Source organism: Hippopotamus amphibius, chromosome 4 (assembly GCF_030028045.1).
Source record: "Hippopotamus amphibius kiboko isolate mHipAmp2 chromosome 4, mHipAmp2.hap2, whole genome shotgun sequence".
Lineage (NCBI taxonomy): Eukaryota > Metazoa > Chordata > Mammalia > Artiodactyla > Hippopotamidae > Hippopotamus > Hippopotamus amphibius.
Window position 1 is genome coordinate 105,086,226 of NC_080189.1, and position 255,901 is coordinate 105,342,126.

The window sequence follows — 255,901 nt, forward strand, 5'->3', positions numbered from 1 at the left end:
ATTCTAAGGTCTGAGGCAGGGCTCAATTGTCTGCATCTCTAGCAAGCGTTCAGGTGACCCAGGTCTGCTGGTCTGTGGACCTTGAGTGATGAGTGCCTAGTGATAAAACTGTGGACCTTGGAGACTTCCTCTTCTGAGTGGTTATCTCGGTTTCCTCCATCGTCAGCTTCATGACATTGGGCAAATTCCTTCACCTTTCTGAGCCTGGTTTTGTGCATATAGAGTGGGAATTCTCTTTGCTTCCCAGGCTCCTGTGAGGGTGGAGGGCATGAGTATTCTGTCACCTTCAATCCTTCCCTTCCAACCTGACCCTTTCCTTCCAGCCCCATCTAGGACTCTCTTCCAGCCAATCTTTGGCCTCTCTACTTGGATGACCCCACAAGCAGGACATGGGACAGCTGTTCTGAGGGCCTTTTCAAAAGCATCCAGTCTTCTCAGGCTCCAGCTATCCCCTTGGTTTGGCCACAGCTCCCTTTCTCAGTGGGTGGTCACCCTTCCTCCAGTCCCTGGGTCACAGCTTCTGACACCTGAGCTCTTCCTGAGCCTGGAAGTTCTGAGTGCACGTGGCTTAGACCCTCACCACCTAAGGACACTGTGAAGAGATACCTCACCTTTTTGACATCATCCAGGGTGGGTTGTCAATACTTTTCTTTCACCCTAGTAAGGCTGCTATTTGGATATAGTGAGGAAGACTTGTTTCTAAACTGAATGGGGTTCCTGTTCATTTTAGGAGCACATTTCCTCCTGCTGGTGGTCTGTCCCTCTGAGAAGCTGGCTGCTGGTCCACGTTTTCCCAAAGGCTGGGTGACCCGATGGCACCCTCAGATGTGGCTCCTTTCTAGCCTTTAAAGACGACTCCAATTTCATGGCCACGTGACCTGTGCAATCTCAGATTGTTGAGTAGAGCACTGGCCACTGGCTTCCTGCCTGCAAAGGAGAGAAGAGAGTCTGGCATTTCTGCTTGAAAGAAGGCAGGACACTCTTGTATAGAGAACAAGGGGAAATCATCAAGGCGTCCATGATTACCAAAGGATATGTAAGAAATGTGTTGTCTAAAGTGGAAATTGCTACCCTTGGGCAACAGGAAAAGGCTGGTCATTACATTATAAGTAGGAAATGGGAGGTAATGAAATAGGTGCCAAGCACACAATGCAACCCCGATAAGGGAGTTTGCATCACAGCCCTCCCAATTCATCTTCACAGATGCTTCTTCTCTAGGGCATTTAAACTTTGTCTCTAATATCAATCGGTGAAATGAATAAAGAGATTTGCCCAGCTGTTGTTATTGTTACCAATAAAGCGCCGGTAAATGATCCCCACAACGTCCTCTCTCAGATGGGAAAGCACCTTAACAGATCCAAGCTGGCCTGTGCATTTCTGCGCTTCTGAGATGCTGTGTGTTCTGATGGCCCGAGGAAGTCATGGTGGGGGGGGGGGAGTGGTCATTACATTCAGGTCTCATGGACTCAGGCTTTAAGCAGGCAACACGTAGAGAGAAACCTCTGTAAAAATGTTTGCTTTAATGCGTGAATTACAGCTCAGCTCCCTGAAATGCTTGGGACCCTTTAACCATAACCTCTGGCTTGTTTTCTTGTGTATCCTGGCTTACTGACGGGAGGTAGGATTTCCGGTGAGAAGTTCAGCACAATGAATGATTTTCCCAGCATACGACGAGAGAGGCGGCATTACTGTAAGGCCAGATTCCCACGCAGTCTCCATCCTGAGTGATCGCTACTATAGAGTCCATGGCAGCCAGTGCCGCAGGGACCTCCTGCAGCTTCTGCAGCTTCGGAACACAGGTCTCAGGGACGGAAGGTCCACGACTGTACAACTTAGGAGCTAAGTTGGGACAACGCTCCTGACCCCCTGTCGGGTGGGTGATACGGCACGTATCCTGAACTTGCACATCCAATTGGCCCTTCCTCTGCTCTCATGGCTGTTGTAAAATGAAGTGCACAGTGGGGACATGGAAGTGAGGGCACCGGAACACCCAGTGGAACCACCATTCACAGAGGGGTCTATGAAACGGATGACTTCTGGAATTATGCAATGCGCAGCCCAAGGGGCCAGGCGCATTGTCCATGCTGGGAAACAGCTGTAATCCCACCCAGTTAACACACCCTGAAATCAAAGTGTCACAAAGCATGGTAAAAATGCATAGAGTGAAGACCCCGGGGGCAACAAAACCCCCAGAAACAGAGCTCAGGCCTGGGCTCTTTAGAGCAGAGCCGTGGGGGCCTAGGGACTGCACCGGGCTGGAGGTGTCATCCATGCCCATCCCTCATGTCGGAGAAGGGGAAGCTTGGGCCAAAGTGGGAAGTGGTTTGTTTGCCCAGTGTCACTCAGCATTGCTGGCAGAGCCAGGGTGGGGACCCGGGGTTTCTGGATGCGAGTCCTGCACAGTCTCCCATGATGTCTGAGACAGTAGTGAGAACCCTGCCCTGAGGAAGGGCTGCAGAGGAATGTTCGGTGGACAAGCTGATGGCCAGAACCAGAGGTCACCTCTGGGGAGCAGAGGTGAAACAGGAAAGTTTACCACAGGCACCTGTCTCTGAACTGATAGGAAGGTGTTTCAGCCCTCGCGCTCTCTCTCTCACACACACACACACACACACACACACACTGCTGCTCACTTGTGAGTCCTCTTTCTCTATGGACCCACGTTCGCAAGGGCAGAATATTCTTAACATAAATACTTTTTAAAAAATAAATTCATTTATTTATTTACTTATTGGTTGTGTTGGGTCTTCGTTGCTGCACGCAGGATTTCTTTAGTTGCAGAGAGCAGGGGCTACTCTTGTGGTGGTGCACGGCCTCCTTGTTGCCGTGGCTTCTCTTGTTGCGGAGCACAGGCTCTAGGTGCACACGGGCTTCAGTAGTTGCGGCACATGGGCTCAATAGTTGTGGCACACGGGCTTAGTTGCTCCGTGGCATGTGGGATTTTCCTGGACCAAGGATCGAACCTATGTCCCCTGCAATGGCAGGCGGATTCTTAACCACTGCACCACCTAGGAAGCCCAGGGACAGAATATTCTTAAATCCAGCCTCCCTAAGACCTTCTTGATCCCACCTTCAAGTTGATGCCTAGTTTGGAGGTGTCAATCCCCAAATCTCACCTGTGGTGGCAGGTGGGGGTTGGCAGGGACACCTGGAAAATGGGGCAATGGAAAGTGGTCCCTGAGCCTCCAGGAAGCCAGAGATGCCTCCTCCTCACACAAGGCCTTGAAATGACCTTGAACTGTTCTTCTGGTCTCCAGTTCCTCCTCCCGAATCCTCCCTCTACCTTTGGGTCCAAATCAAACTGTGCCCTCCCTAGTTTGAACCCTGGTGAGTGAGTCTCCCCAGCACAAAACCCACAGGATCAGGATGGAGCCCCAGTCCTGAAGCAGAGCTACGACCCTGGAACAGCTGGTTGTGTCCCCCTCTCCCTCTGGCACCCTGCAGGTGGCGCGCATGGTCCTCCACCCCCAGATGCCCCAGCACCTAGACCAAGATGGACGTCTGACTTTTCCATCCTGCTCCGGGTGCTGAGACTGTCACTGAGTGAGGGGACTCTGAGTGCTAACAGGACGTCCATCTATCCATTCCACCTGGCGGATCTCATCCAGATGAGTGAATCCTTGAGTTTGGGTCACATGGGACTTAGGTGCAGTTTTGGAAATTAAATGATGCACATTTACACCCCTTCTTTGTAACTATTGTCCTGAAGGCCCCCGGAGATCCAGGCCAGTGTTGAGCCTCATAAGGTCATGGAGGGGCCGAAGGGCTGAGCTGACTGGTATGCGTGACCGGCTGCTCTGTGCCTGCCTCAGTGCTAAGCCTTCTACAGATTATCTCAGAGGGACAGATGGGAACATTGGGGAACCACAGGGAAAGATAAGGGGAATACTGTGACTTCTGATATCCAGGAAAGGACAGGCCTTAAGGGAAAAAGATAAGGGGGAAAGAGACATGTTTAGAAGATCTGGGCTGGGCCAGGCCAGCCTGGACCCAGCAGACCCTGACCCTCTCTCATTGCATTTGCTCTTTGCTGCAGATGTGACTCTGCTGTGGGGACCTTCCCATTCACAGCCACCAATCAATGCGCAGTGTGAGCTGGGCCCCTGGAGGGCCTGGGAGGCATTGCCACGCTGCTTCAGGCATGGTGGGGTCCTTCAGCTTCGCAGGGGGCAGGCGAGGCCTGAGGAAGGAAGCCAGACACCCCCAGGCCACTTGTGGGAGCAGGTCCGAGGGGTGACTCTCTGTTGCTCTGCCCGGTCCCTCGGGCTCTCCAGGAGAACACAGCAGCCGCTGCTGCTATGCAGACATGGGGCAGCTGGTGCCCCAGTGCCTGAGCCTGGACGGTCCCTGGAAAAATACCGTGGCAGACACCAAGGCACCTGACCACTCAACAGCACCCTCTTTCTAAACATATGTGTTTTCCCTCTTGGCCTCCACTCCGGCCACTGAGCCCTACTGGCCTGTGCTTTGTGGGCCTCCTTCGCCCGGGCATCCTCAGGCCTCAGTGGGTTTGGAGAGGAAGGCCTGACCTGGCCTCCCGCAGAGGACAGGAGAGAGCAGCTGCACCCCTCCGCCAGCCCAGGCAATGAAAGTGACTTGTGTTTATTGCGGGGCAGCTCTGAGCGAGGAAAGCCGATGATTTCAGAATTTCACCTGCCAAGCCTTGTCCTGCTCCCTGCTTCACAGATGGGGAAACAGAGGCCACATCCTAGGAGGCGGTCCCCTGAGATCCCCCAGAGCCAGGGATCTGCCGCTCCTGCCCTTTCAGACTCGGTGGAATGGGGCCCGGGAAGTGCTCCCCCCACGACACCCCTTCTCCCTCCTCCCAGCCCAGAGGAAGCCAGCCCCTCCCCCCAGCACCGGGCCGGGACCAAGGCCTGTTTCAAGCATCCTCCTGCCTGAGGGCCGGGGCAGGTTGTGTGTGAGTCTGGGGAGAGGTGCTCAGTGTGTGTGGGCTCTGCGTGCAGGCCAGCGGGATGCAGAGGGCAGTGCGAGCACATGGGGAAAAGCCAAGAATAGCAGCGGGCTGCACACTCCAGCGGGCAGGAGACCCCATCCCAGCAGGCAGAGCAGAGGCTGTTGGGAGGAAGCGGAGGCAGCTGGGGGAGCCCAGGGGCTCTCCAGCACCGGGCAGTTCCTCTCGTGTAGAAGCCAAGGTACGGATGTGGTTTCCAACTCTCTGGAGGCCCCTGAAGATATGCATCCTGACCTCCTGTGTGCTTGATTCAGAGATAAGCGCTGGTCTGGAAGAGGGGAGGGGGGAGGGGGAGGGGTGCCCGGTGCAGAACGCCTTCCTCCCCGTCCACCAGGCAGATCCCCTTCGTGGTGTCCCCTGCCTTCCGGGCACCCCCTCCCCTTCCCTGCCCTCCACCTGCCACCCTGTGTCATGTTGCTGCCTCCAGTCGGGGCTGCAGCCCCTGCCCAGCTGAGCCCTGGTGGCCTGAGTCTGTCCAATGGCCACAGACAGGCCCTCCTGCTCTCAGCATCCCAGGAAACGGCTGGATCAGGGCTTAGCAGGGGGTTCACCCGAGGGGTCAGCCTGCCTTAGGCCTATTTTCTGGTGCCTTTGCATTGCTCTTCCCCACCCTCCCCAGCCCCTGCCCCCCGTCGGCCCCAGCTCATCCCTGCACCCTGGTCTGGTCCATCTGCTCCCCTTCGAAGGGCACAGGGCTCCCTGTGCCTTGGCCTCCCTCTAAGCAGGGCTCCTGCCAAAGTCTCTCATCCAGTCCTGGCACCCCCGTCCCGGGCTTCCCATCAGCACACTTCCTCTTTTTATTGGTACCATCTCCTGGTGCATCTGCATACCTCACCCAATGTATTGTGGCCTCGAGGACAGAGCCACGTCTCTCTGACCTGGTCACCTCTGCACATCTCACAGGAGCCCTTGTAAATTACAAATATGAACACCCTCCCTTGCCCACCTCTCCTCCCGCATTCCGAATGCATCCTAAACAGGGCCAAGAATGTGAAAATGCGTTGCGAACTCTAAAGAGTATCCTACGAGGCAGGACCAGGGACAGGGTCCCTGGAGGGCAGGTCTGGGCGAGGAGGGGGAGAAGAGGGGACACAGGGAGCTGGGGACAGGCACTGTGACCGCTGAGTCCCACGCACCTACCCTCGCTGGCCCGGCTCAGCTTTCCCCAGCCTGGGAGGCGACCCGGGCCGGGGAAGGCGATGACAGGTCTCACAGTCCATTGGAGCCGAGGACGTGTGCAGCAGTGGACGTCTCCTGGTGCCAGCAGCTTCTGTGCTCGGCTGCTGGGGCCTCTGAATGGAGTCGCGCTCACACCTGGCTGATGTCACAGCTCTCCTTCCGTGCGGCTGCCTTGGGCCACGTCTGCTCCTTAGTAAAGACTCCTGCCTGGAGGACCAGGAAGAGGAAGGCTGCACTAGTGACCCGGCTCCCATCCCCACGGCATCTGTCCCCCTCCATCCTAGGGGCTGCCACGTGCATCAACGTGATTACTGTGGCCACACAGAGACCCCACCTCCCCACGTCAGACTGGCTGTTAGTGCAGGGAATCTTCAGTAGTCAGTGACAGCTATCACACGAATGAATGAAAGAAAGGACAGAAGGGTGTTTTCCAGCCCACCTGTGCACTTTTGACTGTGTTAGCCAGGGTCCCTCACGACTACACAATGAAGGCAGACACGTGGGGTGAAGAGGGAATAAGCACGTGCAACCCCAGCCCCCACCCGGCCGAGAGCTCACTGCTTTTTCATCCCATGTACCTGGTGGGCACCCCTTATGTCACTCACAGAAGCAGTGCGACCATATTTATTCCTTTCATTAATTCTACTCATCCTTAATCAGACATCGTGATTTCTCTTTGTAATTTTCTTTGATAAACATTAATACAAGTCATGTGTTAATACTGTGAGATAGAGGTTTAATACTATGAAATAGAGATTTTTATATTAAAACTATTAAACTGTGTTCGTTCCCAAAAACATTATTGGTACCTAAAAAAAATAGCAGACAGATAAAGTTTTAAAAAGTCTTCTGACTAAACACAATTCACAAATGTGTCTGCTCCTTTACAATCTGTTTCTTCTGATCAACAACCTTACTTGCTCTCCACCGCACCCTGTGATGTGGGTACTGTCATTCTCATTTCACCAAGAAGATGCTATGAACACTCAAAACCTAAGTCGCAAGGAGGTATTTATCATAATACGTATACATTCTTTCTAAGGACACAGAATATGAGATTACAGATGGCCTCAGGGGATAAAAGGATGGATGGCACAAAGATGAAACTGAGAAGATGAAGAGGCGGGAGGTGACCCTGATGCCCGTGGGCAGAGGGCGTCTGGCTCCAGCTCCAGGGCTGTGATGCCCCGCATTTTGTAGTTGTGACCCAGGGAGACAGACAGACACGCTGGTGTGATTACAAGCAAAATTCCATCCCTTTGCATCTGCTGAGTAACTTCTCTTCATTTGATACTGGCTTATGAAGTGGGACGGTCAGGCATTTATTACGACATGTTAAAGTGGGGAGACCGAGGCCTGGGCCTGACCTGGCCCTGCCCACCCGTGGGAGCAGCAAGAAGAGCGGGAACTTCTGCCTCTATCCAGGGCCTTCCGCACCCGGGGCTGAGGCCCCATGGCCTTCCAGCTCTCACACTCCGCCCGTGACAGTGGTCTTGGGTAAGAGGGTTCTGGATGCAGAGTTGCACAAGGGCTGCTCGGTGAAGCCACTGAGTGTCCTCTGGGTCTGTGCTGGGGACACGGTTATTGCACAGCAGAGGCCACCCAGATAAGGAGAGATTTGCGAAGTTCCCCGGTCGGTTTGCACACACTCCCATTTGACCCGATGAAATCACTCACCGGCAGGCGAGTCCAGCAAAAGCTATGGATGCCACTTGCTAACTCAGTGACCTAGTGGCTAATGCAACGCCTAGCTGGCGTCCAGGGAACATTCTGTGTGGATCAGCAGAAGGACACACTTAGGAGTAAATGATCTGGAGGCCCAAAACCCCTGACCCTAGCGCCAGCGTGTTCTGTGTGACTTTGGGTAAGTAAGTTTACTTCTCTGGGAGTTAGTTTCCACCTGTGGAAAAGCATTACCAAGACAATGTTTATTTCAACTGCCCAGAGCAAGAGCCCTGTAAGTACAGACTGCACTGCCCCTCCCAGCAGAGCTGCTGGAACGCAGATGAGGTCTCTGGGCCAACCTCCTCCACTCTCTAGAGAGTCATTTCATTTACCTGCTACTTCGATGTCCAGTGTGACTGATGGAAGTATTTTGTGTAGCACATCCCATTAATAAGAGGATAGCGTCCAGGCCACCACTCAGCTCACAACCCAGGCCTAATGTCCGCATCTGAAGAGGCACAGGGTGGGCTGGCTGTGTTAGAGTCTCCTCCACCTCCCTCCAGAAAAGGGAAGGGTCTGTCTAGGGTCAGTGAGGGGTGGGAAGGGAAGTAGGTAAGGAATTATCTGAGTTATACTCGAAGGAATCACAGAAAAGAATGTCCAGCCAGTAGGCTCCGGGCAGGGACAGGGCAGGGAGGCAAAGGGAGGGACAGAAAAGGCTGTGGGATCCCTGGTGGGTCCAGTGAGCTGCAAACACCAGCCAAGCACACAGCACCTGGGCTCCCGCATGTGGCTGTGACTTTCCCAACAAAGAGATGCTTTTGTTTGAGTCCAAAGCCTGCTGGCCTGGCCTGTGGTCTCACTGAAAAGACGTAAAGTTATAGCTGTCAGCCTTTACAGTAAAGATTTTCAAAATCTACGTCCCCCAAGGGAAAATATTCTTTCCAGCAGGCGTCGTGAATGTGCCCACCGCCCTGTGGCTCCTCCGCCCCTGCTCGAGAATTCCATGCCGGCTGTCACACAGGTTGGGTCGGAAACATCTGCTCCAGCCTGAAATCTGCCCTTGGAAAGCCATGTGCCCCTGGACAGACACTGAAGTTTCCTTATTTGAAAAATACCTATTAGTGTATAATAATCAAATTAGGGATGATATCTAAAAAGCAACAATCTATAAAATGTTGTAAAAAAAAAACATTATTGTGACCAAAGCAAAGATCTGGCTTTATGGATTTGCTTTCTCCCCTTGGCAGGAAACCACCTTAGTTTTCTGTTTTAAAGCCTTTCTAATATTCTATGAAAATGTGTGAAAATATTTTGTTTCTGAGAAATAAATCCTTGCACTTGAGGAGGTCAGTTTCTTCAGAGAAAAGTAAAATAAGTTCTGCCCGTTGCCTTTCAATGCAGGACGCCTCAGCCGTGATTACGGTACCATGATGAAAGTCGTGGTCCCTTAACAGAAGTGGCTTCTGTCTTTCATGCCACGTTTCTCTTCTTGAAGAAAGAAAAGAGAATAATTTCTGATCAGACAAGACAGTTCTATGATTTCAATTAAGGTCTCATTCCATCTGCTCATGTCAAAAAAAAGGACTCAGGACACGTGGATGCCCTTTGCAGTTAATAAAAAGGTGGGAGGCCTCGCTCTAATCAGTGCTAAGAACATAAAAAAACAAAAGAACACAGGCAAGCTGATGAAAGGCAGCCGACAACGTGGGAAGCAGGGCTTCTTACGGCAAATGAATTGGACTGAGAGCCCAGCGTGGGTCTGTGACGAGGACCAAGGGCAGGCCCAATGGCCAGGCAGTGCCAGCCTGCCATGTGCACCAGCGGGAGAGGTGTCAGGTGGTACCGAGGTGAGTGTCCACCTCCCCACCCATTATTTGGTACCCAAGTGAGCATCCATACTCCCATCCATTATTTGGTACCCAAGTGAGCATCCATACTCCCACCCATTATTTGGTACCCAAGTGAGCATCTGTACTCCCACTCGATCCTCCATAAACTGAAAGGAGGTGGCTTTCACCAGAAACCTCAGACTGAGCTGCCGAGTCTTTGATGATGTCATTCCACTGCCTCCAACCATGTGACTCCAATGTCATGCAGTCGATCTTTCAAGGGCATTTCATCCAATTCCCTGTGCACTGTCCCCCTCTCCCTGCCCTGACACACCTGCTCCATCAGCAGGTCCTCACGGCTTTACCTTCACTTCTAACAACATTTTGCATCTACACACTTCTCCTCGCCCCATCTGCAAACCCCTGCCCCCTTTCCCTGGACTGTGGCTGTGGCCTCATGTGCATGCCTGCCCTCTAACCTCTTTTCACATGGAGAGACCAGAGAGATAGCTATATCCTTTTCTGGACCCTATCAGCCCCTGGCTTCCCTGGTTCTTGGAGGAAAACCTGCCTCCCTTCCAGGCCTGGATGCTCCACCTGAGGTGACCACTGGCTGCACATCCTCCACTTTCTCCCTGGCCCCGCTGCTCCCCACAGGGGAGCTGGACTGCCTCTCACCTCTTCGCTGGTCCCCTGGTGCCTGGAAAGGGGGCTCCAAGGCTCAGGTCTTACTCAAGTTCCTTCCTCAAAGGGACATCCACTGATCACCTGGGGCACGCCACCCCCCCAGCCTCTAACAGGGTCCGTTGGCAGGAAAATAACTGCATTGACTTTATCTCTGCCTGCTTTTCTGTCCAGGTCATGTTCTTCTGTCTGGAAGCTGAGGTCCCCAAGGGAGATGGGGGTCCCTGTGCCCTCATCTGTACCCCCAGCCCTCAGTGCAGGCAGTGCTGAGTGGCTGAGTTTGATGTGACAACCAACACATCACTTTCCAACAGCGGCTTCCCCTGAGCCCCCCAGGCTTGTGCCCAGGCCTCCCCCGAGCTCCTGATGTCCTCCTGGCCATCCTAGGCAAAACAAGCCGTGGGGCCACCACCGAAGGTGTGCAGGAGGGCTCCCCTTCCCACCTCATGCCTTCCCCCTCGGGGTGGCTGCCGGGAAGGCACCATGGCCCCTACCTGCACTGGACAGTGCTGTTCCTCGCCTGCTCCTGCACTGTCTCCTGAGCACCTGCTGTGTGCAGACACTGAGACACGTGGGATGACACAAGCACAGAAGCATCCTCCTAGGAGGTTCCAGAGTTCCCAGCATTATCCCAGGGAATGGATAGACAAGTTATATGGTCATGTGGGTGATGCTGGTGTGAAGGGAGAGAGATGACAAAGGATGCTGTAGGGTCTGCAGGGCCCCGGCTCAGACTTGGGCGTTGGGAGGATGGGAGGACTCCCCCAGGCCCATCCCCTCCTCTGTTCCCTCCCTACTCTAACTCCTGGTCCAGATGCTCACTCCAGGAGGGATGCCCAGCTTGGGTGACCGGGCACAGAGACAGACTCAGCTGCCACCCTGTGTTTATTGCAAGTCCATCCTTATATACCCCACCTGCCAGACCTCAGGCTGCAGGTCCACCCTCCCCTCTCCATGGCTTCTGAAACAGGCTGCTCCTTCCCCTGGAATCTCCCGCTCCAACCTGGGGGAGGGCAGAGGGCAGCCCCCTGCAGACCCCGGGACTGGCCCACTACAGGACAGGTCCTGCTTCCCAAAGGCACGACTGGGAGCCGAGGTGACAGAGTGACAGCCCCGTCCGGAGGAGGAAAGATGCTGAATTGTGGCCCTACCAACTGGGGGCCGTGAGCATCACCCACAGACTTGGCCTGTATCTCACCCAGAGCTGGGCGCCCATTCTGATTGGTTGGTGCAAGGACCCATCACTACTGCCACCTGCTGGCCAGGTACCCCACCTGCCGGCTGGGCTCCTGCAAGGTGATTCTGATCTTTATGTTGGTGCCATTCCCCATCCTTCCCCAATCTTAGGGGAAGAAGGATTCCTCTAGGATGAGAGGGAGAGAATCTCCTCCCGGTGCTTTTCTCCCACCTCCCACCGTAACCCAGACATGCGCTTCCCACAAAGACAGCTCCTGCCGGGGAGCGGCCCGGATTCCAAGGCCCCAGCAGCACAGGTCGGGCTGTCTGTCCAGAGAACTGAAGGATGGAGGAAAGCAAGCTTGGTCATGAGGGGGAGAGGAATGCCCCCACAGAGGCAAAGAGGCTCCAAGTTTCCAGGGCAGGAGGGAGAGGGGCCTCTCTGAGGATCTGAAATAAGCCGTGAGCAGGAGCAGGGGATGTTAGGCTGGGGTCGCCTACCTGTTCCCCGGGGGCCATGGGGGAGAAGGCACAGTTAGCCCTGGGTGGTCTCCCTCCTGGGGGAGAAGAGCAGACAGCTGCATGCACTGCGAGGCAGGCTGTCCGATGCTCCTGGAGAGGACCGTGCGTGCAGAGTGGGGGCTCCTCCTGGACGGAGGTAATTACCTAGAGCAGCGTCCGGGCTGCCATAGGTGTTTGGTGTTTGTTGAGTGAATGAATGAACGATTGATTGAATGAAAATGTCTTCTGCCCCATCCTTGGGAGGTGGCCTCCAGCACGTGGACACTCTCACTCCTCCTGAGCTTTCCCTCCCCTTCCCTCATCCCCAGCCTGGAGGATGCTTCTGGATTGCTCACTTCCAGGGGTAATGAATGGGCCACTACTTTTTCCTGTTGAGCCATGAGAAACAGGAGACAAGACCCCTGCTCTCCTGCTCTGTCGCTCTGGTTCTTGTATCCGGACTTGCTTCTCCTTGCTGGACCTTTCCCTCTTACCATCAAAGTGGCAGGAATGATGTTACAGCTTGAGGCTGAGGAAACCAAAGAAGGAATGTGGATCATGCCCTGCTCCCTTGGGTCTAGGCAGATGGTGCCCTCAGAGCGATCCCGCGTGGCTCAGAGGGGACTGCATGAGGGTCTCTGCTGAGGCTGCTGGCATGCTCACGGGGGCCTGGGCCCAGGGTTCAGGGAGCGTTTGTGGACATCAATATCCATGTCTCTTTTGTTTTAATTTTTGAAGACTGACTGTGACAAAAGCATTAAAGGTGAAAGTACAAGGATTGAAGAAAGTGGAGACATGAAAAAAAATTCAGATAAAGAAATTAAAACTTGGGACTTCCCCTGGTGCTCAGGGGTTAAGAATCCGCCTGCCAATGCAGGGGACACGGGTTCACTCCCTGGTCCAGGAAGATCCCACGTGCCTTGGAGCAACTAAGCCCGGGCACTGCAACTATTGAGCCGGTGTGCCTAGAGCCCGTGCTCTGCAGCAAGAGAAGCCATCACAGTGAGACACTGGTGCACCACAACCAAGGGTAGCCCCTGCTTGCTGCAACTAGAGAAAGCCCCCATGGAGCAAGAAAGACCAATGCAGCCAAAAAAGTAAGTAAATAAAAATAAAATGAATTTTAAAAGATTTAAAAAAAATAAAAACAAGCATGGGGACTTTCCTGGTGATCCAGTAGTTAAGGCTCTGTGCTTCCATTGCAGGGGGCACAGGTTCAATCCCTGGCGAGGGAACTAAGATTTAAAAAAAAAGAAATTAACACTTAGAGGGGCTAACTAACTGTCCTGGGGCCACACAGAGAACTTTTCCAAGTGGGGCACAAACTGAGGTCACCCAGGCTCCAGAGCTTTATTCTAACAGCTGCCCTGGGAACCCCGGGACTTGTACAGATACAGATTCCTACACGCTCATGGTAGCTTGCAGAATACAGGCAGAGATTCCATCTAAAGTGCACGTGTGTCCCCTGACATTGTGATTCTGTGGCTCTTCCATCCATAAGTGGTGTGGATTTCCCACCCCTGCCATTTGGAGCTGTGACTTGCATTGGTATAATTGATAATAAAATAAATGGAAATGGGATTATGCAAGTTCAGGTTTAAACCTTGAGAGATCCGGTGGTTTTCCTTTCGACCTCTTGAAACTCTGCCCTGAGACCACCAAGTAGGGATGCCTGTCTCATTTTCTGGAGGCCCAGCTGTCACATGAGAAGAACAGAGTTCAAGAGCAACTGCCCAACCTGTGACCCCAGCCCCTCTGACCTTGCAGTTGAACAGAGCTGTATGGCTGAGCTGAGACTGGCCGGCTAGAGCTGTGGCCCATCCTCACAGCCCTCAGGAATGTTACTCATCAGTGTTTAAAGTCACTGAGATTTGGGGTGGTTGGTTATGCTTCAGTAAATCACAACATCATGTCTTTCACACCAGGGACTCTCCTTGCACCATCTTGTTCCATCCTCACAACAATCCTGCAAGTTTCTTATTTGTCCATTTTACAGATGAGGAAACTGAGCCTCCCGGAGATGGTGCAAAGCCATCAAGTGGCAGAGCTAACGTTTGCACCGTGTCTATGTGGCCCGCAGGCTACCCTTGCCCCGTTTCACTCACCTGTCACCAACCACAGAGATGGGTCAGACAGCATGTCAGGTGCTGGAAGCAGAGGCTCCTGCCTGGGTCTGTAGCACGCTCTCAGCTCATCCATTCACAGGATGAAGGCCATTAGGGAGTCAAGGGAAGGCACGGGGCCTCCAGGATACCAGAGGAAAGGGGTGGGTATGGGCTTGTATTGGCTTTACTGAACAGGAACTAAAAACTATTGTTAGTCAAAAACTATCATGATTGAGACCCACACCGTTGCTCTTCCACAAAGCTATACAGTGTGAGATGCGAGGGTAGAAAACACTGATGGTGTTGGTGTCTACTGATCGACTTCTGGGTACCAAGCTGTCCCCAGCTTTAGCAATGTAAAGAAATCTTGAGGGAGGCTTAAAATTGCAGTGCAGTTGTCGTCCAGGGATGCAGTCATTGGAAGAGGCTGAAGCATCCACTTCTAAGCATGTGGCTAGTGGCGGGAGGATACAATCCATTACAGGGTCCGGGGGGAGGAGGGGCAGAGGAGGGAGGAAGGAGGGAGGAGGAAGGGAAGTCAAAACCCTTTATACCTTGATCTCAGAAGCCCCACACCTTTACTTTATGCTGTGGATCACACAAACCACCCCTGCCTGTTACAAGGGGGGAAGGACGCACAGGTGGGAATGCAGGACGGGGGTCGCTGGGTTCACACCGACCCCAGGTCTCTACAACATCTGTGACACCGCCACACCCACTCCTTCACACGAGGAAAACGCTGGCAACACTGTTCCAAAGTACTTGCAGGAAGCTGGATCATCTTTGCCCCCCGCAGCAAATGGCGTAATGACTTGTGACCCTGCAGAGTGACGATGTGAAGTCTTCCTAAGGAGGTAGCCGTGCCTGTGGAAAATGAACAGCAGGGAAGGAATTACCTGATAATTCCAAGGCAAAATATATCACTTGATTTCATCCCACTCCCCAAAATGACATAACAAAAAATGTCCACACTTTTCTAAAGGTCGATGAATCTCTGCCAGCCTCAGAAGGATTTATTTATTTTTTATAATTAATTAATTAATTGTCTGTGTTGGGTCTTCATTGCTGCACACAGGCTTTCTCTAGTTGCAGCAAGTGGGGGCTACTCTTCATTGTGTGCGTGGGCTCCTCACTGTGGTGGCTTCTCTCGTTGCAGAGCACCAGCTCTAGGTGCGCACGCTTCAGTAGTTGTGGCACATGGGCTCAATAGTTGTGGCTCACAGGTTCTAGAGTGCAGACTCAGTAGTTGTGGCACGTGAACTCCGCGGCATGTGGGATCTTCCTGGAGCAGGGATTGAACCAGTGTCCCCTGCACTGGCAAGCGGATTCTTAACCACTATGCCACCTAGGAAGTCCCAGAAGGATTTAACTAACACTTTCCAAAGGGAAACAGAGGCATTGACTTAGGATCAATGATCCGGCAATTCTATAATCTCAAGGCTTTACCCAAAAGGGTGTTTCCTCTCCTGGATGACCCTTTCCTCCACTGGCACCACGGCTACCCAGCCATTCCTTGCTCTCCATTTAAACTAAATCTATTTGAAAAAGAATGGAAACATTCGCACCCAACTTTGTCTTTGATCAAAGAATTGCAGGAGGCAGAATCATCCAAGTAAATGTAAGAAAAGCAGAAAAAGAAAGAGGGAGAAGAGCACAATACAAGAAAACAGCAGAGGAAAGGTGAGGAGGTGAGGCTGTCCTGGCATCACCATCTGGGCTACAGGCCTGAGTTTCCCTCACAGAAAAGCCAGAAAACTGCATGTCCAGGTGTCCAGAGGCTGGAATGACCATCGCGCACCAGATCACTACAGCCGAACACCTGCTGGAGAAGGTTCGCGCCCTAAAGACAGAGCCAGAGATTTCTGTGCACTGAAATCTGCCATGTCAGCCGTGCAGCACATCCCGTGACCACCCAGCATGGATGTGGGTGCCTTGCCTGGAATGTAAGTGTGAATTAGAACAGGACTTCTGATACAGAAGAACTGTAATGGCTAAACACTGTTTATGAAGAAAGGAGATTCTCCATTTAAAAATTTTGTGTTAAAACACATATAACAAAAAATTACTACTTAACATTTTTAAAAACTTCTTTTATTTTTTTGAAGTATAGTACATTTACAGTATCTAATTTGTTTCACATGCACAGGAAAGTGATTCAGTTATACATACACATTTTTTTCCAGATCTTTCCCTTTATAGGTTATTACAAAATGCTGAGTATAGTTCCATGTGCTACACAGTAGGCACTTGTTAACCTATTTTATATATAGTGTATCTGCTAATCCCAAACTCCTAATTCATCCCTGCCCTGCTTTTCCTTTGGTAACCATAAGTTTATTATCTGTCTGTGAGTCTGTTTCTGTTTTATAAATAACTTCATTTGTATCTTTTTTTTTTTTAGATTCCACATATAAGCAATATCATATGATATTTGTCTTTCTCTGTCTGACTTACTTCACTTAGTATGATAATCTCTAGGTCCATCTGTGTTGCTGCAAATGGCATTATTTCACTCTTTTTAATGTCTCACTAATATTCCATTGTATATATGTACCACATCTTTATACATTCATCTTTTGATGGACAATTGAGGTTATTTCCATGTCTTGGCTACTGTAAATTCTGCTTCTATGAACATAGGGGCGCATGTATCTTTTTGGATTAGAGTTTTCTCTATGCCCAGGAGTGGGATTGCAGGATCATAAGGCAGCTCTGTTTTTAGTTTTTTAAGGAACCTCCATACTATGTATATTTCCATGCCATTAAGCACATTCACATTGTTCTGCAACCATCACCACCATCATCCCTAAGACTTTCTCTGAAACTGAAACTCTGTCCCCATTAAACACTAATGTCACATCCCATATCCCTCTCCTGGCCCCTGGCACCCCCGATTCTCCTTTCTGTCTCTATGAATTTGACTAAGTGCTTCATACAATGTAACCGTACAGTATTTGTCTTTTTGCAGCAGACATTTCACTGAGCATAATGTCCTCAAAGTCCATCCATATTGTAGCATGGGTCAGAATTTCCTTCATTTTTAAAGCTGAAGATATTTTGTTTTACACATATACACATACATATACACACATACCACATTTGTTTATTCATCCATCACTTGGGTTGTTTCCACCTTTTGGCTATTGTGAATAATGCTGCTATGGACATGGGTGTACAAATAATTTCTGAGGCTGTCCTTCCAATTCTTTGGAGTCTATATCCAGACATGGTTAGACCTTGATCGTCCCCGATTCTCTGTTCAATTTTCTGAGGTACTGCAGTACAGTTTCCCACAGCGGCTGCACCATTTTACATCCCCACCAACAATGAAAAGCTTCCAGTCTCTCCACATCCTCCTCCTCCTCACCAGCACTTTGTTTTTTAATAGTAGTCATCCTAATGGATGTGGTGCTTCTTTGTTTTATAGACTAGGAAACCAAGACAGCAAATTTAAACAGTTTGTCTCCCAGAGAATAAGCGGCGAGGCCAGGGATGGCACTCAGAGTGTCTGAACCCAAAGGGCAGGGTTTTCTCTCATTCCCTTCCCGGGTTCACAGCACAAGAGCTCCGGCTTAGAGGGGTTCCTGCCAGTTGCAGGAAACTGCTCATCTTGGGGAGATCTGTGTTCAGCCCATGTCAGCGATGAGGAAGAGGTAAAAATATTTCCAGCAGTTAGAAGTGAATCTGCAATTGGTTTGGTCAAAAAGGAGTTGATAATCTGGAACAGATCAAATCAGAATACCTCCTGACCTTTGGTGAAAAATGCCAAGGGATCTGAACGTGGATAATTTTGGAAGCCAACTGAAGACTTGAGTTATGACTTGTCTCCAGGCTTCCTGCTTTCAGTTGGGACTGGAAATGGCCGTGCGGGCCCTGCCAGGAGGTCTTCGCTCGTGGTTTTACTGGTCGGGGCTAATTTAGGAAGTGCTGGAAATCTCATAGAAACCCCTTGGGAAATTTTTACCTTCTTTTCCTGCATCAAAAGTTCCACTCAGTTAAGAAAAAACCTCAGAAGTGGCATCTGGTCTGCCTACTGGCTTATCTGGGCTAAACCTCGCATTCTTTCCTCACTGCAATTCAGTATCAGGCAGCACAGCCCGGGGACAGGGGCCTGGCTGGGCAGAGAGATTTACTGGGCATTCTGCTGGCATTGCCTGTGTCCTCCCGTTTCACGCACCCTGTGAAATGCGTGTTCACACTCTGTCTCACCCCAGAAGACTTGGGCCCGCAAAGAAGGTGAGTGAATTTAGCCAGCATTCTCCAGCTAATAAATAGTCAACAAACCTGAACACACGTGGTTTTCCGAATGACACTTTTTCATTACCCCTGTGTTTCAGAAGAAAGATTGGAGCTCTTAGTATAGGAGGTGAGCATTGAAATTCCTCCATCCAACAGAAAGCATCCATGTGGCTTTAGGCTCAAACTCCGGCCCCTGTGGACATCCCTCCTCCCCTCCTGTGGCCACGCCTGCTGCTCTCTGAGCCTGGACAGGCCTGCCCCCCTGCCCCCTCCCCCACCTCATGCTGTTCCCTCACAGGTCTGCATCCTTCCAACCTTTCCAGGTCTGCCCAAAGGGCCCATCAGAGATCCGCAGGATCCTGTCTCTCTGATTCCCCCAGCACGTGCCCCAGAGCTTCCCCACATACACCCCCGTGAGCTGCCCACTTGTCTCATTTCACCTGAAAGAGGTCACGTGCAGAAAATGCCCAGCACGGTGATGACACGTTCGGGAGTTCAGCAGAGGATGACAGGAGTTACAGCCCAAACAAGGAAAGGAAAAGGTCTATGCAAATCTTTGGGGAAAGAAAGTGTGAACTTGAAGCAGAAAATGAGTAACATTTAGACATTAAGGTTTGAAAGGTTGAGATTCGGGGCTGGGGGAACAGGGGAGGCAAGGGATGGGAGAGAAAAGAGGCTCCGTTCAGAGTGAGGAGGGGGCCCCTCTGGTTAAGGTGGGGGTTCCTACTGCACACGCACAGTGGGCCAGACCGAAGACCTTGCTGTCCTTGAGAAATCGAGTTTGACATTCCTTCAGAAAACAGGAGCAAAAAGTGCACATCACCCTGAAGGCCCATGTAAAATCAGCCACTATGCATTCATTTGCGTAATCAAACTTTGTGCGTGTTTACCATGTTCAGCGAATTGCAGATGGGTTCCTGCCTGTTTAGAACAGAGAGTCAGGCAAGAAGGGTCAGGACCCAGACCACTGTCTTCCACTCGACGTCCGTTGTGAAGAGATGGCTGGCAATTAACAGACTTGAACAGGGGCATTCATCATTTGCTCCTGGAAAACGATGTCCTACAGACGCAGCTTTACCGGTGGCAAAGTTTTAATTACATTTGTTCACGGCTACTCATTAAGCGTGGAAGATCGGGAGAGAAAGTTCCAGCTCACTTTTTCCTCCTTAAAATCAATTTTAGTAACTATGAACTGTGTTCCATAACAGATCCATCGAATTCTCTTCCTTTGAAAAACAAAATAGAGAAAAGTTTTTTCTTTTTTTATTGATTTACAATGCTGTGTTAGTTTCAGGTGTACAGCAAAGTGAATTCGTTATACATATACATATATCCACTCTTTTTTAGATTCTTTTCCAATATAGGTTATTGCAGAGTATTGAACAGGGTTCCCTGTGCTATACGCTGGGTCCTTATGAGTTGTCTATTTTATATGTATATTTTATATATAGTAGTGTGTATATGTCAATCCCAGTCTCCCAATTTATCCCTCTCCCAGTCCCCTCTGGTGACCATAAGTTTGTTTTCTACACCTGTGACCCTAGATACTCTTTTTTATAAAGATAACAGAGACACTTGCCATCTTTGTTTTCTTATTCTGTGATTCAAATATGTTCTCAGCAGTTTGGAAATGACATATAAGATTTTCAAACTGTATTTACATATCCAGCAACATTTTGAGCTCAAAAAGAAATTAGAATCAGAACATCACTTATTTCTGGAAAACTCGGCACCCAGGCTGGTGGTAGCCCAGCCGTTAGTCATGGCGCATTTCCATACGCCCACCCAGCAGGGCACGAGGCGCACTGTGCCCACAGAGGGTGGCGGTGAGTCAGAACTACTTGGCTCTGTCACCCACCTGGGCCTGCCTTGATGGTGTGACTCACCGAGGCCCAGATTCCGGGAGCCTCCCCACCTCCTGCCCCAGCTATGAGCCTCCTGTAGCCCGGTTCCCAGACCCCTGCTTCTCCTGCGCTCACAGCGCACAGCCCACAGGCCTTGTCCTCTGACTGGGTCAGAGACAGACGAGCTATTTTTACGTGGGGATTGGTCTCTGGGGTCTGAATCAGCCTTGGGGGCTGGTTCTTCCTCTGGTCTTGGGTGCAGAGCACTTTGATGCCCCTTTTGGTTGCATAGTTGCTTCTAAGACAATCCACGTGTAGTGAGAGACATCTATTTTCCTGGAGGCAGAGGCTTTTCTGCCCAGCTGACGGTGGTGATGATCAGAAGACATCTGTCCCCCCCACCCTTGTTCTGTGGCTATGGAAGGGGGCAAAGATGGAGCTGGAGTTTCAGGGGACATCCTGAGGAAGAAGTGGGGAGCCCCAGGGACACGGCACCTGCACTGGGATCCAGAGGGGCTGCAGGCGATGAGGCTGAGCCTTGTCAGGAGCAGGAACAGCTGACACGGCTCCAGGTCCTCCTCTCTGCACTGCGATCCCCTATATTGGCTTCAAACCTGGGAGACTCATTAGAGATGACAGTCTCCAGTTTAGCTGTGATTCGAAGCTAAAAGGGATCAGCACTGACAGTGATCGCATCCAAAGCAGGCTGGAGAATTCCAGAAACCTGGAGGGGTGGCAAGAGCTGACAGGCCCCCTCAGGATGGATCCAGGGAAGTGAGGGTTCTCCAGGGGGATTCTGCTTGGAGGGTGTGGGGCTACCCTGGCTCTGACCATGAGGATGGTGTGAAAGGCGAGGCTGCTGTGGGTGGTGGGGTGACACTTACATTCTCCCATTTTGGTGCAGTTCTAGAGGAAATTTACTGTAGATTGAATGTCAAGGTGTCCTGAGTCTAAGGTCTATTCACATATAATGAATAAGTGAGCTTAAGATCATGTCCTGTGAAGATCAATGTGAACCAGAAACACAGACCCCCCCCCCACAACTCAAGGCCCAAGAGGAGCCCTCAGAGCAGACAGGTGGGGGTGTGCGGCCGATGACCTCAGGGGAAGGAGAAGGGCCAGTCAGGGCCCTGGAGACTGACTGGGGTTGGAATCTACCCCATATAAATATTAGCATTATGGCCTCAGCCAACTGACAGGTCCACCCACCTAATCACCCAGACTGAGTGTCTCCATCTTCACTTGGTGTGATGGCTAATTTTGTGTGTCCACTTGGCTAGGCTCATGTGGCCAGTTTTTGGGCAAACAACCACTCTGGATGTTGCCGTGAAGGGCATTTGCTTGTATTTTAGGTGAGGTTAACATTTAACTCAGTGGTCATTGAAGAAAGCAGATTGCCCTCTGTATGCAGGTGGGCCTCATCTAATCAGTTGAAGGTCTTCAGAGCAAAGACAGAGATTCCCTGAGGAAGAAGAAGTTCTGCCTCCAGACTGCCCTTCTCTTAAATCCTGGACATGCAGATACACATGTGTTTCAGGATCTCACATCTTAAAAGAAGAAGGAAAAGAATCCCTCTCTTGGTCTCATATCCCCCTCCTGCTCCTGGACCCTCTTCCTCCTGGTTGTCCAGCAAAGCTCCCTGCAGGGTGGTTCCTGGTCACCCAGCCCTGCTGTGCTTTGCCCTCTCCGTTCCAGCACTTCCAGCCAGCCCCACACCCCCCACAGCTCTTGCTGGGGCTCCAAGGGGCTCCAGGCACAACCCAAAGGGCACGTTTAGATCTTAGCTAATTCGACCACTTGACAGTGCTCAGCACCATTTTCTTTTTACATCTGCTTCCCTGCAGGCCTCTGGGGACCCATAGCCCAGGCTTCTCCTCCCGTCTCTGCCTCCTTTGCAGTCTCTCCGCTTGGTCTTGAAACATTGCTGTGCCCAGCAGCTCTGATCCGGGCCTCTCTCTTTTTCACCTTCCCTCACCTGAACCTCACCCAGCTCCATGGACCCAAACACTGTGCTTGTGCTCATTACCCCAGTTCTGTTTCTGCTGGTCTGGCCTCTCCCTGAAAATCCAGACTCTTACCTCCAACCACACACTCAGCACGTCTGTGCGGGTGTGTTTCTCCATCTTGTCAGTGTCACGGCCCAGCTCTTAGCTCTCCCCACCAGTAAATGGGTCTTTCTGTCTCAATAAACAGATCTAGCTGGTTGCTCAGGCCATAAATAAGTATCATGCTTCTCTTTTTCTTTTCTTCTGTACTTCAATTTGTAACAGTTCTACTGAGATTTCACCCCATACCATAGAATTCCCCCGCTGAAATTGTACAAGTTGGTGTTTTTGTAATATATTCACAGAACGGTGCAGTGATCACCCAGACTGAAGTTAAAAATATTTCATCACCCCTCCCACTGCAAAAGAAACTTTGTACCTGCTAGTAATTACTGTACCCCCACCCCAGCTCTCCTCCTCGAGCCCCTGGCAACCAATAATCTACTTTATGTCTCTATAGATTTACTTATTTTGCACATTTTATAAAAATAGATTCATATAATATGTGGACTTTCGCATCTGGCTTCTTGCACTTAGCACAAAGTTTTTGGGGTTCCCCGGTATCATGCCTGCATTGGCACTTCATTGCTTTTATGGACAAACAATATTCCGTTGTATTGATTTGCCACAGTTTGTTTACCCAGTCATCAGCTGATGGACTGAGGGTGGTTTACACTGGCGGGCTCTTGTAAATGGGTGCTGCTACGAATATCTGTGTACAAGCTTTTGTGGGACATCCATCTTCATTTCTCTTGGTTCAGTGTCTGGGAGTAGTTTCTGGGTCACATCATAACTCTGTGCTGAATCATTTGAGGAGCTGCCAGACTGTTTTCCAAAGTGGCTGCAACACTTTGCTTTCCCACCAGCAGTGACTGGTGGTTCCAGCTTCTGTACGGCCTCGCCGGCACTTGTCATTGTCTCTTCTGGGTCTAGCTGTGCTGTCTGTGCCACTGATTTGCTGTGTGTTCTGGGCTGAGTGTTCATGCCCCCCACCCCCTACCCCACCCTGAATTCAAATATTGAAATTCTAACCCCATGATGTGGTAGTGTTAGGAGATGGAGTCTTTGGGAGGTGATTAGGTCAAGAGGGTAGAGACCCCGTAAGGGGATTAGCACCCTTACAAAGGGAACCCAGGGAGCTCTCTAGCTCCCTTTCTTTCTTGTTTTTTCTTTTTTCTTTTTTTTAAAGATTTAGTTATTATTTATTGATTTATTTTTGGCTGCGTTGGGTCTTTGTTGCTGCACATGGGCTTTCTCTAGTTGCGGCGACCAGGGCTACTCTTCATTGCGGTTCCAGGGCTTCTCATCGCAGTGGCTTCTCTTGTTGCAGAGCAGGGGCTTTAGGTGCGTGAGCTCAGTAGTTGTGGCTCTCCGGGTCTAGAGCACAGGCTCAGTAGTTATGGTGCACAGGCTTAGTTGCTCCGCGGTCTGTGGGATCTTCCTGTACCAGGGCTCGAACCCGTGTCCCTTGCATTGGCAGGCAGATTCTCACCAGGGAAGTCCCTCTAGCTCTCTTTCTGCCACATGAGGCACAGCAAGAAGACAGCCAGTTATGAACCAGGAAGTAGGTCCCCATCGGACACCAAGTCTTCTGGTGCCCTGGCCTTGGACGTCCAGCATTCGGAACCAGGAGAAACGAGTGCTTGTTTAGGCCCCAGTCTGCAGTGTCTGTTACATGTCCCAAGCTGACAGAGTGCGCGATGCTTCTCTGTTCCAGTAACTACGGTCCAAGTTGTGGAAATCAGTGGAAGGTTTTTCTGGGACTCAGCTTTTGAACAGGTGTTAGAAGGATGGAGAGGATTTCCGCAGCTGTGGGCAAAAGAAGAGGCCATTCCCAGGCAGCACGAGAAATTGTCTCTGATCCTTTGGCTGAAGCACAGGCTGCCCCATGGTGTCCTGCTGCCTGGAGCTAGAGGCTGCTCTCTGAGCGGTTCAGGCGTTTTAACAGCTTAGATGCAGAGGAAGGACAGTCGTGACCAGGCTGTGTTTCCATCCCCACCCCCTGCTCTACATCTTTCCTCGTTCCCTGATGAGCCCTGTCCTAGCTCTGTCCTGTACCCCATCCTGCAGCCTGGCTTTATGTGTGACCCACTAAACAAATGAGGAGTCATATTCAGGGATTCTCCTCACAAGACCACATTACAATATAGTATGTCCATTGGCTACCACAAAATTCCCCTGTTGAAATCTCTTCCTTCAGGTCAAACTATGGAGGGCATGGAAGGAACCGCCAAGTTGGTGGAAATGTCATCTCCACTGAGGGTTCTGAGTGGAGGTGGGCTGGGGCTGTGCTGAGGAAGCCTGGCCTGGCAGCAGCAAAGGGTGATCAGGGAAGCAGAGCAAGTGCCTCTCCAAGCAGGTGAAGTTCACGGGCCTCCGTCCAGGCTGACGTCAGGAATATTATAGCGAGAGTGTGAGATGGCAACAGAGTTGGATGGAATTGGAGAGGCTGGGGAGAGCTGGTAAGAGTCTCAGCAAAGCTCATCTTTCTCTTACATTCCAGGGGGTGCTACTGTTTAAACAATAAATACCTGGTTTTTAAATTTTATTTATTTCATTACTTCCAGCAGAACGTTGTGTGGCAGAAGCAGCAATCCACCTTGGAAAGAATGTCTGTTAAATAAGGAGTCTTTTGAGCAAACGCTCTCAGAAAGCAGAAGATAGTGTGGCTTTTTGTTTGACTTTAGATGCCATCCCCTCCGTAGGGGTTCAGAGCCCCGGGGAAAGGCCATGGACCAATTTAGGTAAAGAGCTCAAAGCCTTTGGGAGGGAAGGGATGAAGACCCCAGGCTTCTCCAACTGGGATTTTAACTAAGCTCCTCTGCCAGCAAAGGACCCAGCCCAGCAGGAGGTCAGGGGCCGAGGCGGGACCGGGCACAGCCAGGCTGGCTGCTTGGACGGCTGCCCTGTGACTGGGGGTGAAGGTGAGCCATCCTAGGAGTGGTGGATGCACATGGGGTGGGGGGTGAACCAAGAGGGGCGCGAACCTGGGCTGCAGGCAGGGCAGCCCCATGGCGGTGCCTGCAGCAGCCCAGGAACCAGCACAGAGTAGACGGCAGCCATCAGACCAGCCGAACTGGTGTTCAGCGGGAAGTGGTGACAGGTGAGCAGAGCTGGCTGGGTATCCCGTGCTCCATCCCTCTGCCTGGATGTGACTCAGAACTGGCCCCTTGGACCAGGTCAGCCTCAGCAGGGAAATACAGACCATTTTGCTAATAAGGGCAGGTGGGGGCTCAAGCAATTAGTAAGAAAAAAATGTGATTTAATTTGTACTCCACGCTGAGAAAACAGGTCATGTACAGATATCAAGAAAGAAAACTGTTTTCTCCTCTAGGAGGTAAAAATAGCTTGGTTTCTGCAGACACAGCTAGTGGACCATTGTCACTCACAGTCTACAGAGAGAGTGATGGAAAGTCAATAGCCTTACATTTTCCATATATCATGTGAAGGAATTATCTGTGGGTATTCTAAAATTTTAAGTAAGGATTAAATTCTGTTATTATTTAGATTCCACATATGTGGGAATAAAAAATGGTACAAATGAACTTATCTACAGAACAGAAATAGAGTCACAGATGTAGAAAACAAACTTATGGTTACTTAGGGAGAGAGAGGAGGGATAAATTGGGAGATTGGGATTGACATGTACACACTACTGTATAGAAAATACGTAACTAACAAGGACCTACTGTACAGCACAGGGAACTCTACTCAGTACCCTGTAATGACCTGTATGGGAAAAGAGTCCTAAAAAAAGAGTGGATATATTAACGGATTCACTTTGCTGCACACCTGAAACTAAGGCAACATAGTAAACCAACTGCACTCCAATAAAAATTATTTTAAAAATTCTGTTATTACTGTACAGCTGCGTCTCTTTCCCCTGCTGATGCCCCACCCCCCATTCAACTCGGTGGCCTGAAAACAGGAAACTGGGTCCCCATAGATCTGGGGTGCAAATGACGTTGTGCACATCACACGTGGGTCCCCGGGTTCTTTGTCCTGGGCCCGCACCATCCTTCTCATAATGGCTGCGACTTTTCTACCGGCAGAGAGAAGAGGCGAGTCTGAAAATCGGCACCCAGGTTGATGATCAGTTTTTATGGTCTGAAATCTCAGCAAAACCATATCATTTCCCCGGGCTCTGCCGTGTGCATTGAAAGGACGCGCGAGGCTCAATGAGACGAGAAGCGAGGGTTTCCTCCCTTCTCACGTTACCGGCTGCTTGGAAATAGTTTGTCAAATTGTATTTACGGTTAGACAGGTTCACGCGGTAGCTTTAGAGTTACCCGCCTGGAACTATATTGGAAATGGGAAACGAAGGAGCAAGAGAATAATAAAGGGTCAATTAAGGCTCGGGGGGAAGAGAGGCGAAGAGACAAGTTCAGAAAGAACGGTAGAAGGAGTCAGAATGTTTTATGACTGCCTTGAAATAGCGAGGGGAAGGGATACAGAGAGAGAGAGGGAGGCTCTCCTTGCTTACATGGAGAAAGCACATGCAGAAAGCACCAGGCTGCACCTGGATGTTCACCGCTGTCACCAGCAGAGCCACCAGGCGTCAGGTGACAGCCCTGCCCCCTCATCTAGGGGCGGGGTTATTACCCCAACTTCACAGGTGGGCACAGTGAGGCTTCGGGAGCTCAAGTGACCTGCCCAGATTCGCCAGGAAGTCACTGACAGAGCTGGTTTTCCAGCCTCACGTTCTAACTCCTAAGCTCTGCTCTTTCCGCCGCACCACAGCCTCCAACGTGGAGACAAGGGTGGAAACGCTTTGGCCAAATCCTGGTCCTTCCTGAGGCTGTGTACTCAGCGGGTCATTTGGAAGCTCCTTAGTCTCTGACCCCATTAAGCTCAAGGGGACCGGTGGTGCCATGAAGGGGGGCGGTCGGGCTGCCAAATCTTCTTTGGGGGCAGCCCACGGGCTCAGAGGCGAAGCCTGGGTTTGCAGCAGCAAGAAGGAGGCAAGGGCTGGTGTGTGGGAAGCGGGCCCCGGGGTTAGGGACGGAGAAGAAGCAGGGAGATGAAGTCCTTGTTGGGGCTCTGGGCCCCACCTGGCCAGGGCCCTTGGAGGGGTTGTGGGACACACTCCAGAATTGCCCCCTGCAGCCACAGGGGAGGGCATCTGTCCTCTGGCTCCACTCCCGGGAGCAGTGGGTGCTCTTTCCTCACACCCTGATTTCAGTGTCTGCATCCGAGGAGGATGGGCTGGAAGACAGGGGTCCTCTGTACAGCGGAGGCAGGGCCATCAGTAACCCCAGAGGACCGCCGGCTGCAGGGCGGTGGCTGGAGGAGAAGGCAGGCGGCCGAGGGGTGGGAGCCAGGACACACCAGATGTGGACGGCCCTGCTCCTGGGTGGGGAGGAGCCAGAGCCTGTGCGTATCTGTCAGGAGGGCAGGCACACAATCAGGGACTTCTCTTCTACAGGAGGGTAGCTTCCTCCTGGCTCTAGGATGACTGAGGGCAACTAGCACAGGAAATCTCCAAGAGTCTTTTCCAGGTCAGACCAGTAGCATTGTATCACATCTGCACAGGGCTTTACAGTTTACAGAGTTCCTCCGTGCACACCATATCACCCGATCCTTCTGGAGCTCCATGAGCCAGTCCTTGCCCCGTTTACCAAGGAGGAAACAGAAGCCCCGAAGGGCTACACACTTGTTAAGCGGGGAAGGACCATTCCAGAGTTCTTCTTCATTTTCACGAACTGCTTCGACTTCTCACCATTTCATGTGATGATACAATGTGGATGTTTACGCATGTGTTTTCCCAGACGTACTGAGGCTTCTCTGCAAATAAATTCCATCCCGGTTCCCCAGCACAAGGTCTGCTAAGCCACCCGTGCACTTTGAAATGGCAGGGGTGGGGGCCTGGGAAGAGGGATAGTGGGGGCTTAGGCCTGCCCCCAAGAGGGTCACTCATAGTTCTTCTTTCTTTCCATTTTGCATCTGGACCAGACGGTCCCATATTAATGTCATCATGGAACAAATAGAGCTGTGAAGACATTGCACAGATCTCATGACTGATTTTGTGGACTCTCCAGGTTCGTGTATCATGTCTCTTTCCTGAGTGTCTGCTACATGCCAGACACAGGTGCCAGAGAACATGTTAGCTCCACAGCAGCCCTGATCACCTGGGGATCACTGTCCCTGCTTTATAAACAAACCTGGACTCACAGAAGTGGAGTCTTCCCCAGACCCATGCAGCTAACAGTCAATTTGCTCAGACCCAATTCCACCTCACCACTGGAGAGAGCAGGGGGCAGAAGACACTCGAGGGATGTTACCCCTTATTTGGGGAGGAGGTTATTTTCTCAAGTCATATAACCGGTGTCTGTGGGGGCACAGGGGTCTCCGGCTCTAACCCAGCATCCTTCCCACAGCATGGCTGTCTATGGACCACCATGGCCATGGGACTGAAGCAACCACCATTGTCATAAAATATTCACTTACATTTATTGAGGACTTCTATTTTTCAGGATTATCTTATTTGTTAAGATGGGTATTATTATTGCACCCATTTTATAGACAAAGAAACGAAGACTTTCAAAGACCAAAAACAGAAACAGAATCACAGACATAGAAAATAAACTTATAGTTACCAAAGGGGAAGGGGAGGGACACGTTATGAGCATGGGATTAAGAGGTACAAACTGCACGTATAAAATAGATAAGCAACAAGGATGTACTGTACAGCACAGGGTAACGTAGCCATTGTTCTGTAATAACTTACATGGAGCGTAGTCTATAAAAAATATTGAATCACTGTGTTAAACACCAGAAACGACTCTAATATTGTAAATCAGCTACACTGCAGTGAAAAACACACTCAAGGACAAAAGGCCAGGACGTGTTGGAGCTGAGATTCCAGCCCGGACCCCCTGGTTCCCGAGAGAGACAAGCGGTCGGAGGAGAAAGGCAGAAAGTGTCTTAAAGCGAGACTTGGTCCCATCCTGAGAAGCAAGTTGCTTAGGACTGTTTATCCTCCTTAACATGCTTGAGAAGCAGAGGACTTACAGAGGTTCCAATGTAAGAGGTTCAATTACAGAAAGAGTTTCACAGCCTGGAGACAGTTTGTGGCCCACAGCCACCTGCCAGCATCTTCCAGGGAAGAAAACTCAACAGATTAGAGGGCGCATCCTTCCCTACCGGTGGCTTCAGTGGTCTGAGGATCTCCCGAGCCACATGCAAAAATGTGCATACGGATAAAGAAGACGTGGTACATATACACAACAGAATATTACCCAGCCATTAAAAAGAAGGAAATAATGCCATTTGCAGCAACATGGATGGACCTAGAGATGATCACACTAAGTGATGTAAGCCAGACAGAGACAGACAAATATCATATCATTTCACTTATATGTGAAACCTAAAAAAAATGATACAAATGAACTTATTTACAAAACATAAAGACTCATAGACTTTGAAAACAAATTTATGGTTACCAAAGGGGAAAGGTGAGGGGAAGGGATAAATTAGGAGACTGGGATTAACAGATATACACTACTACTTATAAAATAGATAACCAACAAGGACCTACTGTATAGCACGGGGAACTGTATTCAGTACCTTATAATAACCTACAATGGAAAGGAATCTGAAAAAGAATATATACATATGTAACTGAATCACTTTACTGTACACCCGAAACATTGTGAATCAACTATAACTCAGTTTAAAAAAACATTCAGGAAACAGAACCAACTGTCAGTCAGACAGGACACGGTCACTCAGCGCCTTACACAGTAATATTTCAACCATGACACTCTGGCTTATTAATCTCTAATAAAAACTTTGTAGCCATCATTCTCAAAAAAAAAAAAAAAAAGTGTGTGTGCGTAGAGGGGGCAGGGCACGTGGGCCAAGGGAAGAGAATGGGCCATCTGTCCTCAAACGTTGTCAGTCAGCCAGGGCTCTGGGCCCACAGAGAGGAATTCAGTGCCACCCTCAGCAGGGTGCACGGGCTGGTGACTGGGGGGTGGAGGAGAGTGATGTGATGACGTCACCAGCAGGATGCCCTGGTCTCAGGGAGTGACCAGAACACGTGGGTCCCTGTGCACCATCTGTGTGGGTCCCGCTGCCCGGCTGTGCTCAGGGTCAGGTGAGCTGTGCGGAGGGAGGCAAGAAAGACGACAAGGAAGGGGACCGTCCCTCTGCTCCGGCTACTCCGTCGCTTCGGGGCCAGAAGGAGAAGCTGGAATCCTGACAGCAGGGGCCCGTGGGCACCACACCCCCGCCCCTCCACGTGCGGGGGGCGAGGGCTGGTGTTTCTCGAGCATTGTCTCTTTGTGACGCTTTGTCCGAACCTGTGCCAGCCCCGCCCTACGCCTGGTCCTGTAATTGTCCAGCAGCAGCCCTAGATGTTCGCTGCCTTTTTGCCCGTGTCCACCCCTGGGCTTGAATGCAGTGGGGGCAGGTCTGGTCCGAGCTATTGCAGAGTAACAGTTTTGGAGTTTCATCAGGAAGCAAACATCAAATGTGTGTCCACGTCAGGGAGCTGGTCCACTGTCTGAAAGGATGGAGTCCTTATTCCTGTGGGCATGTGCTCTTACCACAAGCCTGCCAGGTAAAGGGAGACGGGGGTCCGGAGAGATGCACAGCATTGGGTGGATGCCTTCAGCGGCGCCTGCACTCATAGGAGGCAGGTGTGTGTGTCATCAAAGGGGAAGCAGCAGGAAGGCCAGATGGGAACTGAGAAGAGGAATATCCTTCCAGTTTCTGGGCCACAGCCCTGCTATGTCATGGCTGGGATGGAGGGCCTGCGGAAGGTTGGAGTCAGGGCTTCTTTAAGAGTCTGTGGCATTCCAGGACCCATGAAACATCTAGGTCCTCCCAGATTTTAAGACCGCTCTCGCTCGGCAGCAGTGTGAAGGGAACTTGTCCCCTTGTGTTTCTTTCCCCCTTGGGGAAGTCACCATTCTTATAACGGCTGCTCACCCCTCATCAGCTGGGACAATTTACCAGCTGCTGGTCCCCGTTCCTCTTCTCTCTTAAGGGATTATAGACAACAGATATGATACGACTCTTTAGAAGAGAATAAAAAACTTTTTAAACACCTTTTATTCAAAATCATGGCATTTGAATCATTTCTGAGCTACCAAACGGAATTTATTTAGGCTAGTTTAAAGGCTAATTGATACAATTTCAATTTTAAATGGAAACGCTACTTATAATGCATTGTCATTCATCTTAATGGGTGTTAATGTTGAAACGTAATTGAGACTCTTTGCATAAGAGCATCATTAACCCTGTTGTTGCTGATCAGTGTATGGAGATGTTCAAATACAGATGCTCCTCCGCTGTGATTGGACGCACAGTCTGGGATCTCCCATCCTGAGAATTTCCAGAAGAAGAAGAAGAAGAAGGAGGTGTCCAAACACTTTGGTGTGTAACCCTTGGATGCTGAGGAAATATACAAGACAAAACATGAGGTGCCTGTTGTCACGCCTGGGACAGAATAAGGACTCAATAAATAGCTTCCATTTTTCATGTAGATGGTAATTTTTGCTGCTGTTCTCCAAAAGTTATATTTATTCTCTTTTCCCAAGCTGCTTGGAGATTCCCACTGGATGGAGAACGTATATTAAGCTACAGAAAGTGTCTTAGGATGCATTTTTAACACAATCCTTGCTTGCACTTTCTGTGTAGCATAGGAATGGCACAAAATTGTTCTTATGCAGTAGGACATCAATCCTCTCAGTAGCCCGTGGAGTAGGCATCACTGTGGCACTTTAGTGTGAGGACATGGAGGCTTGAAGATGTTACAAAGTCCCCAAATTCACACATAAGATGCCTATTAAGTGATGGAGCTAAAATTTCACCTGATGCTTTGGCCCAAGCTCTGGAAGTTATGCTACTAGGGACCTGGGAGGCACCTGGGCTGATGTAGGATGGTCCACACATTTCCAGAAGACAAAAGTGACATCAGCTGGCTCTGCTCTGTCATAAACCTCTACCCTTTTCAGTTCCCTTTGCCTCAGGCACCCTTCACCCTGGAGTCCAAAGCCCACCACCGTGACCATTTCCCTGAACGGACTCCCTGGTGCTTCCTCAGTTACCAGGGATGTGGTGGGTCCCACCTCTGTCCTCAACTCTCAAGGGCAAAACTTCTGAAGCATTACTGAGAACTAAAATGTTAGCACTTGTCTTTCTTTGACGGTGTTACTGAAGATCTCTATTGACAGCAAAGACCATAAGTGGGTGCCTCAGAGTCCCCCCATGGGGTCTTCTTTTTCTGGTTCATCAAGGTGGCAAGTGGGTTCAAAACCTCCCAGCATCAGCTAAGCCTTGCCACAGCTGGGCACACTTACCCAGAGGAGGTCACCTGCCAGGGCTGTGAGCGCTGGGCACATGTGCAGGAAAGATCTAGTCCCTGATAGGAAGGAGTTGCCTACAGTTGAGCACATATATGCAGGTGCAAACAATACAGTGGTACACGTAGTGACTGTGATAACAATATTTAGCTTTACTGAGCCTCTGGGCTAGGTGTCAATATGGTCAATCTTGCTCAACCCTCACAGCAAACCCTACGAAGGAGTGTTTTACGTGTGGGGAAACAGGTCGAGAGGTAAAATGACTTCCTTGAGGTGATGTGGCCATCAGTGACAGGATCAGGTTGTACGTCTCCTTAGTCTGACTGCAAAGCATGAGCTCTTGACCACCCCACAAGGCTCCACAGTGGAGGGAGGACAGACAGAAAGTACAAAGGGAAAACCCTAGGAGGCTGCATGGAGGAGGCAGCGTTTGATTGGAATCTCAAAGATTGAGTGAGAACTTGCCAAGTGAACAAGAAAAGAGGAAAATTCCCAGCTGAAGAAATAGTATACACTGAAGCCCGGAGGTCAAGGTCATCTCATGTTTTGGGAACCACATGCAGTGTTATTGAGGCAAACTTCCTGGTGATGGGTGGGGCAGGGACACAGGGAGAGAAGAGGAAGTGGCAAACAGGAGGTGGGGGCAGGTCACAGAGGGCCCTGTGGCCCTGCAAAGCTGAGGGGGGGTTGGTCCAGCTGATGATGGGGAGCCCTTGAAGAAGGTGGGACCCTAGAGGTGGGGACATCAAGTGTCCAGGTTAGGATGACTGCATGGCTGTGTGTGCAGCAGGAGTGCAATGGGGACCAGTCATGGGGCTGCTGCGAGGGTCCAGGTGGGGCAGGATGAAGAGTCTAAGGTTATTTCATGCATAGAATCATCAGTATTCGGTGAATAAGTGAGTGTCATGGTCTGCGTGGCAGGCAGTAAAAACAGACCCACTTAAGCAAAAAAGGGACTTTGTCTGAAGAAGTTTAGTTAGCATAACTCAGAGTCATGAAGAGTTGAAATCCCCGCCTCGGAGCTGAAAGGCCACCGTTCCATCCTTGCTAATAAGAGCATGTGGTGTCAAGCTCCATTTCATCTGGACTCTTTGGTTCCAAATGTGACCACGTGCTGTTAGATCAGACAAACACACACGTCCATGGGAGGCGCGAGAGTGGATGGGGTTCCCTCGTTAAATCGCGCTTGGTAGAGGGTGCAGTGGAGTGTGGCCAAGTACTCCCGCCCCCACCTCCAAGATTGCAATCTACGCTCCCCCTCTAGGAAAGGGCAAAATGAGCCCAAAGGAACACAAACCATTTATTTTTTAATGAGTGGAAAAGATTACAATTTATAGCACATGGATAGTATCTCTGATTGTAAAATGCAAACCAATTTTAAGAATTAACATACCCCTCATGATTGAAAAGGAAGTTCCTCTATGACAGAAGTTTTCAGTTTGTTGAGGGGTGTGTCAACCTGGCAGCCAGCTCTCTGAGGACAGCATCCATCGAGGGTCCTACACCCAAGAACTGTCAGAGTCTGAGGACCAAGGGGGTAAATGGAGTCAGGTGTGCGAAGATGTACAGACAGCGAACCTGCAGTCAATGAACCTGAGGTTGTAGACCAGCCCTGGCAGTTACTAGCTGGGCACTTGGGGTCAAATCTCTGTGACTATCAGTTTCCTCAGAAATTTCAGCAAACACATCTGTTTTAGACCACACCTCCTCAGCTTTTGATTTAGTAAGTTGAGTTCCTAAAAAGTTCCACAGGTTCAAAAACTACAATGAGGTATCACCTCACACGAGTCAGAGTGACCATCATCAAAAAGTCTACAAACAATAAGTGCTGGAGAGGATATGGAGAAAAGGGAACCCTCTTATTCTGTTGGTGACAATATAAATTGGTGCAGCCACTATGGAGAACAGTGTGGAGGTTCTTCAAAAAACTAAAAATAGAGCTACCATATGATCCAGCAATCCCACTCCTGGGCATCTATCCAGACAAAACTCTAATTTGAAAAGATACGTGCATGCCTAAGTTAATAGCAGCACTGTTTACAACAGCAAGGACATGGAAGCAACCTAAAGCCCACTGACATACAAATGGATAAAGAAGATGTGGTACATATATATACAATGGAATATTACTCAGCCATTAAAAAAAAGTAATAATACCATTTGCAGCAACAAGGATGGACCTAGAGATGATCACATTAAGTGAAGTAAGTCAGACAGAGAAAGACCAATACCATAATGACATTACTTATATGTGGAATCTGAAACATGACACAAATGGACTTATTTCCAAAACAGAAAGAGACACACAGACATAACGAACAGACTTGTGGTTGTCAAAGGAGAAAGGTGGGGGGTGGATAAATTACGACTATGGGATTAATAGATACACACTACTATATATAAAATAGGTTATCAACAAGGACCCTATATAGCACAGGGAACAGTGCTCAGTATTCTGTAATAACCTACATGGGAAAAGAATCTGAAAAAGAATGGATATATGTATATGTATAACAATCACTGTGCTGTACACCTGCAATTTACACAAGATTGTAAATCAACTATTGTTCAGTAAAAAGAAAAAGTTCCACGGGTCATAGGATAAGCAACAAGGGTAGAAAACTGATCAACAGGAAAACCCCAAAGCAATCAGCTTTCCACAGTCACGCATTCACTCACTCAACTCCACCACATGCCAGGGTCTGTGCCGGGCGCTAGGACCAGAGTGATGGACGAGTCAGGACCCGTCACCTCCTGGAAGTTAATGTCGTGGAAGTAGTCATCCGTGAATGAGCCCGGTGAGAAAAGGAAGTGCTGTCATGTCAGCCGGGGTGGTCCCTGATTACCACTTGCTGGAAGCTTCCTGGAGTCTCTTTAGCTCCTAAATCCCTAAAAATTTCCTCGGCAATTCTGAACTTAGAGATGGTTTCCATTTGCTACCCATCAGAAGGCCTGGAGTGGGGGGCAGGGGGGAATTTGGGCCCTAAATGCAGCCGTTTCTGCAGCCCTCCCTTTCTCCTGATGTACCTATTACATCATGATGATGACTTTTGCTCCACTGTGCGGCATTTTTCTGAGCACGAGTGCAAATCTATGGCTGGTCCCTGCCGGGTGCATCCCTGACACCCCCTCCACAGGCTCAGTTCTCCTTCAGAGCGGGTCCTGAGCAGGGCAGGTGTGCTTCAGCGAGCTGCCTCCCACCAGCTGCTATAGATCCAGGTCAGGAACGGCAGCCTGCCCTCTCTGGATACTATGGTGACTTAGAACACAGAACGGAGATTTCCAGACAATTAGGGAACTCGAGGGCGGCAGACCAGACTCCAGACTGAATCCAGTCACGAAGTGGTTAACCTGCAGTGCCGAGCGATGTGCATTTCCAAGGGGCAGAAGTCAGGAGCCCACACTCTGGGAAGAGCTGCCCCTGTGGAAAGAGGAAGCTTGTGCGGTCAGGGTGGGGGAGGGCGAGGCTGCCTCCTGGCCGTGGGGGACTCAGTCACATTCTCCAGGACAAACACAGTCGTCTGAGAGTTCGGGTTCATGTGATACACGTGTCTCTGTGCAGACACAGGGGGACGTGGGCTTTTATCTGGCATCCTCACTGCCCGGCCTCCGCGGAGCAGGGGTCAGTGAACATTTGTGAATAGATGCCTGGCTGATGGAGGGAGTGAAGAAATGGTAGAGTCTTGTTGATAGCAGTGATGCTGATGGCTGACTTTGCATTTGGTGCCCTGGAGATGGATCTAGGCTTGTGAGCATCCTTGCTTTCTCCTCAGCAGAGCCCCGTAGTTAAAATCATGGACTCTGATTAGTCAGTCATCTTGGGTTCAAATCCCAGCTTGGCCACTTGTTAACTGAGGTCATGTGTGTGTTACCTAACGCTCTACACGCAGGTTTCCCCAACTGTGAAAGGGAGTAGTAATAGCACTGCGTCTGTGTGTGTGTGTGTATGTGTGTGCGTGTGTAAAGGCTGTCACTATAAATAAGATGCTTAGAACCATGCCTGGCACAGAATGAGGTGTCTGAAATTATAAGCTAGTATTATTAGGTGTAATGGCAGCAGTATATGTTTGGACACTTATGTAACCTAAATCCCAATTTTCTTGTATTTTCTAAATATATGTATAGGCCATATATATATATATATATATATAAAACTACATAAATGTGTATTTCACAGAATGGCTATAAAAGATGAATGGGACAACATGGGTGATGGGATCTGACCCCCAGACCTCCCTTATCCCTTGACTATTTCAGGCAGAGACCACCGTGTTACAATTTTGTATTGCCTACATTTTTGCTTCCATTTTTGTCCCTTATGGCTTAAAAATACATACAGAGAGTGCAAATATGTTCTCAAATAAAATGATCCTTGAGGTTTCAAATGATGGAACAATTAGCAGAGAGAGGTAAGGGCAGAATGCACCATTCTCGTATCTGAGGAATATGGTTTTTAAATCTTGGCATTCATTTTCCCGGTTTGTGGAACAGCCTTCCATCCCGGGGGCCTTGACAGTCCTGAGAAATCACCATCATTTCCAGGCATTGATGCATCTGAGACCTGCACGTCCACCCTGAAACCTGGGAGGGATGCAGCCATGACGGCTGGGGCTGCAAGCGTGCATCCCAGAAGCCCCTACAGCAGGACCACCGCAGAGGTCAGCAGGGCCCCCAGCTTCCGCAGCCCAGGGACAGGGGGACTTTTCGGTTGGGACCCTTGGGCAATCCCCCGCTGTTACCCAAACGGTCACAGGGTCTGTCTCGGACACAGCGCAGGACGGGCTTCTCTGAAAGTTTCTCCTGAGAGGAAATGTGATCGGGCAGAGGTGCTGGATAAAGGGAACTTCTGGGCTGGCTTCGTCCAGAAATTTCCTGTTAAGTGTTTCACTTCACGTTTAGGAAAGGATTGAGGAACTCTTGGGAATCTAGTTAACAAAGATTTAGACTCAGTGAAAAGAAATTCTCCGCTCAGGCTTCTCTTCGGGGCCTCGGACACTGCTTCTCACCAGCCGATGCTGAGAAGGTTATATTACATCTTGTGTTTGTATCTCGACTTTCTGATGGTCCTGAGCTTGCACTTGGCATTGTCATTTTCTTTTTCTCCAGGTCTCAAAAAAAAAAAAAAAAAAGAAAAGAAAAAGAAAAACAGGAAATACCGTAAGTGGTTCACATCTGCATACACCCTTGCTCTGCAAAGTGCATGAATAACCACGGTCACTCCATTCCCAAACGCTTCACACCAATGACCTTGCCCCAGGCCAGACCCATTACTATAATACTTCTATTAAAGTATGCATTAAAACTTCATGCAGAAATAGAGACACAGATGTAGAGAACAAACATATGGACACCAAAGGGGGAAAGTGGAGGGGGTGGGGTTAGGGTGGGATGAACTGGGAGATTGGGATTGCCATATACACATTACTAATAAGAAAAAATATCAAACTGTACACTTTAAATATATGCAGTTTATCGTACGTCAATTATATCTCAATAACAGTTCTTACAAAAAAGAAAAAAATATCATGCAGAAAAGGATATATATTTTTCAAAGAGGGCACCTTCTCAGCCCTCCTCCGTGGGTTTTAAAGAGCAGATTTTGGAAGACTGGAGAGAGAAAAAGAGGACAGGATTTTCTTTTCATTTCATGGACCCTTAACCCAGATTTTATGCAGCCTCTGGATTTGAGACACAGCAAGTGAGCTCGTAATTATTTCAAACAGTTAAAAAAGCTAGTTAATGATGTTCAACATAAGTAATCATGTTAAATAGTAAAATTTAATTTCTTAAAAACTTAAATCCTCATATCTTCTGGAATGCATTGTACTGTAGGATGTCTGAGTAAATTAAATTCTCTCCCGCACACTAAAGCATCAATTTCCTTATGGTAATTATCTGCTAGATTGGATCTGTCAGAGGCAGGGAAGCAAGCCTGACATTATACCCTCTTTACAAAAAATGATTACAAAAAATTAAGACGAATGAGTAAAATTAAGGCCACGGCTGGTAAGCCTCTCGAAAGCTCTCAGGGATCACTCTACATAAGATACCATTGTGCTGGGGACTAAGCTTTTAATGACTAGCCGTATAATCAGGGCAAGTCCATTAAAGGACACCAGAAGTTACCGATCACAGAGATAACAGCGAGAAATGATTTTCCGTCAAGGAGAAGCAATTTATTATACACAAAAACGCGTTTCTGATGGAAGTGTCTGGAGAGAGGAGGAACTCGGTGAAGTTGACAGGATTCCTTTCCTGGAAAGTTTGACAAATCCGGTACTGCTGGGCCCGGCACATGTTTTGCTTTGCCCCCGGCACCCCTGGGGTCCGAGTGGTCGTTCTGAGCTGGAACTCACCGGCGTCTGCATGGGGCTGCAGTTGCCTCCCCAGCTCACGATGCCCCCACACCCGAGCACTCTGGTCCGGATCCCTCAGAAGCTGATTCCAACAGAGACGGCCTTTGGTTCTGGGTGGGACTCTCTGACGGCACCATGGCAGCCAGGTTAATGTGCTGGTGCAAAGCCCAGCCATGTGTGAAGGTGCTCAGGGTGTGTAACTGCACGGCGATCACAGCCAGCACATCCATTTAATGAACTCTAAGGCGAAGGCCAAAGCAGAACCGCCGTGGAATCCCAAGGAAAGCTGCCTGCTCTCCGGGAATAATGAAAAATGCATGACTTGATGTTCAGGGCCCTGGACCAGTCACCCCCTGGCCTCCGCCCTCCCACCTCCAAGGTACCGTAGTCTCTACAGCCAGCCCCGGCCGTGCCTTGGCCTGGGCTTGTCCTTTTGCCCATTCATTTCAGAGGATGCCCTGGCCCCTCTGCGATGACAGACTGCTGGTCCCAACCCTGCGCTGCTATGGGCTTTGTGCCAATTCCCCCGAGAATTGAATTATTGAACTTCTCTAGGTCTCAGTTTTCTGATCTGTAAAATGGGATTTCTCGTCGTAGCACAACCTCAGGTTTACGGGGGCATCAAGGCAGCGCTGGGCTGGCATGTGCTGGGCACGTACCAATCCCAGCGCCGTTTCCAGCCCCAACCATGGCTTCTCCTGGCTTCATGGCCAAATCTGTGTGTCTGTCTTCTGTTCTCTCCTGCGTTTGGTGAGGGCAGGTAACATGTTTTGGGTTTCATTGTGTTCCCAGAACCTAATGAAAACACTGACAGATAGTGGGTGCTTTACAACGATGGCTGAATGACAGGTGTGGGGGATTGGAATTGTACAGTCTTGAGTGAAAATTGGGGCAATGAATTCTCACTTTGAAACCTCAGTTTTCTTTCCTTTGAATGCCCTCGAGAATCTGGGTTACGCCCAAATGCACCTCATTTGTCAGGGATGCACATGGCACTTCCCGAGGGGAACCCTGGGGACAGGGCAGCCTTTCTTGGGCGGCCGGTGGCAGGGGTGGCGGCGGGCAGGGAGGCCAGGCCTGTCTGGCTCAGATGGTCATTGCAGCCAGCCCTTCCTGTCCTGCAGCCTCTGTCCTCATCACCTGTTGGGGCTCCTGGGTCTTGCAGAGCCTGCTCCAGCCACGTGGAGTGGTCCATTGAGCATCTCTGTGCTGTCGCCTGGACCCTGAGTACGGTCAGCACCTTCCTTCCTCTGAAAGATCCCTGCTCATCCTGAAGGCCACGTTCCCTATAACAGCTTCCCTGATATGCTCAGGGAAAAGGAGCTGCTTTCATAACACTTTGTTTATATTTCCCTAAGAGCACTGATGAAATTATAGCCCTGGCTAATTGGAGGCGAGTCTGTCTCCCCTGGTAGTGAGCTACCGAAAAGGCACAGGGCATATGTTTACTCTTTTTTTATGCTCACAATGGTCTGCAAGTCTGTTGTGGTATAAACACCCAAGAACATCACCTTACTCTCAGGTGACCAGGGATACACAAGGTGTCCAAGGGACAGTGCAAAGTACGGATGCATCAATTGGATTGAGCTGCTTTCCTTCCAAACAGGGCTCCCTGGAGCATCTGCCGAGTCCTCTCTCCTCAGTCTTCTCCCTTCTTTCTTCCTGTTGTCAACATTGATTGTTTCTCATAGCATAAGGGTTTTGCTTTATTGTGTTAGAATTCACATAGCGAAATGTACCATCGTAACCATTTTTAAGTGTGCGGTTCGGGTTAAGTACATTCCCATTGTTGGGCAACCTCCAGAACTTTTTCATCTTGCAAAAGTGACACTCTGTTCCCATGAAACAATCCTCTTCCTCCCTGCCCTACCCAGCTCCTGCAACCACCATTCGATTTTCTGTCTCTGTGCATTTGACTTCTCTATACCGCTCATATGATGGAATCACACAGTGTGTGTGTATGTGTATAACTTATTTCACTGAATACAGTGTTCTCAAGGTTCATTCATGTTGTAGCATGTGTCAGAATTTTCTTCCTTTTTAAGGATGAATAATATTTTATTCTACGTACAAACATTGTTCTGCTGTCCATTATCCTTGGGTGGACGCATGGATTGCTTCCAATTTTGCGTTATTGTGAATAACCTTGACATAAACATAGGCATACAAATATCTCTCCAAGATCGGTTTTCAATACTGTTGGATTTATACCAGAAGTGGAATTGCTGAATCATATTCTAAATTTTTTGAGGAACCTCCATACTGTTTTCCATAGTGGCCGCACCAATTTACATTCCTACCAACAGTGCACAAGAGTTCTAATTTCTCAACACCCTCACCAACCCTTGGCATTTTCTTTTTCTTTTCCTTTTTTTTTGATAGTAGCCATCCCAGTGGGTGTGTGGTAACATCTCACTGTGGTTTTGATTTGTATTTCCTGCAGGGTTAGTGACATTGACTGTGTTCTCACAGGCTTGCTGACCATTCGTGGATCTAATTTGGAGAAATATCTGTTCAAGTTCTTTGTTCAATTTTTAATTGTTATTTATTTTTTTGTTGTTAAGCTGTAAGAGTGATATATTCTGGATATTAACCCCTCATCAGTTTTGTAATTTACAAATATCTTTCTTTCTCTATAGGTTGCCTTTTCGCTCTGTTGATCATGTCTTTTGATGTACAGGAGATTTTAGTGTTGTCATAGTCCAACTTACCCAGCTTTATTTTTGTTGACTATGATTTTAGGGGTAAATCCATGAAATCATTGCCAAATCCAATGCCATGAAGCATTTTCTCTATGTTTTCTTCTAAAACTTATTTAGTTTCAGATCTTATATTTAGCTGTTTGATCCATTTTGATGTAAGGCAAAGATCCGGCTTCTCTGATAGCATAAGTTTTATGGTAACAAGTTTTTTTATTTGTTAACAAAAAGGGGAGGTTAAAGCTGAGAAGGACATCCTGAAAGACAAAGACAATCTCATCCTGCGGTATTTCTGTCCGCCAACACCTAACTTAGCAAGTGTTTGTCAATTGAGTACAAGTCTACACAGGGATAATGTGCATTAGGTTTGTACCCCCGTCTAATCTGCTTGAACGTCTTGTATTTAGACCAGAATTTTGCTCCTTCACTGGTGTTTCTGCCAGTTGAACACCCCCACCTCCATTGATGGGTTTGGGGACCGAGGGACAATACTCTCTCCCAGGAGGTCTGAAATGGGCGATGAGATCCAGTAAGCCCAAGCCAAGGTTCTGGAATTAATACACATTGCCCAGAGTGTTGGAGCGGGACCTAAACATGAAGAAGACTGAGAGCTGAGAACTGAAAAGAAGTAGGAGCACACCAGGACAGATGATGTGTGACATCACAAGAACCCCACGGACACTGTGCCATCCATGACAAGTCCATGCACCAGCCTTGGTCCCCAGGAAAGGTGGGAAGGCAGAATTGGAATCAGAGGTCTGGTCTGCACAGAGGGCAGGTGGACCTCGAGTAACAGGGGCTGGGAAGTCCACCAAGCACCACCTCTGACTGGATGGTCTTGACCAAGCTGTGCTCCAGGGCTGGGCAGGGATCTTGAGAACAACGTGAGTAACCCTGGCGGAAGCTGATGGAATGCTCTTTGGTCACTCTTCTCTCTGTCGTCCCATCCCCCCAAATCCCCACCCAGGGATGCTATTGGATGAGACTTAGGTACCCAACACCCTGCAAATTGTGACCTACACCCTGAGCATGTGGGAACTAAAGCCCAAGGTTAGCAAAACTGTGTGGTCCAGCTTTGTGCCCAATGAACTTTGTGTGAACCCCTTCCTCTGTGATTCTGTTTGGGAAGTAAATGAATAATCAAAAGAGGACCCAGAGATCTAACTGGTCAAATAAACCCAACCAGCACCTGAAGCAGCCCATGCAATTCTCATAGGTGCTTCACAGTCGGCCAATAAGTGTGGGAAGACATTCGGGAACCTTTTTGATGTGGGCCGAGCGATGGGATTCAGAATGTCCTGCTTGAGCAGTGGAGGAGCTGAGGGTGCGGGGCATGGAGACTAATATCACCCTGTTTGGTCCTGAGGGATGGCTGGTTAGCCAAAGACGGGTAAGATTCCTCAGAGGAGGAACAACCTAAGACAGGCACAGCCGCAGAGGGGCCAACAGGGGTGGTGCATAGAGCCTTCTTTATATCACCGTGTTTGGCCCTGGAGGATGACTGGTTAGCCAGAGACGGGTAAGATTCCTCAAGGGAGGAACAACCTAAGACAGGCACAGTCGCAGAGGGGCCAACAGGGGTGGGGCACAGACCCCCAATATCTGAGAGAGGTCTCCTGCCCCCAGGGCTGTTTTGCTCTCCACCCCCAGCTCAAATCCACACCTGCTCAACTCAGACCCAGGAAGTAAACAAAGATAATTGCCTCAGTCATGTGAGGCCTTTGATTGTTTATGAGTGTAACCTGAGAATGTTAGCCCACGAACTCAATAAAAGCAGCCTGGGATGAGTCAGCGGGGCTCTTGATCCTAGAGGTCTTGAGTCCCCCGGTCCCATCTTTCTCTTCAGTCTGTGTCTGTGTGTTCTTCAAGCTTGCGGCACCCGTCACTCGCCTCGAGTCGCCGAGCTGGTCTCGGCAAATAAGGTCAGGAAGCTTCTAGCTATTCACGATATTCTGAAGAGAGGTGGACAAGAGCTTAGAAATCCTTGAAATCAACAGCTTTCACTTACAGAGGGGGCCCCTGGGGCCCAAGGATGCCACGTGAACTTCTTGACATCATGCAGCCTGCCAAAGGCAGAAGCTACTGTCCCAAACATCTTTTCTATGTCTTCTCTTTCCCTGCAATTCCTTATATATCAGCTGACAAGATTTAAGAATTTCTGAAGCCATCGTAAAGAAAATATATATGATAATGTCAAATATCTTTGTCTAAATAACTATGGGCTATTTACCTAAGTTTTAATACTTTGATTGGCTGAAAAAGAAAACATTTTGACAGAATGGCCATTCACACAAAGTACGCAGCTGTTCTGTAAGTAAAATTAATAGCAGAAAAGCACAAACTGAGCTTCAAAATGAAGTCAGGAATGATCCAGGATGTTAGGAAGAGATCTTGCCTGGGACATGAAATCAAGGAAGTAGGTTTCCAGCTAATGAACAGATGGGAACATTCCTTTTGAGTTAAAATAGCAGAAAGTCAGCTTCATAGGGAAAGGATATGAAAAGGTTCCATGGCAAATTCTCCTATCTGAACCAGCCAACGACCTGGACGTGAGAAAAGGACCCTTGGTGGTAGTAGAAATGCTTGAGGAATACACTGGATCAAGTCATCGAGTCAAATTTCATGTCAGCAGACAGCATCAGCGCTGATGCATTTACCTTAATCACTTCTTCTCCTACCTGTCTAGCTCTCTCTGCCAGACTCAGAAGTAAAATTCCTCTATTTTATTCTAAATAAGCTGCAGCTGCAGCCCACTGCCGGAGGGATTTCACAGCCACCCTCAGGAGGCCTCTCTGTCTGGAGTGAGCCTGTCTCCTGCTGGTCACACCTTCCTGAGCTCCTTCAAGTGCAAACTTCCCAGGTGAATCAGTACACAAGTGTCTTCCACTCCATGCAAAGTCTTCTCCACATGCCTGCACTGTGGCCATAGGGCAGAATTCTTTTTAGTCACGTTAGGTAAGATGATGGAGGCGTAAATGGATACATGGTCTCTCTTTCACAAGCATGAACCTCAGTTTACTTCTTCCAACATCTGTTGAGTTTTCAATATACTCTAGGCCAGCAGTCCCCAACCTTTTTGGCACCAGGGACCAGTTTCATGGAAGACAATTTTTCCATGGATGGAAGGGCGGCGTGGTTCAGGCGGTAAGGAGAGTGATGGGGAGTGAAGGGGAACAGTAGATGAAGCTTTGCTCACCCGGCGGCCGCTCACCTCCTGCTGTGCAGCCCGATTCCTAACAGGCTGTGGACTGGTGCCAGGGCTTGGGGACCCCTGCTCTAGGCAATGTTTCTACCCTTACAGGACATAGTTCCCGGCATTATAGGACAAACAGGCACATAGATAAACGATTACGAAACAGTTTACTAAGTAAGTAGGTACACATAAAAAGTGCAATCAAAATGAAGAAGTAATTAATCCCCCCAGGAGGTTAGCAGGGCCTGGAATATTACTATCTAATCTGTAGGTTTGGGGTAAGGAAGCTGGTAGGAAATGCAGACCTTCCAGGCAAAGCAAGAGAGTTTGTAAGAAGGTGTAAAACAAAACCGGCCACCTCATGATGGCCACGTGGCAGGCAGGAAGAAGACAGTCTTGGAAAGAAAGGCTGGGTCCATGCTGTGTAAGACCTGGGATGCCCTTCTAAGGGTTGAGGATTCATTCTGGGGTTTGTTGGGATTTGTTATGAAGGTAGAAGGACTCTTAGCAAAACGTTAAATAAACAGATGTGTTTTAGAGCCGTCCTAGAGCAACACTGAGGAAGGTGGATTTGAAAAGGACACAATGAGGGAAGGAGGGAGAGAGAAGACACTGGAGGCTGTTAAGAGATTTATCCGAGGTGATGACAAAGGCTCTGTGAATGAAAGTTGTTGCTGCTTTATCAGTGAACAAAGGATACTGCAGCCATCAAACCATCACATTACAGCCTCCCTGATGGTGCACCCTGAGGGGACTCAGGATGAGAAAGCACAGGATACTGATCCCAGGTAGCTGAGGTGCACATCAGAGGAATGATTTCAGTGAGCCCAGACTCTTGCATCTTTCCATACACAGAAAAGCGCTAAGTTCCTTAACTGGAGATGTCTGGTTTTCTTTAATTAACAGTGATCTTCTGATGGTCCCACTATCTGGTCCTTGTTGCAAAACCCCCTATATATCCTGCTTCCTCTCTTGCCTCTTTGGAGGAGTCCGTCTGAGCTACTTGAGAGGCTGTGCCCCTGGCTTACGTCCTCAGAAAGTCCTCCAGATAAAACATAATTTTCAAGTTTTAGGTTGTGCATTTTTTTTCAGTTGACAATATTCCATTTATAAATGGAATATTTCCTGCCATATCAATAAACAAAAGATGTCACAGTCATCAAGAATTGGAGCCCTCACTGAAAAGAATGCCTGCCATTAGACTGCAGCCACTCCCTGCGGTGAGCCCTGAGGACACTCCAGGATGTGAAAATACAGGCCCCAGAGAGCTGAGGAATGATCTCGGTGATCAAAGGAATAATTTCAGTGAGCCCAAAGCTTGCATCTTCCCATACATAGAAAAGCGCTACATTCCTTAACTTGAGATATCTGGTTTTCTTTAATTAACAGTAATCTTTTGACGTCCAGCTACCTGTCTTTTGTTGCACAACTCCTAAATATCCTGGTTCCTCCCCTCACCTCCTCGGAGCAGTTTCTCAGAGCTCTCTGAGATGCTGTCTCCTGGGCTGCAGTCCTCATTTTGCCCTAAATAAAACTTAACTCACAAGTCTCATGTTGTGCATATATATATATATTTTTAAGCCAACACCAGAAAAGCAGAACCAGTAACATGTATGTATATGTGTAGGTAGATGTGTATGTGTATATACAGACGAACATGTACTGTTGTAAATATATAGATGTATATGTGCACATGCACACACAGACACACAGACACATACACACACATCATTTTCAATGAACTCAGTACCAAAGGGGGCTGGCTAAGCAGCCTGCACCAGGCTGTCCTCTATCTGGGGCTGCAGCCCCGAGCCCGCCAGCGGGCCGTCCGGAAGAACCATTGTGAGCAGGCTGGAACCCACAGGTGGGACTGGAGCCTTACAAGGACACAAGGGAAGCTGTGTCTGTTCTTGCTGCCTCTGCTCTTAGTGGTGGGGGGTTCTGGGGAAGCCAGGGCCCCTCCCCAGTAACCACACACACATCTGGCCCAGGAGGCAGGGAGGCTGGCGGAAGGGCCTCCATCCCTTGGATTTGATGGACCAGAATGAACAACTGGAAGGCAGTGCTGCAGAACGCCATTGCCTCCCTTCCCACCCTGACTCTGGGGAGAATCTCCCTATCGCCTGTCCTTACCGGAAATGTACTAGAACAGGAATTCTGCGGAGTGGACTTCAGCTTGGCCATCACAAACCACGAACATGGTTCAATTTCCATATTTCAACTAAGCTTGAAGAAACTACCACTTGTTGACTTTTAATATAGAATCAAAGAAAAATAGCTCCAATTGTCAAAAAATCTAAGACATGCCTCTCCTTACCAGCTACCTATGTGAGGCTGCACTTTTATATACTTCAACCAAAAACACCTGTTGCCACAAATTTGCAACACAAAAGCAGATACAAGAATCCAGCTATCTTCCAGTAAGCCAGACACCAAAGAGATCTGCAAAAATTAAAACAGTGAGACCCACTTAATTTGTTGTTGTTTTGCAAAATATGGTTATTTCTCGTTAGAAGTAGTTTGTGTTAACATGTAATGGCTTTATTATTGTGGTTTTAAAATGAATTAATAAAAAATTTAAAATTGATCGATTTTAATTTCTAATACAGTAAATATGAATGACATAAACCGGAGGAGCAAATGCCCTTGTTGACTTTCATCATTTTTGAGAATGTCAAGGGGCCCTGAGATCAAATGGCCCTGAGAACTGCCAGCCCAGATGATGGAGGAAGTCAGCTCAGAGCTCTCCAGTGCAGCCATGTTCTTTCCTGCTTTGTTCTGCCTCCCCTGTTGCCTAGAAGGGTCTCCTCTCCCCTTCCCGTAATGAGATCCTAGGGTCAGGGACCCCAGGAAGCATAGTCTGTTTTCCATTCTTCTCTATGAGCTTTCTAGCTACACCTACTGCACCTGGGACCTCACCTCACCTTACACTGTTTATCTCTGCAGCTGGACCACATTTCATATCCTGTGCCCACCCCCACCCCAGAACCTGGCTGTGCTGGAGTTAGACTCCCACCCCGAGTTGCGTTAACTGAGGAACCAGGCCAGCTGGCATAGCACACCCAGATCCATGCTAAAGGCAGAGATGTATATGGGAGCTTGATACAAAAGAGAGATGGTGGATGTGTGTGCATCCAGGCAGGTGCGTCTCACGCCCAGGGAAGCAGGCTGAGGACAGTCACTGTTTCTGGAATGGGACATAGACACGGAGTAAGATGATGCTTTTTTGAAGGAATCTGGCATGTCCATCTGGCAGATAAAAATCTGAATTACAGAGTATTTTCAAAGAAATAGTCCCATCTCCTTCAATAACAATAAGAATGATTGGTACTTGATTAGATATAGTTTGTGATAAATTGCAATCAGAGTATCAGCTGTCTGAGGGGGTTGGAGGCAGCAGAGCTACAGAGGCCAAGGGCTTTGAGGAAGCCAGACACCAGCTAGACCCCTCATTCTGCTGTGGAGCAGAGTGTAGCCTGGGCACCGGTCTGAATTCAGTTCCTCATCTGTAACTTGCAAGAAATAATACCCACTCTGTAGGGTATTTGGGGCAATTAAATGAAATATTACTTCGACCTGACCTGGCCCACAGGTGGCTGGCAGTGCTTTTGCTCCTTTTCTTCCCACCTCTTCTTACTTAAATTGAGGTGAGGTCTCCAACCCACATTCAGCATTCCTCTTATAGTGTCATTTACATCTTCACTTGGCAAATTCAGAGGAAGTGTAATCAAATTATTTAAGAATTCTGATGATTGGGTCCAAGTTAGTGAGATTGTACTGGATAAAAAATAATATTTGAAAATTGACTTTTGAGATCCTTTTCTATTTTCATTCAAGTTTTAACTGCATTTCCACATCTTACAAGGCCGTTCCCAATTTCTCTGACCTTAAATTTTCTTTCTCTTCTCCGAGGGTCTAACATGTATATAATCTGCACCATATGATTGAGCCCTTAGTGATATATGGTCTTACTGTTAATCAAGATTCTTAAGCTAAAGTAGAAGAACTTAACATGTTCTGTGTCCCAGATGTTCTCCCCGTAAAAAGTGTGCACAGATGCACACACATACACACATGAGTTAGTATGTGATTTCAGAAGCTCAAGGTCCCGCAGCTGGGAAGGGAGAAATGCAGATACCTCCTCTCAGCGCTAAGCAGAGATTAGATGCTCCTCCACGTGCTGGCCAATGGGGATGCGGACGGAGCCGCGGATTCAAATCGTGAGCAATGAGGTGGGGACCAGGTGAGCAGAGGGAAGCAGAAGACAAGACTAGGAGGGATGCTGACCTGAGCACAAGATGAAGGAAAGTGGTCTGAGGGAGGAAACACAGGGAACAAAATGAGGGAATAAGTGAGGGTACACCCAGAGAAGAAAAAGGATAGGGAATTCCTGATTTTCAGTTTTGTGAGTTGTAGGTTCAAATTCATCTTCTGCTACAAGGACTGCTCAGTGTCCTGGGTGAAGCATCAGCCATCCATCTATCCATCTGCCTGGCCGTACATCCACGTGTCCATGCATCCATGTGCCTGTCCATCCATCCTGCATTCATCCATGCATCTATCCATCCATCCATCCACTATTACACAGATATTTAAAAGTGCCCCGCTAGGTGTAGGACCTAGTTGATACCTAGATAAATAAAACACAGTTCCAGACTTCAAGGGATGGAAAAGGAAAATACATAAACAGATCCCATCATGACAATGAGATAATTGCTATAATATACTATAATACATACAAAACCTGAGTAAGGCAACATTAGCAGTCACAGAAATAAGAGGGCTTATTTGAGAGCTGTAGCCAAAGAGAGAGCCAGTAGAATCCAAATTGGATGTAGGGTGACACCCAGCTTCTGTCTTCGGCACGTGGTGAGTCACGGTATCACCGACTCATCGGAACTGCAGAGACTGAGCAGGGTCAGAGGCCACAGCACACGGTTAGTGGGGGGGAAGGGCCGGCTGTTAGGTGAACAGTGCATCCACCCCAAGAGGGGAAGCCAAGGTCTGTTTCAGAGGAACGTTATCTTTAATACTAATAATTATTATTACTATTATTGAATGTCTCTAAGGTGCCAGTTACCTACGTAGGTTCTCTCCTTTAGCACCCTCAACAACCCAGCATTTTCCTAATGAGAAATGTGAGGATGGAAGACATTAATTTCTTGCCACAAATCAAGGCAGGTGCTGTGAGGTGTCCCCCCACCCCCACCCCTGGCCAGTTCTGGGGAGATGCTGACTTTGACCTGGGCCAGTGAGTCGGCTGCCAGGGAGGGTTTTATGGAGCACACAGACCCTTCCCAAGGGGATAGGTTATTGTCTTCATGGGATATCCACGTGAATTTAGAAAGTTAGAAAGATCAGCATTCAGAATTGGGAGAAAACTTTGACCAAGAAGAAGCAAATGCCCTGCTCTCACATCCAGGGGCCCCGGGAGGAGCAGAATTGGAAATTTGGGGATCCCCCCCAACCCAAACCCAGAATGGGTTCTCCACTCTGGACCCTGGGGAAGCCCTGTCCCCCTATTTCTCTTGGGCCCCCTGGAGTTCAGACCCACTAATTTCTTCTCAGGCAGGAAGTGAAAAGTCACTCACAAGAGGTGTTTCTGATGCAAAGGGTTACCTCTCATTGGGAGCTGTGGGGAAGGAAGGGGTGCGGTCACAGTGATTGAAGAGGGCTGAGGCTTTCCGAAGAACAGCACCTTCTCTGGGGAGCCCGCTCCAGGCACCCCAAAGGGCGAACCATGAAGAATTCAAAGGAACTGTGATCAAACCACAGCCGACACAAACAACACCGTCCCCCGCCTTCTCTAACCTCACCTTCTAAGCAGAAGAGGGAAAAGGTTCTGCAAAGGTCCCTGCGCTTTGCAGAAATATCAGGCGCTGTCACCTCCCCAGTGTGGTGGCTTCCACCCCTGAGCCCCGGGGGGCCCTCACGAGGGGCAGCCCGGCACCCTGCAAGAGGATGTGCTGTCTGGCTACCGTGGGAGGACAGCTGTGCCTTTCACAGATCAGGCAGGGCCTCCCTCATCAGCCTCTACAGACCCCTCCTCCAACTGCACGGGCTGGAGGGCACCTCCAATGTTCCGTGCCCCAAACAGGCCAGTGAGGAGCCCCATCTGAGTCTGCTGAAAGGAATTGTACATGGTGGGGTTGTGTTTTCCACCAGATTGCCCCTTAGGAATGTAGTGACAAGGACACATCCCAGCGTCTTCCATCCTGCCCTGCACCCCTGAAAACAGACACACAGACGCACACGCCCCTCCAGGAAACTGGTTTGTTCTGTTCCTCAGTGCCTTGGGTCAGGTCCCAATCATTCAGGGCCACTCTGCCCCTCCAGGGCATGTAGACCTTACTCCCCTGCCCTCCTGCTGTTCTCAGAAGGTCTCTTTGAAAACCCTTTGTGTATTTACCTGCTCACCCCAGAGAGATCCTTTTATTTTTCAACTGGTAAGTTCATCATTAAATAATTCTTAGAGACACAGGCCACTGATTTTTTGCAATTTGCATCACCACACTTTAACTTGTGTTGAAAGCTGAGCCCTTTGGTCCCCTGGTTTTAGAAGTACATTAAGATTTCTGTGACCTTTATGAGATGGCAGTTGAGACGTATTCTTTTAAATAGCAAAAGCAAGAAAACCAATAACTTAAAGTGCATGTTACTGACCTCAGTTTGAGAAACAAATTAGGAGAGAGAACTTTTCCCAAAGGGAAGAGAAACTCAAGGGAACTTGAAAAGTTCAAATAGAATAATTATAGACAGATGCTATCAGATAGATAGATAGATGATAGATAGATAGATAGATAGATAGATAGATAGATAGATAATGATAGATGATAGATAGATAGATGATAGATAGATAGATAGATAGATAGATAGATAGATAGATTTCAATGTTTTGCAGACATGATTCAGATCCAAGCATCTTCGATGTGCTGCAGTGCTTTATACAGCAGTTCCATGTTACATCTTAAGTAATTTACTTGAGTCTTTAAAGGATTACACGTTTAGTCCATACCTGGATGACAGAATAGGTGGGAGAGAAGCTGTGGGTCAGAGTGCACAGCAGCCACGCCCCCCGGGCTCAGCCCCAAGCCCCTCCACCTGCATTGGTGTTGGTCACGGCTGTCAGCACCTCTTAGGGCCGAACCTGCCCTCTAGACCTGGATTTATTTTGCACAAACCTCCTCCCTGGTGGGTCCAGGAGGCTGAAGCACAGCGCTTCCTCCCACTGTGTCCATGCTGCCAGCAGAGCTCAGCTGAGGGGGGCATGAAGCCCTGCAAGTGGCGCCTGAGTCACAGGAGCGGAGGGGACCCAACAGTCACGGCATCTCTAGAATGCAGGGTCTTCCGCTGCAGCATCCAAAATGACTGTGACCTTGGGGTCTTGGTCTAGCTTCTATGTTGGACCAGGATCTGCAGTGGCCTTGTGGACATCTCAGTAAGGATGCCCAGGACATCTTGCTCAAAACACTATGACTGTCAGTGACCCTCTCAGGGAAGACGTGTTGTTGTGTTTGTCCTCTTAGGAAACTAGTTGAAGACAGAGAGGGTGGCCCTAAACCATTAAATGCTAGGGGATAGTTACCCAGACTGCTGAGATGGGCTTGAAATCTCTGATCTGCAGAAATTAGACCATGGGGTCAGCTCTCCCCACCCAGCTATCCGGGTGGGTTTCTCCTCGACTCTGCTTCGATAGCACAGGTCCCACCCCACAGCCCGCAGCCCCCCAGACTTGCCCTGACAGTCACAATCCCACCTGGGAGCCCAGAGCTGCGTTCGGTATTGGATAGGCCCCACCCGCCCCATCCTCTGTGCAGATCCCCAGGGCTCTCCCCACTAACACCCAAAAGCCCTGGGGACCACGCCTGCCTGCCCTCCTCCCCACCACCCCCCACCCCTGCCCAGGGCACATTGCCAAGTCTGATTTGTCTGGTACCTCCTGCCCTGCCCACAGAAGACACATAACAGCGGTCGGCCAGCACTGGAAAAATTGATTTATGTGACACGTTAACACTTTATTTCCAAAGCTGGAATGCAAGGAAGTAAAGCCGTTTGCATTACAGTTTACAAGGTTGCAGCAGTGGGGTTTGCCTGGAAACCAAACTGGGTGGGTGACTGCCCTGTGGGGGCGGTGCTCTTCCTGTGCACCTGTCACCAGCAGGTATGCTGTGCGGGCCGGAAGCAGGCTTTCATGTCAATTTCCACCAGGGTGTGAGGAACCTACCTTGACAGGGGGGTGGGGGGTGAGATGGGAACTGCTTTGATGACAGTAATTGTGAGTGTATTCAAAACCAACCGTAATAAGAAAATACCAGTGCATCAAATAAAACCACAGAGAAGTGTGTGAACCATTTGGACAGAACACAGAGGGACCGATTGTGACTCAAAGTCAGAAAAAAAAACACCAAAATCAGATATTGCCTTTTCATGCAAGTTTATAAAAAATTATTGTGCGCCTACTGGATGCCCAGTAGCCCTACGGATTAGCAGGTGTTACTCTCCCCCCACCCCGCCAAAGCCAATATAATTTATTCCCATTTTCAAGAACAGCATTAATTTAGGTAAACCAAGGTCTTTCATGGCAAAGATATACAATTAGCTCCACTGGATGATCCCGTAAGTGTGTTTGTGTATATGTGTAAGTACACCTATCTTACCACAGGAAATACTTTTACTTTCAAAAATGCAGCGTAGCTTTTTTTATGAACTGGAAGTAATATTTTCATTGCGATTTACAGTGACATGGATTAGTGATTTGTTTAGTTTACGATTAAATATGGAATTTGAAGTTCCAGTAATGTTGAATTTATGTAGCTCTCCTACAATCCATTGGGGCCCAATACACTGAATGTACATGTAAAGCTGTTTAAAACAATCAAAGTATTTTCACTCTACCACCAAAACCAAACAGATGAACAAACAAAATACACACAGACCATATATCAATGGCTTGTGTGCATGTGTATGTGTACTTCTGAAAAGCCCTTACAGGATACTAGTTGTACCAATTTTTGTTTACTACTTCTAATTTTTCAATGATGGCATTAGGAGGTTTTTCTTCCAAACTTACTACGTACAATATGGTCAAAGCAGCGTCGTGTTTGAAGAAATATTGCTCACCTTACAACATGATGGATTTAATTCGTGTGGTTGTCTTAGCCGAGTGAGAGATGACCACATCGCTGCTGTCTGTAGCCTCTGCAGCACAATCAACACTCTTTTCATGTTTTCCACTGTTCCTGTTTGCTCGCGGGGTGCATGCTGGGGGAGGACCCACAGCTCCCAAACCCCGCGGCATCTCACAAGTTGTTTCTTCTCGGAATGTTCGTTGAAAGATACATGTGCACCAGACACGTGTAGCCACCCCCCATGTTATCTCAGGGAATGAAATTCTCAGGACTGCTGTAGCTCCCATCATTCCCTTATGTCTGTGATTGTAATCACAGCACTGTTTCTATATTTCCAGAAGGCGAATGTTCTTTCCCTCTCTGCAGTGTGGCTCAGAGCCGTGAAGCAGCTCGCCTGGACAGTGTGGGCACCGGGATGTTGACCCCATGCAGGCTGACCCTGAAACCCACGCTTGTAGCCAGAATGCCTCCTCACCTCCCTGGCTTTAAGTGAGATTGGTGATGAAAAAACACCATCTTCAAAGCAGATGTTTAGAAAATCAATCCTGAAAATGTATTTTGCAGAGAAACATACCTGCTCCTCAATTAATTGTAGTAACTTTGCATTTTCTTATTCACTCTTTACACTTTAGTAGTTTGTAGATCACAAAGCAGAGCTCTTTAATTCCCGGAGATTACAACAACCTAGTCTACCCTAGACCAAGGGGAACACATGGGTCTACTGTAGAATGTTCTTGTCTGTTAAAAAATAGTCCTGGGTCATCAGGTTATTCCCGCTGCTGGGTGATTTGACCCTGTCCCTCTGCCAACCTGCTTCAGGCAGGACCAGCAGGGCTGGAGGTTGCCACTGACAAAGGCAATTGGGACAGTTTTTACCACTCCGTCCCGGCTTGGGTTCTTCCTTCCTTAGCCAGTGCTCCATTTTTTTGCATGAAACACTAAACATTTAATGTAATCTGTACCCTGATTCCCCAAGGGTGAAGGCATCTCCTAAGACTATAAGGCTCTTATAGTAGAAATGGAAAAATCTGAAACCATGTGGAAAGAGGGAAAAGCAGGTACACCGCTCCCCCAGAATCAGTGGTTTCGGACTTGGGTGTGTGCCGGGGAACTCCAGAGGCCTGAGCATCAGTGTTGAACCAGGCGCCTGGCTCAGGTCTGTCCGGATCTCTAAGCTGATCTCTTTACTTAATACGCTTTGAGCTTCCTGGCAGACAGGGGGAAATGGGAGCACTTCCCATTTTAGCATTTTCCATTTACAGGAACTGTAATTTCACTCCTGTATATATTACACATCATCAAATTTTAGAAAAGATTGAGGCAGATGGCTTACATAATCCTCACACACAGACACCAGTTCTTTGAGAGGGACAAACATTTTCCTGGTACTCGATTCATAAAAGAAACCTGGGGGCTAGTTTCTTTTATAAGGGGTTTTATAGTTTTAAAGATATTGTCTTTTTATGACTTTTTAAATTTTCCAACTTTAAAGAAATACATGTCTATCGTAGTAACAGTATAAAATACAGAATTGAAACTATTGTCTTTCTTTTTACATTTTCCCACATTATTCTATATGTTCATATATAAAATTAAAATAAATACTTGCTGTTGTAAATTCTGCTTTATGCACTTACAATAATTGCATGTATATCTTTCTGTGATAATAAATACATAGAGAGCTCCACTGCCTTTTTTTTTTAAGAACTTTTATTGAGATACAGTTAACATACAAGAAACTGCATATATTTAGAGTGTACAATTTGGTAACCCAATCTCCCAATTCATTCCCCCCCAACCCTCCCCACTTTCCCCACTTGGTGTCCATATGTTTGTTCTCTACATCTGTGTCTCTATTTCTGCATTGCAAACAGGTTGATTTGTAACATTTTTCTATATTCCGCATCTATATGTTAATATACAATATTTATTTTTCTCTTTCTGACTCACTTCACTCTGTATGACAGTCTCTAGGTCCATCCATGTCTCCACAAATGTCCCAATTTTATTCCTTTTTATGGCTGAGTAATATTCTATTGTTTATGTACCACAACTTCTTTATCCATTCATCTGTTGATGGACATTTGGGTTGCTTCCATGTCCTGGCTATTGTAAATAGTGCTGCAATGAACATTGGAGTGTATGTGTCTTTTTGAATTATGATGTTCTCTGGGTATATGCCCAGCAGTGGGATTGCTGGGTCACATGGTAACTCTACTTTTAGTTTTGCAAGGAACCTCCATACTGTTCTCCATAGTGGCTGTATCAATTTACATTCCCACCAACAGTGCAAGAGCATTCCCTTTTCTCCACACTGTCTCCAGCATTTTCTGTTTGTAGATTTTCTGATGATGCCCATTCTAACTGGTGTGAGGTGATACCTCATTGTCATTTTGATTTGCATTTCTCTAATAATTAGTGATCTTGAGCAGCTTTTCATGTGCCTCTTGTCCATCCGTATGTCTTCTTTGCAGAAATGCCTATTTAGGTCTTCTGCCCATTTTTGATTGGGTTGGTTGTTTTTTTGATATTGAGCTGAATGAACTGTTTATATATTTTGGAGATTAATGCTTTGTTGATTCATTTGCAAATATTTTCTCCCATTCTGAGGGTTGTCTTCTTGTCTTGCTTATAGTTTCCTTTGCTGTGCAGAAGCTTTGAAGTTTCATTAGGTCCCATTTATTTATTTTTGTTTTTATTTCCATTACTCTAGGGGGTGGATCAAAAAAGATCTTGCTATGATTTACGTCGAAGAGTGTTCTTCCTATGTTTTCCCCTAGGAGTTTTATAGTGACTGGCCTTACATTTAGGTCTTTAATCCATTTTGAGTTTATTTTTGTGTATGGTGATAAGGAGTGTTCTAATTTCATTCTTTTACATGTAGCTGTCCAGTTTTCCCAGCACCACTTATTGAAGAGGTTGCCTTTTCTTCACTGTATATCCTTGCCTCCTTTGTCGTAGATTAGTTGACCATAGTTTATCTTGGGCTTTCTATCCTGTTCCATTGATCTATATTTCTGTTTTTGTGCCAGTATCATACTGTTTTGATCACTGTAGCCTTGTAGTATAGTTTGAAGTCAGGAAGCCTGATTCCACCAACTGTGTCTTTTCTTCTCAAGATTGCTTTGGCTATTTGGGGTCTTTTACATTTCCGTACAAATCATAAGATTTCTTGCTCTAGTTCTGTGAAAAATGCCATTGGTAATTTGATAGGGATTGCATTGAATCTGTATTGCTTTGGGTAGGAGAGTCATTTTCACAATGTTGATTCTTCCAATCCGAGAACATGGTATATTACTCCAGCTGTTTATGTCATCTTTGATTACTTTCATTAATGTCTTATAGTTTTCTGAGTACAGGTCTTTTACCTCCTTGGTTAGGTTTATTACTAGATATTTTATTCTTTTTGCTGCAATGGTGAATGCGATTGTTTCCTTAATTTCTCTTTCTGATCTTTCATGCTAGTGTATAGAAATGCAAGAGATTTCTATGTGTTAATTTTGTATCCGGCAACTTTACCAAATTCCTTGATTAGCTCAAGTAGTTTTCTGGTGGCATCTTTAGGATTTTGTATGTATAGCTTCATGTCATCTGCAAACAGTGACAGTTTTACTTCTTTTCCAATTTGGATTCCTTTGATTTCTTTTTCTTCTCTGATTGCTGTGGCAAGGACTTCCAAAACTATGTTGAATAGTAGTGGCAAGAGTGGACATCCTTGTCTTGTTCCTGATCTTAGAGGGAATGCTTTCAGCTTTTCACCATTGAGAAGGATGTTTGCTGTGGGTTTGTCGTATATGGCCTTTATTATGTTGAGGTAGGTTCCCTCTATGCCCACCTTCTGAAGAGTTTTTATCATAAAATGGTGTTGAATTTTGTCAAAAGCTTTTTATGCATCTATTGAGATGATCATGTGGTTTTTATCCTTCAATTTGTTACTATGGTGTGCCACATTGATTGATTTGCGTATATTGAAGAATCCTTGCATTCCAGGGATAAACTCCACTTGATCATGGTGTATGATCCTTTTATTATGTTGTTGGATTCTGTTGGCTAGTATGTTGTTGAGGATTTTTGCATCTATATTCATCTGTGATATTGGTCTGTAATTTTCTTTTTTTGTAGTATCTTTGTCTGGTTTTGGTATCAGGGTGATGGTGGCCTCATAAAATGAGTTTTGGAGTGTTTCTTCCTCTGCAATTTTTTGGAAGAGCTTGCGAAGGATGGGTGTTAGCTCCTCTCTAAATGTTTGTAAAGTTCACCTGTGAATCCATCTTGTCCTAGACTTTTGTTTGTTGGGAGATTTTTAATCACAGTTTCAATTTCATTACTTGTGATTGGTCTGTTCATATTTTCTATGTCTTCCTGATTCAGTCTTGGAAGGTTATACGTTTCTAAGAATCTGTCCATTTCCTCCAGGTTGTCCATTTTATTGGCATATAGTTGCTTGAAGTAGTCTCTTATGGTGCTTTTTATTTCTGCAGTGTCCATTGTAACTTTTCCTGTTTCATTTCTAATTTTATTGATTTGAGTCCTCTCCGGTCTTAGCAATGTCAAGACCGACTAGCGGATGGTAAAGGCGCAGACTTCTTCCCGTGAGCACTGACTGTGGATGAAAAGAGAAATGCTACAGTTATTTCCCTAATACTCCAATATTTATTTATTGGCCATTTATAGCTCTTATTTTTTGAACATATTTGTTAATATCCTTTGTCTTATTTCTATTGGTACAGTATTTTTTTATCATTGGTTGTCTTTATTTTTTTTAATATTTATTTATTTATTTATTTATTTATTTATTCATTTTGGCTGCACCGGGTCTTAGTTGCAGCATGTGGGATCTTAGTTGAGGCACATGGGATCTTAGTTGTGGCACAGTGGCTTCTTAGTTGCAGCACACATTTAGGATCTAGTTCCCCAACCAGGGATCAAACCCAGGCCCCTTGCATAGGGAGTATGGAGTCTTACCTACTGGACCACCAGGGAAGCCCCTGTATTTATAATGAGGATATGAATCTTCTGTCTGACATATTTTCCTAAGAGGTTTGTCTTAAAAATTTTTGGTGTTTTTTTTTTTATGTTAAAAGTAGTTATTTTTTCTCATGATTTTTGGTTTCAGTGACCTCTTTGGAAAAATTTTCCACTGCCCACATATTATAAACCAGCTCCCCTGAATTTCAGGGGAAGCTAAGGCTGCAAATTCTCCACTTAAAACTATAATCCAGAAGCAGTTTTCTTCTGTTCTGTGGGTGGGACCTTGGTCTTCCTTTCTGTTTTGTTTCCAAATAGTTGTCTCAATATCATCTATTGAAAATAAAATCTATCCAGGACTCAGGGATTTAAAACAATTTCTTAATCTGTTCATTTCTAGATTTTCTCTTCTGCTCTCCATGAGTGTCATATTTTCATAACATTTTACTTGTGTAATATTTTTAAAATATTACATTGTAATATCCTTATTTGCTAGAATAAACTCATTAGTGTGCATTTTCTCTTTGAGGTGAACTCTTTAATAATTTCTGACACTCTCTTCCACTTACGTTTTACAAAACCTGCGGAGGGTGTGTGTCATCCCTGGCGATAAATAAAAGCTGAGGCAGTAATGCTGTAGGGAAGACTGGGCTTGGGGACAGGAGCGGAGGACAAGTGGCTGCTCTGAGGAGGTACCAGAATGTCGGCTCCCAGGCCATTGGAATAACCTAAGACCAGAACTCAAAACTTCACGAGCTGATGCAAATTCCTGAAGCTATGTTCCTTGATTTTTATGGGTTTCAGCTGAACTGCTGACCATGGAAACCCATGTCATACAACATACACTCGGAGGTAAGGGCCAGGGACACCGGTGTTGCCATGTTGGCCTTGGACTCTGGATCTGTGGTGAGCAGGTTTTATGTTTGATCTTCATGAGTGAGAAGTCTGAGCTAGCTGTGGTGAAAATGAAGAGCCGCCATCTCTCTACTCCGGGTTGTGGCCCAGGGATGCTGTGGACAAGGCCAGCATCCTTCTAGAAGCAGCTGTGGAGGTGCTCAGTGCTCTGATGGGTGTCCAGGGATCTGCACTGTGGAGGATGGAAACAGTTACCACAGGCTGCAGGGTGTTAGGATCGGTGCTGCCTGTGCCCAGCCGCAGAAAAGCCCAGCATGATAAACAGGTGCAGCAACGCCTCCTGACAAAGTGGCCTGCCGGGGATGTTTACCGCAAAGTGCAATCTCAGGTCCCTGCATTCATCTCCCCCTGGACAGGGCTCATCCTTCCCAGCTGTGTTTGGGTGAGAATCTTCCAGGGATGAAGATTTTTGTTTTGGCCTGATTTTCTGACAGTATTGCTCTTTCTGAAAATAATTAGACTGCACGACGGGGTTCAGGTGAAGCCATTCCTTTTCTGCGAAGGCAAGTCAGCCCCTCAGGATTGATGGAGCGAGGATGCCTGCCTTCCTGTGTGTCCTGGCAGAAAGGCAGCCCCCAGGGAGGGTGCACAGCCAGCATCCGGCCTGTGGAGGTGTTAGCTGAAACAACAGGTGATCCCCAAGCAAAAACAGCTGATTTTGCCCTTCCAATGGGAAAGCAGGGCCAAACTACCCCCAGAGGATTTACACATTTGCTCAGAGTTCTGTGGGATCCCTCTCTCATTCTGAATCTCTTGGGAGAAGGAGAAGGCATTCTGTCTGTTTTCTTTTTCTTTTTTTTTCTTTTTTTCTTTTTTTTTTTTAATAACTCAGAGATTATTCTATCCGTGGAGAAGTGGAATGGCGAAGGTTCTAAGTCCAGAAAGCCTGAGGTCTAGTTCTAACTCTGCTGATGATGAGTTGTGTGACCTTTGATCAGAATTTCCCTTCTCCTAGTCTCAGTCTGCTTATTCATAAAAGAGCAAGAGATTTGAAAAATGCCTGCTGTGGTGTTGCGCAATCAAATGAGCCAAGGTTTACGAAAGCTAACGGGATCTACAGACGTGTGGATACAAACAACCATGTGTGGGAGGATGGAGGGATCCCACACAGCCCGCATCCATGCCTGAGTGATTCTGGAGCTGGGGCTCCACCTGGTCAAGGCCCAGCCAGGCCGCACGCTGACCCTAGAGTGGTCATGTGTGGTCACCCCTGCCTCAGACCCCCATGGAGCCTGGGGTGTGCTAGTCTCTCAGATAGAGAAACACTGGAGCTAGGCGAAGGCAGGCTTCTATCTTCTGGAGCACAGACGTTTTCCCCACGTGATACGCCCTGTGTAAAAAGAATGCCACTTCCTCTCTTCATATTCAATTTTCTCATTGACTACATATGGGCCATGGGCTGGATAACCTGTGATCACAGAATTTATGATCTAGGCTCCACAGTTATAATCCCCAGATCAACTCGAGACCTCTAGGCAGCTGGGCATTCCAACTCTAAAGAGCGATCTTCTAAAATAAGCTGGGGGCTTCCAGAAGACCTTGGCTGCCATCCTGGAATGGTGGCCCCACCAAACCTTGTCTAACTGGTACAGACACACTGGGAACATGCCTTTATTCCATTTCTTTTATTTCCCCATTGTACTGTGCACAGAGCCTGCCCAAGGCTCAGGTGTCACTCAGGGCAGGTCCCTTTCAGTAGCCTACAGTTTCCTTCTCCTTCTTATTGAAGGGGTTGTAGGGCTTCACAGTTGTAACCATTCGAGACAGCGGCCCCTGGTGACCAAAGAGGTCAACTGCCATTTCTCTCTGTAAGATGCTGTAACAGAATGGAGGCAAAAAAAGACACAAAAAATAAACACATATTTTTATATATACAGAACAGAACCTCATCTGTTCTCCAAGTAATGATACACATGTGGGCAGGGGAGAGAGAGAGAAAGAGAGGGAGGGAGAGAGGAGAAGCATAGAACAGAAAGAGAGACTGGGAATTGTTAATCCTTGTGTGTATTGTTTCCTTTATTTCATTTATTTGCACTCAGTTCATTGATTGTATTCTATGCATTCTACTCCAATTGGTTTCATCAACTGGAAATCTATGTTGTGCCTAGAATTACAGTATGTGCTAAGAACACAGAAAATACAGACAAAAGGAGGTGAGGCTGCAGAGAGGCCGCTGAGTACCGTGGGTTACCACACAAAGCTCTGTGGGGGGGCTCAGGGTGGGAGGGTGCCCAGAGGTAGAGTCACCTTTCTGGGTTGAGGAAGTACGTCCACTCAGCGTCTATGTCAGGGAGGAATCAGGAGGGTCAGGGTAAAGGCCAGCTGGTGCAAAGGTCAGAGTTCAGGGAGACAGGAAGGTGGGAGGGCACAGAGCATGTGGGTGGGGCTGGGGAGGGGAGGGGGAGAAGGACAGGGGTGGGAGGGAGGGTCCCTGTGCAGGCCTGAGAGCTGGCTTCACCCAGCAGCTGGGGTAACCCAACGGCTCTCACACGATGCTCTTACCCTCACATGTCTTACTCTGCTCACCTCTCTGATGGAAATGATGCCCTACCAAGTTTCTTGTGAGAATTAAAAGAAAATAACCATGAAAATGTAGAACAGTATGCAAATGATGCTTTCCAAACCCTGTCTGTGCCCAGAAGTGTCCATCCCAGCATGGACCTGGGTCATGCCATCTCTCTTGAACAACTGCACACAGCCTGTAGCGATTCTGCCGTGAATTTGCTGTTTGAATCACACACACACACTGTGTTGTCTGCATGTGGCAGAAGTTATAGAGGACATGGCAACTGAATCTAAAGTGCCCTGTTTGTACACTGTAATTATCATGAAGTAACAATATTTTTTCTTATATTGTGAAAAAAGGCCATTGAAATGAGAACTCCAGCTTCTACGAAGGTTGCATTCTGGTGTGAGGGATGCACAGGAAACACAGAACCGTGATGGAAACAGGAGTGGACGCCCTCGCCCGCAGACCCAGAGACTCACAGCATTGCACCCAACCACTTCCTGCACCCGTCTCCTCACCTCGAACCCCCATCCCACAATCCCTCTCCTTGCCCCTCTGCATCTCCTTTCACTACCCATCGTAGGGCACTGCTGTGTCCTGCACACCTTGCTCAGCATGTGTTATGGGGACCATCTGGCCCTCCCCACCTTGGTGACATTCAAGGCCTAAGCCACTCAACCCCAAGCCACCCCTGCAGCCCATCAACCACAAAGCTCCACCAAAAGTGCGCCCTGGGCGGGAAGAGGGGTTCATGGTCCCTTCCCTGGTCATCCTATGGGAGCTTTCCATGTGACTGCAAGAGCCGGAGGAGGCAGAGGGCTGGGAGGATATGGAGGCTGTGAGGGAAGGGAGGGTGGCTGTGTGCTTCTTAAAGATGCTTAGAAGTGACAGGAAGGAGAGGGAGAAGCTGGGTGACCACTCAGGGAGGGGGAGGAGGAGCCAGAGCTCATGGGGATGGTGAACCTTTGAGGAAAGTGAGAGCTTGTCTTGCTGGGAGGAAGGGAAACAGAGTAGTGCTGGGAGTAGAGATTCTGAAGTCAGGGGAGGAGATGGGGGGGTCCACGGGAGCAGCTAGGCGGGGGGGCCTAGTGAGCAGAAGGCGAGCTCCTCTGCGGGGGAAGGAGGGGGCTGCTGCCACCATGGGGAGGGGGGTGGGAGAGGCTTTGCATAGAAGGGGACGCCTTACGGGAGGGAGCCACTGGGGTGAGCATCCGGGGTGAGCATCCAGCCCGAGACTCCAGAGCCCCCAGGGCAGGCCTCGCGCTGGCAGCCCCTGAGAGACAGCGGGAGGAACACAGAGGATGGGAGGAGGTCAGCTCGCTAAGCTCTCATGACGCTCATCAGACAGAGACCTAGACTCCCACTGTCACCAGAAATTTTTGGCAAAAGAAGAAAATAACACATTAAATGTAGTGTCACAAAACATCGGAGGCACTGCTTCACCGTGGAGAACCTCAAAGACCTGGTTTTCTCGGGTCCTAGGAGCAGGACAGGTGCAGACCGCGGGCCGCCATGCTGCAAGCTGCTGCTCTGCGTTACCAGAGTGCTTTGTAAAATCTCCCCGCCCCCAGTGCTTTCTCCCCGCAGGGCCCTGTGGCCCATCAGGAGCCCTTTTTTGGGGGGACGCAGAGGTGATCTGGGCTTCCAGCCCAACACGAGTCTGTCATTTAGTGTCACGTAGTGGTGACACGTGTACTGCTGCCACTGTCTGTGTTTCCAGAGCCTGTGTGCACCCCGAAAATGAGAACCCCAGAGAAGATGGCTCTGAGGGTCCTCGGGCCCCACTCTGGGACGGCGGGTGACAGCTGCGTGTGCAGTGTGGAGGGTGGGGCGAGTGCGGGGCTGCCCAGGGGCCAGCAACTGGCCTGAATCTGGACAGGAGCACATGGCCTAAAGACTCAGGCCCTTTTCTCAAGTGATGACAGTGATCACAGAGGGAACAGGAGTAGTTACAGCAGTGACAGTAGGCAGAGAAGTAGGAATGGGCGCAGTAACAGTGGGGGATAGTTTTCCACGTAGGGATAAAGATTTCTCTGAAATATACCAGGGACGTTGGACAGCTAGCTCACGCGGCTGCGGAAACACACCAGACCACGAGTACATCAGGGATGAGAAGGTGGACTGTGGACGAAAATGGCAGCAGGCCAGAACCGCCTGCATTTGCCCCGAGAAAGCATACTTGAGTTTGATCTCTCCCCACCTGTGAGCCATCCAGACACACAGTGTTACAGTTCTTCTGGGCGATCAGTCTAAATGACAGACACAGGGTGTGTTTAATGTTGACATTTTTCTTTAGGTCCTTCACAGGAAGTAAAATACTTCGTTTAAATTTCTACCAGCCCTTCCTCTGGAAAAGAAGTTGTGACATTTGACAATGTATCTTGAGAGAAAACTGACTGAATGCAAAACACTAGCCGAGAAAGCCAATGGCCTCCTTTAAAATGTTTCCCATCGGGTGGTGCAGAGATTCGAGGCATTTCAAACCCAGAGCTGAGCTCAGTCAACAGTCACGATGCTCCCTGTCAAAGCCACCTCCCCATCCTGCGGTCACTGCCCTTGTAACTCAGTTCTCTACACATGGTTCACACAGAGGCGGGCAGTGGCCTGAGAGCCACCTTCCGAAGACCCCATGACTGCGTGATGAGGGGTTGGCTGCAGTGGGTTCCCTGGAGCTAGCAGAGTCCTGCCCTTGAATACCTGCGAGATGAGGCCCACTCCCCCAAGGACCACGGCCAGCGTGAACTGCCTCCTTCCTCTGTGAATTCTTTGCTGCCCCCACACAGATGCCCTGCTGGTCTGCTGCCTCAGTTTTCTTATCTGTCAAATGGGAAAACAAGAGACCTTCCTCGCAGGGTCACAGGGTTGATGGGACCAGTCAGTCCTTAGAGGGCAGCATCCGGGAAGCCCTCGGTTGCTAAGCGACTGTCCCTATGACACCCTGGGCCTCCTCCAGGATGAGAGTTCATCCCTCGCTCGCCGCTACACTGGGAGCACCTTGCAAACCTACACACCGGGTCGAACTCCTGTGAATTCCGGGTACCATGAACATTTGTTGACCCCAGGAAAGAACAAAGGAATGAACCTGCATGTGCACGGGTGAGTGAGGAGTGAAAGGCTGTGTGACCATGGGGGCCAAGGTCCATGAGGCCCTCCACGTCCTGCCTCTCAGGATGCTCAGGAGAGCCACAGGGCAGGCGCTTGGACTCCACCTGAAGGTCAGCACCCGCCAGCATCCCTGACTGTGCAGTGGCCTGGGTCCCCGCCAGGGCTCTCTCTACCACATCACCCTGACTTTCCTTCTGCACAGCACACGTCTCTCTCCAAAATCATTTTCTTTCACGTCTTCAGGTACTCATGTGCCTCTTTGCTTCTGCCTTTCACAGCAGAAAGTAGGCTCCTGAGAGCCTGGAGCTTTCCTGCTCAGCCCTGTGAGCTCAGAGCCTTCAGCAGCACCTGACCCGGAGCAGGTGCACAGTGAATGCTTGAGAAATGCACGGGTTCTCCACCAAAAAGGAGAAAAGGCACCCACGGTGGTGGTGATGGGGACTACCTCCCTCCCCTCCCAGACACACACCGACCTACCACAGAGCTTATTTACTGGCCTCTGGACCCGGCTAAGCTGCATTTGCATTTTCAGAGCTGTGTCATCTTATTTGCAGGGCCAGGACTTCCATCAAATGCTTTCAAATCTGAGGTATAATGAGTAATAACTCGCTGCTTCTCACTGGCAGCTTCAAAGCACGGAGCCTGCGCTAGCCTCCCATCAGATGTCTCCTGTTTTCAATTTGCAAAACGGTGTTTAAAAATACATATAGCTTTCAACAGAATGTTGTCTTTTATGAAAAGGAAGGTGGCTATTCACAAGAAGTGAAGACGTGTCTCGTGTAGTATGTTCCACGCATGTTCTGCAGATAATGCAGAAGGGTGACGTGTATGCAGAGATGAGTCCAGGAGGCAAAGATGCTGTCCACCTAAGATGCTTTAAATATCTTAATACGCTCCTTTTAGCAATGACAGGGGGAAAACGAACTCTTCTGTCTTTTTGGACTGGACACCCTATTTTTTAAACAATGTAAATTTACTCTTAGTACCTAATTGTTCTTTAATGCAATAATCATCATTAGAAACACCTCCCCCCCCCCACCCCACGTATCTGAGCACATTGAGTAATAGGTCTCATACTTACTGGTGCACTTCTGAATCTGACGAGGGGGTCGTTGATGGAAGATCAGAATTTGCTGGATGGGTGGCTGTGAAATGAACCTTGCCAGTATATCCTGGAATATTTGCAGAGCTAAAGGAAAGAGTTAAAAGAGGGGAAGAAAGGAAAATAACAATCTGTGAAGTAGTCACGGTCACCAGCACTCGACTATGAACACATAAAGGAGGACGCAGTCTAAAGGTGTGTCCCACGTCAGGTCTGGGAAATCGGGCGGCCAGACAGGAAAGCGTGCAGGCAGGGGCAGAGATGTGCAGATAACAGCCCTATTCTAGGACTGAAGAAACTTATTTATTTCAAGTCCATGTTTTTCTTCTGTTTGAATTTGCATGTGTTTTACATACATGATTCACTGTTGAGCTCTGTTTCCTAATGAAGGCAGACACGCTTTCTTTACCAAAGAGCAGACCTGGGTCCCACACAGAGTTCTGTGACACTGACTCCAATATCAGTGGACACACAACTGTGATTTTTAAATAATATTTCTTTCTTCCACCATTAAAGTACTGATTTCATATAATTTCCTGAAATTGCACAAATTTAACTCAATTCCACTTACTCCTCTGCTTCTCTGGTCCTTTTCCCTCCGGAGAGAGAAAGTAAAACACAAGAATGTATGGCAGGATTTTTCAGTGTGGGTGTAAAATCTCTCTCTATAAAGGCAAGCAAACATTCCAAGCAAATATTTTAATGGGTAATTCAGAGGTGTGTGAATAATAACTACCGTTTGGCCATTTTTACAGCATATAAAACAATTTCCCTGGATTATTTCCTGAAGAAGAGGTGGGCCCAGCCCGAGTGCTGCTTAAGACATTCAGCCTCACCCTGAGGTGTACGGAAAAATGTGAGTTTGAAACTGTATTTCAAGGAGCAAGAACACACTGCCTGCAAATCACAAGACTCCCTCAAATAGCACCCATCTTTGTGAAGTTCAGCTCTCAGGGTCCTTCTGGTGCCATGCAAGGAGAGGGCCAGGGCTCAGCTTGCCCTGGCCGCTCCCTGGCCCCTTCTCTGGGAGTGTGACATCCCTCTGGGAAGGCTGCTTATCCTCGATGAAGGCCCAGACACAAGGCAAGGAGCGACAAAGGACCAAGCCCCCGTGGAAGGTGGACAGACGGCTCCTGTGGATGGACGGCTCCTGTGAACGGACGGCTCCTGTGAACGGATGGCTCCTGGTTCGGCCCTGTCCTTTCTACATGTCCAATAAGCCTAGGGACCCTCCAGGCACCACTGACTGCAGGAGGAATTTTCAACATACGGCGCTTCAGGGAGGGTGCCCCATACAGTGTCAGGGTGGACCACAAGGGCAGGGCAGTGAGCAGTGTGGGCTTGGGGGCCGGGGTCAAATCTGGGCCGACGCCACTCGCAGCTCTCACACCTGCACGCTGGAGGAGCCCCTCTGAGCCTCATGGCCTCAGCTACGAGAGGCGTGACAGCACCAAGCTCAAGGGCGCGGGCAAGAGGGAAGCCAGATCCTGCTTGTGTCTGTGGGCAGGCCCTCTGGTGTCCTTCTGGGCACCAATCGTGTGCTGGCATCAGAATGTCAGGGGAAATGACTACCTGGCAGGAATTGCACCAGTAAATGTCCCGTGTCTCTTCCACATGCATCAGCCTATGACTAGCTGGCTTGCAGACAATAAAACAGGGGACCCCAATGTAGATGAAGGGAAGGGCAAGCATGTCAAGTGCAGCAGCAGAAGGAGCAGCACAAGTGAATGGGTCTTGTGAGGCCAGGAGAATCAGGGGGCCGGGTCTGCCTCACCCCCTTCCCCAGCTGTGAGACTGTCTTCAAGTAGGGAAAGCCCTCAGCCAGCTGCAACCCCAGAGGAGACACGGCCTCCCAGGGCCCTCGGGGTCAAAGGGATTCAGTGACAGTGAAAGCAACTGGCAAGTCTTTAGCACTTAGTAGGTTCTCAGCTAATTTCAGCTGGAATACAAGATTTTAAAGAAACAAGAATTGCACAAAACAGGAGCCCAGCAGGGGAAGAACGCAGTTCATCCAGGATGGGCAGATGGAGAGAGGTGAAGACAGTGGTTTCCAAACGTTGCTGCACCCTGATAACTCGTGGGGATTTTTAATAGGTACTGATGCCTGACTCCCACCCCCAGACATTCTGATTTAATTGGTAAGCAGTGAAGCCTGGGAATTGGGTTTTTAAAAATCTCTCCAGATAATTCTCGTGGGCAGCCAGGTTTGGAAATCTCAGTTTCAGGTTTGTTGGAGGCACCCGGGTGAGTGAACCACTGCTGCCCAATTCTAGGCAGGGCCCTTTAGGGTTTCTTGGAATTTTCTTAAAGAATTGCAGCTGCATGTCAGAGAGGTAACAAAAAGTGGGGCAAAATCATTCATGTGTTATGTCTCTCCCCCAAACATTCATTAAAGCTCCCATGCATGCTACAAAGGAAATCCCCTTCCTCTGTGTGAGAGGTTTTTTCCACTGCCCCTGAAACACCTGCAGGATGAAAATGCCTCTCAAGTCACAGCCTTCCATCAGAGCAGTTAAGAAGTCAAAGGTGGAAGCAAGTGATGTGTCAATCACAAGAAGGGCTTGATATAAAACATCATCCAACTACACGTGACTTGTGGCATATAGGTTATTGATGTTAAATGGTATTATACATTATGTTATAATAAGGATATTATATTACATTGCATGTGAAAATAACAACATGAACTAGTGGACTGAATTAAAGATAAGCTGCTTGGGCTTGAGAAATGAATTCAGTTGCATAATAAACTGCCACATATTTGAAAACGAAAGTCCTCACCCACACTGCTTCTAGAATCTATTCCATTTAACCCTTTTGCAGGGACATCACAGGGGGACTTTTTTCCATCTTAAGTGCAACATGTTGACCTTATATCAAGAGGAGAACAGTCTCTGGGGGACACTCTGCGGACCCGAGGCTGATGGGTGACATGGTTTTTCAGATGGAAGAAACAAAGTACTAAAGATGCTCAAATGTACAGGCTCTAAGAGAATTTCCAGAGCAGTTGTACATTCAAACCTTCTCCCCCATTTAAGGAAAGCAAGAGAAGCAGGAACCTATTTAAAAATAAGTGAAGTCTTCATGTTTGCCTTTGTTCCTTAGCTGCTAGTCTTTTGAACACCTTCTTTGGTATCCAATTCCCCAAATAAGCCTAGAGTTGGTTCACTAATGGGCAAATTTGAATAAATTATTGTCTACGTTTAAACTAATTGGTTTTGCTCAACAAAGCATAAAAAATAGAAATTAAATAACTTGAGAAATATAAGGAAGTTTAGTAAATCAGTTAGGAGAAGGGCACCCAGATGGTGTGTAATTAAAAGCTAAATAGAAAACAAAGAAAACATGGAGAAAACCATGTTGTACATAGCTTATAAGTCAGTGTGCACACGCTCTCTCTCTTTACCACAGACCTGACGAATCCTCACCGAGCACGCGCCCTTTACGACCCTTCCGTGAGTTGACTGACTTAATCTCCCAACACCCTGTGTCACTGGTCCTGGTATCGTGCCCATTTTATAGATGTGGGCACTGAGGCCTTAGAAAAAGAGACAACCGAGCTGGCAGGTGGCAGCACTGACCCGACCTAGAAGGCCCTGACACCCAGGCTTCCAGCCAAACGGCATTTATTCAGGGGGTGGGTGTAGTGCAAGTTCAAGTCACTTGGACCCTCATTTATTGAGAGCTGTCTTGTGTCAGGTACAGATCTAGCAGAATGCAAACAGGCCTGGGTCCTGACAGCCTTCACATTAAGGAGTAAAGTTTTTTAACACGCAGCTAGAGGTTTACAGAACCCAAGTGGGGCAAAGACCACCGATGCAAAGTAAGAGCTGGGGTGTGTGAGAGGGACACAGAGGGAGGCGTGGGCTCAGAGTGTACGAAGGCTGGCATCTGCCTCCAGGGCTCCGCCACCAGCCCTCTGACCTGGACACAGGATCCGAGCTTTCTGAGCCACCTCTGCCCACGTCAGCGCTGGGGGGATTTGTGGCTCCCTTGCAGGGGCCCGGGGGCTGGGTTACTTGGGCAAAGTGTTGGCCTAGTGCAGGTGTGGGTGGAGGAGGAGGCAGGCCTGGGGAAGGTGGGGAAAAACAGGAAGGAGGGCTGAGGATGGGGTGCAGCTGAGGGGCCAAAGAAGGAGAGCTTGTGAGCTTTGATTCATTTACTTTTTGTTCAATGAGAAATCCAAATAAGACCAGAGTCGTTTTTGTCACTGGGCTGTGCTTCCCTGAATGTGATAAGATGCAGTGGCCCCAGGATTTGCTCAGGAGTTAGTTTCACTCTTCCCATCAACACACTTGAGGGGATATGCTTTTCTCCCTCTGTTCTCAGGGAACCTTCACCTCTTGCATCTGGAAGGGGACACAGAAATAAGCTGACAGCCCCATCGGAGCAGGGCTGGCGCCCAGGAAGTACTCACTGGCCAGAGGCTGCCCTAGGGAATTGGGGGGCTGTTCTAACCACTTACGAAATGAGCACCCAGGGCTCTTACATCATTTACTCTGCTTCAGCCTCCCATCTATAAAATGGGGAGAGAACCTGTTCCCGCACCTCTAGCCTCATCACACTACTTTGAAAAACAAATGAGAGTCGATGTGAAAGTTCTCTGAAAAGGCAGAAGTGTGGGCTAATGTAAGGAACTGCTATTCATAGCCTGTCTTGAACCTGGGTTGTGGTCAGATTTTGTTAAAGGTGCAGCACACCCAGAGACGGGCAGGGCAGCCCCTTCTTCCACCTCGGGCCTTGGCCCACGGCTGCCTGGCGGTCACTTTGGACAATTACTCATTATTTGCAAATGCTTCATCAGAGAGATGACAGAGGTAAAGGTGAAATGAATATGAAACCGGGTGAAGTCTTGAAATAAAAGATTATGATTTAGTAGAAGACAGCACGGTGGAGGCACCTGTGTCTGGAAATGGCAAACAGTGTCTGGAAAGTACCGGGTGTGGGGTCGGAGGGCGCGGGCTCTGCTCTGTCACCTGGACGTGCCCCTCTCCTGCTGGAGCCCCAGCGTCCTCGTTGGTAAAACAAGGGTGGGGCAGGACAGCTGAGATGCACGTTTGTGAGAGCCCATGTGGTCCATCACAAAAGAAAAACACGCTCCCTTTTCTCAGGAAAGAGCAAGGTACCATGCTTTTAGATTGGGTCTCTGCACAGATCCGCTGTCACACATTAGGTAATTCACTCCTGAATGCCAAGCATTTTGAAACTATGTGGAACCACAAAATAATTACTAACAGAAAACAAACTTCTCTTCCACGCTGTTCATTATGCTCCTGCAAAGAATATGGCTCTAGTATTTAAGAGAAGGATTAAAAAATCACATTTGGAAAAAAATGAGGGGGGGGGGGAATCCTTAGGTTAGTCTTACCTTGTTTGCTTGACACAGATTGTAAGTGAGGAGTGACTCTGTATTATTTTTCTGTAATTCCTACTTGTGCCCTGAGCTTCAGGAACTCCTTTTGAAGCCAACAGATATTGTGGATTCTAGTTCCTAAACTAGGCCCAAGTTAAAAGTCAGGAAACTTGGTGCAAACTGAATTAATATCTTGAGTTCCTTAACTCTAAGTATCTTTTAATAACTGGGCATGCCTACCAAATCAGAAAATATTTTAATTTTAATAAGAAAACTCATGCAACAAGTCTGCTTTTAGGGATTTGTGCTATAGAAATATACCCGTATTGTTGTTTATTGCTGTATTTTTTTAACAATAGGAAAAATTTTAGTAACTACTTGGCCTATGGAAACTATGATATAGCTTGTGGTGGAATATCATGCAGCCATTAGAAAAGACTTTCATAGCCCTGCATAGAGCCAGGGAAAATGTCCATTGCGTGTGTCAATCCCACCCCACTCCGTATATGCATCACACACAACAATGTGCAGGTGCCCACAAGCAGACATTCACGCATGCGTGGCAGGAAAGTCTAAAACGTATATCAACTTTGAATACTGGGATTGAAAATGAGAGAGGTATTTTACTTTTTACAAACATATTTGAATTGTTTTTATAATAAACACATTTGGAAGGAAATGAAGATGCTATTTGGTGAGCCTTGATGCTAGCATTGAAGGTGTGTAAGCATTCTCATTGGACATAAACTCTGGTTCCACTGTAAATTTATATAATACTTCCAGGAAAAGATTTTGCAACATGCTTAAAAATGTGTATATATTTTGACCTTATAATCCATTTCAAGGAGACTTGCTTAAGTAAATAACTCCAAATTATGAAGAAGATTCACTTGAAAAATGTCTGACAGCATTATTTATCATAGCAAAAAATGGAAAGAATTTATATATGTAATGAATGAACTAGTTAATGACAGTACATCTACACAAATAAAAAATTATGATGAGTTTGTAATAACGTACCCATGATGATGTTGTAATGTTAGGGTAGTAAAAACTATATATGTAGTATGGTCATAGCTATATAAATATACACAAGCAAAATTAAGGATTACAGGTGGAAATATGCTATCTATCTGTGTGAAAGTTTGGTTATATTTTTATTGTTATTAATTTTTCCGTACTTTTTTCTATAATGATCAGATTCAGTTCTACAACTTTAAAAGTTATTTTTAAAACTATTAATCACCACAAATACATTGAGCATGTCAAATGACTTGGTGGCCAGAATACAAAATCAATGAATGAGGAAAAACTGAAAGCATTTACCCTTTGGGGAAATTAGTGATTCCAACCACCTGGACCCAAGAGGCAGCAGCCTTCAGCCTCTGACTGGAACGCGCTTCCACTGAAGGAGTGGGGGCAGGTACAGCTCCTGCCCTGAGTAAGTGTCAAGCATTATGAGAAGAACCTTAAAGACGATTGCATAAAGATATTTGCCTTTAAGAAAGTTTAAGATGAGAAAACAAAGGAAGAGTCATATTTGCTTTTGAATAGGATGGTACTCTACTTTACTGGGCACAAAGTTAGTAAGTTTATGTATTTCTGGGTTTTGGACGGTATGCATTCTTCTGTGCTTTGCTCAGTGTGGTATTGTGGATGAGACATAATGTTTTGTTTAGAGATTCAAGTATATGTAGCAAAACTATCAAGCAAAGCAAGCAAAGGATGAGTACGAAGTCTGATGTGATGACTTCTGTGTTGGGTAAGGAGTCCCAGGAGATGAGGTTGGGAGGAGTGTACAGGTGGCTTAAGCGATTTTAACACAATACTATTTCCTTAGCTAGGCCCGGGACACACAGGCATTTCCTTGTTATTTTGCTTTATATGTTACATATGACATTATATATTTTGTATCAATATCTCACAATAAAAATGGAAAACGTTTCTTTGTGTTAAAAGGTTAAGGTAAGATTCCATTAAAAAAATGAAACCTCGTTCAAAACAAGAAACTTTGCATCTTTGGAGGCCCTCTAGTGTCCGATTTGGGGAAGTACAGTTAATGTGCAATTCTTTTACATGATTCACTCAATTTTCTTTCCTTAAAAACACTAATTAACTGCAAGACGAGGTAGAATGGCATGCTCCCAAATTTCCTCAAGTTAAATGGCATGTTCTCATCAAATTTTTAAAATGCTGCCAGACTGCTCTTTACTCTGCTTGAAGAATGACCCAGAAGAATACAGTTTATTCTTTAGCAGGGATGTTTCACAAAACATTTCAAAATTCAAATGTACATTTCAAAGCAGAAACACAACTTTATGCCAGTAGGGTATTTTCAGTTGGGTTTATCCTCATAGTCTTTCTTAAAGAATTTTTGGAATTGCTACATTTAATAGCAATGATTTCCTTGCAGAAATTGTGGAAGAATCATAACCAACCAAGCCTTTCTCAGGACTCAGCTAAAACATCATAGCTTTCAAGCCTTGAGGGTGAAAGTGACCTCTCCGTACAGCTGAGATCAGAAACACTCAGCTCACTGCTCAGGAGACGCCTCTGTCCTGCTTTAGATGATCACTGTTGGCACACAGAGCTCCTCTGCCTTGCAGGTTTGCAAGCACGTGACGGCTGTCTTTGGAGCAGTACCTGAAGTAATTTATGTACTCTTCTTCTTCCTTCCTCCCTCCCTCCCTCCCTTCTTTCTTTTTCTTTCTCTTTCTTCCTTCCTTCCTTCCTTTCCTTCTTTCTTTCTTTCTTCCTTCCTTTCTTTCTTTCTTTCTTTCTTTCTTTCTTTCTTTCTTTCTTTCTTTCTTTCTTTCTTTCTTTCTTTCTTTCTTTCCTTTCTTCCTTCCTTCTTTCTCTCCCTCCCTCCTTCTCCCTCTCTCTCTTTCCATCTTTTGGTTGAAATAGATCAACTTATTTAATTCTTCAATGCAGTAAGTTACAGAAATATATTTTAAAACCAAACTTAGTTTTGTAACATATTTTAGTTTGGCCAAATAAGAATAAGAGAGTCAGAATATATAACACAGGAAAATTCAAAATTATTATAGGAGTAGAATACGTCTAAAGGACAGCCACGTGACATTTAGCTAGTTCATCTCTTGAACACAACTGACATGTGGCAGGACGCCTCCTGCAAACTTCTCAGTCATCACAGAGACTGATGGGGTAACGGCTATAATGTGTAGCAGCTCAGTGACATAATGAAGAAGACGTGGTACATATATACAACGAAATGTGACTCAGCCATAAAAAAGGATGAAATAATTCCATTTGCAGCAACATGGATGGACCAAGAGATTATCATACTGAGTGAAGTCAGTCAGACAGAGAAAGACAAATACCATGTGATATCTCTTATATGTGGAATCTAAGAAAAGGGTACAAATGAACTTATTTACAAAACTGAAGTAGAGTCACAGGTGCAGAAAAATTTATGGCTACCAGGGGTAAAGGGGGGAGGGATAAATTGGCAGATTGGGATTGACATATACACACTATTATATATAACATGGATAGGCAAAAAGGACCAACTGTATGGCATGGGGTATTATTACATCAATACTCTGTAATGGCCTATATGGGAAAAGAATCTAAAAAAGAGTGGATATATGTATATGTATAACTGACTTACTTTGCTGTACACCTGAAACTAACACAACATTGTAAATCAATACTCCAATAAAAATTAAAAAAATAAAAGACACAGAACGTCAGCTGCCTGTAGTGTATCTTGTGAATCCTAGGGAAGTAATTTCTGAGCCTCAGTATTTCCATATATATATTCATAAAACATAGAATGTGAAGACATATTGCATATATATGTAGGCGCCCAGGTTAGTCAGTGCTCAAAACTGTAATCTCCTCTGTGAGAAACCACAGTCCTTTCAGAAAACAGGTATCTTTCTTCTTAAGCTGTGCTCAGTACCAAGCAGGTTTTTTTTTTTCATGTACAGTTGATTTACAATGTTGTGTTAATTTCTGCTCTACAGTAAAGTGATTCAGTTATACATATATATATATATATATATACATTCTTTTTCAGATTCTTTTCCATTATGGCTTATCCCTGTGTTGTACAGTAGGACCTTGTTGTTTATCCAAGGCCGTTCTTTATTGCTTCATTCATTGCAAAGCCCGTGACCGCGCCTCCTCCTGAATGACACCCTGAGGGGAACGACCATGAGTGGAACTCACCGACTTGAGTGTGTATAGAGAATATTAGAGCTGCGAGGCTTGGCGAGAGATGTGATGTCGCCACAGGGGTTGTCAACATCATCAGCATTTGTAGACTGCACGCAACCACTGTTAGGATGAAAAGAAACATAAAAAAAAATAGATGAACATACTCTAACTTGCAAAAGAAATCTTGCCAAAGTAGATCAAAATTCAAAATGCAAAAACTTCACCACAGTGATGGATCAATTTGCCTTAAAAAAATAAAGTAAGGAGATTTTCTCTTTTTTAGAGTAAGAGTTGATCTTCAGTTTAGGCCAGAGTGAGAGTAACAGTTGGTTTGTGTTTTTGTTTGGAGGTTCTAGCAGGGGAGTGCAGCTACTTGTACACCCTTTATCGAAGAACGGTCCTCCTCTATCAGGGAAAGTCGTCCTCTTCGACCAAGCACGCAGCTTCGGGAGGGACACACATGGAGTGGTGAGGGAGGAAGGGGACACCTGCCTAGCCAGCCAGATCAGCCGAATCAACCCTGGCGATCAATGGGGTGGCAGAGGTCGCAGCCAGATTGCCCTCACATCCTGCTTTGTGTTTTTGAGCAAAGCAGCAGCCATTTCTGCAACCCTGAGCCAACTCCTCCCCTAGAGCCTGGAGGCGGCTGGGGCAAGGCAGAGACAGGGGTCGCCAGAGCTGAGGGGGCTTCTGTGGGGATGGAAATGCCTGGGATTCTGGGCAACCAGCGATGTGCCTTCAGGGCCTTCGAGAAGGTCCAATTAGTTCACAGCAGTGAGCGGGTGTCCCAGAGGCACTTCTGGGGCCACTTGTGGAAAGATGAGCCACCTCCACTGTGGAGCAGGAAAGGCTAGAGTAACGGGGGCAAAGATGAAAGGCCCAGATGCCTCCATTTTCTTGGATTTACTTTGTTCCAAGGTACTGTGATCTGAATGTTTATGCCTCCCCCCCAACCCCAATTCACATGTTGAATTCCTCACACCTAAAGGTGATGGCATCAGGAGGTGGGAGGTACTTGGGTCGATAGTGTTCTTATAAAAGGGGTGCCACGAGCTCCTCGCCCCCTGCACCATGCATGGACACAAGTCTGTGACCCTTTGGCTATCTGTGACTTCCAGCCTGCAGAACTCTGGGAAATTAACATCTGTTGTTTACAAGCCACCCAGTCTGTGCTATGTTGTGACAGCAGCCCAAGCTGACTAAAACACGAGTTTTTTCTCCACTATAAAGCAGAGAAGACCCTGAATGGGAGATGATGCACATCTGTGTCACCTGTAGAAAGCCAGATTTAAACAGAAAAGCAAGAGGTCACGTTTCCTGCCCTTCAGCATTGGTGAGCACAACACAGCTTCCATATCAAATCTTTCTGGTTGACAACACCCAATATTAGTAGCATCCAAAGTATTTCATTTCATAAAATAACCAATTTGGGAAAACTGAAAATACTGCTCTCCCTTTCTTTCATAAAACTCTTTAACACATTTTTGATGAAGCTCCTGCCAGGCACCATGCTAGGAAAACTTTAGAAATCCGTTAGAAAGCCTAAGTTGTTTTAAAAAGTGAATTACAAACATGAGTGAACTGAAAGCAACTACAATTTAGATGTAAATCTAGTATTTTTAAAACATTAAGAAACATTACTTACGTATAGAGAGGAATGTATTTGCTTCTGGAACTTGGACTCACACTCAGAAAAAGAGAAAATATGGACAACTGAGTTATTGAAGTTAATAAACATCAAATGATTAGAGTATTTCTCATTAACATAAGTCTTCAGAGATATCTCATAGGAATTGGCTTCCAAAAGTTTGTAATTTTAAACAGAAATGATTTAAAGGTGTAGTTTTAAGTGATGAAAATCAAACACAGAACAAATTGACTCCAACAGCCAATGTCACCTAAGCCCTGTTGACTCTTATGATTTAGCTCCAAAGCCCCCTCTCCCGGGTTTTTCTTTGCTGTTTTCGTCCTCAATGATTAGACATGCCATATTTGGCAAAGCTGACCTCTCATTTTCTTAGACACACAGAAGGTCCACATTTGAATGGCTCTTATTGACCGTGTAGGATAACTTTCCATGGTGGAGAGGAAGCAGCCATGGCCCAAAGAAGTTCAGGGACGTACACAAGACTGCAGTTATTTAGGGCACTTCAAGAGGCTTTATTTTGTACTTTCCCTGCTCCAACTCTAGAGTCAGTCATTTCTCCAAGGGTCTCACAAAGTCTTTTATTGGAGAATGGCATTTTAAACCAGCATTTTGGAGCTAGACAGGCTTCTGGTTGCTGGGACGTCCCTGCTTCTAGGCCCTTCCAGTGGACAGAATGAGGCCTATATGGGTGTATATGAACCCATGTGTACCCACGTATCTACATATATTTCTGTATTTACTTTCTGCATAAATATATTAAAATAAAGGGATACCTCAGAGATATTACGGGTTCCATTCTAGATTAAGTGAATACCACAGTCAAGAGAGTCACAGAAATTTTTGATTTCCCAGTGCATATAAAAATTATGCTTATACTATACTGTAGTCTATTAAGTGTACAATGGCATTATGTCTAAAAGTTGTTCATACCTTAATTAAAAAATACTTTACTTTTGGGATTTCCCTGGTGGCGCCGTGGTTAAGAATCCGCCTGCTGATGCAGGGGACATGGGTTTGATCCCTGGTCTGGGAAGATCCCACATGCCATGGAGCAACTAAGCCTGTGAGCCACAACTACCGAGCCTGCACTCTAAAACCCATGAGCCACAGCTATGGAGTCCTGCTGAGAAATGGGTCCCTTGCTCAGATCATAAGCAAGAATCAAATTCAAATGGTTTAAAGACATAAATGTGAAAAGCAAAACTTTAATTTCTTTAGGAGAAAAAAGTAAATAAAGAAGGATGATATGCTTATTACTTCTGGATAGGGCAAGATCTATTAAAAATTCCACAAAAATAACAAGATGTGGAGGAAAATATTGATGAATTCAGTTACACTAAAATTCCAAACTTCATCTCTGCAAAGGGCACCATAAAATACAAAAGTCACAGACTAGAAGGAGATATCTTGACGTATATTACCAATAAAGGATTTTTATCCAGAATAATAGAGAGAAAATTTCTATATTTCTATAATCAATAAGTAAAAGACAAAATATATGACCAAGTAAATTATACATGTGAATGATCATGAAGTAAGTTACAACTTACAAAAAATGATTATTAGTAACCAGGTAAATGTTAAAATTACAATGAATTACAATTTCATACTTCTAAAATTCAAATTTTTTTAAATTTGAAAATACCAAATACTGGCCACAAAGTGCAGTAGTGGGAATTCAAGCATCGCTGATGGTTGGTCCATTGGTAAAACTCATTTGGAGAATAACGTAGCAATATTTAGAACATAAAGAAATTTACACGTCTTGATGTAGCAATTGTAGATGTAAGGATGTATACATAAAACCCTGAAAAAGCTTTATACGTTACAAAGATATGGGGATGTTGTTTCCAACTTCAGTAGAAATCGGACAAAAAATTAAATTATGAGAATGGAAGAATAAATTGTGGTATATCCATTTCATGGACAACCATGCATCATTTTCTCTAAAATGAATACCTAGAGATGCCAGCATGAGTCTCACAAACACAATACTGAACAAAAATGCTAAGTTGTAGGGCTTCCCTGGTGGCGCAGTGGTTAAGAATCCACCTGCCAATGCAGAGGACATGGGTTCCATCCCTGCTCCAGGAAGATCCCACATGCCGAGGAGCAACTAAGCTCGTGAGCCACAACTATTGAGCCCATGTGCTGCAACTACTGAAGCCCGCGTGTCTAGAGCTGGTGCTCCAGAACAAGAGAAACCACTGCAATGAGAAGCCCGAGCACCTCAACGAAGAGTAGCTCCCTCTTGCCGCAACTAGAGAACGCCCATGTGCAGTAACAAAGACCCAATGCAGCCAAAGATAAAAAATAAATAATAAAATTAAAATCTTAAAAAATATATAAATAAATAAATAAAATCACTGCTTTAAAAAAAAGCCTTAAAAACGCTGTTGTATGAATTTACATTTGATACCACTTGTAAACATGGAACACAATTCCATATCTTGGTTGAGAATAATATACATTTTAAGGGTGCATGAAAATGTGAAACTACACAGCCGGAATAATGGTGATCTCTTAGGAAGGCACATGTGTTTAGAGAGAAGTATACAGAGGCTTCTGTGGTGTTAGTAAAGGTTTGTTTTTATAGTTGGGAAGTAGATACATAGATTACATCATATTTTTATTTTACATTTTTATATAGGAATTATTCAAAACTAAATTAAAAAATAAAAACAGAGATGATGGCTGGATTGTGGGTTAAAATTAGAAGCAAAAAGAGACGAAACAGTGACATCTTTAAAGACAGAAACACCAAAATTTTACACTAAATGCACAAAATTATATACGTGGAAAGATTAGTAACAAATCATTGTTTCTAGCATTAATAGAACACAAAAAACTATATGATGCAAAAGTTGATAGAAAATTCACAATCTCTTGAAGTTCATGCATTTTACAATTCTTCATAGCAAATGATTTATAAAACACTCATTTTTAAACGGTTGTGGTATATTCAGTAGTCTACATTTTAAGAAGGGTTAAGAGAAAACAGGAGAAAGCTGGCAACACTGAGAAACTGAACTGGGATTTGGGTTCTCTTTCCAGCCACAGGGACAAAATCTGAGGGCCGCTGGGACGGTCTCCAGAGGACATGCCCCTCACCCATGGGCCAGAGCATCAGATTCTTAATGATAAATATTTGAGAGTGGAAAAATTTAGTGATGAGAACATTAGGAGATAAAACTTACAAATTAACTGGTTTGACCGGTACCAAGAAAGATCTTGTTTGAAATCTGTCCCAGAGTCCACCAACCATCTAAAATACCATCAAAATGAATGAGAAGTATTTAACAAAGCTACTTAATTTCTAGTAGTTAAGTTCCAATTACTGTAATTTCTAGTATATAAACTCCAATTACTGTAATCTCTAGTATACAAGCTTCAAACATATCAGTCCTCTCATATCTCAGGCAAGAGCCCCAGGCACCCAATGGAAGGCATCCGGAGCATCCTTATCCGTCTGCTCAGGGGTTGCTCCAGAGCCTCTCCCAGGCTTTGCTATGCTCTCAGACCCTCAGGGTTGGTCTCTTTTCTCATAGCTAGAAGCTCCAACCTCCTTTGGATGGGAGCCCTTGTGAAAGGTCTGATTTGGGTTTTCATCCCAGGATTGTATTCCGGGCTCCCCCTTAGCCCAGGCTCCACAGCCCCAGGCTAGTCTCCTCCACCCAGAGCCTGAGCTTTGACCCTCATCTTGCCAGGAAGGACTTTGGATACATGTATAATTCAACACCAAACAATATGTAATAAAAGACCAATTTCACAAGATATAAAAATATTTTAAAGGAGTTGAGAGATCCTTAAAAAAATAGTTACAGGAATCCAGACACATTTTTGGTCCTTTAATTGGTTTTCTCTGCACAAATCCTGTGCTGAGATTTTATATTAAAGCTATATTTTCCCTCCTATTATCATTTTTCTCTGTAAAAGCTGAAGTTTTTCAAAACAATGTGGGCTTCTTAACCTGTAGTTCACAAACCAATTACGAGTCCATGTTTAGAATTGTATTTCAATATAACTGTGTATTTTTCAGTTCTGTGTATTTTTACATATTAAAAAGCTTCATCAAGAGAGGTGGTCACTGACCTGAGTAACCGCGGGCAACCCTTCATATCTTTTCAGTGTAAAACACTGTGAGATGGGGTCAGCAGCTTTTTCTACTGTTTTTTCTTCTGGATCAAGCTTTGGTGGTAGCATCTTGTCCCAAGGAACCATTTCGTAAGCCCTATGACATTATTAAATAATGACGTTTTGTGAAAAATACATATTCAGTTGGCACAGTTCTTAGCAATATCATATTCTGGTAGGCGGAATTCTACAGTGTCCCCCCAAATTTCTGCACCTAGGGTACATACTGTACATCATGACCTCACCTTGGGTGTGGGCAGAGCAAGTGAACATGGTAGGGTATCACTCTGATGATAGCTCATGTGGCAACTTCGTATGGCAAAAGGGATTGTGCACATGTAATTAAGGTCCCTAATCAGTTGAATGTGAGTTAACCAAAAGGCGGATTATCTTAAATGGTTCTGACCCAAACAGGTGAGCCCTAAAAAGAGGCAAGAAAGCAGCAACAGACACACTTCAGTTATCTGTAAACAAATCCTTTGAGTCCTGGAGCTGCACTGAGCTGAATTCCACCAGCAATCTGAATGATCCTGGGAGATGGGGACTCAGCCATTGCTGACATCTTGACTCCGGCCTGAGAAACTGGAGCACTGAACCCAGCGGGGACATGCCGGCACTTCTGTCTTATGGAGACATGAGATGCTAAATGGGCACGATGTGAAGGTGCCACTTTGTGGTCATCTGTCACACAGCAATAGAAAACTAATGCATACGCGTATACACATCTTACACATTACAAAACAAATTGCATCTGAGCTTTGGAGCAGGGCAAGAAGAACATTAATTTATAAATAAACCATGGCTTAGAAAATTGAGTTTGTTTGTTTAAGATCACTCAGCCACCGATGGTGGAAGTTAGAGCTCCAATCTTGATTATCTGCTTCTGGAGAGTCAGTAACATTCACATGATGTTCACCCCCGTCCTCCCTAAAGCACTTTCTTAGTTTGCCCCCCGAGCACTAGGTCTATGCATCCTCCCCCCATTGGTTGCCTCCTCTCAGTCTCTTCTGCTGGCACTCCCCCTTTTCTCCTCCTTCTTGATGTACAGATGCCAAGATTCAAGCTCTGCTGTCTCCTTTGGCTCATCCAGTGCTGTGATGTCCATCCTTGCCCACAATCCATGACACCCAGACTTACCCCCACAGCCCAGACCTCTCCCCCAAAACTGCAGACCCACAGATGCTGGTGCCTACTGGACACATTCCCTTGGATGTCTAATGAGCACCTTTATATTCAGTATGTCTAAAACTGACCTCTGATTTTTCCCTTCAAATCTGCTCCCCCTGCCTTCATCATGGTAAGTGATGGCATCAGTCCATCCAGCTGCAGAGCCCTAACCATGGATTGTTCTCCACACCCTTTCTTTCAGACTCATCATCTCCAGTCTGGACACTGTGTTGGCTCTGCTTTCAAAATGTACCCAGAGGCCAGCAACTGATACAACTTCCCACCACCATCCTCCAAAATGCTGTATCTCTGACCTAGATGACAGCAGCAACCTCCAACCTGGGCTCCCGGCTTCTCCCCTCAACTCAGTGCACTTGAACCCAGCAGCCACAACGACTGCTTTGATACACACACGTGATCTGGCCACTTCACTGAAAACACCCTACCGTTTACAATCTCTTCAAGTGCCCAGCAAGATCTGGTTCCTGGCACTTCCTGAATTCTTCTTTTGCTGCCCTCTCTTACTCTGCTGCAGACCCTTGGCCTTTGCTCTTCCTCAACACCTCAGTCACACTTCTGACACAGGGCTTTTGCTCTATATTCCTTTTGACTGGAAAATAGTCACTCCCAGATAACTGCACGTCACTCCCACACCTCTTCCAAGTTTCTGCTCAAATCTCATCACTCAAGGAGGCCTACCCGACCCCCTGGCTATTACAGAAGCCTATCACCCCACACAGGGCACTCTTGATCTTCTTATCCTGTTTTACTTTTTCTCTCATATTTTTTCACTGACATCACCTTCTAAGATATGGTCTATTTACTTATTATGTTTGTGACTTATTTTCCATCTCCGTTTAGAGTGAGTGCTCATTGAGGGAGTCCTTTACTCACTGGTGAATCTCACAGCCTAGGGTGTGGACACATAACAGATACTCTATATGATTTTTGACTGAGTAAAAGAATTCTCCTTCAAAGTTCTCTGCTCTCATTTCCTGTGATGCTGTTCCCTTATCTTGTCCTCTCTCTGTGACCATTTCTGACCATTTCTGTTTTGGTTTTATTTTTCTATTAAATATAGGTTTTCTTCCCTTAACTGTTTATTTTAGCAATCAATGTAATAAGTAAAGAATTGTGTCTGATGTTCTTTGAATTCCTCAGAGGATCCAGGATATTGTGGACACAAAGGAGATGTGTTATTAAAGAAAAAAATAAATATATTTTCAAATCAAATTCTATTGGTAAAAAAAATGCTTACTTTTGTGTAGAGGACTTGTAAAATGAGTCTTTTGCATTATATTTCTTGTTTGAGTGTAAAAGTGGTTGTCCATCATCCTAGAAGGGGTGAATAATGTTTTAAAAGATTAGATATAAATGAGAATTGTTAATGTTTTCTATTCACCATGCTTTCTTTTTGCCTCTTTCTGCATTTTTCTTCTTTCAAAGCACCTCTTGGATCAATAAGATTTAATGCTTTCCTCCTTTCCTTGATTGTCTAGAAAATTTACATTCTATGTGTACACACACACACACACCTATTGGTTAAATTAAAATTCACAAATATATATTATTCTACTCTTATCTCTGATTTTTGGTTTAAACATTATTTTAGTTTAAGATTGAAATTTATATAATTAATTTTAGACCTTTCTTGTTTTCTAACATACACACAAAAGACTATTTTTTTCCTTCCTAGCACAGTTTTAACTCCTTTATACAAAATGTGATGTTTTATTTTCAAATTTATCATTCAGTTTAAAACATTTTCTAATTTCTCCTGTGATTTATTCTTTGATCCATAGATTATTTAGAACTGTGGTGTTTAACTTAAAAATATTCGATGCTTTCCTAGACATCTTATTTATTTTTAATTTAACTCTGTGGTGGTTTGAGAACATATATAGTAAGTTACAGTCACTAATTTTTTTTCAAGCTCTTTATTGGAATATAATTGCTTTACACTCTTGTACCAGCTGTATTTATACATATATCCCCATATCCCTTCTCTCCTGTGACTCCCTCCCACCCTCCCCATCCTGGCCCTCTAAGGCATCACCCATCATGGAGTTGATCAACATTTGTTATACAGCAACTTCCCACTAGCTAGCTATTTTACAGTTGGTAGTATATATATGTCTATGCTACTCTCTCACTTCGTCCCAGCTTCCCCTTTCCCCCCCGCCCCCCCAACCCTGTGTCCTCCAGTCCATTCTCTGCATCTGCATCTTTATTCTTGCCTTGTTACTGGGTTCATCAATACAATTTTTTTTTTTTTTTTTTTTTTTTTTTTTAGATTCTGTATATGTGAGTTAGTGTATAGTATTTGTTTTTCTCTTTCTGGCTTACTTCATTCTGTATGACAGACTCTAGGTCTATCCACCTCATTACATATAGCTCCATTTCATTCCTTTTTTATGGCTAAGTAATATTACATTGTATATATGTGCCACATCTTCTTTATCCATTCATCTGTTGATGGGCATTTAGGTTGCTTCCATGTCCTGGCTATTGTAAATAGTGCTGCAATGAACATTATGGTACATGTTTCTTTTTGGATTGTGGTTTTCTCTGGGTATATGCCCAGTAGTGGGATTACTGGGTCATATGGTATTTCCATTTTTAATTTTTTAAGGAACCTCCAAACTGTTTTCCGTAGACAGTCTCTGATTTTGAATGCTAAACCAATCTTGAAATCCTGGAATAATCCCCACTTAGTCATGATGTATCATTCTTTTTATATATTACCAAATTCAATTTAGTAAAATTTTGCTGAGGTTTTTTTTTGTCTGTTCATAGGCCTATCAGACTAATTTTTGTTGTAATATCTTTTTCATAGTTTGCTGACAGGCTTCTTTTGTCCTCAGATATATTATTTGAGTAACATGATATTATTTCTTCTTTAAATATCTGATCTTATTCATCAGCAAAACTATCTAGCCCTGGAGTTTTTCTGTAGGAAGTGTTTTGATAATCAATTAAACAATTTTAATAGATATAGAGCTACTCAGACTTTCTTATTATGTCAGTTTTGGTAAGCTGTGTTTTCGAGGAATATGCTCCTTTTATGTAAGTTGTCAACTTCACTGGCAGAAAGTTATTTATCATATTCTTTATTAAAAAATAAACTATTGAGGTATAATAAATTGCAATGAACTAAATTTGATTAATGCATACAATTTGATGAGATATTACAGCTATGTAAACCCATGAAACCACACAACAGACAAGATTCAGAGCATTTATATTTTGCAAAAATATTTCTCATGCCCCTTTGCATCCATATCTCCCTGTGTTCCCAGGCCAGGGCAACAAGTGATCTGCTTTTGGTCACTTTATATTGGTTTGCATTTTTAAAGCTTTATTTAAATAGAATCAGTTGATATGCAATATTTTGTTTCTGTTTCAGTATAATGATTGTGATTCATTCATGCTGTTGCCTGTATCAGTGGATTTTTATTGCTGAATACTACTCCATTGTATGGCTATATCACAATTTGTTCATACTTTCACGTGCACGTGAACATTTAATTTGTTTCCACTTTTTGGCAAATATGAATAAAACTGCTTTGAATATTTATGTTCAAGTCATTGTGTGGCCATATATTTAAATTTGCCTTGGGTAAACATCAAGGAGTAGAAAGGCTGGGATACTTGATAGGTGTATGTTCCACTTCTGAACAAAGTGTTAAAAGAGTTTTCAGAGTATTTGTTAGATGTCGCCTTCCCACCAGCAGCGTGTGAGAGTTTCAGCGTTTTGGACCCATGGCAATACTTGGAATTTTCAGTCTTTGAAATTTTAGCGATTGTGGGGACACACTGTATTTAAACTGTATTTCACTAATAACTCAGCATGTTGAGCATCTTTTCATGTGTTTATTAGCCGTTCTTGTATTTTTTGTGCGACAAGTGTCTGTTCAGATTTTTTTATCATTTTTCATCTGGGTTGTTCATCTTGTTATTGATTGATTTTAAGAGATCTTTATACATCCTAGATACAAATCCTTTGTCATATACATGATTGTGAATATTTTCCCATTGTGTGGCTTGCTGATTCATTTTTTTAGAAATGCATTTTGAAAATCTAAATATTTCAAGCATTTTATAATCAATTTTTTAATGAGGCCTATTATCCACGTAAGGTTAACTTTTTGTACAGGTTAACGTAGTAAAACCTGAGGTTTTCCCCTGTGGGATATCCAGTTGTTTCAGTAATATATTAAAAGACTTTCCTTTCTTCACTTAAGTGCCTTGCTTGGCACGTTAAAAAAAACAAATGGCAATATGTTAGCTGGCTCTATTTCTGGACTCTCTTCTATGTTCCATTAATTTGCATGTCTATCGTTTTGCCTACTGGTACTGATTATTGTAACTTTATAGTAAGACTTGAAATCAGGTGGCATAGATCCTCCAACTTTATTTTTTTTATTCAAAATAGTTTTAGCTATTTTAGGTTTCCATTTTATAATCAGCTTGCCAATTTCTTCAAAAGTGCCTTTCAGGATTTTGATGGCGTTTGCATTGAAACTATCTATAGATCAACTGGGAAAGCATTAACATATTAACAATAATAAGTCTTTAAGTCCATGAGCCTGGTTTGCTTTTCATTTATTTAGCTCTTCTTTATTTCATTCAGGAATGTACTTTAGTGGTTAGGGAAGAAAGTGTGCATGTGTTTCATGAAATTCTACGTTGGTTTTGGCACTATTGTAACATAGAATCTTTTATAATTTCATTTTCCAATTGTTTGCTTCTGATATGTAAGGATACAAGTGGTTTTTATATATTAACAATAAACCTATGCTTTTAATAGATTCAACCTTTAGTAGTTGTTCTGTAGATTCTTGAGGATTTTCTACAACTATTATGCCATCTCTATGTAAAGAGGGATTTGTTTACTCCTTTCCAATATTTATGACTTATATTTCTCTTCCTTACCTTACTGGAATAGCTATTACCTCCATGAGGTGGAAAAGAAAAGCGGTAAGAGCAGACATTTTTGTCTTGTTCCTGATTTTAGGGAAAGAAAATTGTCTTTCATCATTACTTGAGTCTTAGTTTATCACAGATGTTCTAAGTCAGGTTGAGGAAGTCCTCTTATGAATCTAATTTGTTGAGGGTTTCTATTACAAATGAATATTGATTTCCCCCAGCTTCCTAAGAATAGTCTTGGTTATTTATGATTCTTTGGTTTCTGTATCCATTTTATAAAGAAAATTTCAATTTCCACAAATATACAGCTAGGATGTTGATTGGAATTGCATTGACTATAAATCAACTTAGAAAGGTCTAAAAACTTTTTTAATATTGAGCCTGCCAATCCAGTAATAGTATATTTCTCTATCTATTTGGGTATTTTTAAATTTCTCTCAATGCATTTAGTAGTTTTGCCACAGGGTTCCCAAATATCTTTTGTTAGATTTATTACTCAATAGTTGATAATTCTGATGCAATTTTAAATGATAGCTTAAACTTTTACAAAATGTCCTGCTTCTCAGTGATATTTAGAATACAATTAATGAATTTATAATAATGTTTATTTCTAGTAACCTTATTACATTCATTTTTTAAATTTTTGTAATTTTACTGCATATTTGATTGGATTTTTAACATGCATAATCATATTATGAAGAATAAGAGTTTTGTTTAATCCTTTCTAATTTTTATATTATTTTTCTGTTTCTTTGATTGAGCTGGCTAGGAACTCCAGTGTGTAGATGAGGTAAAAGAAGACAATACTTGATACAGATTATAAAGGAAATGCTTTTACCATTTCCTTGTCCAATATTGTTTGATTTCCCTTTTCATATATACCTATTGTTAATTCAAGGATAATTTTCAATTCTTTTCATCAAACTTTTTTTTTTTTTCTTATTTGAGATGAGTATATGACTTTTCTATTTTGATAGTTATGGTAACTGACTTCCTAAAGTTAAGCAAATCTTACATTTCTGGAATAGACCCAACTTTATCACAATGTATTAATGATGTGCTGTATTGCTAGATACTAAACATGTGTGTGCTTCTTCAGTCTTTATACCTTTCGTTACTGATTTCTAGCTTCAGTTGCAATAAGAGAATATTCGTTGTATAATTTCAATTCTTTTAATTTATTTTGATTTGTTTTATGTTCCAGGATATAATTTACTTGGTGAACCCTCTGTGTGAATTGAAAAGAATTCCTATTCTGCTGTTGTGTGGATTATACCAAGTAGGTCAAGTCAGTCAATAACGTCTTTTATATCTTCTTAATCTTCACTTTTTTCCTACCTTTTCCATAAGTTACAAAGAATGGAGTGCTTAAATCTCTGACAGTGATGTGGATCTGTTTTTCATTTCCATCAGTTTTTGCTACATGTATTTGAGTTATGTTATTAGGTGCATATACATTTCATAAATTGACCTCCCTTATCATGAAATACCTAGCTGGTAAAATTTTTGTTCTGAAATCTACTTTGATATTATTATAGTGACTTTTGTCTTCTTTACTTTTTGCACAGTACGTAGTTTCTGATCTTAAACTTTTATCTATTTCTATTTAACATGGATTTCTTGTAGCCAGAATATAGTTGGGTATTAATTTTTTTATTCAACATAACTATATTTAGTTACAGTCAATATAACAGTTGACATAATTTGGTTTAAATCTAGCTTTATTTGCTGTTTGTTTCATCTGCTCTCTTTCCTTTTGCATTACTTTGTTTTTGATTAGTTGAGGCTTTTTTTTCCTTTTTACAATAAAATTTTATCTTTGTTTATTAGCTTTACTTTCTCCCTTTCTTTCTCCCTTTCTTTCTTTCTTTCTTTCTTTCTTTCTTTCTTTCTTTCTTTCTTTCTTTTCTTTCTTTCTTTTCTTTCTTTTTCTTTCTTTTCTTTCTTTCTCTTTTTCTTTCTTTCTTTCTTTCTCTTTCTTTCTCTCTCTTTCTTTCTTTCCTCTTTCTTTCTTTCTCTTTCCTTTCTTTTCCTTCCTTCCTTCCTTCCTTCTTTTCTTTCCTTCCTTCTTTCCCTCTCTCTCTCTCTCTCTCTCTCTCTTTCATCATGGTCACGCTAGGATTTACAATATACATCTTTAATTCTATGGTTTACAGTATATTATACCATTTCACAAATAGTGTAAAAATTACAACAGCGTATCCCCATTTTTATCCTGACACTTCCTGTGTTATTGTTATGCAATTTATTTCTACATATGCTATAACTCCTAAGTACTTGTGATTATTGTTTCTTTAGCAGTAGATATGTTAAATAACTTAAAAATGAAACGTACTATTTTTTATTTTTAGCCATATATTTACCATTTCTGTTGACCTCAATTTCATTTCATTGTGGAAACTCAAATTTCCATATACTTTATTTTCTTCTGTCTAAAGAACTTCCTAGCAATACACTGTCTCAACTTTGTTTTTCTGAAAATGTCCCTGTGTGTTTTGCCTTTATTTTTGAAATTTATTATTGCTGGTTAAAGTGTTCTTAGTTGACTTTTAAAAATTTTAAAATGTGTCTCCATTTTCTTCTGGCTTGCACAGATTCTGACAAAAGGCCTGCTGTCATTTTTACATGTGCTCCTCTGCATATAATTTTTTTTCTCTACCTATTTTAAGATCTTCTCTTTATCACTGTTTTTCAACAATGTGATTGATGTGCATGGTTTTATTTATGTTTATTCAGCTTGGCATTTGCTGAATTTCTTGGGTCTGCAGATTTATAATTTCCATCAGGAATAATTTTGGCCATTATTTCCCCCAATATTTTTTCCCACTTTCCTTTCTCCCCTGGGATTCCAATTACTTGTATGTTGGACTGTTTGCTATTCTCCCACAGCTGACTGATGCTGTATTTAATTAATTAATTAATTTACTTTAAACTCTTTATTGGAATATAATTGCTTTACACTGTTGTGCCAGTTTTTGCTGTATAACAAAGTGAATCAGCTGTATTTATACATATATTCCCATATCCCCTCCCTCCCGTGACTCCCTTCCACCCTCCCTATTTCAGCCCTCTAAGTCATCACCCATCATCAAGCTGATCTCCCTGTGTTATGCAGCAGCTTCTCACTGATGCTATATTTATTAATTTTCTCTCTGCATTTCATTTTGGACAGTTTCTACTGCTATATCTTTAATTTCACTGATCTTTTATTCCTCAGTGTCTAATCTGCTTTGAAGCTACCCGTTTACCTTTCATTTTCATTTTGACTGTGTTTTTCTCTAGAAGTCCTCTTGAGTCTCGTTTGTCTCGCCAATTTTCCACCTCATCAAGGTTGTGGTCTCCTCTACACCCTGAATGTAGGGAACACATTTGTAATAGCTGTTTGAACGTATCCTCATCTGCTTGTTTCTTCATGTTGGTCACTTCTGTATCTGGAATTACTAACTGACATTTTCTCCTATGTGTAATATTTTTCTTCTTTGCATAAATTAATTTTTTAATTGAGTATCTGTTTTGGACTTTAGTTGGTTGCTAAAACTGGTTTTGTACTTAAATAGTGTTAGATTCTATTTCAGTGCAAAGTTCAATAACAGCAATCAGTTGGGTGCTTTTGAGGGTTGCTTTTAACCTTTGTTCATTAAAGTCCAGACGAACCTCGTGGGTTTTTATCTGGCTCCTTTGCCTGCAAGGTGTTTGTTTTCTCATTTTGTCTAATTTATAGTATTTGCTGTCTCCTTTCCCTATGCTACCTAGTAGTAATTTCTCTTGTTTCTGTTCTCTGCCCTCTGTGGTGGGGTTGGTCCAGTGTCTTGAGTAGGCTTCCTGGTGGGGGTGTCTGATGCCTACTTTCTGGTGTGTGGATTTGAGTCTTTTGCCTCTGATGAGCAGGGCCATGTCAGGTGGTGTGTTTTAGGGTATCTGTGAGCTTAATATGGCTTTAGGTAGTCTGTGTGCTGATGGGTGGGTTTGTGTTCCTGTCTTGTTTGTAGTTTGGTGTGAGGTATCCAGCACTGGCCATTGCAGGCAGTCGGGTGAAGCCAGGTCTTAGACTCTGATAGAGGGCTCTGTCAGAGTTCTCTGTGGTTAATCTTCCCTGTGGCTGAGGACTCTCTAGTGGTCTAGCATCCTGGACTCAGTGCTCCCTCCCCAGAGCTTCCAACTTGACTTCTGGTCGAGGAATCCAGACTCCAGAGGTTGCTCATCCCAGTCAGACCAAATTCAACATCAACTTGTGATTCTCATTTCCCTTGTAGGAGTCTATGTGGTATTTAAGTCACCGTGGGAGGGGTATTTTAGTAGCTACCATGTCTTGGGTCCTGTGGATTACCTTTTCCTTCAGCAGCAGCACCACCAGGCAGGTTCTGAGGAGACCAGCTCCTGTCAGAAAGAACTGGACCCCACAATGTCCCAAAGCTGAAGCCCCAGTGGGTCCTGTGGACTCAGCCCCAGGTTGTTCTGAAGCCCAGGCTGTCAGCATGGACTCAGCCTTGCACATTCCAGAAGCCAAAGCCCTAGCATGTCCTGAGGAAATGGGGCTCCTGTCACCTGTGCGTGGAGCCAACCAGAGGAACCTTTGGAGTAAGGCTAACTAAGCCTGACTACAGAGGTGATATCCTTCTGAAGAGTCTACCTGATATCCTGTGAACTACAAAGTTTCTTCCTTCTACTCTATGGGGACATGAACCATCCCCTGCCTGTTTGGGCTTCAGAAAACGATCACACAGTTCTTTACAATAGCTCTTTCCTCAGCTTTGGTAGTTTCCTCTTAAGGATGCCCAGATCAGTGCTCAAAGATCTGCGCAATCCCTCCCCCAGATCTCCAGAGCCCCTTCTGTGGCTCCCTCCTCCTTAGCACCCTACTCTGCAAATTCTGCTTGACTTGGCCCCCAAAATGCCAATCTCTGTCTCCTCAACTGCGTAAGCATGTAAAGCTTCATATGGATTTCCCTTCTCTGGACTGTGGTTTAGAAACTGTCACCAGGTAGTAAGCCAGTACAATTGTAGAGTTCACACCATTCTTTTTCCTTCCTTAGAGATCTCAATACTTCACTGCCTCTTGTCTAGCATCTGGAAGCCATTAATTCTCATAATTTGTGTGGTTTTCTATATTATTAAGGCAGGAAAGTTGAGTGCATGTTACTCCATCTCCTCTACTTCAATAATTTCTTCTGTTATTTTTCTTCTCTGTTTGTACTACTGTTGGTTTACTTTGCTGTCCATTTTCTAGCTTTTTGAGAAGGGATTTTCATTCATCAAAAAAGGTGCTACTGGACTCCCTCTTGCAAGAGCACCGGAATTACAACTAAATGCTGAACAATCATTGACAGAAAGACACTGGAACTCACCAAAAAAGACACCCCACATCCAGAGACAAAGGAGAAGCTGCAATGAGATGCTAGGAGGGACGCAATCACGTTAAAATCAAATCCCATAAATGCTGGGTGGGTGTCTCACAAACTGGAGAACAGTTATACTGCAGAAGTCCACCCACTAAAGTGAGGGTTCTGAGCCCCATGTCAGGCTTCCTAACTGGGAGTCCAGCAACAGAAGGAGGAATCCCCAGAGAATCAGACTTCTAAAGCCAGTGGGATTTGATTTCAGGACCTCCACAGGACTGGGGAAAATGGAGACTCCACTGTTGGAGGGCACACAAAGCAGTGTGCTCACCAGGACCCAGGGGGAAGGAGCAGTGACCACAAAGGAGACTGAACCAGACCTACCTGCTGGTATTGGAGGGTTGCCTGCAGAGGTGGGGAGCAGCTGTGGCTCACTGAGGAGACAGGGGCACTGGCAGCAGGGGTTCTGGGAAGTGCTCATTGGTGTGAACCCTCCCAGAGTCCACCATTAGCCCCACCAAAGAGCCTGTAAGCTCCAGTGCTACGTAGCCTCAGGCCAAAAAGCCAACAAGGTGTGAACACAGCCCCACCCATTAGCAGACAAGCAGATTAAAGTTTTACTGAGCTCTGCCCATCAAATTGGATTAAAGTCTTACTGAGCTCTGCCCACCCAGCCCTACCCACCATCAGTTCCTCCCATCAGGAAGCACACACGAGCCTCCTAGATAGCTTCCCCCACAAGAGGGCAGACAGCAGTATCAAGCAGTATCCGCAGTATTTCATCTTGTGGAACTGAAAAGCACAGCCACAGAAAGAGAAAACGAAAAAGCAGAGGACTTTGTTCCAGATGAAGGGACAAGATAAAACACCAGAAAAACAACTAAATGAAGAGGAGATAGGTACCCTTCCAGAAAGAGAATTCAGTATAATGATGGTGAAGATGATCCAGGACTTTGAAAAAAGACTGCATGCAAAGATCCAAAAGTTTACCAAAGACCTAGAAGAATTAAAGAGCAAACAAACAGAGATATGCAACACAATAACTGAAATGAAAAATACAGTAGAAGGAACCAATAGCAGATTAATTGAGGCGGAAGGGCGAATAAGTGACCTGGAAGACAGAATGGTGAAAATTACTGATATGGAAAAGAATAAGGAAAAAAGAATGGGAAGAACTGAAGACAGCCTAAGATACCTCTGGGACAATGTTAAATGCACCAACATTCACATTATAGGGGTCCCAGAAGGAGAAGAGAGAGAGAAAGGACCAAAGAAAATATTGGAAGAGATTCTAGTTGAAAACTTCCTTAACATGGGAAAGGAAATAGCTACCCAAGTCCCAGAAGTGCAGAGAGTCCCAGGCAGGATAAACCCAAGGAGAAACACACCAAGACATATAGTAGTCAAATTGACAAAAATTAAAGATAGAGAAATGTTATTAAAAGCAACAAGGGAAAAATGACAAATAACATACAAGGGAACTCCCATAAGCTTAAGAGCTGATTTCTCAGCAGAAACTCTGCCAGCCAGAAGGGAATGGCATGATATATTTCAAGTGATGAAAGGGAATAACCTACAGCCAAGAATACTCTACCCAGCAAGGATCTCATTCAGATTTGATGGAGAAATCAAAAGCTTTACAGACAAGCAACAGCTAAGAGAATTCAGCACCACCAAACCAGCCCTACAACAAATACTAAAGGAACTTCTCTAAGCGGGAAACATAAGAGAAGAAAAGGACCTACAAAAACAAGCCCAAAACAATTAAGTAAATGGTAATAGGAACATACATATCAATAATTACCTTGAATGCAAATGGACTAAATGCACCAACCAAAAGACACAGACTGGCTGAATCGATACAAAAACAAGACCCATATATGTGCTGTCTACAAGAGACCCACTTCAGACCTAGGGACACATACAGACAGAAAGTGAGGAGACAGAAAAAGATATTCCATGCAAATGGAAATCAAAAGAAAGCTGCACTAGCGATACTCATATCAGATAAAATAGACTTTAAAATAAAAAATGTTACAAGAGACAAGAAAGGACACTGCATAAAGATCAAGGGATCCATCCAAGAAGAGGAGATAACAATTATAAATATATATGCACCCAATATAGGAGCACCTCAATACACAAGGCGAATGCTAACAACTATGAAAGAGGAAATGCAAGGCAGAAATAGAGACAAAGATGTAGAGAACAAACACATGCACACCAAGTGGGGAAAGCAGGGAGGGTTGGGGGGAGACGAATTGGGAGATTGGGATACCAAAGTATACACTCTAAATATATGCTGTTTTTTAACTGTTAACTGTATCTCAATAAAAGTTCTTAAAAAAAAAAAATAGGTGCTACTAGTATTTAGTGGGGAGAATCCAGGAATGCTGCTAATCATTCTACACTGCAGAAAATGTCCTCCACAACAAAGAATAACTCAGCCCAAAATGTCAATTGTGCCAATGTTGAGAAACCCTGGTTTAACATATTATTTCCTTTCTATTGTTTAGGTTTTCTTCAGGGACTCTAATTATGCATATATTCTCTCCTCTTTGCTTATCTTCCTTTTCAACTATTTTCACTGAGATATTTTTAACTAATTCTTCATCTTCGTTTTATTTTCTTGGATGTTTCCTGCCTTTCTTCAATGTCCCTCATTACAGTTTTATTTTAATTAAATTTTAATTTTAGTTTCCTTTGGCATCATGTAATTAGAAATTATGTCAATTTCTAAATGAATTTTATTTCATTTATTTCACCTAAAATTTTATTTGTAATGTTTTGAATTTCTGCATGAAGGCAATTTTTTCACATTCTCAAATGCCTGCTTGAAAATACATCATAAACTTCACAGTGTTATATTACAATTTTTAGAACTGTCAACTTTTATGGTTAATTTGGGGAGGAATTTTCTTCACTAAAGTATTTGGATTCTTGTTTTCTGTTTTATTACAGTTTTCTTTAATTCACTCTGTGAGCTCCATGTGGTTTACAATATTTGTAGTTCAATGATGCCCTCTTCTGTCAGTGTAGCAAAGTACAGTTTCTTAAATAATTTTTTTTTTTTTTGTTATCTTAGTTGACTGTTACCAGAGAGGTTGTATAATCCCCAATTAAATAATTCTTTTTGCCTTTTAGGATCTTAAATTTTCCTCTTTTCCTTCTTTTTTTCCCTTTACCACCAAACATCCAAAGAGTGACTCTCCTTCCTTTTTATCTTCTTCTCCTGTACAATCAATTCCTTTTAGAAACTGCCATCTCAAATCATATGTTAACTCCTTCTCCGTAGACTTAGACTTTAGACATCATCTCTATTTTTAGTCTTAGACTTTATTTATCCATGGTTTTGACCAATTTTAGTCTGGCTTCTGTCTACCCTGTAATTTTTCCAAAGCTGTCATTTACCAAAAAATGGTTTCTGTCAAAAAGTTGAGACATGACTTGTTAGGATTTTGTGTTCTCTTTTGAACTTGCAGTAATTTCAAATTTAGAATTTCACTGTCTTCTAGTCATGGTGATGGTAACATTTCAGTATCTGTTCTGTTATGCATTGTTTTTGAGGCTCTGTGGGGAAGCATAGCTTTATGTGGTTCCTATTGTATTTGGCTTCCCCAGAGTTATATTTTTTGTTCTTGATCAGCATTGGGAGATAGTTATCCATTGTTTTTCAATGAATCAACTTGTGGCACTGGTGTTCTTTTAAAATATGTTTGTTTTCTATTTTCTTAATTTCTCGTTTTATCATTATTATATCCTCCCTTCAACTTAAAATACTCTTCTCTTGTTTTGAGATGGATGCTTTTAGTTCTTAAGTATTCAGGTTTTCTTCTGTTATAACATATTCATTTAAGATTATATATTTTCCTCCAGGCATTATTATAGTTGTATTCCCACACATGCTGCTACAATAATTTTATTTTTTAAATTGAAGTACAATTGATATACAATATTATATAAGCTATAGGAGTATAGTACAGTGATTCACAATTTTTAAAGGTTCTCTGTTCTCTGAATGCTCTGTGCATACTATCTCATAAAGAAATGATTAAATTTGCTCTTTGACATCATTGCTAGTGTTCTTGGAATCTGGTTCAATGGGAACCTCTACTAATAACTCTAGATATTTCTTAGAATCTTTTGACAAAACTAATGACGTTGAAGGAGATCTCTCTTTATGTCCTGATACTTTAGCATCATTCACCTTAAGATCCAACATAACCATCAATATCATGAATGTTTCAATTTCCTAGAATTTCTTCATGTTCAACAAGACCTGACAAAAGATAACAACTGATGCTCAGATTTCAAACAATGCAATTACCATAAACAATGTGAAGAAATAACTTTCAAAAATTTCCTACTTCTTTCCATTTTTGTGTCTCCCATGCTTTGTTTCTGAGACTTCTGCTGCCATTTCTGTTGGTGCTGGGGCTGACACTGACAGCTGCTGCTGTTGCTGTCACATTTGGCTTTATTGCGTAGAACCACAACTAATCCTTAATGTACAGCCGAAAATGTGAGGGGATGCCTCAGGGAACTCCAGAAATAAACAGCAGTGAATGTAACAATTGTGCCTTCACATTCTATTCTACACATCCTATTGTGTCTATCCTACTCTTTTACACACCTGGAAGTCCAAATAAACATACGTTCTTCTTTCCCACTCTATCCTCTATGTTTTTTACTCTCCCTTCAGTATTTTCCATCTTTTTGTAAATTTGTGCATCATCAAGAATAGTTTCCTCTTTTATCTACAGTTCTCTAATTCTCTCTTTAACCATGTCTAATCTGCTATAGCATCCATCTACCATGTTCTTTGCTTATTGTATTTTTCAGTTCTGAAACTACATTTTCCCCAATTTTCTGTTTGCATTTTACAATTTCTAACTTATTTACAAAAATTGTGAGCTCATATTTTTTTCTTTTTTAACATTTTGTGCATATTTCCAATGTCTAGAATCAATTCGTGAGTCTTTTTGTTTTCTCTCATTTTTGATTCTCATTCATGGTGTCCTTTCTCTTTATGTGTTTGGTTACTGCTGATTGTGTGTTAAATATTGTATTTTAAAAGTTATTGACAGAAATAAACTGAGGCTTGGTAATTAACACGTTATCTTTATTTGTATCTGTCTGGATCCTGGGAATGATAGCAATCTTCGGTCACCTTAATACCAATTCAAGACTTGAAGTTTTCTCATTTACTGTGAAGCGAGCTGTAGTCTGCTTAAGAGCTTTTTATTATTGACCTACTTTTACTTCTAAGGTGCCAGCTTTCAGCCCAAAGTGGTGGGTAGTTTCCAAAGATCAATTCTAATTTTTGATGCTTTATACCTATGAGACTAGTAAATGTTCAGTTAGTTTCTCCTTCCAGAGCAGCAGATTTCTGTAAGGCCAAAGTGACCCTAAGTGCTGGCTTAAAGTTTAGACTTTCTAGCTTCTCATTGGCCCAGTAATTTCTCTCCACCTTATTAGCTTTTTAATATTAAAAATATATATAGTAATCCAGTTTATTTTTTCATTAGAAGTATTGTCCCATGTTACTTAGTTCCACCACTGGTAGTAAAACATCAAGATTTATTTTTGTCATAAAAGTCTAAGCTTATTTTAAATTTAAATGTTTTATGAGCTTTTGCATGATAAGCACCAAATTCAGAATTCCGATTCTAAAATAGACAGCTAAGTAAAGTATGCAGCCTTGTCAAAAATTTATAGCCTTAGATGGAAAAAAAGGCATCAATGCCTTCAATTACAATGTTCCCTTTCATTTGCTCTCACAGGACTTACCAGAAGGAGCAATGGATTCTTTGAAGAGTCTGGAGACGGAATAAGTAAAAGTAACAAATACAAATTTTCTTTACCCTTGAAACCAAATTCTGCATTTTATCTGAATTTAGAATAGCTCAAAACAGGTCAACCCCCCCCCCTCGCCCCCGCCGCTTCTAATGCCATGATTTTCTGATAGAGAAAAACACATAGGCAAGGAAAGACCTGAAGTCCTGGCATGGGTGGATGGCATCTTAAGTAAAGGAGGCACTGGTGACATTATTTTTCCATGGCCATATGCCCTAGTACAAGTGATGATCTGTGGGAAGCATGCTCCATTTCTCTTTGTGGTAAAATTAGAAAGACAAAGGGCGAGGTGAGAAAAGAGGGAAAAGAAGTCAATCTGAGTCTTTAACCACAGATAAATTATCAGGCGGATCAACTTTAGGAAGGAATAAATACAAGAGTTACAGAAATGGAAATAGATTCCTTGAAGGTACCCATACCTTTACTGCTAAATAGGCATGGGATTTCTTTTGGGGGTGATGAAAACGTTCTAAAATTAGATTGTGGTAATGTACAATTCAGTGAGTAACCAAAAAAACAAAAAACGAAGAACAAAAAAACAAACCCACTGAATTGAATACTTCAAATGGGTAAATCTTATGGTTTATAAAATATTCCTCAGTAAAGCTGTTTAAAAAAAAAAAATCCTTGTCATATCTATGTATCCCTCGAGGAGTCTTCAAGCAATATAAATATCAAGGGTTTACAGACTATTAAATCTACATAGGATGACTCAGAAATATATCTAGGTTTAAAGTTGGATTTTATATTTACTATCTTTGTGGCCCAAAGTCAGCTGCTTAATAGCACTGGGCTTTGGCTTTCTCAAATAATATGGGAATACCAACACTGTGTTGTCCAGAAGCAGGGACTAAAAAACAATTTTTGTTCAGTTAATCCATGGCAAGGGTGCTCTAGGTGAAGTGTAGGATACAAGGAAAAGATGCTAGTGGGAAGTGGTTTCAGCTGAAGTCTAGCTTTATTGTGTTTCTTCAAGGAAGTCAGTCATTGGCCAAGTCTGCATGGTGTGGGAGGATGCAGTGTCCAGCTGGCGGCTGTCAGAGTTAGTAGCCACTGCCCACTGCTACCGGAGAGGGTGCACTTGCCAGCAGAGGGGGCCTGGGTTGTGCCCTACCATCATCTACTACTCACTGCTCACATGCAGTACTGTTGTAGGGATGCACAAGACATGCATAACGTGCAAGACTGAACTTCTGCACAGTGCCTGGCACATAGGGAGTACTCTATAAATGGCAGCTATTTTCTAAACTTTTTTTTGGGTGTAAAATATTACTTTAATATTGGAATATATAGATGTGTACAATTCAAATCGTGCAAAAGCACATGAATATTTATACCTACTTCTAAAAAAGACTAATTTCTACACATTTGTGAATTTTCAAGATCACTTTTTTACCTTCCAGTTTCATTCAATTATAGTAGAAAATATTTTTTTTTATGATTTTAAACATTTAACATTTATTGAGAATTGTTTTGCTTTGTGTAAACTACAATTCATCTTGGAAAACATTTCACATGGACTTCAGATCAATGTATATTCCACTCTTATTGGGTGGAGAGTTCTGTTTATGTCTGTTAGTTCAAGTTTGATTACAGTATTGTTTAAATCTCTATTTCCTTACCAATTTTCAATCTTCTTGTTTTATCCATTATTGAAAGTGGATGGTGGTTCTGAAACATCCAACTATTATTGTAGAAGTCTGTACTCCTCCATTTAATTCTGTCCATCTTTACTTCATGTAGTATGGAATTCTGTTTATGGTGTTTATACAAGGGTGAGTCAAAAATTATCTGCACTCTGGCTGTAGAGTTTACAGAAGTTTTAATATAACCAGAGTGCGGATAACTTTTGACTAACCCTCATAGCTCTTTATTGGAGTATAATTGCTTTACACTGTTGTGCCAGTTTCTGCTGTACAACAAAGTGAATCAGCTGTATTTATACGTATAGTCTCATATCCCCTCCCTCCTGTGACTCCTTCCAACCCTCTACATCCCACCCCTCTAGGTCATCACCAATCATCTAGTTGATCTCCCTGTGTTATGCAGCAACTTCCCACTAGCTATCTACTTCACATTTGGTAGTGTATATATGTCAATGCTACTTTCTCACTTCGACCCAGCTTTCCCTTTGCCCCTGCCCCCCATGTTCTCAAGTCCCTTCTCTACATCTGCATCTTTATTCTTGCCCTGTCACTGGGTTCATCACTACCGTTTATTTAGATTTCATATATATGAGTTAGCATATGGTATTTGTTTTTCTCTTTCTGGCTTACTTTTTTTATTTTATATTGGAGTAGAGTTGATTAACAATGTTGTGTTAGTTTCAGGTGTACAGCAAAGTGATTCAGTTATTCATATACATGTTATCTATTCTTTTTCAAATTCTTTCCCATTTAGGTTATCACATAATATTGAGCAGAGTTCCCTGTGCTATAAAGCAGGTCCTTGTTGGCTATCCATTTTAAATATAGCAGTGTGTAACTGTCTATCCCAAACTCCCAATCTATCCCTCTCCCCCACACTTCCTCTGTTTCTGTTTTGTAAATAAGTTCATTTGTATCATTTTTCAAGCATTTATCTTTGTCTGATTTACTTCACTCAGCACCAGTAGCTATCTTTTACAAGGCACAAAATGTCAAACACACAGACAATGAAATAAATTGATTACAAATATTATATAACACCATTCAGTGAGAAAATCTTACTGTACATGTTGCTTCCTCATCAAATGTGTGTGGGTGATTTACTGAATATTCTTCATGATGAGGTTGTAAAGGAGTAACTTTAAGTGGGCTTGTCCAACCTGAAAACAAAAATGTATGTGCTTTGGGTACATACACACGAAATACATACATACAAATGCAATAGAAATTCCTTCTTCCACCAGAAATTTTTCCTACTAGAAAGCTAAACTGTGTGGTTTTAATTGATTTTTCAATGGATCATCTAACAATTTTCTCAGCAGTGAGACAGAATAGCTCTGGAATTTATGTTAGAATAATTGTGAGAGTGTAGAATTATTTGTTATTTATTATTGGAAGAAATCTCTTCTTGGGTACTATTAATCTGTGCATGTGCGTGTAGACAGGCTGGGGATGGTGTGACACAAAGGAGTTTACTATGTAGATAATTTAACCTAATCATAAGAGGCGAGCAAATACAGACGTTGCCGCACCACCAATGAAAGCAGGTGAATATATAAAGATGGAAAACAGGTTTCCTGGTTTTGAGGTGCTCATCGACAAACAGAAAAGAGATGTTTAAGTAGATAATTTCAGTGTGATATGGCGACTGTAATAACAGTTGAGCTCTGAGTGCTGTGGGAGTCCAGAAGAGTGGCATCTAATCCAGCTAGACTGTAGGGAGTTAGGAACATCTTCCTGAAGGTAAGACCTGATCTCATCTTGACAATTGAGTATGACTTGGATAACAAAGGGGAATGGTAAGTGCAATGGCAGGCCTGCCCTGTGAGAGCAATATCACAACTCTTACAAGAAATTACTGAAGGTTGGGTATAGCTACATCTTGAAATGGCAGCCAGAGAATGGTGGAAGATGAACAAGAGGTAAGCCAACATCAAGGACATAAAAGCCTTGGACTTAACCTCCAGATAGATTGTCCTTGGAAAGTTTTAACCAGAGAGATTGATAACTTTGGCAAATTACTCTGGTTTGAACAGGGGACTAGTGTAGGTGAAGATAATGGTTGTACCAAACAGATCCTTTTCCTACCCCACAGGGATTCTAACTGGCCCTCTACTGTTTAGCTTTGCCCCATGAATTAATCTAACTCAGCAAAACATGAACCAAAATGTTAAAATCTGAGAGCTAGGTGGACAATACAGAGCTGTTTAAAGATAGGTGAGATGAATTTTGAGAAGGGTTTGGGATAACACAGGAGCACTATGGTCACCATGGATACCGATCTGGTGGAGCACCATAACAGACTACAGCAATTCTTGAGGCTTAATAATGTATACACTTCCTGGCTAAGGTGCCAGTGTGACCTCATGAATTATTTGACCCCTCTGAGTTTTATTTTCCTCATATTTAATGATTGCTGTCAGAGTCGTGAAAACTACAATGTATTGAATGGAACTGGCAAATTTCTGGCATGTAGTTTACAACATTTATTAATTATCAGTTAGTAGTTGTAACATTATCAGTACCTATAGCATTAATGTAATAATATCATTTTCATAATGATGACGATTCAGTCAATACTTGACCAAGAAACTCAGGGTGGAACCTGCAAACTCAGAAGTGGTAATGGGGGGCTGGGGCACGGGGGACCTCTGTGGATTCTGAAGGGGAGTCAGAGAGATCAGCACGTGAGAAGCCCCTGACACACCACTGCTGACTGATGGTGGAGCAGACCATGTGAGAAGACTCCAGGAGCAGAGTATGTTCCCTGGCTGTCAGAGAACAAGGAAACGGGCGCCTCACATGTCAGGCACTGAATTCTGCACAACTGGAATGAGCCCCAAAGTAGATTTCCCCCCAGAACCTCCAGATATGAACAAAGGGCACACCTTGATTTGGGCAGCTGGATCTCAAATAGAGAACACAGTTAAGCCTGCCCAAGCTTCTGACCCACAAAACTTGTAATAAGCAGATTTTGTTTAAAGCTGCTAAGGCTGTGGCAGTTTGTTACAGCAGCAAGAGGAAATTGATACAGAGGCAGAAGGGAGAGGCCAAGGCAGAGTGAGAGAGAGAGTGTCGAATTCCATGATCATTCAGTTTTGAGAATAAGGATAATTCTGCCTGTGACTCAGCTGGCCAAAGAAAACCCTCCAGAATATTCTCACGCTAACAGCAGCAATATGGCACTTTTTAGTATCCTCTGATTTGAAGCCATTCTAGCAGCTGCTTAGGAAAAAAAAGAAAAAAAAAAAAAAGAAAGAAAGACAAGAAAACTCAAATTTTGACTTTAAGTCAGAGTAGAAGAAAGTAAATAGGGCAATAAATTAAAACTATAAACCTCAGGGGCACCACACTTACATCTAAGCATGATGACATCCTTTCTTCTACTTTGTTTCACTATCTACTGCCGCAAAACAACTCCAAACCTATTACCTTAAAACAGCCATTCATCATCTCCTGGGATTCTGAAGTGTTCCATGTCACATGGCATAGCTCTGAAAGGGGAAAAGTTCCAGAGTGAGCTCACTCACATGGCTGGCGAGCTGGTGCTGACTGTTAGCTGGGAGCTCAGGTGGGCCTGGTGGCCAATGCCTTGTTATTTTTTCCCTATGAATCTAGGTCAGGTCTCTCAGAAAACAGGGACTGAAACTTTAGGGAAAAATCCACAAAGGAGGAATCTCAATGTGCAAGTGCTTACCAAGCCTCTGCTTGCATCACACTTGTTAATATTCTATTGGCTAAAGCCACTCATATGTCCAAGCCCAGAGTCAAGGTGAGACGCAAACAGGTCCCATTTCACGGTAGGAGATGTGGCAGGCACACACAGGAAGGGGTGTGCTGCCAAAAGCCTCTTTTGGCAACAGCTGTTACACACCTCTCCTTCACAACCCAGTCTCACTTCACCACTTTCATGTCACCAAACAAATACCAAGTCTTTTGCCAAGGAAAGCACTGTAGTATTTCCTCATTAGAAATTTAACATGTTTAAAACTGTATCATATTTTTACAGTGAATGGGTTTTGATGTAAGCCATGAAATTGTACACGTTTGGAGGAGTCTACCATGAACACTATTTTCCCACAGGTCTTATTATTTTTATTATAAAACATTTCCATAATATGGTGCTTTTAAGGAAGTCAAAACCTTAGAAGAAAGAATCAAGGACTATTCCATGTATTTTTTTAAAATTCATGTGTTCTCTCTCCTCTAATGGTTACTGATAGTTTTTCTTTTAAACATCTAAAATACCCTTCGTGAGTGGTCTTGCCTGATTTTTCTTTCTCAATATAACAAAAGGTAGATCAATTATGTTGATATTTTCAAAGAACCAACTTTAGGTTTCATTACTTTTCCTGTTTTTCTATTCTCTATTTTATTTATACGAAGCAAATATCCGACCTTCAAAATATATGATGCAGAACTGAAGGGAGAAACAGCCCTACAATAATAATTGAAGACTTCAGTACTCTACTTTCAATAATGAGCAGAACAACCAGACAAAGATCAGTAAGGAAAGAGAGGACATAAACAACAATTTGACCTAAGAGACATACACAGAACACTCCACTCAACAGAAGACCCAGGCGGAATACCACATTTTTCTCAGGTGCACATGGAACATTATCTAGACTATATTGTAGGTGACAAAGCAAGTCTTAGTAAATTTAAATGAACTAAAAGCATGCAAAATATATTTTCTGATCATAATGGAATGAAACTAGAAGTCAATAAAATGGAATAAATTAAAAATCCATATACGAAAACTAAACACCATACCTCAAAATAACAAAAGGGTCAAAGAAGAAATAACATGGGAAATTAGAAATTATCTTGAGACAAATGAAAACAAAAACACAAGTTACAAGGTTCAGCAAAAGTAGTGCTAAGATGAAAAATTAGAAGCATAAATGCTTATATTAAAGAAGAAATATCTCATATCAACCACATAAATTTATACCTTAAAACACTAGAAAAAGAACAAACTAAACTTAAACCTAGCAGGAATAGAAAATAATAAAGATTAGGTCAGAGATACACAGAGCAGAGATCAGAAAAACAATGGGGAAAATCAATGAAAGCAAGAGTTGGTTCTTGAAAAGATCAAAAAAATTGACAAACATTTAGCTACAGTCAGAGAAAAAGAAAGAAGACTCAAATAACTAAAATCACAAATGAAAGCGGGGACATTACAACTGATTTTTGTTGGAGGAGGTCATTTAGAGGACGTGACCACCACTGACCCATAAGCTGAACTCAGGCTCCTCATTGCTCCTCTGTTCTTGGAATGTATGTCTGCCCACTGTTCCCACAGTAGGAGCTGTTTCAAAGACACAGCCTGAAGAGAGTAATGTTTTGTTGAGACCATCTGGACAGTATATGTGACTGAACCCTAAGTCCTCTATATAAACTTTAAGATTCTGGTGGGCCGGTGCAGAGATCTACTCCTCTTGAGGCACCTAAAACAAGCATCATAAATAAGTTCCCTCGATAATTAAATCTGCCACCTACCTGTCTGGAGAGTCTGCCTCTTTCTCCTTGCCCTCTGAGTACAGGGGCTAGTTTTGGATTTCACCCAGGGAACTTGTGAAGTTTTGAACCAACTATTTTACAGAAATAAAAAGGATTATAAGAAAGTACTATGAACAGCTGTATACCAAATAACTATATAGCCTACACGAAATGGAAAAATTCCTAAAAACACGTAAACTACCAAGACTGAATCATGAAGAAACAGAAAATATGAACAGAGCTATAGCTAATAAGGAGATCAAATCAGTAATCAAAACTCCCAACAAAGAAAAGCTCAAGATCAAATGGCTTCACTGGTAAATTCTACACCATATTTAAAAAAGAATTAACACCAATCTGCTTCAAGATCTTCCAAAAAACTGAAGAGAACATTTCCAAATTCATTCTATAAGGCTGATATTACAAAGCCAGACAAAGACACTACAAGAAGCTACGGCCCAATATCCTGATGAATACTGAAAAACCCTCCAAATACTAGAAAATAGAATTTAACAAACACTTGAAATGACTGTATGGAATGACTAAGGGTGGTTTATTACTTGAATGTAAGGAACTGTAACTATGCGTTGCTGGGGGCAATGTCAAATGGAGTAGCCACTATGGAGAACAATATGGTGGTTCCTCAAAACATTAACACAGATTACCACTGAGCAACTCCATGTTTGCATATATACACCAAAGAACAGAAAGTGGGATCTTGAACAGGTATATGTACACCCATGTTCAGAGCAGCACTATTCACAATAGTCAAAAGGTGAAGGAACCTAAGTGTCCATTGATGGATGAAGGCATAAACAAAATGTGGTACATACATAAAATGGAAGATTATGCAGCCTTAAAAAGGAAGGAATTCTGGCACATGCTACAGCATGAACACTGTTGTTCATGAGGACACTAAGCTAAGTGAAATAAGCCAGTCACTAAAAGATACTGTATGAGTTTGCTCACATGCGGTATCTAAAGTAGTCAACCAGAGAGACAGAAAGTAAAATGATTGCTAGGGGTTGAGAGGAGCGAGGGATAGGGAGTTACTATTTGATGGACGAAGAATTACAATTTTGTAAGATGAAAAGAGTTGTGGTGATAAACAGTGCTGATGGCTGCACAAGAATGTACTTAATATCAATGAACTACACACAAAAATGGTTAAGATGGTTGTTACTGAGTGAAGGCTGTGTACCCCAAAATTCATATGCTGTAGCCCTTACCCCAATATGATGGTACTTGGAGGTGGGGCCTTTGGGAAGTAATTAGGTTTAGATGAGGCCATGAGGGTGTGGCTCCCATGACAGGATGGAACTAGGAACAAAAAACAACTGAACACAGTTAAATGTCCAGACAAGTTTGAAATAAGGCAAAAAAATCAATATAACAATCAAAAGCAATATAATATTTCAGGAGTTTGTTTTGGTATTTAAGAAAGCCTACTGAAAAGCATACTGGTGTGGGATAATTCTGAGACGATGTCCTTCTTTATCAGAATGTACGAGAAATTATGTGTATTTAGGTTTGCTAAAAACTGAATTTTTTATAATTAATGGTTATTTCCAGAATCTGCATCATTGAATGCAAGACAAATTATATTGAACCCAAAACTGGAACTGCAAGTACTGCTCTTTGAAATTGTTAGTAGCTAGTAACAGCTACTACTAATTAAATGCTTTATCAGGTTCCACAAATACTACTATTTTACCCATCTTAATTCATTCAATTCTTACAATAAGAGAATTTATGTATGAAGGAACTGAAAATTCTGGACTTTAACTTTACAGCATCTAACAAATGGTATTGGTTCACTTGTTTCTGTCAGTTACACTTACATGAATAACATTAAATAGCCCTTGCTAGGTTATCTTATAAAGTATTACTAATATATGAATTTTATAAATAAGGATATACAGGCATAGAGATCAGCAATGAGTTCTGGGTCATAGCACAAGTAAGCTTTCTGCCAGGATAGCTCACTCTAGAGCCTATCTTCTTAATTCTGTTCTACCAATCTAGGCAGTGAAATAGAGGCTAGATGAGCTCTATACCTGGTTCTGAACTGCTGGCACAATGTCTATTAACGCTATTTTAGTCATAAGTTAGATTCTTCACCTTTGTTAGAATGTTTTGACAGTTCACTCTTAGAAAAACTTATGAAAACAAATCAATGTTGTTAAAAATTACACTAGGTTGGGATTTTCTGCTTACAAGCAAAGCGACATACTTGTCTAAATAGGACTACAATGAAAAGTGATTTTGATTCCTTTAAAGAAGTGTTCTTGACAATGACTATTATTACACATTGAAACATTAGCAAAAGATTGAGCTCAAGCTCCTCTGACAGATTAGGAAATCAGTCACTAGCTCAGAATCAGTGAAAACTATACTATGGCTGTGAGACTGACCTGAACTCATCTTTGGTTCCTTCAATGTGAACTGCCTTTGCTTCTCAGTAATACCTTATTTCCCTACATGGTATTTCCAATGGATTATAAAATAATTATTTCTTAAAATAGGTTGTTGAATCTCATTTATATTATTTACTTGAACACTCCAAACTAAGGAATTTCCCTAAGCCCACCTGCTGAGGCCACAACCAGAGTGCACATTAAAAGCATAACTCATAAAAAAATCCAATCATTTATTGGTACTAGATTTCATTACTCTTATTTTTTATCAATCAGTTATTAAATCCATGTGGTCTTTATATCCAAGTACACATTTCACATATTAATGAATATAATTATTTAGCTTGAATATAATTTCTGCAATGAGTTCATTTTAAATTTGTCAGTTGAGTCAGAATTTACTTGCTTAACTAAACCATTAGTATATAAAATTTTGTGCCAGTCACTTCTCTTGAATGCAATACTCTCAAAATTGAGACTGATTTTCTGATGGATGGAGATGCAATTAAAGTCAAGAAGCCCCTGGAAGCCATGAAGTACAGAGAAACAACCTTAGTTTAGTAATCAAAAAGTGTGAGTTCAACATTCAACTCTACCAACTCCACTACTATAAGACTTCAAGATTGGAGAAGCTTGTTTTACATGCAAGATTTATGTGATTTAATGATATGACATGGTTGCCAAAAATGTTAGTGTCCTCTTGGTCCTCCTTCAATAGTGTATGGTATCCAGAGCAAGAGACATAATAATTTATGCATTATTTCTGTCTCCTATTAATCTACCAATCAATCTACAACCTATTGATATACACATCTATACAAATATAGAGATACAAAGAGCATTTATATCTATTATATATTTGTACATATGTTATATATATTATACTATATATGCACGTTATATATATGTAAAATATGTATGGAATACACAAACTTAATATAGTTTTGACTCAATTCACACACACACACAAAAAGCATAACTCTTATCCCTTGCTTATCTCTCACCAAATTGCTCTTTTCTCATTCAAAAGTGGGCATCAGGAGGGTGTGCCTTGGAACCACTATCTTTTGGGGCTTTGCATTTCCACTACCTTTGCCTTTATTCTTACTCCCTTCCTGGTCCCAAGTGCCTATGGCCTCTCTTCATGGAGGAGAGGCAAGAACCGTGAGCTGCCACTGCTCCAAAAAACGGTGATGTCACTGTTCCTCCACACAGGCTCTAGTCTGTGGCTGTGTGATGCAGAGGAGTGGTTAAGCGGGCGCAGCCCCTTAAGGATACAGCAAGCTCAGCATCTCCTGCTATGCATTTGGCCTTTTCCTTTCCCCTATGTTCAAACATGTTAACCTCTTTTCACTCCCTGCCAGACACATTCCATACAGGAACACTGCCCATGGCTTTCCTCTGGAAGTGTTTCTCACCACTTCTGGGCCAGGCTTGTGACACAATCTGGGAGTTCTTACAGAGTAAACCAGGTGTACTGTCAGTAAGTGGTCATCCATTCTGCCTTTGAGGCTGTGGTGGTTATTTATGCAGCTCCTGTTCTTATGAGATCCCAAAATTTACTTTCAACTACTTTCCCACTGCATTTCAGTGCCTATAACCTAACTCTTTGATAATAATCAGCAAATTTATTTTTTCAAGGGTGAGTCAGATAAGCAGGCATGATACATGGTTATCAAAACATAAATTCCTTTGTGGGAAAATTAGGTTATCTGCATGTTTAGAATAAATTATCTGATATATACTTTGTGTTGGTCACATATTGATGAATGCATTTTTTGAAAACCATTTTTTTTACAAACAGGTTTATAAAAGGCTTATCGTTCTTACTACTTTCCCCTTACAATCTATAATTTAAAAATAAGAATTCCTTATTTGGTTCTTTACAATTTTATGTCAAATGAACTGCTAAATACTGAATCTTAGATCCATGCTCTTCCCTCTTATTTGAATGTTTAAAAATTACAAAGCCCATGTCACTTTACCTCCAAGTCTTGCTCTGATGGAAATGTCTGGTACTGCCCTGGAATTCCATCTCCTGTCTTGTTTTAGTTCTTCTAATAAAATTTTTTTCCTTTTTAATGTCATCTGAAATCCTGTGTCTGGCCTGGGAACTCGATGTTGAGGTTTCACATCACTGGAATCTACCAAGCTTGGTATGGTTCTGCCAATGCAAGGCTTTAAGTCGGCATCACCACCAGGGCTCACAAACCCTGAACAGGCGTCACCTAAGGGTACGTCATCCCGAAGTGGAAATAATGGATAATCTGGCCCATATGGCGGGGGATAAGGATAGTGTAAATGATAGTCTGGCAGGACTGAAGGGGGATAAGGGTAAAATTTAAGAAAAGTAGGGTTGCATTTCTTCTCAAATCTGCCATTGTCATGTCTGTCCTCAACTCCTTTCACAAAAGGCATGTTCAGTTTTCTTAAGAGAGGATGGTAGTGTGGGTAATCTATATTCTCAACAGCCTTTGTTCTTGAAAGGAAGGATCCTTCAGAGATACTTATCTTTCCAGGTGTGTGCTGTGAATCCATACTTGCAGCTTTTCTCTTTAAAACTGTAGATGACTGTATATTAATTGCTTCTGACGTATCCCTTCTTTTTAACTACAAAGCTCATATATTTCCAGTCATTGAGGATTGGTTAACCTAACACAGTCCATGATTTGGCTTTCTCAATGTCAGCTGAGTAGGGTTTTTTCTTTTTTTAATTTTTAAGGTAAATATTTTTTCTCCACCAAAGGAAGTCTCTACCAAAGGAAGTAAGGGGCCAGAACAGAAAAAAATAAAACAGAGCCCATGTTGCTTGGCAACAGCTAGAACTCTAACACACAGGTCCATTTATTACATCATAATTTAATTCTTAGGAAAAAACAAAAATAGAGTTGTTACTAAAATCTCCTTGACAGTTTCCTCAGCAATACTCAGGCAAACTGTGCTTATCTGTTATTTTTTAACTTTTCTGTAAGTTGATACTTAATGGGTAAATGCATTCAGTAAAGAGTATAAATAAAGCAGTTAATGAAAAGGCAATATATTTTTAAAAGTACAGTATATCTCTGACATACTTTAAGCATTTACCTGATAGATACAATAAACTACACAACACACTACCTATATAAATTGTAAATTTAAATGCAGTGCAAAAATTGAACATGTATTACCCTATAGGTAAATCAATGTATCTAATTTTTAAGGAAAGTAACTTGCAATTTATAGTCAAAGTACAGGTTCATCTCTTATGTGCCCTACATTATCCTTACTTACTTTTTTGTTACCATGATGGCCCGAGTAAGAGCAATGAGGTTCTTAAACTCATTTCAGGAAACTACAGTAGTAGCAGCTATTAGCTCAATGCGAAAAAAAGATGTCATCAATACACTGTTCATTTAAAAGCTCATTTCAACAAGGTAACTTGGTCCTGCATGAAAACTGCTATCAAAGGAATTCCAGACAGCGGAATTTGGGTACAAAAGCTAACACCATCCCTACTGGAGTAAAAAATGCAAATACGAATGACAGACCTATCTTTCTGATTTTCAGAAATCAACTTTCCATCTTTAGAATCACACCACACATTAACTACACTCTCCAATATTACTTGCTATTCTCAGGTTGAATATTAGGAATTTACGCAGCAGACCAAGGCAGGAGGGACTGATGTATTGAAGTAAATTCTTGATGACAGGAAACAGAGATTGCAAGATTTAGCATGGTCTGAATAGTGCTTTCTACCCTTTATCCACTAGAAATCCACAGTCCAAAGTTCATTTGGTAAAAATCATGTTGCTCAGGTTGACTTGTTTATAAAAATTAAAAGTTTTAGCAGAATATATACCTAGATAAATATAGTGATTTATTTGGCACTATTCAGTAAAATTTGTTTACTAGGTGTGCTCCAAGCAACTGCAAAACCTTGACCAAAATGCTGACTGGGTCTAAATCATCCAGGTCTCTTTTCTAAGACATGCCTGAAGAGGCTGAATTCAATTCAGGACTCTATATAGATCAGAAAGCATTTCTAAAGAAGTAAATCTACTTGGTAGAAAAAACTGTACTGTACTGGATACAGTTTACCAATTAACCACGTGTAAAGACTGCCAGAAAATTCAAGGAATATGCAGAAATTTCAATTTCTTTTGTTAATAAGAACCAAGAACTTCTTAGGATATGTACATATTCCTTAAGAAATGTCTTCATCCTGATCTTGGTCCAAAAAGAACTCTCATTCTTTTCTGCTAGATGTCTTCCTTTCTTTTCTTAAAAAAAAAAAAAATATGGCTATTTGAATGGTCACATTATGCCGGGAACTATCCCAGGAATTGAGGTTAAAATGGCGGCAAAGCAGACAAGATCCTAGCTTTGAAAACATAGTATGCAAAGCAGGCCAGCTGAAAGACAAAAGGGGTGCTTTATATGTGTTGTGCAACCAAGATACATTCGAAGGCATCACTGTTGGAGATAGGCTACCAAACAAGCAGGAAGGTTGACTCGGGTGCGTAGGCTGTCAGTCTGAAATGCCTCGCCTGGAGCCAAGGGCCCCCAGCAATGGCTCTCAGTCCACTACGGATCACTCATTTCTTCTGATTACACAGGGTTATTAGGCATTCTGTCTTCAGCTGCTTAAACTTCATTTTTCTATGCACTTGCGTCTTAGCTCAGTTGACGTAAAGTAAATCCTTCCCGCTGCAGAAACGCAGAGGATTCTCGCTAACACGCTAACACGTGCTGGCTATCAACGCCACTTAAGCGGACACGGGTGGTTTTACGCACGTTCCCGAGCTCGGGCGATAAAAGACGATCTTCAGGCTGAGCGCTGCATGCGGTCAGCTTCCTCCAAGGCTGTCTCCTCGTTCTTCCCGCCCAGCCTCTTCCTGGGGCTCCGACCCCCCTCCCACTCCCGCCGGCCGTGCTGCGCATCCACCGCCCAGTTCCGTCCCACGCACCCGCAGAGTACCAACAGCCGACCCGGAGAGGCAGGCCGCCCTCTGGGGGCTGGACCAGCACTCCCTGCCTTCAGCTTCAGCCCGTGATCCGGGGCCGGCCTCCACGCTCAGACTCCCAGAGGCCGTCCCTCGGGGCTGCGCCACCCGCGGCTCTTCTCTTGCTTCACAACCTTCCACAGGTCGCTCAAGCTCTCCGGGTTCCCTAAGCGGCGGCAACGTCCTGAAGGCGGGCGACATCACGCCCCCACCCCAGGAAGCGACGCTGCGACGAGGCCCTACTGTCGCACACAGCCGCCCGGCCCTGGCCCCGCCCCCGTCCCGCCGGAAGTGGCGGCCCTCTTTCCGGCCGCCCTTCCGGTCCACGGACCGCTAATTTTCGGTGGGCGCGTGGGCTCGCGCCTCTTAACGTCCTATGCGCCGACGGTCGGCAGGCGGCGGCGGCGTGTGGATGGAGGCCTCGGCCCCCGGCCGGGCGCAGCGGGGCTGGCGGCGGGCCCGGGCCGCGGTGGTCCTTGTGCTCTCCGCGCTTGTGCTGCGGGCGCCCCCGGCAGGTGAGGCGGCGGCGGGCGGCTCAGGGCCGCGGCTCCCGGAGGTTTTTGTGTCACGTGCGCCCGCGGACGGGAAAGGCTTTATCACTGATCCACTTCGTACATGTACTAGGATGTAGGTGCAGAGGGACTGGGGACACTGATGTATAGACGGGCGAGGTCATTCAAACACCCACAGCGCAAGGCTTGAGGTTAAATTCGCTGTGCATAAGTCCTTCATCAGTCCCTGGTTCCTTTGCCAGTTTTCTACGACGTACTGGGCTCAGGAGTTCAGTGTATTTCAAAATGAGTAGACATCCCTCCGCATTTTTCCCTGTGGTCCTGGAGCGCCACCTGTTGGTTTCAGCGGTAGAGTACAGGAAAGACTGGAATCTTAAAGTGTTGATATTTTGTTGCCACCATTTGTTTCCTTCTTTGTATCCAGAGATCCGAAATACTTTTTCACGGTTTTAAAGTATAGCTCAGATACCAAAGGAACAGCTGAATTAAACTGTCGTCATTTAACCAGAAAGGTTTTGGCTGTGTTATTTTGCGTCCAAGTTTTAGACTTTTTAGAAATAAAGTATCTCCCAGAATTGAATCATAGAAAGCACAAAGGAGGTTTGTTTAAAGTAAAAGTTGTGCAGGAAAGGGGCAATGAGAAAAGAAGCCCTCCAAGAATATGAATGAGGAAGGGCTGCGGAGGTAGGCCGGAGATAGGAGGAGAATGGAAAGAAATGGAGTCAATAGCCATTACAAAATGTGTCAGAGTCTAGGCATCAGGAGTCCAAAGGGCGTTCTAGTGTAAGTAGAAAATAGCCAGTGGCCTTTAGTTACCCGGTAGGAGAAGAAGTAGGATAAGAAGGCAGTCTCTTATTCTGTAAGGTAAGAAGTGAAGTAAGGTATAGGAAAGGCAACATTTATGTGGCATTTTATAGTTTATACAATAGTCTGTTCCTACAATAGTCAGTTCCTAAATCTGGAAGTTAGTCCCATTTTGCAGATGAGAAAATAGAAGCTCCTGGAGTTTTAAGTGGCCTTCCTAAGACCAGTTAGTGGAAGTTGGGATTTAGAGCCAAGTCATCTGACTTTAAATACCATACTTTCCTTTGTGCTGTACCCCGTCTCTGTTAACAACAAAGAGGATTTGGGTCCAAACTTCATTGCATTTTTTGTGCTGCTCGCTCCACTTGTTCTGTGGACACTGTTGTGTCCATCATATTTGCTCCTTCAACAATAACTGAACAATATCACAATATATCATATTTAACAACTTTAATATTTGCTGTGTGCAAAGTATGGTGCTTGGTGCAGATTTCTTTTTCTTGATTAAATCTTTTATTTGCTTGCTGGTTTTTGCACATGGCTTGCAAAGACCTTCCCGGTCTTGCCCTACCTTCCTCTTCTGCCTCTCATCCTTGACTCCTACAGGCTTAAGGAACATATTTTTTTTCTTTCAGTTTTATTGAAATATAATTGACGTACAAAACTGTATAATTTTAAGATATACAACATAATGATTTGATTTACATACATCATGAAGTGATTACCACAATAAGTTGAGGGACTGTCCAATGTCCAACATCTTATATAGGTACAAAATTAAAAAAATAGAAAAAATATTTTTTCTTGTGTTGAAAACTCTCAGGATTTACTCTCCTAACAATTCATATATAACATAGAGCAGTGTTAATAATATTAATCATATTTATCATCATAATTTATATATTGTATGGTATATTACTTCCCAAACACGTGCTTATAACTGGAAATTTGTACCTTTTGACTGTCATCTACTGAATGGGAGAAGATATTTGCAAAGAGTAAATCTGATAAGGGGTTAATATCCAAAAGCTACAAACAACTCGTACAACTCAACATCAAAAAACAAACAGTCTGATTAAAAAATGGGCAGAGGATCTGAATAGACCTTCTTCCAAGGAAGACATCCAGATGGCCACCAGTTACATGAAAAGGTGCTCAACATCACTAATAATGAGGGAAATACAAATCAAAACCACAATGAGATATCACCTCACACCTGTTAGAATGGCTGTTATCAAAAAGGCAACAAATAAGTGTTGGAGTGGATGTGGAGAAAAGGGAACTGTTGTGCACTGTTAGTGGGAAGGTAAATTTGGTGCAGCCACCATGGAAAACAGTATGGAGGGTCCTCCAAAAACTAAAGATAGAACTACCATACAATCCAACAATACCACTCCTGGGTAATTATCTGAAGAAAACAAAAACACTCATTAGGAAAGGTATATGACATCTAAGTTCATTGTAGCATTATTTACAGTAGTCAAGATATGGGAGCAACCTAAGTGCCCATCAGTAGATGAATGGATAATGAAGATGTAGGTATGTATAGTGGACTATCACTCAGCCATGAAAAAAATATTAAATCTTGCCATTTGTGACAACATGGATAGACCTAGAGGGTATTATGCTAAGTGAAATGAGTCAGAGAAAGACAAATACCACATGATTTCACTTATATGGGGAATCTAAAAAAACAAATGAACAAACATATCAAAATATAAACAGAGTTATAGATAGAGAAGAAACAGGTGTTTGCCAGAGGGGAGGAAAGAAATAGGTGGGGGAGATTAAGTGGTACAAACTTCCAGTTGCAAAATAAATGTCACAGGTATGAAATGTACAGTGAGGGAAATACAGTCAATAGCTATGTAATGTCTTTGTATGGTGACTTATAAGTAGATTTACCATGGTGATCACTTTTAAATGTATAGAAACATCAAACCAGTATGCTGCATAACAGGAAATATCATAGTGTTGTGGCTCAATTTTATTTCAAGAACAAACAAACTCATGGAAAAAGAGATCAGATTTGTGGTTACCAGAGGCGGGAGTGGGGGGAATTGGATGAAGGTGGCCAAAAGTTACTGATTTTGAATAGGTTGACATAAACACTGATCCTACTATTAATTGAGCTTATAATCAAATAAGGAAAATCATGTCTGTGCATGAAGAACTGTAATACAATGTAGAGCGAGTGTTGTAAGAGAGGTGCTGATGATGTACTAAAGAGGTAAGAAGTGAGGAGGACAAACAGCAGGTTTGAAATGAGAGTATTCTCATGTGGTTGTAGAAAAAGCTGGAGTTGAGACAAAATAGGGGATGGTGTGTTGTGTTGATTTCACTGGGGCACATGAAGGCAGTAGAGCCGGGACAGAGATTCCAGATGTCAGAGGATATTGATTTATGTCCCCCCTTCAACAAACTTCAAATATACTACGATCCTATACTATTTGAGTGTCTTGACATTTCTAGTGAACCAGATTGTTGATTATTTCTGTTCTTTTTGTTTTTGATAGTTGGATATTTGGCTCGATTACCAAGAGGTATTCACTTGACCCAAGATTCAGTGAAAATTTTGGGATCACCAAATTTTCCAGGTATTAATACATAGATTTTCAGTAATTATAAGTAAGTAACTGGCATTTGTTTAATGTTATCAATCTTTTGCAAAAAGGCTAATGTTCCCCAGTTATCCTAGACTCCAATGGTCCTTTTCCTTCTATGAAAGTGGATTAAAGTTGTTTCCACAGAGTTAGATTCATGTAGTCTAATTCTGTTTGCTGTAACTGCTTAAGTGTGCAAAAAATAATTATTTCTAAAATTATCTAAAGTTGTCTACAGTGTTTTTGCTTGTTATTGTGTAATAATTAAACGTAATATTAAGCATGTGCCGTTCTTATGCTAAAACTTTTAAAAAATGAGATCTATATATCATAAAGGTTTTGGGTTAGTAAGATTTTGCAGTAGTAACATGAGGCATAGAATCTACAACTTCTTGGTGTACATGTGTATTTTTTTTTAATGCCAGTTTACACCCATTCATATTTTTTAAATTAATTAATTAATTAATTTTATTGGCTGTGTTGGGTCTTTTTTGCTGTGTGTGGGCTTTAGTTGCAGTGAGTGGGGGCTACTCTTCGTTGTGGTGTGCGGGCTTCTCATTGCTGTGGCTTCTCTTGTTGTGGAGCATGGGCTCTAGGAGTGTGGGCTTCAGTAGTTGCAGCACATAGGCTCAATAGTTGTGGCTCACGGGCTCTAAAGTGCAGGCTCAATAGTTGTGGCACATGGGCTTAGTTGCTTGGCGGCCATATGTATTTTTAATTGAGGTAAATTCACATGACTTCAAATTCCTCCTTTAAAGTCTACAGTCAATTAGTTTTTAGTATATTGACCAGGTTGTGAAACCATCACACTGTGTAATTCCATAACGCTTTCATCACTCTAAAAAGAAACACCATACCCATTAAACAATCACACTCTAGCCCCTGGAAACCATTAATCTACTTTCTGTCTCCATGAATTTATCAGTTTTGCACATTTCAAATAAGTGGAACCTTACACTATATGGTGTTTTGTGTAATGTTTTCAAGGTTCATTTATATTATAGAATATATCAGTACTTCATTTTTTATGCCTGAATAATATTCCATTGAATGGATGTACTACAATTGTGTATCCATCAATTGATGGATATATAGGAAGTTTCAACTTTTTGGCTATTTTGAATACTGTTAAGAACATTTCTGGACAAGTTTCTGTTAAGAACATTTCTGGACAAGTATACCTAGGAGTAAAATTGCTGGGACATATGTTAAGTCTATGTTTAACATTTTGAGAAACTGCCAAACTGTTTTTCAAAGAACTTGAACTGTTGTACTTTGACACCAGAAATGTATGAGGATTCAAATTTCCCAACATCCATATTAACATTTATTTTTGTCCATCTCTTAAAATTTTAGCCATCCTAGTGTGTGTGAAGTGGCTTCTCATTGCAGTTTTTATTTGCATTTCCCTGATGACTAATGATGTGGAACCTCTTTTTATATGTTTATTTACCATTTGGATATCTTCTTTACAGAAATGCCTATTCAGGTCTTTTGCCCATTTTTAAATTCGGCTGTCTTTTCTATTAATAAGATGGAAGAGTTTTGTTTTGTTTTTTGTTTTTTTTTAATATGCTCTGGATACTAGACCCTTATTAGATGTTGGATTTGCAAATATTTTTTTCTATTCTATGGATTGTGTTTTCATTTTTTAATACTGTTCTTTAAAGTGCACATTTTAAACTTTGATAAAATCTGATTTCTGTTTTTTCTTTTGTACTGGTGTTTTAGGAGTCATATATTAGAAATGATCCCTTAATCAACAGCCACAAAGTGTTACTCCTACATTTTCTTAAGAGAGTGTCATAGTTTTAGTGCTTACATTTAGATTTTTTTCTTTTTAAGCTCTTTATTGGAATATAATTGCTTTACACTCTTGTACCAGTTTTTGAGGTACACCAAAGTGAATCAGCTGTATTTATACATATATCCCCTTATCCCCTCCCTCCCACAACTCCCTCCCACCCTGCCTGTCCTGGCCCTCTAAAGCATCACCCATCATTGAGTTGATCTCCCTTTGTTATACAGCAACATCCCACTAGCTATCTATTTTACATTTGGTAGTGTATCTATATGCTACTCTCTCACTTCGTCCCAGCTTCCCCTTTGCCCCCCACCCCAGCCCAGTGTCCTCAGGTCCATTCACTGCATCTGCATCTCCACTCTTGCCCTGTCACTAGGTTCATCAGTACCATTTCTTCAGATTCCATGTATATGAGTTAGCATACGGTATTTGTTTTTCTCTTTCTGGCTTACTTCACTCTGTATGACAGTCTCTAGGTCTATCCACCTCATGACATATAGTACAATTTCATTTCCATTCATGACTGAGTAATATTCCATTGTATTTACGTGCCACATCTTCTTTATCCATTCATCTGTTGATGTGCATTTAGGTTGCTTCCATGTCCTGGCTATTGTAAATAGTGCTGCAATGAACATTATGGTACATGTTTCTTTTGGGATTATGGTTTTCTCTGGGCATATGCCCAGTAGTGGGATTACTGGATCATATGGTAGTTCCATTTTTAGTTTTTTTAAGGAACCTCCAAACTGTTTTCCATAGTGGCTGTACCAACTTACATTCCCACCAACAGTGCAGGAGAGTTCCCTTTTCTCCACACCCTCTCCAACATTTTTTGTTTCTAGATTTTCTGATGATGGCCATTCTGACCAGTGGGGTGATACCTCATTGTGGCTTTGACTTGCATTTCTCTAATGATTGGTGATGTTGAGCATCTTTTCATGTGTTTGTTGGCCATCTGTATGTCTTCTTTGGAGAAATGTCTATTTAGGTCTTCCACCCATTTGTGGATTGGGTTATTTGCTTTTTTGATATTAAGCTGCATGAGCTGTTTGTATATTTTGGAGATTAATCCTTTGTCCATTGCTTCATTGGCAAATATCTTCTCCCATTCTGAGGGTTGCCTTCTTTTCTTGTTGATGGTTTCTTTTGCTGTGCAAAAGCTTTTGTTTCTTTAGGTCCCATTTGTTTATTCTTATTTTTATTTCCTTTATTCTAGGAGATGTGTCAAAAAGGATCTTGGTTTGATGGATGTCATAGAGTGTTGTGCCTGTGTTTTCCTCTAGGAGTTTTATAGTATCTGGCCTTACACTTAGGTCTTTAATCCATTTGGAGTTTATTTTTGTGTATGGTGTTAGGGAGTGTTCTAATTTCATTCTTTTACATGTAGCTGTCCAGTTTTCCCAGCACCACTTATTGAAGAGGCTGTCTTTTTTTCCATTGTATATTCTTGGCTCCTTTGTCAAAGATAAGCTGCCCATATGTGCTTAGGTTTACCTCTGAGTTCTCTATTCTGTTCCATTGATCTACCTTTCTATTTTTGTGCCAGTACCATACTGTCTTGATCACTGTGGCCTTGTAGTGTAGTTTGAAGTCAGGAAGCCTAATTCCACCAACTCCGTCTTTCCTTCTGAAGATTGCTTTGGCTATTCGGGGTCACATTGAGATCTTTGATCCAGTTTGAATAATCTTTGCGCATGGTATGCAGTAGAGGTCAAAGTCACTGTTTTGCACGTGGATATCTGCTTGTTCCAGCACCATTGGTTCAAGAAGCATTTTCTTCTCTATTGAATGTCTTGGTTCTACTCTTGAAGAGTAGTTTGCCATAAATGTATGTTTTTTTTCTTTTTATGGACTCTATATTCTATTCCTTTGAATTATAAATATATATGTCTTTCCTTATCCTAGTACCACACTGTCTTGATTGATGTTGCTTTATAGTAAGTTTTGAAATTATAAAGTGTAACTCAAATTTGCTCTTTTTCAAGATTGTTTTGGCTATCCTGGGTCCCTGGAAATTCCATGTTACTCTAGAATCAATTTTTGGAATAAAAGCCCATTGGGATTTTAATAGGGATTGCATTGAATCTGTAGATCAGTTTTGGGAGTATTACCATCTTAACACAATATGGTCTTCCAGTTCATGGATGTGGAGTATCTTTTCATTTATTTAGGTGTTTACTCTAATGATGTTTTACAGTTTTCAGTGTATGAGTCTTCTTATACTACTTTCGTTAAATTTATCCCTAAATGTTTTATTCTTTTTGATGATACTGTTTTTCTCAATTTAGTGTTTGGATTGCTCATTGCTATTGTATAGAAATATAATTGAGATTTGCAAATTGATATTGTATCTTGTCATCTTGTTGAATCATTTATAGCTCTAATTTTTTTTTTATGGGCAGTGGGGGCAGTTATTCCTTACAATTTTCTATGTATAATATCATGTCATCTGCAAATAGAGGTAGTTTCATTTCTTCCTTTACTATCTGAATGGCTTTTTTTCCTTGCTAGTTGCAAGGAAACCTCCATTTCAGTATTGATGTTAACAGATATCCTTGTTTTGTTCCTGATCTTGGGGGGCTGGGAAAGGTTTCAGTTTTCACTATTAAGCATTATGTTAGCTGTGAATTTTTGTAGATGCCCTTTATCAGATTAAGAAAGTTCCATTCTGTTCCTAGTTTGTTGAGTGCTTTTATTGTGAAAGGGTATTGGATTTTGTCAAATGATTTTTCTGCATATACTGAGATGATCATGTGATTTTTGTCCATTATTCTATTGATATGATAAGGTATTACATTGACTGATTATTGTATTTTGAACTAGCCTTGCATTTCTGGAGTAAATCTGAGTTGATTATGATGTAATCATTTCCCATGCTGCTGGATTTAGTTGCTAGTATTTTGAGGATTATCATGTACATATTCATAAGGAAAAGTGGTCTGTAGTTTTCTTGTGTTGTCTTTGTTGTATTTTAGGGCAATAGTGGCTTCATAAAATGAGTTGGGGTGTCTTCGCTCCTCTTCTGTTTTTTGAAAGTTTGTGAAGTATTGTTAATTCTACTTTACTTATTTGGTAATACTCACAAGTAAATTCAGCTGGTGCTGGGATTTTCCTTGTGGGATTTTTTAAATTATTATTAATTCAATATCTTTACTTGTTTTAGGTCTATTCAGACTTCCTGTTTCATTATGATCTCTTATGAGAAGTAAGTAATTTTATTGAGGACCATATGTGTGTAATGCATTGCTTCTCTCTTGCTGCTTTCAAGATTCTTTATTTCTGGATTTTCACAGTTGATTATGATGTGTCTAAGGTGTGGGTGTCTTTGAATGTATCCTAATTTGAGTTCATTGAGTTTGTTTGATGTGTGGATTCATGTTTTTCATCAGTTTTGGGAAGTTTTTGCTATTATTCCTTCAAGTATTCTTTCTGACCCTTTCTCTCTACTCTTCCATGCGGCTTTTATGTGTATACTACATGCTTGATAATTTCCCAAAGGTCTCTGAATACTGTTGATTCATCTTTAATTATTTATCTGTTTCTCTTTTTCTCATTCTGGATAAATTGCACATTGATCTATAGTAAAGTTTGCTGCTTCTTTCTTCTGTCTGTTCAGATCTGTTATTGATTCTTTATTGTGAATTTTCATTTGTTATTGTACTTCTTAATCCAGAATTTCTCTTTGGTCCTTTTTTTTTTTTTTAATACTTTCTATCCCTTTATTGATAGTTTCTATTTGGAGAGACATCATTTTCATACTTTTTTTTAGTACTTTAGACATGATGTTCTTTGATCATATTTAAAATAACTTAAAGTATTTGTTCAGTAACTCCAAAATTTGGCCTTCCTCAGGGGCCGTTTTTGTTGGTTGCTTTTTTTCCTGCCTGTTACAATACTCTCTTGGTTTTTGCATGGCTCGTATGTTTGGTTGAGAACTGACTTTGTAGGTAATATTATGTATTACTCTGCAAATCAGATTCTTCCCCCTTACTAGGTATTTATGTAGTTGCTGTTTGTTGTACAGGCATACTCGGAGGTACTGCAGGTGGTCACAGGCCATCATAGTAAAGCGAGGGTCACAGTGAAGCAGGCACGTGGATGTTTTGGTTCCTTTTGGTGCATGTAAAAGTTATGTTTACATTGTACTGTAGTCTGTTAAGTATGCAATAGCATTTGGTTAAAAACCAGTGTATGTACCTAAATTAAAAAATACTTTATTGCTAAAAAATCCTAACCATTATCTGAAACTCAGGATTGCTACAAACCATTGAAGGTAAAAAATGTAAAATCTGTGACGTATAGTAAAGCAAAGTACAATAAAACGAGGTATTTTTGTAGCATTTGTTTAGTGACTTTTCTGAACTAATTCTGTGATTCTGTCACGTGTGGCCACTGAAGTCTTTGTTTAGTTAGCTTAGTTAGGCTAATGGTTCAACAGAGATTTCATTAAACTCCTGAACCAGTTGGTCTCCTAGTATTTTCTGAGAATCTTTGTGTGTTCATTGTTACATACCTTAAAGATTTAGCCAGGCAGTTGACAACTCCACCATATCCATCACTTTCTGCTGTGCAGAGGCTCGATTTCAGCCAGAGGTGAGAACGGTAAGGCCCCTCATTCTTTACTGAGCGTGTGCAGTCTTGGCAATGTGCCCTACTCTGTGCATGCATGTGCCCTTCTGTTTTCCTAGGAATGTGTCAGAACTTTTCAAAGCTCCCATAGACATGTCATTACTCAGCTTTCCTCTTAAGCTTTTTGGCTAAGCTGATGTTTACCTCAGCTGTTCCCATTGCTTCAGGCATTTATAAAGTTGGGTAGCAGCATCTAGTTGTTTTTGACAAATACGCTTGGGGAAAAGGCTTTTTACAGTGGGTGTGCTCCAAGTTAGGGGATGTAAAGATAGCTTTGTGAGTGCTGTCTTCCAGGACACTGCCAGAAAGGTCAAATAATGACAGTTCTCTGGGAAGGAGGCACAGAAGGCCACCTGACCCCGTCTGCTGGTTCTAATGGGAATGGGGCAACCTAAAATGCTACGGGCTCACTGTTTTTTACCAGGTGTATTATTAGTTTGCTAGGACTACCATAACAAATTACCAGAGACTGGGTGGGTTAAACAACAGAAATGTATTGTCTCACAGTTTTGGAGTCTAGAAGTCCAATTATGGAGGCTTGGATGGGTCCTTCTGAGGGCAGTAGGGGAATGACCTGTTCCGGTTCTCCTTCCTGGGCTTGGAGATGCCATCTTTCCCTATGTCTCTTCCACATCATTTTCCTCTGTGTTTGTCTGTGTGTGTACATTTCCATCTTTTATCATATTGGATTTGGGCCTACGCTGATGACCTCATTTTAGCTTGATTACGTCTATAAAAACTCTGTCTCCAAATAAGTTCACTTTCTGGGGAACTGGGGATTCGGACTTAAACATATGATTTTAGGGAAAAGCATAATTCAGCCTATCACACTGAGATTCAGTTGTTTTTCTTAACTGAAATGTCATTTCATTTTACGGGTTAATTTAACCATATCCAATTAAAAAAAAGCAAAAAAAGGGAAGTTAGTTATATATAACTACTTTATAATTTAGGTTTAAAAGCTGTAGTTTTAAAACAAAAGCTGTGATAAAAGTTGTGATATCAGTGAAAATGGCAGAGAAAGGAACTCCAAAAATCATCCCTTCATAAAGGGAGTAAAGAAAATAGCACAGGTTGTTAGAATCAACATTTTCAGAACTCTGGAAATTAATCAAAGACTTGCAGCAACCCAGGAAAAGTGTACTCGAGAAAAACAACTGAATCTTGGTGTGGTGGGCTGAATTATACTTCTCCCTCAAGTCATATACATTAAGAACTAATCCCCAGTTCCCCAGAAACTGAACTTATTTCGAGATGGAGTTTTTATAGAAGTAATCAAGCAAAGATGAGGTCATTAGGGTAGGCCCAAATCCAATATGAATGGTGTCCTTACGAAAGGGCTGGTAAGTTGTGCTGCAGAGTGACACTTTAACACAATAAGCATTTATTAAAAGTAGAAAAAAGAAGAAACATTTAAACTGAGGTAAGTAGGAAATAAATGAGGAGAAATTAAGGAAAGAGAGCAGAGAAGAATAATAGGTTGAATGGAACCAAAAGCTACCTTTGGAGCAGCTGGTAGACAGATTTTTGGTAATTGTTTCACAAGAGAATAATAATGAAAGTACAAAAATAATATGAATAAATTAAGAATAGTGAAACTTAAAAATCATAACTTAATATTCTGAATAATTTTATATGATAAACTTGCAGTGAATAACTCTGCTAAAATATACATTTCTAACAGACTTGATTAAATTACTCAGTAAACTAATAATTAAATTCTCCTGATTGGCAGTCAGAAATTTGTTTTGCTGCTTCCTCCCTTACCAAAAATAAGTACCAGACTATACGGTTTCCAAGGAAAAAAACGCTTTGCATGTTCTTTTAGAGAAAATTTGTAGAAGAAAATATGCCTGATTCATTTTACATGGCTGTTATAATCTTAGACACCTAACTTAATAATGCTAAACACTAAGTAACAGATTTGTGCTGAAATTGGAAAAAGGCAAAGGATAGTGTAAGAAAATTATATACAGTTACTCTTGTGAATATAGGTGCAAGTGTCCCAGGAAAACAAATTACCAAGAATAGAGGGGATTTTCTTAACCTAAGCACGGGTACCTATATAAAGGCCACAGTCAATAAACATGATGCTGCATGGTGAAAGTTTAGAGACAGTTTCTTTAAAGTTAAGGAGAATTTTGATTCTCATAAGCAATTTTTATTTTACTGGATCACAAAAATCTTAGTATGTGGTTGGTCAGTGAATTGTTGCCATGGGATTACTGAGGAGCTGCTAGAAGCTTTTCTAAAAGCTTCCCTATAAGTACATTCAAAACAATTGAATCTTTACTGTGTTCCTTTTGTATTTTCTAGAGCATAGTATTTTTGCTTGTTTAATGAGCAGTACTCTTTAAATGTTAAAGCAAACTGGGAAAAAGGGTTAATAATCAAAATCAATCAAAGCGCATATTTGTCATTTTTTAATCACATTACAATTTTAAAATTCAGTGCATTGTGTTATGTCATTGTGAATAATGTATTATTTCTCTAATCTAAACAGATTTATCTTGTCATTTTCTTTCAGGTTTGGTGTCTTTGCAAAACAGATGAAGTATAGATAGAGAATTACCTTAATAGTTTGTAATTAAAATAATTTTATGAGAACAAAATAGGTTGGTATGCATGAACTCTGAATAAAAAGACCAGTGCATTATGCTGAGATTACGGTACACTTGTACACACAAATAAAATAAGTGTATATTTTTGAAAGTTAGTTGCATGGAATGCAATTGAAATTGAGTTTTTACCAGGCAGTAGCAATAATCCAAAGAAAACTTCTAAAAACTTGTAACCCAGACTACACAAATGTAAGCCGTTATAGAGCATGAATGAACATAAAATGTTATTGGAACATTTTAATATTGTGTTTTCAGTGAAAGTATATGTTATGCTCCATCAGAAGAGTCCACACCTGTTATGTGTAACCCAACGACTGCGAAATTCCGAACTGGTAGACCCATCATTCCAGTGGCATGGGCCAAAAGGAAAAATCATTTCAGGTAGGCTTCCTTCCTTCTTTCCTCCCTTCCTTCCTTCCTCTCCTTCCTTCCTCTCCTCCTTTCTTTCCCTTATTGGTATTATAAGACAGTGCTTATGGATGAAAAGCTACAGGTTTGTTTTGTAGACTTGGATGGAGGAGAGCAGTCTATTCATAGAAAGACTTGCTGAAGAAACATTCATAGGAATTTATCTTTTAATATGTTTTAATTCATATTTTATGTATCTGAATGATCTTAGTTGTACATTACTATAATATTTATGTTGATTTTAAAATAGTTTATGGTTTAAAGGTTAGGTTAGGTGGTGTGTCTTCAAAGTGAATCACTCAGCTCTTAGTGACTACTTGGTGGATGCCATTGTGCCCAGCTTTGTAGGAGGTGCAAAGAGCAGCCCTAACATCTACCTGACTACAGCAGTAGAGTACGGGAAGGTCAGGAACAGACCTCCTGAGAGGCTGGACAGTTACTATAAATCAATGAAGTGGGCCAGGTGTAAAGGCATCCAATACTGAAAATATCATCAGTTTTCATTTCTATTGCTCTCTGATAGCACATAATATAATGCAAGCATGTATACTAAATATATTTTACATTTGATATTAAAACTCTGTGAGTTCAAAAATAGAAGCATTTAAGTATTGACTTGTGTTGTAACTTGTTACTCCTTTGATTTGGAAACTGAGATGTGAAAGATGTTCTTCTCTGAGATGCCAGGCCAGGTCTGGCAGTTTATGTTGCAAAGTATAGTGTGTAAGTGAATTCTGAATCCTTTAACTAGAAGTGATATTTTATTTTACTCACTTTCATAATGGAAAATAGATGTTCAGAAACGTAGCTGTTTCCAGGTAAGGATAAAATCATATTGATGCAATGGTTTTATGTTTATAATGACTATTCTCAGAAAATCCTGAGATGCTGACATCATGATTACTGTTTTGTTTTCAGTGCAGTGTCACATCATAGTTCACTGTCTGCCAGCTTTAAAGCTCAGTCTATCACTGTTGTAGCAGAAAGACCTGGAATATGTCTAATTTTCTTAAAGCTTGAAAAACAGAGAAGCTTTTTGGATTGTAGGTTAAACTACACTATACTTTAGTTATATTTTTATGGGTATTCCAAAGGTAGTTCCCCTACAGTTTAACCAAAGAAACATGTAATTATGTACTTGCTCCTTCCTTTGGAGAGAAATATTCAGGTTGTTTAGATGGTTGTAAAGTGTAAGGACCAAGTCTTAGATTTGGTTGACTCTCTTTCTCTTCCTCCACCCTGCTGCCTCCTCTGCCCTCTTCTGTCTGTCTCTCTTCCAGTATTTTTGGTTTACAAAGGTAATGCATTTATTGCAGCAAGCCCTGTATCTCTTACTTCAACCCTAATACCATTCTGATGAGTTAACTCTTTTTGGTGTGTGGATTTTCCCACTTTTCTTAGTGTTCACACAAACCTGTATAAGCACCCGCATGCGCGCGCGCATGCACACACACACACACACACACACACACACACACACACACACATATTGAGCTTTACCCTGTAACTGCATCCTTATTATGTTTTTTAAAGAAGATCATAGCTTATATCTTACTCTACCTTAATATTTTTATTATGAAGCAGCTGATAAATACAAATCTATATAAGAAATATATGTTATGAAGCATAATAAAACAGACATCCTTGAGCTTGTTATAGACTAAGCCAAGATAAATCGTTATCAAAACTGTTGAACCTTCTAATGTTTAAAAATTCCATTCTTCTGTCTCCAACCCTTGTTGGGTAAACACTATCCAGAACTTTTACAATATTATTCCTTAGCTTTTCTTTATGCATTTACTACATGTATGAATACACATGCACAAATACATATATCTATGTATGTGTGTATTCATACATGTAGTAAGGGCACATATTTATATCAATATAAATATGTATGTATAGGTGTATTCTGCATGCGTATTTTTACTTGTATTTTTATTTTTAATTTTATAAGAATAGTAAAGACATACTTTTATCATGTAGCAGATACTCTTCTAAGCAATTCACACATACTAATTTAAGTTTCACAACAGCTCTTTGCAATAGGTACAGCCATTTTCTCCATTTAATATGTGGAAAACAGAGGCATTGAGAGAACACGGTGCTTTGCTGAAACCATATACCTCTGAAGTCTGGCTTTAGGGTCCACAGATAATAATCTAATTGAGGTAGGACTAGGATTTTCCCTTCTTACCATTTTGTGACTTTTTGCATTTTGTGTATTTCAAGGAATTTGTCCAACTTAGATTTTTTTTTGACTTGTCGAATTACTGTGCATAGTTTGTGATATTTTCTTGTTAGCTTTTTGACATATTCAGGATCTCTACGATATGCCCTCATTCACTCCTTGTGTTGGATGTGTCTTTTCTCTTTCATTTTGGTCTCTCTGGCTACAGCTTTAACAATTTTATCAGTCATTTCAAGGGACCAGCTTTTGATTTATTTGATTTATTTTTCTGTTTTTATTTTCATTAATTTCTGATTTTATCTTTATTATTTCCTTTCTGCTTGCTTTGGGTTGAGTTTGCTTATCTTTTTCTTTTGCTGGTTGTAGAATTCTGAATTGGCAGTTTTTTTCTTTCAGCATTCCAAAGATGGCAGTTTGTATTCTGTTTGCTTGCATAGTTTCTCATGAGAAGGCTGCTATAAAATTGGCCTTGTCCCTCTGTAGGCAGTGTGCCATTTTTTTCTGATTAATATCAAGATTTTTTTCTTTCCCTTTCAGCGATTTGAATACTAAATACATTTTTTTTTGTTGTTATTTGTATTACTTTGCTTGGTGTTTTATAAGCTTCTTGGGTCTGTAGGTCTGGTTTGTCATTAATTTTTGAAAATTTTCAGCCATTATATATTCTAGTATTTCTTCTGCTCCATCCTGACACTCTGCTCCTTCTGAGATTTCTGTCACACTTGAGTAACGCTGTTTGAAATTGTTCCATATCTCTTGGACTCATTCTTCTTGATGTTGTTTTAGTTTTGTGGTTGTTGTTGTTTCTCTTTGTGATTCCGGTTGGATAAATATCTTCTGACCTATCTTCAAGTCATTGATTCTTTTCTTGGCTGTGTCAAGCCTCTTTATGAGCTCATTGAAGGAAGACTTCATCTGTGTTACTATGTTTTTTATAGTTTTTGTTTGTTTTGGTTTGGTTTTAGTTCTAACATTTCCATTTGATTATTTCTTGTCATTTGAGTCTCTGCTGAAATCACCTATCTGATTTTGCATGCTTTCTACATTTTCCATTAAATTCTTTAATACATAATTCATAGTTATTTCATTAAAAATTTTTTTTCAGATCTTTATTGGAGTATAAGTGCTTTACACTGTTGTGCCAGTTTCTGCTGTACAACAAAGTGAATCAGCTGTATTTATACATATATCCCCATATCCCCTTCCTCTTGAGCCTCCCTCATACCCTCTCTATCCTACCCCTCTAGGTCATCACCAAGCATTGAGTTGATCTCCCTTTGCTATGCAGCAGCTTCCCACTAGCTATCTATTTTAAATTTGGTAGTGTATATATGTCAATGCTACTCTCTCACTTCCTGCCAGCTTCCTCCCACCCCCCTGCCCCATGCCCTCAAGTCAGTTCTCTACATCTGCATCTTTAACTTGCCCTGCCACTGGGTTCATCAGTACCATTTTTTTAGATTCCATATATATGTGAGTTAGCATACAGCATTTGTTTTTCTCTTTCTGACTTACTTCACTCTGTATGACAGACTCTAGGTCCATCTACCTCACTGCAGATAACTCAATTTTGTTCCTTTTTATGGCTGAGTAATATTCCATTGTATTTATGTGCCACATCTTCTTTATCCATTCATCTGTTGATGGATGTTTAAGTTGCTTCCATGTCTTGGCTATTGTAACATTGTGATACATGTATCTTTTTGAATTATGGTTTTCTCAGGGTACATGCCCAGTAGTAGGATTTCTGAGTCATATGGTAGTTCTATTTTTAGTTTTTTAAGGAATCGCTGTACTGTTTTCCATAGTGGCTGTATGAATTTACATTCCCAGCAGCCGTGCAGGCAGATCCCCTTTTCTCCACAGCCTCTCCAGCATTTATTGTTCCTAGATTTTTTGATGATGGCCATTCTGACCTCTGTGAGTTGATATCTCATTGTGGTTTTGATTTGCATTTCTCTAATGATTAGTGATATTGAGCATCTTTTCATATGCTTGTTGACCATTTGTATGTCTTCTTTGAAGAAATGTCTGTTTAGGTCTTCTGCCCATTTTTGGATGGGGTTGTTTGTTTTTTTAGATATTGAACTGCATAAGCTGCTTGTATATTTTGGAGATTAATTGTCTGTCAGTTGCTTCATTGGCAAATATTTTCTCCCATTCTGAGGGTTGTCTTTTTGTCTTGTTTATGGTTTCTTTTGCTATGCAAAAGCTTTTAAGTTTCATTAGGTCCCACTTATTTATTTTTGTTTTTATTTCCATTACTCTAGGAGGTGGGTCAAGAAAGATCTTGCTGTCATTTATGTCATAGAGCATTCTGCCAGTGTTTTCCTCTAAGAGTTTTATAGTGTCTGGCCTTACATTTAGGTCTTTAATCCATTTTGAGTTTATTTCTGTGTATGCTGTTAGCAGGTGTTCTAATTTCATTGTTTTACAGGTAGCTGTTCAGTTTTCCCAGCACCACTTGCTGAAGAGACTGTCTTTCCTCCATTGAAAACTCTTGCCCCCTTTGTCGAAGATTAGGTGACCGGATGTACATGGGTTTATCTCTGGGCTTTCTGTCCTCTTGCATTGATCTATATTTCTGTTATTGTGGCAGTACCATGCTGTCTTGATTACCGTAGCTTTGTAGTGTAGTCTGAAGTCAGGGAGCCCGATTTCTCCAGCTCCTTTTTTCCTTCTCAAGATTTCTTTGGCTGTTCAGGGTCTTTTGTGTTTCCCTATAAGTTGTAAGATTTCTTGTTCTAGTTCTGTGAAAAATGCCATTGGTAATTTGATAGGGATTGCATTGAATCTGTAGATTGTTTTTGGTGTATAGTCATTTTCACAATGTTGATTCTTCCAATCCAAGAACATGGTATATTTCTCCGTCTGTTTGTATCATCTTTGATTTCTTTCATCAGTGTCTTATAATTTTCTGTATACAGTTCTTTTGCCTCCTTAGGTAGATTTATTCCTAGATATTTTATTCTTTTTGTTGCAGTGGTAAATGGGAGTGTTTCCTTAATTTCTGTTTCTGATTTTTCATTGTTAGTGTATAGGAATGAAAGATATTTCTGTGCATTAATTTTGTATCTTGTTACTTTACCAAATTTTTTGATTAGCTTTAGTAGTTTTCTGGTATCATCTTTATAGTTTTCTATATAAAGTATCATGTCATCTGCAAACAGTGACAGTTTTACTTCTTTTCCAATTTGGATTCCTTTTATTTCTTTTTCTTCTCTGATTGCTATGGCAAGGACTTGCAAAACTATGTTGAATAGTAGTGGAGAGAGTGGACATCCTTGTCTTGTTCCTGTTCTTAGAGGAAATGCTTTCAGTTTTTCACCATTGAGAATGATGTTGGCTGTGGGTTTGTCCTTTATGGCCTTTATTATGTTGAGGTAGGTTCCCTCTATGCCCACTTTGTGGAGATTTTTTATCATAAATGGGTGTTGAATTTTGTCAAAAGCTTTTTCTGCATCTACTGACATGATCATATGGTTTTTATCCTTCAATTTGTTAATATGGTATATCATATTGATTTGAGTATACTGAAGAATCATTGCACTCCTGGGAAAAACCTGCCGAGACCAGCTCGGCGACTTGAGGTGAGTGACGGGTGCTGCAAGCTTGAAGAAAACACAGACACAGACTGAAGAGAAAAGTGGGACCGGGGGGCTGAAGACCTCTCGGATCAAGAGCACTGCTGACTCACCCCACATTGCTTTTATTGAGTTCTTCGGCTAACATTCTCAGGTTACACCCATAAACAATCAAAGGCCTCACATGACTGAGGCAATTATCTTTGTTTGCTTCCTGGGTCCAAGTTGAGCAGCTGTGGATTTGAGCTGGGCATGGAGAGCAAAACAGCCCTGGGGGCAGGAGACCTCTCTCAGATATTGGGGGTCTGTGCCCCACCCCTGTTGGCCCCTCTGCGACTGTGCCTGTCTTAGGTTGTTCCTCCCTTGAGGAATCTTACCTGTCTCTGGCTAACCAGTCATCCTCCAGGGCCAAACAGGGTGATATAAGGAAGGCTCTATGCACCACCCCTGTTGGCCCCTCTGCGGCTGTGCCTGTCTTAGGTTGTTCCTCCTCTGAGGAATCTTACCCGTCTTTGGCTAACCAGCCATCCTTCAGGGCCCAACAGGGTGATATTAGTCTCCACGCCCCGCACCCTCAGCCCCTCCACTGCTCAAGCAGGACATTCTGAATCCCATCACTTGGCCCACATACTTTAACATTTTCAAGGTTTCAGAAAGGCTCCTGAATGTCTTCCCACAAAAACCCATTTGATCATGGTGTATAATCCTTTTAACGTGCTGTTGGATTGTGTTTGCTAGTATTTTGTTGAGGATTTTTGCATCTCTATTCATCAGTGATGTTGGCTTGTAATTTTTGTGTGTGTGTGTGACATCTTTATCTGGTTTTGGTATCAGGGTGATGGTGGCCTTTAGAATGAATTTGGCAGTGTTCCTCCCTCTGCTATATTTTGGAAGAGTTTGAGAAGGATAGCTGTTAGCTCTTCTCTAAATGTTTGATAGAGTTTGTCTGTGAATCCATCTGGCCCTGGACTTTTGTTTGTTGGAAGATTTTTAATCACATTTTCAATTTCAGTGCTTGTGCTTGGTCTGTTCATATTTTCTGTTTCTTCCTGCTTCAGTTTTGGAAGTTTGTACTTTCCTAAGAATTTGTCCATTTCTTCCAGGTTGTCCATTTTATTGGCTTAGAGTTGCTTGTAGTAGTTGCTCATGATCCTTTGTATTTCTGTGGTGTCAGTTGTTACTTTTCCTTCTTCATTTCTAATTCTATTGGTTTGCCTCTTCTCCCTTTTTTTCCTGATGAGCCTAGCTAATGGCTTATCAATTTTGTTTATCTGCTCAAAGAACCAGCTTTTAGTTTTATTGATCTTTGATAATGTGTCCTTCCTTTTTCATTTATTTCTGATCTGATCTTTATGATTTCTTTCTTTCTGCTAACTTTCGGGGTTTTTGTTCTTCTTTCCCTAACTGCTTTAGATGTAAGGTTAGGTTGTTTATTTGAGATTTTTTTGTTTCTTGAGTAGGATTGTATTGCTATGAACCTCCCTCTTAGAGCTGTTTTTACATTCCCATGGGTTCATCGTGTTTTTATTTTCATTTGTTTCTAGGTATTTTTTGATTTCCTTTTTGATTTCTTCAGTGTTCTATTGGTTATTTACTAGTGTGTTGTTTAGCCTCCATGTGTTTGTGTTTTTTACAGTTTTTTTTTCCTGTAATTGATATCTAGTCTCATAGCATTATGATCAGAAAAGATGCTTGATATGATTTCAATTTTCTGAAATTTATTGAGGCTTGCTTTGTGACCCAAGATGTGATCTATCCTGGAGTATGTTCCATGTGCACTTGAGAAGAAAGTGTACTCTGTTGTTTTTGGTTGGAATGTCCTATAAATATCGATTAAGTCCATCTGGTCCAAAGTATCATTTAGAGCTTGTGCTCCTTTCTTTAATTTCTACTTGGATGATCCATCCATTTGTGTAAGTGGAGTGTTAAATTCCCCTGCTATTATTGTGTTAATGTTGATTTCCCCTTTTATGGCTTTTAGTATTTGCCTTATGTTTTGAGGTGCTCCTATGTTGGGTGCATAAATATTTACATTTGTGGTATCTTCTTTTTGGATTAAGCTCTTTATCTTTATGTAGTGTCCTTTGTCTCTTGTAATAGTCTTTAAAGTCTATTTTGTCTGATATTAGTATTGCTACTCCAGCTTTCTTTTGATTTCCATTTACATGGAATATCTTTTTCCATCCCCTCACTTTCCGTCTGTATGTGTCCCTAGGTCTGAAGTGGGTCTCTTGTAGACAGCATATATATGGGTCATGATTTTGTATCTCTTCAACCAGTCTGTGTCTTTTGGTTGGAGCACTTAATCCATTCACATTTAAGGTAATTATCAGTATGTTCCTATTACCATTTACTTAATTGTTTTGGACTTGTTTTTGTTGGTCTTTTCCTTCTCTTATATTTCCTGCCTAGAGAAGTTCCTTTAGCATTTGTTGTAAAGCTGGTCTGGTGGTGCTGAATTATCTTACTTTTTGCTTGTCTGTAAAGCTTTTGATTTCTCCATCAAATCTGAATGAGATCCCTACTGGGTAAAGGTAAAGTATTCTTGGTTGTAGTTTCTTCCCTTTCATCACTTTGCATATATCCTGCTACTCCCTTCTGGCCTGTAGAGTTTCTGCTGAAAGATTAGCTGTTAACCTTATGGTGACTCCCTTGTATGTTATTTGTTGCTTTTCTTTTTCTGCTTTTAATATTTTTCTTTCTATTTAATTTTGATAGTTCAATTAATATGTGTCTCATCGTGTTTCTCCTTGAGTTTATCCTATATGGCACTCTCTGCACTTCCTGGACTTGACTATTTCTTTTCCCATGTTAGGGAAGTTTTCGACTATAATCTCTTCAAATATTTTCTCTGACCCTTTCTTTTTCTCTTCTTCTTCTAGGACCCCTATGATTCAAATGTTGGTTCATTTAATTTTGTCCCAGAGACCTCTGAGACTGTCCTTAATTCTTTTCATTCCTTTTTCTTTATTTCTCTCCATGGCAGTTATTTCCACCATTCTTTCTTCCAGGTCACTTATCCATTCTTCTGTCTCCATTTTTTTTGCTATTGATTCCTTCTAGAGTATTTTTAATTTATTGTGTTGTTCATCACTGTTTGTTTGCTCTTTAGTTCTTCTAGCTCCTTGTTAAACATTTCTTGCATTTTCTCCATCTGTGCCTCCAAACTATTTCTGAGCTCTTGGATCATCTTTACTATCATTACTCTGAATTCTTTTTCAGGTAGATTATCTCTTCTTCATTTGTTTGGTCTTGTGGGTTTTTACCTTGTTCCTTCATCTGCTGCATCTTTCTGTGTCTCCTCATTTTGTTTAACTTACTGTGTTTGGTGTCTTCTTTCCTCAGGCTGCAGGGCTGTAGTTCCTCTTAATCCTGTTTTCTGTCCCCAGTGGGGAGGTTAGGTCCAGTGGCTTATGCAGACTTCCTGGTGGGGGAAACTGGTGCCTGTGTTCTGGTGGGTAGAGCTGGATCTTGTCCTTCTGATGGGCAGGGCCATGTTCAGTGGTGTGTATTGGGGCGTCTGTGAGCTTAGCATGACTATAGGCAGTCTGTCTGCCAGTGGGTTGGGGTTGTGGTCCTGTCTTGCTAGTTGTTTTGTATGAGGTGTCCAGCACTGGGGCTTGCTGGCTGTTGGGTGGAGCTGGATCTTAGTGTTGAGATGGAGACCTCTGGGAGAGCTCTCACTGATTATTGTTCCACGTGGTCGGGAGTTCTCTGGTGGTCCAGTGTCCTGGACTCAGCTCTCCCACCATGCAGGCCCAGGTCTGACCCCCAGCTGGGGCCCTGAACCCTGCAAGCTGCACAGCATGGAAGAAAAGGAAGAAAGAAAAAGAAAGAAAAGAGAGGAAAAGAACAGACAAAACCTGAAGACAAATGGCAAAAGCAAAACTAAACAGACAAAATCATACAAAGAGATGTACACACGTGCTCTCTCTAAAAGAATAGAGAAGAAAATGAGGAAAAAGAGAGAGAAAACAAAGAAGAGAGCAACCAAACCAATAAACAAACCCATATACGAAAATACACACTAAAAACTAAACTAAGAAATACATAGAACCAGAAACAACTCAAAAGCAGAAAGCAAACCAGGAAGTCCTCCAGTACTTCTAGGTAGGTTTCTGACCTGCTCTGGGCACTGTGATGTCAGCTTAGACTCTGATTTGGCTTTACTCCCATGTGTACTTGCCCACAAAGTCCACAGTTACCCCCAAAGTCCACAGCCCCAGTTGTAGGAACACTCGTCTATTCAGGTAATCCATAGATGCAGAGTCTGCCAAGCCGATTGTGGGTATTTAATCTGCTCCTCCTATGGCTGTACGGAGAGGTTTCCCTTTCTCTTCTTTGGTCCCACAGTCCCTATGGTTCAGTTGTGGTTTTGGTCCTGTCTCTGCGTGTGGGCTGCTCTCAGGCATTGGTTTCCTGCCCAGGCAAGAGGGGGCAAAAGCAGTGGCTGATTAGGGCTCACTTGCTCACTCAGGTCAGGGGGAGGGAGGGATATGGCAGTCCAGTTGAAATGTACAGGGAGTGCCTGCAGCAGCAGAGGTCAGTCAGTGTGAGCCTGAAGTGTGCCATGTGTTCTCCTGGGGAAGTTGGTCCCAGAACCTGGGACCCTTGAAAGTGGTGGCCTGTACCGGCTTCTGGGAGGGTGTTGACAGTGACCTGCCTTGCACACAGGACCCTTGGTGGCTGTGGCATCAGGCTCTGTCTTCTGATATAACAGCTGAGGCTTGTGGTGGCACTCGTGTAGGGGTTGCCCTGCCATCTGAGTGTGCAGAGCAGGAAGCTCCTATGGCAGGCTGCCTCTTGAGCCTCTGAAACAAAGGTCTCCACGCTTTTCCCCAGAGTCCCTCCTGGCTAGCTGTGGCACACTAGCCCCTCTAGGCTGTTCTCATGCAGCCAACCCTAGTCCTCTCCCTGGGGTCTGACCTCCAAAGCCCAAGCCCCCACCCACCCCAGCAGGTGGGCAGACAAGCATCTCAGACTGGAAAATGCTGGTCAGCACTGATCCTGCATGCGGGAATCTCTCTGCTCTGCCCTCTGTGCACCTGTTGCTGCTCTCTCCTCTGGGGGCTTCCAAGCTCCCCCATCACCACCAGTGAGGTGGCTTCCCAGTGTGTGGAAACTTTTCCCCCTTCACAGCTCCCTCCTCGAGGGGCAAGTCTCCTCCAGATTCCTTTGTCTCTCTTTTTTTTTTCCCTTTTTTCTTTTGCCCTACCCCTTTTTGTGGGTACTTTTTTGCCTTTTTGGAAGTCTGAGGTCCCCTGCCAGCATTTGGTAGGTGTTCTGTAGGAGCTGTTCCACATGAAGATGTATTCTTTTTTTTTCTTTTTTTTGTGTGTGTGTTTTAGGGGAGGGGGACGGCTCTAAAAACTCTTAAAGCTTTTATGATGTTCCTAAGAAGTCTTCTATTTTAAACACATGGTTCTTTTTTTGACATCAAACTTAACTGATTCTTCTTTTTTTTTTAGAACTTTTATTGAGATACAGTTAACAGACAATAAACAGCGTATATTTAGAGTGTACAATTTGTTATCCCAATCTCCCAATTCATCCCCCCCAACCCTCCCCGCTTTCCCCACTTGGTGTCCATGTGTTTGTTCTCTACATCTGTGTCTCTATTTCTGCCTTGCATTTCCTCTTTCATAGTTGTTAGCATTTGCCTTGTGTATTGAGGTGCTCCTATATTGGGTGCATATATATTTATAATTGTTATCTCCTCTTCTTGGATAGATCCCTTGATCTTTAAGTAATGTCCTTTCTCCTCTCTTGTAACATTTGTTATTTTAAAGTCTATTTTATCTGATGTGACTATTGCTACTCCAGATTTCTTTTGATTTCCAGTTGCATGGAACATCTTTTTCCATCCCCTCACTTTCCGTCTGTATGTGTCCCTAGGTCTGAAGTGGGTCTCTTGTAGACAGCATATATATGGATCTTGTTTTTGTATCCATTCAGCCAGTCTATGTCTTTTGGTTGGTTCATTTCGTCCATTTACATTCAAGGTAAATATAGATATGTATGTTCCTATTACCATTTTCTTAATTGTTTTGCTTTTGTTTTCGTAGGTCCTTTTCTTCTCTTATGTTTGGCACTTAGAGAAGTTCCTTTAGTATTTGTTGTAGGGCTGGTTTGGTGGTGCTGAATTCTCTTAGCTGTTGCTTGTCTGTAAAGCTTTTGGTTTCTCTGTCAAATCTGAATGAGATCCTTGCTGGGTAGAATATTCTTGGCTGTAGGTTCTTCCCTTTCATCACATTAAATATATTGTGCCACTCCCTTCTGGCTGGCAGAGTTTCTGCTGAGAAATCAGCTGTTACCCTTATGGGAGTTCCCTTGTATGTTATTTGTCATTTTTCCCTTGTTGCTTTTAATAACTTTTCTCTGTCTTTAATTCTTGTCAATTTGACTACTACATGTCTTGGTGTGTTTCTCCTTGGGTTTATCTTGCTTGGGATCTCTGTGCTTCCTGGACTTGGGTAGCTATTTCCTTTCCCATGTTAGGGAAGTTTTCAACTAGAATCTCTTCCAGTATTTTCTTTGGTCCTTTCTCTCTCTCTTCTCCTTCTGGGACCCCTATAATGCGAATGTTGGCGTGTTTAACATTTTCCCAAAGGTCTCTTAGGCTGTCTTCAGTTCTTTTCATTCTTTTTTCTTTATTCTTTTCCTCATGAGTGGTTATCACCATTCTGTCTTCCAGGTCACTAATTCTCCCTTCTGCCTCTGTTAATCTGCTATTGGTTCCTTCTAGTGTATTTTTCATTTCAGTTATTGTGTTGCATATCTCTGTTTGTTTGCTCTTTAATTCTTCTAGGTTTTTGGTAAACTTTTCAATCTTTGCACCCAGTGTTTTTTCAAAGTCCTGGATCATCTTCACCATCATTATTCTGAATTCACTTTCTGGAAGGGTACCTATCTCCTCTTCATTTAGTTATTTTTCTAGGTTTTTATCCTGTCCCTTCATCTGGTACAAAGTCCTCTGCTTTTTCATTTTCTCTATCTTTCTGTGGCTGTGGTTTTCAGTTCCACAAAACGAAATACTGCTGATACTGCTTGATACTGCTGTCTGCCCTCTTGTGGAGAAAACTATCTAGCCATGTAGATGTATTCTTGATGTATTTGTGAGGAGGAAGGTGACTTCCACGTCTTACTCCTCTGCCGTCTTCCTGTCTCTCTCCCATAGTTATTTTAAGCTAACTGTCTGATACTTCTGACATCTATGTCATTGCTTGGGATTTTGGAAATGTGCCATTTCTTACCTTTCTGTATGCTTCTTAATTTTGGACATTTTGAATAAGATAGTAAATATTGAGATAAGTATTTTTGTGTTTGAGATGAACACTTTTTAAAATATTATTAAGGCTTTAATATTTGGAGTTCGTGTTAATCTAGTGAGGAATTATCTGGCTTTGATATTGGTTATGGCTGTGGTTACTGAAAACTTATTTTTCTTCAGTGTCTCATCTTTGTTTGACTTCGGTTTCTCCCTTTTTGCTTTCTCTAGAGAGAATCTTTTTTGTAGCTCTTCTAGCTTGATTTCACTGCATTTTTGCTAGACTCTTATTAGTGGTGGGCAGTTGGGAGAGAGGGGTAGTCTCTAGTGTCCGATTCAGCATTAGTCCTTGGCAGGTTTGGTGTCGCTGGATCTTGTGGGTGTGGCCTTCAGAAGTGCTTCATCCTGTCCTCTGGCTTTAGTGTTGGCTTAGTACTTCTTGCTGATGCTTCCTCAAGGATGAGTTTTTTTCCTTCCTGTTTCTTTCTCTAGTGGTGACATATTTCCACAGTGCCCTTGGTGACCATTTTTGTTTCCTCTCTCTTGTAGGTTAAAGCAGTGCTCCTTACCAGGAGGTAGAGGATATGGGCATGGGTGAAGTTTTGGCAGGGCTGCCGAACCCCTCCTCTAGCCAGCACCCTGTGGCAGTCTTGCTCAGGGTTCGCTGATTTTGCTCTGAACACCCAGAGGTTTTCATTGAAGGTAAAGCCTGTAAGAGGGTGCATCTGCCTCTGCCCCCATCCCCCCATCTGTGGTCTTCGGAGGCTGCACAGCTCACACTGGTCAATGCTTGGCTTTTAGCAATTTGTTGAAAACTTTTAGCCACATGTTCTTACCAGCTTATGTGGCAGCTGAAGCAAATGCTTGGGCCCAGGTCTTACCTGCAGGCACTGTGCATTCCTAGATTTCAGGGTTATTGGTTGCCCTACCTACCTCAGTTGTTTGATAGGTTCAAGAAAATTTGTAAATTGACAGTTTGTCTTTTTCCTTATTGTTGTGTGATGTTGACGCTCTTATAGTCACTCTCCATATCTGAGCAGAAACCAAAGTATAAACCTATTTTTAAAACTGGTGTGTTGTAATGAAATTGTGCTTAAGTTTTGCCAAATAATTTTAGAGCTCTAAAGCATGGACTTCTAGAAATCTAAACCAATTCTGAATTTTTAGATGATCAAGCTAAGTTCTAGAGAAGAAGTACTGACTTTAGTTCAGTTATTTATTGACCGTCTTCTGTTATATGAGTTCTTATAGTGACATAGTGATTCCTTTGGCATCCTGAAATTCCCACTTAAACTTAGTTTTATAAAAGTCTGTTTGTTAAGTAGTGTTTGTTAAGTGGGTTCTTTTCTCGGCTGTGAAATCCCCTGGGCATTTTTTCAAAGTGTGCCACTTTTGAATGTTTTAAAATGAGAAGGTAGCCAGAGAGTGTTTTCTTATAAATTGTATGATACTAGATTTTGTGGCTATCATAATATTTAACATTGTAGTAGGCATTCAAATGTATATTAGTACATGTTTTCATTTATGCTTCTGGTTTGGGAAATTTCTGTTTTAAATTATTGCCAGGGAATGCATAGCCTCATTGCTGATGTGATATTCTAAAATTTCTTTTCAATTTGTGGGCACCTTTTATCATATTACTATGATGTATCTGCCTGTGTCAGCTGAAATACATGTATAGCAAACACTTGAAAACCTTTTAATACGTTCTAAAAAAGAGACAACATGTTATGATAGATACGTACTCTTTCATCAAGAGATATTCATGAAGAAATAAGCAATACATTAGAAGTGTATTCTAAATTTATATCATATTTTTCAGCTACATCCAGGGTATAGAAATGGGAGTTCTCAAGGCATAATGCTCTATGTAAATCCCTTGAGGGTGGGTATATCCATCTATTCATTTATCCTTCAATACCTGAAACAGGCCTTTGCATGTGCTAAAAACACAACAAATTGTTAGTGGAAAAATTAATAATGAAAATTTCTTCACTAAGAACATTCATCTTTTGTGTTATTTTGAAGCAGTAAATTTCTTCAAAATAAATTTCAACTTGAGTGTTACAGGCAAAAATTTTTCTTAAAATAGAAAAAGATGAGCAGTTATTTACTGAGATAATATTTTCAATTCCAATGAATGGTTTATTAAAGTATTGAGTTTTAATATCTAATAATTTTTTCTAATGAAAAAGCATGGTTGTGAACTTTGAGAATAACTATTTTTAATTGCTTAATGATTTATAGCTTTTTCAAGTACTCTTTTTTTTAAGAACTTTTATTGAGATGTAATTGACATACAATAAACTGCATGTATTTAAAGTATACAATTTGATATTTTTATCCTTATTAGTAGTGTATATATGGCAATCCCAATCTCCCAATTCATCCCGCCCCAACCACCCCCCGCTTTCCCCACTTGGTGTCCATATGTTTGTTCTCTACATCTGTGTCTCTATTTCTGCATTGCAAACCAGTTGATCTGTACAATTTTTCTATATTCCACATATATATGTGTTAGTATACAATATTTGTTTTTCTCTTTCTGACTTACTTCACTCTGTATGACAGTCTCTGGATCCACCCATGTCTCTACAAATGTTCAAATTTTGTTCCTTTTTATGGCTGAGTAATATTCCATTGTATATATGTACCACATGTTCTTTATCCATTCATCTGTTGATGGACATTTAGGTTGCTTCCACATCCTGGCTATTGTAAATAGTGCTGCAATGAACATTGGAGTGCATGTGTCTTTTTCAATTATGGTGTTCTCTGGGTATATGCCCAGCAGTGGGATTGCTGGGTCATATGGTAGTTCTGTTTTTAGTTTTGCAAGGAACCTCCATACTGTTCTGCATAGTGGCTGTATCAATTTACATTCCCACCAGCAGTGCAAGAGCATTCCCTTTTCTCCACACCCTCTCCAGCATTTACTGTTTGTAGATTTTCTGATGATGCCCTTTCTAACTGATGTGAGGTGATACCTCATTGTCGTTTTGATTTGCATTTCTCTAATAATTGGTGATGTTGAGCAGCTTTTCATGTGCCTCTTGGCCATCCATATGTCTTCTCTGGAGAAATGCCTATTTAGGTCTTCTGCCCACTTTTTGATTGGGTTGTTTGTTTTTTTGATACTGAGCTGGATGAACTGTTGATATATTTTGGAGATTAATCCTTTGTCTGTTGATTCATTTGCAAATGTTTTCTCCCATTCTGAGGGTTGTCTTTTTGTCTTGCTTATAGTTTCCTTTGCTGTGCAGAGTTTTGAAGTTTCATTAGGTGCCACTTATTTATTTTTTGTTTTTATTTCCATTAGTCTAGGGGGTGGATCAAAAAAGATCTTGCTGTGATTTGTGTTGAAGAGTGTTCTTCCTATGTTTTCCTCTAGGAGTTTTATAGTATGTGGCCTTACATTTAGGTCTTTAATCCTTCTTGAGTTTACTTTGGTGTATAGCCTTTTCAAGTACTTTAATGTTCTTTGTATTTATTATACAAAAACATTTCTATGAGATATCACATATTATGATTCTTTGTCATACAAATGAAGGAGCTAGACTTCAAAAAGATTAAGAAATTGCCCCCGGGTTACACAGTTTGAGAGAAAGAAAGGCACACCTCAGATCCAAGTCTTAATCCTTCTAAATCAGGCTTCTTTTCCATCATACAACATGGCATTCTCCCAGTGTGGTACTTATGTCATGTTGAAGTGAGCAGAGATCTTACATCCAGTTCTGACTGCCAGCACCACAATTCTGACTGTGTGACTTTGAGTGTGAAGTGGTCCAGTCTGTTTTCTTTCTGTGCAACTCTTATGGTTGTAATCCAACTTTTGCCTAGTACCTTGTGTAATGACAACACATCCCTAGTTGTTAGTGATGGTATTGAGTTAGCTTTTGTTCTGGATACAGTGTTTCATCCCTTTCATATAGAGTTTGTATGTTTACTGAGAGCATAACTCATCAATAAAGTATTTGTATACATATATACAGATGTAATTACTTGATAGTGTATATAAGTATATACTATTTTATGTGTATGTGAATATTGATCATGCCTTCTCAGTGCGCAGAGCAGATCAGGAGCACATCACGTGCTTGTGATTGTTAGTCTGTTACCACTTAGGCAGCCACATAGTTGACGAACTCAGGCTAGGAATTCTGACACTAAGAAGTTCATCCTGGCACCCACTGTCAAGAAACACCAGACACAATGACTATGTCCTCGACTCCTTTAATGATTCTGTAGGTAAATTTGGATGGTTTTTCTCTGTTTAGAAAATATTTTGTTATTTTATCTCAGTCTCATGTGATTTAAGCCACTGATGGCTGTATCTTATTCCTCTATTAGAGAACAGCACTGCACAGGTAACCTCCACAGGAAGCCTTGTATTCCAGAACTTCGAGGAGAGCATGAGTGGGGTTTACACATGTTTTCTGGAGTATAAACCTACTGTGGAAGAAGTTGCTAAAAATCTCCAACTGAAATATGTCATATATGGTAAGAAGGGATTTTAGTTGTATTTTTTAGCATTTCTTAATGTTTTCAAATATTTACATATTTTAACAAGTGTGTTTTAAAGAGATTTTGATATTTTTAGTCTTTTAATTAAAGAAAAAATTCTGCCTGCCTGTATTTTGTGAAGTGCTCTGTAAGGGGTTAGTGGTAAGGGAAGATCTTTTTTCTTCAGGGGACTGTCGATGTGTACAGATCCATTTCAGACAATAGCAACAGGGTGGTGTGGAGATCATGTTTTCAGAGCGTGAGGATGATACTGCAGTCTGTGGTGCTTTTAAGCTCAGAGTCTCGTGCTAGATGGCATGCTGCCATCCCCCTGAACAGGAGCCATTGTATAAAAACCGTTTTCTAAAAGCAGTTTGATCTGTTGCGGTCTGAGACGAGAGCTGAGTTGGTAGTGGAGTGGCCAGGAGAACAGCCTGAGCGAAAGTTGCATCTCAAGGTGGGACCCACGTGTAGAGACAGAGTCATGGTCCTCAAGGATGTCCCTGTCTCGCCTCTAGAGCTTCTGAATATTTTACCCTACAGTAGCAGGTTTTGCAGATATAATTAGGATCTTGAGATGGGGAGACTCTCTTGAATTCCTTGGCTGGGCCCAGTGCAGTCACAAGTATCCTTAAAGAGGAAGGCAAGAGGGCCAAAGGCAGAAAAAGGAAAAATGGAGATGAAAGGAAAGGGTGGGGGAGGGGCCACAAGGCAAGGAGGTGGCAGGTCTCTAGAGCCTGGAGGTGCAAAGACGTGGGATCCCCCTGGAGCATCCAGAGCCAGTGTGCCTTGATTCCAGACTTGTGAGACCCACTTTTGACTTCTGATCTCCAAAACTGTAAAATAATACATCTGTATTATTTCAAGCCACTAGGTTTGTGGCTTAGGAAGTTGTTTTTACCATTGGAAGCCATAGGAAGCTAGCGTATCATTGTTTTCACAGCTGGGTTACAGAACAAATGGCAGAATTATTAATGGTTTCCTGATTATTTTTGGTCACTAAAAATACTATCCTGTGTATCCTAAGAAAGACATAATTTTAATGAGAAATTATATTAACTTTCTTAGGCAAATAATTTGTTTAAACTTTGTAATCAGTTACATTTCATTTTAGTTACATAGTTTTTTTCTATAATATATGATATAGGTATGTGTTATTTTGAATAGTTTATATAGTTTATAGCAAATATACTTTGAAATCTCTCATAAGGGTATATTCACATAAGGTAACATGTGTAACAGTGCCTAAAATGAATGCTGATTTATAGCAATGAAAGCTATAGCTAGTATTTGCTGAGTGTTTATTATGTGCCAGGTTATGCTGTGTTTTATGTGTAATTATAACAATAGAAGCAAAACACATATATTGCCAATTTTTGCAAGGCTTTTTTTGAAGTGTTTCATTGATATTCAACTTATTTAATCCTCACAGCAAACCTGTACAGTAGGTACTGCAATTTTCTGTATTGTCGAGATAAGGAAACTGGCACTGAATGGGTCAGGTGACTTGCCCCAGGCCACACAGTTAGTATGTGGGCAGACTCAGATTTGAATCTAGCTATCCTCATTCTAGAGTTAGTATTTTTATCTCCTTTGATATCCTGCCTTGCATCACTCTTACACCAATGCCAACAGAATGACACATCATTTAATAAACTCTGATTTTGGAGACCAGCTATTTTTGTGCTTAAAGAAATCATGTAATTCATTTTATTTCATTCTAAGGACCCACTTTAATCTTTCTAATGGCCACATGGTATTCCAGATTTTATTTGTGCATTCCTCAATTGATGATCATTTTGTTTGTTTTAAATTTTCCCTGCCTCAAACAGCAGTATATGGAACATTTAAATAAGTCCTTCCCTCTCTTCCTCTCTCCGTGCCTTTGTGTGTGTCACTGTGTGTGAGTCTTTCTCTCATCTATCTGGGTGTAAGCACACACACACACACACACACACACACGCACTAGTATTCTAGTATTATAGAAGATAAAATATTAGTATTTTGGTGAGATGAGTTCTATAAGGTAATATTATCTACAGGGTTTTCACAGTGTTATTTTGATAATTCTGCCAGTTGCCCGACAAAGACTGTACCAGTTTATATTCCCGCCATGGTATATGGGAACCTCATTCCCTCAAACACCCTTAATATACAATTTCTTGAATTGTTGCCAGTCTAATAGGTTAATAATGGTACTTTATGCTTTTAATGTGTATTTTTTGGTCATTGATGCATTTTTTTTGAATTTGCTTTTTGGGTGAACCGTGAGTGTACATGTCTGAGAGAGATGTGCATACGCAGATACAACAGCTGTGTTGATATGAATTTAGGGTCAAATATGTCGTATCTGTATTTTTTTCCTTTTAGCTTATGGAAATTTCTTAAGTAAAGAATAATTTAAAATGTCAAGATTTTATATAATCCATAGTGGTATTATTTTCTTTTTGGCTTCTGTTTCTTACTGTGCTGAGCAAGTTTCCCTGAATTGTAAGAGTTGAATTCACTTATAATTACATTGTATTTCTATATATGAAAAGTTTAAAATTTTAGAAATTAAGAGAAATAACATAACACCCAGAATTACCATCAAACTTGAATCTGGCAGGACAGTGAATGTATGGTGACTCATTGCTTTAATATAATACTTCTTTAATTATTAGTAAATTTGTAAGGACCTTTTTGTATTTTTGTTACCCAGTAGATCACATTGCCTTTTCAATTTTGATGCCGTTTTCCTTTTGGATATTTTGTCTTTTTCTTAGTGATTTATAGGTTTTTGCCATTCTGGATTCCAGTTCTTTATCATGTTGCAATAGCTTTTGCCTGTCTCCCACCTTAACTTTAGTTTTGTTGTTGTTTATTATACTACTGAAGTTTCTAATATCATTGTAATGAGATTTATCATTTTTTTGGTTGTGTTTTGTAAAATTTTTTCTAAGAGATTGTTTCCTATACCTAGAAAATAAAAATAGTTTTCTGTGTTTATCTTGCTAGGCCTATCTTTTCCTTTATTAAACTTTTTGTTTTGAGGTAATCATAGATTCACATGTAGTTGCAAAAAATAATATAGAGCGATCCCATGTATCATTTACCCAGCTGCGCCAGCAGTGCTGTCTTGTAAAGTTATAGTGTTTATCAGGCCCACCAATCTTACTCAGATTTCTCTAGTTTTATATATACTCATTTGTGTGTGTATTTAATTCTCTAAGTTTTGTTACGTGTGTAGGCTTATGTATGCACCACTATAGTCAAGATACAGAGCAGTACCATCAACATAAGTATACCTTGGGTTGTCCTGTAATCAAATCCATTTCCCTCTCACCCACTCATCCATTATGCTTGGCAACCACTAATATTCAGTCCTATAATTTCATCATTTCTGAAGTATTTATAAACGCAGGGATGCAGTATATAATCTTATGGGAGTGGCCTTTTTATTTGGCTTACTTCCCTGGGAATTCATCTGAGTTGCTGCATCCGCTTATCACTCACTCCCTTTTGCTGCTGAGTTGGACTCCGTATGGATGTACCACCTTTGATTAATCACTACCCATTGAAGAGTCACAGGGTTGCTTCAGGTTTCTGGTTACATGTGAAGTTGCTATGCACATTGTTTATAGTTTTTGTGTAGACTTACATTTTTATTTCTGTGGGAGAACTGTCGAGAGTGCAGTTGATTCATCAAGTGGTAGTTGCATGTTGAGTTTTATAAAGAACTGCCAGGCTGTTTTCCAGAGTGGCTGAGCTATTTTACGTTCCCACCAGCAATATAAGAGTAGTGCAGTTTCTTGCCGTCCTCACCACCGTCTGATGTTATCGTCTTTAACTCTGGCCATCTTGGTAGGTGTGAAGTGACATTGCATTGTGGTTTTCCATTGCTTTTGCCTCATGTCTAATGATGTGGAACATGTTTTTATGAGCATGTGTGCCATCTGTACATCTTCTTTGGTGAAATGTCTGTTGCTATCTTTTGTGCATTTTCTAATTTGATTGCTATATAACTATTGAATTTTTGGGGAGTTTCTTAAAAATTATATTTCTGGATACAATTTTTTGCTGGTTATGTTATCTGTGAATACTTTTTTCTAGTCTGTATCTTGTCTTTTCAGTATCTTAACAGATTTTTTTAACTAAAGAAAGGGGAGCCAACATTTTATTTATTTGTTTGCTTGTTTATTTTTACCTTTTGACTGCTTTCACCCACTTCTCCCACCCACGCTTCCCATCTCTGGCAACCCCAGTATGCTCTCTGTATCTATGAGCTTGGTATGTTTTTCTTTTTAGATTCCACAAATAAGAGAGATCACATGGTATTTGTCTTTCTCTGTCTGACTTATTTCACTTAGCATAATGCCTTCAAGTTCCATCCATGTTGTCGAAAATGTCAAAATTTCATTCTTTTTTATGTCTGAATAATTTTCATATATATACATATACACACATATATATATATACATATACATATGCATCTGTACATATACAGATACATATGCGTGTATATATATATACATATATATATACACACACACACACACATATATATATCACAGTTGCTTTATCCATTTATCCATCAGCAGACACTTAGGTTGTTTCCATAGGTTGGCTATTGAAAATAGTGCTGCAGTGAACATGGGGGTCCATGTATCTTTTCAAGTTAATGTTTTCATTTTCTTCAGATAAATACCCAGAAGTAGAATTGCTGGATCATATGGTAGTTCTATGTTTAATATTTTAAGGAAGCTTTATACTGTTTTCTGTAGTAGCTGCACCAATTTACATTTCCAGCAACAGTTCACAAAGGTTACCTTTTCTCTACATCCTGGCCAAAACTTATTTCTTGTTTTTTTTTGGTAATAGGTATGAGATGATATCTCTTTGTGGTTTTGATTTGCATTTCCCAGCTGATTAATGATGTTGAGCATCTTTTCATGGACCTCTTGGCCATCTTTATGTCTTCTTTTGAAAAATATGTATTCAGATCTTCTGCCCATTTTAAAATCAGATTGTTTGGTATTTATGTATGTATGTATGTATGTATGTATGTATTTAGAGTTTTATGAGTTCTTTATGTATTTTTGGATTTTAGCTTCCTATTTTGGATATTAACTTGATTTACAAATAGTTTCTCCTGTTCAGTAGTTTTTCTTTTTATTTTGTTGATGGTTTCCTTTGTGGTGCAGAAGATTTTTAGTTTGGTGTAGGCCCACTTTTTGAGTTCTGTTTTTGTTGCTTTTATGTTTGGTGTTGGAATTAAAATTTATCTTTAAGAACTGTGCCAGTGGGCTTGCTGCCTTTGTTTTCTTCTAGGAGTTTTATGGTTTCAGGTCTTACATTCATGTCTTTAATCAATTTTGAGTTGATTTTTGTGTATGGTGTGAGACAGTGGTTACATTCTTTTGCATGTGGCTGTCCAGTTTTCCTAACACCATTTATTGAAGAAACTGTCTACTCCCCATTTGACTCCTTTGTTGTAAATTAATTGACCATATATGTGTGAGTTTATTTCTGAGCTCTCTGTTACACTGACTGTGAGTCTGGTTGTATGCCAATACCATATTGTGTTAATTCCTATAGCTTTGTAATGTAGCTTGACATCAGGGTGCATGATGCCTCCAGCTTTGTTCTTTTTTCTCAAGATTGGTTTGGCTATTTGTGGTCTTTTATGGTTCCATACAGATTTCTGATAGTTTTATTGTGTAGTATTTAACATTTTAACAATATTAATCCTTCCAATCCAGGAGCACAGAATATCTTTCCATTTATTTGTGTCTTCTTCAATTTCTTTTCTTAACATATTATAGTTTTCTTAATGTCTAATAGTTTTCAGTATTTTTACAGAGCCAGAGTTTTGAATTCAATGAAGTCTGGTTTATCAGATTTGTTTATTAGTCATGCTTTTGTTGTCAAGTCTAAGAATTCCTTGCCTAATGCTAGGCAAAGATTTTCTCCTATTTTGTGCTAAAGTTTTATAGTTTTGCTTTACATGATGTAGTTTCAGGTAATTTTTGTGTAAGGTGTGAGGTTTAATATTTTTCATTAGGCTATCCAATTGCTCTGGCATCATTTCTTGAAAAGAGTATACTTAATGAAGTGTTTTTGCACCTTTGTCAACAGTAAGCTGAGAATATTTGTGTGGGTCTATTTTTGGGTTTTCTAATTTCTTCCACTGATCTGTGAGTCTGTTCCTCTGCCAGTGTCACTCTGTTGTTTACTATAGCTATGTAGAAACCTTCAATACCAGGTAGAGTGAGTCCTCCTACTATTCTTTAGCAAAATATCTAATAATGTTTCTTTTTTAGGGCCCACCCCTTTCCTTATACATTTTAGAATAATCTTACCTGTATCTACAATATATGCTGCTGGAGTTTCGATGGGAATTGCATTTAATCTATAGATAAATTTAGGAGATGTTTGCCATCTCTACTATATTGAGTGTTCCAATCCATGAACATGGTGTGTGTCTCCATTTAATTAGGTCTTTTAAAATTTCTTTCATCTCTATATACATGTTTTCTTAAGTGTTTTCTTAATGTGGTTTACATAATTAGTTCCTAGATTTTGTTGACTCCTTCATGATCTCTAAAAATCTTGCCTCTTGACTTTTTCTGGAATACCAATTAAACATATTTATTAGGGCTCCTTAATTTTTCATCTATATCTTTTCACTTGTCTTTAAAATTGTGGACTTAAAAAAAGTGCACAGTGTGAGAGTTGCAAGTTAAGTTTTATTTGGGGCAGAATGAAGACTGCAGCCCAGGAGATGGCATCCCAGATAACTTTGAGAAACTGTTCCAAAGAGGCAGGGGGGATGCTCAGTATATATGTGATTTTGGTGTGAAAGGGAGAAACATGCAATCAAGCACATATTGTTTACAGAAGGTTACTGCTAGTCACAAGGAGCAGTTGTCACCATGAAGGATTTTAGTGTTTTTCTAGATATGAGGAGATACAAGAATTAGGCCTATAAAGTTGGCTCCTGAAAATATCTGACTATCTGAAGACCTGTTCTGCCAGTTTTTCACAGAGCATAGAGTGCATCATTTCAGCTCTCCACCCTGAACACCTTGCAGGGGGGCGTTGACAGTCAGCAGCTGTAGCAGCACATGGCTTCATCTTTGTAGAGGTAGATGGCAAGTGCCAGTGGTGAGTGCCAATTGTAGTTGACAATATATACAAATCTTTAATGTGTTTTAAGTACCAATGTGTAGTTTATGAAAGCTCTCTTCAGGAATGTGATGTCTGCGGCTTAGCTAGTCTATTCATTTCATGTTTTAACTTCTGGTGCCATTTTTATATTTCAGTGACTACTTTCTATCACCAGTATTTCCAATTGGATCTTTTTCTTTAAAATCTTTAGTTCTTTAATCATGTCTACCAGTTTTTGTTTTATAATTTCCTATTCTTAATTTATTATTCTTTAATATTTTGAACTATATATTTCTTACTTTTATTTTTAAATTTTTATAATGTACAAAAACTTGTTTGTAACCATATCCCTCACAAAAGTAGGTGTTATTGGTCTTTTATTTGTATAAAATGCTCTACCACTATCATGATTGTGCTTTCCTTAGTACTAGTATCTGTGAACATCTTTTTCTGTGTTTATTATTCCATTTGAGATTTTGCATTCATATTTTTTACCTGCTTTGCTTAGTTATTACATTCTTGTCAATTTCTAATAAGTTTAAATACTCTTAACTCTGAATATAGATCAGTAGTTTTCCAATAGTGGTCTATGGACTCCTGGAGGTCCCTGAGTCCCTATCAAGGGGTCAATAAGGTGAAAGCTATTTTAGTAATTATACTGTGATATTATTTACTGTTTTCACTGTGTTGAGATTTACAATTATAGTGGGTAAACTGCTGTGGAACAGTTGTCCACAATTACCCAAAAAAGCTGTTAAGATGTTTCTTTCTAACCAACTACCTATCTCTGTGAGGCAATAAACCAGCACATCACATGTCATTGAATGCACAAGCAAGTATAAGAACCCAGCTGACTTCTGTCAAGCAGACATTGAAGAGCTTTTCAAAATATGAAACAATACTGCTCTTTTCACTGATTCTTTTTGAAAATAGTGTTATTGTACCTGAAAGGGTTTCCTTATGTTACTGCTTGATGAGTTTTTATCATTTTTAAATGAATTAATAAACATTTTTAAAAGTTTGAATTTCTAGTATTGTAAATATTAGTAGATATATCCTACATAAAAGTTCTTTGGTGGTCCTTAGTAAATTTTAAGAATGGAAAGGAATCCAGAGACCAAAACTTTTGAGAGCAGCTCCTGTAGATTTTTATGTCATTTTTTATCACTCTCATTTTTCTAGAGCCATATATATCTTTTTTCTTTTAAAGCTCCTGATTTTCATACGAGAATTTATTTTGTAAACTGTTGCAGGGATTTCCTGCGAGGACCTGGGGGACCCAGTAGAGTTCTGCTCATGGCTAAGGTGAGGGATATACAGTAGGAACAGCAGGGCGAAGGGCATGGGCCACGTCCAGAGATATCCACCTACAGGCCTGCCGTGCTGTCCTTCCTGCGTGAGGTCGCACTAGGCCCTTCCCTTCCTTAGTGGTGAAAATCCAGTAACCCCTGTGCCGACTCCGCACCCAGGTGTTGATTGGGAGCGGGTCCTGGAGGCTCCCTCTGTCTGACAAGGACAGAAGTCCCAGACTCCCAGAGGTGCAGGCTTAGTTCCTCAGGTGGGGAAATAGTAGTTTTATCACATGGGAACAGTACATGTCCGTGTAAGGAAATACTTACCAGCCAAGGGCCAGTCCTGTACGTGGCCTCCAGCCTGCTGTGTTCCCATTTTACACAGTTGTTAATAACCCTTTTATACCTGAATTTCTGTGTGTGTTAACATGTACTCCTCCCAGAGATAAGGAGATATGTTCAGAAGAGGATACTTTTGACACAGGTTTTGAAGGCATTTTGGAGATATTGTGGCACATCTTCAGATTTCTTTCTATAAAGGTAACGGCATGATACCTGCCAGGTTTCCAGAAGGAAAAAGTTCCTTTTTAGCCCGTGAACAGAGGAGCGCTTGCTGTGTCCGCAGTCACTGCTGTGAGCCTTGCTCCAGCTTCCAGCTCCGTCGGGCACGGTTCACTCTTCTACGTGGTGCTTATGTGCATCATGTCGCACAGCTCTGATGTGATGAGTCGTGATACACTCAATATGAATCAGTGTGTACGTTCATCACGTGCCAGTATATGTAACAGTAAATGCATGATAAATTTTTAGGATTTATATCTCAATGTGACATTCTTTTCAGTTTTCTTATTCAGAGTTTCATGGACCTTTTTGATGTGGTGACACAGATCTCTCTTCAGCTCACAGAGTTTTCCCTTCTGTCCCCTGATTAACTTCCTCTGTGTCCGCTCTGTTCTCTCCTGGAACTGCTTCAGTTTGCCATTGGATGTCTGGGGTCTCTCTTCCCTTTCTCTTCCTTTGCTCTTGTCATTTTGTTTCTAATTTTGCTCTATGCTGTGTGAGAATTCCATTTCTTAATCTCCAAACATATACTTTTAACCTTGTTTTCATTTATTACTTCAGTTAATTTTAAAAATTTTAGCATTTATATTTGTGTTTAAATTTTTCCAGGACAGTTTTCATATTTACCATCACTTCTCTTCTACAATAGCTTTATAATTGTTTTATGGATATATTTTCTGTCTTTACTAGTTAGAATTTTAAAAACTTATTTATAAATGCTTCCTACATTCATTTTCTTTTATGTTATTTTCCCTGACTTTTAAATTTTCTTGTGTTTCTTTAGTGCTCCTGGATTTCCCCAGATTTGGTTAGGAGAATCTGGTTTTCATTCATGTCTGTAAGTGAAACTGATCAGTTTCTCATTAATTAGAAGCTATCTGGTTTCTACCTTGAATGCAAAGTCTGACAGTAGCTGGGTCTGTGCACTCAACTTTGGCTTAAGTGGGCAGGGAGGAGAGTGAACAGTGGTGGCTCTCACTCTGGTGTGAGTGGAGAGTGTCTCCTCAGCCTGTGAGCTAGGAACAGGTCCTGCCTGATGAATGAAAGTAGCAACAGCGCTTCCCGTCTCAGAAGGTAAACTTTTCTTATTGCTAATTCTGTGGATTTCTCATCATTTTTATGTTTCTTGTATCATTTCGGTGAGATTTTGAAATGGATAGGAAAAAAACTATTCTCAGTTTCAGATGTTGTAATTGAACTTAATAAAGCTTTTAGCTGTGTTAGAAACATACTTTTTTTTTTTTTTGCCTATTGGCAATTATGTGACACGAATTTCTTCTAAGAAGAATATGTAAACTTAGGGAAGTTTCATTCCTGAGTTTGAAGCAGCATGGCATGGTGGTTAAGGGCAGAGACTCTGGGCCAGGCTCCTCAGCCAGAGTCTCAGTTTTGATAGCATAGGTATTAGGCGTGTGGCATAATCCCCGTATCCCTCAATTTCCTCATGATGGATGTGAAGACTATACCAATCTGTAAAGTGCCTATAACAGCATTTGTCACTTAGTAACTGCTAAATAACTGCTTGTTAAATTTAAAAATATGTATATACAGCTGTATATAAAAACATATACAATTGACCTTTGAACAACATGGTTTGAACTATGTGGGTCCAATTATACATGGGTGTTTTCAGTAGCAAATATTACAGTACTGCATGATCTCCATCCGCGGATGCAGAACCCTGGATACAGAGGAACACGGGTAAGGTGGGCATGGGCCAACCATAAATCATATGTGGATTTGCAGATGGGGTTGGGGGTTGGTGTCCCTAACCCTAACCCTGCTTGTTCAAGGGTCATCTGTAGTATGAATTTATTCCAAATAATGCTTTCTCTTGTATAGGAAATATATTTGAGCTGCTTCCGTAGCCATTGCTGTGTTGTTCTCTGTTTAATTTTTTGCAGCTTATCGTGAGCCACATTATTATTACCAGTTCACAGCTCGGTATCATGCAGCTCCCTGCAACAGCATCTATAATATTTCTTTTGAGAAGAAACTTCTTCAGATTTTAAGCAAATTGGTTCTTGACCTTTCATGTGAAGTTTCCTTACTTAAAGCTGAATGCCATCGTGTTAAAATGCAAAGAGCTGGTTTGCAAAATGAGTTGTTTTTTACATTTTCAGGTAAGTATATGCAGTTCTATAAAGAAAAATTTAGAATGCAAAACTGATTTTAGAGGCATGTTGTGAATGACTAGCAGCATTTTTAGAATGTAAATGCTGTAAATCTGGATGTTTCATGCTCTTTACTTTCACTTATTAATTCTAATAACCCCCAAATAAACTTCTGCTGAATCATGTACTTAATGAAAAGTTTGGATTCCCAAATAACTTAAACATTGCTATGATGATTTACTATAGAATGGAATTTAGTATAAGGAATATCTATCATGACATTTACCTACAAAGATTTAATTTGTAAAAGCATATAATTTTATAAGAAGATAGGTTAACAGTTTAGACCAGAGAGACTGTTCTAACAGCTTAGGGGGCTTTTCTTAATAATGCAGGGTAAAAACCCAGTATTTTCTGGAAAACCAAGAATTGGACTTTATATCTAAGGACTTTATATTTATTAAGGGCCTGTTTATAAATGAGCATTTAGGAGTAACCATGCATGTGTTTCTGATGGGTCCCAGTGGCAGTACTACCCCTCCACTTTTTTCTTTTAACTTTTTATATTGGAGTATAGTTGATTAACAATGTTGTGATACTGTTTGCTGTTCCCTTTCTCTCTTCCTTACCCTTTGCCCTTGATTCCTCTACTGTCAGTGTTTGATTACACTTACCCATTCTCTGATATTCCCTTCTCTCTTTCTTGGCCATCTAGGATTGAATGATTAGATACAAATGAGAGGTGTGAAGCTTTCAGGGCAAAGAATAAGAGGTGCTCAACCCCATTTTCACCGTCTTTTATTTTCCTTACTCCTTTTCTCTTCTCCAGAAAAACTTTGAGAGTTATTCTCCAGCCCCTGAGACAAATTAGAAAAGATTGGCTGGCTCTTTCTTTAGCTCATCAAAGAGCCACTGTTAGCATTCATAAGAGTTATGGGGTCTTTGTGCTTGGTGTATTTAATAGGTGCTATTAATAGGCATTTAATAGTCTTTAGAAAACCTGAAAATGTACTTGAACCCATAAGAGAAAAGATAATTTTCAGTAGAAATGAGTTCACTGTGGGCTTGATTTGCATTTCTCTAATGACTAATGATGTTGAACATCTTTTCATGTGCTTATTGACCATTTGGATATCTTTTTTGGAGAAAAGTCTATTCAGGTCCTTTGCCCAATTTTGATTTTTTTGGCTGTATTGAGATATAACTGACATATAACAATACGTAAGTTTGAAGTGTACGGCATAAGGATTTGATGTATGTATATATTGCAGAATGTTTACCATAATAAGGTTAAACACATCAATCATCTCACATAGTTACCATTTATTTGTTTATTTCTGCAGTGAGAACTTTAAAAATCTACTCTTCTAGCCACTTTCAAATATACAATACAGCATTATTAACTGTACTCACCATGCTCTGCCTTACATCCCTGAACTTGTTTGTACCCTTTGTCATCCTTCATTCATTCCCCTCACCCCCTGTTCCTGCCCTGTAAGTCACTAATGTGTTCTCTTTTCCTATGAGTTCAGTTGCTGTAGATTCCACATGTGCTTAAGATCTCACAGTATTTGTCCTCCTCTGTCTGACTTATTTCACTTTACAAAATGCCCTTAAGGTTCATCTGGGTTGTCACACATGGCAGAATTTCCTTCATTTTTATGGCTGAATAATACTCCATTTTGTGTGTGTGTGTGTGTGTGTGTGTGTGTGCGTGCCTGTGCACCGTATTTTCTTTATCCATTCCTCTGTTGATGGACACATAGGTTGTTTCTGTGTCTTAGCTATGGTAAATAATGCTGCAGTGAATATGGGGATGCAGATATCTCTGCAAGATAGTGATTTCATTTCCTTCAGATGTATATTGGAAGTGAAATTGCTGGATTATATGGTAGTTCTATTTTTTTTTTACTTTTTGAGGAACCTCCCTACTATTTTCCATAGTAGGTATACCAATTTATATTCCCACTAATCGTCTATGAGGGTTCCCTTTTCTTCACATCCTTGCCAACACTTATCTCTTGTCTTTTGGAAAATAGTCATTCTAACAGGTGTGGGGTGATATCTCATGGTTTTGATTTTCATTTCCCTGATGATTTGTGATGTTGAGCACATTTTCATTTACCTGTTGGCTATTTGAATATCTTCTTAGAAAAAATTGTCTGTTCAGGTCCTTTTCCATTTTTAATTGGCTTGTTTTTTGCTTTTGAATTGTATGAGTTCCTTATATATTTTGGACGCTATTATCTTATCAAACCTTTGTGGTTATCAAATTTTTTTTACCATTCTCTAGGTTGTCTTTTCAGTTTGTTGATTGCTTCCTTTACTGTGAAGCAGCTTTTTTTTTTCTTTAAGAACTTTTATTGAGATGTAATTGACATACAATAAACTGCATATATTTAAAGTGTACAATTTGATTATTTTTTTCTTATTAGTAATGTATATATGGCAATCCCTGTCTTCCAACTCATCCCACCCCCCACCCCCCACTTTCCCCATTTGGTGTCCATATGTTTGTGCTCTGCATCTGTGTCTCTGTTTCTGCCTTGTAAACTGGTTGATTTGTACCATTTTCCTATATGAAGAATCTTTTTTAGTTGTATGTAGTCCCACTTGTTTATTTTTGTTTTCACTGCTTGTGCTTTGATGTCATATTCATAAAGTCATTGTGAACACCACTGTTGAACTTTTTCCCTGTGTTTTCTCCTAGGAGTTTTATGGTGTAGGTTTTAATCCATTTTGAGGTGAGTTTTGTGAGTGATATAAGATGGGAATATTTAGTTTTGTATGTGCACATCTAGTTTTCCAAGTACCGTTTATTGTGGAGGCTGTTTGTTCTCAACTGAGTATTCCTTGCTTTCTTGTCAAATATTAGTTGACCTTATATGCATAAGTTTATTTCCTGGGCTTTCAGTTCTGTTCCATAGGACTTTGTGTCTGTTTTTATGCCAGTACCATATTGACTACTGTACCTTTGTAATATAATTTGAAATTAGAAGTGTGACACGTCTAGCTTTGTTCTTCTTTCTTGGAACTGCATTGGTTATTTAGGGTTTCTTGTTATTCCGTACAAATTTTATGTTTTTTTTCTATTTCTATAAAAAATACATTGGGATCTTAGTAGGGATTGCATTGAATCCATAAATTGCTTTGGATCATGTGGATATTTTAACAATATTGATTTCATTCAATTCATGAACACTTGATATCTCCATTTATTTGTGTTGTCTTCAGTTTTTCATCATTGTCTTATAGTTTGCAGTGTACAGATCTTTTATCTCCTTGTTTAAATTTACTGTGTATTTTGTTTGTTTTTGATAGTATTATAAATAGGATTGTTTTATTTCTTTTACAGATAATTTGCTATTATATAGAAATAATACCAATTTTTGGATGTTTATTTTGTATTCTGCAACTTAACTAAATTCATTTATTAAGTGTAACTGTTTTTTGGTGACACCTTTAGGATTTCTCTATATAAGATTACATAATATGAAGACAGAGATAGTTTTACTCCTTTCTGTTTGATTCAGATGTCTTTTATTTCTTTGTCTTGCCTGACTGCTCTGGCTAGGACTCCTGGAACTATGTTATATAGGGTTGGTGAGAGTGGGCATCCTTGTCTTGTTCCTGTTCTTAGAGGAAAATCTTTCAACTTTTCATATTGCGTATGATGTCAGTTGTGGGCTTGTCATATATAGCCATTATTATGTTGAGATAGGTTCGTTCTGTACCCACTTTGTTGAGAGTTTTTGTTTTGAATGGATGTTGAGTTTTGTCAGATACATTTTTCCATGTATTGAGATAAGCATGTGATTTTTATTTTTCATTCTATTAATGTGATGAATCACATTTACTAATTTACATATGTCAAACCATCCTTGCATCTCAGATGAATTCCACTTGCTTATGGTGTTTGATGTTTTTTAATGTGCTGTTCATTTTGGTTTGCTAGAAGTTTTCCATCTATATTCACCAAGAATATTGGCCTATAGTTTTATTTTCTGTTGTCCTTATCTGGCTTTGGTATCAGGCCTTGTAAAATGAATTTAAGCTTATTAGTTCCTCTTCAATTTTTTGAAAGTTTGAGAAAGATTGACATTAATTCTTTAAATATCTGGAAGAATTCACCAGTGAAGCCATTTGGTTCTGGGCACTTCTTTTTCTGGGAGATTTTTGGTTACTGATTCTATCTCCTTACTCATTATTGATCTGTTCAGATCTTCTGTTTCTTTATGATTCTGTCTTGGTAGGTTGCATGTTTCTAGGAATTTATCAATTTCTCCCAAGTTTTCCAATTTTTGTTGTATAGCTATTCGTAATAGTCTCTTTGGCTCCTTTGTATTTCTGTGGTATCAGAAAAATGTCTCCTCTTTAATTTATAATTTCATTTATTTGGGTCCTCTCTCTTTTTTTCTTATTCTAGCTGAAAGTTGTCAGTTTTGTTTATCTTTTCAAAAAACCAATTTTTGCTTTTGTTAGTCATTTCTGTTTTTTCCTATCTCTATTTCATTTATTTTCTGCTCTATTATTTCCTTTCTTCTGCTGATGTTGGGATTAGTGTGATTTTCTTTTTCTAATTCCTTAAAGTATAATATTAGGTTTTCTTTTTGAGATCTTTGTGCTTTATGTTATGTATACCCATTTTGTTTTTCTAAGAATTTTGAAGTTTACCACTACATTTAGGTCTCATTCATTTTGAGTTAATTTTTGTAGATGGTATGTAATATGGGTCCAACCTCATACTTTTGAATGTGGATATACAGTTGTCCCAGCACCAATTTTGAAGAGACTGTTCTTTTCTCATTGAATTGTCATGGTACTCATGTTGAAAGTTATTTAGCCACAGATATGTGGATTTATTTCTGGACTCTTAATTCTATTTCCATTGTTTGTATTCCTGTCCTTATGTTGGTACCACACCATTTTGATCGTAAGGTTTTGATGGTAACATCTGAATTTGGAAAGTGGGAGTCCTTAAATTTTTTTCTTCCTTTCAACATTGTTTTGGCTATTTGAAGTCTGTTGTAATTCCTTATATTTTTTTGCACCTGCTTTTCCATTTCTTTCGAACAAGGTCATTGGGGTTTTGATAGGGATTGTGTTGACTCTGTAGATGTCTTTGACTAACAATATTGTCTTCCAATCCATGAACACAGGATCTCTCTCCATTTATTTAAGAGTTTGCCTTAGTCTGTTGGACTGCTATAACAAAATACCATAGACTGGGTAGCTTATAAACAATGGAAATTTATTTCTCACGTTTCTGGAAGCTGTAACTCTGAGGTCACAGTGCCACTATGTTTGGTGAGGGCCTTCTTCAGGGTTACAGACTTTTCATTATTTCCTCACATAGCAGAAGGAATTAGGGACTTCTCTGGAACCTCTTTTGTAAGAGCACCATTCTCATTCATAGAGGCTCTGTTCTCCTGACCTAAGTACCTCCTAAAGACTCTGTCTCCTAATATCATCACATTTGACATTGGGATTTCAACATATGAATTGAGGGGGGACATAAGATATTTAGACCACAGCAGACGTGTATAATTTCTCTTAGCAATGCTTAATACTTTTCAGTGTATAAGTCTTGCACCTCTTCATGAAGTTATTACTACATTTGTTATTGTTTTTGATTCAATAATTTTCTTTTTCACATTGTTCATCGCTAGTGTGTAGAAATTCGTTGACTTTTTTGTGTGTCTTACATCTTGGTTTAATTAATTAATATAATAGTGTCTTTATGGTGTTTGGAATTTTTGGTATTTTCTACATGGAAGATTATGTCATGTGAGGATAATAATAGTTTTACTTATTCCTTTCCAGTTTGGGTAACTTTTACCTCTTATCTATTTTGTGCCAAATTGCTCTTGCTAGAATATCAATATACTGTTTGGTAGAAATGGCAAAAGTGGACATCCTTGAATTGTTTTTGATTCTAGGAGGAAAATTTAAATGTTTCACTATTGAATTTGATATTGGCTGTGGGTTTTTCCTAAAAGCTCTTTATCAGGGTGAAACAGTTTTGTTCAATTCCCAGTTTTTGAGTGTTTTCTTTATCATGAGAAGGTTTTGGATTTTGTCAAATATGTCTTCTGTATCTAATGAGATGGTTATGTGTTTTGTTTTTTTTTTTAAGTTTGGAAGGGATTTATTGCAAAGTAATCTCTTTTTTAAAAATTTTATTTATTTATTTATTTATTTATTGGTTATGTGTTTTTTTTTCCTTCCTTCTATGAATGTTGTGCATTATAATTTTTGATTTCCACATGGTGAACCACACTTGCACTCCAGTTATATATCCCACTTGGTCAGGGTATATATATATATTTTTAGTATGCTGATGGATTTATTTTGTAATTATATTAATGAGAATATTTGCATTCAAATGGTTATTGGTCCAGAGTTTTCTTTTCTTGTGATGTCACTGTCTGCCTTTGGTATCAGAGTACTGCTGGTTTCATGATATGAGTTTTAGGAAGTGTCCCTTCCTCTTCTATTCTTTGGAGGAGATGGAGAAGAATTTCTTTTAATCATTAATGTTTGGTAGAATTCACCACCGAAGCCATTGGGTCCAGGGTTTTCTTTATTGGAAGACAGTTGGTTACTGATTGGATCTCTTTGTTACATGCCTGTTCATATTTTGTGTTTCTTCTTGGGTCAGTTTAGATCATTTGTATTTTCATCTATTTCATCTATATTATATTATTTTTGGCATACAGTTGTGCATAATTTTTAAATTAATTAATTTATTGGCTGTGTTGAATCTTTGTTGCTGTGCGCGAGCTTTCTCTAGTTGTGGCGAGCAGGGGCTACTCTTCATTGTGGTGCACAGGCTTCTCATTGCAGTGGCTTCTCTTGTTACAGAGCACGGGCTCTAGGCCTGTGGGCTTCAGTAGTTGTGGCACATGGGCTCAGTAGTTGTGGCTCATGGGCTCTAGAGCGCAGGCTCAGTAGTTGTGGTGCATGGGCTTAGTTGCTCTGTGGCATATGGGATCGTCCTATACCAGGGATTGAACCTGTGTCCCCTGCATTGGCAGGTGGATTCTTAACCACTGTGCCACCAGGGAAGTCCCATGCATAATGTTCTTACAGTCCTTTTTATTTATGAAAGATAGATGTCTTTAATTTCTCTTTTTTCTTAGTCCGTGTAGGTGTTTGTCAATTTTGTTGATCTTTTCAAAGAACCAATTTTTTTCCTTGACTTCCTCTACTTTTTTTATTCTCTATTTTGTTTATATCTGTTGACTTTATTGTTTTCTTCTCTCTGCCAGTTTTTATTGCATTGATTTTCTCTGTTGATTTCTTGATTTTAATTTTATTCATTTCTGTTCTTGTTTTTATATTTCCTTTCTTCTGTTTTCTTCTATTGAAGTTGTCCTTTTTTATTTTTCTAAAGGTGCAAGCTTTAATTATTGATTTTACATTTTTCTTCTTTTCTAATTTATGAATTCAACACTGTAACTTTTTCTAAACACTGCTTTTACTGAATTCCTCAAATTTGGTAAGTTGTATTTTCACTTTCATTTAGTTCAAAATATTTTAAAGTTTCTCTTGAGACTTCTTTGACTTGTGTGTTACATAGTAGTCTGTTGTTTAATGTCCAAGTGTTTGGGGATTTTCCAGGTAGCTTTCTGTTATGAATTCTAGTTTAATCCATTGTAGTCTGAGAGCATTCATTGTATAATTTCTCTTTTTAAAAATTCTTCAAAATGTGTTTAATGGTCCAAAATGTGGTCTGTTATGGTGAATGCTCCATGTGAGCTTGAGGAGAATTTTTATAGTTGGATGAGGTATTCTATAATTATTGGTTGGATCTAGTTGGTTGACAGTGCTCTTCAGGTCAGCTGTGTCCTTAATGAATTTTTTTGCTCTCTGTAGTTGTCAGCTGATACCTGTTGATGTTTCCATGTATTTTAGTGAGTTGTTCTATTTCTCCTTATAGTTCTATCAGTTTTTGTCTCATGAATATAGACACTGTGTTGTTAGGCTCAGACACATTAAGGATTCTTATGTCTTCTTCAAAAATTGACTCCTTTACCATTATATAGTGACCTTATTTTTCTGTGATGATTTTTCTTTCCCTGGTCTTTCTTTTGTCTAAAGTTAGTATTGCTTTTCCAGCTTTCTTTGATTCATGTTAGCATGGTATATTTTTCTCCATCCCTTTACTTTTAGTCTATCAGTATCTTTAGGTTTAAAGTGGGTCTCTTGTAGACAAGATATAATTAGGCCTTACAAAAATTCTTCCTGACAGTCTGTCTTTTAGTTGGTGAATTTAAACCATTGACTTTGAAAATGATTATGGGTGGAATTGGATTAACATTTACCATATTTGTTACTCTTCTGTATTTGTTGCCCCTTTTCTTTGTTTTGTTTTTTTTTTGTCTTCCACCTTTTCTGCCTTCTCTGGTTTTAATCAAGCATTTATATGATTCCATTGGTTTCCTGATCTCTTTGCATATCAAGTATAATTTGTTTTTTACTTTAAGTGGTTGACCTATAGTTTGCAATATACCTTTATGACTAATTGAAATCTACTCTCAAATAACACTGTACCATTTCATGGGTAGTAGAAGCACCTTATCCTAGAATTCCCACATTTGTCCCCTCTTCCCTTATAAACATGCTGCAATTTATTTTACTCGTCCGTAAGCTTTACTCAGTTAATACAGTGTGCATATTGTTATTTTGAAGAAGCTATTGTCTGTTAGATCAATTAAAAATAAGAAAAATAGATTTATATTAATTCACTTATTCCTTCTCTAATGCTCTTCGTTTATGTACATCCAGGTTTTGGACATGCATTGTTTTCCCTCTTTATGAAGAACTTCTTTTAATGTTTCCTGCAAGGCTGGGTTTCTGGTGACAGATTCTCTCGATTTTTGTTTTTCTGAGAGTCTTTGTTTTTACCTCAGTTTTGAAGAAGGATTTCATGGAATTCAGTATTTTAGCTTGGTGGAATTTTTTTTCTTTCAATACTGTGTTTAAAATCATTCACGCTATTCTTCTTTTGCTTGCATGGTTTCTGAAGAGAAGCCTGATTTAATTCTTTTATTTTTAATTTTTTCCATTTTCTTATTATGGTAAAATACACATAACATAAAATTAATCTTAACCATTTCAAGTATACGATTAAGTTGTATTAAACACATTCATGTCTATTACCATCATTCATCTTGGAAAGGTGATATTCTGTTTTTATTAAACAATAAGTTGCTATTATCCCTGCAGCCCCTGGCATCTACCCTTCTACTTTCTCTCTCTGTGATTTTAACTAAATATCTCATATAAGTGGAATCATATACTATTTTTCTGTGTTTCTGGCTTATTTCACTTAGCAAAATGTGCTTAAGTTTCATCCATGTTGTAAAATATGGCAAGATTTCCTTTCTTTTTAAGAACTAATAATATTTCATTCTATGTATGTACAACATTTTGCTTCTCCATGGACTTATTGATGGACACTTGGGTTGTTTTCAGTTCGCTCTTGTGAATAATGCTGCTTACAGGTGTACACATATCTCTTTGAGACCCTGCCTTCAGTGCTTTTGGGTATATTCTCAGAGGTGGATTTGCTATATGATAATAGTAATTCTATTTTGATATTATTTTGAGGAACTGCTACACTGTTTTCCATAGTGGCTATAACATTTTACATTCCCACCAACAGTGTACAGGAGTTCCAATTCACCACAGCCTCACCAACACTAGTTATTTTCTTTTGTTTTCATGGTAACCATCCTAATGGGTATGTGGTAGTCTCATTATAGTTTTGATTTGCGTTTTCCTAATCATTAGTTACATTGCACATCTTTTCCTGAGCTTATTGGCCATTTGTACATCTTCTTTGGAGAAATGCCTATTAAAGTTCGTTGCTCATTTTTTAATCTCTTTGTTTATTTGGAATTTTTTTTTCTTTGGTATTGAGTTTTATGAGTTCTCTCTATATTCTGTATATTTATTCCTTATCAGATATGTGATTTGCAACTATTTTCTCACATTCTGTAGGTTGCCTTTTAACTCTATTGATACTGTCTTTTGATGCACACTGTAAAGAATTTTTTTCATAACGTTCATTTGTCTATTTTTTCTTTTGTTGCTTGTACCTTTGGTAACATATCTAAGAAGTCGTTGCCAAATCCAATGCCATGAGGCATTTGCTGTAAGTTTTCTTCTAAGAATCTTGTAGTTTTAGTTCTTAAATTTAGGTCTTTGAGGCATTTTGAGTTAATTTGCATGTATGGTATTAGGTAAGGATCCAAATTCATCCTTTTGCATGTGAATATTGAGTTTTCCCACCACTATTTATTGAAAAGACTGTCCTTTTCCCCATTGAATAGTCTTGATGCCCTTGTCAAAAATCATTTGACTATGTGTGTGAGGGCTTATTTCTGAGCTGTCTATTCCATTGGTCTATATTTCTGTATTTATGTCAATAACATACTCTTAGCTACTGCATCTTTGTAGTAAATTTTATCATGTCATTTAAAGTTTGTGTTTCCTTATTAATTTTCTGTCTGGATGGTCTGTCCATTGGTGTGAGTGGGGTGTTAAAGTCCCCTGCTATTGTTGTGTTACTGTCGATTTCCTCTTTCATAGTTATTAGCATTTGCCTTATGTATTGAGGTGCTCCTATATTGGGTGCATATGTATTTATAATTGTTTTCTCCTTTTCTTGGATTGATCCCTTGATCTTTATGCAGTGTCTTTTCTTGTCTCTTGTAACATTTTTCATTTTAAAGTTTATTTTATCTGATATGAGTATTGCTACTCCAGCTTTCTTTTGATTTCCATTTGCATGGAATATCTTTTTCCATCTCCTCACTTTCAGTCTGTATGTGTCCCTAGGTCTGAAGTGGGTCTCTTGTAGACAGCCTATATATGGGTCTTGTTTTTGTATCAATTCAGCCAGTCTGTGTCTTTTGGTTGGAGCATTTCGTCCATTTACATTCAAGGTAATTATTGATATGTATGTTCCTATTACCATTTTCTTAATTGTTTTGCTTTTGTTTTTGTAGGTCCGCTTCTTCTCTTTTGTTTGGCACTTAGAGAAGTTCCTTTAGCATTTGTTGTAGGGCTGGTTTGGTGGTGCTGAATTCTCTTAGCTGTTGCTTGTCTGTAAAGCTTTTGATTTCTCCATCAAATCTGAATGAGATCCTTGCTGGGTAGAGTATTCTTGGCTGTAGGTTATTCCCTTTCATCACTTGAAATATATCATGCCACTCCCTTCTGGCTGGCAGAGTTTCTGCTGAGAAATCAGCTGTTACCCTCATGGGAGTTCCCTTGTATGTTACTTGTTGTTTTTTCCCCTTTTGTTTTTAATAACTTTTTTCTGTTTTTAATTTTTATCAACTTGACTACTATATGTCTTGGGGTGTTTCTCCGTGGGTTTATCCTGCCTAGGTCTCTCTGCACTTCCGGAATTTGGGTCGCTATTTCCTTTCCCATGTTAGGGAAGTTTTCAACTAGAATCTCTTCCAATATTTTCTTGGGTCCTCTCTCTCTCTCTTCTCCTTCTGGGACCCCTATAATGTGAATGTTGGCGTGTTTAACATTGTCCCAAAGGTCTCTTAGGCTGTCTTCAGTTCTTTTCATTCTTTTTTCCTTATTCTTTTCCACATCAGTGATTATCACCATTCTGTCTTCCAGGTCACTTACTCGCTCTTCTGCCTCAGTTAATCTGCTGTTGGTTCCTTCTAGTGTATTTTTCATTTCAGTTATTGTGTTGCATATCTCTGTTTGTTTGCTCTTTAATTCTTCTAGGTCTTTGGTAAGCTTTTCAGTCTTTGCATCCACTCTTTTTTCAAAGTCCTGGATCATCTTCACCATCATTATTCTAAATTCTTTTTCTGGAAGGGTGCCTATCTCCACTTCATTTAGTTGTTTTTCTGAGGTTTTATCTTGTTCCTTCATCTGGTACAAAGCCCTCTGCCTTTTCATTTTCTCTGTCTTTCTGTGGCTGTGGTTTTCAGTTCCACAGGACGAAATACTGCTGATACTGCTTGATACTGCTGTCTGCCCTCTTGTGGAGGAAGCTGTCTAGGAGGCTTGTGTGTGCTTCCTGATGGGAGGGACTGATGGTGGGTTGGGCTGGGTGGATGGAGCTCAGTAAAACTTTAATCCAATTTGGTGGGTGGAGCTCAGTGACACTTTAATCTGCTTATCTGCCAATGAGTGGGGCTGTGTTCCCACCCTGTTGGTCATTTGGCCTGAGCCCACCTAGCACTGAAGCCCACAGGCTCTTTGGTGGGGCTAATGGTGGACTCTGGGAGAGCTCACACCAATGAGCACTTTCCAGAATCCCTGCCACCAGTGCCCCTGTCTCCTCAGTGAACCACAGCTGCCCCCCACCTCTGTAGGCAACCCTCCAACACCAGCAGGTAGATCTGGTTCAGTCTCCTATGGGGTCACTGCTCCTTCCCCCGAGTCCTGGTGAGCACACTATTTTTTGTGTGCCCTCCAAGAGTGGAGTCTCTGTTTCCCCCAGTCCTGTGGAGGTTCTGGAATTGAATCCCACTGGCTTTCAAGGTCTGATTCTCTGGGGATTCCTCCTCCCATTGCTGGACCCCCAGGTTGGGAAGCCTGATGTGGGGCTCAGAACCCTCACTTTAGTGGGTGGACTTCTGTGATATAACTGTTCTCCAGCTTGTGGGTCACCCAACCAGCATTTCTCGGATTTGATTTTAATGCGATTCCACCCCTCCTAGCATCTCATTGCAGGTTCTCCTTTGTCTCTGGATGTGGGTTGTCTTTTGGTGAGTTCCAGTGTCTTTCTGTCGATGATTGTTCAGCATTTATTTGTAATTGCAGTGCTCTTGCAAGAGCGAGTGAGCGCACGTCCTCCTACTCTGCCATCTTGAACTGTATCTCTATAGTAAATTTTGAAATCAAGAATTGTGATTTCTAGCTTTATTCTTTTTCAAGATTGTTTTAGCTATATGAAGTCCCTTGCGATTCCACATGAGTTTTAGGGTGGATTTTTCTATTTCTGCAAAAAACGTAGTTGGGATTTTAATATTGATTGCATTGAATCTATAGATTGCTTTGTGTAGTATTGACATTTTAGCAATGTTAAGTTTTCCAATCTGTGAACATTGGATACATTTCTATTTATTTGTCTTCCTTAATTTCTTTCAACAATGCTTTGTAATTTTCGTAGTATAAGACTTTCACTTCCCTGGTTAAGTTAATTCTTAAGTATTTTATTCTTTTTGATGCTATTGTAAATGAAACTGTTTCCATAATTTTCTTTTCAGGCTGTTCATTGTAGTGTATAGAAATATAACTGATTTGTATGTTGAGTTTTTATTATGCAACTTTACTGAATTTATTTATTAGTTCTTACATTTTATTAGTGGAATCATAATGTGTACATATGAGATCATATCATCTGTGAACAGATATAATTTTCCTACTTCTTTTCCAATTTAGATCCTTCTTATTTCATTTTCTTGCCACAATACAATGGCTAGGACTTCCATTACTGTGTTGAGACGAAGTGGCAAAAGTGCACATTCTGGCTTGTTCCTCATCTTAGAGGAGCAGCTTTCAGTCTTCCAACACTGAATATGATGTTCGCTGTGGGTTTTTTATGTATGGCTTTTATTATCTTGTGTTATTTTCCCCCATTCCTGTTTTTATTAGCTCTTTTCTTCGTGAAAGGATGTTGAATTTTGTGAAATGCTTTTTCTGCATCAAATGATATGTTCCTGTAGGTTCTTTCCCCTTCATTTTTTTCATGTGGTATATTGCAATGATTGATTTTTTTTTTTATGTTGACCCATCCCCAAATTATGGCAATAAATTCCACTTGCTCATGGTATATATATATATATAATCCTGTTAATAAGCTCCTGAGTTCAGTTTGTTAGTATTTTGTTGAGGAGTTTTGCATCTATGTTAATTAGGGATATTGATCTGTACTCTTCTTTTCTTATAGTGTCTTTGTCTGGCTTTTGTGTCTGGGTAAAACTGGCCTGAAAGGATGAGTTTAGAAGTGTTACCTCCTCTCCAACTTCTTGGAAGTGTTTGAGAGGATTAGTATTAATTCTTCTAAGTGTTGTTAGAATTCATCATTGAAGTCATCTAGTCCTGGCTTATTACTGTGTGAAGTCCTCTGTTGCACTACTTATCTTCTAACTGTGCTATACACTATTGTGAGGTGTTGAAGTTTCCAAATATTTTTGTAGAACTGTGTATTTCTCTTTTGAATTCTGTTAGTTTTTGCTTCAGAAATTTTCATGGTCTGATATTAGGTATGTAAATGTTTATAATTATTACGTTCTTGCTGTGTTAAACCTTTTATTAATATATAATGTCCTTATTTGTCTCTTACACCCTTTCTTGATTTTAATCCTATTTTATATCTTATGAGTATAGCAACCCTTGGTGTGTTTTGGTTACTATTTGCATGGAATCTTTTTTCCATCCTTTCATTTGCAATGTATTTTTGTTTTTATACCTAAAGTGAGTCTCCTATAGACTGTATAGAGTTGGATTATGGTTTTCATTCATTCTGCAAATCTGTCTTTTGATTTGATAATTTAATCCACTTATTTTAAAAATGATTATTGACAATGCCTGCATTACCTACGCCATTTTGCTGTTTGTTTTCTGTATGCTTTATAGCAGTTTTGTCCTTCATTTCCTTCATTAATCTTTTTTTGTTTACTTGACTTTTTATAGTTAAATGTATAAATCTTTATCATTTCCTGTTGTGTATATTCTATAGTTATTTTCTTCGTTGTTACCGTGGTAATTACATTTAATATTCCTAATTTTATAACACTCTAATCTGAATTTGTAGCAGCCTAACTTCTATGTCATGTGAAAATTCTCCTTTAACAGCTATATCCCCACTCCTTTCTGTTGTTGATGACATAGAATTGCTTCTTTATAAATTGTGTTTCCAAAATATAAACTATGATTATTTCAAATGAATTAGTCTCTTAAATTATATAGAAAACAAAGTGTGGAGTTACAAGCCAAAGTTACAATAATACTAGCTTTTAGACTAATTGTTTTTTTCTTAAGTATGTTAGACTCTTAAATCAGGTACAGAAAAATTGCTGTTAGAGTCCAATCTGACAGTAATGGTAGCTTTTATCATTGTCCATGTGTTAACTTTGTCAGGGTCTTTATTTCTCTTCAAACAGCTTCACGTTTCCATCGTGTCCTTGCACTTCACCTGCAGCACTCCCTGAGCAGTTCTTGCTGGGCAGGTCTAGTGGTCACACACTCCCTCAGTTCTTGTTTGTTTAGGGAAGTCTTCATTTCTCTCTCACTCTTGAAAGGCAGTTTTGCACGTTATAGGATTCTTCACTTGCTCTTTCTTTTCTCGTACTTATCGCCTTATCACCCAATGTTTCTGTAGTGATTATTGTTTGTGTGTATTATTGTTTATTCTGATCTTCTGCATTAGAATGTAATCTCCAAAAAGTCAGGGAGTTTGTAGATTTTGATCACTTAAATGTCTCAGACTCTTGTTAGAGTAACTCTTAGTATGTAATAGGCTCTCAATAATTACTTGTTGAATTAAATAGGTATGTGAATACATGCATGTATGAATATGTTCATCATTTTAGTTACCGTGGCAACTACCTCATTGTTATAATGATTTATATCTTTTTGTAGAGATTAAGAATTGAGTTAGTCAAATGGCAGATACTATATGAGTAAAGTAGAATATTGAATGAATACACACATTTAAATATACATATACATATATATGGTATAAAAGGTAAAATAATTCCCTGGTTCAAAATTGTATAATGTCAATTGCCAAATACTAACTATCAAGGTACCTGATTAATTCTTAAGTTCACTGCAATAGTAAGATTTTCCTGATCTATATAAAACAAATTTTTACCTTAAGTTTTTAGTTGAAAAAAAGTGATTTAACATTTGGAAAATTGCTTAAATTTTTGGATGAACAGAAATATTAGACACATGGTCTGTCTTGTGTTTCAAAAGCCAATTTAAATATTGTGATATAGTGATAAAATATATTTTCTCAGTTTCACCTCTAGACACTGAAAAAGGACCCAAGCCATGTGCAGACCATAGTTGTGAATCTTCCAAAAGACTATCTAAGGTATGTTATGTGAGGTGAGAAAAAAGAAAAAACAGTGAACATGCCCAGTGTGTAAGTAAGCATCTTAGCTCTTTATAGAACACATCATCATCACCCTCAACACACACACTTAGGGACTTCAACAGTAAAAATAAGACTTCATCAAATAACATCAAGTAGTAAATGGTAAGAATTTAGTAGAGCTAATATTTTTATGAAATGCTTTGAAATTTAGCATTTTGTAACTGATTGTATTAGGAAATATGATTTTCCTATTTATATGGCCTTGTTGCAATTAATTTATAACTACAAATCTGGGAGAATTCTCTCCATATTACTGTTATTCATCCTAAATAATAAATTTGATCTCTACTATTTATGAAGCATTTTCATATTGCTCTATACTCAGCATCCTGTATCTACACTTAGGATGAAAATTATGCTGTAACTTCCAGCAGCAGTTTAATTTCATCTTTTACATTATGCTTAACATATTTTTCACGCTCAGTAAATTATGTCAAATTTTCCTGCTTCAGATTACTCTTCAGTGACCCTGAACACTTTATTAAAAATAATATTTTAAAATATTTGGAATACAAAATAATTTACATTATGATGATTGTGAAAATTTCCTATTGAAATCATGTCATGCAAATTTATAGATCAATATCCATTACTTTTTCCCAGTGAAACTGACAGAGAGATGATTTCTTAATATGTACTCACTAAGCTTCCTGAAATATAACTTAAATCATCTATTTATATATAACCAGGTATTTCCACTAAAACATCTTCCATAGGGGTTATCTCTCATCCCTGGGATATATTTTTTCCTTTACTTCTGAAATAGGAGTTAAATTTTAGGGCACTGAGAACAGAAAGAAATCTTATTTTTCTAATTCTGTTTCTTAATCCAAGAATACTATTCTATCCCGCAAATTTTTTAATATTTTGTTAGAATTTAAAATTTTCAGAAAAATTTTTTAATTTGTCTTGAGATGTCTTCTTTGACCCATGTGTTAGAAGTGTGTTGTTTAATCTCCACTGATTTCTGTTTAATTCTTTTGTGATCCGAGAGAAGACATTGTATGATTTCTCTTCTTGTAAATTTGTTAAGCTGTGTGCTGTGGTAGAGAATATGGTCTGTCACAGTGAATGTTCCATTTGAGCTTGAGGAGAATGTGTATTCTGATGTTGTATGAATCAGTTTATAGAAGTCAGTTATAACAGGTGATTCATGGTGTTGTTGAGTTCAACTATGTCCTTAGAATTTCTTCTTTTTGCTGGCTTTGTAAGATTCCATTATATGTGTATGCTACATTTTTTAAATATCCTTTCAAATAGATGGACTTTTACGGTTGCTTCTATGTCTTGGCTACTGTGAATAGTGAACATGGGAGTGTAGATATCTCTTTGAGATCCTGATTTCAGTTACTTTGGCTATATACCCAGAAATGGAATTGCTAGATCATATGGTAATTCTACTTTTAATTTTTGGGGGAGCTTCCATACTGTTTTCCATAGTGACTGCATCAATTAACATTTATACCAGCAAAGTATAAGGATTCCCTTTCCTACATATCCTTACCACCACTTTCTATGTTTAGTTTTTCTGATAATTGTCCTCCTGACAAGTGTGATGTGATAGTTCATTGCAGTTTTTATTGCATCTCACTGATGTTTAGTTCTGTTAAGAACCTTCTCATATACCTGTTGACTGTTTTAAAATAGGCATTTCTTTTTGAAGAAATATCTGTTCAGTTACTTTGCCTATTTTAAAATTCAGATCATTTGATTACTTTTATTATTACTTTTTGCTATTGAGTTTTATGTCTTCCTTATATATATTGGAAATTAACCCTTTATCTGATACAAAGTTTACAAATACATTCCCATTTCATAGGTTGCCTTCTTGTTTTCTTGTTCATTTCCTTTTCTGTTGAGAAGCCTTTTAGTTTGATGTCATCACATTTGTTTGATTTTGCCTTTGTTGCCTGTGTTTATGGTGTCATATCCAAGTTTTCATCAATAAGGCCAATGTCAGACTATTTTTTCTCGATATTTTCTTCCAGATATTTTACATTTTCATGCCTTACATTTAAATCTGTAATATATTTTGAATAGATTTTTGTGTAAGGTGTAAGATAAGGGTCCAATTTCATTCTTCTTCATTTGGAAAAATTGTTTGCCCAGCACCATTTATTGAAGACATTATCCTTTACCCATTGTCTATTCTTGGCTCTCTCGTGTGAGACCAGTTGACAGTATATGTGTAGGTTTATTTCTGGATGCTCTCTTCTATTTCATTGGTCAGTATGTCTGTTTTTATGCTGTTACCATATTGTTTTGATCAATATATCTTTGTAATATAATTTGAAATCAGGACATGTGATGCCTCCAAGCTTTGTTTATCTTGCTCAAAATTGCTTTGACTGGGATATTTTGTAGCTCCAGATGAATTGTAGGGTTTTCTTTTTTTTTTTCTATTTCTGGAAAAAATGCCATTGGGACTTGGAAGCAGATTGCATTGAATGTCTAGAACCCTTTTGGTATTCTGGACATTTTAGCAATATCCTTCCATCTGAATGTAGGGTATCTTTATTTTATTTATTTTTTAAAAAAATTCTCTTATCAATGTTTTATAGATTTTAGTGTACATGTCTCTCATTTTCCTACTTAATTTTATTTCTAAATATTTTATTCTTCTTGGTACTCATGTAAATGGGATTATTTTCTTGATATCCTTTTTAGTTTCTTGCTAGTGTGTAGAAATACAACTGTATTTTTAATGTTGATTTCGTATCATGCAACTTTACTGAATTTGCTTAGTCTAAGAGTTTTTGTGGAGTCTTTAGGGTTTTCTGCATGTATGAGCATGTCTTCTGAAAACAAGAGATGATTTTACTTCTTCATATCAGATTTGGATGATTTTTATTTATCTTTTCTAATTGCTCTTCTTAGGACTTTCAGTACTCTATATTGAATAGGTGTGGCAAGACTGGGCATCCTTTCTTTGTCCAGGTCTTACAGAAAGAGCTTTAAATTTTTCATTTTTGAATGTAATGCTAGCTGTGGAATTTTTCTTTATGGACTTCATTGTATTTTGATAATTTTCTAATATTCCTACTTTATTGAGAATTTTCATTATGAATGGATGTGAAATCATGCTTTTCCACATCTACTGTGATAATCATAGGATTTTTATTTTTCATTCTGTTAATGATTGATTTGTATGTTTTGAAATATCCTTGCATCCCAAGGATGTATCCCACTTGGTCTCATGCTGTATGATGCTTTTAATATGCTGTTGAATTTGATTTGCTAGTGTTTAGTTGAGGATTCTTGTATGTATGTTAATCAGGGATATTATCTTATAAATTTCTTTTCTTTTGATATCTTTATCTGGTTTTGGTATCAGAGTGGTACTGGCCTCACAAAATGAGTTTGGAAGTGTTCCCGATTCTATTATTTTTGAATGAAGTTTAAGAAGCTTTGTATTAATATTTCTTTAAATATTTGTTAGAAATCATCTATGTAGACATCTGGTCCTGGAGTTTTCCCTGCTAGAAAGATTTCTGATAACTGATTCAGTCTTCTTATTTATTATTCATCTGTTCATGTTTTCCATCCTTCTCTTAATTCTGAATTCAGCCTCTATATTTTGTATGTTTATATGAATTTCCTATATATTCTAACTTATTCAGTTTGTTAGCATGTAGTTTTTCATAAAATCTTTTATCATCTTTTCTCTTTCTGTGACATCAGTTGTAATTTCTCCTCTTTCATTTCTGATTTTGTCTTCTTTTTTTCTTTGTTAATTTGCCAGTTATTTCTCTTTTAAAAAAACAGCTCTTAGTTTCATCATTGATCTATTTTTCTGTTTTATACTTCATTTATTTCTCCTGTAGTCTTTTTTATTCTTTCTTTACTTTGTCTAACTTTGAGTTTAGTTTTTCTTTCTTTTTCTAGCTTCTTGAGTTGTAAAGTTTGGTTGTTTACTTGATATGTTTCTTTTTTTCTAATGTAGGTTTTTATTGCTATAAATTGACCTCATACTACTGCATTTGCTGTATCTCATAAATTTTATTATTTTGTGTTTTTGTTTACATTTGTCTCATGATATTTTCCTATTTGCCGCCTTTGACTCAGTGTTCCCATGGTGTGTTGTTTAAATTCCACATATTTGTGAATTGTTTAATTTTCCTTCTGTTATTGATTTCTAGGTCCATTTCATTGTGGTTGGAGGATATAGTTGGTGTGAGTTTAATATTTTTATATCTGTAAAGACATGTTTTGTGACCTATCCTAGAGAATGTTTGCATACACTTGAAAAGAATCCATTTTCTTTTGTTGTTGCATGGAACATTTTATATATCTTATAAGTTCATTTGCTCTATTGTGTTGTTTAGGTCTGGTGGTTCATTATTGATTTGCTGTCTGAATATTCTATCCATTATTCAAATTGGGAGTATTGAAGTCTCCTACTATTATTGTATTGATATCTATTCATCCCTTCAGATCTGTCAGTATTTGCTTTATATATTTTTGTACTCTGATGTTTAGTGTATATATATATATATGTTATATCTTCCTGTTGAATTGATTCCTTAGTCATTATATAATGACTTTTTGTTTCTTGTTACAGTTTTTTATTATGGCAAGGTGATTTTTTGGTTATATGTACATCCATTCTTACTCTCTTTCATTATCTGCATGGGATCTTTTTCCAGGTTTCATGTTCAGCCTATAAGTGTCCTTAAATCTAAAGTAAATCTCTTGTAGACAGAATATGGTTGGATCATCTTGTTTTGTCTATTAAGCCATGTCATGTTTTTTTACAGAGGAGCTTATTTACATTTAAAATTATTATTGATAGGTAAGGGGCTACTATTGTCATTTTGTTGATTATTTTCTATATGTTTTGTAGTTCCTTTGTTCCTTTCTTCCAGTGTTGCTGCTTCCTTTGTTATTTAATGTATATTTTTTGCATTCATACAATTTGATTCTATTTCTTAAAGATATTTTCTTTGTGATTATCGTGAAGCTTATATGTAAATCTTATAGTTATAACAGTCTATTTTAGGCCGATAACTTAGTTCAATTGCATACAAAAGTTTATACGTATAGTCTCCCCTGACATAGTATGTTATTGATATCACAACTTACATCTTTTATATTGTGCATCCAATTACAGATATAAATACTTAACATTTTTTATACTTTTGTCTGTAACTTTTATAGTGGTTTAAAATGTGATTTATGTGTCACTCTTACAGTATTACATTAGTCTGTATTTTCTGTGAGATTTATACTTTTTAGTGTTGCTATTAAGTGTTCTTTTATTTCATTTGATGAACTCTCTTTAGCACTTCTTGTAAAGCAGTGTGCTAACTGGGGCAGAGCACTGAGATGCTGGGACTTCTAAAGGTGTTGAACTCTTTCAGTTTTTGTTGTTCTGGGAAAGTCTTCATCTCTCCTTCATTTTTAAAGGACAGTTTGACAGGTATAGTATTCTTGGTTCATAGTTTTGTTTGTTTCTTTCTGCACTTTGAATGTATCATTATATACTCTCCTAGCCTGAAAGGTTTGTGCCAAGAAATCCACTGATAGTATTATTTGGGGTGGGGGGAGTACCCTGTGCTTGATGAATTGGTTTTGTCTAGCTGCTTTCATAGTTCTGTCTTTGTGAATATCATCAAATTAATAACAATGTTTCTTGATGTAGTTCCCTTTAGTACAACATATTTGGTGTTCTTTCAGGTTTGTGAATCTGGATGCCCATTCCCTCTGCAGATTTAGAAAGTTCTTTGGCATTGTTTCTTTAAATAAGCTTTTAGTCCTTTCTCTTCCTCTTCTTGAGGGAATTCCATAGTGCATGTATTGATTTAATTGATGATGTTAAGTCTCATAGGCTTTCATCACTCTTTTACCTTTCATTTCTCTGACAGGATAATTTCAAATAATCTGTCTTTGAATTCATCGATTCTTTTTCTGCTTGATTGAGCCTACCTTTGACACTCTCTATTGAATTTTTAAGTTCAATTACTGAATTCTTTAAACTAGAATTTCTGTTTGGTTCTCTTTTATGGTTTGTATCTCTTTCTTGTACTTCTCAAAAACTTGAGTTTTGTGTGGAGAGAGAGTGTGTGTGTGTTTGTGAGCACGTGTGCCTGTGTGTGTGCATTGTTTTCTTGATTTCGTTTGTCTCTTTGTGTTTTCTTTTAGCTTACTGAGTTTCTTTAAGATTATTTTGAATTCTTTTTTAGGCAATGCATAGATCTTCATATTTTTGCAGCTCGTTATTGGAGGCTTTTGTGTTCTTTTATGGTATCATATTTTCTTGGTTCTTTGTGATCCAGGTAACTTTGCATCGGTGCCTATGCATTTATTTATTTTTTATTTTTTTTATTTATTTTTTTTACTTTTTTTTATTTTATTTTTTTTAATTTTTATTTATTTATTTTTTTGGGGGGGTACACCAGGTTCAATCATCTGTTTTTATACACATATCCCCATATTCCCTCCCTTCCTTGACTCACCCCCCCCCCCCCCCCCATGCATTTAAAGAAACTTTTCCTCTTCCAGTCTTTATGGTCTGGCTTCAGGAGAGAATAACCTTTATCAGACTAGAGTTTCTAGAGGTCTCTCATACCTTTCTCATGGCTACACCTTCTCAACTCTTGCTTTTTCGAATTGTTCCTTCTCTCAATCCCACAGAGCCATGTCAGATTATGAGAGTCACAGCAGGTGTTAAGAGCAAACCACTCCTTTTCCTGAGGACAGTGCCTGAAATGCCAAGGCTTTTTGTGCAGTGTTCATTTCTCTCCCTCCTCCTAAAGGGGATGTCTTGAAGTTTGCTCCTTCTCTGTGGCCTGCAGAGTCATGCCAAGTGCCCCAAGAGTCACCTTTCTTTTTTCCCTGGGGCTGTGCCCTTTAGATTCTGAGCCAAGGGGTGCAAGCTCCATCTCGCTTCCTCTCTCCTGAAGGAACAGTCTCAGGGTTGTGTGCCTTCACCAAAGTTTGCAGAGTTAAACTGGTTGCTAAATTCCATCCTGGCTGCTTAGATCTGTCTGCCGTCTGTAGGGGCACACGGAGCCCAGTTGTGGGGGCACACATGCCAGGTGTCATGAGTTTCCACCCTTTTTCTTTGTCTCAGCTTTCTCTAAATGATTCAGCCGTGATGATTTCCTCAGAGTTCTGGGTGCAGTAAGAGAGAGCAGGCCTCCAGAAGCAGCCCCCATGGGGAGTGACTCAAAGGCTGGGAAAGCCAGACCTTCGCTTTGCATTTTCCTTCCTCTGAGGGAGATGTTGTGGGCTAGAGGGGTCTCCCTGGGTGCTGAGTTTTGGTGAACTGGTGGTGAGGGGATACTGGTGATATGGTCAAAGTGAAACTGTTTCTTCTACCATTTTCAGTATGTCTGATCTTGGGTTTTGTAGTCCATGGGGATGCTGGAACATTTCTGCTGTATTCAGGAGTTCTTAAAAAGTATTTTCATCCCTGAATGGTTTTTGTGCAGTGAAGACTGGAACCTCCTATTCTGCTGTGTGGCTGACATCATTCCTTTTGGATATAGTTAACAATCCAGTTAACAAATCAAATTAACAACCGCTGCCTCTTAATTAGAATGTATAGACCCATTACATTCAATTTAATTATCAGCCATTTGGATTTAAATCTTCCATTTTTCCTTTTTTATCTATTTGTCCCATCTCTTGTAACCTTTTCATTTTATTTTTCTTTCTTTTTGGATGATTGTGTCATTTAAAGAACGATACTGTTTTTTAGTCTTGTTCATTGCTTTATTGTTTTCAAATCATATTACTGCTTTATGTGGATGGGTTTGAATCATTCTGTGGTATATCATTTAACCTGGTTTTCTATTCTTCAGGTTTTGCAACTTCTCTGTCTTCTTTGGATTGATTAAACTTTTTTTTTTTTAACTGACTTTTTCCCTGTTATATGTTTTTTCACTCTTTTTGTGGATTTGTTCAAATTTTAACGTATTCTTGAGAGCAGAACCAAAAGTTACTTAGTTTATATAGTACCTTCGAAAAAAGTACAGAGCCTTAAAGGCCTTTACCTCTTATGACTTGCTTTCATCTTTCAAGGTTTTGTTTTCTAGCATTCTGTTTTTTTTCTTAATTTTCACTTATTATTAAGATTGTTATCCATTTCTTTGCTTCCCATTTCTTCTTGCATCTCAGTTTTTCCTTACCATGTCATTTTTTCTTCTTCCTATATTTAATGTTCTACTTAAATCTGAGGATCATTGCTTTCATCAATTCTGGAAATTTTTTCTGCCAGAATACCTTTGACAATTACTTATTGCCCCATTTGCTTCTCTGGAACTTCCATTTAGTACGTTTTAGGTTTTCTCATTGATTTCTCCATCTCTCTTACTTTTTTTTTTCTTTTTCCTTTTATATGTGCTTCATTCTGAGTAGTTTCTTCAGTTATTTATTGTGTTTAATTATTCTGGCTCCAGCTGAGTCTAATCTTATGTTCAGTCTGTCCACTGAGTTTTTAATTTCACTCCATTTTTTTACTCCCTTCATTAATTGTAATTTAAGGAGGTTATTTTTCAAATATGCTTCTTCTTTTATTGTGGTATAAATTTCCTTTCCTGTGTTTTCATACCACTTTCACATCGTTATGTGTTGTAAGGATACTTTACATCATTTTTTGCTATTTTAGGTAAGTGAAGTTCCATTGTCTGAATTTCTTGATGGTCTAATTCCGTAGTTTGTTGTCTCTTCTGCGGTTTCTTATTTCATCCTTTGCTTCCTAATTCTAGTGGGTAAGTCGTGTTTATTTATCAGTCCTTTATCAGTAGATATAACCCCTTTGACTTAGGTTGTGCATGTTTTCTGTAAAGTTACTATGTTTGCTTTTGCCTAATGTGTGATGGTTGTTCTCAAGTAAAGCCAAATTTTATGTTGATTTCTGACTTAGGGATCTTGTACCACACAGAAAATACAACAAACCCCCACACCCACTGTGAAAGCAAACCATCATGTAGGAATTCACAGAGGAGTTTTGCTTTGCCCCATCCTGCCACTCCATCCCCCCCTCCTGCTGCCCCCTCCCTACCCCAGGTCTGATTGAGAGGCTTTCTTGATATTTCCCTTTTGTAACTGAATTTTTTTCCTACTTCACTGTTTTACTTAGAGTCTTGCTTGTTTGTTTGTTTTGTTTTTAAGAGGTTTAAGCCTTTTTTCCTTAGCTCTTTTGTTTGGTAAATTATAGCACTCTGGAATACTCAGACTGACATGAAATGGAATAGAGACTCAGCTAATATTAGGTTTGTAATTTTCATTTTTAGCACCTTTCTTTCTTTCTTTCTCTCTCTCCCTGTCTTCCTTTTTTCCTTTCTGTTATTTTCTTCCTCTCTTATTGTTGAACTGTAGCTACACAAGATCTTTGCTCTGTTTATTCAGTTAGGTGATTTTTAGCAGGATGATTTTTCAGAATATCTGGTGCACCATATGGTTAGAAGTGTGAAATCTTTTTCTGTATTTTTAAATGTCATTTCTATCCTCTCACTCCTATCTTATTTGCTTGCTTTTTTCAATTAGAAATATACTACTTTAAAAAACCTTAATATGACAGTTTAAATCTCCAGTAATTTCAAAATCTAAATTATAATTTATCTTTAATCTTTCTTCTGAAGAGTCTGGTGTCTAGTGCAGATTTCATTTCTTGTGCAGCAGCTGCCACTTCAGTGACAGTGCTGAGTGAAGAGTCCATTCTTTTGTCTTTTGCTTCAGGACTGAAGTAGACTCTGCATTGCAAAGTTAAATCTTTCTTTATTCTACAGTTCTGGGATTCGTTATGCTTCTTAGGAGTGGATTCCAGCTTTCATAGAATCCAGACTATTAGATGACCCTTTACTTTCTTCCTCCTCCTTTTGGCTCTGCGTTGAAACTGAGCTTTGTCTCATAGTTCTCTGCCTGTGTTAGTGACGTGAGTGAGTGTACATCATTCATGCCGATGTTCTTACCACGAGAGGGACAACTTTGTGTTTCTCTTTAATCTTTTTCAACTGTTCTTCGTTGGGATATTCTCCCGTAAGATCTGGATACCCTACCTCTCATTTGCTCGCTGAGCACCGAGGTCACCAGTGTTTTCTATACATATTCACAATTCTTTCCATTTCATCCAAGACACCTTAAGCCTCTCCTTTTTTTTTTCCCAAAGAGATTCCCAAATATAGGTGTTAACCAAAGATTTCCAATAGACTTTATCTTAAAAGTATATTATCTGTAATGCCTGGTACATAATGAATTCTCCCCTCATGGATATTGGAGCTCCAATTCAACTCTGATTGTGTATAATGTATGACATTTTTTGCCTATCCTTGGATTTCCATAATTTTAAGTAGTTGGTGCTTTCTGGGCTTGCTGGACTAATGTAGAGCAAATACTAAACCTTTCTAGTCACCTTTTTCAGTACCTAACTTGACATGATCAAAGGAGCAGATTATGTATTTAAAGCAAGCTGTTCAACTTCTCCATGCAGAATTCTATATATTTTACAAATGGCTTATTGTTGCAGTGGTAATGATTTCTTGTTCTAATCCTGTAATCAATAACCAATTATTATAGAACATGTTCCTTCCATATATGCTTAATCATTCTATAAAATTTGGGGGTTGAAGGGAGGAGTAGCTTGGGCTAGGCAATCTGATGCCTATTCAGTCATATTAATTGTTAGTATTATAAACCAGGTGATTAATCTATGAAGAATTTCTATAATTATGATTTATTCTCATGTCATCCAGATTGGTCTAAAATTTTTTACTTTAAAATCTTTAATCCTTACCCAACTCAGAGAATTCCTCAACTTCATACTTTGGTACAAATAATTAACCCCATGTCAACCATCAACATACTCATTATTTTAAAAAATTTAGTCAATGATTCAAATAATTTCTTACCTTATTTCCATTTTTGTCAAATAAGAGATTTATCCTTTCTCCTGTTTAGAAGGAAAACAGGAAACAGGACTCTGATTTACATGGTTATTTTTGTTCCTGTCAGGTTTTGCAGGGTCTAGTTTCATTGCTTTTGTTTTTGTTTTTTCTGCATAGGGTGTCAGGAAGCCAAGTGATTATGATTGTGTCTCCTGATACTTTTATTTGTAGTCTTACATTTAAATATAGTTTATTAGATACCAGATTTATAGCTAATTAATTCATAAGTACTTAACCAAAATTGTAAATAGCAACAAATTTGACAGAATTTATGAGAAGTAAAAAAAAACATTTAGACTGTAAAAATGTAGTAATTTGGTAATGGAATGAGTTGAATGCAGTATATTGAAAAACCTTTTTATAATTATTTTTAGAAAATTTCACGGGAGGGATGTAATTTGTAAGATATCTCTGAAGAAGTCAGTAGATTGAAATGCACCATTGGTAGTTACAGATCAGCATGATTTCATGTATCCCTGCTCCTGACTACATTAGAGGTACAGGTTAGCATAGGAGAACTGAGCAGAACTAACTAGCTTGTAGAGGGTATTGAACTCATGACTACCTCATGTTTTACCAGGTAAAGCTTACCAGTCATTGAAAAGTATAAGCCTCTTGTTACTTTTAGGAGTCAAGCCAGAATAATTATTACAAGTAAAATGGAAATTAATTATAGATCAGATTGATGCCTTAATTATTTTGTAAATTTGACTTTTGAAACAGATCTAGAAGTTTTAATATGTGCTTGTACTCCGTCTTTAAACCTAACCTTTCTTTGTATAAAGAGTGGAGCAGATGCCTTGGGATATGCTTCTTAAAGATTCTTAAAGTACATTTCTTTAAGAACATTTAATTATAAGAGTACATTTCTGAAAGTACATTTAATTTCAAAGAGCTGTCTTGCTTTTGCTCTTATGCCCATCCATGTATTATTCAAAACCAAAGAGACCAAAAAGTTTGGTTATACATTGAAATATTTTCTTTGTGTTGTATTTGGCAGTACATTTAGAAATATTTGAGGTTTAGAGGTGATATCTTTTCAATTTTCCAGGTGTTATTTGTATCCTATGAATTGAAGAAAAAATAAGGACCTTGAGAATTTGTTTCTCCTGTTTCTAAATACATAAGAATTCTTATTTGTTCTAAAATTACATTTATATGATAATAATATTTTCATACTGTGTTTCTATTTCAGGCTAAAAATCTCATAGAGAGATTTTTTAATCAACAAGTGGAAGTTCTGGGCAGACATGCAGAGCCGTTGCCTGAGATATACTATGTTGAAGGTACTCTCCAAATGGTTTGGGTTAATCGCTGCTTCCCAGGGTATGGAATGAATATCCTGAAACACCCAAAATGTCCTGAGTGCTGTGGTATGTAATGAACTATGAATTTATGGTTTATACTTAAGAAAATTTGCTTATCTTCATTATGCCTAAGTGAATGTCTGTCACTTATTTTTAGTATCATTTAGGTTTGAAGTAGTATGTTTGGAAAGACTATGTCAATCTGAAGATTTAAAAGAAGAAAAGCTACCTTAATTCTGGCCTTGTTTTAATATTAAAGAGGGGTTGGAGTGTTAGGCAGTTGTCTGGGAGGAAACACAAATACCAGTTATAAGACACCTAGTTATTTACCTTAACAGGCACGATATAATTCTTTTAGGATCAATTTTTGAAGAGTTTATATTTGTGTAGTCTAGATTAGGTGTCTTTTTACTTTTTTTAAAAGTAATTGTTTGAATTGCTTTGTTACCAATTGTTCCTTCTGACCTTTGGTCCAAGCACTGGAGGGTCTGAGCTGCTCTCTGGCTTTCCTTCACCTTTGTGCTCAATATGGAAGAGTCTGTAGAGGCTGTTCAGGATGAGTACATGGGTTCAAAGTCTTGAAATTTCTATTTTCAGCTGTTGAGTGAGCTAATTAATCTTCAGTCTTAAAAGACTTTCTAACATATCACTAAATTAGTACCATTTTTTTAGTCTTCTCTGTCCTTTCCTCTTCTCTTCCATCTTAGGTTAGATTAAAAATCTTTCCATATGATAGAGCACTAAATGTTATTTTGCTTTGCTTTATTTAACTTGGTTAGATTTTGCTTTATTTTTCCATAATTTTGTTTTTGTTTAAGAATATAGAATTTGACAAAATGTACTGAAAATTTATCTCAGGAAATATAATACAAATTTAACAAATAGAGCACTTAACGAATGCCAACCTTATGACTGTTTTGATAATCTGTGATTATACATATCACACTAGAGCACAGAAAAGGGCGAAGAAAATCCTGGCAATGCCAAACAGTGAAACCAAAACCTAGCATAGCTGTCTGTTAAATGCATTTATGTTGTCCGTCAATAAAGACTTAAGACAAACTAAAAAATTTAAATAGTTGCATCCCATTGACTCCAAGGAGTTTGAAATAAACATAGCTCTTTTCCATGAAATAATGTTTTATCATAATTATCACTATGAATAGTAACTTCATCATTGACATTTCTTTTGCATTTTTAAAAGTTCAGATAACACAATTTTCAGGTATTCTAATTTAACATGGAATTATAACCTTCAAGTTATTATGTGCTGTACCATTTGATCAAGTTCATTAGCAAGACTTTTATTCCTGACAGCAGATACCATGAGAAGTATATCATAAAACTTATATATAAATCTCTAAAATATTTTCTACCTCTGAAGTACTGTTTTGCTCTCCCAAATATGTGCCTCGGTCCACAGAGCTTAGAGACACAGGAGATGCATCCACGAAGCAGTTAGAGAACAAGATATGGCCAAACTGCAGGGAAGAGAACTGAGAGGAGGTTATATAAAGCGGACTAAGTTAGGGATAGGGTGAATCATGAAAGATTAATGTAATTGAGAAAAGGCTTTCTGAGTGATTTGAGACTTGAGGTAGGACTTTGAGGATACAGGCTTAGCAAGTACCTACCCAAGCAAGGGCATGACTGGGCAGCATCAGATTTCTGAGGGGATTTTGCATAACTGGGACTAAAGGATTAGTATCAGAAGAGCTGTGGGGCATGACAGGCTTTGAAAGCAAAGTGCGAGAGTTCAAATTTTATGTGGCAACAGGAGTCATATCTTTGAATAGAGGAGAGAAATAATATTTATTTTTGAACTTTATGGGATCATTATCATTGCTCAGTATACTTATCAACTAATGATTTGGTGTATCTCATTTTGTGTCGTTCTGTGGTAAATAAATATTTTAATTTAGCATTACCTTTGTGCTGTTATCATTTCTGTTAAACTACTTAATTAAGCAAGACTGAGCTCCCTTTTTTGCACAGAACCCATTAAGTATAATGTGACCTTCAGGTTCCCATCATAAACAGTCATTTTTGTCTATATTACATGAGGCTATCACTCTAAAAATTTTGGATCACATACTACTCAAAAAAAACATTTGCATCATTCTCCAAATTGGTAGGCACTATAAAATGTAACAGTAGTTACAAGATGAAATTAACATGCTAAATGAACTTAAAATCCATTCAAGTGTGAAATGGAATACTAGATAGAAGCACATAAAACATATGAGCTACTTTGTAAAATGATGTACTTCCAAAATGAAGATGCACCAAGTTTATGTTCAGCAGAGATTGAGATAAGCATGTGTGTTATGCGAGGGAAGTTTATGTACTTTCTCAGCAGTTGGTTAAGTAAATGGTGACCTTTTCTTCTTTTTTGGAGATCTTACTTTACTCATTTAATTTTTACGTCTAGATCACAGGTAAAGATTTTTTGCTTATAAATGTGGAGACTTAATATTTCTATTGTTTTTCTTATTTCTAGTTAGTTTAGCATTTTAAATTGATTTTCACTGAAAGTACTTCTTTAGCTTCACATTTAGCATTGCTTACTGTATGCATCATTGTGTCAATCATTTTACACTGGATAATGAAAAAGTTCTAATCTGTGAATTATAGAGGTCTCATAACTTCATAAATTATAAAGATACTACAACCAAAGACCAGCTAGAATATTTTATTGTTTCTTATAGAATTTTTTAAAAACACAGATTCTGAAATATGCTTTACTGTGTAATTTCTGTAGTTTCTGTTATTCCTTTAAGACTGTATATCTTGTTTTCCTCTTTATTTTATTCCTATTTAATCTCATCAAATAACATTCTTTGGATGTAATATCCCAGTCCTCCATTTTCTTCCTCTTCAAATATGGCAGTATTTCTAAGTTATCCGAAGACCTACTCAAAAATATATCCAAGGTGTGGGAGTACCTTGGCTATATTTATAAGCATCCTAGGTGGTTTGATGCACATGAAAGGTTGAGCCTCCCGTGTTGATAAAGCTAGATAGGATTCCTTTCCTCCTACTGAGGCAGGAGACTGATTCTCACTGACTGTTATGGATGAGTGTGTAGGTCACTAATAGTTTATGCAGCATTGTTGTTTTCTGTTGCTTTCTTTATAAATGAGGTTTTCTGTTGCACATCTAAGGCTTTGTGCAAGGAGCGTAAGCAGGGAGCTTCCTCATGGTAATATGGTATCTGTGTCAGTCGTTAGAAACAATTAGGTTACAGGTTAAGCATCTTGAGATAAATTTGTTAAGTGTACTTTTGTAATTTAATTATGCGGTGAAAGTGCATTGTTTAGCAGATACAGTTGTTTTTAAGGTATCTTAGACCCTAAAAACTTATCTTGCTCAGACACGCAACTATGAACTCTTGTTTTAATTTTACGTCTAAGGATCAAGAGAAATAATGACAAAGCTGATGTCAACAAAACAGACTTTAAGGCAAGAAGTCTTACCAGTTACACAGGGAGGCATTACATAATGCTGAAAGGATAAGTCTAACAAGAAGACGTGACAATAAAATATTTCTGAATTTGTGAGGACTTAATATAGGCCTGAAATACATAAAACAAAAATTGTCAGGTAATACTGGCATATAAAGCCATATAGAAAAAATTAAGATTGGATGCAGGAAAAAAATCACTTCCAGAGGTATTTCAGACATAAATATATAAAGAACTGTAAGTACTTTAGAATGTAGCAAGAAAATATCATCATGTCTTCAGCATCAGAAATAGATTTCCAAAAAAACACACAAAAATTACTAACTTTAATTAAAAAATTGTTAATTTTGTCTACATAAAAATTAAGTACTTATGTTTATCAAAAGATACTGCAGAGGGAGAAAAGATAACCCACCGAATGGGAAAATTACTTGTAATGGATATAACCAACAAAAGACAAGGACAGATAAAGAACCCACAGAAAACATTTTTTAGAAAGAAAACAATTTTGAAAAATGGGAAAGGATTTGAATAAGTACTTCGCAAAAGAGTAATTCCAAATAATCAATGGATAAATGAAAATATGTTCAACTTTTTGTAATCAGGGAAATGAAAATTAAAAACAAAATGAGATCCTACTACACAACTGTCAGATGGGCAAAAGATAAAGTCTTAATACACTAGGTATTCAGAAGCATGTGGAGTCTAAGCGCCGCACACGCTGCCTGAGTGAGTATAAATCGTGCCCTTGGGAAACAGTGTGGCGTTATTGTAAACGTGACGGTGCACATATTCTGTGATCTGACGTTTGATTCTCAGGGAAATTTCCTCACAGCATATTTTTGCATAGTCCCAAACTAGAGACAACCCAAATGTCCATTCATGGTAAAATGTACAAATAAACAGTGATATATTCATACAATGGAATGTTATACAGGAACAGCTATGCTGGGTGAATGGAAATTGCAACCATATGGATACATTTTGTAAACATAACTTGTGGAAAAGAAGCTAAGCACAACGGAATCCTTGTAATTTAGGCCTAGCTAAACTCTGTTGTATAGCGATTTATTCGTGACTGCTGAAAGCTAAAACTATAGTGCAATCCAAGGAAATTTATCACCATGACGCAGAAGAAGACTCGTGCTGACTTGTGGAGGGGAGGGAGTGTGAGTGGGTGGGACACAGGAGGAGTGTTGAGGGGTAGCAGTTTCCTATGTTATGGCCTCAGTTGTTTCTGCAGAGGTTTTCTGTACAAGCATTCATTATATAGTACATTTATGTCTTATTTTTTCTTTGTGTTAGAATTTGTAATAAAAAGGTAAAAAATTAAAATTTTCCCTTAAGGCTTGAACATCATTGTTACAACACTAAAGGCATGCTAAAAAAATAAACATAAGTGCTTTCTTTCTCTAATGATTCAAGTTTATCATCTGTGTATAGTATCCCTTGATTTTTGTCTTCATAAATTTGTAATTTTAACAGAGTTATCAGTAAATAGTTGAGTGGGAATAATGACATTATCATGACTTTTTCTGTTAACCATTAAGTTTTAAGTATAATTCCATATAACTCTGTCTTCATATTACTTTTATTTATTAAAAATGGCTAACTAATCATAGGAATTACATTTAAACATTTTATATTGGAATTTAGACTGTTTCCTATTTTTACTATCATCTTGTGTTATTTACAAATATACCTAACTAGCTTTTATTTTTGAATTATTTCCTTGTAGAAATTTACAGAAATGTGAGTACTAATCTTAAATAATGGACATTTTGATTTTTCACATCTTTTGGTGTGTTGTTTAACAGTTCAAAACATTCACACTATTTTAACCTCTCTCACAGTGTATGTGTAACTACAGACATTTTCAAATGTCCTGTAATGGATTCTTAGTGTGACTTTTCAAAATTAAAAAGCAAAATTTTACAGCTGGGTAGAGGCAGGACTATATCTCTCAGCTGCTGTGTTCTGCTGAGACTGACGTCCTTATCTACCAGGAGTTCACAGATCTGTCTGCCACTCAGGCTTGTTTATTGGACAGCAGTGCATAGCACTTGCCAGCTGCTCATTCCCTTCTCTCTCCCTCACTGCCCTCATGTGGTTAAATTCTTGTTTGGACCTTTCACCCAAATTTATCTGCTTGTCTTCATTCCCACTGGAATCATCTTAATTTGGATTCCATGTTCTTGTGCCTGGAATGATTACAGTCCTTTCCTAACTAGTATCCCTTTACTTTTTCTCCTTTTCAGTCCACATCCCACATTGCTTCCAAATATACTTATAAATTCCGAACGTCATCATCTCATTACTGTAAAACCTTCAATAATAAAACCCTGGCTTCACAGCATAACTTAGTATACCCTTTATAAGCCAAATCTTCCTTATCTTCAGCAACTCATAAATACCTTTATTGTAATACTGATGTCATTTTTTATATTTTATTCCTCCAGGAATGTGTTAGAATTCAGAAATATATAGCATGCTAATTAAGTGTCCGGCACTGGGGATACACTGATGAGTGACATGAACAAGTTGCTTCGCTGCTGCTTATATTTTGTCTGGTCAAGCAGCTTATAAACAGGTGAATAAAGTCATTGCATGTGATGATAGGCACAACAACGAGCGTTAAACAAGGTGATATGATGCACCCTAGTGTACCTGGCAGGCTGTAAACAGTAAACGGTGTCCACTCACTAGTATTTTGAATAGGATTGAATGAAAGTGCCATTGTCAGCTGTCTGGCAAGGCTAAGGGAGGTCGAGGCCCTGGGACTACAGCATCTTGAAGCGGTTACCATCCATAGGCTTGAAGAATGAAGATGAGGAAAGAATGAGACAGTGGTCTGTGAGATCTGAGGAACCAGGGCTGCGTGACAGCAGCTGAGCTGTAAGTGCACAGTGAGGCAGCCACTCTGTAACACTGGCAGGAGGCAAGAGGAAGATAAATGCCCCGTCCCGCAGTCCTCTCATGGAGCTTCCCGGTGGCCAGACCCAGAGGAAAGGAACCCGGTGATGGGGTCTACAGAGGTTAGCTCCAAGAGAGGGAGCAGGGCAGAGGAGGATGGGTGATGGACCAGGTTGTGTGTTCAATTGCAGACTACCACAGAGAATGGAGAGTGTCTAGGGTTGAGGGTGGGGGATCCCATTAATTGGATTGTCAAGGATGACTTCACTCAAACAGTGACTCTTGAGGTGAGCCCTGCATGTTAAAAAGGAGAAGATTATATAAAGATTTGTGTACTGAGTTTTCCTGGCAGAGAGATTGCACAAACGAAGGCAGGACTAAGCATGACATGTTTCAGAGTGGATTACTGGCCATGGAAATAGAAAGTATATTTTATATATTTAAGAGACACAATCAAGAAAAAATGTTCATGGAATGTAAAAGTCGGAGGAAAGGGAAGAATAAAGAGTAATTGTTACATTTAAGCATGAGTAGGTGGTATATAGTGAGATCCCAGTTGAATTTTTTTATATTATGTGAAGTTGTAGTCTAATTGTGTTTCATGTAGAAAGCCCAGTTTCTCAGGATGATTTATTGAAAAGTTAATCTTTCATCCAGTGTTACACTGAAGTATCTCTAAAGAAGATATGTTTCTGAGTACTCTTGTTCCACTGATACATTAGTCTGTCCCTTTAACAATTAGTTATAACTTTTAAAGAGTCTCAGTCTCTGATAAGACATGTCACTATGCATTATGAGGTCCGTTACGCCTCCATTCAAACTTTTGAACCAGCTTGTCCAGTTCTATAAAAATGGCTGTTGGATTTCAATTGCCACTTCATTGAATCTATAATGCTGTTTGGGAGAATTGTCGTCCTACCAATATTGTCTTTCATTTCATGAGTATGGTGTGTGTGTGTGTGTGTGCGCTCTTCATTAAAATACATCCCATTGTGTTCATTTAAATGTATTCCGATATAATTATTCTTATAGAAATTTTACAGATATTTTACTTAGATGTATATATCTAGGTAATTGATTATTTTAAACTTTTTATTTTGATATAATGTTGGACTTCAGAAAAGTTAGAAAAATAGTACAAAGAATTCCTCTATTCCTTTCACCAAACTTATCACTAGAGACTGAATATTTGTATCCCCCCAAATTCATGTGCTGAAACTTAATCCCCATTGTAGTGGTATTTGGTGGTGGGGCCTTTGGGAGTTGACTTTTGCATATAATATAAGGGTCCAACTTTATTCATTTGCACATGGGTATTCAGTTTTCTAGCACCATTTGTTGAGAAGGCTATATCCATGGAATGGTCTTAGCTTCCATGTTGGACATCAGTTGATCAACATGTGTATGCAAGGATTTGTTTCTGGCATCTCTGTTCTGTTCCTTTGGTCTGTATGTCAGTGCTTATACTAATATCACACAGTTTTGATTACCATAGCTTTGTAATAAGTTTTGAAATCAAGAAGTGTGATTGCTCCAAATCTTTCTTTTTCAAGATTGTTCTGGTTATTCATGGATCCTGGAGGTCCATGTGGATTTTAGGATGGGTTTGTCTATTTCTGAAAAGAAAAATACACAAACACAATTGGTATTTTGATGGGGATTGCATTGAATTTGTAGATTGCTTTAGGTAGCATTTTTATCTTAAGTCTTCCATGAACAGAGGATGTCTTTCCAAATATAAGTCTCAATTTCTTTCAGCAGTGTTTTGTAGTTTTCAGGGTACAGATCTTCTGCCTCCTTGGTTAAAGTTATTCCCAAACATTTTATTCTTTGTTATGCTATAGCAAATGAATTGTTTTAATTATTTCCATGTTGGATTATTCATTGCTAACTTTTAGAAATATACTGTTTCAGCATATTGGTTTCATATGGTGCAATTTTGCAGAATTTGTTAGATTTAGTAGGTGTTTTTAGAATGTTGAGGATTTTATGCATATAAGATCATGACATCTATGAGCAGGAATAATTTTATTCTTTTTTTTCAATTGCATTCATTTTTCTTACCAAAGTCATGTCAAGAACTTCTAAAATATTGAATATAAATGGCAAATGTGGACATTCAAATTGTTCTTAGGGGAAAAGCTTTCAGTCTTTCATTGTTGAATATGATGTTAGCTGTGTTTTTCATATATGGCCTTTAACATGTTTAGAGAGTTTTCTTCCATACATAGTTGATCATTGTTATTATGAAAGGGTATTGACGTTGGAAAAATGTTTTTTCTATGTAAATTGAGATGGGCATATGTTTTTCCCCCTTCATTCTGTTAATATGGTATATTTTATTGATCAAGATTTTGTATGTTGAATCATCCTTGCATTCTGGAAATAAAACCCACTTGGTCACAGTATAAAGTCCTCTAAATATGTTGGCATCCTTGTATTTTGTTGAGGATTTTTGTATCAGTATTCGTAAGGGATATTGGCCTAATTTTCTTGTGGTGTCTCATCTGCTAGTTTTATAGAATGAGTTAGGAAGTGTTCACTCCTCTGAATTTTTGGATGAATTTGAAACATGAATTTGTGTTACTTCTTTAACTTTTAGTAGAATTCACCAGTGAAGCCATCTGGTCCTGGGCTTTCCTTTATGGGAAGGTTTTTGATTAGTTATACATTTATTCAGATTTTCTGTTTCTTTATGTATCAATTTGGTAGATTATGTGTTTCTAGAAATATATCCAGCAACTGTACTCCTATTAAAAAAAAGAAATTCAAAGAAAAAACAAAAATAAAAATCCTAACCTCCCCTACTCTCCCCCCCCCCCAAAAAAAAAGAAAAGAAAGAAATGTGTCCGTTTCATTTAGGTTATCCAATTTATTGATGTACAGTTATTCATAGTATAGTTTTATATTGCTTTTTGTTTGTGTAAAATCAGTAGTGATGTCCCCACTTTCGCTAATATGTTATTTTTGTATTTTAAGTTTTTTCTCTTTTACTCATAGTCAGTCTGGCTAAAGTGGTTGCTTTTGTTGATCTTTTCAAAGAACCAGCTTTTGGTTTTGTTGATATTCTCTATACATATGTATATATGTGTATATATATATACACATATATATTTTTTTTTAACCTCAATTTTAATCTTTACTATTTCCATCATTCTGTTGGCTTTGTGCTCAGTTGGTTTCACTTTTTCTGCTTCCTTAAGCAAAGTCAGTTTAATCATTTGAGATCTTACCTTTTTTGATCTAAGTATTTAGAGTTAGCACTTCTTTTGCTGCATCTTTAGCATATTGTGTTATTGTCATTTGTTGCAAGGTATCTGTTTCCCTTGTGTTTATCAATTGATTGATTAATTGTTTAATGGTATATTATTTGATGTCCAGATATTTGTGTACTTTCCAGTATGCCTTAATGTACTGATTTCTAGCTTCCTTATATTGTAATCATAATAGACACCTTGTATGATTTCAGTTTTTTACAGTTTATTAAGACTTTTTTTGTGATATAACATATGATCTGTCCTGAAGAATTTTCTGTGTGCATTTGATAAAAATGTGTATTTAGCTATTCTGGTGGAGGCTTCTCTGTACGTTTCTGTAGGTCTCATAGGTTTCTAGTGTTGTTTAAGCTCTATATTATTAATTTTTAGTATGGTTGTTATTATTAAAAGTGGGTTACTGAAGTCACTAATATTGTATAGCTCTCTATTTTCCCTCAGTTCTTTCAATGTTTGCTTTATACTTTGGGACTCTGTTGTTAGGTGAAGTACATATATGTTTATAACTGTTATCTCTTCTTGATAAACTGAATTGTCCATCATCAATATATAATGTTCTTGTAACGATTTTTGTGTAAAAGTTAATTTTATCTGATATTAGTATAACCACTCCAGCTTTCTTTTGGTTAATCTTTGCATGTAAGATCTTTTTCTGTTCTTTCACTTTCAGCCTGTTTGTGTTTTAGAACTAAATGGGTCTTTTTTAGTTAACATCAGTTGTTGCATCATGTTTTTTTTTTCTTTTAATCCATTCTGCAATATCTGTCTTTTGATTGGAGAGGTTAATGCATTACATTTTTTTTGTTAAGTTAATGTATTTAATTTAATTGGCTGCACTGGGTCTTCATTGCTGCACATGGGCTTTGTCTAGTTGAGGCGAGTGGGGGCTGCTCTTTCTTGCGATGCACGGGCTTCTCATTGCAGTGACTTTTCTTGTTGTGGAGCATGGACTCTAGGCACTTGGGCTTCAGTAGTTGCAGCATGTGGGCTCAGTAGTTGTGGCTTGCAGGCTCTAGAGCGCAGGCTCGGTAGTTGTGGCACACAGGCTTAGTTGCTCTGCAGCATGTCGGATCTTTCCAGGCAAGGGCTCAAACCTATGTCCCCTGCATTGGCAGGCGGATTCTTAACCACTGTGCCACCAGGGAAGGCCCCAATCCATTAACATTTAAAGTTATTACTTATAAGGAAGGACTTCTGTCATTTTGCTATTTGTTTTCTGTATTTCTCATAGCTTTTTTTATTCCTTATTTTCTCCATTCCTACATTCTTCTCTGTTTAGTTGATTTCTTATAGTGATACATTTTTATTCCCTTTTCATTGCCTTTGTATATATAGTAAAGCTCTTTTCTCTGTGGGTACAATGGGAATGAAATATAATATCCTATTATAACAATCTAATTATAACTGATATCAAATTAACTTCATTCAAATGTAAAAACTCTCCTTCTTTACAACTCTGCACCCACCTTAAATTATTGATGTTCTAAATTATATCTTTAATATTGTGTGCCCAGTAACAAAATTTATAATTGTTGTTATATGTTTGTTTCTTAAATCCTGTAGAAAACAAAAATAGTGGTTATAGACCAAAACTATCATAATACTGACATTCATACTCACTATGTGTTTACCTTTACCAGAGATTTTTATATCTTGATCTGACTTTGAGTTATTGTCTAGCATCCTTTCATTTGTACTTTGAAGGGGCTCCCTTTAGCATTTCTTGTAGGACAGATCTAGTGGTAAAGAATCCCTCATTTTTTTCTTTATCTTGGAATGGCTTAATTTCTCCCTAATTTTTGAAGGACATTATTGCTGGATAATATAAAATTCTCAGTTGACACTTTTTTTCAGCACTTTAAATATATCTTCCTGCTCACTTCTGGCCTACAAAGCTTCTGTTGAGAAATTAGCTGATAGTCTTATGTGGGGCCTCATGTACATGATGAATTGCTTCTGTCTTGCTGCTTTCAGTGTTTTTTATAACTGTGTCTTCAACAGTTTGCTTATAATGTGTGTGCTGGCATGGGTCTCTTTGAGTTTATCCTGCTTGGAACTTGTGTTTTTGGATTTGTCAATTCATGTATTTCATCAAGTTTTTGGCCATTATTTCTTTGTATTTCTCTTCTCCTTCTAGGATTCCCGTAATGTATATATTGGTGTCCCACAAGTCCCTTTGACTGTAGTTGCTTTTCTCCATCCATTTTTCTTTCTGCAACTTAGATTTGGTAATTTCAGCTGTTCCATTTTCAAATTTGTTGATTTTTCTCTTGTGCAGTCTCAAATACACAGTTCAACCCTTCTAGTCAGTTCTATTTCATCTATTATATGTTTCAGCTCCAAAATTTCTGTTTCTTTTTTATGATTTCTTTCTTTTATTGTTATTTTCATTTTCTTCATACACCATTTTCCTTACATTCTTTGTTCTTTGTACATCTTTAGCTCTTTGAACATGTTTAACATAGTTGTTTTAAAGTCTTTTTTTAATAAGCCTTATGTCTGAGCTTTCTTAAGAATGATTTCTGTCAATTTACTATGTTACTTTAATAGGTCTTGTTTTTTGGTGTTTGTTTGTTTGTTTTTTAAGTTGGGCATTGGAATAATATAATATAATGTGGTTACTCTAGAAATCATATTCTGCCTCTCTCCCAGAGTTTGCTGCTTTTGTTTTGTTTTTATTGAAGGTTTTAGTAGTCCCTTTGTTTTGAGATTTCTGAAATATTTTTGCAAAGACTACACTCAGTTGTGTGTAGTCACTGAAATATCTGTTCTCTGGACAAACCCTGCTTCATCATTATATGGTGCTGGGTTTAATTTGCTAATATTTTAAAGATTTATGTTATTATATTATGTATTCTGTTACAATTTCTTTCTCAGTTTTGGTATTATGAATATGCCAGCCTTAAGAAAGCATGTTTTGGCAAATGTTCTCTCTTCTGTATTCTGGAAAAAAAAAACATAATTAATTTTTTTTAAATTAGTATTTACTTAAAATGTCATAGAATTCATCAATGAAAATGTCTGGGCTTGGGGCTGTATTTTTTGCAAGGAAAATTTTCCACAGTTGATGTGAATTTGGTCTAATCTCATTTTTTTGAAATAATTCTATACAGATATAGTCATTTTATGTTCATTTTTAAGATATTTGGGATGTCTTACAAAATTACTAGTCCTTTTCTGCTAGAGATTTTGTATCCTCCAATTTTTATTTCTTTTTTTCTTGCAGGACCTTAATTTTTTTGCCTTTGCTAATTTTTTACTTCACCACATTTCCCTTTTTTTCCCCTCCTCAGAAAATTTTGTGAATATTTGAAGATTTTTCAAATATTGTTTTATATTGAGTTCTGATTTAATCTGTTACTTATTCATATATAAAGTTATTTTGTTGGGAACAATGTATATTCTATAGTTGTTGAGTGTGTTGGTTTATGAACGTCAGTTATGTTCAGGTAGTTAATAATAATAATTTAATAATTAGAAAGGGAGAAATTTGAAGAAAGAAAGGGGTCACTGGTCCCAAGCAAGTTTGAAATTCAGAAGGGGAAATTCCGTTATATTTCTAGTCTTGAGAATAGTCTTCTGTAACTCAATCCTCTGCCCACTAGACCCACAGAGGCACTACATTCTGGTCCAGGGAGGTTCCATTATCCCTTGTTACAGGCCTGTGGCTCTGACTTGGTCCACCTCTGGACCCAGGACTTTCCCATGGGAGTCATTCCTTTTTTATTGAAGGGTAGTACACGCTTGCAGATGATTAATTCTACCAGCCCATTTCCTGCTTGTAGAGTTTTGGAAATCTAAAAACTCTCTTTAATTTGATCCTGTCTCTGTTCCCTTTAGTCCAAGTTAGCAGTGTTTCTGTTGTAAAACATTCTTAAAAACCTTGCAATTCTCCTGTGTATGTCATGGGTATTCACATCATTAGTCAAGAGGGACAGCTTGTGGAGGCACAGAACTTTCCTGCAGTTCCATATGTCAATTCCAGGTTTCTTCCAGGATGGTTGAGTGGATCTATGAATCGCGTACCTAACCTACAGTAGCAAAAGTTTATCCAGCCATAGCATTATTCTTTCTAGATCTTGCTTTTTTAACATTGGATTTTCTAATTTTAGCATTCTTTGAAATCTGGGTAGAGTAATAACCTTTCTAATTACTGGATGATGGTTCCTTTTTGCTTAGTAGTGCCATCATCAATTTCTCTCTTTCCTCCTGCATTTTACTGTAAGCAGCAAGGCAAAAATAGTACACCTTTTATTTTGTTTTCTTTGTTGGGAAGTGTTTTTTGTCTTTTTCTTTTTTTTTATTTTGCTAAAAATTCCATTTCTTTAATACATGTGGCTATTCAGGTTATTTTTGGGGGTTAATAACGTTTTGATAATTTTTGCCCTCAAGGTATAAATTTCTCCCTACCCTTAGTGGCACCTCACAAATTTTGACATGTTGTATTTTCATTTCCATCCACTTCAAAATGCGCACTCCTTTTTGGATTTCTTCTTCAAGCAATTGGTTATTTAGAATTGTGGTGTTTAATTTCCAAATGTTATGGGAATTGCCAGAGACCTTTCTTTTATTAAACCTAATTTAATTCAGTTATCAGAGAGAATATGTGTGATTTGAATACTTTTTAATTTATTGAAACATGTTTTATGCTATATCCATGCCCCTATCATTATGAGATATTTTTTATTCATTGTAATAATCTTTCCTCTGACTTCTGTTTTGTCTAATATTAATGGTGCCAACTACAGATTTCTTTTTATTAGTGTTATCATGGTTTATCAGTCAGGGTTCCACCAAGGAAAAGAATCAGTAGGAGATTATATATATATATATATATATAGAGAGAGAGAGAGAGAGAGAGAGAGAGGGATAGAGAGAGAGATTTATTGCAAGAAATTGGCTTATGTGATTGTGATAGCTACCTAGATAATTCCAGGCCTAGATTATAGGGCAGGCCCTCAGGAAGGGCAGGCAAAAAACTTTTGGCCACAGTCTGAAGCTGAAGTCCACAGGCAGAATGTCTTATTCAAGGGACCCCTCAGTTCTGTTCTTACACCTTTCAACTGATTAAATCAGTCCCTCCAGGTTATCTCCTTTACTTAGAATCAGCTGATTGTAAACATTAATCTTATCTACGAAATATCTTCAAAGCAATGCCTAGATTAGTGTTTGGTTGAATAACTAGTGAGTATTGCTTAGCCAGGTTGACACATAAAACTGGCCAGTACAAATGCTGTATCTTTTACTAGTCCCTTACTTTAAATTTATATCTTCATACTTAAGATGTATTTATTTAGGCAACCTACAGTTTGATCTTGCTTTTTAAATCCAGTCTGACAGTGTCTGCCTTTTAATTGGGATCTTTAAACCCAATTTAATGCAACTACTCATTTTGTCAGGTTCAAGTGTATCTCGCTGTTTTCTATTTCCCCAGCTTATTTTTTGTTCCTTTTTTCTGCGTTAAATTAATTGAATAGTGTTTGTGCTGCCATTTATCTGCCTTGTTGACGTCTTAGGTACAGCTCTGTGTATTTTTGTTCTAGTGGTTACTTTAGGGTTATAGTGTATATAATTAATTTATCACAGTCTACCTATAATTAATATTGTCAACTATAAATTGGAACTTGCCATCTGCCTGTACAAGAATTAAATCACTTTGTGCTGCTGTAGCTGCTGACCTTCCACATCCCCTGAAGGGAATTCAGGGTCTCCACAGGGTGGAGGCACAGCCCTCATACTGCAGTGGTCCCATAGGGAAACCCACTCATTAATTAAAACACTTGCTCACCGGGGGTCGCAAATAAGTATTGGCCATTCAGCGATCCGAGCACCCGTGGTGGTCTTAGACTACCAAAGGGAGAACCGAGGCACATAGAGCTGAAGCGACTCTAGGGTGATGCCTAGAGGAGTTAAGCTCACAAGCAGCGCACTGGCCCACCACACAATTTCACTAGTGTTTTTTTATCCCGGACAAATTTGACTTTAAAATAGGAAATAGAGCCTCTCATAGAAACATGGGCTGTCAGAAGGCCAGCCTCTTTCTAAAACCCCAGCCAGGTTTATGTATGTACGAAAACTTATACTTGCAAGTACCTACTTAATTGGGAAAGTTATACTAAGGGAGATCTCAACCTGAAATGACCAAATTAGCATTCTTTTGATATTCCAAAAAATATTTTTGCGTGCACAGAAGGAAAAAAAAAAACAAGCTGGCCGTAAGATCAAACAGACTGAATGGAATGCTTACTTTGATTGTTATCTAGAAGCTTCTAAAAGAGGAAATCATAGAGTAACTTCTTTGGAGGAGACCAACAATTAATTACTTGAAACTATATCAGACCAGGTTTTCAAAACCATTTAAAATGGAAATTATGAACCTTCAATTGCGTCAATTAAGTACACAATGCCAGTCGAAAGTTTACTTGACCCCCATTTAATTCCCAACCAGTAGAAAAAGCTAGCTTGAAGAAAAAAAGATTTCTCTGCAGAATTCTGACCCTAAGGAAATATAAGTCCTACTAGGGAGAGCCTGATTTCCTCTCCCTCTGCCTTGAGACCAGAGCTCTCAGGAACAAATATCATATCTAAACCATCTCTAATTCTTGAGATTGAAAAGGAAAAAAAACTGGAAGAAGCCCTTAAAAATTTTTCTTATTCCAACTGTTTATAAATTAGTGAGTTTTATATTGTGATATCTAATTCATGACTAAATTTGGAAAATGAAGTTTTGAGATCTCTCGTTGTGTCTGTCTGGATATATGTACGTCTCTGTGTCTTTGGTTATTGATTGTTGTTGAGGTTAATTTGTAAATGAGCTCTGCTTGATTGGCTTAAGGAAAAATAGGTGCTTACAAATTGAACAATTCTAAGTACAAGAGAAATTAAGCTAAATAAATTTCAGGTTCATGTGAACTGGGAACTATTTAGTATCAGATTAATAACTGGTATTAATGTTTGTTGATCCAATTCTGGCTCCAAAAATAATCCAAAGTCCACCAATTTTACCACTCCCAAAACCTTCCTTATTTATCTTAAGAGGCTTGTAAGTATTAAACAAGGGGAAAGGAAGTCATCTTAGGAGGAACTTGCTTGTACCTTTGAGAGGTAAATGTCTTATCTGGTCATATAAGGAACCCTTATCTCTGCCGTCCTTTTAAATGCAAATTTAAAAAAAAAGGAGAGTAATTTAAAACTTGACTTGTCAAGAATAAATAGAAATCCTAAGTATCTTTTCTGTAAAACAGTAAAAAGGTTTAGCCATCTAGATAGGTGACCTCTAGATAGGTTACCTCGATTTGTTCCATCTGCTAGAAGCCAATTTGAATCCAGCCCCTTGTGACTGATGACTTTTATGTTACTTGACTCAGCGCTGAAATTTTGGAATTAGAACTATGAGGCCTCTGTGTGTTCATATGTATCTATGTTTGCTGTAGGTGTTTGGTATTGCCAAAAAGGAATTCATGAAAGAGCGCTAATTGACTTAAAAAAATTAATTAAACACTTATATAAATGCTCAGGAATAGAAAATAATCTGGCCAGAATGAATTTCAGGTTCATGACATCTGGAAAATTCAGTACTAAACAGATATCTGGTATTGAAGGTGGCTTAAGCTTGTTGGTTTGATTAATATAGACATGTTTTAGAGTCATCAACATTAAGTATGATTTTTATATAAATTTTTATTGTGCCTAGGTGTAATATAAGCTAAAAAAAGTCTTATTATATCTGTTACGAATTTGTCAGCAAGGAAAGTAACTTGATGTGAAGAAACTTCTAAGGAAAGAAAACGTAAATGAGATGAGCTAGTAGATAAACTCTGTCAAGAAGAATTATGCTTTAGGAATATCTGGCTAAAATAGTCTCTCCAGATCCTGGTAACTTGAAATTCTGGAGTTGCCCTAAATTAAGTGATGAAAGCTTATTGACTAGCTGGATCATTCCCAAATAAAATAGGATACTGAAACATTAATTACTGAACATTGGCTTCCTTCTACAGAGAGACAAAAGGATATTTAGGACTATTGATGAATATGCTTGGTGCCACGTTCTGTAAAGAAAGCAAATGTTTTTAGAAAATATCACTGGTATTTATGTTCACCAATGTACAGAATGCTAACATAAAGGACAGTTTATGGTTGCTCAAGAAAAGTAGGATGTGTGTTCTCAAGAAGGCATGAGGGATGGAGTTACATTTTATTAAGGGAAAAGAAAGTAGATCTAACTTACTGGTGACTGTTTCTGAATGGGAAATGAAGTAATGATACAGAAAGTGTTAAGAAGGTTTGTGGAAAGTGGACCCTGAGAAAAGAGTTTTATATCAGGATTGACTAAGTTTAGATAAATTTAGTTAAGTAAATTAATTTCAGAAGTAAGCTGGTGCAAAACTTGAATTTGGCTTTTCTCTCTGTTGAGAGGACAAGTTTTCTTAAAATGTTCAACTTCCTTTTGATAACAGATTTTGTTTCCTTACCTTTCTGTTCTTGTTACTTTGGCTAAGTGAGTAACTATTGTTTCACAGTGACCTGTGAGCCTTTCTGACTGAGTGTTCTAAACCCTTTTTGGGTATTTTTGGTAAAACTTCCTAAAACAAACTCTGATGAAGTCCTTTTGACCTCTAGCTAACTTTGGGGTGCTTCAAAGGGCCCCTGAAACATCCCAAAGAGAGATATAAACTAGGTTCATTTGGTACATTAAGTTACATGGGAAGTATTGTCAAATGAATAATAAATCTTAGATTTTAGTGCATGGTAATTGTTATAGATATTCTAGAAATTATATGGAGTTCCTAAAATTCTGATATGTCCTAATAAAATGTTATCGGTCATAATTCTAGTTATTATCTTAAAGTGTTGTATGTCACAACAGTAACCAAATTGATTGGCCTTGCAATCAGATTTTAAGCATGCCTTCTTAAGCCTTATGTCGTTATGTGGTTTTATTCTGATGCCTTTGTAAAATTGTTTCCTCTTCAAGAAGATTTATATAAAGGACTTTTGGATAAATAGAAGTTTCTGACTTTCAGACCATAATGCTGAAATGAGTAAGAAGTTGAAGAATCCTAATGAGAAACCTGATGGCTTCATAAGGTGTTAACAAGAAGGATAAGTTACATAGGACCGAGTAAACTGGTGAATATGGTTATAAATTGTATGGTTTCTATCTAAAAAATTAGTGGTTTAAATATGTGTTTTCCAGGTGTAAGGAAAACCTTCCCTTCAAACTATGATTTACAATAATTTGGTAACTTGTACATTTGTAAGCTGGATTGAAACATTTATATTTTCTCTCTATCTGTTCCCTCCAGACAGTAGAAACTCTTATGTTCCCAGCAGCCTTATCAGATAAATTAGAAAGGCTACCTCACTAACAGGTATAGAAAACTCAAGGTATTTTGGGAACCTTGAAAAGGGAGGAATTCACTTACATCTGTTACGCAAAAATTGTGATAAGTCTAGCCCTGAAAGGTCTTTTAAAAGTCCTGTCTGTGGATGATTGAACTTGGTGTACCCCCCAAAAAATAATAAATTAAAAAAAAATAAATGAGAAGAAAAAAAAAAAGAAAAAAAAAAAAAGTCCTATCTGAGACTCCTTATAAAAGTTTCAACAAAGGAAAAGCCTATATGATCAATTATAGTTCCATAAATTATCAGGCCAAGTTTCTTTTGAGACTAGACTTATTTTGCAAACAAATTAGTCTTCATTTGGTTATACTGGGTAAAAATGAGGGTAATTTTAGAAAGAAAAAGGTTATATTCCAATGAATATTAAGTGCCAGTTTTGCTGATGGAGGTCTGTATTTACAAGATTCACTCCCTGGATAGTTCCTTGCTGTTATGCTATAGTAATGTAAAGTCCAACTGAGTTTTTTAAAAGGACACTCTAAGTTTTTTTCTGAAGCTTATCTCAGTAATCTATCTTTGGGTGAAAGCCGGATGCCCCGCAACCTGCAACCAGGGGATTATAGATGCTAAAAAGGACATAATTTAAAGGACAGTCTCCAACCTAGACGGAAGGACACTTATCAGAGGAGAAAACTACACTCACACCAGGACGAGAAGAAGCCAACATCAGAAGTAGACAACTAGCCAAGATGCTGGACCCTGACTCGTATGAGCATTTATGTTTTCTTGACTTCTTGGAGTTTTACATATAAATCAAATGTTTTTCTATCATGGGCACAATCCTATGCTAATTTTAAAAATCAGTCCAATTGTTGGGTTTGTGACTAATTACCTGACTAGTGCTTTTGGGTTGCCTTGATGGATTTCTCCCCTCCAAGGCTCTAATTGGATGGCCCTTAGGAAATTTTCTCTAGAGAAAGAGAAAAAAAACTATAGTCCTGTTCAGGGGATCCCCTCACCTGGCCAATTAATAATACCTACTCTGACCCTGGCCATAAGTTCAAATTTTCTTTTAAGGTCATTCAGGCTCAATCAGAATGACAGCTAAGTCTCAAACAAAAACTGTTACCTCTTGTCTATTAAAGAGAAACTTCCTACAAATTGTGGGATGGATTTATGTGGTTAACACCAGGCTGTGATCGTTTAAGTTTAAAAACACCTCTATGTTGGGAACAATTAAATCACACTAAGGATGATCACCCCAGTAACATCAGGAAATTGGGCCGGGGGCCTTATGAACAATGCCTACATGTTATTACCCTTAGAGACAGTCACTGGTGTGGAACTGACTGAGTCAAATGACCAGAGATTCACTGGGTTGCACCTAATGGAACTCACTGGATTTGTGGTACTAATTTATGGCCTTGGCTTCCACTGGGATGGGTAGTAAGATGTACCCTCGGATTCCCATGGATTCAAGGTCATATATGTAACAGATTAGAGACCACTGGCACGAGCTGATGGGTCAAGAGATCTGTATTCTGCTGGTATGACCACTAGCAGCTATTTTTGCCATATCTAGCCATATTGAAGCCTTAACAGAATTCACTCAACAGGCCTTAAATAATAATAACAACCAGGCTATTAGCTTATTGAATTCTGAGCTATGATGAGAACAACAGTGCTATAAAACCACATGGCCCCCAACATCCTTACAATATCTCACAGAGGCACCTATGCCATAATTCAAACTGAATGCTGTGTTTTCATACCTGGTAAATCCTCTAATATAACACATTTAATGAAGCATCTGAAAAGTCATATTTCTGCCTTAAGCAACCCATTCCCAAGTCTCAACCTCTTCAAAAAGTGGTTTGGCATGGGAAGCTCTTGGCTCAAGTATTTACTTATAACTGTACTAATGTTATTAGCTATATTGTAGTTTGCCTGTTTCACAGGATTATTGTTTTTTGTATTACCAAATGTGTGACTGAGCCACCAGCAAAAATGATGGCTAGGCTACTTGAAGCAGTTGATCAGATATATAGTTCTGTATGTGATCAATGATTGTAATAGTGTAATTCTGGATATGGGAAGATGCAACAAGAGGGGATTTTTCCTGGACCATAACAGCTTAGGAATACAGGTGGTCCAGAGAACTCTGACTTTTTTTACAAAGACCTAGCCCTGTACTGGCACATCGAGTGGCCTATCAGCATCGGTGAGATCTTCATCACACCTAGGAATGAGCCTTCCTAGCACCGTGGGATGAAATGGTCATGAAATGCCTCCCAAAGCATGGTCGAATGTATGACCATGCAGGGGCCCTGTCAGCTATAAATTGGAACTTGCCATCTGCCTGTACAAGAATTAAATCACTTTGTGCTGCTATAGCTGCTGACCTTCTGCCTCCCCTGAAGGGAATTCAGAGGGGAGACCAGGAATGAGGCACTTTGTGCTTTGGAGGATGGGCAGAACGGGTCTTTAGATAGTTAGATGTTTTCAGAAACTGATTTTATGAGCCCAACCCTTGCATCAGCTCATATCTAGAAAAGCACTAAATCCCTACATGGTGACGGTCTGCTCCTTGTGACTAGCGGAAACCCCCTACAAAAAATGTTTGATTGCATGTACTCCTCCTTTATCAAGAATACATATATACTAATCTTCCCCCCTGCCTCTTTGGAACAGTTTCTCAGAGCCATCTGGGATGATATCTCCCAGGTTGTAGTCCTAATTTTCCCCCAAATAAACTCAACTCGCAACTCTCATGTTGTGCTTTTTTTTTTAAGTCAACAATATTATACCACTTCATATGAAGTATAAGCATCTATTATACTTCCGTTTCTTCTCTCCCGACATTTGTGCTATTGTTAACATCCATCCGCTTTAGCTTACCTGTGTCACAAAGCCCACACTACATTGTTCTGTTTATTAAACAGTTTATCTTGTATGGGAATGTAAATAATAAGAAAAAATCACATGTATTGTCCATCTAACTTTCGTTTCCATTAGTTTTCATTCTTGGTGTAGACCCAGTTCCACCTGCAATTCTCTTCCTTTGGCCCAAAGGATTTTATTTAACGTTTCTTCAGCTGTGAATTTGCTCTTGAGGGATATTTCATTTTCTTCATGTCATATTTCTTTTGTCTTCATTTTTGAATAATTTTGTTTACTGGATATAGAAATCTAGGTTGACTTTTTTGTTGTTCTTTATATATTTTTAAAATGTTGACCCTGTCTTCTCACTTGAATTATTTCCAGTTGGAAATCTGTGTCATCCTTATTTTTGTTCCTGTATATAGTAGTTGCCTTTTTTTTTTTGAGGTTTCTTTTAAGATTTTCTCTTTATCACTGCTTTTGAGGAATATAAATGTGATGCATCTTGGTGCTGTTTTCTTTATGATTCTTTGCTTGTAGTTTGTTGTTGAGTTTCTTGGATTTGTGGACACTCAGTGCTTTCAAATTTGGAAAATCATTGTACTTATTTATTCAAATAATTTTTCTATTAGTCTCTTCTTCAGGGAATGCAATTAAAAGGTGTTAACCTGACTGACATTTTCCCACAGCTCTTTGCTGATCTCTTCATTAAAAATGTTTTCTGTGTTTTATTCTGTATACTTTCTATTGCTGTATCTTCAAGTTTAGTTATCTTTCCTTCTGCAGCATCAAATCAACCATTAATCCTACCCAGAGCGTTTTTCATCACACACCACATGGTTTTGACCTCTAGAAGATTTACTGAAATGCTTTTTTTTTTTTATCTTCCATATATTATCTTAAGTTTTGAACATGTGGAATATTGTTACTTTAATTGTTGTAATGTCCTTTTCCACATATTCAGGGTAGATTGCAATTAGCTTTCTTTCTTCTTACCATGAGTTATATTGTCTTGCCTCTCTCATGCCAAGTAATTTTTCACTGAATGCCAGATATTTACGAATGTTTTGCTATTTGGCATTGAATATTTTTGTATTTTTATATTTTTGTATTATTGAGTTTTGTTCTGGCACACACAGAACGATTGTTTGGAAACAGTTTGATTATTTCTGGTCTTACTTTTAATTTATTTGGCTGAACCAATGTTCCGTCTTAGGCTAGTCATTCCCCACTGTTGAGGCAAGAATTTTCTGTGTACTCTGGCCGTAAGCCTGTTATTCTTGAGGTTTTCTATACTAACTCATGAGATTATCCATATTAACTGGCCCTCTGTGAGCACGGGCACTGTTACTTTACAGTATGGCAGTGGAATCTAAAAGCTCATGTCCTAAGATAACAGTGGAAAGCCATGTGTTTTAGGACCTCGCCTCAGAAGTCAGCTGGTGTCATTTCTGTCATGCTCACAAAGCTCCACTTAGAAACAGAGGAGGTGACAGATGGATTCTGCTGCTCAACGAGGTCACAATTCTGAGAAGCGTAGGATGGGATGTATTATCTGTCATCTCTGGGAAATACAGTCTGCCACAAAGTCCTTTATACTCCCCTATTCCTTTTAGAATCAGCTGCTCAGCTTTCATTTTCAGTAAGCCTGATAGGATTATGACTTGGCGAGAAGGTGGCTTCGTATTTATAAATGTGTTATATCTCTGTTTCTGTTTCATCTTCATTGTGGTATAATTAGCAGACAAAATTGTGTGTATTTAAGATGTACAGTTTGATATTTTGATATATGTAAACACTGTGAAATAACCACCACAATTAAGCTAATTCACATATCCATCACGTTCCATACCTCACATACATTTATATATATTTTTTGAGGTGAGATCACTTAAGATCTACTCTTTTACCAGATTTCAAGTATGCAATGTAATATTGTTAATTAGAGTCACATTGCTATACTTGGATCTCCATAATTTATTCATCCTGCATAACTGAAACTTTGTAACATCTCCTTATTTTTCCCTCTCACTGGCCCCTGGGAACCACCATTCTACTCTGTGCCACTATGAATTTGACTGTTTTATATTATGCATTATTTATGGGAAAATGTTTTTAATCAACTTTATGAAGGTGTAATAAATACACTGATTTTAATATGTGCACATTTTAATTGTACAGTTTGGCGAGTTTGGACACGTGTATGCATCCCTTTGACCGTTACCACTGTGAAGATATAGAAATTTCCATTCCCCAAATTGTTTCCTTAGGCCACTTCACAGTCACTTACAACTGCTTTTTCAATTCAGCACTATTTACTTTTACATTCAGTTTTTGATAGGCATTTGGGTTGTTTCTAGTTTTTGGCTATTGTGAATAGAGCTTGTATGAACATTTCTGTGTAAGTTTTTTTGTGGACCTGTGTTTTCATTTCTCTCAGGTGAATACATACGAGTTAAGTTGTAGGGTAGTATGGTAAAATATTTTTAACTGTTAAGAAACTCCCAAACTTTCACGAAGTAGTCATATGATTTTACATATCCACCAAGCAATGTATGAGACTTCTGGTTGTTTTACATTCTTGCACACTTGATATTGTCCATTTTCTAAGTTTTTAACCATCCTGATTAGAGTGTCGTGCTATTTTACTTGTGGTATAATTTGTATTTACTTTATAGCTAATGATGTCAAATATCTTCTCCTGTTCCCTAACCCTATTTCACTTATGTTCATTGGTGAATTGTTTGTTCATGTCATTTCCTCTACCTTTTATCATATTATTATTCTAAATATTGACTTATAATGTTTATCTTTGTATTCTGGAAACAGGTCCATATGTATTCTTTTTACTTTCTTAATGGTGTCTTTCAAATACAGAAGTTTTAATTTTGACAAAACTATGTTTCTAAATTTTTTTCTTCATGAACCAAAGATATTGTGTCCATCCAAGAAATTTCTGCTTACCCCAAATTCATGAAGAATTTTTCCTATTTTCTTCTAGAAACATTGACCTTGTATTATGTGGCCTTGCTAAAATTCATAGTTCTGAGAGTTTCTTTTTTATTTTTACAATTTTCTTCATACCTAATCATCTCACATAGGAATAAAGACAATTTCACTGCTTTGTTTATAATTTCCATGCTCTTTATTTCTTTTTACTGCCTCATTAGTCTGGCTAGAATGTGCAGAGAAGTGCTCACCACAAGTGGTGAGAGTTGTCATTCTTTTCCTTTTTCAGTTGTCAGGGCCCACAGGCTTTCCCAGGTAGCTGCGATGTTAGTTGCAGGCTTTTCAGAGATGCCATTAATCAGGTTGACAAAGGAAATTCCGTTCCATTCTCTATTTTGATTTTTGATCAAGAATTAGATTGAATTTTGTCGTGTCTTATATACACAGTTGAGATGATCATATGTTTTATATCTTTTATCATATTTTATAGTGCCTTGATTGATATGTAGAAGTTGAACCACATTTGTATAAACTGACCTCTCATATAAAATATATGTGATCATTATTTGTAATTTCTATGTATCACCAAAGTTTATATGCTAACATTTAGTTAAGGATTTTTGTGTCTATATCTGTGAGGAACTTTGGTCTATTGTTTTCTTGTAAATATTTATAAAATATTATTAGGGCACTGCTGTTTAAAAATGAATTGCAATCATTCCCTCTTGCTTTTTCTAAATGATGTACATAAAATTTATATAATTTCCCCCTCAAATGTTTAATACCTCTTTGAAGCTGTCTGTACCTTGAAGCTTGTTTAGTTTTGTTTTTCATGGAAAGGGGTGTGTGTGTGTGTGTGTGTGTGTGTGTGTCTTTGATTTATTATGGCTGTTTGGAAACAAAACTTTTCTTTATAATGTATTTCAAACATCAAGAAATATAGAAAGTGATGCTATGAACAAGTATGTTCATATCACCCATTCCAAACAAATTTCATATCCTGTCACTTGCTTCGTATCCTAAGATTTAAAGTGATTTAAATAGGACACAGCTGAAACTTCCTGCGAAGGCCTCAACCGTCCATTGTCTTCCCCTTCTGCTCAGATATATCCATTATCAGAATTTGATTTTTTTTACCCCAATTCAGGATTTTATACTTTTAACTCTTATTGAGGCAATCAACAATAACAAATAGTATTGGTTTCCATGATAATCAGTGAACTGTCTTACCTTTTTTTTTTTTAAGATTCTTTTTGTTGTGGACCATTTTTAAAGTCTTTATTGAATTTGTTGCATCACTGCTTCTGGTCTATGCCTAGGCTTCTTGGCCGCAAGGCATGTGGGATCCTAGCTCCCTGACCAGGAACTGAACCCATGCTGTTTGCATTGGAAGACAAAGTCCCAACCGCTAGACCACCAGGGAAGTCCCAACGGTGTCTTACCTTAAATAACTGCTCTAACTTGCTTTGTTTGGGCTCAACATTGGCATATAATTAAGTACACAGTTTAATGACTTGGACATGTGTACATCCATGAAGCTATCACTACAGTCAGGAAGAGGACCTCTGCCATAGCCCTGAATGTTGCTTATGCCTTTCTGTAGTCAGTCCTCCCTCAGCATCCACTCCCAAGCAAATACTGATATGCTCTGTATCACTATATATTTGCATGCATTTTTATAATTTTTAATAAATGGAGTCACGCAGTAGATAATCCGTCTGAATTCTTTCACTCAGCATAATGGTTTTGAGGTTCATCAGTATTATTGCATGTGTTAATAGCTTGTTCCTCTTCATTGCTGAGTAGTAGTCCATTGTATGGATATACCACATTTTGTTTATCCGTTCACCTGATGATGGACATCTGGGTTGTTTCCAGTTTTAGGCCATTACAAATAAAGCTGCTATGAACATTCCTGTACAAGTCTTTGTGTGGACATAATGTTTTCAATTCTTCTGGGAAAATACCTATCATTGTGATTGCTAGGTCATACGGTAAGTGTATGTTTAACTTTATAAAAAAAAAAAGCCAAATTATTTTTAAAGTGGCTGTACAATTTTCATATTCTACCAGCAAAGTTGTGGAGTTCCAGTTGTTCTAAATACTTTCTAAAGAATAGTATGGTCACTGTTTTGAATTTTAGCCATTCCAATGTGTATATGCATGGTGGTATCTCATTTTGGTTTTAATTTTAATTTTCCTTTTTAAAAGACATTTTCAAGTTTCTATTGGATATTGGTATTCTTTTGCACAGTATCTATTAGAAGATCTTTCCCATTTTTTAAGTGAGTTGTCTGTCTTACTGAATTGTAAGAGTTCTTAATTTAGTATGGACAAAAGTTATTTTCTGATATATGTGCTGTGAATATATTCTCCCAGACTGTGGCTTGCATTTTTGTTTTCAAAACAAAAAGCTGAAGAAGTCCAATTTATTATTTTTTTTTCTGTGGTTCATGTGTTTCTGTGTTTTAATAAACCTTTTCATGCTCTAAGGTCACAAGAATTTTCTTCTGTGCTTTTTATTTAGTACTTTGGGGTTGCACATTTAAGTCTATGATAGATATTGAGTTAATATTTCTATTTGGTGTGAGGTAAGGGTCAGTAATAATTTTTTACAGTACAGATAGCCTGTCCTGGTGATCCAGCACCATTTGCTGAAGATATTTCTTTTCTTATTAAATTTTCCCTGATAACTCTGTGAAAACTTCAACTGACTATATTCATGTGGGTTTAATTCTGCTTCATTCAGCCTTATGTTTATCATTTCACCAATACCTAAGTGTCTTGATTAATGCAGTTGTATAGTAAGTACTGTATTACATTAAAAATTACTTTGCTTATTCTGTTTTTGAATTACTGTAGTATATAAGAATACAGTTGATTTTTAAATATTAACCTGGATCCTGTGTCTCTGTTTAATTCAGTGATTAGAGCTCATAATTATTTTGTAGACCCTGTATTTTTTTATAAGAATAAACATAGCATCTGCAAATAGTTTTACTTCTTCATCTGATATCTGTGCCTTTTTTTTTCTTTTACTTACTTTATTGCAAATGACTAGGTCCTCTAGTATGGTGTTGAATAGAAATAAAAGCAGGCACTCTTATCCTGTTCCCAATATTAGAGATAATTTTTCACTTTTAAGTATGATATTAGCACTAGGAATGTCTTAGATACTGGTTTTCAGCTTGAAGTAGTCCCCTACTGTTCTTAGTTTGCTAAAGTCTTGATCATAAATAATTATGAATTTTGTCCCATTCTTTATCTGAATTTTAAAAAATAAATATATGATTTTTATTTTTATTAAATTAGTATAGAAATTGCATTGATGGATTTTTCTAATGTTGAACCAGCCTTGCACTCCTGAGATAAACCCTACTTGGTTGTGCTATTTTACCCTTTTTATTTATTGTTTGATTTGATTTGTTAATATTTATACCTTTTTCAAGAGGCGTATTCATCTGTATTTTTTAAATATTCTTTGTTGTGTTTATGAAATACACTTATGTTGGCATCATAAAAATGACTTGGGCATTTTTTCTTCCTTCTTTATTTTCCAGAAGAGTTTCTGTGAAATTGATATTATTTTATCTTTCAATATTTGATGGAATTAACCAGGAAAATGATCTATTTCATTGATTTATGTATCTATTCTTCTACCAAAACACTGTCTACATTACTGTAGCTAGTGAGTCCTAAGGTTGGGTAGTGTGATTTCTCCCTTTTTTCTTCTCTTGAAAAATTGTTTTAGCTATTCTAGCTCATTTGCTTTTCTATATAAATTTTGAATCAGCTTGTTTGTATTTACCAACAAAGACAAAAATATACTTGTGGGATTTTCATACCAATGTTGTTAAACATATAGGTCAGTTTAGAATTTGGGAAGTTTGCAATGTTGAACCTTCCAAATTATGACCGTAGTATATCTGTCCATTTATGTAGGTTATCTTTGATTTCTATAATCAGTGGTTTGTAGTTATCATAATACAGATCTTATATATGTTTACTAGATTCATATATAGTTATTTCCTCTTATGGGGAGCTGGTATAAGTGGTCTCGTGGTTTTAATTTTGGATTCCAATTGTTCATTGCTAGTATTGAGAAATATTGTTTTGTTTATTGGCCTCACCTTGTGATACATTGCTAAATTCACATATTTTGGATTTTTTTGGTAAATTCCTTGGGATTTTGTGTCATTGATTTTACATGTCTCTACTAAAAGCTGTATATATATGATCATAAAAATTTCTCTTAAGCAATGCTTTAGATTCATTTCATTAATTTCAGTCATATTTTTAGTTATTAAATTTTAAATATTTTAGATATGTTTCTAAATATCTTATTGTTTTTGATACTTAATTTAATTAGTATATGGTTAGAGAAAATTTAAGCTCATTAGATTGGTTTTATGGCCTGTAATATGGCCTGTGTTTGTGAAGGTACCTTTTTCAGTTGAACAATATGGGTATTTTTCAGTTGTTGGATGTAGTGTTCTAAAAATGTAAGTAGATCAGATTGTTAGTAGTTTAAGATCTAGTTACTTCCTGACTGTGGAATTGTTTATTTAACCCTTTATTTCTGTTCATTTTTCTGGTATTTTGAAATTATTAATAGACACATAAGGAATTCAGTATTTGTGTCTTCCTGATGAATTATCCCTTTTATAATTATGAAATTTCTGTCTTCACCTGTTAATTACCCTGTTTGAATTTTATTTTATCTTGTATTAGTATAGTAGTTCCAGCAATCTTAACTTTACTGCCTTTTTATGCCATTTGCTTTCAGCCAATCTATATATCTGTTGTAGGCTGCTTATAGTTGCTGTGTGGGTTTTTTTTTTTTTTTAATCTAGTCTATCAATGTTTGCCTATCAATTAAGTGTTTACATCATTTTACTATTTGTTTTCTGTTTGTCTCCTCTGGTTTTTGACCCACTCATGCTGCCTTTTGTATATTGTTTGATTATTTTAAGTATTATAGTTTAAAATATTTAATAGCATTTTAGCTGTATTTAATGCATTTAATTTCCTTTTTGACTGTACTTATAAAAAAGTACAGATTTTGATAGTCTAAAGAGCATACGTTTCATTTTCTACTTAGAGTTAATATTGCACCAATCCATATAAAATGTAGAAACCTTATGATCCCTTAATCTGGCTACTCTCTCCCTGCTTTTTATGTCATAATCATATTTATTGCATATAGGTACCCTGAAAAATTCTCCAAACCCTGTTGTAATTTTTGCTTTTAATAATCTTACATATTTTAAATAACTTAAGGGGGAAAATAGTTTTTCATATTTATCCAGATGTTTTCTATTGCTAATGGAGGTTTCCTCTTCCTTATATGTTATGTCATCTGAAAGAATTTCCTCTAGCAGTTCTTGTAGAGCAGGTATGCTGGTGGTAAATTCTTTTACCTTTTTTCTATCTAAAGATGACACTTATGTATCTATAGATCTCTATTCTTCATTTTTTGATGGGTATTTTCTCTAAGTGTAGAATTCTGGGTTGAAGCTCCCCTCCCCTCACCCAGCTCTTAAACCTGTTATTCCACTGTCTTCTGACTGCCATAGATTCTGGTTAGAAATCTACAGTCATTTGAATTATTGCTTCCTTGTACATAATTTGTCATTTTCGTCCACTGCTTTCTGGATTTTTATTTTATCTTGTCAACACTTTAAATGTGATGTTTTTAGACATTTAAAAAAATTTATCCTATTTAGGATTCTATGAGATCCTTGAATCTGTGCATTTATGTCTTTCACCAAATGATGTAGTATCATTTTTACATATTGCTGGATTATCTGTTTCCCATCTTTTCTTACCATATTCTCCTCTGTACTGACAGTGAAACCCATATGTTATATCTATTGATATTGTATTATAGGTGCCTGGTGCTTTGTTACTTTTCACCCCATTGTTTTTCAACCTTTTTCTCTCTGTTCTTCAGTTTAACTCATTGATCTATCTTAGAGTATTGTCTCATAGTTCAGACATCTGTCATCTTGAAGTTAGCATTTGTTTGTTTTTTCTTTTGTTAATAGGTCACATTTTCCTTAATGTTATGTTGTGTTTCCTCTGAATTCTGTTATAATCATCTGGAAAAGGTTGATGTTTTTGTTTTAGTAGGAAATCCAATTCAAACCCAGTTCAATTCTCAAGGACTTTGCTATGCTGGTTTTGGGTCTTTTCCATGAATTTATGTTTAGAAGTTAGGCTGCAACTTGTATGGTTTCAAATCTCAGTTTAGTTCTCTAAGCCTTTGTATGTTGGCCTGGGTCTATGTCTTGTACATGTGGTACAGGAGTTTTGCTGAGTCTTGTGTAGGATCATACACAGAATTAAGGGAACTCTTTCTTGGCATCAGTCACCTCCAAGACTTTGCCCTCACACTGAAATCTCTCTGGGCCTTATTCCTTGATTCCATTGGCCAGAAGGATGGCAGGGTTTCTGTTGAAGTTTTATCTACCTGCACAGTGCTACTCTGAAAATCAATCAACCCTGGTGGTAAGGGTGAAAGAGAAAACTAAAGCAAATGGGATACTGTCTCTATGTGTGTTGCTTCTCTTAACTACCGTTTCAAATTCACCTAATTTTCTTTGCTTTTTAAGAGACCCTCAGGTAGTTATTTCATTTTTAGTTCTAGTTTTAGTCATAACCATTGGGCTGAATGGGCATTAAGGGATTTGACCACCACAGCAGAACTATAGCTCCCTGTGGAAAGAATTTTAATTAAAACGGTTAATTGACAAAGTGCTTTTTAGATTTTCTGAGTCCAGTTTTACAGTTTGTATGTGCAGGGTGTTTGTCCATTTTCTTTGAATTTGGACATTTCAAATAAATTTGAAATTTATTCCACAACTTTATCAGTATTGTCTTATTTTACCACTAATGTCAGAATCTGTAGTGACATTTTCTCATTCATTCTGATATTATTCATTTATCTTGACTAATTTGTTTTTGGTTTTACAAGCTCTGTCTGTAGGTTTATCAATTTTATTAGTCTTTTCAAAGAGCCACCTTTTAGTTTATTGAATTTTTCATCTGTCTGATTTCTATTTAATTAATGTCTGCTCTTTAACATTTTATTTATTTATTTATTTGTTTGTTTGCTTTCTTTCTCATCTGAAATTTAACGTGTTCTTTCTTTAGTTTCTTAGGGGAGCCGCATGCTACATTGATTTTATATCTTTTTCTTTTCTTATATAAGTATTTAAAGCTATACATTTTTCACTACTATTGTTTTGCCTTCATCCCACTAATTTTATTTATTTAGTTTTCACTCAGTACAAAATATTTTCTAATTTTCTTTGTAATTTTCTTTGTCCCAGGGCTCATTTCATAGTATTCTGTTTAATTCCCATATAACTGACCATTTCCAATGTATCTTTATATTGTTCATTTCCAATTAAATTTTTTTCTGTTTAGAAAACATGCCCTATATTACTTTGAATCTTTTAGTTGTTTTGAGAAGTGTTTTAAGGCTCAGGATACAGCCCATCTTGATGAATGTTCCATGTCCTCTTGAATAATAAGTTTATTCTGATATTTAGGTAGAAGTTGTCTTCTGTATGTCTACTGTTCTAGTTTCCACTTGTTAAATCAGTTTGTAAGAGTGAAATGATGAAAATCCCAGCTGTAATTGTGGATTGGACTATTTCTCCTTTATTTTTTTTTCAAGTATTTTGAAACTCAGTAACTGAGTAAATAGGCATTTAGGATTGTGGTCTCTTTTTTGATGACTTAAGTTTCAGTCATTATGTAATGATACACCTTTTATTCCTAGTAATATTCCTTGCATTGAAGTCTACTTTGTTACATATTAATATAACCACTCCAGCTTTCTTATGGTAAGTGCCTGTATCTTGTGCCAGTTAGAGATAGACCCTGTTAACATTTCTACTTAGCCATTTGACAAGGTTGTTGATAATGTCTTTTGATGTACAAAAATTTTAATTTTAATAAAGCCCAATTTATCCATTTTTTCCTTCAGATCTTTATTGGAGTATAATAGCTTTACACTGTTGTGCCAGTTTCCGCTGTACAACAAAGTGAATCAGCTGTATTTATACATATATCCCCATATCCCCTTCCTCTTGAGCCTCCCTCCCATCCTCCCTATCCCACCCCTCTAGGTCATCACCAAGCATTGAGTCTATCTCCCTGTGATATGCAGCAGCTTCCCACTAGCCATCTGTTTTACATTTGGTATTGTGTATATGTCAGTGCTACTCTCTCAATTGTACAAGTCTTTAACCTCTTTGGTTAACTTTACATCTAGATTTTTTGTAAATTATCATGTAAATGTAATTGTTTTCCTAATTTTCTTTGAGGATTTTTTCACTGCTAATATATAGATGTAACTGATTTTTGTGTGTTCATCTTGTATCCTGCAACGTTGCTGAGTTCCTTTATTAGCTGTAGTAGTGTGTGTGTATGTGTATTCTCAGGTTTCTCTCTCTCTCTGCCTGTCTCTCTCTGTCTGTGTCTCTCTGTCTCTCCATATGTGTGTGTGTATACATCACACAATCATATCATCTACAGTTAGAGAGTTTACTTTTTCTTTCATAATTCAGATGCCTTTTATTATTTTTCTTGCCTAATTGCTCTCTCTAAGACTTTCTCTAGGATATCCTTGCCTTGTTCTTGATCTTAGGGGGAAAGCTTTCAATATTAAACATGATTTTTTTCATAAAAGCCCTTTATCAGATTGAATTTGTTTTAGTTTTATTCCTAGTTTGTTGAATGCTTTTAAGGTGAAAATTTAGGATTTTGTCAGATTATTTTTCGGCATCAGTTGAGATGATCATGTAGGTTTTTTTCTCCCTTCTATTTGTATAGTATGTTACTTTGATTGGTTTTTATACGTTTAGCCATTTTTTGGTTCCTGGGATATATCCCACTTGATTATGTTGAATAATACTTTAATATAGTGCTGGAAGTTGTTTATTAGTATTTTGTCGAGGATGGTTTTTTGCATCTGCATTCAGGAGATATTGACACTTATTTCCTTGTCTTAGTATATCTCTGTCTGGCTTTGATATCAGGGTAATGCTGTTATCACAGATGGATTAAGAAGTGTTTCCTCCTCTTCTGTTTTTGAAAGCGTTTGAGAAAAATTGGTTTAATTCTTCTTTAACTGTTTGGTAGTATTCACCAGTGAAACCATCTCACCCTGAGATTTTTATTATTGGAGGTTTTCATTTACTAACTCAATATCTTGTTATAGATTTCTTCAGATTTTCTGTTTTTTCTTCAGTTAGTTTTTATAACGTCTGTTTCCAGGTATTTTTCATTTTTTTCTAGCTTACCTTTCTGGCATATAATTTTTGTTAGAATTGGCTTATCCTTTTCATTTCTGTAAGTGTGGTAGTGATGTTCCATCTTTCTTTCTGATTCTAGAAATTTCAGTCTTCTCTCTCTTTCAGTCTACCTAAAGGTTTGTCAGTTCTTTTTGTCTTTACAAAAAAAAAATCAACTTTTGTTTTCCTTGCTTTTCTCTATTTTTTAAATTCTCTGTCATTAATAGTCACTTTAATCTTTTTAAAAATTTTTCTTCCTTCTGCTATCTGTAGATTTAGTTTGCTCCTTTCTCATCCCTTCACCTGTGAAGTTATTTTTTTTCTTTAAGAACTTTTATTGAGATACAATTGACATACAATAAACTGCATTATTTAGTGTCAAATTGATTTTTTTCTTATTACTAATGTATAAATGGCAATCCCAGTCTCCCAATTCATTACCCCCAACCCCTCCCACTTTCCCAAACTCTTGGTGTCCATATGTTTGTTCTCTACATCTGTGTCTCTATTTCTGCCTTGCAAACTGTTTGATTTGTACCATTTCTCTATATTCCGCACATATGTGTTAATATACCATATTTGTTTTTCTCTTTCTGACTCACTTCACTCTGTATGACAGTCTCTAGGCCTATCCATGTCTCTACAAAATGTCCCATTTTCGTTACTTCTTACAGCTGAGTAATATTCCATTGTATATAGTACCACATCTTCTTTATGCATTCATATGTTGATGGACATTTAGGTTGTTTTCATGTCTTGGCTATTGTAAATAGTGCTGCTATGAATGCTGGAGTGCATGTCTCTTTTTGCAATATGGTGTTCTCTGGGTATGTGCCCAGGAGTGGGATTGTTGGGTCATACGATAACTCTATTTTTAGTTTTTCAAGGAACCTCCATACTGTTCTCCATAGAGGCTTTATCAGTTTACATTCCCACCAGCAGTGCAAGAGCGTTCCCTTTTCTCCACACCCTCTCCAGCATTTACTGCTTGTAGATTTTCTGATGATTCCCATTCTGACCGGTGTGAGGTGATACCTCATTGTAGTTTTGATCTACACTTCTCTAATAATTAGTGATGTTAAGCAGCTTTTCATGGCCATCCTTATGTTTTCTTTGGAGAAATGTCTATTTAGATCTTCTACCCATTTTTTGATTGGGTTGTTTGTTCTTTTGATACTGAACTGCATGAACTGTTTATATATTTTGGGGATTAATCCTTTGTCTGTTGATTCATTTGCAAATATTTTCTCCCATTCTAAGGGTTGTCTTTTCGTCTTGCTTATAGTTTCCTTTGCTCTGCAGAAACTTTAAAGTTTCATTACGTCCCACTTATTTATTTTTGTTTTTATTTCCATTACTCTAGGAGGTGGGTCAAAAAAGATCTTGCTGTGATTTATGTCGAAGAGTGTTCTGCCTATGTTTTCCTCTAGGAGTTTTATAGTGTCTGGCCTTACATTTAGGTCTTTAATCCATTTTGAGTTTATTTTTGTGTATGGTGTTGGGGAGTGTTCTTATTTCATTCTTTTACGTGTAGCTGTTCAGTTTTCCCAGCACCACTTATTGAGGAGGCTGTCTTTTCTCCATTGTGTTTCCTTGCCTCCTTTGTCGTAGATTAGCTAACCGTAGTTTATCTCTGGGCTTTCAATCCTGTTCCATTGGTCTATATTTCTGTTTTTGTGCGAGTTCCATATTGTCTTGATTACTGTTGCTTGGTAGTATAATCTGAAGTCAGGGAGTCTAATTCAACCAGCTCCATCTTTTCCTCTCAAGATTGGTTTGGCTATACAGGGTCTTTTGTGTTTCCATACAAATTTTAGGATTTTTTGTTCTAGTTTTGTAAAAAATGACATTGGTAATTTGATAGTGATTGCATTGAATCTGTAGATTGCTTTGGGTAATATAATCATTTTCACAATGTTGATTCTTCCACTCTAAGAACATGGTATATCCCTCCATCTGTTTGTGTCATCTTTGATTTCTTTCATTACTGTCTTATAGTTTTCTGAGTACAGGTCTTTGACCTCCTTAGTTAGGTTTATTCCGAAGTATTTTACTCTTTTTGTTGCAATGGTGAATGGGATTGTTTCCTTAGTTTCTCTTTCTAATCTTTCACTCTTAGTGTATAGAAATGCAAGAGATTTCTGTGTGCTAATTTTGCATCCTGCAACTTTACCAAATTCATTGATTAGCTCAAGTAGTTTTCTGGTGGCATCTTTAGGATTGTCTAGGTATAGTATCATGTCATCTGCAAACAGTGACAGTTTTATTCTTCTTTTCCAAGATGGATTCCTTTTATTTCTTTTTCTTCTCCGATTGCTGTGGCTAGGACTTCCAAAACTGTGTTGAATGGTAGTGGCGAGAGTGGACATCCTTGTTTTGTTCCTGATCTTAGAGGGAATGCTTGCAGCTTTTTCACCATTGAGAATGATGTTTGCTGTAGGTTTGTCATATGTGGCCTTTATTATGTTGAGGTAGGTTTCCTCTATGCCCACCTTCTGGAGAGTTTTTATCATAAATGGGTGTTGATGAACCCCACTTGATCATGGTGTATGATCCTTTTAATGTGTTGTTGGATTCTGTTGGCCAGTATTTTGTTGAGGATTTTTCCATCTAAATTCATCAGTGATAGTGGTCTGTAATTTTTTTTCTATTTTTGGTAGTATCTTTGTCTGGTTTTGGTATCAGGGTGATGGTGGCCTCATAGAGTGAGTTTGGGAGTGTTCCTTCCTCTGAAATTTTTTGGGAGAGTTTGAGAAGGATGGATGTTAGCATGTCTCTAAATGTTTGATTAGATTCACCTGTGAAGCCATCTAGTCCTGGACTTTTGTTTGTTCAAAGATTTTTAATCAGAGTTTCAATTTCATTACTTGTGATTGGTCTGTTCATATTTTCTATGTCTTCCTGATTCAGTCTTGGAAGGTTATACCTTTCTAAGAATCTGTCCATTTCATCCAGGTTGTTCATTTTATTGGCATATAGTTGCTTATAGTAGTCTCTTATGGTACTTTTTATTTCTGCAGTGTCCATTGTAACTTTTCGTGTTTCCTTTCTAATTTTATTGCTTTGAGTCCTCTCCCTCTTTTTCTTGATGAGTCTTCCTAGAGATTTATCAATTTTATTTATCTTATAGAACCAGCATTTAGTTTTATTTGTTTTTGCTATTGTTTTCTTTGTTTCTGTTTCATTTATTTCTTCTCTGATCTTTATGATTTCTCTCCTTCTGCTAACTTTGGGTTTTGTTTGCTCTTCTTTCTCTGGTTTCTCCAGGTGTAATGTTAGATTGTTTATTTGGGGTTTTTCTTGTTTCTTGAGATAACATTGTCTTGCTATAAACCTGCCTCTTAGAACTGCTTTTTCTGCATCCCATAGGTTTTTTTTTTTTTAATTTTTTACAGCAAACTGCATATATTTAGAGTGTACAATTTGGTATCCCAATCTCCCAATTCATTCCCTCCCCAACCCTCCCCACTTTCCCCACTAGGTGTCCATATGTTTGTTCTCTACATCTTGGTCTCTATTTCTGTCCCATAAGTTTTTGATTGTTGTGTTTCATTGTCATTTGTGTCTTGGTATTTTTTGATTTCCTCTTTGATTTCTTCAGTGATCTCTTGGTTATTGAGTAGCGTATTGTTTAGCCTCCATGTGTTTGTGTTTTTTTTACTGTGTTTTCCATGTAACTGATTTCTAATCTCATAGCATTGTGGTCGGAAAAGATGCTTGATACAATTTCAGTTTTCTTAAATTTACCAAGGCTTGATTTATGACCAGAATGTGATCTGTCCTGGAGAATGTTCCATGTGCACTTGAGAAGAATGTGAAATCTGCTGTTTTTGGATGTAATGTCCTATAGATATCTATTAAATCTAGCTGATTTATTGTGTCTTTTAAAGCTTGTGTTTCCTTATTAACTTTCTGTCTGGATGATCTGTCCATTGGTGTAAGTGGGGTGTTAAAGTCCCCCACTATGATTGTGTTACTGTTGATTTCCTTTTTCATAGTTGTTAGAATTTGCCTTATATATTGAAGTGCTGCTATATTGGGTGCATATATATTTATAATTGTTTTCTCCTCTTCTTGGATTGATCCCTTGATCTTTATGTAGTGTCCTTTCTTGTCTCTTGTAACATTTTTTATTTTAAAGTCTGTTTTATCTGATGTGACTATTGCTACTCCAGCTTTCTTTTGATTTTCATTTGCATGGAATATCTTTTTCCATCCCCTCACTTTCCGTCTGTATGTGTCCCTAGGTCTGAAGTGGGTCTTTTGTAGACAGCATATATATGGGTCTTGTTTTTGTATCCATTCAACCAGTCTGTGTCTTTTGGTTGGTGCATTTAGTCCATTTACATTCAGGGTAATTACTGATATGTATGTTCTTTTTACCATTTTCTTAATTGTTTTGTTTTTGTTTTTGTAGGTCCTTTTCTTCTCTTATGTTTGGCACTTAGAGAAGTTCCTTTAGCATTTGTTGTAGGGCTGGTTTGGTGGTGCTGAATTCTCTTAGCTGTTGCTTGTCTGTAAAGCTTTTGATTTCTCCATCAAATCTGAATGAGATCCTTGTTGGGTAGGTATTCTTAGTTGTAGCTTCTTCAGTTTCATCACTTTAAATATATCATGGCACTCCCTTCTGGTTTGAAGAGTTTCTGCTGAGAAATCAGCTGTTTACCGTATGGGAGTTCCCTTGTATGTTATTTGTCATTTTTCCCTTGTTGCTTTTAATAATTTTTCTTTGTCTTTAATATTTGTCACTTTGACTAATGTGTGTCTTGGTGTGTTTCTCCTTGGGTTTATCCTGCCTGGGACTCTCTGCACTTCCGGGACTTGGGTGGCTATTTCCCTTCCCACCTTAGGGAAGTTTTTAACTATAATCTCTTCTAATATTTTCTTGGGTCCTTTCTCTCTCTTCTCCTTCTGGGACCCCTCTAATGCAAATGATGGTGCATTTAACGTTGTCCCAGAGGTCTCTTAGACTGTCTTCATTTCTTTTCATTCCTTTTTCTTTATCCTTTTCCACATCAGTGATTTTCACCATTCTGTCTTCCAGGTCACTTATTCGCCCTTCTGCCTCATTTAATCTGCTGTTGGTTCCTTCTAGTGTGTTTTTCATTTCAGTTATTGTGTTGCTTATCTCTGTTTGTTCTTTAATTCTTCTAGGTCTTTGGTAAACTTTTCTTGCATCTTTTTGATCTTTGCATCCAGTCTTTTTTCAGAGTTCTGGATCATCTTCACCATCATTATTCTGAATTCTTTTTCTGGAATGGTGCCTATCTCCACTTCATTTAGTTGTTTTTCTAGGGTTTTATCTTGTCCCTTCATCTGGTACAAAGTCTTCTCCTTTTTCATTTTCCCTATTTTTCTGTGGCTGTAGTTTTCAGTGCCACAAGACAAAATACTGCTGATACTGCTTGATACTGCTGTCTGCCCTCTTGTGGAGGAAGGTCTTTAAGAGGTTCATGTGGCTGCTTCCTGATGGGAGGGACTGATGGTGGGTAGGACTGGTTGGGTGGAGCTCAGTAAAATTTTAATCCACTTATCTGCCAATCAGCGGGGCTGTATTCTCACCTTGTTGGTTGTTTGACCTGAGGTGACCCAGCACTGGAGCTTACAGGCTCTTTGGTGGGGCTAATGGCTGGACTCAGGGAGGGCTCACACCAATGAACACTTCCCAGAACCCCTGCCACCAGTGCCCCATCTCCTCAGTGAGCCACAGCTGCACCCCTCCCCGCCTCTGCAGACAACCCTCTGAAACCCTCAGGTAGGTCTGGTTCAGTCTCCTATGGGGTCACTGCTCCTTCCCCCTGGGTCCTGGTGGGCACACTGTTTTTTGTGTGCCCTCTAACAGTGGAGTCTATGTTTCCCCCAGTACTATGGAGGTCCTACAATCAAATCCTGCTGGCTTTCAAAGTCTGATTCTCTGGGGATTCCTCCTCCCGTTGCTGGACCCCCAGGTTGGGAAGGCTGATGTGGGGCTCAGAACCCTCACTTTAGTGGGTGGACTTCTGTGGTCTAATTGTTCTGCAGTTTGTGAGCTGCCCACCCAGCGGTTATGGGATTTGATTTTTTCATGATTATGCCCCTCCTCCGGTCTCATTGTGGCTTCTCCTTTGTCTCTGGATGTGGGGTCTTTTTTGTTGAGTGCCAGTGTCTTTCTGTGGATGATTGTTCAGCAGTTGTAATTCCAGTGCTCTTGCAAGAGTGAGTGTGCACATGTCCTTCTTGTCTGCCATCTTGGACCAGCGACCTGAAGTTATGTTATTGATTTAAGATCTGTTTTTTTTTTTCAATATAGGCATTTACTACTAATAAATGTGCCTCTGCTTTTTTGTAATCTCATATGGTTTGCTGTGTTATGTTTTCATTCTAATACTTCTCACTATGTTTTGCAGTTTCCCTTTGGATATCTTCTTTGTCCTGTTGGCATTTTAGGTGTGTGTTTAATTTCCACATATTTGTGACTGTCCACTTTTCCTTATGTTACTGATTTCTTCATTCTGTTGTGATTGTAGATTGTAGATTTGTGAGATATCATTTTTTTTAATTTATGAAAAATTGTCGTGTCCTAAAATATTGTCTATCCTAGAAAATATTCCATATGTACATGATAAAAATGAGTGTTCTGTTTCTATGAGTGAAGGGTTCTATATATTTCTGTCAAATTTCGTTGGTTTATACTGTTGTCAAGCCCTCTATTTCCTTAATGATCCTCTATCTAGAAACTATCCATTATTGGAAGTGAGGTAATGAAATTTCCAGTTATTAGTGTAGAGCTGTCTGTGTCTCCCTTATTTCTGTCAATATTTGCTTTGTATATTTTCTGTACGTGTTGCTTGGTGGATATATATATATTTATAAATTATGTATTTATTTTATTGGCTGTGTTGGGTCTTCATTGCTGCACATGGGCTTTCTCTAGTTGTGGCAAGTGGGGGCTACTCTTCATTGTGGTGCGCAGGCTTCTCATTGCGGTGGCCTCTCTTGTTGCAGAGCACGGGCACCAGGTGTGTGGGCTTCAGTAGTTGTGGCACTTGGGCTCAGTAGTTGTGGCTCATGGGCTCTAGAGCGCAGGCCCAGTAGTTGTGGCGCATGGGCTTAGTTGCTCCTTGACATGTGATATCATCCTGGGGCAGAGATTGAACCCATGTCCCGTGCATTGGCAGTCAGATTCTTACCCACTGCGCCACCTAGGAAGTCCCTTGGTGGGTATATTTTTATAATTGTTATATTTTCTTGATTTGGTCATTTTAGGAAAATGTAATTTCCTTTTTCTCATAACAGTTTTTGACTTAAAGTCTGTTTACTCTGATTTAGTCCCAGCTTTTTTTTTTTCATTACAATTTCCATGAAATATCTTTTTCCGCTTTTTCACTTGCAACCTATTTGTTTCCTTTGGTCTAAAGTGAGTATTGTCCAGGCTGCAAATAGTTGGATCATGTTTTATTTATTCATTCTGCCAACCTGTGACTTCTGATTGTAGAATTTAATCCATTTACATTAAAAGTATAATAATTACTGATAAGTGACTTATTTCTGCCATTTTACTATTTCCTATATGTTGATTGTTTTTTAGAGTTCTTTCAAAGTTACTTCTGAGAGTTTTTGCTTGATTTTTCTTTTACATTTCTTTAGTTGGGACTGCCTTTGGGAGCTGCCAGTATCTTTGCTGATGTTAATTCTATTCATTGTTTTAAACTATTATTTCTCTTTCTTCTACGTAATGGACAGTTTCTATAGGTATGTTTTTGTATTTACTGACATTCTACTTTTGTCTTTATTCTGCTGTTAAACACATCCAGTTTTGTTTTGTTTTGTTTACTTCACATATTTTATTTTTGGGGTCTAGAATTTTCAATTGTGCTTTATAGTTTCCACTTCTCTGCTAAGATTTTTCAATCAGTTCACTTATTATGATAATTTACCCCTTTATGTCTTTGAATACATTTATGCTAACTGCTTTGAAGTCTTTATCTGCTAATTACCACATCTCTGTTATTTTGAATGCTTTTATTGATTTTTTTCTCTTGATTATGAGTTAGTTTTCTGTCTTTGACATTTTAATAATTTTTATGATATGCTAAATTTTATTGCTAGTTCTTTGTAGAGTCTTCTGGCTTATTTTTCCTCTAAAGAATGTTGATTTATGTTCTAATAATAATACACTAGATTCAAAATCTAAACTGTTTTTCCCATTGTAGGCAGCATCTTCTCAGTTTGTTCAGCTTTCCAACTCTTCCTGGTTTTCAACATCCTGCAATATCACTGACTCAGGTGAAGGTCACATATCAGCCAGTCACCTGCATGGAGTTTATATGAGGATTTTAGAGCTCTTGCTTCTGTTTCTACCTGTTTCCTTGAATTTCTCCCGTTACTTTTTATATCTTCTGGTGACCCTCTTATTTTTTGTAACCAATTAGACATAATTTTTTGTTCAGTTTTAGTCACCCATGTGCCACATAGACTGGTGAGTGCCCACTGCTGAAATTTATAGCAATAATTTTACCCTGTAACCTGCCTTTGGTATTTGCCTGTCTTTGCTACCTCTTCAGTGTTGTCAAATAGTGTATTTTTCCTCTTTCCAGATGTTATCACTGTTCTTTTGCAGATTGGTGAATTCAGTGTAACCTAAAATTAGAATTCTTGGCTGCTTGTTTTTTAGCATTGTAAACATTGTCTTCGGTACATTTTGTTTGTTTGTTTAATAGTGTATAAGTCTTATTGTTTATTTTCTCTATTTGTTTCCTCTAATAAAAGTCTTAACCTGCCTCACAACCAGGAAAAAATTCTCTAATAATTTATTTTATTAATCAAACTTTGTTTCTTTACTCTCAGGCCCATAAAAAAGGGTACATACCATGTGTGTATACACACACACACACCTATAATATATGGTGTATATATACACACACATACATTTATATGTATATAACATGTATATGTACATACACACAAATATTTATGTCTTTTAAAGGGTCCTCTTTTTTTTGTTTTACTGTTGTGTGGTAATTAAGTGTCTTGATGTATAGAGAGGGTAAACCACTTTCTTTTTTCTTTTTAAAAATTGCCCATTGTGAATTGATTTGTCAAGTTATATAAAATAAAATTGTAGTTGAGGTTTCATTTGTGAGTGCAGTTACAGGTATAGATTAATTTGATTAAAATTTACATTTTTACATTGACAGATTAAAGTTGGATTTTTAAAACTCTAGTCTGAGAATCTGTCCAATGATAGGCTGTTTTAACAGATTCACATTATTGAGATTCATTCACATTTTTGTGGTTATAACACAATTTTTAAAAATGTTCTTTTCTATATAATATTCTATTTTATTAATATATCAAGGAGTATATATCTGTTCTATTTTTGGCTGTAATTGCTTCCTACTCCTCAGTTTTTCCTTCTGTGACAAACAATGGTTTTGTGAATATTTTTGTTTGTATATCCTAGGTCTTTAGCTAATATTGGATCATAAGTTAAGCAATTCATTAAAATATGTCAGATTGGATTAAAGCAACAAACTTAGAAAACACTTTCACAGCAGTAGTGTAGGACAAATCCTGTTGTTCTACATCTATGCCAGTTCTTGGCATAACCAAACTTTAAATATTTACGATCTGATGAGTATGTAATGCATTTCATTTTTTAATTATGGTACAGTATACATAAGATTTAACCTTTTAAGCATGTTGAAGGGTACAAATTCGTGGCATTAAGCACATTCATATTGTTTTGTAACCATCATTACCATCTACCTCCAGAACTTTTTCATCTTCCCAAACCAAAATTCTATACCTATTAAACACTAACTCCCTGTTCTGCCCTCCCTTCAGCCCCTGACAAACCACCGTTTTTCTTTCTGTCCCTGTAAATCTGACTACTCTAGGTACCTCATGTAAATGAGATCATGTGGCATTTGTCCTTTTGTGATTGGCATATTTCACCTGGCCCCTATATTGTAATTGTGTCAGAACTTCCTTTTTCAGGCTAAATAATATTCCATTGTGTGTGTATGTATGTGTGTGTATATATATATATATCATATTCCCACCTCCAACATGTATAGTACATGACCATCACACATTTTCATCCCATTCCACAGTACTTTTCATAATTTCACATTCCCACATTAATATCACATTAGGTGGCCCAGCATTAATGTACCACATTTTCGTTACCCACATGTGTATGCCACGTTTTCTTTATCCCTTCATCTGTCGATGGACATTGGGTTGCTTCCACCTCTTGGATATTGTGGATAATGCTGCACTGAACATGGTGTGCAAATATCTCTTCAGTATCCTGCTTTTAGTTCTTTTAGATAAATACTATATTAAATTGGGCTGCCATAACAAAATTCCATGTACTGGATGGTTTAAACAACAGAATTTTTGTCACAATTCTGGAGGCTGGAAGCCCAGGTTCAAGCTGATTCATTTCTGGTGTGTGCTCTCTTGGCTTGCAGAGGGCATAATGGGCCACCTTCTTGTTGTGTCCTCACACCGTCTTTCCTTGGTTCAAGCATGCAGAAAAAGTTTGTTTTGATGTAGTCCAGTTTATTCATTTGTCTTTTGTCGTTATGCTTTTTGTGTCATATAAAAAAATCATTGCAAAGCTAATGTCATAAAACTTTTTCCTATGTTTTCTTCCAAGAATTTTACAGTTTTAGCTCTTATGTTTAGGTCTTTGATCCATTTTGAGTTAATTTTTGTTTCTGTGCTGTAAGGTGAGAGTCCAGCCTCATTCATTTTCATGAGGGTATCCAGTTTGCCCAGTACCATTTGTTGAAAAGACTGTCCTTTCTTCATTGAATGATCTTTGTATCCTTGTTAAAAATTATTTGAGAGTTTATTTCTAAACTTTCTGTTCTATTCTTTTTGTCTGTAATTCTGTCTTTATGTCAGTACCAGACCATTGAAATTACTATAGCTTTGTAGTACTTAAATGAACAAGTATGAAATGTCCAAATTTGTTGTTCTTTTACAAAATTTTTTGGTTATTCTGAGTCCCTTGAGATTTCAAATGAGTTTTATGATGGGTTTTTCTATCTCTGACAACACCGCCACTGGGATTTTGATAGAGATTTCATAGAATCTATAAATTTCATAGATGGAGATTTCACGGATACTTAGTAGTACTGAATCTTAACAATATTAAATATTAAATGAACGTGGGATGTTTTCCCATTTTTTTGTGTCTTTGATTTCTTTCAGCAGTTTTTGGTAGTCTTCAGTACACAAGAATTTGCCTCCTTGGTTAAGTTTTTCCTACTATATTTTTGATGCTGTTGTAAGTAGAACTGTTTTTTTCTTTTCGTTTCCTTTTCAGATTGTTTATTGTTAGTGTATAGAAACACCATTGATTTTTTTTTTCTGATTTTTTTTTCTTTATTATTTTTTTGGGGGTACACCAAGTTCAATCATCTGTTTTTATACACATATCCCCGTAGTCCCTCCCTTTCTTGACTCCCCCCCTCGAGTTCCCCCCACTCTCCCCACCCCAGTCCTCTAAGGCATCTTCCATCCTCGAGTTGGACTCCCTTTGTTATACAACTTAGATAAGTTTTCTGTCCTTTTCTCATTGGTTCGTGTGAATTGTGTATGTTTTCTGAATGATAGTCCTCTGTTGGTTATATAGCTGTGACTATTTCCTAGTGTTCTTGCTTGACTGTTGTTACTTTTATGATTTTTGATTAAGTTCTTAATTTTAATACTAAATGTATCACTTGTTTTCTGTTATGCCTAGTTGCTTCCTTTTTAAAGGAATTATTCCCTATCCAAAATTCATGAAGATTTTTTCCTGTATTTCCTATCATTTCTTCATATGTTGATACTGATCAGTCACCAGTGCTTCCTTCTCTTCTTATTGAAATAATCAACATTTAATCAGGCTGTTCTCGTAACTGTAGCTGGGAGATGTTCCACTCACTGAGACTCAGACCTGGAGGAAAACTTCTCTCATTTTGTACTTTTAATTTAAATAACATTTTAGCATTTTTCCTCAATTCCACTTACAAGAGAAGAGAATATTTCAAGATATATCCTAGGAGAGAGTGCTACAGATAAGGGCTCTGTGGTATAATATGTACTATATTATGAATATTTTTTTAATTATAAGAATATTTATTAGAATATAATTACTTATTTACACTTTGGCTTAGATGGTTTTATGCCAGTATCAGTTCTGTTTGTGACAGTCATGTATAAAGTGTGTGTGTAAAGACTTCATGCAGGTTTCTCTTCTCCATGTGTAATGATTTGACACTTTCAATACCTTTGCTAAAATAAGTCTTTCCATATTTGTACATCAAGAAATATCAATATGTGTTTTGAGAGAACGTGTGCCACGATCACACACTTTGAGAAACATCACATCATTAAAATTTTACCACATACATTTTCATTTTAAATGCTCTTCTTCTTACTGCAGCAAATAAATCTATTTAACTTTGTTTACTGTTTTTTTTTTTCCGTCTGGAACATTAATTCCCCAATAAAATGTCTGTTAAAACTTGAGGAACGCTGTGAAACCTAGAATGGAAAATCCTTTTTCTGAGTGGCAGTTAAGATATTTCCCAATTTGAAAAAAAATATGTTGTAAAAAGAATATGAAATTACATAGTATAGTATGACCCGGAAGCAATCAGTGACGTGCGTTATTCAGTCACGGCATTAGGTAAAGAATCTTGTTCGATGGCCCATGGTAACCATGCCTTCGGTGTGCGGTTGTTAACGTCTGTGTGATCCCTTGGCTGATGGCATCTGCCATAGGACAGTCAGAGACCCCAGCCCAGTGAGGGGGCTGATGGGTCCCATGACCCCGATGCCCCCCCCCCCCCCCCCCCCCCCCGTGGAAGAGGTGGCTAGAGGCAGCAGCCCCACAGTGCACAGGGTTAAGCATTTATTGAGTGCCTGTCGCACGCTGGGTGCCTTTTCATCTGAGTCATCTGATTTCAGTCCTCACAATAAAGCTATAACGTGATTGTTATTGTACCTGTTTTACAAGTAAGAAAACCAGAACTAAGAGAATTGACTACTTTGCCCAGTATCCCAAAGGTAATCAGCGACAGAGAATGTATTTGACCTTGGTTTCTCCCGGCCTCTCTTTACTTCCTGTCACGCAGAGGGAGCAGTGGTGACATAGTCATGATACATGTTATCCTTATGTTAGGGGTGACCAAACTGAGTTACGTTTTAGCCTAAGTAATTTTTCCAAAATTACGCCTTTAGCCCATGATAGAAATAGGATTTGAAATCAGAGGATTGTTAGAAATGATCTGCAAGTCCTTCCCAGCTTGGGGGCTATCTTTATATTACATCTGGGTCATGGTAGTTACATTTGGTTCTTGACCCCTTGTGGCTTCTTCTGTAACTTACAGGATGGCCCAGCCAGCCTTCTGATGTCAACATTATGCGACCATAAAGCTATTTTAGGTCATAATCTTGGTTTAAGCTGGATTAGAGTGAAAACTTAACACTTTTCACTTAGAGGAGTCACACGCGTGGAAACAAATTGTGGAATGGTGGCTGTCAGGAGCTAGGAAAGGAGGAAGGAGATGTTTAATGGGTATAGACTCGCAGTTTTTCCCAGGTGCAGATTTGACACTACTGAACTGTACACTTAAAATCGTTAAAATGGCAAATTTTATGCTATGTGCATTTTACCACAGTTAAAAACAAAAAGACAAAAAGAACCTTCTTTGAAAATTTATCCTCCATGTAAAGTTAATTTACGTGGCATTAGGAAACTGCTACTTATTAGCTTATTTTTTTTTTTTTCACAGTGATCTGCAGCCCCGGATCGTATAACTCCCGTGACGGACTCCACTGCCTTCAGTGCAATAGCAGCTTGGTGTTTGGAGCAAAAGCATGTTTATAGGCCATTATATTCAGCACTTCAGTGGTTTGTTACACACAGAAGTATATTTTTGAAATATTAATATATAATAAATCACTATTATGCCAACATTATATATATTAGATTTTACCAAAAAATGGTGTCATCATTTTAATTGAAACACTGTATGTCCAAATGCTTTATACACAGAACATTCAGTAACCTTTATTCATTAATGCCAGACCTACGTATGACTCCAGAATATTTCTTGGATCACTGTTTTAAAACTAGTATATTGGGTTAGCCCAAAATATTTTTTATGATTTTTCAAAAATAGCCCATTCTCTCATTATTGTATGTTGACTAATCTCAGGCCACTGTATTTGTCCACAGTCATTTTAATTTCAGCTTGTTTCATTCCTTTGTTTTAATTTTATGGGATTCTGCTCCTTCCAGTTTGACTTTTCATAGCTCAAAGTCCCTTTTTTAAGAACCTGCAAGTCTTATTATTGCAATTTTTAGCCATTTTAGTTTAAGACCTAGTCCCAAACACACTATGAGTTTTTAATATAGTTCAATATGGTGATCTTAAACGTTTCAGTTTAAAGTCCCTCAGATTACCTTTTTGACATTTCAGAATGGAGTAACCATTGTATGTGCCTAAATTAACATTTGAACTTCCACAATGTGGAGAGAAAGAGAAACTAAGCAGTTTCTTTCCCCAGCAGCCCCTCTAGGGATGAGAATCAGACAGTCACCTCACTCCCTTCACTATTACAGTGTTCTGTGCCAGACGCCACCCCTGCGACCTCCTGGTACTTACTCTCTCACCCTGGGATGTTGTGTTTGCATATGAAAAACTACCAAACATTTAGGTATTCATTACCAGGAAAATACATGAGTCAAATACAAAATTTGTAGCTTCTCAGTTTTCTAATTACTGTTTTAATTATATTTTTATGCACTTTACACTCTCTTGGAACATCCCCTGTTCTCTTCATACTTCCTTTCTGGAGACGTAAGCACATGTAAATGGCAGATGCACACAGATGGGACCTGCAGCACACTGGACAGGGGAAGCGTGCACTTACACCGAGGCTCCGTGAAGCTTTGTGAAAGCGTCCAGTGAATACATTGGCTTCTCATTCGGTCATCCTGTGGACAATTATTGCCGTGGAATTCTCACACAAATACAAAGGGAAGGGAAATGACATTTCTTCGTTAGCTCTGGTGCCGTTTCTTTAACAATGCCTTTGAACTTTCCTAACCATGACATGATTATTTTCATATATTTTGGAGAGGTTTTTCAAGAGCCTTCTTTCCACTATTAAGTTACATGTTTTTGCCATTTTACTGTTTGGGGGAGTTATTGTTCTAGCACATGCTTTTTCCGTAACTAGTAAAAGACCTCTTAAGTCTCCATCTGTAAAAGCAGTGCAAGCTCCTCAAGTTTTCTGAAGTCCTCAATTGTGTAATAAGATGAGCTGGAGTACCTATTCTTTCCTTCGTGCTCCCTAAGTTTGGATTACTTTCCTATTATTTAAAAGTCCAGAGGAATTTAATTTCCTGTACATCCTCCTGAGGCATGATCAGTATCAGCCCCCTCGCTGGTCAGCTGGGAAGGCGGCGGCGGGGGTGACGTGGTGATGGGCAGTGATGGGCACTGCAGGTCAGAAGAGACAGGTGATGTGGGATGGGAGGAGACAGGTGATAGGACAGTGATTAGAGCCAGTTATGGATTTTTAGCTTATGAAGGCAGAGCAGAAATAAGCCCGCACAAATTCCAGGAGGCAGAACAAGGTCAGGTCTAAGAGTCCAAGCACAGAGAACAGTCAGTAGAAATGTAAGCAGAGGATGAACTGGGAAAAGAGAGAGAAGCATTAATTATTTATTTTCCTTGGTTCCCAAAGTGAAATCTTCCTTGCTCTGTTTTATCACATATCACATTGATTTTAGTTGGCTGTGTGTCTGTCTTCCACATTCAGTTATACTAGGGTATTCCTAGTTTCCTGGTCATTTTTACAGCACATGGTTCTGTGCTTAACAATTTTTAAATTAATTAATAGATTATTAAGGTCCTGTGAGTATAAATACCTTAATAAATAAGGTAAGAGTTGCTTCTGTTATATTAATAGGTTGTGAAATGTTGAAAATTGTTTTAAGCAATTGACGATATGTATGATAAAAACTATAAACTAATCCCTAAGAGAGATTATTGTCGTAAGACAGTTTCAGGTGTTTATTTTTGTTTACATCAAAATAATATCTTACATTTATATAATGCCTTAATTTTAACAAAACTTTTTTTTTTTTTAATTACGCAATCTGGTATTTACATTGACCTGTGAAGTTACAGCAAATGTGATCCCCATTTTGTATTTTATTAATTAGATTTTTTCTCTCACTATAGATGTGTAATATGTATTCATTTGACAATATGTGAAATGAGTCTTAACAAGTTTTGTCCAGTAATTGCACTTAAAGGACACTATCCAAGTGAAGGAAATTAGAGATCGGGTGAAATATTCTGTCCAATGTTGCTAATAATGAAAATGGAATTAACATAGATTATCTACAAGAGGGAAATGGTTAAAGAAAGTATGCTGTTTCCATGTGGTAAAATTTTATGCAGTATTGTTTAGAGTTTTAAAACAAATGAACCAAAATGTTAATGGTGGTCATCCTATGTAATAGGATCCTGTGTGAGGTTTTTTGATACCCTCTGTTTTCCAAATCTCCTACAATGAAATGAATTACTGTTGAAAATCTTGGAAGCAACGAACATCTTTTGACAAATGACAACAGTAGCCATTTGGGGGAAGACATCGTTGCTCGCCTGGCCACTACCAACTCACCCCCTTCTTCCCAACAGAGTGCCAGTTTTGTTTATTACAGACAACTATCCTTTAGCCAGTCAGCAAGCTTTTTTCTGGCTGCTGCTTTGTTGCAACCGAGAGGTGGACGTCCTGAGGATGATGCCCACGCTGAGGACCCAGAGTGGAGACGTGGGAAGAGCTGGGGCTTCACTGCCCTTATTGCATCTGCATCCCAGCCTGCCCTGGACTCCCCAGTGCTGTGAGATACAGAAGTTCCTTTCGTTAAAGCAGGTTAGGTTTTCTGCAGCTGAAAGCATCCTAACTGGTAGAGTGTTCATGACAGAAAATAGCTAAAACAGAGGAAATTAGAAGTAGGGGGAAAACACCACTTTTAGTTTCATAACTCAGATATCAGCAATGTTAACATTTTGGTAAATTTCCTACTTTTGTGTGAATTTTTTATTCATGTTATATGTTTTATTCATGTATATGCAGCCAGTATTTCCCTTTATATATATATTTTCCATACCATTTTATCCACCTCATTAACATAATTTTAATGACTATTATATTTGATGCATTTCAGCAAAATTACTATAATATGGTCCATCATTTCTAATTGTTGGACGTTTCTTCTGCTCCCAGACTGTCACTGGTTCATGTAGCATTGTTGTTAACACCTTTCTTAATACTCGGAGCTATTTTTAAGTCTCCTCTCTGCTGAGTATCCAGAAGTGGAATTACTGGGTTTGGATATTTCTAATCCTTGAGACCATTTGTCAAATTTCTTTCCTAAAGAATTGTACCAATTTTAGTCCCACCGGTGATATATCGGAGTACACGTTTCACTGTATCCTCTCTGAATTTTTTGTCCATGCTGCACGGCTTGTGGGATCTTAGTTCCCCGACCATGGATTGAACACATGCCCTCGGCAGTGAAAGTGCAGAGTCCTAACCACTGGACTGCCAGGGAATTCCCTGGATTCATTTTTTAAATTATTTATTTTGACAGATGGAAATAGTTTTCCATGTTATATTTGCATGTTTTGGAGTCCTGGTGAGGTTGAGCTTTCCTCATATAACCTGCTGCTGCTCATGCTAATGCGTGCTATTTACCAAGTGCTTCTTATGTGAAAAGATTTGTTTGAAATACTTCACGTATATTTTTGTGTTTTATTCACACAATTCTGTGATTTATTATTATTCTCATTTCACATGTAGGAGAAGTGAGTCACAATAGTTATGTAACTCCCCAAACTTACAAGCTGGCAAGTGGTGAAGATGTGTGTCAGTTACAGAGAGCCCTGATGCAGTGGTTTCTGTTCTCTCTTGAGTCCAGCGAAGGTCGGGTTGGAGCTGGTGCCGTGTCTCCACAGAGCCGTCCTTACCCCGGGCCACCTGTCCTTTCCTCACTCCACCTTCCTCAGTGTAGCTTGTGTCTGCATGGTTGTGGGTGGCTGTTGTGCATCTAGGCATTGGACTGACCTTCCATTCAGAAAAAAGAGGAAGATGAAAGCCCAATGAAGTATAAGGATGGAGAGGTGTTGGCTGCTTCTCACTGCATTTAGTGAAAGAAAGTGCTGAGTTCAGGGCTTGAAGAAAAACCAGAAAACTACTATGACTGCCACAGAAGTAGTTTTCTTTTCCTGTGGCCACACAGATTTTATAAGCAAACTTAAATTTGAACCCAATAGTGGGCTGAATGACAAAGCAACCTGAACTCATCATCTACCATTTTCTCCTGATAGAGGCCAGGCACTGACTGGGAAAGGATTGAGCTAAGGACGTGGGAAAGTCCCAGTGAAGCCGAACACATAAAGCCCGATATTCTCCTGGGATTTGCTTGTCAATAGGAGCAGTCCCTCCTCCCCTGTGAAGCCTAATCCTCCCCTTGTCTAAGAGCCTATAATCGTTGCCCGAAAACAGTTGTCTTGCTTTCTCCCCAGAACCATCTGCATCACTTCTCACTGCTTCTTAGCCTAGACCTTAAACTATGATTCTTTTGACACATATAGTAGGTAACACTTGGTACCCCAGTACCCTGGGAACTGCCAGGATTCAAGTTAAGCTCGAATCTACGTATCAGAAGAATTGTAGTAGCTGGTTTACAGCAGAAGCTCATTGGGGACACACATAGCCTGTGTCACACACACCGGATGGGGACCCTCCGGTGAGTTATGTCTTGATTAATCCTCTCCCCTTCAATTCGGATAGAACTTTTTTTTTGGAGGTTTAATAGTTTATTGTTGCCACAGCATAGATTAGCCTCATTTGACTAACACATAGCTACTTAGCTGCTCCTCTGTGTTCCCCATTTTTCAAGATCTGCGCTGCTTTTGACAGAAGAGACTTTCATGACACAAGTAAAGTATAGAACCTGTGACTTGATTTTAGACAATAGAAGGTGTCAAAATGGCAGAGTCACTTGCATAATGACGTTATGTGAGACTGTGTATTAGCGTTCTGGAGCAAGAGGTTCTCGTGCTGGCACAGGAGCGAGCTGCCGTGTTGTAAGAGATCCAAGCGGCAAGGACCTGCGGGGGGCTCAGGTAGCTGAGGGCAGCCCTGGGCTGTCTGCTGGCAGGAGGAATTGCTGCCCACAACCACGTGAGCTGGGAAGAGGACACCGTCCCCCAGAAAGGAGCCCAACCCAGCCAGCACCTGTCTACAGCTCTGTCCTGGGCAGAGGACCTGGCTAAGCCGTGCCCCAGACTCCTCACCCCAGAAACTGGGATGAAAACGGGTGTTGTTCTCGGCCATGAAACGTAAGGTGGTGTGTTACACAGCAACAGAAAGTGTGTAGCTGATGCATAGGGAATAGGTCCTCAGGGTACTCAGAGTGGAAGGAATGCCACACTGGGTGGGGCTGAGTGTGTTGAGATGGGTGTCATTTCCAGGGACACACCTGGATTCGGTGTGTTTGTTTGATCAGCTGGGAATCACACTAACAGTTTGCTGTTAGTCTGATTGACTGGACTCTGAACCCAGCAGTGGGTGAGTTATGCCGAATAAAGTTGACGGCCTGGAATTACTGGTACTTGGTGTATCGAGGAAGGCATCTGAAGGCTTAGGGAGGTTGGAATGCTGGCGTGGTTGTTTTATGGGAGATTTCCAAACGGACTCCCCTATTTCTGGCCCCGGATGGGTCTAGAGGCCACTCCCTTCCAGGGTCTGGAGGAGTTCTTGGTGAAGAGCGTGCTGGCATTCTTTAGGTCTCTGTCCTGGCAGCTCTCTGTGGTCCAGCAGTGGGAGTTGAGATGGACCTGGTAAGTCACAGGGGGTGTTGGCATCCAGGAGAAGTGCCACTAGGAAGCCACAGGCAGGTGGGGGTCATGGCTGAAGCAGCGATCAGAACGACCAGATCCACAGGGTCTTGGCACGTTGCTCATGGCGTCCCCCAGACTGGAGGAGATGGAGGGCAATTCAGTCTTGTCTTTGGATTCAAATTTGGGTTGGTTTATCAGGGCTCTAGGCCTGTTTCAAAGAAGCTGGACTTGAGCCACAGCAGTTGAGAATTGTGAATTCTTAGCTAATTTCCAGAACTGAATCAATTCAGTGTCTCGGAGGAATATGTACCTTGGGGCAGAGGCAGCCCACGGTGGCTCTCTTAAGGACGGCCAAAGATTCATGCTGCACATCTTTCCAGCCTTCCCAAAAGGGGCCCACAGCTGTTTGCTAGGGTGGCTGCGTGAAAGAGAATGAAACATACCCGATGTTTCAGAGGTTACTCAACTCTGGCTCTCAACTGATGCTATTCCCAGCAACTTATGGTGCCACTGTGTTAAGGGCAGGGGCTAGTAAAGGCATGTGGGATCAGGTCCATCTCACAATGGGCTGGATGGGCCCCCAGGCCACTGCATGGCTCTTCTGAGTTCCAGAATGCATAGTTTGGAGTAGCAGTTGGATGGATTCCTCTCGTTGGTTCCGTGAACTATGGAGTTACGGGGACTGGAAAGATCGGGTAGAGTCCTAGAACAGTCCCCAACTATGACAATAATAAACCAAAAGCAACATTGCATTTCTCTTGGGATTTAGGAGATTAATGCCATTTTCAAAGACTAGAGGATGAAGGATAGTAATTCTTCCTACATCATCGTACACTCATCTCTCCGGCCTGGGCAGAAGATAGTGGACCCTGGAGGATGACCACCCAACTCCATCAGGTGGGATTCCAGTTGCAACTTCCTTTACGGTTGTTGTTTGTTTACTAGAATAAGTTAAGAAAGTCCCTGATACATGGTCCACAGCTGCTGATCTGGTGATTGTTCTCTTCTTTGTACTTTTAGGTAAAGTCCACCAGAAGCAGTTTGTTTTCAGCTGGCCAGCCAGTAGTAACACTTTTACTGCCGTACTGCAGGGCTGTGTCAAATTCCGACTCTGTCATCATCTTGTCTGCAGGTAACTTGACGACCTTTCCATTCCACGATGCACCAGGCTGACCCCACTATGTTAAAGGCGCCGTGCTGATTGCAGTGTAAACAGGAACTATCAAATTCTTCACGCAACTTCATGAGACACAGACGTGTCAGAAGGTTGGATGTAAACCCCACAGGAATTCAGGAGCCTACCACCTCCGTGACATTTCTAGGGGGCTTGTGATCTGACACATGTTGATTTCCTTCCACGACTGTGGAAACGTCTTCATCTGGCTTCTTCCAGCAAGAAAAGGGTGCGGTGCCAGAAAGGGGAGCTCTCTTGATCTTGGAGTCAGTATTTATTTCTACTAATGTGTTTCTCCTGTTCACTTGCTAAGTACCCTGACAAGCTGCCAGTTTTGAATGAGATTCAGAACAAGAGATGGTTTCGCAGCTGTTGCAAGCCAGTGCCCAAGCTGCTCCTGCCCCCAGCCACGGGGGTGCCGGACGGGTGTGCGTGAGAGGGCCTCGGGGGGTCCTGAGGGCCTGGGCTCCAACTCTCATGGTCCCCACTCCTGCCTCCTCACTGCACCTCACTGTGACCTCATGGGGACTCCTCTATGACACAGTCACTAGGGTCGGAAATGTCTTAGCCTGACTTATAGAAGATTGTATGCAATATGTTGGGAGCGTCCAAAAATGGATGGTTACAGCCATACTCATGGGGGTCCAGTAAGAGCAGTGAAGGGAAATCTTCTCAAGAGATGGAACTTCAAGCAGAGCCCTTGTTTTTCCACTTGGTCGGAAATGAGAGTTGACTAATAAAAGTATGGAGCTGCATGGATTTTAAGCAATAAGCAAAAATTTAGTGGGACAGGATTGGAAATTTGGTGACAAGGAGGAAATGTATGTGACTACATCTTTTGAAATGAGCACAGAGCGTGCGGGAAAGCACACTAAAGAGAAACTCAGCCCGGACAGCCTTGACCACCCAGTGCACAAGTTGACGGTTCTGCGGACAGTGGTCCACCTCTGCTTGCCATGAACCAAGTGGCTGTGGTGACAGAGATGGAGTGTCTGCCTGTGATCAAGACACGACCAGGCTGCAGCCTCTTCCGAGTGCCCCATCCACAGCAGAGTCCAATAAGGGGCCCCCGTTACTGCAGCGTTTACCAGGGAGACAGCCAGCCGCCTGGACGACAGGTCCAGCAGCATGGTGCCAAGGCCATCATGAAAGGGGGCGCACTTTATTCACGCCGGAACTGGGTACAGATTTACTTTCCAGTATTTCTGCCAAAACCACTGCCCTTGGATTTACCAAACGCCATTATTGCTGTGATTGCATCCCTCACAGTACTGCTGCTGAGCAGGGAACACGGTTTACAGCAGGCGAAGCGTGGAGACAGGCCGGCGCGCTTACAACATCCTGGCCTCAGCCCGCTCCCCGCTGCCTTGAGACATCCGTACTAACAGGATGGTGGGTTGGTCTGGTGAAGACGCTTCAGCTGCCACCTGAATGGAGCACCCGGGGGGCTCAGGGAACGTCCTCCTGGGTGTGACTTACGCTTTGAATCACCAACTGATAGCAATTGGCCACACTCTCCTCATTGATTTTCCAAATTATAGCGACTGTTTGGAGAAGGGCGTGGTGGGAGAACTGCCCCTACCTGTATGATGACAGTATCTGGAAGTGTCACTTCCGTGGATAAGACCTGCGGGTCTCGGAATCCTGTGTGTGTTGGGGGCAGGCGACAGGAAGGGCTTCCCACATTCACCCCACAGACCTACTGGCAAGCATTTGCTTCTGGCTTTGCAGTCGTGGACTCTGCTAGTCTAGAGGCCGTGTTTACCAAGGGCGGAGCGCTTCTGTGACACTGTGAGCTGGAACTTCTACCTCCTGCTCTTGAATCAACGGGTAAGGAGGAGTTGAGCGTAAGGTCAGAGTGATGGACTCCACTGTTCCGGAGGAGCCTGGGTTTCCCGAGCGCCGCGGAGACAGGCAGGGAGGCTGGGATCCTCCGTGATGAGCCCGAGCACCCCCGTGTCCTGCGGCAGAGTGAACTAAGACCACAGCGACCAGGATAGACGGGCTGGTGACGGCACAAGGTGTCGGTGTGACGGCTGTGACAACGCGCCGTCCCCGCCTTCTGCCATAACGAGTGACTGCCCGACCTCGTGGCCGCGCTCCGGATCCCGCACCGTCTGCCCGGACCCCGCGCTCCCCTGTCCCCCAGCGACCGAGCCCCGCCGAGCGCGTGTCGCGTGACGCATGACGCGGGCCCCTTATCTGCACACGTGGGGTTTCCTGATGCGCGGCCGTGGCCTGAGGGCCGCCAACCTGCTCCGGCCGTTGTAGACCCGCAATGCCGTCTCCAGCTCCTTAGGAGACCGGGGTAGTCGAAGAACACAGGCAGTAAGATGGGGCTCTGGGACTCGTTCCCTGAGCACCCAGTGGGCAGAGAGGGTGCTCACGTGCATGTCCGGTGCTTGCAGGTCTGAAGGTTTGAAAAACAAGGAGCCAGTGATGCCAGCAAGGACAACAAAGTTGACCGAGTACCCTTAAGTCAGATGGATGCTTTGAAAAGGAACAGTACAAAGCAGATGACTGAGGACTGTGGGTCGATACAGAGCGCCCGTTTGTAGCCATGGAAAGACCCCATTCATTGCACTGGCAGCAACCAGGCGGTTGGAGTGTGAGGGGTTTTGGTCAGGGGAACTCGAATATGAAATGGACTGTGCAAGCCTTCACTGATCAGGACACTTTTGCAGGGAGGTTTCAATATTTAACCCCCTGGCAAGGACCCTAGGTTATGGGCAAACTTCCTGCTAGGAGGGCTCTTAGAGGCCTGGGGAAAGTGATGGGCCACTGAGCAAAGCAGAAGTGCTGGAGCTGCCCTGGGACAATGATGGAGAAAGGACTGCAGATGTAGGGATGAGGGAACTGATAACTGACGTGAGGCTGAGAATCCCAACAGCACTGTGTTCCACACGGAGCGCAAGGGCACACCACTCACAGGGCCAGCAGGGACATGAGGGTTTGAGCTGCACGAGCGTCACTAAGCACTTCATTGGTGGGTCTCCTCCGTGGGCCAGGACCACCTCCACTAACGGGAGGAGAGGCGGCAGAGCCATGCAGTAATAAAGCCTGAGGGAACACCTCACTGGGCACTGGATCTGAGCTGAGCCGGCAGCAGCGCACTGTCAGATGGAAGTGGTCCATGGAGGGCCGAGTCCAGACATGACCAATGAGCCCAGGTATGCTGCAGAGCTGGCATCTCAACCCACATCTCATCCACAACCGTGGCACCATCGTCCTGCCCCACGCGCACGTCAGTTCAGCCAGCTCAACGATGAGGAAAACCCCAAGCCTGATTTGTGGGTGCACTGGCTCCGTCAATGAGCACAAGTCAGAATTTATGAGAGGCTGCCCCGTTGCAGAGATCGCAGAAAGACTGGAGAGGGGACATGCTATGCCAGCTCCTGGTCAGTGGTCCACAGGCTGGCTGCAGCCCGGGGCCTGGAAGGATAACACCTGGAAGATTGGAGACAAAAACGTCTGGGCAGAGGCCTGTGAATGGACACGGGGATGGACACAAGCATGAGGACTCTGAATTGCATGTTGACATCCTGCAGAAAGCACATGCCCTGGAAGAGGCCCTGAACAAGCAAGAGGGTAAAATGTCCCAGCCGGGTGACACCTGGCTTTCCTCACACAGACACGTGGACGGGACGGCCAGGGTAGCGAGGTAGAGCTACATGTGCCCCCAAGGCATGGACTTCCCCTTTCCCGGACTCTTCCAGCTCATGCCACCTCTCGATGTCCCCTTACCCGGAACAGAGACCAGCACTGAGTCCCAGTACAGCACTGCTCCTCAAGGACACCAGCAACTGGGTAGCAACTTGATGACATTCATCTCCTTCCAACAGTCTGTCCTTTCAGGAATGTACACCTACCCACTGTGTATTCAGCACCACTCCCCAGGGGCTGATAGGAGGCCTGACCTCCAGGCATGGAATCCCACACAGAAGAGTAGCCAGCCAGGGGTGGGACCACTCCACAGTGTAGCAGGTGCAGGAGTGGATGCCCCCACCACCCAGCGGAGGAGCAGGAGTGCCATCTGCTTCTGCAGGTGGAGGGCGGGTGGGAGGCCTGCTCCCCTGTCTGCTGAAACCAGGGGTGGGGTACACTTTTCCGCTGCTGTGCACCCAGGGTAGGGTAGGAATGGGCAGAGAAGTCTTCTGTTATTCAGTAATCCTTTTCCCATCCTTTCGCCTTTCTTGGAGCACTTTTTGTCTGTGCCTGTTGGCAGGTGGGAGGCAGAAAGGAAACCAGGGAACTCCTTGCAGTGGTGTGCCTCAAATCCCGCGGAACTTAGGCAGACTTCTCCTCCTTTGCAACTTCCAAAGTCTTCTTTTGTTTCTTTGTTATGTCCAGGGTTTTTAGTAGTAGGAGGGAGAATCTTGAAGAAATTGAACTGTATTTTGGCAGAACCAGACGTCCCCTGTATAATTTGATTATCTTAATATCGTCCAAGTCTCAAATGACTGCCTCTTTCATTCCTGACATTGGTTATTTGTGCCTTTTCTTTCTTTTTGTTCTTGGTCAGTCCATCAGATTTATAAGTTTTGCTGTGATCTCATTTGTCCTCTGGGATATTGGGAATTCTGTTTCTTAATTTGCAACGTATGGAGACTTTTTACTTAGCACTTCTTCTTGATTTATAGTTTAATTGAACTGTTGTCAGGATTTACAGTCTGGATGATGTCAGTTCTTTATAGCTCAGCATAAAGTCATTGTTTATAAATTTTCCACATGTACTTGTAAAAAAATGTATTCTGTAATTTTTTTAGGAAGAATTGTGTACACGTCCACTAGGTCAGCTTTGTTAATAGTGCTATTCAGGTAGTTAAAATACCTCTTTTAAGAGTATTTTGACTCCTATTAATTTTATCAGTTATATATAAAAATAATACCCTATAAATTATAGCGTAGATTCTTATCAAGATCTAATGTTTATTTTTTTACCATTTTGTATCCTTCCAGTTTAAGAATGCAGTTAACTTAAAAATATTTTCAATCAAATGAAAACTGAGAAAAAATCACCAGCAGTGGTAATTCACTAAAAGAGATACAAAAAATATTCTTCAGGCAGAAGAAATGTGATTTGCAATGAAAGATGAAAAAAATGAATAAAAACTAATAAAATAGCAAATACAGGGATATAGCTAAATGAATAATGACTATCAGAAAAATAATAGTCAATACCTGTCAGGTATAAAACACATACAATTAAAATGCTTTAAAATAACGGATATATATAAGGAAGAGGTAAATGGAGTTAGACTGTACTATGACTTTGCGTTTCCTGTAAAAATGATAAAAGAATCAATAAATATTACATCTTCAGGCACTTACATATTCTATGGTCTGTAGGGTACTGTTTCTGTATATGAAATTCTAAGTTGGCATTTATTTTCCTTCAGCACATTGAAGATATTCAACTGTCTTCAGAATTAATGGTTTCTTTTGATAACAAAAGAAGAATTATATATTCTATCCAGCTTTTTTGTTGCTTTTGGCAGGAAAATTTTTCTAAATTACCTAATCTGCCAATTCAGGGAATGTGAAGTTCTTAGGTTTAAAAAGAAGATTTTTGGCTTTTATTTATTTTTAAAGAAGTCTTCCTCCATGCTACATCAGAGGAAACTAGTGAAAATTTGCACTTAATGTATTTACTTACTATTAGACCCTATTTCTAGCTACACAGGTTAATGAGCATTGCATTTAATTTTAGAAACAACAAAGTGAAAATGTACTGTCATCACAATCTGTACCATGGGACAAGATTGTATTATAGGTACTACTTCAGTGTAATGTCCATCCTTTATTTAAGAAGTGAAAGTCAAGGATTATATTTAAATAACTCAAAATATTTGTAGCATTTTGAGTATATTTTAATGACACACATTATTCTTGTTTAATTTACTTTAAAAGCCTGAAATATTTCTAAAGTATTCTTTTAAATGTGACTGTATGTGGAAGTGCAAAACCCAGCTTAATAGTTTAGTTTATAAACCAGTTCAACACATATATCCAGGAAACAATACATACAATTGGATTGTATAAAATTATATAAGTTATATAAACTCAGCTCCACATATCATTAAAATATTATAAAATATTTTCCTGGCAGATATTATCTATAAATGGGATAAAAGCTAAGATATTACATAAATTACGTTTTAAATTTAAACATTTGAGAGACATAGAGTAGGGAAAAAAATGAGTCCTAAATTAAGACATTCACTTTTACTTAATTAGTATCTTTGAAAATTTTTTATTATAAAATATTGACTATATTCCCTGTGCTGTACGTTAACTACATCCCTGTGACTGATCAGTTTCATGGCTGGTAGCCTGTATCTCTTAATCCCCTTCACCTATCCTGCCCCCTCGCCAACACTCTCCCCTCTGGTACCCACATGTTTGCTCTCTGTATCTGTGAGTCTGTTTCTGTTTTGTTATATTTGTTCGTTTGTTTTGGTTTTTAGACTCCAAATATAATTGAAAACATACAGTATTTGTCTTTCTCTGACTTATTTCAGTAAGCATAAGACCCTCCAGGTCCATGCATGCTGATACACATGTCAAAATCTTACTTTCTTATATCTGAGCAATATTCATATATAGATATACCACATCTTCTTGATCTGTTCATTTGTCCATTGTAAATAATGCTGCGTAGAACAATGGGGGTGCATATAGCTTTTAAATTTAGTGTTTTAATTTTCTTTGGATAAACACCCAGGAGTGGGGTTGCTGGATCATATGGTAGTTCTATTTTTAGTTTTTTGAGGAAACACTGCTTTCCTTGGTGGCTGCTCCAGTTGACATTCCTACCAACAGCACACGAGGATTCCCTTTTATCCACATCATCACCAACACTTCATTGCTGCCTTTTTGATAACAGACATTCTGACAGGTGTGATGTGACATCTCATTTTGGTTTTGATTTGCATTTCCCTGACGATTAGTGATGTTGAGCATCTTTTCACATGCCTGTTGGCCATCTGTATGTCTTCTTTGGAAAAATGTCTATTCAGGTCTTCTGTCCATTGTTTAAATCAGATTTTTGGTTTATTGGTTTGATATTGAGTTGTGTAAGTTCTTTATAGATTTTGGACATTAACCCCTTACTGGACATATTGTTTACAGATATTTTTTCCAAAATGTTTTTTTTTTTTAGAACTTTTATTGAGATACAGTTAAAAGACAATATACAGCATATATTTAGAGTGTACAATTTGGTATCCCAATCTCCCAATTCATTTCTCCCCAACCCTCCCCGCTTTCCCCACTTGGTGTCCATGTGTTTGTTTTCTACATCTGTGTCTCTGTTTCTGCTTTGCATTTCCTCTTTTATAGTTGTTAGCATTTGCCTTGTGTATTGAGGTGCTCCTATATTGGGTGCATATATGTTTATAATTGTTTTCTCCTCTTCTTGGATGGATCCCTTGATCTTTATGTAATGTCCTTTCTTGTTTCTTGTAACATTTTTTATTTTAAAGTCTATTTTATCTGATGTGACTATTGCTACTCCAGCTTTCTTTTGATTTTCATTTGCATGGAATATCTTTTTCCATCCCCTCACTTTCCGTCTGTATGTGTCCCTAGGTCTGAAGTGGGCCTCTTGTAGACAGCATATATATGGGTCTTGTTTTTGTATCCATTCAACCAGTCTGTGTCTTTTGGTGGGTGCGTTTAGTCCATTTACATTCAAAGTAGTTATAGATATGTATGCTCCTTTTACCATTTTCTTAATTGTTTTGTTTATGTTTTGGTAGGTCCTTTTCTTCTCTTATGTTTCCCGCTTAGAGAAGTTCCTTTAGCATTTGTTGTAGGGCTGGTTTGGTGGTGCTGAATTCTCTTAGCTGTTGCTTGTCTGTAAAGCTTTTGGTTTCTCTGTCAAATCTGAATGAGATCCTCGCTGGGTAGAGTATTCTTGGTTGTAGGTTATTCCCTTTCATCATTTGAAATACATCATGCCACTCCTTTCTAGCATGCAGAGTTTCTGCTGAGAAATCAGCTATTAAGCTTATGGGAGTTTGCTTGTATGTTATTTGTCATTTTTCCCTTGTTGCTTTTAATAACTTTTCTCTGTCTTTAATTTTTGTCACTTTGACTACTATATGTCTTGGCATGTTTCTCCTTGGGTTTATCCTGCCTGGGGATCTCTGCACTTCCTGGACTTGGGTCGCTATTTCCTTTCCCAAGTTAGGGAAGTTTTCAACTAGAATCTCTTCCAATATCGGGTCCTTTCTCTCTCTCGTCTCCTTCTGGGACCCCTATAATGCGAATGTTGGTGCGTTTAACATTGTCCCAGAGGTCTCTTAGGTTGTCTTCAGTTCTTTTCATTCTTTTTTCTTTATTCTTTTCTGCATCAGTGATGATCACCATTCTGTCTTCCAGGTCACTTATTCGCCCTCCTGCCTCAGGTAATCTGCTATTGGTTCCTTCTAGTGTGTTTTTCATTTCAGTTATTGTGTTGCATATCTCTGTTTGCTCTTTAATTTTTCTAGGTCTTTGGTAAACTTTTGGATCTTTGCATGCAGTCTTTTTTCAAAGCCCTGGATCATCTTCACCATCATTATTCTGAATTCTTTTTCTGGAAGGGTGCCTATCTCCACTTCATTTAGTTGTTTTTCTGGGGTTTTATTTCGTCCCTTCATCTGGTACAAAGTCCTCTGCTTTTTCATTTTCTCTGTCTTTCTGTGGCTGTGGTTTTCAGTTCCACAAGACAAAATACTGCTGATACTGCTTGATACTGCTGTCTACCCTCTTGTGGGGGAAGCTATCTAGGAGGCTCGTGTGTGCTTCCTGATGGGAGGGACTGATGGTGGGTAGGGCTGGGTGGGCAGAACTCAGTAAGACTTTAATCTGATTTGGTGGGCAGAGCTCAGTAAAACTTTAATCTGCTTGTCTGCTAATGGATGGGGCTGTGTTCACACCTTGTTGGTTTTCTGGCCTGAGGCTATGTAGCACTGGAGCTTACAGGCTCTTTGGTGGGGCTAATGGTGGACTCTGGGAGGGTTCATGCCAATGAGCACTTCCCAGAACCCCTGCCGCCAGTGCTCCTGTCTCCTCGGTGAGCCACAGCTGCCCCCACCTCTGTAGGCAACCCTCCAACACCAGCAGGTAGGTCTGGTTCAGTCTCCTATGGGGTCACTGCTCCTTCCCCCTGGATCCTGGTGAGCGCACTGTTTTGTGTGCCCTCCAAGAATGGAGTCTTTGTTTCCCCCAGTCCTGTGGAGGTCCTGAAATCAAATCCTGCTGGCTTTCAAAGTCTGATTCTCTGGGAATTCCTCCTCCCGTTGCTGGACTCTCAGGTTGGGAAGCCTAACGTGGGGCTCAGAACCCTCACTTTAGTGGGTGGACTTCTGCAGTATAACTGTTCTCCAGTTGTGAGTCACCCACCCAGCATTTATGGGATTGATTTTAATGCGATTGCGCCCCTCCTAACGTCTCCGTCTCATTGCAGCTTCTCCTTTGTCTCTGGATGTGGGGTGTCTTTTTTGGTGAGTTCCAGTGTCTTTCTGTTGATGATTGTTCAGCATTTAGTTGTAATTCCAGTGCTCTTGCAAGAGGGAGTGAGCGCACATCCTCCTACTCCACCATCTTCTCTCCAAAATGTTTTAATTCAGTATTCTCATATTGCCAGTGTGTTAAGCAGTAAACATTTTTATGTGGACCTCATGTTATTATATATATAAATACAATCTATTCTAATCTGTGTGTTTTACATATATTAATTCATTTAATTGTCATAGGGGTCGGTACTGTGGTCTCAGTTTTAGTGATGAGCAGTGTGAGTTGGAGGTAGGTAGCATGGACCTGATCAACTTCAGTAAGTGGTGGGACTGGGATTAGAACCAGCCTCCAATGGCCAACATCTTAACTGCTAAGTTACATGAAGCAAAGAGCTTGTAAACATCTATTAAGGATAAATGTTCAAAGGATTTCCTGGCCTTTGTTTCTGGTCATTGTGATTCTGTGGATGTGGAATAAGGCCCAGGCCAGGGTTGGGAGCCACTAGCCTCTATGCCTTTTCACTCCTCCATCCTCTGTTGGTCCCACATCCATCCCTCCAACCTGCATGTTCAAGTCCTTGTTTATAAAAGCATTGTGGACCTTCCCTTTAGACCAATTTCCTCTTCTCTTTTTCCCCAACTGGAATTCCCCAGGTATCTTCAACACTAAGCAAGATACTCTCCATCTGTCAGATAAGCAGGAAAAATGGTAATTGGAGAATTCTTCATTATTGCACTTGGTAGATAAAATTGATGTTGTCTGATAAACTTGCACAGGACTTGAACACTTAATGGGCAAACTCGCTTTCACAAAAGGACTTTAAAAATATATCATCATTCTCAGTGTATGGGCAACTGTAATCCATAAATGTAGCAAATACAAGCCCTGCAACAACAGTCCGTTAGAAATGAAAACAGAAACCTATGGTTTTATATTCATCTGGTACCATGAAAATCATCACAACTATTTGTAAATGATGTCATTTAAAATGACTTTGTTTTCATTTTCAAATACTGGGTCTATGGAATCAGAATCTAAAATTATTTTAAAAATTAATTCAAGTGATAAGTAGTACATAACATAATTAAATACATCTGTGTATATACACATTCTCATACCTATGAGCAAATAGTTACAGACTGTATGGATTTAATAGACAAATTAGAATGACAGAGGCCTGAGTGGCATCTCCCTCGGTCTGCTCTGCACACATTTTACTCCTTCTGTCTAACTTTCTTTGATGTTGGACATAAAAGAAATGCCTACCCAGTGATACAGTGCTTCTTTTGTCTTTTGTTTGTTTTGTTTTGATCTGATCCTGCTTATATTTATATTTATGCCTCAGATCTCAGTGAATTCAGAGGGTAGTGTTTAACCATTTGTATAGATGCATGCATGTATGGGAAGAAACCTTCCAGCTGGAAAATATAGATAATTCTGAGGAATCAATTGAGAAAAATTGTCTTGCCCTAAGACTACTTTTTAAAACATATTTTCTTTTTTCTTTCTTAAGAAAGTGATTCATTATATATTGTAATTTTTGAGCTTTTAAATCATACTCCTGCATAGTTTAAAGGTTTCTGACACACCTTTTAAAATCTCTATTAGCCTAAATTTCAACCTTTACCTTTTGGTTCCATATCCAAATTAATCATTCCCTTTACGTTCCCCCCTAATTATCATATAACATTAGCTGTCCTTTCAAGTGGAGGTTTGCTCTTTTTTGTAGTAAAAATGCCCGTTATGTTTCTTTTAAAGACATTTAACTTTTTTTGTTTTTTTTTTAATTGAAGTATAGTTGATTTATAATGTTGTATTAATTACTGCTGTACAGCAAAATGATTAATTACACACACGCATATATATCCTTTCTTTAAATCCTTTTTTTTCAATATTCTTTTCCATTATGGTTTATCATAGAATATTGAATAGAGTTCCCTGTGCTATACAGTAGGACCTTGTTGTTTATCCATCCTACATACAAAAGCTTACATCTACCGACCCCAACCTCCCTCCCCCCATTGGCAACTACCAGTCTGTTCTCTATGTAAAGACATTTAGTTTTTTTGCTTAAATGGAAGACACGTTTTGATTCTTACTTCAATGTTGCTATTTGTAAGATCTGCATTGTTATGTTATTGATTTACAATTATTACTCTAAACCTACAAAATGATAGATAGGAAAAATTTTATATGAAGCTCCTTTATTGTACAGGTGCCTATTTTAAAGTAGGAATGCCTTCTTCTAGAGAAAACAGGGAGGGAGGGTGGGGGCTGCTGGCCTGACCTGGCCAGAGTCTGCTGACGGATGCTCGGAGGAAACTTCTCTCTACCCTGACCACCCCTGCTGCCACTGGGATTGTTTAGATTGGGGCCAGTCTTTGGCTTTGTTTTGAAATATAACATGTGCTTTGAAATCAGATTTAGCATCATGTAATGTGGGCAGATTACATTTATAATTAATTTATAATCGTTAAATTAAACTGAAGTTTACGAGGATTAAATGAAAAAACACATGCAGAGTATAACTGACCCGAGAAGTCACTTAATGCTTTTTTAAAGTCTTTGGTCACATATAATCTTAACCTCATAATTCAATCCCTACTGTATATCAGGAGGTAGCAAGATTTTTTATTTTAAATTATGGATGATGATACTGATGCAAGTTAATGAATTTAGTGCAGATGTTCAAAGTGGCACATGATGCCATCCCTGCTTTTACTGAGTTAAGGGCTCTGTCGGTGTTATGGCTCAGAACTCCCTGAGCCAAGAGACCATATATTTCTAGGTCTTCTGGGTCTAAACCATACTTGACCTATAGGTTACACTCAAGAAGTCGCTGTAACATGACCTCAATGGCTGAAGGAGGTCAGCAGATGCTCCTCTGGAAGAATATTTGATGAGGTGACACCACCCATTCCAGCCCTGACTGCACCCCATGCAGGGAAGTGGACCAGATGGACGTGGCCTCAGTGCTATCACTGCAATCAGACAAGTCATCTACCACATCTTCATTTCCTCATAGATACAGCAGAGTTGACAAAAGAAAGAAATCAGATGAAAGAATCTGAAATGTCTGTTGTAGTGCGTCAATACAATTGCACACAATAAACAACGGTTTACTTCATTTAGTTTCGGAAAGATGGGTCCTAATATTTGTCATATTTTATAAATTTCAGTGCAAGGACCATACCTGAACAAAGACATATAAAACACAATTGTTGCTTGAATACTGTTTTAGCAAGAGATCTAGATATAGTTTGGTTAGGAGTAAAAGTATACAACAAACCTTTAGACTAGGGAGTCATATTTTGTGAGGAACTACTTTTCAGTCTCATAACTGTCAAGAGCGCCATCGTTGAATTAGGGGAATTTGTGGCTGTTCATTCTCTATTTTCATGTGGACTAGAGAAAAAGAGCATTTTGGAAATTTCCGTCTAATTACTAGAGGCTCTCTCTGCTCTAAAGTGAGTAATAAGATATCAAGTCCTGGGCTCTGGTTTAAAGCAGAGTCTGGTTCCATCATTCAATGGACTAAAACTTGAGCCAGTTCTGAACTTTCTGAGCCTGCATTTACTTTTCTGCAAGAAAGGGGATAATGTTAACTACTGCCTGGGGAAACTACAGAATTCTTGGCTTACAATATGCATTTGCTGGTTGCCTAACAGTAGATTATTTCAAACTATGAAATAAGCTACTCTGTTATATATAGAATGCTAATAATTTCATAGAAAGACATTACTTATTGGATACTTTTCACTTTTTTCATTTTAATTGTAGAAAATATATGCTTACGAAGGAAATAATCCCTGAAATCAAACAGTAATAAAAATAGAACTGTACTTACTTGATAATGTACATATAATAAAGACGATGGGAAAACAAATATTCCCAGAAAGTATATTCAAAAACAGTTCTGCCTGAAATTAATTCCGGGAATTTTTAAAAATCAAAAATTAATCATTAAATATTAAATAAAATTGAGAAATGTTTATATTTCCTGAAAATTGAATTTAAAACTTAGATGTAAATACTTACAATTGTTTTTATTCATCGGACTGTGTCAATAATGTATTAAAATGACTGCAGGTATATCCTTTGGTTATTTTTGATAATTCTGTGTCTAGATAATGTGGCAGCCACTAGCTTTGTGTACTTCTCTGAACTTAAGAGGCAGGAGTTAAACAGAATATATTTCTTAGACCATAAAATGCCCCTGTGCCAAGCAGTGAGAGCACAGTTTCAGTTACGTTTTCTGAATGTTATTGAAACTTCGCTTAAACGCTCTTGGCCAGCATGCCTGTCCAGGGTCACTTAATGTTCAAGGGGATTTATTACTTCTAAAATTAGGCATTTGTACTTGATTTCCACATTTCTGTGTTAGGTTAGAGCAGCAGATTCTTTGTAAATTCAGACTGAAATTTGACACTGGTGAAATATAAGCAACCATTACTTTTTTACAGGTTTCCAACAGGCTATGGAAACTTGTATTTCTGCACCTATAACTCAGTTAATTGATTTATTAATTCATTAGATATCTATTGAGGTGTTTAATTATGTCATGTAAAAAATTAAAATATGCAGGAATACTTAAAACTGTGAAAGAAAGTCTAAGATAAGAGGTTTATATTTTAAAAGTTGGAACAAGCGATAAATACTAAAACTGTGAACTTGTTTATTATCAGCAAGTACCAGTGTCTCCTCAGTATAAGAAGTTACATTCAGCATCAGACATTTTGCACCAAAAGCCATTTGTTTCCTGACGTGCATCAGAAATGGCCAGTGACTGTCTCATGGCAGCTCACCCTGAACTTGGCAGCAGTGGGGACTGGGTAGGTCCCAGGTTCCTGGCTCTGGACCTTTGAGGTCTGCAAGTCAACTGAGACACCAAGAGACCACAGGCAGGCAAACAGTAATGGGACTTCTGAGTTGCTCTTCAAGAAACGGGCTGGCCTTAAACTAGGACAGCAAATAACTGAATTCATATATTCACCACAACTCAACAAGCCTTTAACATAAAGGAATTGAATGATATTCTGGAAACTGAATGTTCCATAGCCTGAATTAAAGAGATCTTTAGAGTAAAGAATAGGGCAAAAATAAAATGTACTATAATACAAAACATTACATGATTTCAAAATCATGCTAAAAAACACTATTCACAATAGCCAAGACATGGAAGCAATCTACATGTCCATTGACAGAGGAATGGATAAAGAAGATGCGGTACATATATATGATGGAATATTACTCAGACATAACAAAGAATGAAATAATGCCATTTGTAGAAACATGGATGAACCTGGAGATTATCATACTGAGTGAAGTAAATCAGACAGAGAAAGACAAATACCATATGATATCACTTATATGTGGAATCTAAAATATGGTACAAATGAACTTATCTATGAAACAGAAACAAACTCACAGACATAGAGAACAGACGTGTGGGTGCCAAGGGGAGAGAGTGGAGGAGGGATGGAGTGGGAGTTTGGGGTTAGCAGATGCCAACTATTATATATAGAGTGGATAACCAACAAGGTCCTATTGTAGAGCACAGGGAACTATATTCAATATCCTGTGACAGACTATAATGGAAAAGAATATTTTAAAAAAAGTGTGTGTGTGTGTATAACTAAGTCACTTTGCTGAACAGCAGAAATAAACACCACATTGTAAATCAAATATACTTCAGTTTAAAAAAAAATAAAAAATAAAAAAAAAATCATGCTAAAATAAGATACCAAATGAATAGTATGACAGGGTGTAAAATGACCATCTAATTAGGACTAAAGAAGCCTTCTCACAAGTAACAGCCCTTGAGTTTGATACTGAAAAGTGGCTCATCTCTCCCTGCACCGAAAAGTCAGAGGGTGGGAGGTAGAGGCAGGTTGAGCACGCAGTCTGAGGCACCCAGAGCCTGGGGTGCTGAGAGCCAGCAGGGTGGATCGGGACCCACTTGTGAAGATGCCAGTCTGCCATGCTGAGGAGTCTGGCTGTTCTGTGTGTGATTGGGAGAATTCAGTCAAAACTGAAATCTGTGTTTAGGAAACTAAAATTGTAGACTGAGGAGGCTGGTTTGGAGTGAGGAGCATGGGACAGTTCTACGGTGGAATGTGAAAAGTATGAACTGTAAAAATGCACTTATTCTAGAGTAGGTGAATTGCTCTCTCTAACCCTGAGTAATCAGGGAAAATGACTGCCTCGTCCATCAGAGCTCTAGGAGGTGGGCAGGTCTAGTAAGAACATTATGCGGACTTTCCTGGTGGCACAGTGGTTAAAAATCTGCTTGCCGAAGTAGGGAACCCAAGTTCAAGCCCTGCTCTGGGAAGATCCCACATGCCACGAAGCAACTGAGCCCATGCACCACAACTACTGAGCCTATGCTCTAGAGCCCATGTGCTGCAACTACTGAAACTCTCTGCAAGTATAGAAAGCCCATGTGCAGCAACAAAGACCCAATGCAGCCAATAAACAAATAAAATAAATTTAAAAAATGGAGTTAAGTATATGAATTAAAAAAAAAAAGGAACATTATGGTGCAAGTTATATTGGCCAGAGAAGCCAGATGCTGCCACCAATGGCACTCACTGAGTGGGACGCCTGGAACTGTCCCCTTGTGCCAGTGGGATGATAGCTAGTTCACCTTCCCCTATTGCGTTGCATTGGAGGACACATCTGTCTGTTAAAACTTAATAAAAAGTAGACTTGATCTCTTGCCTATTGAAGCAAATAGAGTGAACTGTTACTATTTACTAATTTGGCTTGCATCTATACTTTTGTTTTCTCTCTGTTTCAGTGATCGATATTTAAAATAATTGATGTAGTTTTCAATAATGCGTTAGAAACTGTGTCTTTTGCACGTCTCAAATAATGGACACATTAAAAAATCCATTTCAGTGCTTAAAATCAAAACGAACAAAATCGAAAACATCTGAATTCTCTGAAAAATTTGTGGACTTTTTTTAACATTGTCACACATATAACACAACATTGGGGAAGTGAAGAAAAGAGTTTATTAAACTTATTCATGATGCCGCAAAATTTAAAATGTAGAAGAATTTGTCTCAATATGTTTTACTGTACACAGAAGA

At 40.0% G+C, this 255,901-nt stretch overlaps 2 protein-coding genes across 6 annotated transcripts; one reads left to right on the forward strand and one right to left on the reverse strand.

Annotated features, from left to right (window-relative positions):
• Positions 1 to 61,450: 61,450 nt before the first annotated feature.
• On the reverse strand, positions 61,451 to 111,247 carry SPMIP7 (sperm microtubule inner protein 7). The gene is made up of 9 exons (XM_057733236.1): positions 110,695 to 111,247; positions 101,847 to 101,944; positions 84,276 to 84,352; positions 81,809 to 81,947; positions 80,914 to 80,981; positions 77,714 to 77,755; positions 76,081 to 76,188; positions 66,510 to 66,617; positions 61,451 to 61,630 (listed from the first exon to the last, which is right to left on the reverse strand). The coding sequence occupies exons 1-9, from the start codon at positions 111,245 to 111,247 to the stop codon at positions 61,507 to 61,509; spliced, it is 1,317 nt and encodes a 438-aa protein (XP_057589219.1). The 3' UTR covers positions 61,451 to 61,506.
• A 2,766-nt stretch (positions 111,248 to 114,013) lies between these two features.
• ZPBP (zona pellucida binding protein) lies at positions 114,014 to 232,346 on the forward strand. Of its 5 annotated transcripts, none has more exons than XR_009053393.1 (9): positions 114,014 to 114,209; positions 117,527 to 117,607; positions 126,926 to 127,051; positions 144,471 to 144,620; positions 155,530 to 155,748; positions 171,756 to 171,832; positions 183,980 to 184,157; positions 190,015 to 190,145; positions 231,995 to 232,088. XR_009053393.1 is itself a non-coding variant. In XM_057733818.1 (9 exons), exons 1-8 carry the CDS (start codon positions 114,071 to 114,073, stop codon positions 202,835 to 202,837), a joined length of 1,041 nt encoding a protein of 346 aa, XP_057589801.1. In that variant the 5' UTR covers positions 114,014 to 114,070; the 3' UTR covers positions 202,838 to 202,872; positions 203,673 to 203,683. The 5 variants fall into 5 exon arrangements, 4 of the variants coding, with proteins under 4 accessions (XP_057589801.1, XP_057589800.1, XP_057589803.1 ...); XM_057733818.1 differs by lacking the exons at positions 190,015 to 190,145; positions 231,995 to 232,088 and adding exons at positions 202,767 to 202,872; positions 203,673 to 203,683; XM_057733817.1 differs by lacking the exon at positions 190,015 to 190,145 and having other exon boundaries at positions 231,995 to 232,346.
• Positions 232,347 to 255,901: the final 23,555 nt, after the last annotated feature.

What these genes read in the sequence shown, in the direction of transcription:
- SPMIP7 (XM_057733236.1), bottom strand. Translation starts at nt 111,247, where the DNA reads ATGGATTCACAGCACACACCTGGAAAGATAAGTATCTCTGAAGGATCC. An exon ending in CATCAGAGCAAGACTTGGAG is followed by an intron (nt 101,945 to 110,694) that starts GTAAAGTGACAT and finishes TTTTGTTTTCAG; the next exon opens with GTTGGACAAGCCCACTTAAA. An exon ending in CCGGTCAAACCAGTTAATTT is followed by an intron (nt 77,756 to 80,913) that starts GTAAGTTTTATC and finishes TCTTTTTCTGAG; the next exon opens with TGTGAGTCCAAGTTCCAGAA.
- ZPBP (XM_057733817.1), top strand. Translation starts at nt 114,071, where the DNA reads ATGCGCCGACGGTCGGCAGGCGGCGGCGGCGTGTGGATGGAGGCCTCG. An exon ending in ACTGAAATATGTCATATATG is followed by an intron (nt 144,621 to 155,529) that starts GTAAGAAGGGAT and finishes AATTTTTTGCAG; the next exon opens with CTTATCGTGAGCCACATTAT. An exon ending in CTTCCAAAAGACTATCTAAG is followed by an intron (nt 171,833 to 183,979) that starts GTATGTTATGTG and finishes TTTCTATTTCAG; the next exon opens with GCTAAAAATCTCATAGAGAG.